The sequence below is a fragment of the Caloenas nicobarica genome, chromosome 2 (genome assembly GCF_036013445.1).
Source record: "Caloenas nicobarica isolate bCalNic1 chromosome 2, bCalNic1.hap1, whole genome shotgun sequence".
Lineage (NCBI taxonomy): Eukaryota > Metazoa > Chordata > Aves > Columbiformes > Columbidae > Caloenas > Caloenas nicobarica.
Window position 1 is genome coordinate 45,461,883 of NC_088246.1, and position 253,779 is coordinate 45,715,661.

At 43.7% G+C, this 253,779-nt stretch overlaps 6 protein-coding genes across 10 annotated transcripts; 2 read left to right on the top strand and 4 right to left on the bottom strand.

The window, feature by feature from the left end:
• Positions 1-19,623: 19,623 nt before the first annotated feature.
• GASK1A (golgi associated kinase 1A) lies at positions 19,624-37,153 on the bottom strand. Of its 2 annotated transcripts, XM_065629529.1 has the most exons (6): positions 37,115-37,153; positions 36,800-36,889; positions 25,981-26,796; positions 22,358-22,480; positions 21,986-22,089; positions 19,624-21,389 (listed from the first exon to the last, which is right to left on the bottom strand). In XM_065629529.1, exons 2-6 carry the CDS (start codon positions 36,800-36,802, stop codon positions 21,179-21,181), a joined length of 1,257 nt encoding a protein of 418 aa, XP_065485601.1. In that variant the 5' UTR covers positions 36,803-36,889; positions 37,115-37,153; the 3' UTR covers positions 19,624-21,178. The 2 variants fall into 2 exon arrangements, with proteins under 2 accessions (XP_065485601.1, XP_065485600.1); XM_065629528.1 differs by lacking the exon at positions 37,115-37,153 and having other exon boundaries at positions 36,800-37,068.
• Positions 37,154-50,506: 13,353 nt separating this feature from the next.
• Positions 50,507-54,331, bottom strand: RPL14 (ribosomal protein L14). Its single transcript, XM_065628430.1, has 6 exons — positions 54,257-54,331; positions 53,652-53,753; positions 52,472-52,566; positions 51,674-51,773; positions 51,240-51,293; positions 50,507-50,679 (listed from the first exon to the last, which is right to left on the bottom strand). The coding sequence occupies exons 1-6, from the start codon at positions 54,257-54,259 to the stop codon at positions 50,530-50,532; spliced, it is 504 nt and encodes a 167-aa protein (XP_065484502.1). The 5' UTR covers positions 54,260-54,331; the 3' UTR covers positions 50,507-50,529.
• Positions 54,332-57,630: 3,299 nt separating this feature from the next.
• On the bottom strand, positions 57,631-77,309 carry ENTPD3 (ectonucleoside triphosphate diphosphohydrolase 3). Its single transcript, XM_065629311.1, has 10 exons — positions 77,299-77,309; positions 74,137-74,263; positions 70,121-70,238; positions 66,385-66,535; positions 65,451-65,610; positions 63,150-63,380; positions 62,430-62,702; positions 62,223-62,333; positions 60,496-60,633; positions 57,631-57,918 (listed from the first exon to the last, which is right to left on the bottom strand). Exons 2-10 carry the CDS (start codon positions 74,254-74,256, stop codon positions 57,685-57,687), a joined length of 1,536 nt encoding a protein of 511 aa, XP_065485383.1. The 5' UTR covers positions 74,257-74,263; positions 77,299-77,309; the 3' UTR covers positions 57,631-57,684.
• A 32,959-nt stretch (positions 77,310-110,268) lies between these two features.
• Positions 110,269-121,005, top strand: GGCT (gamma-glutamylcyclotransferase). Its single transcript, XM_065629114.1, has 4 exons — positions 110,269-110,414; positions 113,812-113,957; positions 117,132-117,267; positions 119,553-121,005. Exons 1-4 carry the CDS (start codon positions 110,277-110,279, stop codon positions 119,700-119,702), a joined length of 570 nt encoding a protein of 189 aa, XP_065485186.1. The 5' UTR covers positions 110,269-110,276; the 3' UTR covers positions 119,703-121,005.
• Positions 121,006-121,595: 590 nt separating this feature from the next.
• NOD1 (nucleotide binding oligomerization domain containing 1) lies at positions 121,596-157,331 on the top strand. Of its 4 annotated transcripts, XR_010605864.1 has the most exons (13): positions 121,596-121,665; positions 130,888-131,226; positions 133,099-133,273; positions 134,513-136,316; positions 138,379-138,462; positions 139,475-139,558; positions 141,105-141,188; positions 143,412-143,495; positions 145,604-145,687; positions 146,315-146,398; positions 148,466-148,549; positions 149,964-150,114; positions 157,267-157,331. XR_010605864.1 is itself a non-coding variant. In XM_065630129.1 (12 exons), the coding sequence occupies exons 2-12, from the start codon at positions 131,011-131,013 to the stop codon at positions 150,034-150,036; spliced, it is 2,856 nt and encodes a 951-aa protein (XP_065486201.1). In that variant the 5' UTR covers positions 121,596-121,665; positions 130,888-131,010; the 3' UTR covers positions 150,037-152,901. The 4 variants fall into 4 exon arrangements, 3 of the variants coding, with proteins under 3 accessions (XP_065486201.1, XP_065486203.1, XP_065486202.1); XM_065630129.1 differs by lacking the exon at positions 157,267-157,331 and having other exon boundaries at positions 149,964-152,901; XM_065630130.1 differs by lacking the exons at positions 121,596-121,665; positions 157,267-157,331 and adding an exon at positions 130,714-130,796 and having other exon boundaries at positions 149,964-152,901.
• A 1,368-nt stretch (positions 157,332-158,699) lies between these two features.
• ZNRF2 (zinc and ring finger 2) lies at positions 158,700-219,925 on the bottom strand. Its single transcript, XM_065630132.1, has 5 exons — positions 219,026-219,925; positions 187,741-187,836; positions 167,394-167,499; positions 166,561-166,638; positions 158,700-164,573 (listed from the first exon to the last, which is right to left on the bottom strand). The coding sequence occupies exons 1-4, from the start codon at positions 219,486-219,488 to the stop codon at positions 166,581-166,583; spliced, it is 723 nt and encodes a 240-aa protein (XP_065486204.1). The 5' UTR covers positions 219,489-219,925; the 3' UTR covers positions 158,700-164,573; positions 166,561-166,580.
• Positions 219,926-253,779: the final 33,854 nt, after the last annotated feature.

Sequence of the window (253,779 nt, forward strand, 5' to 3'; positions counted from 1 at the left end):
ACACTGGGGCAGGGAAGGGAGGTGGTGGCCACCAGCTGATCATCTTCTCACCAGCCAGAGATGTTCCAGTGCTCACACAGTGCTCCAAGCCTTTGACAAGCATGCAGAATCCTAAACCTCATGCAGAAAAACCCATGCTTACCAGAAATTATTACTGGCTAGCTTTTGCTTAGCAAAATTGTTGCATTTTTTTTTTTTTACTGGCCCTATGGATTTCTCCAGCTTTTGGTCTGTCTTTACAGGCTGCCTGTGGGTGGAAGGGGCAGGTAGTGACATGCTAGCTGCAGTCCAGACTGGTCACCTGGTGCGGCTTTTACACCTCCAGAAAGTGATTTGAGATATTTAATCAAAATATTTGGGTTTGAGAGTTAAATTTGAGATTTTTCTGTCTCCTTCCTCTCCCCTCCCCTGATTCTTTTGTGCAGATCTTTTCCTTGAGGAAATAATAATTCTTAAGGGCAGTAATGTGGGATTTTTAAGAGCTACTGTGGAGGCAAGGAAAACAAAAAGGATAAACAAGCCCTTTAAAAGACAGCTTAGGAAATATGTTTGAAGGAGAAACTAGACCATTTCTTAGAAGATTTTGTTGAGAAATAATGTAAAGTGCGTTTTCTGACTTCACCACCTCAGTCTCCAACAACTAAATATGTTATTCAAGGTAAACGTATGATGGGAATATTTTTTCAAAGCTGTCTGCTGATATTTTTTTTTTCCCTCTTCCATGTCAGGCCACCTTTTTGTTTCTGTCTCTAAGGCTCTGCTCATCCACTGTTCCAGGATGTGTGGATGGCTTGTCCCAAGACACCAGTGCCTCACAAGACCCAGCTTAAATTAAGACACTTAGGAAATTATTTATTTTAAGAGCTCACAGGCTGTTGGTGTAGATGGCTCTGAGGCAGAGCCACATTTACTGCAAGGGGTCTGGCACGGGCTCTGGCCTGAGCCTTTCACCTCTTTAGGGCAGAAGTTGGTCCATTTGTGCAGTAAGGAGGTTGTTGTTCTCCAGGATCCCTGGGTGAAATGGAGTCTATAAGCACTAGATAATTTAATTTATATTAAACAGAAGAGTGACTTTGGTGCCTTTATTGCTGTATCTCATCTGCTCAGCTGCATAAATAGCAGACTTATTTCTACAATATTTTTGCTTCTGGTGTCTGCACGGTGAAAGGCGGGGTAGGTTTGATGGATGAAAGAGCACTTAATTTTTCCCTGCTGGACTTGGGGTAAGCACATTCTTGGAATGACTTTCAATGTGATGACTGACAGTCCATCTGTGCTGTGGGTGGTATGAGAAGCATCACCATCTGCATGTGTGTGAGGCGCAACGCCGTCCTTACATAAGAGAAGTCGCCCCCCCACCAGCATGTCCCCCCTCAGGGGGGCTTGACCGAAACCCGCTGCTAGCACAGGGCTGGCTGCAACTCAGCGAGCTGGTGTGAATTTGCGCTGACTGAGGGCCTGGCCCTCCTTGTCACCCTCTCAAATAGTCAGAACGTGCTGATTACTAAATCAGTTGTTGGCACGTTCAAACAGATCAACCGAATAGCCTCCTGTTTGCTTGAAACAACTTGGCAGCAATCATCACCTTTCTGTGCTGCTTAGTCCTGCCGTTTGAAAATGTGTTGCCTTTAAAATTTAATTGAGTTTCCTCTTGCTTGGTGTTTATTCAAACAGCTCACTCGAACTGTCTGATTTACCTTCTGGGTTAGCTGTGTCCTCGTATGCATAATGTGGCATCTGCAGAGGAACCCACTCTGTTTAGCATCTCTCTTCTCTGTCCTGGAGACTCCCTGTTCCTTTGTCCTTCCTCCCTTTGATGTTATTCTGGTCACTAGCAAACGCAGTCGCTTCCTCCAGCTTGGCCAGTGCAGGGGTAAGGTGGTCGGAGGTGGGACATCCTGCAGGCACACCGTCGCTGGCAGCGATGTTGTTTTCCCACCGCGTGTGGATTTCCCACAGTGTGTTCCTGTGGACGTTTCTATCGGTGTGACATTTCTGTGATGAGTCAGTTCCTCCTGCTTCTTCAGCCGACCTGGCAAAACCTGCCCGGTCCCTGTTGCCATCCATGAACGGATGCTGAGGTGGCAGCCACTGTGCGAACTCTGGTGGATGTCTTGCTTTGGGCTGATTTCGCCAGTATTGAAAACAACAGAGCCGAATAGCAGCTTTTACCCTGCCTTCAGCCCCAGAGGTCAGGTCTGCTCGTATTCAGGGACCATTTATGCCAGGAGTGTCCCCATGGGCTCCTCGGAGGGTGGCAGTGCCCTCCCAACCGATACAAGTCAGTGTATTTTGCTTTTCCTGACATAGCTACCACCATACGGGCATGGCGTGGAGCTGTGCGTGTTGGCTTGGGCAGCCTCTTCGCTTCCTTCACCTCCACCTTTTGGTGGACGATGCCCATTTCTCCTCATTTGAGAAAGCTTTAGCACTTGATTTATTTACCCAGACGCACAACCCCCCCAACAACTTTTTATGGCTCAAGGGAAAATGACTGTGTAAGGACTCAGCAAGGACCACACAATATCCTGGTGTTCTTGAGTGTCTTGTAGGTGGCAAGGTGTGACAGAGCTGGGTTAGGAAGCAGAGGCTCAGGCTGCTGCTCAGGCTGACTACCAGGGCAGGGGGACTGGTGGCCATCTGGCCAACGCTTTCATGAGATGGGTTTTTAGTGGGATTCTCAGGTCAAGAAGCATGGAGGAGAGGCAGGTGGCGCTGCCATCTAGGGTGAGTTACTGGAGAGTCGCCTGGTTTTTTAGGTGAGTGACCAGTGAGGGACTGTAGGTCCGGGCCATTGGTTTTAGCTGGGGACTCCAAGATTTGCTGTTTGTACAGCCCAGTCTTGCTCCTCTCTTTCAAGGACTTATTTCATTCTCCATTACTTTGTTTTTTATGTACTCTCTCCTCTTTAGTCTCCATCTTCTGTTTTGCCATCAGAAGATGGAAAATTTGAGCTGGACTTTGAGCAGGGGCGAGAGCTACGTGCAAAAACACCGATGTGTCTCCAGCTGTGGCCAGGAATCCCCCAATGGCATCGCTTGTGCAGGCCAATGGAAGATAAGTGCAGCCCTCTGTATTTCACAAGCATTTTTTTTAAAAAATCTCTTTCTTTCTGACTGAGAAAGGTGCTTTCCTCCACATATGAACACCTTTCAATTTCAAATCCTAACAGTCATGAAAAATCCTTCTTCTTCTTCCTTCTTCCTCCAAGTTCCTCCCCCAGGATTATGACGGTGCTTCGGAGGAGCAATTTGAAATATATTTTGCTTGAGGGCAAGAAAAGGATTCCGTTTGGGAATGTTGTCTGAGAGTGAGAGTTTCCCGGTGCTTTGGGTTCTTGTTCTTTTCCCACCTCCTGGTTGCTAAATTTTGGCCAGGAGGTGACTCTGCAGGACATCCTCTGGTTTATGCTGATGCCGGGAAGATGCTGCCTCCTCAGAGAAGGGGGACAAGGAGACATCACTGCTGCAGCTCCAAGGTGCCAGACACTACAGTCACAAATCCCAGCTGCTTCTGTGAGAACACTTTGTTTCTTTGTCAATTTTTACTCCCTCCTTCTCACCACGAAAAAGTTCTGTTATGGATAAAATCACTTTTTAATTGAAAAATCTAAATTCCAGTGCTAGGCTCCCATTCAAAACTAGTTTTGAAGCAATTTTCAACAATTCTTTAGGGTTGGAGGATGGTTTCTGACTAAACAGTGTTTTATGTAGACCATTTTCCTTTTCCCAAGCTAGAGGAAGGGCTGAGAAACTGGGGGGGCTGAACTGAGAGGTCCCTGTCTGCAGCACAGAATTTTTGGTGAAAATATTAGAGCAGCCTTTCCCCCCAAAAATGTGTGCTACAAAGCTTGGGTGCAGCTGTGTAGATGGAAAGAAAACGCATGTTCCCCTTCTAGGTGCCATCACCTTTCAGAGCAAGGCCCTTATTTAAACATGTTCCCATCCCAAAAGACATGATTTCTTACGGCCCAGGCTGGGGATATCTCTAGCCAGCAGATTATACTTAATATAGCAGTGGTATAGGTGAGGGTGGCAGGTATATAGACCAGGCTGTTGACGGACACAGCTCCCTATCTGGCTTTTTTTTTCCAAGGTCTTATCCTGCTCCTGCTGAGCTTATCCTTATCTCATAAAAAGCAAGAGTGGAGCATATCGGTGGCCAGTCTGAAGCATCCTCACCAGTAGCTCAGATGAAGGTTGCCTAGGTGAGTGCCACACACAAGCCACTCAATTCTAGCAAGGATTTTGGCTCTGTTTTTTCAGCTCTCTTTCAAAGCAGTAACATTTTGGAGGGGGGAAACAAAAAAATTACCCATGCAGAACAGTAGTGCCCCTCAGTCTGTGCTGCTATGGGCCAGATAAGCCATTTACCTGGAAACGCTCTCTATTTGGTGGAAATAAAAAGAACCCCTTAAAACCAATCCCATGGAATCCGTAGGAAAATATTACTGCCATCAGGTGATCCACAGCTCCAGGAGCATGCAAACATGCCTGAGCCCAACCAGGTGCAGTCAGTGCATCCAGCTGCAGCTCCAGGGAGCTTTTCCTCTTTTTTCCCCTGTTCTGGTTCAATAGCTTTTTTCATACCCTTTGCCTTCATGTAAACAACCACGCGGGTTGCAGAGGAATAAACAAAAATCAGGGACTTGGATGCAATTGCTCACTGGGAGAAAGACCAAAGCAGAGAGCCATGAAATACGTGTACAGCGTTGCAAGGACGACCAGGTTTGCCAGGGCTGTGAATTAGGGGGGCTCCTGGGCTGCCCTGGGAGTGTATGTACTTACCTTTACACAGATATATAGGCAGAAGGGGACATCTGAAAGTGGCTATAAAAGGGACCCATTTATTGCTTAACTCTGAAGCTCCCTGACTCACTGGGGAACCCGTCCCTTGCCAAGGAATCAAACCAGACTCAAAACGCATTTTTTTTTTTAGGCTGACCTTTTACAATTCCAAAAGGGAAACGCTACAAAAATGCAAACTATCTATAAATGCAAACTATCTGTAAATCAACAGCCTGAAGCGGAGGCAACAAGAAGCATAATAGCAGTGTCATTTATTTCCGTAGGTTTCATCAATTTCCATTTAGAGAGCTTAGATAACCGCACTGGTACCTCTAGCAGAATCACCCACCTGATGTGCATCTGCCACTACCCCAGCCCAGCTCTCCAGATAACAAGAGCTCCAGGTATTTTGGACCTCACTCAATGTATGGCATCTCCCTTAACATCCTGCCTACTGAAAGCCATGGTCCTGCAGCACACCAAGCGATGAGGCTCCAGGTTGCTTCTCTGAGCTTGATTTAATCGCTTGAGACCAGATGTCACCGAGAGGGAGCTGCCCGTCATTCAGTTGGAGGTGTGGCTTGGGGTAATTAATTTCCCAATTTAGTTAAGGTGGCAGCTCAAACCCTGCTGGTCTGGGAGGCCACATGTAACACTAGGGCTTCAAAGGAAAAAGCTGCTACTGGTGGGCTTGTTCCTTTCCCTTTATCCAAACTGCCGCTGTGGTGGCACCAGGAATGGACAAGGGGTTGACACGTGGTGGTGGTTTTCATCGGGTGTCCCCCGCTGAGCCCTTCAGGCCACTTTATCTCTGAGCTGTGAGATGTTTTCTCCTCAGTTAACTCGATGTGATGGTTCCAGCTGGACCCAAGCCATCATAATTAACACTGCGTCTTTCCCGTTTCTCTCTGGGTTTCAGACTCCAGCCCAGGCTCCTGCCAGCTCTCATCAGCCGCCCTCCCCATGCTGGTGGGCCAGCAGCACAGCAGCAAGCAGGGGGAAGGACCAAGGGAGCTTCTGGGAGATAGAGGCCAAAAGGAGGGTCACCCTAGGGAAGATGCTCCAGGAGAGATCCCCTTGGAGGTCACCAGGAGGCCATTCTCCAGGCTTCATGTTTCAGACACCCAAACAGCAAGGGAGAGCAGCACGCACCACCTCTGATGCTGAAAACGTGATGTGTTGGGACTCAGCTCCTGCCAGGTGGCTTCTCCATGGCCTTTGCCTCTGCTTCCTCCTCCTTTGTACCAAGCAGAGTGAGCAGGCCATGGGCATGAGCCAAAGGAGAATAAGTAACCATGAATTCACAGTGATGCTTGCATGATCAGATGACATGCATGCTCTCCGCTGTGCAAAATGGCACATGTGCCCTGGCTGAGAACAGCATTTACCCTCCTTCCACCATCCCTCTGAGCCTGCTTTGAGCTCACCTGGGACTGGGAGTCCTGGGTGAACTCCTTTGTGCAGCCCTGGCTGCACCCTGGGAGCCCACAGTGGTGCAAAGCCAGGCTTTCCCAGGCCAGACTGGGACTGGTGCATCATCTCCCACCTCAAAAGTAGGACTGAAGTTTGCTCTTGGTACCACAAGCCCCTCTGCATTTGGTGGCAGCTTCCCTGTCCTCTCCCACCAGCAACCAGCTGGTCAAGTCAGGAGTGGCTGTGTAGCACCACAAGCAATAAGCAGCATATCCCATGGGGGTGCTCACTCGCCACCGTTTGTCAGAGATGTTTCCTCCTCAAGGCACGAGTTTCAGGCTCTCCATCCAGAGAGGGGACCTCTGCAACAGGAGAGGGTTATCTCAGAAGAACTGCATGTGTCCCCCCTCTATTCTCCATCTTTACTTTCTTTCCTCCCATCCTGAGAGACTGTGTGATGCATAGCAAAGGGCACTCACCAAAGGGTTTCATTTGTGTGGACTATAAAACTGTAGAGCAGACTCTGTGTTTTGCCCCCGTATCGCTAAAATGAAGATAAAGTTGGTCCAAACCCATGTCGCATCTGAAGCTGCAGGCTGCCGGGTGAATTCTCTGCAGGAGATCGAAGACCTGATGTTTAACCACCAGGTTTTATGTGAAACGTTCTGATTCACCTGATGGCAAAAGACGAAGAGCAAGGCCTCCAAACCCCAGCTCTTCCCGTGCGAGTTGAGGTAACAGCAGTGTTTGGGGGCTGGCATTTCTACATCACATTCAGTGCTTGGATTTAAGGATCACTTTGGTATCATCTTGCTGGGATTTTATGGGGTTCGAAATGCAGAGCTTGTGAGTGGTTTATTATCTCCTCTTACCTTTGAAGAAAACAGCTATTGTTTATCAGTTTAAGAGAATTCCCAAGGATACATGGAGTTGGGGAAGGGATCTCAAAACTGTGGGAACATGTTCGGACAAAACCTACGCAAACCTCCATCCCAATGGGTACTAGAAACATGCTGGCAGGGGCGAGAACAGAGGGGCTGTAGACACACACTGCAGGGTGACCAGCACCAAGGTGAATTATGCTGATGTGGAATGTGAAATAATTTTCACTAACAGCTGGCTACGTAAAAAAGCCCCAAACAACCAACCAACAAAACACAAACACAGAAAAGTAACCACCACCAAAAACCCACACATCTAGTTCTCCTCATGGATAATTCACAAGCAGAAATAATTTGTTTGCAGAGAACAGCTCGCCTTGCTCTTTTTATCACATGTATCTTGTGTATGTCGCCACAATAAAAGCGATATGAAAACTTAGTTGTCCGCGTGTGCTCGACGTAGGCACCTCTATAAAATCCAAGGAAAACAAGCCATGAAGAGCCTGAGTGCTTTTAAAAGAGGAATGCTTTACAGAGGGAAAAAGTCTGGCATTAAAAAGACATCTAGCAGACATTTTTTTCTCTTGGGCTAGTTACATTTTTAAATGTATTCGTTATGGAAGGGGTAGGGAATTTCTACATGAAGCTGGAGCCAAGCTATTAATGCAAACCAGGGCGAGTGTTCAGCTGAGAAATATTTTCCTAGCTGTCAAACCTGCCCCTAAATGTAGAAATGCTGTTTTCCCACTTCTCCTCATTGTTGCAGCTGTCTCTTGCTTCTCAAGGGACCTATGATTTTTTTTATTTCTCTGCAGGGTCTAATCTTTAATTTCTCTTCCTTTGCACAGGGAGAAAGGAAGGAGAAATGATGGTGCTTGTAAGAAGGGCCACAAGTGAAGGATCTCATGGAGGGTGTTGAATGAAGCCAGCCTCACTGACAACTCCCTGGGCTCCAGGAAGGTTGTGCTGGGGCTGCACTGGCCGGCTCTTTTGCTGTGGGATTGTTCTGTGCTTTCAGCTACAGGTGGAGATCAGAACTCCAAAAAACCCCTCCCTCTGTTCAATTCCCCAGCAAACCCTGTAAAATCATAGAATCATAGAACCATTTTGGCTGAAAAAGACTCTCAAGATCATCGAGTCCATCCATTACCCCAACACGGGCACTAAACCATGTCCCTAAGAACCTCATCCATCCATCTTTTAAACACCTCCAGGGACGGTGACTCCACCACTTCCCTGGGCAGCCTGTTCCAATGTCTGACAACTCTTTCCACGAAGAAGTTTTTCCTCATATCCAATCTAAACCTCCACTGGCGCAACTTGAGGCCGTTTCCTCTTGTCCTATCACTTGTTACTTGGGAGAAGAGACCAACCCCCTCCATGCTACAACCTCCTTTCAGGTAGTTGTAGACAGCGATCAGGTCTCCCCTCAGCCTCCTCTTCTCAGGGCTGAACAGCCTCAGTTCCCTCAGCTGCTCCTCATCAGACTGGTGCTCCAGACCCCTCACCAGCCTCGTCACCTTCCTCTGCGCTCCCTCCAGCACCTCAATGTCTTTCCTGTAGTGAAGGGCCCAAAACTGAACACAGGACTCGAGGTGGGGCCTCACCAGCACTCAGTACAGGGGGACGATCACTTCCCTAGTCCTGCTGGCCACACTATTGCTGATACAAAGTCCTTCTGGCTTCTGACTCCAGGCCACCAGCTTTTTACCCTCACTCTACTCAGGACCCAGTGGCCCCTTTGTCCATGCTAGCTGGGAAGGAGAGGATGAGCAGAGGCTGGTTGCTGCTGGTTGTCTCCCTCCAACACGTCATCTCCAGCTCTTGGGTCTTCTGCCAGCCCGTGGGGACCCTGGTTGGAGCCTGGGGGCTGGGGTTGTTCAGTGACAGCCATGAGGCTGGGCAGAGACTGCCGTCCCTACACCAAGAGAGGGGCATGGTGGTGGGACCCCTGCACCAGGGAGGCTGAGCTCTGCACAGTACCTCACACCTGCACAGTACCTCATGGTATCACAGCACCCCCTGCACCTCATGAGCTGCACCCGAGGCGGACAGCAGCATGTTAGACCGGCCCTAACATCAATGCTCCTGGGAGACACCCAGAGGTGGCTCTCTGACGACCCCAGTGCCCTCCAGACACCACACAATCACACCTGGAAATAGATGTGACCCCTCGGTCCCAGCATCCTTGTAACTGAGGCTGGACTGAGCATCTGGGCCAGGGACAAGGATTTTGGGGGAAGAGTGGGGGTAAGGAAGACTAATAGGGCTTGAATGGAAATGTTTATTTTGCCGCAGGATTTTAATTTCTTTGAACCACCTGGTGAAGCTGTGGCAGGCTCGTTAGAAACTGCGTCAATAATCAATTTGAATCTGCTGTCTCCTTTGGTCCTCTGAAAAGGGGATGTCCCACCCCACTCCCCCACCTGGTCCTGCCTCCTCCCTGCTCCCCCACCCTGCTATGGGCCCTGCACCTCCTGCTTCCCCCTTTACCCAAACCAGGGGCACCGAAGCTCCTTATGGAAAGACACCTGAGCCATATCCTCAAAATGGGGTTAGAAACAGGGTCTTAACTCCAGGCTGGCAAACAGCTGGTCTCCATCCCCATGGCAGCTGTCAGTCACATCGCAGTGGGGCTGCGGTTGCAGAAACAGGCCCTGGGGTAATGTCGGGAGTTCGGAACTGCTAACACCTGCCTGCAGCTCTCACCTTCTTCCTCAAGTCACTGCTGGCTCTAGTTATGGATTTTTTCAGGTTTTTTAGGGTGAACTCGATTCAAAACCGCCAGGAGCTGTCAGTAATCATTTTCGACAGCTATCACGGAGATTGTCCACGGCTGAGATGAAGGGTTTTTTTCCTTATATCAGCTCCACAACCACTAGCTATATAACGGAGGTCATTTTTTTTCAACATTTAGGTTAAGTTCATTATTTTTAAAATATTTATTCATGATGCATCTGTTGGTAAAGGTGCCTCTCCGGGCTGTTGGTGGAATAAATGACTGAATCTTTCTGGAAAAAGAAGAGGAATGTTTTCTTTTCCCGCTGGATACCTGAGTTTTGTTTAAAATGCATCGCAGCGCTGTGGGGGGCTTGCACAGTCAGGGCAGTCCACAAACTAGCGGAGCCTGGGCTCTCCCCCTTAGCTGCGTACCGCACTACCCCTTATGGAGCACATTTTTAAACACTTGCTTTAATACCCTCAGTTCCAGAAGATGCTCATCAGACACCTTGTACCAGCCTTGTAAGCCCTGTCCAGACCTTCAGATGGCTCCATCACAGGCACCTCCATGGAGATGTTCTGCAGAGCAACTCTCTGGGGGGTGTATGGAGTAGGGGGTCACATTTCTTTAAGTGATTCTCCATTAAATGGCTTCCATACAAGCCCTACTCTCTTTGTGCCCTCCTTCTCATCTAGTTAATTAACATTTGGCCCAGATGCAACCGCTGCTGCTGGGCAGAGATGGGCGAAAAAGGTTTTGTGCCCCTGTGAACCAAGGGCGCAGGTTTGCTTCTGCAGCGTGTCAAAAGATGCTAATGCGATGCACGTCTATTCTCCTGTATCCATGCAAAAGCTTAAACTCTCACGTTGCCAGAATAGAAGTATTAATGAACTGGATCATTGTAACCATTAGATCTTTCTCAGTCTTCTTTTCCTCCAGTCTGATGCATCGTTTTCTTCCTTGCTGGAGTTTTGGGTTTTGATGAGCTGCCTGGACTTGACTTGTCCTGCGATACAACCAAGCTAACCACTCTCTTGTGATTTTGCAATACATGATCTGCAGGAATACATTTATTTCACGTAAGATGGCAGAGGTGAGTGAGCTGCAGGCCGGCTGCGGGGAGCCATCCTGCCTGGCAAATCACCATGGTGAGGATGGAGGAGAAGGAGCGGAGTTCGTCTCAAAGCTTCCAGCAGATAACACTGGGCTGTATTTGCTCCGCCCCATTGGTACCTCTGTGAGGGTCAAAACTAGTAAGTAACCATGTTATTAGCACCCTTGCTAAGTTCTTTTTTTGAAAAATGAGTCTGTAGAGGCTGTGGATAAGAGAGATGTGTCTCCCCATGGTCAGGCTGTGAGCAGCCTTGTCATTTGTACTTGGGAGGTACTACCTTTTTAACAAACCAATATGATTTAATGGTATTGTTTTCACACAGGAAAGAAGAAAACAAATTATCGATTCTTTACTCATGAAGAGGTAGCTTTGCAGCCTCCCTGTAATACCAGCAATGATTTTTCAATATATAGTGATTAAAAAAAAGGCATAAGGACAGTTCACCGTATTTTTGAGCATGCTCGGCAGCCCATTTTATTATTATTGGACTACATCATTTGCCTTATAGAATTGTGTAAGGGCTGTACAAGACCAGACAAAGTCTGACCTTGTGCCGTTTCTCTCCCTGGCTCTCTCCTCCACCATCCACCGTAACCTACTGCAGCATCCAGCAGCCCTTGAATGAAATGTGTTATCCACCGAGGGAGCCCGTAGCTGGTGCAAATCAGCTCACTGACAGCACCAGGGGAGACAGCAACACCGACAGCAGCATCTCTGCAATCTCTTGCTTTGGTTTTCATGGAGTAAAATGGGATCTTGGAGGTGCCCGTCGTCACAAGAGCCCCCCTGCCCGTGCTGGATGCAGACAGGCTGCGGTGTGAGTGCGTTGGGGAGGGACATCAGCTGGGAGGTGAAAACCAGATTTGCACTTACCTGATGAACATAGGCATGGCCTAAGCCACTTTCTACCATCAGCCAGGAAATCTGCAAGAGGGGGAGAAACTAAATTTCAGCTTCCTCAGTATGAAGCTGAAGCCCTAATCACTAACCAATCTCAGAAATGTAAATTTTGCAGAGTAACTCCTGCAGACCTGGCTTGCAGCACACGGCAGGAGACAGCCCTCTCCCCGAGATGATTAAAATCCGATTTACAAGGCACGGTGGACAGATGGCATCTGGTTTTTGCAGTCAGTGGTCCCTACAGAATAAAAGAGGCAAACTTCAAGGCCATAGCTCTGCAAAGACAGAGAAATTACGTTATCGCCCATGTCCATGCAGGTACCTGCGTTGACACCTCCGCTCCAACCACACCAGGGCTCCAACCCACCAGCCCAGCAGGTACCTGATTTCCCCTCTTCCTCTGCCTCTCAGCACCCAAATATTCCCTCTTTCCCAGCCCTTCCACTGCCCCACATCCCCTAAAGCCAATGTGAGAGCAGGCAAAGAGGTGGGCACAAGCAATTAAAATAGAGAGTGCCTGGCTGCTTTGCAGAGCCTGCAAGAGGCAGCCCCAGCACCCAGGGGCAGGGAAGTGATAACGCTGCAGTCTCTACCGAGAGCAAGGGTCTTAAGGGTCCCTTCCAACCAAACTGATTCTATGATTCTATGAAAAGAATCATAGTAACAATTTCTTTGGTCTCCACTTCATCAAAATAGATTCAGCCTTTCATCACAATAGATTCAGCCTTTCATCACAAACCCACATTTTACAGTTGCAGAAAAACCTGACAGGAATGGTGCTAAGCACAGTAATGGACTTGGACTGAAAAATATTCATAAAATTTGCTGTATTCAGGAGGAAATCACAATATTCTAAGTAGTGGCCTATGAATGTCATGGAGATATTTTTACTTTATTTTTTATTTTCTTTAAAAAAAAGGAAGAGATTGAGGTTAGAATAAGATCCAATCAAAATACCTTGGGAAGATGAGATTTTTTAGAAGGACGTATGCAAAAGCATCACCAGATGGGAGAGACAGGGAAAGACGAAGCAGCCTCTCCCTCCACAAAGCCTGGGGCCAGGCTGAAGCTGAGCCCTGGAGAGCAAAGCCAAGCTGTTGACACAGAAGTATGTGTGTTTTGGGAGCTTTTTTCCCACCTCTTGAACTGTGATCAGGCTTGAAATGCCCATGCCCTACTGAAGCAGAGGCAGCTCCTGCACATGGTGCTTGTCTTCTGTGTCTAGAAGAGGAGGAGAAATTAAGGCCTGGAGGCCTGTATCTAGTGGAGTGCCTCAAGGGTCAGTTCTGGGACCAATACTGTTCAATATATTCATCAATGACTTGGATGAGGGAATTGAGTGTACTATCAGCAAGTTTGCTGATGACACCAAGCTGGGAGGAGTGGCTGACACACCAGAAGGCTGTGCTGCCATCCAGCGAGATCTGGACAGGCTAGAGAGTTGGGCGGGGAAAAATTTAATGAAATATAACAAGGGCAAATGTAGAGTCTTGCATCTGGGCAGGAACAACCCCAGGTTCCAGTACAGGTTGGGGAATGACCTATCAGAGAGCAGTGTAGGGGAAAGGGACCTGGGGGTCCTGGTGGACAGCAGGATGACCATGAGCCAGCACTGTGCCCTTGTGGCCAAGAAGGCCAATGGCATCCTGGGGTGTATTAGAAGGGGGGTGGTTAGTAGGTTGAGAGAGGTTCTCCTTCCCCTCTACTCTACCCTGGTGAGACCTCATCTGGAATATTGTGTCCAGTTCTGGGCCCCTCAGTTCAAGAAGGACAGGGAACTGCTGGAGAGAGTCCAGCGCAGCCACAAAGATGATTAAGGGAGTGGAGCATCTCCCTTATGAGGAAAGGCTGAGGGAGCTGGGTCTCTTTAGCTTGGAGAAGAGGAGACTGAGGGGTGACCTCATCAATGTTTATAAATATATAAAGGGTGGGTGTCACGAGGATGGAGCCAGGCTCTTCTCGGTGACAACCAACAGTAAGACAAGGGGTAACGGGTTCAAGCTGGAACACAAGAGGTTCCACTTAAATTTGAGAAGAAACTTCTTCTCAGTGAGGGTGATGGAACACTGGAACAGGCTGCCCAGGGAGGTTGTGGAGTCTCCTTCTCTGGAGACATTCAAAACCCGCCTGGACGCCTTCCTGTGTAACCTCACCTAGGTGTTCCTGCTCTGGCAGGGGGATTGGACTAGATGATCTTTCGAGATCCCTTCCAATCCCTGACATTCTGTGATTCTGTGAAGGCACGGAAGAGACTGCGGTGGACATGGTGTCCCCCACACTGGCACCGGGTCCTAGTCTCTTCCACTGGTCCAATGCTCCCCGAACACCAGCCAGCTCTTCCCAGCTCCAAACATCCCCGGCATATGCAAAACGCTCGCTTGTGGTGTGCTACGGCGTAAAAAGATGTCCTGCACAGGGATGAGGAAGGAGCCTGGGGTTTGCCTGGCAAGGGAGTGGGGGTCTCATCACCGCAGCGGACGCCTTCAACTCAGGTTTCTCATCCTGTGCTAAAAACACCAGCTTTTGACAGATGAGATTGAGTCTCTGAGGACACCTCAAGATACAAGTGATAGGCTGAGACATGTTACCCTAATACTTTCTTCTTATACATCTGCTTACACAGGCTGCAAGCTCTCGGAGCTCTGTTCTTTCCTTTTCCTTCTTTTCTTTCTTTTTCCAAGGCCCTTCAAAGGAAGATTAAGCAGCAGGACTTTCTTGATGTCCTAATTCCACTTTTGTGGAGGCAGAAAGCAGGACAGATATCACCTCATCGCTGCTATCAAAAGGCTTATTTGAGCACAAAGTACACGGCTTCCAGGTGGTGCCGGCTTCTCCACGGAGCCTACAGGGGACTTTGGTGATGTGGGGGCTGGTGGCACAGTGTGCCCCAAACTGCCCCTATCAGTCAGGGCTGGCCCCAGTATCACCCAGGGAGGGGTAGCTCAGCAGGCAGGGTGGACCTCATCTACTCCAGGAGTTGCCTCCTCTCCGAGTAAAACCTCAGGCAAGACCACACTGCTTGATTTAGACTTCAGAGAAGGGCAACGAAGCTGGTGAGGGGCCTGGAGCACCAGTCTGATGAGGAGCAGCTGAGGGAACTGGGGCTGTTCAGCCTGGAGAACAGGAGGCTGAGGGGAGACCTGATCGCTGTCTGCAACTACCTGAAAGGAGGCTGTAGCGTGGAGGGTGTTGGTCTCTTCTCCCAAGTAAAAATTGACAGGACAAGAGGATATGGCCTCAAGTTGCACCAGGGGAGGTTTAGATTGGATATTAGGAAAAACTTCTTCACGGAAAGGGTTGTCAGGCATTGGAACAGGCTGCCCAGGGAAGTGGTGGAGTCACTGTCCTGCTCCATCCTGCTTGCCAATGCTCCTGGCCTGGAGCAGTACGTTGTGGCAACTCCTGCAAATCTGTATTTTAATTGGAAAGACACAGTAACAGAAGGAAAAAGGTGGTGGTGGTGGTGGGATATGGAGTGCAGCTGGACGGATTAGGCTGCAAGGGAATTAAGGAATTAATGATGCTCTAGCAGCTTGAAATTTGCTGGTGCAGAGATGAAACTTTTAAGATGCTCTTGGCAAGCGAGGGGAAAAGACAGCCTGCTGAACCAATGCCACCTGCTGGAGGCAGCGCTCGGAGACCGAGATTTACGGCACCAGTTAAACCAGTGTTTCTTGGTCCTCCTTGCATCAAAAATCCCTCTTCTGCAGCTTGAAAACCTGAGCCCCTGCCTGGGCAGGTTCAGAGACTTTAGACACCCACAAATGCAGCCCCTTCGCCATCGCAGGGAAGTTTTCCTTTCCCCAGGTTACCAGCCTTGTTTCCTCCATTTGCCTTATCTGACAGCTAATTATCATTCCAGAGGTAATTGCCGGAGGAGCCATATGGGATCCATAAACCGCTAATGCCGGGTGATTTTTTTTCCAAAGAATCACAAGACTGGAGAGGTCCAATATATTATTGTTGTTGTTATTGATATGATTATCACTGCCATAAAAGCAGCCAAAATCGCCAGATTAGGTTGCAGAAACCGTTATTGCTGCGCAGACGCGAAGACAAGGTTATCGTCCCTGAAGCCGTTACAAGTCTAAGCGGTTTTTAATTGGGAGGAAATATTATGTTCGCAAGCTCTAATCAGAGAATTGCAGAATAAACTCAGATCTAAGGGGAGGGAAGGAGGAGAGAGGTGAAGCCTCAGTGCAGAGACGCCCCCATGAAGGGACTGACTGGGGAGCAGCTGCTGCCAGGGCAGCAAGTCTGGGGGGGCTCAGCACTTCTGCATGTGTGTATATGTCAGTTATCTAATAAGCCATTCCTTAAGCTCCAGTGATAATGCTACTTATATAATAAATTCAATGATCTCCCCTTTTACTGGTCATTAATCTGCTTTCGTTTCCTGACAATTTTATACCCTTTTGACAAACTGTTTGTCTAACCGCCTGGAAGAAACAATGTCAAAAGCTGTACCTTAGGCGTTCGCCCAACTAATGAAGAAAATCCATCACTGGGAGAATTTATCTATTGCTTTGCTAGATGTAAATAAAACGTCAGGCTAATTTACTTGCATTAATCTTAAAGTCCGTCACTACAATGATAGTCCCATGTTGAAGCAGACCTTTTTTCCCTTTTCGCATAAATATTTAAGCAGGTACTGAAAGCATAAATAAATTGCTTTCTAAAAGCTGTATTATTTTCATATCCAGTGATTTAACAATAAATTTGGATTTACTTGCTAGCTCTTTCCTTTCAGGCAGCAGCCAGCCCACGCTTCACCTGCCTGGGCGTGGAGCTGCTTGGCAGTTTTTGCCGAGCATCTTGTGGGGTGTCCAAGTGCCACCCCACTGATGTCATCCCTGGCCAGTGTATGGCTTCAGTGTGTGCTTGGGTTTTTCTGCAAGACCTGGATGGGGCTGCTGCAACGTTTGGTGTCCTGTGGCCACAACAGCCACCTCAAGAAGCGGCCCTTAAATGCAGCAAAAAGACATTCAGTTTATGGTGGGTGAGGCCAGCCAAGCGCTGGGGCAGGCTGCCGGGGGGCATTTGGGTGTCACCAGCTTGTGGGGTGAGGGGTTAAGGACAGGCTGAGCAGGAGTAGTGTGCCTTGGGAGAGGGTCTGGGGGAAGACTGTGTGCACGCATGCATGGGGGGATGCACATGCATGTGTGTGCACATGCACATACGTGTGTGCGTGTGCACGCATGCATATCTGTGCACATTGAAGAACAGCATGGCCAGCAGGACTAGGGAAGTGATCATCCCCCTGTACTCGGTGCTGGTGAGGCCCCACCTCGAGTCCTGTTCAGTTTTGGGCCCCTCACGACGAAAAAGACATTGAGGTGCTGGAGAGAGCTCGGAGGAAGGCAACAAGGCTGGTGAGGGGCCTGGAGCACAAGTCTGATGAGGAGCAGCTAAGGGAACTGGGGCTCTTCAGCCTGGAGAACAGGAGGCTGAGGGGAGACCTTATCGCTGTCTGCAACTACCTGAAAGGAGGTTGTAGCATGGAGGGTGTTGGTCTCTTCTCCCAGGTAACAAGTGATAGGAGGAGAGGAAATGGCCTCAAGTTGCACCAGGAGAGGTTTGGACTGGAGATTAGGAAAAATTTCTTCACAGAAATGGTTGTCAGGCATTGGAACAGGCTGCCCAGGGAAGTGGTGGAGTCACCATCCCTGGAGGTGTTTAAAATACATGTAGGTGAGGTTCTTAGGGACAAGGTTTAGTGTCAGAGTTAAGTTAGTGGTTGGACTTGATGATCTGGAGGGTGTCTTCCAACCAAAATGGTTCTATGATCCTATATGTGGGATGCATGCATGCACAGGAGTGGGTGGGTGAAGCATGGGTGCATGCATGTGGGTGGGGTGGTGTGCAGGTGGCTACATGCATGCACATATGCACTCGTCTTCAGCTGTTTGGAGCCAGTTTGGCCCCTGCCTTCCTTCCCCTGACCCCTTTTTTTGCCAGCTCAGAGGGGGTGCGCAGCCAGGGGGTTGTTAAACACAGATCACGCCACTTGGATCGCTGTGGAAAGAAACGGTTTCCTCCTCATGAAGCCCCATGACGTTTGCGTGCTCATGCTCTCAAACGCCGTTCCCTGAGCACTGGCAGTGAGCAACACGTTCCCACAGTGCCAAACGTGCAAGGGTGCCACAGGGATGCCCTCCTGCACAGACCCTGGTCAGGACCACTGCCTGGAGCTCCCGGGGAAACCTTAGGGGTTTTTCCAGCAGCTCTTGAAGTGACAAAGGGAAGAACAATGTGGAGGACGCCTGCATCAGGCTTTCACCTGGGTTTTTTCAGGTGATGTGTGGAGCAGCACCTTGTGGCCATGCTGTTGGGACCCTAGGGCACTCGTATGCAGATGGCTTCACTTTTCTGGTGGTCTTGGCTCCTTGCTGCTGCTGCTGTCCATCCTGTCACCAGTGATGCTAGCAAGAGCATCCTTGGTAGGATGGGGATTGCATTTAATTGCCCCCTCTGGGGGGGCACTTCAGCTATTGCAAGCTCAGGGAAGGTGCCTTAATTTGTTTCTCTACTTTTCTTTTTTCCCTTGCTTAGCTGCTGTTGCCTTCTTAAAGCCAAAGCAGTCCTGCCCCAGTTCTGTAGCCAGCTTGAACCATGTCCTTTTTTTGTTACTCCACCTGAACAGGATCCATGATGATGCCCAGTGAAATTTGGTTAAAACAGGACGAGTCTTGACATGAGATCTTGTTTGTCAAGCATGGCACCGAGTGAATTTTCGTAACTACATTACAAACCCATAAAAATAAATTTATCATAGGAACTATGACACATCCATAGCTGGAGCAAACCAAACACAACACTATGTGGTAAAGGCTGATATGGCCAGAGCAGACCACGGGTTCCTCTGAATGGCTGTGACCACAGTTCAGAGCCTGTGCACTTCGCTGGCTACATGGAAAAAATGACTAATTAAAGGAGGCTAGTGGTCAGTCTCAGCAACAGTATGGCTTTTGCCGATCTCATTTGTCCATATATGGCTCTTTGTTAAATCAAGAGCAATCTTTATTCAGATGCGTAACTGCTTACAGATGTTCCCATGTACGTTTAGCCAGCAAACTCACACGTTACAGCTAAGGAAATGAAAAAAGACCTAGAAAAAGCCCCACTACCTTGTGCCATGTTGAAGTCAAGCAGATGCAACCAGAGGTAAGGCAAAAGCTGCTGTTCCAGCACAGCAAAGTCAGCAGCTTTGGACACCACACAGTGCCTCACCTTCCCCTCACTTCTCACTGAGAACTTGGTTTACATGCAATAAAAAAACCTCTCTGCTAATGAAATTTATCATTTCAATGAGAAAAAACAAGACTATGACTGATGCTACACATCCTAACTAACGCTCTTGTTACCACATAGCTTTTCACAGCATATTATTTGTGGATTTTACTATATTACATTTAGTTTCCTTTATTCATATAAGGCAGTGCTTGGGCATGGCTTTTCACGTCACCCAGGATGAGTTATTTTGTCCTTCTCCATGCTTACAGGCTAAGCTCAACTCCCAGTAATGAATCCTCATGATTTGGGGTTTAGCAGGGGTTCTCTGACAGTCAGACAGTCATCCAACCCCTGGTGTGGCAAACAGGGTGAGAACTCATGGGGTGGAGAGAGTGCTGGGGGAAAGGCTTTCGCTGGCTGACTGGAGGGCAGGACTCCAGGAAGATGCTGCCAGCACTCGGGATGCTGATGTGCCTGTGATTTTGAGTGTTGACACTTTCTGAGAGTGCTCGGTGATTCGTATCAACCAAGCCTCGCTTGACCGTCACTTAAAGAAGAGGAAAAAGGGGAAAAGGGAATTGCTTGTGTTTATCAGCACGGGTGTTAAAACATCCCCTTGCAGGCTCTGTAAGTGACATCGTGCTGGGATGGCTGGGGCAAGGAGGGCACGAAAGCCCTTTCTGCCTCTCCCACTGCGTGGGTGGCTGTGCTCTCTAAAGCTACAGCAATGGGACAGCAGCACAGCTCAAGTACCCATGCTGGTATCACTGAGACATTCCAAAGGCACAAGTGACTTGGAGTGCCTCAAGCATGGAGGCTCCACTTGTAGCACTGGAGAAGTGGAGGGTTTCTCCCTGAGGTTCCTCTAAAAAGCCTTCTCTTGGTGGCCAACCATCAGCCGGCAGGCTGGGAGCTGGCTGCTCCTGGCAAGCAAACACTGGCTGCACACCTCAGCTGGGAAATATGGTGTAGAGCGTGGAAGAGTATCCAACAGAGCCCATCCCTCTGTCTTTTTTCCTCATGTTCATTTTGCTTTTGAGGACCTGCCTGGTTGGGATGCTGCTGTGCCCCATCACAGTGGGCTGCTGGGCAAGAGCCAAGGGAGGTGGTAGGAGTGGGATGGGCTCTGCTGGAGGTGCCAGCATTCTCAGAAAGCATTTTGCACTCGATTGTGTCCTGCTGAAATAGCCTGGTATTTTTGTTAGAAGATTTTTGTGCAAGCCTTGGAAAGCGTATTGCACAGCCATGCCTGAGAGAGCAGGCAGAAGCACTTTTCACAAGTGGCAGAGCTCACAGTAGGTTTGATTTTTAATCCCCGGAAGGCGAAGGAGAAGAGCGAGTGAGAGACCGAAACCTTCAAATCCCACAATCAAAATGCATATTGGTGGCAGCCCAGCCCTGCTGGGGCACGGTGCATGGGGATGGCACAGTGGGCTCTGCACGGGCAGCTGCTGCCTGCAGCCTGGGGTGCTGGTGTGGGGTGCTGGTGTGGGGTGCTGCCCGGCCCCAGCTTCAGTGACTTACACCCACTCCCAGACATACATCACCTCCTCCAGGGCTGGGAAAGACAGAGCTCAGCTTGGGCGATTTGTCGCTGCTTAAACCACTTAGAAAGCTCCCCTCTGCTTTCCCCCATGCTGCTCCAGCCTCTCTGCCTCTAATGTTTTGGAAACAGAAAAGGCATCATCAGAAAAGCCCAGTGCAAGCCATGGAAAGGCTGCCAGTGACTTTTTCCAGCCTTGAGCAGTGCTGCTCACCACTTCTTTAACCCTTCCCAGGATCCCTGTAGGCTGTCCAACTGTCCAAGCCTCCAGTTTGCAAAGGTTCTGGGATGGGAGGGGTGAAGGCACCCAAAAAATCTCATGGATGTGCCCCTCCTTTGAAAACACATGCTGAGGCCATTACTTGATAAATGTTGCCTTTCTCAAGCAGTTGCAGGTTGTTTCAGGAGATGTCTCCTCTGCCTCTTTCCTATTCCCCGCGATCCCATCTCCTTTTCCAGGACATCCTACAAGGAGAAGTGGGGGGAACACCTTTTGGAGAGGCGAGCATGCAGTCTCACATTACCCACGCCAAGGGTGTGAGGAACACCCATCACTGCCAGGATTTGCATGACAAAGAGATCGGTTCAGCGCAAGAAGTCCCTGAACACCGTCAGGTTGTGCTCCTGGATGTACCGCAGCAGGATGTGTGCCCGCCTGTCGATGGTCCGCAGCAGGGGTCTCAGCCCCTCGGCGCCACCCTGGCTCTCCCAGAGCTCACGGTCCAGGCGCAGCGACTCCAGCATCAGGCTCTGCAACCTGCCCGACCGCAGCGTGGCCACTGCTGCCGCTGGGAAGCTGCAGCAGAGGAGCAGAAGAGAGAGCAGGGAGAGGGATTACCCAGGGAAGGCTGAGCAAGGGAGGAGGGCAGCAGCAGGGCATCCCAGCAAAGGCCACCCCAGTACTTGGAGAAGAAATGCACATCCACCCAGATGAAGACAGGATGAGGAGCCTCCTGCTTAAAACTCTGCCCATGGTGAGCGTGCAGGCCAGCTCCATCAGAAATGGATCCAAATGAGCTCCAAATCAAGGGACCGATAGTGTGCCAAATGCCTGATGGGCAACAGCACAAGAAACACTGAAATACCTGATTATTCGAGATTTTTTGTGCAGCTGCCAATTAGAGAGGGGGAAAATAGGCTTTGGAGACTGTCATCAGCCACCCAGAGCAGGATGAAAAGCCAGTTTCAGGGCAGGGGCATGTGTGATGGGTTTGTGAGCCCAGCCACCTGCCCCATCCTGGCTGGGAGCTGGCCCTACTTCACAGGGGTGCCCAGCTGGGGAGGTCAGGAGTGGCACAAAGGTGTGCACATAGGGCTGGTGTCCATCCTGCCTGTGCAAGCACAGGTTTCTCCCAGGACGTGCCCCCAGGAGGGTGGTATCACCCTCCCTACCTGTCTATGCCTTGCAGGAGCCTGAGGTTGAGCTTCTCCTCGGGGTGCTGTGGCCTGCCAGCGTTGTCGATGAACACCAAGCGGGATGGTGCACTCCTCCGGACCTGGATGGGAAGAAGTTCAGTTATTGTGGGGAGTCACCAGTTTGGGGGTTTAGGTGCTTTCTTTTAATGCATCGAGAAATCCTGAGAGCATTTGGGGGCCAGCAGCTGCCAAATCCCAGGTCTCTCCCTGTTGAGGCACACCTCCCACCATCGACCCAGCATCACCACGGGATCTATGTCCCCTTTGTTGCCACCTCAGCCCTGCAAGTACCTTCCAGGCATCTTCATCTTAGCTCCAGAGCAGTCTCTGGGGAGCAGGGAGACATACCAGGATGTGGACCAGGACCAGCTCCGCCGGGTTTCGGCACTTCTCATGGAGCATCTCCTCCACACAGGGCTCAGAGGGATCGGGCTGAAACCCACAGCAGTAGCGGTCCAGGCGGTCATGAACCTGCAGGAGACATTTGAGGACCTTAGTGGGGACAGGTGCCTGGGGTGGTGAGGTCTAGTTGAGAACTTTTCTTGCTCAGAGGAGAATAAAATTTTTCTAAGGATCCTCAGTAGACATGAAATGGTGAGCGAGAGAGAGGCAGGGAAGGGTTCAGAAGCTGAGCTGACTTGCAAAACCCCCTTGGCTTGGAGAAGAGACAACAAAGTTGATGGTGACAGGCTGTCCCATTGAAGATCAGACACCTGCTGTGGTACATCCACTCTGTATTTGCACAGAGCGAATGGGTTGTGCTTCCAGCTGAAACCAAGAGAGGACATACACAGATATGGATGAAAAAAAAAATGACAATTGTTTAAAAAAGCACCCAAGGAAATCTAGGTTTTGAAACCTCAAAAAGATATTATTTTTTTGTTGGGCTGAGTCTTGGTGCACTGGGTGATGGTTTCATCTGGCTCCCAGCTCATAGACTCCCTTTCATCCAGCCCTGCTGGCAACCTGAGCAGCAATCAATGGAAAGATGAATGGAAAAGGATCGGCAAGGGAAAAAGTGAGCTGTGCATTATACAGAGCATGCCTGACATTTAAGTTAGGCCACGGTGACTTGTTTTGACCACATTTCTGTTTAATCATTTGCAGACACTGCTAAGGCCCCATGTTGTCAAGACTGTCAAGACCCTGCTTCCCACCCCAAATCCCTGCAGAAACCCCAGTGCTACTTGGCAGCTTCCAGTGTTTCACCCACACCCCCCGAGGGACAATGGACTTTTAGGGGAAATAAATCTCTGTCAGACTCAGCTTCCGTAACCCTGCCATGGTATTCACAAAGCTTCCTCAGCTTTATTGGGAGAAAGCAGAGCATCCTCTGTGTTGGCCCATGCTGCAGATGGGACCTCACTGGCTGCTGACCCAAGTGTTTCATTAAACCTCAGAAAACAGAGACAGGGTCTGGTGTGGGACTCATCCTGGAGCCCTCAGTACAGGAAAGACATGGACATCTTGGAGAGGGTCTGGAGAAAGGCACAGAAATGATCAGAGGGATGGAACAGCTCTGTTGTGAGGACAGGCTGAGAGAATTTGTGTTGTTCAGCCTGGAGAAGAGAAGGCTTCAGGGAGACCTTTTGTTGCAGCCTGTCAGTACTTAAAAGGGTCCTATAAGAAAGATGGGGACAGACTTTTTAGCAGGCCCTGTTGCGACAGGACAAGGGGTAATGGTTTTAAACTAAAGGAGGGGAGATTCAGGTTAGACATGAGGAAGAAATGTTTTACATGAGGATGGCGAAACACTGGCCCAGGTTGCCCAGAGAGGTGGTAGATGCCCCATCCCTGGAGACATTCCAGGCCAGGCTGGACGGGGCTCTGAGCAACCCTGATCTAGTTGCAGATGTCCCTGCTCATGGCAGAGGGTTAGACTAGATGGCCTTTGAAGGTCCCTTCCAGCCCAAACAGTTCTACGATTCTATTCCATGATTCTATGATAATCTTACTTCTCAAAGGGTTATGAATATAATGGCCAAGGAAATAAAACTTTGTGTTTCCTATCTTGCTCTCATAGAATCACAGTCGTAGAATGGTTTGGATTGGAAGGGTCCTTGAAGATCACCTAGTTCCAACCTCGCCTGCCATGGGCAGGGACACCTTCCACTAGACGAGGTTGTTCAAAGCCCATCCAGCCTGGTCTTGACCTACAACTTCTTTGGGCAACCTGTTCCAGCGCCTCACCACTCTCATGGTGAAGGGTGGGAAGGGTGTGCCGCAGGGAAGAGACGCAGCTGCAGGGCTTCAGAGTTGATATATTTTTGGCTCTCTTTATAGTGAAGTTCTTTTTGAACTTCATCAGCTGCTCCCTTTCCACTGGGCTTGGTGTTTTGCTCTCAGTAAAGCTTTGCACCAAGATAGGGATTCCCCTATGGCAAACACCAAGAGTAATCAATACATAAGAAGGCCAATTTTAAGGCTAATTTAAGAAAATATCCAAGATTTCAATGTCAACATACAGCAAGGCTTGAAGCTTGCATCTTTGCAGCTTGCAGCCCTTCCCCAGCAAGGGCTGTGAGAGGCTAAAGCCATTTCTGAAGGGTGCTGTTTCACTTCTGTAACATCCTGGTGACTTGGTGCCTCTTTACTTTGTGACTTTTCTGCATGGGACAATCCCATTGGAGTTTTTGAGGAAACCTGTGGATTGTCCTTGGATTTATCATTGTGCTGCTTTAGCCCTCTGAGGGTAAGTCTCCTTAAAACTAGATATTTTCTACTGGAGACTCAGCCTTTCCATTGCACTCAATGGCATTTTGGCCTGGGGAAGGGAAGGGGGTTGATTAATCATCTAATTTCTCTGGCTGTTTCAGCTAAAATATTTCCAAGCCCAGCCAGGACTGCTCTGCCTCTGCCAGCATAGTCTGAGGTTATAAAAATTAATGGTCAGGCTTCGCCAAAAAAAAAAAAAAGGGAGAGAATAATAAGAACACATATTCATTCTTTCTTTCTTTCTTTCTTTCTTTCTTTCTTTCTTTCTTTCTTTCTTTCTTTCTTTCTTTCTTTCTTCCTTTCTTTCTTTCTTCCTTTCTTCCTTCCTTCCTTCCTTCCTTCCTTCCTTCCTTCCTTCCTTCCTTCCTTTCTTCCTTCCTTTCTTCCTTTCTTCCTTCCTTCCTTCCTTTCTTCCTTCCTTCCTTTCTTCCTTCCTTCCTTTCTTTCTTTCTTTCTTCCTTTCTTCCTTTCTTCCTTCCTTCCTTCCTTTCTTCCTTCCTTCCTTCCTTCCTTCCTTTCTTCCTTCCTTTCTTTCCTTTCTTTCCTTTCTTTCTTTCTTTCTCCCTTCCTTCCTTCCTTCCTTCCTTGTTTTTTTTTTTTTTAAATTGTAACACTTGCCCTTTCAGGTGGTTTCCCTTTGTCTGATATTCAAAGCTCCAGCCCCAAGGTGCCTAAACAAGGTTTTTTCCATAGAAACCACATTTGCCTCCTCACAGCTACCATTTAAGAAAGGATAACTCTCTGTGATGCTGTTGTAATCCCTCATAGCAGTAGGGTATGATTTTCCAGATGGAAGATTAAGCACTATTAATCCCGAGGAGGAGGAAAGCAGTGCCATATGAAGGGGCAGGGCTCCTGATTTCCTACACCAGCAGCACATTCCCGGAGCTGAATGTGATGGGGCTGATGCAGAACATGCTGCTTGTCTCCCCATCCCAAGCTGCTGCCGGCATCGGCACAAAGCAGAGCCAACACTGGGAGAAGGCTCAGCCACGTGAGAGTGGACTCACCACATCCAAAACCTGCCCATGTTTCTGTGCAAGTCCCAAACACGGATCACGCTTGGGCCAAACCACTTCTGCACAAAGTTCTGCTGCTCCCCATTAGCTAAAGAGTACAAATACATCCCAAGAAACCACAGCCTGTGTGACTCCATGGAGAAGAAGGAGACCATGGTCAGACAAGGCAGATGCCGGTGCAGGGGGAGCCAGCAGCACAGCTGGTGGGACAGGTGGTCTCCATCACTCCAGCCCTACCTGGAGGAGAAAGTCAAAGAGGGCCAGGCGGCTCCATTCACCACGAGAGATGCTGGAGCAGGGACCATCCCTGGCCTCTGGCATCCGTCCGCGGGGCTGCAGCATCTCCTGGTACTGCAGCCACCCCAGGGCACAGGAGTTCTGGTCATTGCTGGTGTCCTCCAGGTGCTGGAGGTCAGGCGCCCACCAGATGATGGGCCGTGGGGAGCCATCGGTGTAGCTGTAGGGCAGGAGGTGGCTGGTGAAGCGCCGGGCCACAGCGGGCAGGCTGCGGTTCAGCCCCAGCACCCTATCCAGGTGGAAGGCCAGCACCTCGTAGAGGTCTCCGGGACGCTTGATGAGCCCGCAGCGCCCATCCTGGCAGTCCCCCTCCAGGCTGGCTGGCGAGGAGTCCCCGTCGGTGTCTCCCACGGCCCGCAGCCCCACTCGCAGGACTTGCCCATGGGCCGGGATGCGGGTTTTGGAGATAACCCGCCCACCAGCCAACAACTGCATCTTTTGGAGGTCATCATCAGAGAGCCATGGGGGAGCATCCCCTGCCGTACCCCGCCGCTGTCTCCTGCCCCGGCTGAGGGGCCAGTCCCCCCACGGGTGAGCGGGGGGTACAAGGGGCCTTTGGCTTCGGGATCGTTCCCCAGACAGGGGGACAGCCGCCTCCCAACGGGTGCCTGGGGGGGACAATGCCGGCAGCAGATGGGGGGAGCTGTCTGGTGATGGGGGCAGGCGGGCCAGGGCCAGCAGGGCCAGGGCCAGCAGCACCCCGAGGGCCACCGGAGCAGGGGGCTTCAGCCCCGTCCTTCGCCATGGTCGCTGAGTCTGTAGGGAGAGAAATGGAGAGAATTACCGGGGGTCCCAGCGGTGCAATAGGTGCTACAGCTGGGGCATCCCTGGACCTCTGCACCCTGCATCCCAGCAGTCCTGATGGGAAGCTCTTGATTAGCTCTTCAGGGTTTGCTTTGAGCACGTTGCCATGTCTGCAGCGGTGATGTACAGATCACCTTATGGGTGATGAATTCTTCATGGTCAAATATTTTGCTTTAAAAACTCAAGGATCTGAGATTGCTGCACACAAATAGGTGGGAAAGGCTACATTTGCAAGGCACTTTTAGGGTTCTCGGCAGAGATAGACCAAACCAGAGCAAATTCCTGGCTGGATACCAACGCTTTCCAGTCCCTAAGAGGTTTTTATCTTCAGACTTTACTCCGGACACCCTCAGTGGCTTCTACCCCAGTTGTACACTCAGACCATCGCCCAGATCCCTGCACCCTCATTCAGGGCATGTCTCAACACATGCTGAAATATGGCCTCTGAAGTAGTGCCCGCAGCTGCATCCAGCAAAAACAAGGCAGTTCCAAGCGCCAGTCAGGGGCTGTGGCAGCCTGTATTTAAAAAAGATGCAAACTGCCGTATCTGAAACCTAAAATATCAAGGAACTGCCTTAAGATGGGTACTACCAAGTTTTGGTGTGTATATCTTTATACACATACCTTTTCCCTCTCCCCACTCCTTTTAGTCATAACTTCTACTCTGAAGGGACTTGCAAAAAATTAAATAGGCTGGAAAGGCAGTTACAAGCAAATACTGTGCAAATCTCCCCACATTGCTAAGCCAACCTGTCTCTGCTCTGGCCTAAAGCAATACCATGCATGCAGTGCTGGGGCTGCCCTGAGCACAGCACCTTCCCCTTTGGGGTGAGGTGGTGGGAAGCGAGGGGCAGCTCTGGGAGATTGTCCCAGCCCACCCCATCCCCATGGGGTGCCACGTTGCATCCATGCCACGTTCACCTGGGCTTGGATGCTCTAACACGCTTTGGGGGGCTGGAGCAGCAAAAGGCACCTTGGCGCCATTTCTCTGCTTTACATCAGGCATTTCCAAGCGGTTCGAACCCATGTTGGAACTCAAGGCAATGTTCAAGTGGATACATTTTTTCGCAATTATTTATTTTGGAAGCATAAGTATATCCATGGCAGACACAGCAGGACAATATATTGCCAAAGAAGGGATAAGAGATTGTTTATAAGAGGAAAAGCTTGAAAATAAAAGAAGAGCTGAAAATCTGGGGAGGTGAGAACCAGCAGCCAGAATGACTTCCAGAAGACAGCTGGGAGAGCAGAAGCATTTCCAGCCACGGGGACAACAGGCTCCAGCTGGCTGCAGAGACCCCTCCACCAGCACGACTCCAGCCCCCAGAGGAGATGGCCCCAGTCACCCCAGCACATGAGCCTCTACATAAGCTAAGCCAGCACTATCCTAAAAATGCATCAGGCTTCATGCCCTCACCACCGCTTCAGATGGCCCCGTGTTGAGGAGCCATGTCCCTCCCAAGGACGCTACATCAGCCAAGGTGGATAAGAGGAACCACAAAGCCACCAACTCTCTGGCAGCAACCACGGGGGATTTCCTTCGAAGTCTCAAGGACTGAGCAGATTTAATGCAGCTTAAAAGGGCTAGCAATGCTGCATTTGGAGTGATTCAGCTTTATAGCTCTCATTTAATTGTTTCTTTCCCAGAAATACAGTGTAATGCAGCAAAATATATCCCCTGGGCCAAATTCTTTGCTCACACATAGCTTACACCAGCCTCTGTCGGGAGCTGGGGCTGTCTGGTGCGGGGCTTTGGGACGTGCCAGGGGACCCCTTGTTTAAGCTCTCCCTTAAAACCACAGAGTGAAAAGGAGCTAGTCCAGGGTGAGACTGGAGGGGAAATTCAGGCTAGACATGGGGAAGAAATGTTTTACAACGAGGGTTGTGAAACACTGGCCCAGCTTGCCCAGAGAGGTGGTAGATGTCCCATCCATGGAGACATCTAAGGCCCCCCTCTTCTTCTGTACAGAGGATTTGCAAGGTGATTGTTTTTGTTAGCCACCCAAATATAGCCCTTTTTCTGCTTACACCGTTCCTGGGCATGCAAAGAGCCCGGCTGCCAAAAATCCAAGTATTTGGGGATGGGGACACATGTGGGAACCATTTGGAGAAACCTGGAAATATGGCAGGAAAAGTCCTTTTTAATCCACAGCTGTAGAGTAGTGGATGCCAAATGGATGGCAATGATTGCCATTTTTTTATTGTCAAGTCAAGTCAGTTTACAGACCAAGTGGTTAAAGCATCAATGCTATCCAAACCCACTTTGTCTTCTCTGTCAGCAAGCTCTGGTTTGGGCACCGCAAGTTAAAGCTTCATTTCTTTCCTATCCCGAGCTTGAAATCCTGTGCTGTGAAACTGGGCAAGGGCCACCGCAGGCTCCCTTCCCCAGCCCTGTTCAGGTTTTCCCTGCCACATCGACAACAAAAAGAAAAGAAAAAAGTGCAAGTAGAGTCTCTGTGTTATTTCTGGCAGTCAATATTGCAAATTTAGTAAGAATCTAGATGATAGAATATTGCAGAAATAATACCATATTTACAAGCCCAGAGTAAATATTTTTCCAAAGAGACTTCCTCTGAGCCCATGCTGTAAAAAAATGCTGCAATTCAAGTGATGGCTTCGATTCAGCCTGAAATGCAAACCATACATACAGCTCTGCTTTGCTAGTCTGAGACAGTGACAGTACAGCATGTCTTCTCCAGAAATAAGGTCCATTTCCCAGCAGGCACGCTACAGGCAAAACACATAAAAAGGCTTAAGAGAGGCATTGCTTGTTCTAGGATGCCAATAAGTAAATAATATATATCTTGCTCATCAGAGAGGCATACAGCATGGCTCGGGCTCCTGAAGGCACGGTGGAGAGCCTGTGCAGTCTGGCCACTCAGGGATAAAACTTTCTAAGTGTGGTTGGAAGGGTTTTATCCTTGACATTTTATTCCCGGGACACTTGAACTTTGGAAGAATTTGAAGTAAAAAAGCCTGGTTTCAATTTCCTTTCAAAGTGCATCAATTTGGCTTTGTCAAGCTTGAAAGAAAAGAAAAACAACCCTCAAACTTCATTATCCAAGAATGTTAGAAACAGCCCCAAAACTGGAAGGACACCAAGTAAATATGTGGCCTTTAAAAGTGTGTTTCACCCCTGTTTTCTTCTGGCATCCAAAAAAGTGCTCCTGCCCCTGCAGTGGCATCAGCAGACGCCTCTAGCAGCAAATCCCATCGTCCCAAAGAGGTGCCCAAGGGAACCCGGCTGGGTCAACTGTGGCCATGTCCCTCTCAGCTGCCTGCCTGCCCTGGGGTCCTGAGCTCAGAGGATTTTGCCACAGGCCACCAGCGAGCAGGTTAAAAGCAGGGCTGTGCATTTATCTGGATGCACACTGTACAGGGTGTATTTTGCAGGGGGGGTGCAACACACAGGGCTGTACTCAACCCCCCAGCACCGTGCTCGCTGCCCGCCCAATGAACCGCAAAACCGCACAGGCAGCAGGAGATGCATCCTGCCACGACTGATTTTAACAAAGGCTGCTTGAAAAGCAACTGGGAAACCTCCTCTGGCTCCCCACCACCTCCGGGAACATCTCCAGAGCTTTACGCCCAGCACGTGGTGCTCATGGCAGCTCCCAGAGTGTTGGAAAGACAGGCTGGTATGTCAACCAGATCCAGGAGGGGAACAGCCCCTTCCTTTTGGTTTTCTACAGGAGTTTTTTGGCTTGTAAGGGCATGGCACTGCTGGGGACCCATAACTGTGCTGAGGATGTGGAAGGAGACAAAACCACTCCAACCCAGAGTGACTTTGAGTGAGTCTGAGCAGAAGAAAACCCTTGGCAGTATCTGTTGCCCATCATTCAAATGCTTAAGTGCCTTCCTTTACCATCCTGCTTGGGGAAGACAGATGCCTGGCAGAGTGGGAATTTACTAAAAACGGGTATTAAATGAGAAATGCCAACCTTGAAAGTAGCCCCAGCTCAGAGCAGCTGCCTGGGGAAGCAAGTCTGCTGTGCTGCCCCCGCACATGGTTAGGGAACCAAGTCCCACCATCACCTGCATCACCCTGGGGCAGCCTCATGAGCCGTCAAAGCGGCTGTAATTCCTAGCAGACCTACACCAGCCTTGCGTCTGGGTTTTTTTCCTCCAAAATGACTTTCGAGCTGGGGGGATCACGACTCCACTGCATTTTGGCACCCCGTGGCCACCCTGCTCAGCGCCAGGGCAGGAACGCGGCAGGCAGCCGTTGCCCATCTGCTCAAGGTGCCCCTGCAGACCCCCTTCCACACGTTGCTCCTCATGGGTGATTTGGGAAGCTCAAACCAAACACCACAGGGGTGGGAAGAGGGACTGTGCTCCCACAAACCATATGCAAAGGAGTCACAGCAAATGCTGTGTCCGCTGAAGCCCAGGAGATGGAAACCTGGTGTATTGCCACATAGTGCTGGGTCCTTCCCTGCAGAGTCAGCAAAGCCCTGGTCTCTGGCACACAAGCCTTCCCACCAATGTGTCCAAAACCAAACCAGAAAATGACCAAGCTAAATTGCCTGAGGCAAAACTTTAAAACATGCTGTGCCTTGCTAAATTTTGGACAGTCTGCAAATCTTCTGCCACAAGGGGATAATTGATGGTCTAACTGTGAGATTAGCATGCTTTGCAGTAGCATAGGACAACACTCCAGCAGCAGCACAAAGGGATGAAATGGTATTGACACCGCTCACTCTGAGCATTGACTTTAAAGGGATCATTCAATGTGCTTCCTTTAACTTCTAAAATAATGTTCCCTTCACAGTTCTTCCTACTTACTGCTACAGCCTAGGGGCAGCAAACTATAAAGTCCTTGAAACCCTTGAGCTCCATAGCCTCTTTCTAGTAATAACCTGGTGTATCTTGGGCTCCAGGTCCTGAGTCAGTTCCTTGAGCTTTTTGCTTCTCAGGGTTGAGATTTCCTGTTTCTTGCTCAATATCATGGAATTATAGAATCATTTTTGTTGAAAAAGACCTTGAAGATCATCAAGTTCAACCATTTATCTAGCACTGCCAAGTCCACCTCCAAACCATGTCCCTAAGAACCTCATCTATGCATCTTTTAAACAGCTCCAGGGATGGTGAATCCACCACTTCCCTGGGCAGTCTGTTCCAATGCCTGACAACCCTTTCCGTGAAGAAATTTTTCCTAATATCCAAGCTGAACCTTCCTTGGCGCAACTTGAGGCCATTTCCTCTCATCCTATAACTTGTTATTTGGGAGAAGAGACCAACACCTTCCATGCCACGACCTCCTTTCAGGTAGTTGTAGAGAGCAATAAGGTCTCCATTGAGCCTCTTTTTCTCCAAGCTAAACAACACCCATACCCATTATTTCTGGTTTTGGTGCTTCTTTGCCTGGCCACAGGCTGAGCACTGGGTCTGCTCACACACCCCATAATCCAAAAGACCATTTTGAACAAAATCTTCAGCCGGTGCTGGAAATTTCTCTGTGTCACAAGAAAATCCCAGCACTTGTACATAACGGTGCCATTCCCTTTGCACTGGCTGGTCCCAATTGAGTTACAGACCAAACAAGGTCAGCCAAAACACAGGCTCATAAAACCCCCAGGAGTAGCCTACAAAAGCAGCAAGGCTCCCAGCCTCCCCAATGTCCTGTTCAGCATCTTTACAGAGAACCCGGGGCATGTGATGGAGGACACCATGGAGGAGATGGATGGCCATCACCTGCATGGAGGACACCTTACTACAGGGTGCAGCTGATGCCGTCAAGGGCAAGGCTGCCACTCAGGGGGACCTGGAGAGGACACACACTGTCCATTCCTGCACCTGGAATGGACTAAAGCCCTGCAGGGTACTGGTGCGGACTTGTTTTTCCTGTGATGACACTGCCCTTACCCCTAAATTGTGTGATTTTCACTGAGAAAAATGAAAGATCGATAATTCTCCTTGCTCACACCATGTAAATCTTTCAGCTTGCAGGAAGTTAATATTCATCTCATTGGTGGATGGATAGGGCATTTTTCATCCTGATGCTGTGTAAAGTGCAGCTCCGGACCCCTCCGTTTTAATCCCAGAAGTCAACACAAAGCGCCACAAAATTAAACAGTCTCCAGGATGCCATTAATTCTTTTCCTCAAAGTAGGCAGATTAAAAGCTTTCAGATGCCTCATCCTTCTCCTACCCAAGTTCGAAGTCAGGGCCTATTCTGCAGATTCTTGCACTGAGCTGGGTCTTCTGCTTCTTGGAGACACATCTCCTAAGAGATTGCTGGTTGTCTTTCAGGACATGTCACCGAGACACATGGCTCTGCCGCCACATACACGGGCAAACTTCTCCATTACTTTTGACCATTAAAAGCCTTATATGAAGCAGTATCAGCCTACACCCAAACCATCCAGGGCACCATGGACCCGAAAGAGCACCTGGTGTTCCCAGCAAGGCAGCAAGGCTCTGAGCAGCCATGAATGCACAACTGTACTGCTACCGTCATGGGACACAGGAGGTCCTCCTCATCGTCCGCTTGTTCCTCTAACCCTCACACCTACGTGAGAGCAGCACAACCTTGAAATCCTGGCAGGGACGTCAAGGAGGGAGAGCAGTGGTTTTGGGCAACCATTGCTCCCTCACTCCTCCTGCTGCTGTGCAAGATCCTGCCAGGTTTCCCTTTTCCCCCTCCCCTCGTCCCAGTTTCCTGGCCAGTCTGCTGCACTGAGCTCCGGAGGTTTTCAGAGCAGCTTTCCCCATCTGCCTGCTGAAACAGCAAGAAGGGGGCCCCTTCCCTGGCGAAACAGATGTGGCTCGCCTTTGTGCAACATCTGTGCCTCGTGCTCCCGTTCATTTTGAACAGTCTTGCCTTTGTTTACGAGGGGTTGTGCAGGGGATGCTTCAGAGGAAGGCAGCAGCCTGCGACTCACAGGCTCAACTCCTTCCCTTCGAGTCCCACACACAAACTGCCTCGAAACTCCCAGGTTTCTTCTGGTGAAAAACAATACACTTCGTTCCCCACAGCATTTGGGAATGGACAGTCCCATCCCTCAGCGCTTCGGTTCCAGGCACAGCAAGTGGCTCACACTCATGATTCCTGTGGGATTGCCAAACCTGGGGAAGCAACAGCAGGAACCTGGGGGCTACCATGGATTCCCTTCCTCACAATCCCCCTCAGCCCAATCGCTTCTCTCGCTGCATTTCTGGACTGCTCACCAGCTCTGACTTGGCATCCCCAGCGGGGCTGCACTGCTTCAGCTCCTCTGCGCATACCAGCAGCCAAGAGCAAAAGTGCTAGAGAGACACATCTTGTTTGTTCTGGGCTGCATTTAATACGGAGAGAAACACATTAAAATAAAATCAAATGTTATTTCCTTCTCGCTCTTGATGAGCTTACCAATCCTGCTGATGAGTGCCTGAAAAACTGCTAAAACTCTTACACATTTTGGCATCCAGTCCTGTTTTATTTATTTTACTGGGGGGTCACGTTTTTTCTGTATTTTGGGGAGGGGGGATTTTGATCCACTTAGTTTCAGTTTTCATTTCTAACCGGTGGACTAGCACCAGTGAATAGCAGTGATTGCTCAGTGCCGGGCAAGGGCTCGCAAAACCCATGTCGTGACACTGGCGAGGGGCAGCACTGGATTCCCTTGTTGGCCTTTCGGTGGAGGTTGCCCAAATTGGCCGGTTGGGTTTCCCCAAGCTGGCTGTCAGGTTTTTTCCCTTCCTGGAGAGCAGGAAAGAGCATTCGTGGGATTCCAAAGGGGAGGGAGGAGGAGGACAGCGGGGCCTTTCAGCCCCGCGGGCTTTCTTCTAAACAGAATTGTTCATAAAAGCCCTGGCTTCAGTTGTAGAAAAAAGTAACCCTGTGTTCCTCCGTTTAAGCCATTCCTTTTTAAAGAGGAAAAAAGGGGAAGAAAGCTGCTGGTGACTTGGCTCTGAGTGCTGCCTGTGTCCCACAGACCCTGTCCCAGGCAAAGCCTGCCAGCAGCTGCCCCTCAGCCCCTTCTGCTTCTCCCTCGAACCCCACCAGGTGAGTGTCAGAGCAAACGCAGTATGAGCCCCAGATCAGGGCCCAAAAAAAGGATCTTTTCCATCAGGGCAAGGCAAATAGCTGCAGGCAGACTGGAGTTATTGAGCATTTAAAACAGAGGGGGTAATAAAAGTATTTGGCGTCTATGCCAGAGGATTAATGAAGTGTAATCGCTCCTCCTTATTTAGACTACCTCATGTTAGGTGAGTGACAGAGCAGTTGGAAATTACTCGCTGGCAGGTTTTGAAACCAGAAGAAAGAAGATGTTTCTGTCATGCAGTCATCCCCCAGCCCTCACCGCTCCAGCAGGTCAGGCACGTACAGAGCTGGATCCGACAAGAAGCCGGCTGCAAGCGCGCGCTCCCTGCTAACAGTGGCGCTCACAGCTGGGGTCTCTCTAGCTTTCTCCACATGGTCACCCTCCTGCTGCTTTTGAAAGAAGTAAAAAATCACCTTGGGAATTTTGCTCAGGGTTTCGCTGCAAATGCAGCAAACAGCACAGCTTGAATTTATTCTTCGTGACTGTCACTGCTCTGCCTACAGGTGAGCGGTTCCCCGAGCAAACCTGGATTATGGGTGAAATCAAAGCAATCGATACCGGAGCTCACAAAGGGGAAAGGACTGCAGAAGCAGACTTTGCCTTGCCGAGGCAAAATTAAAATCCTGGCAAAAACTGAATATCCCGCTCTCGCAGGGGAGACCACACCAGGTACCTGGCACAGGCTAGATGCTCTTTGAAAGGCTTCATAGTGAAAGTTTGTGCAGGAAAGCGTTACCGTGGACGAAAGGCTGGTGTGGGCAGAGCTGCCTTGCTTTTTTCTTTGACAGGGAGGAGTTATTCCCGAGCTCAAAATGGGTGACAAAAGCCTCAGTCTTATCTGTTTTTCCTGCGGCTGAAATTCATTAAGAAACTCAAAACATCCTATGCGAACTGTAGGATAGAAACCATAAAACACAACACTGGTGTCTCCCATAAACACACACACACACACTCTGGTGAAGGCTGGCGCGGCCCCACTGCTCCCAGAGTTACTCTGAGTCATCCCCACATTCTCGAGGACATAAAAACATTTCAGTAACACAAGCGACACCCAAGCACCAGTTTCTGGCAGCAGCACCAAGCGCCTCCTCAGCTCATCCATCACGTGCATTTGCAACCCCTGCCCAACACCAGCTTTGCAAGGGCTGAGGTGGGGGAGCAGAGATGAAGCCCCCCCCGGTGTGAACCCCTGGGCGTGATGCCCCAGCTATCCCCTGCCAGGACAGGGTGATGGGGAGTTGTGGGGGCCCCATCCAAGCTCAGCTGGCTTGCGCTTACTCAGACGGGTCTGAAAACTGGTTGCCAAGGGATGTTCCAAACTTGAGCGCTAAAACTAGACATGAAAAACAACCCTAAGGTTTGAAATGTGCTGCAGATGCAGGGCAATCTGCTGTCACTGGGGAAATACGACATTTATCCCAGGGAAGCATTTTCCCTTGCCAAACTGGCAGGTTTTTTGTGCCTTTTTGATGAAAACGCTGCGCTTTGGGAGGACCAAATGGAAAGCAAGAAGGAGGCTCCTCGTGCTCTCCGAAACTATTTGCTGCCTTCACCCCATGCTCTTGCCCGCTTAAAGCAATGTGACCCAGGCTCTTTAAAAGGTGGCTTTCGGCTGAGGAAGCATAATCGCCTCCTTGTCAGATAGCAATGCATTTAGGCACAGCAGCATCAGACACTGCCTTTACCAACGTCCTTACAGTCTGCTTTGTCCACCCCTAGTGTCATTAAGGACAGACACATGCCAGAGCGGGTCCCTGCCTTGCTTCCCTCACCATGCCCCCTTTCTCCAAGAGGTCCCTCTCAACTTGCTCCCACAATGGAGACAGTCGGGACATGACCTCACACCTCATCCCATGGGGTTGGTGTCCCTGTGCAGACCCAGCATCTCTTCCCGCCATCAGTTTGGCAAGAAAACCCCTAAATCCTACCATGTCTCGCAGTGCCGGATGATGCGCTCCTCCTGGTGTGCCTCACTGCCTGTGATCACCTCCTGAGCCGGGCACCAGCTGCCTGAAACGCTTCCATACAACACCAGGAACCCACAAAAAATAAAAAATTTTTAAAATAGCAATAATAATGATAATAATAATAAATCCTCCAGCAACTAATCAACCCGCCTCATCTCCCCGAGCTGCTAACCACGGCTGGGGGCTGTCACCCAGGGGTGCCCCTCCAGGCTCCCCGCAATCCCTGCTGCCCGACCCTACATTGCCGGGGGCTGCCGGGTCCCTGCCACGACGCACCAGCGGGCGCCTCCTGTTCCCCCCAGCGGGCGGACACCCTTCAAACTTCAGCTGCGAGTTTTCAAACTCCGTCTCATCCCAGACCCACCTCCCTGTGGGGAGGGGAGCGGAGAGGCTGGGAAGGGGGGGAATAGGCATTCGAAGAGTCTCTTTTTCACAATAAAAGCCCTTCTTGCTGCTTTTTTTCTTTTCCTTTTTTTTTTTTTTTTTTAATACCGATGGCCGATTTGAGCCAGGAGGCACAGGTAAAGCAGACTGGAGACACATATGCTCCTCCCAAGCCCATCTGCTCATGGTGACCCCAGTGCCAGCCAAGCAGAGGGACAGGGAGAACCCCAGGGACCACATCAATCCCAGAGCACTGGCCCTGGAGCCAGGAAAATAAACCCCAAGTTTGCTCATGGGTGACTGAGAAAACACCTTTTGCAGGTTTTTATTAACATTGCCTTTCAACAACAGCAGGGCAAAGATCTGCATGTGCTGCACCAGTGCCTGGAGTGGCTGCAGCTCTGGGAGAAGATTTCTTAATGGCTTAAAAGGCATTAATGCATTAAGAACGTTTTTTAGGGTGCTCAGGTGCCTGCTTTTCTGAGGCATCCAGGGCACACAGCACCCCCAGGGAACCAGGAGAGGGGTGACCGGGGGGCTGAGGGAAGGAGACCCTCACTCCCAGGTCTGCAACACAGCGAGCCCTGCAGTGCCGGGCCAATGCAGCTCCCCACCTGCACCCAGATGCAAGGTGCATCCTAAACACTATTTCCTCGGATCTCTGGGAGAAGAGGGGCTGGAGGCATCACTTTGGAAATCAGTGCCTTTCACCATCCCTCCATGGCCAGACAGGGCATACAGGCAGCTGCCAGGCTGCAAAGCATTTTTTTTTCCCTTCATATAACTTTTCCCTTCCAGCCCTGGGCTATGGCCAAGCAAAACCCATCCATCCCCCACCATGACAGGAGACACTGTCATGTGCCTCAGCCCCGTGCCAGCTCCAGCCCCCGCCAGCCTGGCTTGGGACAGGAGGAAACCCTCCGTGTCAGGCCTGGGGGGTTTCCAGCTCTCTGACCTGTGCAACAACCTCAGCCAAGAAACCGTAAATAAAACAGGAGCGATCAGCATTATTCTTTACTGATATTTACAATTTTTAAAGTCCAACAAAGGCACAGTGCAAACTATTGTGAGGGACACTGAAGACGTGATGGCCTAAAACAGGGGTGTCAAACTCAATTTCACCGGGGGCCACATCAGCCTCGCTGTTGCCTTCGAAGGGCCAAAAGTAATTTTAGGACTGTATATATGTAGAAGTAGTTACATTTACACAGGTCTAAAAAGAGAAGAGCACAAAGTTGAAGGAAAGTCGGCCGAGTGATTTGACCCAGGTCACACGGGATGGCAGTGGCAGAGCCCAGAAGGCAGCTCCTGTGTCCCGGAGCCCCACTCTGGCTCACTGACCATGCACAGTCCTGTGGTGACATTTCATGTGATCAGCATAAGAAATGATGGCAACACGATGCTCTGCCCAGCGTGGGCTTCTGCTGACCCCATCACCCCGGTGCCTTCACACTCCCTTGGTTCATCTAGTGCGTCTTATTTTTTTTATGGTACGTCTCCCAACACCTTTCGCTGCTACTCAAAACTGTAGCTAGCAAAAGAAGGGGATTGAAGGTTACACACAAAAGCAGTGGGTCTAATTTTGGCTTCAGCACACCCCCATCCACACCACACTTGGGCATTAGGAAGGGGTATGGAAACCAAGCCCTGGGTCCCCCCATTGCTGCCTGGCCTGGGCACTGCAGCGTTGGACTGACATGTGACAATATTCTGCTTGAGAACAGTCCCCTGGGGCAGCTCATAACCTAATATATCTAACATAATTAGTAATATTAGGTAATTTGCAATAACCTAGTGTTAGCCTCGGCGCAGGCACGGACCAAGCCCATGGCTGCTGGGCCAAGGAGAGATTTGCACGGCTTCCGAGGCTCAGACCTTTACATCACAACTTGCTGGTGGCACCTCATTTCAGAAGCATTTGCTTTCATCTCCCTTTCTTAATTCCAAAATTCTTCGATTTATATGCGATTTTCTGTCAAAATGATTCCTGTTGGTGCAGCAGCATTGCGAGCCTTGACTGACAGGCCAAGTGCTCCGGCTGGTCTCTCTGGATTGCCTCTCCATACAAATAACCATTTAAAATGCACACCTGACATTTGAGGAGTTTGCAATCAGAAACAGGCATGGATGGCTGCTGTGGGAGGCAGACTGTAAGGGATCAGTGGCCAAACTGGTATGATAAATCCACCGAGCCTCGAAACAAACGCTCCAATTTCAGCATTTTGAAATTTCAATTTAATTTCTGCTTCCCGCCTTCCCCTGGAGAAGTTTTTTAATGATGTTCTCAGTGCAAAAATCAGATTAAAAATGCAGCAAGACCTGAGCACTAAGTGCGTTATGAACCTGTTTCCTGGGGAGGCCCAGGGGTCCCTCCAAATCCACAAGGTCATGTCTACGTTGTACCTCAGCTGGGCAGTCCCAAGCCTGTCAGCACAGCCCCATTGGTACCATCCCTGCGACTTCATTCTGGAAAACCACCGATCACCTGAACAGCCGAAAGTGCTTTTCTTCTCTCTCTTTATATTTTGTTTTCTATCACTGCCTCTGCTCACATTCTCACAGCTGTGCCTACAGCTTGAAACAGAGCTCGCTCACTCACACGCGGGTTTCCCTGAGGTTTCCCTGGTTTTTGCTCATCCCAGTCCTTCGATTTGATGACACCTCTGCAGGACCAGGGACGGTCCCCACTCCAAGAAACTCCCATGCAGTGTAGGCAGCAAAGGGAGACAGGGGAGAGCAGGGACGGGGGACTGCACCCGGCTTACAGCCCAAATGCAAGCCTCTGCAACAGCCTCGTCTCATACCAGGGTCTCAGGCCAGACGACACACTATTTTCAGTACCAAAGACCTCCCGAGCCTGCTCCCTCTCACCTTGCACTTAGGCAGGAGGAAAAGCTGTTTTGCCCCTGTTTCAAGGCACGGGGCAGCAGCAAGGGGGGGTCCCCTGGCCCTCACGGTAAACCATACAGATAGTTTTTCAATTTTCCGGTATCACTGCACAGATCCAGCTCAGCCAGGAACAAGTATGTGGAAGTAGGAGAGCTGAGACCTTTCGCTGAGGGACAAACAGCAGTGAGGCAGAGACCAAGGAAACCGATTGAGAGCAAAGGCCATGGGCACTACCTTTCTTATGAGGAAAGGATGAGAGAGCTGGGTCTGTTCAGCCTGGAGAAGAGAAGGCTGAGAGGGGATCTCATCAACGTTTATAAATATCTCCAGGGTGGGTGTCAAGAGGACGGGACCAGACTCTTTTCAGTGGTGCCCAACAACAGGATGAGGGGCAATGGGCACAGACTGAAGCACAGGAGGTTCCTTCTAAACATGAAGAGAAACTTGTTGACTTTGCCCAGAGAGGCTGTGGAGTCTCCTTCTCTGGAGACATTCAAAACTCGCCTGGACACATCCCTGTGCAATCTGCTCTGGGTGAACCTGCTTTAGCAGATGGGTTGGATTAGATGATCTCCAGAGGTCCCTTCCAACCCCAACCATCCTGTACCCAGAGCAGCACAGGGGCCTCTGTGCTCCCTGAAATGCCACCACCATAGACATTAGCAAAAGCTTCTGGTAAAACCCCGCCTCGATTTCATAGACTGGCTCACCTTTCCCCTTGCTTGTCCTCATAAAGAAATACTTGTGGCAGAAGAATGGAAATAGGCTGATTGATTCCTTTTTTTTTTTTTCTCCCCAGAAATATTTTTTTCTTTCCCTTTCTGTCCCAGTGGATCTGCATTCATTTCTCCCTTCGGAGCTAAAGACACGCAACAGAGAGGGGACAGATTTCAGGAGCTGACAAGGAACAAGAAACTGTTCCAACTCTAAGTAAAGTTGAAGGGTTTTTTTTCTTCCTTTTAGAAAAGTATGAGACTCTAATGGGTTTGAGGAACTATGAATATGACTTTCCACATATGCCAAGATAATTATAAGCTTGAATGGATTTCTGAGACCCAAACCCTACCCAGATAAATCGCTGCCTATCAACCATGGATTACAAACGAGCCTATCAGAAAGCCTTCAAATTTCTCTTCTCCTTTCCCTGCTATCTCTTGTATCTGTTGGTAATGGGCCTCGACACTTTACTAAGGAATGGGCTACGGAGGAGACATTGATACTTCAGCCTTCCTTTGCAGCAGCTGTGACAAAGATGGGAAATTAAGGCTATAGGGATCAAGCAGAATGGGGAGAGAACTGGGCTCCTGCTCAGCACTGTGGAGCTGGGGATGGTGCTGGGATCCAGAAGATGCTGAGAAATAAACGAGCTGCAAAATCGAGTTTCGCATCTGGTTTTGGAGCAAGACACATACCCATGCCCCGCTTCCCCAGCCACTGTCCCCAAAACGCACAAGCCTCGATTCCCTAATGTAGAGAAAATGCTGGACGTGGATGATTTCTTTCAATGTGTTGTATGTGGGAACAGACTCTCATGTCTCAAGTTTTCCTCACTGTTCACATGGAAATAAGTGCACCCAGGTCACTTACGGAACGCACTAAATTTTCATAAATCCACTGAAGGAGCTGCACACCCCCAATACAATAATTAAAGTAAATTAATGCTGCCAGGACGCTTTTGTCATCGTTTGTCTGACTCAAGACAAAAGGTGGGGGGGTCACATCCTGAAGGGAGAGAAATCCTTTATAAGCAGTGTTTAAGATGCCAGAGAAAACAGTAACATCTGCAGAGGAATCATATGTTCCCTGCGAGCGCGGGCTTTATGCCTCCCACAAATACCTATTGTATCCTCCTTATTATCATGACTCAAACACAAGTATATGGAGGAAGGGACAAAGAGTAATTAAGTCCTTCAGAGGTGATTACTCATTCCTCCAGCTTATGTTTTAGATAAATGCTAGAAGTTCTGGATTGCTTGTCAGACCACAGCATTGTTTTCGCAAGACATGAACTGTGATGATTGAGAAGAGTTAGGGTTTTCTTTTCATTTTTTAATTTCTCAGGACTTTCTTTAAAGCTCTCCCATCTTCAGCCAGAAATAGTTCTTACCACCTATGTCCTGTGCCTAAGACATTTACTGCGTTACTAGAAAACCAACCATTTCCCAGCCTGCTCCCCAAGTGCCCCTCTGGGTTCCCTGACTCCCAGCAGCTGGTGTAGCAGCTTGAACTGTGACACTGAGTTCCCACCTGTATCTCACCCTAGACACCTCTGTCTTCTTCAGAGTCCATCCTTCCTGAGGCAGAGACTCACCCTCTCTCAATACAAGCCTTATCTTTTCTTCCTCTCTCTTTCTCCTTTCTAGATACAAACCCCAGCGCTTGGATGAATCAGAAACACCATTTTCTTGGACTGTCACTGTGTAAATCAAGGGATTCAGAGCTCTGTTATTTACTGTCCCACTAATCCTGCACCATCTGCAAACTCTGCTAGCAAATAAACACTGGCGTGTGACTGTGTATCCTTAACTTGGTCATTGTTTAAAAATACTGGATGTTGGATGAAGAACAATTCCACCCCACAGTGTAAAAAAGCTTTAGCACTGATGTCTCATTTTGAGATCTGTTATTGAGACAGTTTGTCATCTAATATGCAAAGCAGTCGCTCTAAATGATACCATTTTCAAAATCAAAATGGCACATGGTGCTGTTGCCTCGAAAATATCCAAAAGTGCCCTGCCAGCTCAGATGCCATGGTCTCCTCAGGAAGGCAATGAGTTTGTCTGACCATGAAACCATGTTAGCTGGTGACTGTTACGCTCTTCACTCCTCGCTCCTTCTTGACAAAGACTTTGTTTAGCCTTCCACCCATGCTACCACATGCATAGGAGGTGGCTTGGAAAAGCCACAGACAAGCCTGAGAAAACTCCACTGGAAACTGTGTGTAGCATCACAGGAAAAAAAAAAAATCCCAAACAGTTGCAAAATTACCGCTCAAATTATTTGGGCTTAGAAGGGCTAAGCATTAGCGCTGGAATGCAGGTTTTCGTGCACCATCCACAGCTCCATGCATGGCTTAAAACTGCAGTCAGACAACTTTTAGAAAGCCCAAAAGGGAGCGCAGATGGTGCCAGGCAGGAGCAGAGAGCTGTGACGCCTGCGATTCCCGTCAGCACACGGCTGGTGCAGTTTGCAGGGGTGCTGCGTGCCCTGGCTCCCCGCAGACTGTGACCGTGGCTCTCTCCAAGACCTTCCCAGGAACAGAAAACTTGCTTCCTACCTCTGCAGGGGAACAGGCCAGACGCTATGGGCAGAGCCTGCCCTCCCAGATTCACTGCGGATGCACTGGTGTCCCAAGCTTGGGGGGGGCATCAAACTTGAACATGATTTCATTTCCCTCAGAGTATCGCAGCAAACCTCCAGCTCTAATCTGTGGGATCAGACAGAAACAAGGGAAAAATGAACAGAAGCTGATGCATAGAACATTTCCCCGCCTCCTCCCACCCCGCAAAAAAAAAAAAAAAAAAAGAGATAAAACCTGACAGAAGCAATCTGTTCCTTTTCCTGGAAGGAGTTATTGGCATATGCTTGAATTGGGTCCACAAAGACGCTGGATCGGCTGTTTATGTACCTTTGCATTGGGGAAAGTCCTCTGTCACCATGACAGTAGGACTGAAGAAAATGTATGCACTAACATATGGAGTAATCAGGCAGTATTTAATCCGAAAGCTTTGAATTGTGGCTGCTGAAAAATAGGACCTGACCAACATATGGGCTCATGAATCTTTCCTGACAACCCTGAAGTTACAGAAGCAAGAAGTGGAGCCTCCTGGTTATAAATTGGTCATGAATAAATTTAGGGTGACAATGAGAAAGTTTCTAATAATCAGAGGAATTAAGTTCTGGGAACTTTCAGACAGGAGATGGAGTGAGCTGGGAACTTCTGTTGCACCCCATACGGAGGAGAGGAGAGGAGAGGAGAGGAGAGGAGAGGAGAGGAGAGGAGAGGAGAGGAGAGGAGAGGAGAGGAGAGGAGAGGAGAGGAGAGGAGAGGAGAGGAGAGGAGAGGAGAGGAGAGGAGAGGAGAGGAGAGGAGAGGAGAGGAGAGGAGAGGAGAGGAGAGGAGAGGAGAGGAGAGGAGAGGAGAGGAGAGGAGAGGAGAGGAGAGGAGAGGAGAGGAGAGGAGAGGAGAGGAGAGGAGAGGAGAGGAGAGGAGAGGAGAGGAGAGGAGAGGAGAGGAGAGGAGAGGAGAGGAGAGGAGAGGAGAGGAGAGGAGAGGAGAGGAGAGGAGAGGAGAGGAGAGGAGAGGAGAGGAGAGGAGAGGAGAGGAGAGGAGAGGAGAGGAGAGGAGAGGAGAGGAGAGGAGAGGAGAGGAGAGGAGAGGAGAGGAGAGGAGAGGAGAGGAGAGGAGAGGAGAGGAGAGGAGAGGAGAGGAGAGGAGAGGAGAGGAGAGGAAGAGAGGGAGAATCTTGAAGACTTGGAACACTCTTCTTGTCCACACACCCACAGGTTGCTTTGCATCATCTCCTAATGATCCTTGAATCCGACCTCCTCGCAGGCTTTGAGTAGAAACAATCCCTAGATGGTCAGACAGAAATGTCAGATTATCAGGGGCTACCTTGCTCCAAGCTGTAGGTTGCCTTCCAAGGACCATGAGGACACCAAATTTCATGCCTGAGCCATGACCCAGGGCTGTTGGCAGTGCCTGCGCCCCTGGGTGCTCCCATCCTGTGCCACGGCATTGGGGCTTTCTTCTGCACACAGCCTGAAATTTGCTATAGGATGCTAGAAAGCATGTTGCACTGCACAGCGTGCAGATGCTTTTAAGTCTCCCACTGGAATAACTGTCCTATGACACAATTGCCCACGTTGACATTTAATGGCAACTCTGACAGTCCTTCAAATACTGAGTCATGGCACCCTGAATGAGGACACACCGTAACTCATCTCCTTTCCGTGGACTCCTCTGCGAAATTGTAGTTTTCCACCTTCAACCTTACAGCTGGCAAACATGTCTGCCTCATGGCAGGATGGGGCTGGTTGGTAGCTCCTGGTCAGTCCTCATAGTAGGAGACTGATTTAAAACACCAAACAGCAGTTTTCTACACAGTGGTAGTGAATTTCTCGAATAGGTTACGACAATATTGTAGAGTGAGGTAGTGTGAGCAGATGCAAAAGATTGAGTAAATTAATGGACAGTAGGTCTAAAAGAGATACTGAGGGGAAAGGGCAGGGTGTACCTTCTAGCACCCCTAATCCTGCTATTGTAGATGCTGGAGAACTGCAAGAGAAGGGACTAAACTCACACCCTCTCCCTGCACTGGCAGTGCCAGAGACCCAGGCTGGAGTCAGATGGACCACTGGTCTGTCCCAGCAGAGCTCCGCTGATGCTCCCGACCGGGGCTGCCAGCAAAGTCTAGTGCCATTCAGTGCCAATGAGAAAGTTCAGCGCAGCCACAACCAAGCGGTCATTCCTACCTGCCAACTGGTTTATGCACAGCTTTGCCTTGTGAAGAGCAACCCAAAACCACGCGGTGAGCAGGGGCGACCAGGGAGAGCGAAGGGAACCACTGTGCCATGACAGGGACTGTGCCCCTCTTCTTGTAAAGCTGTGGGTTGGAGAAGCACACCAAGCCCCACATCTCCTGGTTTCTATCCCTTGTGCCCTGACACCTGCCTTGCACTCAAGCAGGAATGTAGCACTGCCAGCAGAGGCCAAGCACATCCACTGTGCAAACATCTTTCCTTCCAAGGTCAAGTTCAGGTGGCTGGGAGCTGAGGAATTCTGCTTACATCTGGGATGAGGACCTGCACGCGTTGCCAACAGTAGCAGCTTGCCAGCCTCCCCCTGGACCTTGAAAAATGCTTCAAGCAACCAGAGCAAAAATGATGCCACTTTCAGCTAGTCAGACTTAATTTACTTCATTATGCCATAAATGCTCTGATTTTTTTCCATTATCCACAGAGACTTCCAGGATGAGCTAAGACTCACATGTGCAACGCGAATGAGACAAGCAGTAGAAATAAAAGATAAACAACAACAAAAAAATCCCTTCAAAGTTACCTGGGGGCTCCAGGGAGGAAGAGAAGGAAGAAGGAAAAAGCCTGCAAGCCTATTTCCTATCCTTTATTTAGATCACCTGCATATAGCATCTGACTGCAATAACACAGCTAGCAACAGCCCCTTCTTTTGTTTGATGGCTTTTGTAAATATGAGGTTCAAACAGTGGCTCTAAAAAGTCTTGTGTGCTGAGTTACTGTGAAAAATATTTGGATGTTGTGCCCTCCCACTGGGTGTCCTTAGGTAAAGCTCCAGCTGATCTCAAAGACAATATTCTTTCATGCTATTTAAATATGTACACTAGTACTTTTTCAAAGCATCTATCATTTTCATCAAAGCAGAGCTTCCTGATGAGATCCTGCCATATAAACCTTTATCAGCGGCTCAGTGTCCCAAAACACCACCTGAGCTCCACGAGGAGCCCAAAGTGGACATGAGGGAAGAGCTCAGCTCTACCAAGAGGCACGACAAGCAGGTCAGGGCCTCTCCTCACTGTACGCAAGGAGCGATGCTCCCCAACAGTTACAGAATTAAATATCCTGAAAAACACCCTCATACTGGGACACCACTGGGGAAACGTTAAAAAGGACTTCCTCTGTAATAAGGAATTGGTCAATGCATCTTCTGAAGGAGGAAGCGGTTCCGTGCTGGTGGCAGCGGTATGATTTCTAGGCTGGTGACCAGCACGAATAGCTGGCTGCAGGTGGAAAGACTTCTCTAATTTGGATGCACATAGTGGTCTCAAAGCTTTGGCAGGAGGAGGGAGAGTTTGCTGCAAAGACTTACCTTGATGCCACTCAGACTGGCTTATGATCACTGAAAGTGAGATAAGGAAAAAATGACCAACTCTTCACTTCTTTGAAACAAGAATATGACACAGGGGTCAACTGCACGAGGTGAAGGTTGGGCCAAATTCCCACGTAAGGACACTGAACTGGAGGTTGCACAGCATCCAAGAATGAAGCCTGTTAGGAGTTCAGGGGAAAAGAGAGGGTGTGGGTACATCACCAGCATCCACAGGGCGCTGCCTGTGTCACGGCAGGGACAAGGACTGCAGTACTTCAGCACTAGGGATGCAGTGCTTGAACAGGTAAAAGCACATCTTTCTGCTTCAGAGAAGGAAATCCCAGTTAAACTCAAAAGTATCCGAGTGCGACAACAGTATATGCCACTTCAAGCTCAAAACAGCATTAAAAAGGATTTCCAAAAAAAAAAAAAGCTAACACCAAAACCACAGAAATTATTCAAAGGAAGAACTAAAAGCTGAAGACCTGAAATTAGTAGAGCCTAAACCACACAGCCATCCCTGTAATTTGCTCCCATTACCGCCGATAATGCCATGAATGGAAATCAGCACCTTTTCATCTCGATGAAAGGCAGGCGTTTTCAGAGACACTTCATCAATGTGGGCAGGGGGAAAGGAGAGAAACATACAGGGCTGGAAACATTTAACAGGCACCACAAGTGAAGGGAGACAAAATAAACAGAGGGAATCCGGCTGCGAACCAGACCAGACTTGCCACAAGTCCATGGTCGGCATCGGCAGCACAGTAGTTGTTCAGAACAGACAGTATTATCTACTGTTAATATACAGGTAACTACAAGACCAAATAATTTGAAAACATCATCGCCTTCACGAATCTCAAATGAAGGACAGTTTGAATAGTAGTCTTTGAAAACCAGAAAGATCAGTAAACCCAGATATTCCTCTTCCAGGTATCTCAAAAAAAATTGAACCCCATTCAGATGCCAAACAGAGGATGTTTGGCCAAGAACCAAGAGCACTTAAATGTAAAATTTTTTTTTTAAGAACACCACCAGCAAATCATTCAGCCCAGAGCTGCAGCTGGTTCACAGTAACACCAGATTTTACACCTTTTAGCTACAGATTATAGTCAAAGGTCCAATCCTCCTGCTGTAAGTGCTCATGTCTCCCAGATTTTGCAGCAGAGACAAAGGCTGGGATTGAAAACTATTGGTATCAGTTTAGGAAGTGTAGCAACATCTGCTGATCTCAGGAGTAAACTGGATAGGGTGCATTCCCATCTCTGCCCCCAGCAAGCCCCCTGCATGTTCTGCATTAAATAAACTGAGAAAATAAACGCTGGGACTTCACTTTTTCTAAAAAGCAGATCCTATTTCTTCACACTCAGCTCCACAAAGTAAATTAAAGAAGTGTATTCTGAGTCCAGCAAAGTACATCTCAGTCAACTATAAATGCCAAATAAAGAATTGGATAAGCATGTCCATTGTTCTCAAATGCTTGAGGCAGCACAGTTGCCTGGTTTGGGGAAGCCTGAGGAACAACCTTGTGAAGAGCTCATCTGCCATCATGTGGTAACCACCAGGAACAAAACTCTACTGCCGTTTTCTGTATCCTCCTAGCTTAAAAAAAAAAAAGAGGCAAACCAGCAGAGATGGCACATCGTTCATGCAAAGAAGATGGACTAGCAAAAGTACAGAGCTGCAGAAGGTTTCAGAGAGGTGTCATGAGCTGCAACAAGGAGCACCAGATGCTGCTCACATGGAATATGCTGCCAGAAAGTCACAGCGCAGGTGCTAAAAACCGGTATATTCCATTATTGCTCATCCCTTTTCCTCCAAAGTGTGAAAAAAAGGTACTTTCACAGTAGTTGATGGCAGATGTGGTATTACAGAACCAAGTTTTCTTCTAAGGCATGTAATGCTCTCACCATGAAGTGTTTCAGATACCTCTTCAGCTGCTGAGTGGTACTGGTGGGAGTTAAAAACACTGGACAAATTGTTGCAGTCACCAGCCAAGGCTACTCTTTGGAAGCAAGTCCTTTTAAAAATGAGCAAATAACGTAGAAAAGGTATTTGGGAGCACATTATGATTGAAGGCACACCTATTTTCTCTATAGGCACTTTTACCAATTTTGCCCCTGTTCTATATGACTGAGTATAACAGTAATAAAACACCACCACCACCACACAAACAAACAAAAAAAACCCCAAACACTATGGAACAACTTTTTCACCCTAAGGGACCTCCAGGTTGATACACCTTTCAAGCTACAAGTTTCAGAGTAGGTGCATTTAATCACTTTAAAATCAAGATCTCCAGATGCTTGAGCATGGGCTTTAATCCCAATTTGCAAAATTGCTGATAATTTTTTCCTTATTATATCAACTTTGTGCTTGAACTCAATTTCTAAAGGCATATAAAAAGCTCAAGACTACTCTCTACTTTTACGTGTTTTGAGCACGCAGATGCCCAGTTCTGGCTGAAAGACTTGATGCTGGCCATGTAACTACTTAAAAGCACATCTTCGTCAAAGCACATGCTTATCAGTCTATTTAACAATATTTTGGTCTATATTTGACAATTTAAACATCTTACAACCTTCATTTTTTAAAACATGTTCTCCCTCCTGTTTTGACTGTAAAAATAATTTGCTTTTCAACTACAAAAGACCACAGACTTCCACAATTTCTTCATTCACTATAAAGAAATATATCTGCTGCCAACCACCTACACAGGAAAAGATGGCTGCTGACATCCAGAGATCTGTAAACATCACTTAATTGAGCACTTCAGTGTTTCAGATGGATTCATTTTTAGGTCATGTCCCCTTCTACTTAATGGTTTTGATTAAACAGTGGGAATTATTTGCCACATAGTTTAAGGAGCCGTAATTAGGCTCAGGTCTTGACATAAACTCTTAACTTTAAACATCCTGGAAAATGAGCATGTTTAAACACAAGTCACCAACTTCCACCTTGTTAATACGTCACTCATTACTGTAACTGCACTTACAGGACAACTGTTAGGCATCAGAAGTATGGAAGCACCCTGGGTCACTACTTAAAGACTATTGGGAGTTTTTTAGAAAATATGGAGTAATTTAAAGCATTTGAACAGCAACTTGTCAGTCTTCCAAACACTGACATACTTACATGCTAACCAGAACACATACTTTCAGTTTATGCCTTAATTCATCCAGGAAAGCTAGTGTCATTGATTATTTCTCATCTTTTGCACCCAAGACTGTTGAAGTGATTTTGTTCATTCCCAACCATTTAAACAGACTAAAACTGTCAGGATCTGGCCTACTTCAAATAACTGGGTATGATAAATATTCCAACTGGCATTGGGTATGGAGTACTGAGCAACATTTCTACAGTCAGCTTCACAGAGCTTGACAAGAAACCATTTCTGTACATTCCAGGGCAACACCAGAATCCAACACTCGGACCATTAATAAATGAGACAGACAACAATTCATGGTCAGATGCAAAAGTGAACTTACGATTACAATTTAAATCAGATGTTTAACCATTTGTTCATTTTAAAGAATCAGAACATGGACACAGTGTCATACATAACTAGAAGTTTGTTTTATTTCTGCGCCTTCTGTGCCTTCTGCACCTTCTCTGACTTCTGTGCCTTTGCTGGCTTTGCTGGCTTCTCTGACTTCTCTGGCTTCTTGCCTTTTTTAGAAGCCAGCTTCTGGAGCTTCTTCATTTCATGCTTGATGATCCTGTTTCTCTGTAAAAATGAAAAATGTTTACTGTTCATCAGAATGAAAACAGCAACAGCGCATAAATATTATGCCTTAAGTTAAATTCTAAGCTTTCAGATTCTACCTTTTTTGATAATCACCCTTTGCTAACAAATTATATAATCAAAAGATTTACCATGTATCATATTTAACATGTCAAATTCCCCCCAGAACTGTTCTGATCTACCAAGTGGACAATATCATTCTGGCTGGTAACTTGGACACCCCAGTATTTTATGTGTAATGACTTTAATTATAAGATGAAATACATCAAAGAATCAAATATATCTGATTTCATCGGCAGGTAATTCCTTCCCCAGATACAACTTGGAGGACTGACACACAGATTGTGTACATTTAAGTTGGATCAACTCCTGAAGAGAAAGTGGTGGCCAAAGCAGCATGCAAAATTCAAGGCATTCACATACTTTCTGTCAGTCCATCACCCAAGTCAGCTATGAAAGTAAGGCCACTAACATCTGTATGTGGCTCTAAAGTGAAAGCTATAAGCATTAAGCCCATAAAGAAGCGACACTCAAACACTTACCATTTTCTTTGCTTTCATAACCTTGTAGCGATCAAAGTCAGTCATTTTGGCTTTCTGTTTGAAAAGAATCACTCATGAAGCTCTCATATACACATATTCAAATAGTAAAACTCAGTGTTTCAAAGCATTCCACAAATAACTCTGATCACTTCCAAATTAGGTTTAGCTGCACACCTTGAACTACTTCACTATGTAAGGCCTTTGCTGGGAAGTGATGGTGCAGGAAAAAAAGTGGTTGTAGAAATGACTTCACAAAACCACCTTTACTGTTAAAATACGAGAAGTTAAAGCTGATAGGTAGCAACTTTTAAAAATCTATGCCTTGCCTATCTTTAACCTTAGGCTGCAATTGAAAATACCTAGTGTATTAGATTGCACCTAATTTTAATAAGCAGAAGAAGAATGGGTATTACTCATCCAGTGAAAAACAGTACCTTTTCTCGGGCTTCGATCTTCTTTGCCCATCTTGTTCCTGCCCATTTTTCATTTATGTTTTCCTTCTCCCAGGCACGTCGCACAAACTTTTGACGAGCACTGCATTAGAAGAGTCACGTAATTATATCCAGTCTTTATTAAAAATAGTTCCCTTTGATGCTAGCCCATCACATTTTATAGAAGGGAAAAATCACCCTTCTATGGTACTTCAGACACTTACTTTAAGTCAATGCCACATATATCTCTGTGGCCTAATCAACATTTTGTTGTCTAAATGCTTTGCTAGGACTGAACAGATGAGCGACTCCAAAAAGCATCCTCAGGCACTATTTGTAACACTGCCTCAGAATCAGAAAGGCAGCAATTTTTGTTTCTAAATCACAGAAACTCACATTGTAATTAAGTTAAAGAGAACAGAATGAGTTCAGCTTCCTACAATTTCAGTATAGTTCTATAGGCAGGGAATGTATTTCATGTCTGAAGGTGATTCAAGTAGTATCAAAAGCAAAGCTGCAGTATTTACTGCAACTGCTCCCCCCACAATTATCTGCAAGTTTCCTGGGCCAGTGTGCTATTTCCTTCACTCCTGAATAGCAGTTATGATGCAATATTGCTAATGAAAATTTAAGTGTATTCATCTATAACGGTCTGCAAATTTTTACTGTCCACAGGTTACCCCCATTGATTTGATGTTGTATGAACTTTCTAGAGTTAGCAAGCATCAGATCACATAATTCAGGCATCAAGTGACAGCCCGTTTTTTTTTACACAGGTCAAAAACAATACCAACAACTCACCTGTGAGGGAACTTGAGGACAAAGTCAGTCAGCTGCATGCACTTGAAGGGCATCGCCTGCCTTCTGACACCACTGCAGGGGCCATCAACTAGTGCCTGAGAAAGGACAATAGATGTGGGAGTTTTGTAGCAGTTTTCCCTTCATACTCCATTTAGATAGCAGCTCTCTAACAATGTATGAACAATATTTTGGCAACAATGGTCCAAAATTGAATTAAATGTTATGCAGACAAAACCCAAGATTGTTAAGTCTTGCACACACAACCCAAGCTTTACAGGAAGAATTTTAAAGGCCCATCTTTGTCTTTGGAAAAAAACCCCAAACTTTACTACAAAAAAAAGCACATAGAGCTAACATGACATACTTCTTTTTTTTTCCCAGAACATTACGTTAAGAGTCCCTAGCCCAAGCATTTGCTTTGAACGTACATTAGTGTCATTCCATTCGTAAGTTTTAGACTCCAACTGACATCATTTGTGCACTTCTAGGAAACATAGCAGAGAGAGGAGTGTATTGAAATGGAGAAATAAACTTAACAGCAGAGTCAATTATACTGTTAAGCAGCATTCTTTATTTTATCAGCACTGGGGAACACTGGGGATCATCCTCCGTAAGTGCTCCAAAGACTGGATGCTCTTGCGTTGCTTATATTCACATGATTATTACATATGCATTACAATCTTTGAAAATTTTGACATAGATCTATACTAAGAAATAATTCGTTACGTTAGTTATAATTGTCTAGTTTCTTACTTACATTTATTTAGTTAAATAGAAACTAAGCACTCTGCTTCTAAACAATGTATTACTCAATCTTCCATCTCCCTCTTGTCATGCAGAAGGATCTAAAACTTGAAAAATATCCTGTCATTTTGCAGGTGGTCAGAAAGCATTTATCACGTCAATTGGTTAATGATGGGTACGTCTTTTATAACTTAATGACAGTATACATTAATTTAGTAGTATCTGTGAACTCTTCAGTATCACTTGCCGGTGAAAAAAAACTCGCTACTGAAATTTTCAAGTACAACAGCTGTTAAATCCCATCAATTTTGTCAGTTGCTTATTTCCTTGAAAAATCTATTCACAGAAAAACTACTTTAAAAATCGATAAGCTCCGTCTTGGTGCATGTTTCTGTTAAGATGTAGACAACACAAAGGTACAGCGCTCTTCACTTACCCTGTTTTGGTCAATAACATCCACGATGGCCACCAGCTTGCCGGCGTGTGGCCCGAAGGAAATGAAGGCAACTCTGCCAATCTCGACGAAGCGTTTGAACACCTGGGAGCGGTACGAATTGACAGGGATTAGGCGAACACACACCTAAGGGCATCGCTAGGCTCAAGGCTCTCACAGCCCCTGGAGCAGGCTCCCAATCCCCCCGGCTGCACGAAGCCGCCTCGCTACAGCGAAGGGCCCACGGTAACTCCCGCAACTGCTTGTTCCCGGCCACGCGTGGAGGCCGCGGGCTGGCGGAGGAAGAGGCGCCGGGGCGCCGCGCTGAGCCCCGCAGGCCGCAAAGCGCCAGGAGCGGCCCCGCCGGCACCAGGAGTGTCCCCCGACAACGGCCCTGCCCGACCCCGCGCCCGCCCAACGGCCACACGCGGGGCCCGCTCCCAGCCCGGCACGGGCGAGGCGGCCGTGGCCTCCCCGCACGCCGCCCGGCTCCCCCTCGCCGCCACGGCCGGGCCGGGCGCGGTCGGACAGCCGCGGGAAGGGACGAGCAGGACGCGGGGAGGCCCCCGGGGCGCCATGCCGCGGAGGCCCCGGCCGCCCGCACGTACCATGATGGCCGCCCGCGAGCAGAAAGGGACGGGCAACCCCCCGCCGGCCGGAAACCGCCTCCGAGCCGCCACTGCGCATGAGCAGGGGCGGGGCCCTCGCGCCGCCTGGCGGAGTGCGCCTGCGCAGCTTCCCCCCCCCCACGCACTGTGCGGCGGCGCGCCAGTACGCGCGCGCGCCAAGGGAGCCGCGCGGTGGCGGTGGGCGTGCCTCTCTAGGCGCGTGCGTGTTGGGAAGGGGAGCGCGGCCCGCGCGCATGCGCGGGGCGGGGCGGGGCGGGGCGGGGCGGGGCGGGGCGGGGCGGGGGCGGCCCCGCTGCCGGGGCGGGCTGTGCGCGGGGGGTCGGTCCCGAGGCCGGTCCCGCTGTCCCGAATGAGCGAGCTGCGGTTCCGCCCGAGCTGGGGGTGAGGGCCAGGACAGCCTGGGTGCTCCGGCCCGGCGGCGGTTGTGGTCGCAGCCCCCCTGGGAGAGCGGTCCGGTGCGAGAACAGCGGAGAGGACGGCGGAGCCACGGGCCGAACCGTTCAGCATCGCACCGAGCTCCTGACCCACTGGTACCGGTAACTTGCTTACCAGGATGAAAGTATCGGCATTGGGCAAATAATAAAAAATAATAAATAAAAAATAATGATAAATAAGAATATTAAAAAAAAATTTAAAAGTATACTTGGCTTAGCTTTTTACAATTTTATTGATCCTCATAAGCAGGCAGTACAGAGCACGAAAAGATAAACCGCTCGCTACACCGGCTCTCCCAGAGGCCAGTTCTAGCTGACTGGACAACCTGCACCCCTTAAACTGTTTCTGACTGGCACCTGGGGGACGCCAGGGCTGCGGGCACAGGAGCCATTGCCATCCCCATCGCCTCCCCTCCAGAGCAACCGCTGCAGCCAGCGCAGCCCAGCTGGCTGCGTGTCCCAGCCGGCTGTTCTGTGCCACGGAAAGGCAGCCATGGTGCCAGCCTGAGAGAAGCTGGACGGGATGGAGGTGCAGCTGCCTGGCTGGGAGCTCAGTAGTTCCAGCTTTCCCAGCTGAAACTGCCAGGAGAGAGAAGACTGAGCAGGTGGGTATCCTGGTGATATAGGAGTGAGATTATAGACATAGGCAAAAGAGGGGACTGCTTAAACAGGAAAACAGGAGGTGATTTACAGAGGTAAATCACTCTTTGATCAGATACTGGCTCTATCCAAGGACATCTGGAAGCCCGAACCATTTTTGAACACATTTACTTGTTCTTTAGCTGCCAAGTCTAAGGAGACTAACTTCCAAGCATGTTCCATTTGTGCAAAACCACGTCTGAATGGCCCTGCCATTCACAAACAAGGAAAGCAAATGTTCCAGAATACCATTTTCCACGGAAATGTGGCAACACTTTAATACTCTCATCCAACTGTCTTCTTTTTAACTGCAGTTCCAGATCCATCACACAATAAGAGCTTTTATCTCACGCCAATCTCTGTAATGTTCATGCATTCTGAATTATATGATTTCTCAGTTGTAACTTGGGTGCCACAGAGCACTCCATCATCTTGTAATACATCCTCTGCCTTATTATAAGTCCTGCTACTCTCGTAAGACTGACAGGACATAGTATTATACCAATAAAGAAGGGACAAAGCCCTCACTGCTGATCCTCTTGGAAAAAAATAACTTTTCTTTTTTTAATTTCCATTTTAAAATGTATTTAGTTCCTTTCAAAACATCTATCAGCCTGTGAAAAACAAAAGAAAACAAAACTCCAACCCCACAAGCAAACCTGAAAGCAAGAAGGTGATAATAGAAACAAAATACAAATACTGAAAATATTAATGGGTGAAAATACTGGCCACTGTTCTTCTGTCTCACAACCTAATCAATACGGGGAATAGATGAAGTTAGGATAGAAAACACACTATGTGCCTATGAGAATTCATAATCCACTTGACTTTTGAGCGTTTGCATCAACAAGTAGTTCCTTTGCATGCAACACACCTGTATGGAAACCATAACTCGGGCACCCTCATAGGCTTTGGCTTGTTCGCAGAGGCAGAATATGGGAACCTGCCTTTTAGTTTTCACTTCCTCACACTGAAAAGCTCTGTGTATGAAATGAGCAACCATCGCTCCAGAGATGAAAGATGCAAGCAAGGGAAACTACACACAGAGGGAAGCAATCCTGATAAGATGGAGAAGCAGGAATGTACTAAAAAGATGGGCAGCAGCTATTAGTTGGACATTAGGGGAAATACGGAGCTCCATGTAGGTACTGAATCTGGGTGAAAGGACATGGTAGAAAGTGAGGAGGAAAGTGAAGCAGAGATGCTCTTTTCTCCTCTTGCAGATCCCGAGTACAACAATCTCTTATTTCTGCTAGCTCTGAACTACAGCTGTGACTGCAGCTCCAGCAATGTGCTCCCGAACCCACTACAGAAAGGGTGTTCTGCTGGCCTGCAAACTGGCTCCTGTTCCTCTTGGCCTCGAATGAAGGGCTGAACATGTTAATGCTTCAGAAGATCGCAGGTGTGAGACTATCCAGACGGTTGAATTAATACGTACATGACAAGTCAGTACTGACTGCGACTGTCTGAGATCAACAACACGTGGGGAATACAGGTCAGTGTTTCAGTATGAGAACCTACAAAAAGTATTTCTGTGGAAGTTAAGAGAAAAGGACACTGAAAACCCTAGTGGCTCCTGGAGGTAACTTTGAGACATTTAAATTTAGGTTCAGTTACTGAAGTGTGAAAGATTTTTGTCCCACTTTCAAAGCAGATCTCATGTACCACAGCAAAGGCACTCTGAGATCTCCACAGTACCAAAAGATATAGCTCAGTTTTAAGATAGGTTTGAAAGTCCAGAGAGGTGTTTATTGTACATTTATGTGGGGTGGATCAATCTATTTGGAACAGCAATAAAAACAATTCTATCCCAGCTGTTCCTTTCAGTTCCTGTCATTACCCAGTGCTTGTTCCAGTTTCAGAAATTAGATTATTTGGGGCTTTTAGTGTCAGCACTACACAGAAGAACAACTGCCATATTCCCGCCTCCTGCAATTCCTACTGATTTCTTGTTTCATTTTATCTTAAACAACTGCCATCATTATCAAATCCATCACCACTTGAGCTTACCAGTTAGCACAAGAATTAATGAACAAAAAAATAATACTTACCTGGCAGGAAAAGGCTATTAATCCCTTATCAAACAAAGTGACCTATGTGCGCATGTTTTCTCTGCTGCACACTGGACAAAACAGTTTTACAGAAACAATTGCCAAAATACTTCAAAAGCACTCCAGTTCACCATATCACAGACTCCTTTGTGTCTCTTCTTCTCTGTTAACACTTCTGGTCCTCAAGTCTTTTTGCCTGTCTTTATTTCACCCTTCATTTTTCAGAAATAAAGTCTGACTTAATAGCACTATAAAGTGTTTGTTTTGTCTTCAGCGAGTTCATTCATTCTGAAATAAATACATGTTCAACATGACTGATGTTCTTCCGACTACGTGATACAATACACAGGTAAACAAGGAAGAGAAGACAGATCAATGCTGTAGCTGTGAGGAAGACGAGGAGCCCAGCAAACAAAGAAGGTTTCAGAGGTAACCGGATCAGCTTGCCCTCTGCTGGAATCATGTTTGTAAGGCTTAACATGTAGCCGAGTGACCATGCTATACTGCTGTTACCAACCTGAAATAAAGACAGAACAGTCCTATTCGCATGGATTTTTCAGTCAAAGAAAAGAGGTTCTAAAAGCTCAACTGCTGGTGCTGGCAACTGCTCTTTAGATTAGCAGCAAGAAAACTTAGGTGGAGTATACACAAAGAAGATACAGAACCATTTTAAATTACCCTTTTTTTGTAGTTCCAGAGGATGCTAATAAAATTGGCCACTGGGTAAAGAAGTGAGATACGGGTATTGGATGGATGGATACAAGGAAGTGTGGCACATATGCAGACAGTCAGTTTATGGGATTTTCTATGCAAGAAACACTTAAAAACAAAAAAAATAAAATCAGCACTATTGTGCTAATTCCTAGAACTAGCCTGTTATCTTAGCCAAACTCTAGGATATTTAGTTCAAGCAAACAAAAAAGCCCACAAAGAGTCCCATCAACATGGACAGAGAGGAGGTCAGGGTAAAGTCCACAAAGCAGGAACTCTATTTTATTTGTTCCATGGTTGGTTTTGTGCCTGCAAATGCACCAGCACTAGACTCTTCCATTTTAAAAATAAGCATAACTGGAAAATTACTTAGCAACAGGTGAAACAAAAGCAAAGGGGGTACGTTTGTATTTGCTCCACGGTCCTCCTGCTTTGCTCCAGGTATTTCTAGGGTATACTACAGAACAGACAAAGCTGAAATTGCGTTCTACAACCAACCAGCTCTCCCAAACTTCTTTGGCTTTCCGTCTTTATTACAGGTCATCCCACTCAGCTACTACAGAGATGAGTTTGCCTGAATGGCTGTCCATAAGTAGTTTGCTTAAATCAGGAAAGCAAGTTTGGGAAACCAAATCTCTTTGGCTGTTTCTGGATGAAGTTGAGGGATGAACTTTAATAAATGATTTAATGTCTTTAATGAACAGTCGTAAGCAGTCAGCCACTGGTTGTAGGAGACCATAAGGGCCTACAAGATTTTGTCTTGTTTATAGTTGTGTATATCCTAAGAGAGGGGAAATAAACTCTTATTGTGAGGGTTAGAACTTTTAACAAATCATCTAGCTCTAGATTTTACCCAGATCTTAGCACTGGTTTAAGGTGCTTTTAATTGGTTGTGTTCACTACTTAAAAGGAAATGCACTTCTAGCATAGGCCAAATAAACCACTCTCCACTTTTGGAAGCAACTGTTCTGTTCTCTCTGGGGTAGCTTACCTGATCAGTTACATTAGATCTTAATATTTTTTAGCGCTTTGAGGGGCAGAATTAAGACAATGTAGTCTTTCTTTTTGAAGTTTCATAATTACCATAGTGCAAGATCTAGGTAACAAAATTATTAATTTCAAATAAGCCTTTTGTGGTTTCAGTTTGCTCAGTATTTTTATAGTCTTGGCTAAATACAGAAAAATGCTGCCTTTGGCTGCTCCTGTGTGCTGGGGACAATACAAGATATATGTAAACACCAAGACAAATCCACCCTCACCAGGTCCAGATTAAGTAAACTCTATGCTGATTTCCCAGTAGAAGGGCTAAACGCTGCGCGCTTCTCCACAGCTGCTAATGGTTGTCCACCAGAGGACAAAATAAGGCAAGAGCATCCTATTTGATTCCTTAGTGCGCCAGTAATAGAGTATGACTGTTCAGAAAACGTTGCTCATGATTTCTCATTCACAGCTCGCCAGCATACCCTGCATTGACGAATACTGCATGAAGACCTACAACCTAGTCTTCTGTTGGTTTTGCACGCAAGTGATTGAAGCATTTCCAAACTGTAGGGAGATTAAGAGACAGTCTGGGACAAAGTTTTAGAATAAGGCTCCATACAGTGGCAGAGAGGAAAGGATGGAGCCACAGAGCACTGTGGGGACCACACTTCCCAAAGTAACAGCCAAGCTTAGATAGTGGCCATGCCTTCTGATTTGGAAGCAAATATTTCTTAGCAGTAGCTTTAGAATGGAAGTTTGTTCCAAATGCTCTGCCCTTTAGGAGACAAATTGAGGTCAGGGAAGAGAGAAATGCAGCTATGACACACACACTGTTGTAAGCCTTCTCTCTCTGGCAACTGAAAGCCAATACCCCACCAATATGTATTCTTATTCCAGAGAACCAGTTTATGGCACAGATAGATGCGCTGGCTGCAGATGAAAACTGCCCTAGTTGCTTCATCACCACTCAGTGACAACAAACCAGCTCTGCCAGTTCCTTCAAGGCTCCGCCAGCAGGCAGAAAAGCAGGAGTTCTCCTGTCCAGCTCAGCAGGGTCAGCTCAAACTGGCCCTGAGTGGTGAGGTGTTTCAGGCAGGTCACTGCCTAGAGCAAGCCAATACTTCAACAAACTAGGGCAAGGTTTAAAACACAATTATTTGATCCGTTCTTAAAGTTTTTAAAAATAATCTAGGCAACATCTCCAAGTAATGCTACAGCCCCTGGAACCAGGCTGAAATAGCTACTGAGGCTTGAAAAGTGGCTTTGTCTTACACCAAACGTTTGACAATCATTTACAAAGGCTGTTAACGACCATTTTATTTTTGTAGGCTGCTGCATCTTCTGTCACCTTCTAAACTTCTTTGTATTAAAATAACAGTAAGAGGAAATGATTATTACTCACCTCCTTTTGAAAATGTATCTGTGGCCAGGTTTTGGCATCAAAGTTGTAACCATGTACAAGCAAGTAATAAATGAAATTGGCTGAAAAACAGTAGGATCTAGCATATATTTCTTCAAATTTAGGCAGCATAAACTGGAGCTGAAAGCAAAATATTTTTTAAAAACATAAATCATGAAAACCAAATGCTTTTGGTTTTTATAACTAGAGAATACTTTGGGTGGTAATTAGAATTTATTAGCACTTTTTCAGAAACACCAAATAAAGTTGTGGATAACTAGATATGGAGATTTAGAAAAATAAATACCCTGACAGTGATACACCTTATGTGGTAAAAAAATGAAAATACACATAAAACTGCACATAAGAGACTGAAGATGTTGTGGTTGCTAAATTCGCCATGTCATCTTTACAGCATGGTTAAAACTGTGGTAGTAAACCACAGCCTCAAATGTCTTAAATGGGATCACAGAAAGAGTCAACTTTGCTTGTGGCAGTCAGCTATCAAATGACGATGGTAAGTTACAATGGGAAATATTAGCAACAAAATGAATGCAAACAGGGAGCCAGTTTGATGACCTGAGGTGCCTTCCTGCAAACTTAAAATAGGTCTGTCAGTTTATTCTAGGTTCACACTAACAGAGCTGAGATCAGAACAGGGCATAAAGAATATTGCAGGACTAGAAAAACACAGAGTTAAACCTCCATTAAATAAAGATACCTGCAAGTTGCATAGAACATGTTGTATCACAAGACTGCTCTTTGGATGTCAATTGTGACCTTCCGAGAAGGCTTAGAATAAGATCAGGACCTGAATATCACAGCATACACATACAGACAGATCAATCAAGCTGGAAAATTAAGAACTGCTGTTCTGAAAAGGTCACAGATTGCCAGTTAGGGACAATTCTCTTTACTTGCCTTTCATAGCATAAGTAATAGCAAAAAATATGAGACTATACCTTTCCTTCAGATGAACTCTGTGAGGACAGTAATGAAAAAAAATATCCATTTGCCTCCCATAAGTAAAGATTCTTCAGACAGCAATGCTAATCCCACCTTATCAACTCCAACTACAGTGCATCAGCTCTGTGCTACTATGCACTCACAGATAATGTAGGATACAACTGATAAATACTAACTGCTTTTAATATATATAGTGATAATGCTGATAATACGTCTGAGTGAAACGTGTTGTTAATGAATGTCAGTCTAGCAGAGTTTTGTTTTGAAATTTAAACTGACCTGTTTTATCAGCCTTCTAAAAACTTCCGTCAGGGTAATCTCTAATGCCCTGGGATCCATAAATTTACACCCACATACATTCAGTCACGACACCCCTTACTATCTTTGTGACATCCCAGCTGTACAAAGCTCAAAGATGAAAAGAGGAAATGCACACATTACTTGGCCACTTTTCAATATAGGCTGGAAATTCACCTTAGAATCACAGGCAATTAAATTTCCAAACGTAGTCCAAGTTTTAAGCATGCTAGAAACAGTACACGCTTTGAAGCACAGTGAGAAAACAAATGTTGAGGTTGATACAGACCTTCTGAAAAGTTCTGAATACTTGTCCAATCCATATTCTTTTTATATCTCTCTTTTACAGATGCAAAGGAAGGAGGAAAAGAGAAAAGAAAAAAAAAAAAGAAACCAAACGCCACACACACACACAAACCCCAAAAAACCCCACACCACAAAACCACAAACACAAACAACCCACTTACCTGTGCCCAGCTCTGTGAACAGAAAAACCACATACTTGAATTGAAGTCAGCTAGGGAAAAGTGGCCAGATAAATTCAAAGCATTAATTGTATAGTAGAATCCTGAGAAAGCCTATAGAAAAGGAGCAGATGACAGGCCTGTTACTTTCAGAACTACAGAAATCAAAAGCAAGCAAGCTCAAAAAAAATGTTGTGTTTGCAAACCTACCACAAAATTCCCTTTAACTTTTGGCTGATGGATTCCATTAAATGGACAGTCTTCTCTGTCTGTGCAAGCAGTAAAGTTAAACAACAAAGAAACCACCTCCTGGCACAGACCTGGGTCTCCTGTTCCACGGAAGTTCACAAGCTGGTTTGGGTAATAATTTGCTGGTCTCAGAGACTGTGTACAAAGGCTGCCGGAGAAGTACTTCATTGTAAACGAAGTATTATAATTCTGAGGGTAACACGGATTATCCACATTGGAACTGGTGTTTGACTTCTGGGGAGGAAAAAAAAAAAAGAGAGAAAAAAACCCCCCACAATAAAGGCTACTCAAAAGCAAGAAAGACTGAATTTGACATTAACTACGGGAATATTTTTAAACCACATATGCATGTATTTTTGTTCTCTGTCATGGCTGATCAGTACAACATGGCTGATCAGTACATTTTAATGTAACTCCTTTCTCACAAAAACCATCGGCAAGATCAGCAAAACATAGAACTAGTTGTGCCTTTTTGTCAAATGGTACAAAACTGTCACAAATTTTTAATGAGTATGAAGATCTTTGTATGAAATCTACGTGTGCTTGTCCACAACTAAGCACAAAACACCTCTTACTGGGGTCTCCAATCTGTACCAAAGGGAAGCAAAGACAAGCCAAGAACCTGCTTGGACAATTACTGAAAACTTGCAAGAGCAACATAGCAAAGGGTCTTAAACAGACCTGGAGCAGCAAAGCTAAAAGCCTTTTCTCAGCTTCATCTCTCCCATAGCACTGGAAGCTGTGAGTGTAGACATTGTAGCTGTAACCATACAACTTCACTTGCAAGGTGCTATTGAAGTTCTCCTGAGAGTCCTCTGGGATAAACGAAATTTGAGTGGAAGCTCCTCCAAGATCCAGTGCACCCATAGTTTCTTTTCTGTAAGGATGGACCCATGTCCTCCAAAGGTTTCTCTATATGTAAAAATAAAACAAGGCTAATTAGAAACATCATCTGCTTGTTCTCCCTTCAAGCTTTTCTACTCATTACTTAGCATTTTGACATTTATCCCCCCACTTTTTCCTGCACCCTTTCCAAAAAAATCTCAGCTCTGAGGAAAACATGCAAATGTTTTTTACATAAGAGGGATGAACTTTCACAAAATTAAATTATCTTGAAAGATGGTAAAAGGAATGCAGTGTAGCTTTCAACTCAGAGGGCAGCACAATGATCAAAGCACAGGACCGGCCAGATCAATATCCGTACTAGAATGCAGGGAATTGAAGTTCAGATACCAGTGAGATCTTGAACAAATCTGGATGGAAACAATATGAAGATTTGCTTGTTTCAAGGCAAAAAGAATTATTAAAGGAATAGAATATTAAGAGATGACACAGAAAAAGCAAGTGAAAATAGAGTGAAAAAGACAGAAAAGTCAAATGAAAGATCCATCAAAGTCAAAAGAACGAGGACCCCTAATCTGTACGTTTCCCTCACTGACACTCCAATCTGATCCATTCAGCTGGCATTCTTCCATATTACCCAAAACATCCCCCAAATTCTGTGTTTGATCTATGCAGTCACAGTGCAGAATACAGATTTTTTTTTAATGATTATCTATCTCAATATTTACTGTAGTATTATTTACTGAGTGTGATTATATGAATGTATACACAAGAAGGGAAAAAAAACTTTATGGGCTGCAAATATATGCACAAGAAAATTCTATGAGAAAGATTCATATTAACAGGCCCAGCAGAATTGGACTCTTAGCCCATTATCATAAGAAGGGTGAAAAATTCTCTGTCCTACTAGTGATATTCCACACAACTCTCTGTACTAAACTCACTTTACAGCATCTTGCGGTCCCTTCAGTAGTCCTTACGAATCTGCCATATGGAATTTGATATTTGGATTACTAAAATTCATGTGGTAGACACCACCCTGAAGTTCATGACATCATTTTTGTGGCACGAAATGCACACAGTGAGAAAAACTCTTCCAGAACATGTAATCCAAATATCGTTTTTTCTTAACTTTGCAAGAGCCAACAACACATTCACCATGAGCTATCATTCACATCACCAACAGCTAATTCCTGCTTATTAATTGCCATGACTTAACAGGAACCGTTCAACCAGGACAGCTGAAATTTCTTCCAACCTAGTGAGACTATCTGGAAGAAAAGCAATTAATGCTAAGGGCAGCACAGAGCTGCCATGAATGCAAATGAGCAGTTGATGATCATCTTGCTACAGATTTTACTGGCAATTAAATTGTACTGGGTATCTACATATAAAAAGACATCTTCCAACACATTTGATTCCCTCTTTGCTATGAGGCTCCTGTCCAACACAGAATATTCTGAGTTCAAGGACAGCATAAGTATCTTTATTTTGGTATCACTTTGTCTGCACAAGACATGACAGTTGTACCACAGCCCACTGCTCATAGCCTGCAGCTTTTCGGCAGTATTGGAATGAACTGTGTATGAGTGATTTCTGGCTCAGCTGAGGCATATTTGGCTGCATCAACTTAACCACTTTCACTGCTTCAGACAGTCTTGTCTGCTTAAGACAAGTGAGCCAACACTGCCAAACAATTTGGAGACCCCTAAGCTGTGCAGATCCTTCACCAGTAGAGCTGCAGGGACAGCAACCACCTGAGCAAGTCACAGAAAAGCAGAAGAAAACATTTTTAATTGGCACCACTGTCAAGACAATCAACACCTGTCACACTTAACATACCAAAACACTTAAGAGCAATGCAACTTCTGTTTCTAGGTAAGGCATCCAATGTCATGTAGGGAAGAGCCCTGTTTTTTGGGTCAACAATTTTACCTTTGCCATATCACATTCCTCTAAGATCTTACTCTTTGATTTGAGTTTGCTTTGTTCTATTAGTGCCACAAAAAGATCCTGTTATATATTTCAGTGCAAAATGGAAGTTACAGCTACAACATTTTAACAGACATGTCCCCTCAAACTTCTCATTTGCAAGAAAGAAAAAGTGAAAAGAAAAGCATGCAGGTTTTTTCCACACACCTCTAAGAAATTGCCCATTAAATAGTTGGCTGTTATCCATCCATACACCCCTTCCTCTGGCCCAGTTATGATTTGTGCACCCCTAAATTCAAAAGGTTGTTCTCTGAAGTAGTTTTGAATGCTTGCAAAGACTTCATTGGCTGCCGTTTCATTTTGCAACCTAAGCAATTCACAAAACATGAGACACTGAGCGTCTGGAATGGCAATTTCATGTTTATTGTTCACTGACTAGCAATTCAAGAAAATTGAAACATTCCTACAATCACCTAACAAAAAATAGATTTTATTTTCCTAAAGTGGAAGTTTATGTTAGAGAACGGCCAAGTATCCAGCATTGTTGCAGCAAGCAACTCCCCCACTATGTACAAACTTCGCTCTTTATCATACAAGTTCATAGGTGTTTTGTTTCTTACATATACTTTTCTTCTTAGTGAACTGAGTGCTTATATGACAGCTGCTGGCTGAAACAGTCCTGGAGCCTTTCTTCCCACTCTGTTTAGCCACCGAACAAACATAAAAATCCAGTTTGTGCCAGGGCCAAAACCATAGACAGACCCCAAAAGCCACATTATACCACATTCACACTCAGACAACTGCAGTGTCTAGCTTTAATCTGCCTTCGCTGCCCACAGATACGCACAAATGTTATCTGTTTAACATTGAATTTTAAGACAGATATGGAGGAGAAAATTAAACTCTTGCCTTCTCCAGAGTAAAACAAGCATTTCTTTTCAATATGGCATAACAGAGGATTTTTATACAGCCCCACTTTCCTTATCAAAAAAGTTAATTAAATTAAATTGGCTGGGCTCCATTTCCTTTTGAGATGAACAGTTTCCAATGGATAAAAATGTGTCCAGTACATTTTTCACATTCTGTTTCCACAGACTGCTATGCTAGTATGCATACAGAGGAGTTCAAGTTTCTGCCATACCTCAGTAGTCTCATGCCAGCTGTAGCACCCAGATAAACAGAAGTGTTTTTATGCAAATGAACCGGTATTCTCTCCTTGACTTTATTCAGACAGTCATCAAAGGGTTTGGCAAGAGCTCCAGGGTTACTGTCATAGCTGGATATACCAGGGCCTACAAGAGAACAAGTAGATTGATTTCATTCTGCTTTGCCAACTACAAATTAGCCCAATTAGCAAGGAGGTATTAAGACAAAGAGATTTCCCCCTTCCCTCCTGTAACTGCAGACAAGGATAGGATGGTTGAAAACGATGAGTGCTTAAGCAATAAACAATGTAGTGACTGTCTCAGCTGTGCAAGACAGAGAAGATACTTGCAAACTACTTGCCTGTATTTCTGTGTGTATACACATAAACCTACAGTACCATACCTAGATATACGGTATAACCATATAACTACACAAGGACAGCAGTGCTGTATCCATGAGAAAAAAAAAAGAGGTTTACTCATGGCAGATGCTGTAGAAAATAAAACGTCTAATGGATGTAAAAATTCTCTGATCTGCTAAAGTATAGAAAATCCCCCTTTCCACAACCTAAGATTTCCTAATCTGGTTTGCCACAACTGTTGTGGACACCATGACACGTCCACAGCTCACTGCTCTCAACTGGAAATAAAATAAAGAAGCTTCTGCAATGAATTGCTGGTGAAATTTCAAGATGCACACAAATGGCTCTTGAAGTCACAGAGGTCCATGTCTAGACCGGTGCATGAACTACTAAGTATTTCACAGCTTTCCAAATTTTCAAAGCCTTCAGATAACAGGAACGAGAGTTACACCATGCTGCATAAGGCATAACTGTTTGAACAATTAACATCGAAGTCTTTCCTCCCTTGCTCAATACTCCAAGGACCAGCAGGACTTCAACACGTTCAGGCTCAACTTGGGTGTGAATAAAAACATTTCTTACTAAAATTCCCTAGCTGAGGAAGTTGCACAGGGAGAAATCCGGCATTCCCACTAAGCCACTGCCCCAGAGAGAACAACTCTGCTAGAACTCCATCTAGTTCTCCTGTAACAGCCATCTCTCTCACAACCTGATCCCAAACTAGGCAAAAGGTGGCTCTCACAGAGTTAAAATGAGAAACTGTTTGTTCAGCCACATTGCATTGATAAAAACAGAAGAAACAATATGTAAGACTTTACAGACTCCACCACTCCTTCCACAGTATGAACTTAAACATAAACATTACCACGTCATCATTAGATGTTCACAGCCCTGGTTTGGAATAAGACTTTCTAGAAGACTTAAGTCTAGCACGGGCTGCCCTGAAGTTGGAAGGAAAGCTGTCGCCAGGGGAAAACAGAGCAGCATCTGCTGTTTTACATCCTTTGCAGCTGCTGTTGCCTCACACTTCCTTGGTGGCAACAACCTCCATCTCCCAGTGTTCAGATATAGAAGGTCACAAGGCAGTGACCATTTTGTTTTGGACAACTGCCTCCTTTGCCAATGGTTAGAGCCTGACCAGGACAGACTGATTGCACTGTATAGAAAGGGTTTTGACTTGGGGCTCGCTCCTACACACAGGGGCAGAAGTACTTAACAAAGGCCAAAATGAAATCGTACAACCACCACGGAACTTAGCGTAGTTGACCATTTGACTTTCAATTTCCATAGGTATGTGAAAGTCTGCATCTCAGTATGCCCAGAACCATCCCCCAACTTAAGTACTTCAGGCTATGGTTACACCTCACAAAAGAAACACTGGCAGATACGTTCACCACTGACCCCCACAGCATAGTTGGGGACCTCTCCCATGAGCCCTCTGTCACCTCCAGTGCAGAGTCACCCAAGACTGGAGCAGTGAACCCTGGCGATTTTGTACACTGGAGGATGAGGAGTACTTTGGTTGACCATGGTTAAGGCTTCTCTGGACCCGAAGAGTTCACAGCAGTTTGGACTCCTCTGTTTTGCAATTTTTTTGTTCTTCTTGGAAGCAAAACAAAACCTAAACTCATTAAAACAAATTCAGAGTACTCCTCTGTCATTTTTAGAGGAGAAGAATAATGCGGTTTCTTTGTGCATTTTTCTCACACCAGAATTTCTAAAGGCAACATTCCTAACAAGTCAAGACAGGAGCCAGCAGAATATACCCCCTACCTTGGCAGGCTGGCTGCCAGTCCTGCAGCCTGCAAGGACACACCATCAGGCACACAATAGTCCATTACTTCTGTGCGTGTTACACTTGTGTTCCTTTCCTTGTTCTAAAATTGCTAAGAATGTCCACACATATATTTAACACTGAAGACAGAGATGTTGGTGCTGTTAAGAAAACGTTGCCTTCTACTCATCTCCTAGTAACTCATGGACTTCTACAGCTACGTCTCCAGCATCTATTTCCAGACACAAAGAGAGAGGCAGAATTTTGCATGATCATGACCGAGAGAGAAGGGAAAAATTCTCCTTGAATGCCAGTTATTATCAGAGATCAACAAAAGCTGCACTGAGGCTTCCTGAGTTGCCCCACCTTTTCCCCTTACCTAACTTGCAAATCCAAACCAGTACACTAAACAAAGCAGTACTGCTGAAGTAAGTATCTCAGAGGATAATCTAAAGCTCATTTAACTCAGAGAAGCAGAATTTAGAAAGTTCGGCTTGTGCAGAAATCCCTTATGGACTAGCTACTGTTTAATAACGTGGATTTCTCTCCCTGGCCTGGCCACCTGTCTTCGTAAAATGTGTAGAATTTTGGTATCTTTGCAAGCTTAATCAAATGTCACTGAAGTTGACTAAGAGATTCAAAAGCTCTTATGAAGGAATCCACAACAAGCTACTAGAGCACATACTTAACCATACTGGAGTGTGAGCAAAAGCCAGCCCAGTCTAGCAGCCTCCCTCTGAGAGGAAATCACTGCAAACCCTCAGACAAAAGACAAGGCGGGTAGCCAGTGGTACTTGTCATGGGACATGTTCTAGCAGTGCACAGATACACGTTTTCCTAAGCCAAAGGTCAGACCTGCATATTTGATACAACTATGCCATCCTGTCAGAAACAGTTTCGCAATTTAGCTATTTTACTTGATAATTTTATTAGATGCTTCCTAGTTCTATAGCATGGAGAAGCTCTTCCTGGTCACCTTCTACATGCCTTTCATCATTTCCCCTTGGTTGCCTCTTTCCAAGTAACTGGAGAACAACTCCAGATGAACTGTATAAGCCTTGTTTCTCTAGGAAATCTGACTGAAACAGCAGATAACTTTTTAAGCATCACTAAGATTTCTGGAAAATAAAACTAATTTGTCAAACTCCTATAGCACAGCTGACACCCATTTTTGCCTCCATCAAAATTAATGACTAACATCTGACAAGGGCTAGATCCCCATTCTTCTCAAAGACTTTTTATTCCAAGCTATTTAAAAATATATTTTATACTTCCCTTTCAAAAGAAATTATTTCAGGGCACAAGGACTAAACATTTACAGGGACTGATAGTTTTTAGATCAAACTCTGTCTGCACCAATCACGAACTAAAATGGAGTAAATCAAGTTTAGCTACAATTTCCTCTCTCCGTCGCAGATTAGAGCATCCTGCTGTATCAGTAGCAGAAGGACTCATACTGACAGATACAGACATAGTCTTTACAGTTTTTGCTCCCCAGCACTGAAAAGGGAATGCAGTGGAAAAAACCAGTATAGGCTTCAAGATAACCTCTTCTTAGAGCCTAGAAAGAAATAAGGAACTTCCATTTGATCTCACCTTTCACATTGCACTTGAAAGTCTGGCTTACTACTCCCGTGTCATTTTCTTTTTCTGCTGGCCATTCATAGACATAGACCGTAGTCCGAGAGGATCCAGCATCAAGGACTATTCCATACTGGGGAGAAAAAAATAATACATTAGATCAAGAAACAAACAGTGACAGCTTTAAGGCCCATACGCAGCTGTACTTCTTTGCACCAAACACTTCAAAAAATATATGCGCAGCATTATTTACAAGAGAGATTAATTCTAGCGTTAGGCACTTAGGCATGAATCCAACAGCCAAGCACAGAATGAATCTGGCTGCAAAACAAAGAACATACTATGTATCTTCAGTAATGAATTCAGTGGGGATGGAGAATGCTCATGTCCTTTCAGCATCAGGTTCAAAACCCATGCTGACATGTAGATAACACCGTGTTAGGACTTGATTTTGCAGCAAGTTCATTTCCCATTATCCCCACTACACTTCCTAGACACTGAAGGGCTTGATAGCTAAGCACAGGCTTTAGATTCAAGGATGCACAAGGGATCCATAAAGCCACAAGCAAACAGGCAAAGTACATAATAGTCCACAGTGAGAATGATGTAACAAGTCTGGTTCTTTTCTAATTGCCTCTTAAACCTCTCCCTTTGAGTGGTTTTGGAAGTCCACCTGAGAGTTTGCCACTGTAAACAGGCTGTGCCGGCATGTGAGACAACAAAGAGGGAAAGAGAATCACTATTACCCCATGTTTATTTATGAAATAAATGAGAAATATTTAAGTGACTTGCCCTAGGTCACTTGGACTCTCTGTGGGATTAAAGCACAGGTTTCTCCACCCCATTCCACTGCTCACCAGACCAGTCTTTCCCCCTTTCCCACCTTTTACGGCAGCAGAAAACTGTAGCAACCGAGAAGGTGAACTACATGAAGGGAAGAAAACTGCAATATTGCTTATCTTCTTTGTGATCCCTGAAAGTACGTTTTGCTGCTCCCCTCTTCCAAAGTCATCTAACTGGTAGGAATCGCACAGTGTAGGGTTCATTTCTCTGTTAACTTTTTTCTTTTAAAACAGACAGATGTGCAGGGGCCTGACAATACTGAAAAATGAGAGCCTCCATCTGGCTGCAAAGCAGTAAGAGCCCCTGCAGCAGGCTGATAAATTTCATCCCCCTGACTCCCTGGGGAGCCTCAACTCTGACCAAAAGATCACTGCCGCAGATGGCAAAACCATCCAGCTTCCACACCTCATTAGTTCACTGCTTCCACTGTAATCCTACAAACTCCTGGCCCCCAAGGAACTACCAGCAATTCCAGTCTAGTCTGTTTCCTAGAGGACTGCTAGATAATTAAAATTTCATTTATATTTATCCAGACGATATTTACTGTGATCAACTAGAAGGTGAAAGGCTCCACAGATACCATCAAACCACTACGCCATCAGGTTCCATTCAAGTTGCTACTTTAGCAAAGACACTTGGGAGTGGGACAGATCTTGAGTGACATCCAGGCTGACCAATGAGAATATTCCACGACATGAGCATCATGCTTCGCATTTAATGGAAGTTGGGTTTTCTGGCTTGGGGAGACCCGTTCCAAATGGAACTAAACCAGAATGGAGCTGAACTGGGAGTTCCTTTAGTTTTGCCTTTTGCCGTTCTGCTGGTTTGCAGTTGGCCTCTGGGCCTTTCTGCCCTTTTCGCTCTTTCTCCCCAGGATCGGCTGCTCGGGACCAGGGTGCTCTCTTCCCAGGACTGGCTGCTCAGCACGGATGCAGTTCGTGAGGAATTGCATTAAGTATCACTGATTTTACTTTTTTTTAATATATATATTAGTAGTAGTAGTATATTAGTATTATTTTGTTATTTTATTAAACTGGTTTTATCTCAATCCATTAATTTCTCCCTTCCCTTTCAATTCACTCCTCTACTTGGGCATGGGGGATTGAGCAAGCAATTTTGATTGCTAGCTGGGGTTAAACTGCAACACACAATGATAGGGAGAGGGTTTTTTCTCTTTAGGGTTCACAAAACATCGGTAGACAAATTTTTTTGACTGGTACAAAGGCTCGCTACATTCAGAGCTAGCATTGTTTCCAATTCTGTACTTCTTCACAAACTATGTCACTAAGGATGTTTGCACTTTCTTCATCACTCCTCTGACTTTGTGGTGCATTGCAATGAGTCAGGAGCTCTTTCAGTGCCCCTGCCTCATGCACATGGGCAGGTCTTTCCTTCACAAATTACTGGCTGAATCTTCAGATAAGCCAACTACCAAGGAACAAAAATATTTAATTTTGCAACAACACTTCAAAACATCAATGGCATAGCAGATAATTTATCTCTTGTGCCACAAAAGAATGAACCTCGATGCTGTCAATGTGCTATTATGCCACAGATCTCTAGTTACCCTTCAGTAGCTGTTTTGGTTTCACAGAGAAGAACCAGAAGAAGAAGAAGACGACCATTTACAAAGATTAAGTCTGCTTTCATCATGTTATTGCCATATTTAATTTTAATCAACTGCTAACTTTAGGACACTGCCATTTCCAGGCTCCATCATATCAGTTAAGTACTGGAGAGTTTCACACTGGCATACCAAGGTCCTCCCTCTGCTCCTTTTTCCTAATGTTAATAATTTACTGAGGACTACTCAGCATCTCAGGAATCAAACACGTTCCTCTACATCAGCTGGGATTTTCTGCATTGGCAGGCTTACAGTCCAAAAAGAAATCCAAAGCCAAGACACCTATTATAGCAGAGGAACCACCAGTCTTCCTCCAGAACCAGCCATGAAGCTGCTGTGACTCAGGAAGCAAATCTCCGCACCTAAACCAGCTACAGATGGTCAAGGTGGGTCTGATGTTTGCTCAAAAAGCAAGGTAGACGATGTTGTCATTCTGAATGTGAAACTGAATTAATGAAAAATACAAGTGATGTGTAGGCTGTCTTTTAGATAGTGGCTTCAGCCTAAAGGTCAGTCCAGTCTTGCCTTGCATGAAAACTGTCGGATGTAAGGCTGCTGCCAGCAAAGATTTTGGGCACAACAGGGAGTAAACCTGAGGCACTTTGTCCCCATGCAAGATCCCAGCACACACACCCTGCCACACCACACAAACACATAAAATTAGTATCACAATACAGTTTTATCCCATTGTCTAACTCACACACCAACAAATGATTCAGACAAAGCCAAAGGTGTTCATAATCCTGTGAAGTGTAATGAGACATTACCACATTGCTATCAGTATGTGAACTATCCAGTTAAATACATAGGCAGAGGGAAAGGTAGAAAGAACTTCAAAGAAAGATCTGACAAGCTTTATGCTTGTAGCTATCGTGGAAAAAAAGGAACAAAGAACTCAAAATGCCAGACTGCACAGCTTCTCTAGAAGGCTAATTTCTACAGCTTTGTCCTCAGCTGTGTACATCTGTCATTGAAGGATCTGCACACATGCTCCAGAAGGATGAGACAAAGTCTAAATTCCAGAATATTTCAGTTTGTCTTTTCCAGTTGTTCTGCACCTCCTCATGAAGCTACTTTGCTTCTGTTAATGTGCAGCAAGTCCCAACATGCGGTGAATCATAAAGTGCACACTTAGAACTCAAATGCTTTTGATACACAGGAGCAGTTTACAAAGATTTCAGCATAAACTTCCTAGCTGTGCTAGAATTTAAACTCCAGGTATTTCTCATTTCAAAATTATTTTAAAATTACTTCCAATCTCTGGCAAAAGTAAAAAAAAAAACAGTGGCATTTTCTCCTCATTTGGCCTTTCAGTCTTGGAGAAGACATTGTGTGATAGGCATTACAGACAGGTAATCAAGGAATACTTTTCCTGCTTTGCCACTGACTTTGTGATCTTGACTAAGTCTCTTTCTCTCAGCTTCAGTTTTCCCTTCACAAAGGTGTGATTAATTTATGGCTGTACACTCATTTGAATCACCCCATAAAAATTAGTTTAGAAAGGAACATTATTAAATATCAGTTCAAAATATTGTTCTCCTTTCTTACATATTTCAAGACTTACCTTAAGCCCTGGGGAGAGGATCTGTTGCTGGTTTATCTGAATCACTGCAATAGCAATGACAAGAACTATGCTTAGAAGAAGGAACACTTGGGCAATGACACTTGGGGCTCTGGTGAGCATCCTGAAAAAACAAAAAGGGAAACACTTAAGGAACGTGAAAGGATTCAGTGATTCTGCCTTAAGGCCTGAAGCCCTGAATCAGTTGAAATTCCTCATAAAAACTCATTTCATTGACTAGATTACACTACATGAAAATTCTGTGCTCTCAAGCACTACCTGGTGTTTTGCTACCATTAACTTTTTATTGTCTAGAAGGGGTGTGTCTACATTGTCATGCTAATAAATGCCCCGTTTCACCCTCAGGTGCTAGTCTGCTCATTTCCCACAGTGCCTACATGTAGATGCGTGCTCACCGTCTCCCATTGACTCAGGAAATGAGAGCAATGGGCAGGCCGAGGCTAGTCCGCACTCAACCATCCCATGTACGCCTAGAACACAGACACAAACACAACCGTGTAGACACAGTGTCGGTGGCTGCTAAGCCCTGTCGGGTGCTTCTGCCAGAGATGCAGGGTCAGCATCTAAAATAGATACAGGCTGCTTCAGCAAGAAACAATGGAGGTTTTAAGAACATTAAAGCAAGCATCTTCTAATTGCTGATATGTTCAGGAAGTATGTTTGTGTGCATGCTAATGCAGAGCCTATTATTATCCTCTACATAAAATACAAAATCCACAGTTTAACTCACCGATCTTGGGATTAAAAGTTACTAAATCTAAGTAAATCTAACGTAGTTATTTTAGACAAACCCAAAGGAAACATGAAACTTGCATGCTGACAATAAGGCTATTTATATCTTCATATCCTCTAGAAAGGTTTTCTAGAATTCAAATGCAGTTTAGGTTTCCTGTAATTTCTGCTCATCCTCTATCTTTGCATGTCCCTGGCCAGACAGACCTTCACTCCAAACGGCCTGTCAACACCTCCGGGTACTTACAATCCAGATATCAAAAATTATTGTGCTCCACAGGGGTTGAGGAGGAAAGAAGTGGCTAGTGGGAGATGGCAAGCTTACAAGTATCAGCGGAACACAAAAAGGAGAACTTTCCTGCCTTTCTTATTTTCAAAAACCAGTAATTTTGCAATAGAAATATCAAGTTGGCCTTGCATGATCTATCCTGACGCCCATCTCCTAATTTTTCCACAGTGATGGTGGCTGTTCAGGGCTGCCCTGCTGTTTCAGTAATCACCAGTGCCAATCCATGCTGAGAACAGGAACTAAAAGGTGGTCTGTAGTCCATGGTCACAGCGGACTGGGTCAGCCCCATTATACCTGCAACACATGGTCTTCTCCTCAGCTCCAACCAGAGCCAGCAGGCTGAGGGACAAGGCAGAACAAATGCTTCTTCACACAATTTCCACTTTCTAAACCCTACAGGTTCTTCAGCCTGTGTACCCATGAACCAACAATCACATTCAAAAGAGACACAAGTTATGTGTTGTTTTTCTGGGACTAGCTTCACTCTGAGCTTTGCCCACGCTGCTGCTTTCCTTCTTTGTCTTCTGATTTCTGTTATGAAATCTAACTCAGACTGGCTGTTGGAAACTCTTTGTTTCAGCCTGTCATTTTTTACACTTATTCACCCCCTTTTCTAAATCCATATGGGCTCCTTGTTTACTGCCAATCTACTCTTCCAATAGTTTATTTTCTTGGCTTGGTAATAGCTTTATTATCTTAATCATCAGCCAGTTTCAAGAGAAAATTGCCAGCCACATTGATAATTTATTTACTGCTGTCTATTGCTTTACTATCCTGAGGCATTCAAACGTCATGTACACAATGCATAAATGACAGAATGAAATCTTATTTTTACTATTAGAAAATATGTTAACACTCAAGATGAATTCTCACTGTAACCTGCAGATGATGTCAGGGCATACTAATTGCAAGCACTTATAGAGATCAATTCATTTTTGGAGAGAGACATCAGATTTTAATGATACATTTATGAATAACCATCTGAGTAAAATATTTGTCTTTAGGGGGAGAAAAAATATTTTTCTTCAGCTTTCACCTGTACATTGAGTTATCCATAATTGTAAAGTTGCTGAAAGAGAACTATCTGCTCACAACCTAATATATACCAGTCACTCCCGGACCAAAGGACTGATGTTCAGCGCTGGAAAAAATAAGTAATTACCACAGAAAAAAGCACTCAGGGAAAATGACTCTTTGAGATACTAAAACATTATTAAATAGCAAAGCAATAACCACTATTATACTATTAACACTTAAGAGAACACACATGATGACTGCCCAAATATTTTCTGCAGCATCCGTTTGTAAAGGGGAAATTGAAATCTTGGTTTGCTGGATTTCTCCTGTGCTTCTCTGCTACTGGGATTTGTCTTCATCAGAGACGATTTTTCTTTTCAAAAATCTTTTTTGACGGGGAGCCCATTAGGTAAGGGAGCATCTCTTAAGACATTCCTCATACTATCTTGTCCCATTGGCAATCAGGACATTTTTATCACAGAATGATTTGTAAATCCTGATTTAAGCAACAGCCTCTGTGTCAGAAGGACACCTTACACTCCACGCCTGCTTGAAATCATCACGCAGTTGACGTCTTCACTATCTGAACTGTGCAAGATGCTGCAAGATTTCACATAACTCAGTTATACCCATCTAAGTCTTGCACACATACCAGGCAATAGTATTCACTGAAATCTCTAGAGATACCAGAGAGTTCCTTCACTCCACAGTTTAAACAGAGTTGTAATGCGAGTACCTCTTCGAAACGTTGCACACTTGTTGGCAAAAGGCCAAATAGAAGATTTTATTAAGTATCAAAAAGCAGTTTCATTCCATTATTGAAACATCATCCTGAAGCAAGAAACAGCATCAATACATATTTTTCCACACCAAATTAAGTACACTGGGCCCACACGAGCATATTGGAAGGAGCACTTTCTACACCTTACTTCAAGCAAAGGGAATTCCTGCCTGCAGAGGAAAATGGACTAAACTTCTTTATGCCACCAACATTTTGAGTTTAACTAGGTTAAATACACATGTATGAATGACAGTGCATACTGTATGTTGAAATTCCTTTTCCCAAGTCACCTGAGAACACCAAACCCACTTATTTTAGGTACTGACCTGCTTGTTCACAGGGCGGGTAGGCAAGCGCCATAAATATCTTCCTTCACACTATAACTGGAGAGATACACACACAAAATCACGGAATCACAGAATGTTAGGGATTGGAAGGGACCTCGAAAGATCATCTAGTCCAATCCCCCTGCCAGGGCAGGAACTTCCAGGTGAGGTTACACAGGAAGGTGTCCAGGCAGGTTCTGAATGTCTCCAGAGAAGGAGACTCCACAACCTCCTTGGGCAGCCTCTTCCAGTGTTCCGTCACCCTCACTGAGAAGAAGTTTCTTCTCAAATTTAAGTGGAACCTCTTGTGTTCCAGTTTGAGCCCATTACCCCTTGTCTTACTGTTGGTTGTCACCGAGAAGAGCCTGGCTCCATCCTCGTGACACTCACCCTTTATATATTTATAAATATTAATGAGGTCATCACGTTAGCATTTGTTTTATAAGTGGTCTGCAGGTGAATGCTTTTCAAGTGCGGGGGGGGGGAGAATAAATAAAAAAGAAGCTCAAAACACCAAAACCCACCACTCACACATTTTGAAACCCGCACAGAAAACCCGCAAGAAGGTTTCACAGGCCTTCCTTCGGAGGAGAAATTAAGTGAAAACAAGAAAACGAGCCCAAAATTAGCGGCTGAACCTCAGAGCTTTCCCTCACCTCATCGTTGTCCCGGGTGAGAAAGCTTCACGTAACGACTGTGATTTACGAGAAAGCACAGTTTTCCCCTCAAAATAAAAGCCGCGGAGGGGCAGAGAGACGCACATCCCCCCTCTTCTCACCTCCTCGGGGGTCCCCCGGCCCCTCAGCGGCTTTTCTAAACCCGCACCCTGCCCGACCTACCTCCGTGAGCCGCGGCTGCTCCGCTGCGCCCCGGGCTGAGGGGAAAAGGGATTCAAGCGGAGGAGGGAGATGTGCAGCGAGCCGACGCGGCTGAAGCGCTCCCGCGCCCGCAGATGCGCAGGGGAGCTTTGGGGGGCGGAGTGAGGCTGTGCCCAGCGAGGGGTGCTCGGGAAGGGGGTCCCGGGGTGCAGTCCCTGCTGTCAGCCCGGCGCAGGCACGGCCGCTGTTGGAGCCGCTCCAGCCGGGGGGGGACAGGTCGTGCTGCGACCAACCACCCGCCTGCAAAAATTCCCACAACGCGGCCGCGTCTCCCTCCTCTCCTCTCCTCCCTCCCTCCCTCCAGCAGCAGCTGCTCTGCTCTCTCCGGAAACACAGATCAGGCTTTGCCTGCAGCTGGTACTATCAGGGTGTTGCTGGCTGTCCCTAAATCATGTTCCTCAGTTCCCTCTCAAAGCAGAGACAGAAGGAGGGTTTCGCCTTTAGAGGCGACACTGTGGGTGAAGCAACGGTATATCCCTGCCTTTTCTAAAAGGAAAAAGTGCTGTCTCAGGAGGGCTTTTCTCAGCCCTCAGAAATGGGTAGCCCTCCAGTCTCAGGGTTACCTTTCCATTCAAGTTTCAGAGTACAGGCACCACTTGTTTTGTAGTGTTGCTGGAGTTCTTGCCAAACCTAGGCTGCTCAGTGGAGCTAGCACGTATGTAAGAAATATACGTAAAACATACGTAAGAAATATACGTAAAACGTACATAAGAAACATACGTAAAACCTGCTCCCATCACCTGTCTGACCCGTGCGATCAGCTACAGACAAGGATCACCCTACAGCCTGCAGGAATGGGCTTGCCAGAGACATGAGCACTGGAATCACAGTGAGAGACTTCAGCCACTTTGCCACTGTTTGCTTTTCGTTCTAGGATAGAATCATAGAACACCAGGTTGGAAGGGACCACAGGGATCATCCAGTCCAATCTTTCCTGGCAAAAAAGGATGCTGATTCACATACCGTAAATAAATAAATGCACCTCTTTGATTCATTTTCTCATAATGATCTTGATGAATTACATTATCTTTGGCCTCTGAATAAAGAAAGGAGAACAAGCAACCAGTCGCAGCCTTGTGAGCCATCTATAAGCGTCCTTCCATGGTCTACTCATTTTGGGAGTGGCAGTAATTTCCTCTTTTTGATGACAACACATTATTAAAGCTGGTTTAATGATGGTGTTGGTGGATCAGTTCAGCTATTTCTAGTACATAAAGCCTCCCATCTCTCCTGATTCTCTGTTGCATGTAACTCTCTTTTTTCCTGTATCATTTCCATTCCTGTGGCTTCTTTTTCCTCTCCCATCCAAGTGTATTTGTTTTAATGCACTTAGTCTAGCTGACTCTATTAGTCTGCTCTGCTGGGGCAGAATCCGCCTCAGGTGTCCATTTAAAATGACAAGTGAGCTGGGTTGCTAACCCCACAAAAAAGCATATTCTTTTTGCTACTATTGAACATAAACATTTTGAAATAAAAAATAAAACATCGACACCCACTTCAACCAGTCCTACAACTAACCTCCACCAGTGACTAAAATTTAATGCTTGCAAAGAATGCAAATAGCATCCACTTCTATAAAAGCAGACATAAGAGATTTTTCTTTCTGTACCATTTCCAAGAGCTGGGCTGTTGCATGAGCTGCTTTTCTTGTGTAATTTATTGCTATGCTGAAGCCACAATAGCGGTATAAGTGATACAGGCTATAAAATCCCCCAGCTGCTTTCAAAGTCCAGTACCCCGGTCTTGAATCGAATGGACTAGAAACAAGATTCTCCTCCAGGCCTGCCTGGTGTCTGTGGCACAGTAACTGGTTTCATCAGTTCCTCTGCATCAACCCTGGGAACATCTTAGATCCACTGCTTTTTTTTTTTTCCCTAAGTCTACGTCCTTGGCTTTTCTTCAGTTTCCTCCTCAGCCCCATCCTCCCTTTTATAGTTACCTCTACCTGATTCTCCATCCCTTCCTCACTCCCAAAGCACAGATTAAAGTTGCTGCCATTTTCCCATTCTTTGCTAAGCCTGTGGCACGCATACCTCTCCTCTTCATCATTTGCTTTGCTGCAGCATCTATTTCTTCTACCTCTTCAAGTATACTTGTTTGAATGCATTTAGCATAACTAACTGTATTGATTTGTTTTGCTTGGACAGAATCTGCCCCAAGTGTCCATTTAAAAATGACAAATGAGCTGGATTGGTGACAGCCCCAGGGAAAAAAAATTATTGCTTTTGCTACCATTGAGCACAAAGATGTGGAGTTAAAAGACAATGACTGATATTGGCAGATTCATCGATGAATACCAGTTGCTATGATCAACAGCAAATTCTAGAAACTAGAAGATATTGTGGGCATGAAGAAAGTGTTCGTTACAGACACATTTCTGCAGAGCATTTACAATATCACATTTACACAGGATACACAGTGGATATGGCTCCATTTCCCTCTACAGTGACAGCAGCAACATCAGGAGAGGGGATGGATGATTATACATCTCAAAAGACTGCATCTGTTCCTTATGTAAAGCTCATACAGTATTTGATGCTAGAATATTAAGAGATCTCAAAATATCCTCTGAAGAGAGAACAATGGGGTGAAATTGAGAGAAATGTTAATGTAAAAATGGAGGTAAGAAGATACTGGTGGCTGCAATAAGATGAGTGGTTTCTTGCATAGTATTTTGCAAGCTCACTGTAGCAAGGTCTGTCCCTCATTTCTGTCCATTCTTCGCAAATTCCAGTAAACAGAGCTTCTCCCTTTCCTCCTAATCTTTCACTGCTTTTTTCACGACTTATATTGGTGTCAGCAGAAGGCTGTGATGCACTTTAGCTTGGTTCATCTCTTCCATCAATCTTTCTGGACAGTTTCATCCCAGGACCTTTCATCAATGTTGACAAAGACTCTTCATTCACCAGGTTTCTGCTCCCAAAGACCTCCTGTCTTCATGTTCACCTGTGCACCTCAGGGTCAGCTGTGAGAACTGGCAATGCAGGCAGAACTGCCTAGAGAATCAGGGACCCTCTGGGCCAACAGGAGTCAGGACACTTAAATTACATAAAGTTTCTAGGCCATTTTTGCATCCAACATTTTACTCCAAGTCAAAAAGTACTTTTTCTAGTTGTTTTGGGCAAGTGTTCTGCATATTATAGCAGCATACTTTGTTAGTTGCCCAATTTAGGAAGATAGCTCCCTAGGTTTTCAAGAAAGCAAGTCATGAACCACATCTGAAATCCACGTTTTGAAGAATGTCAGGTGTGATTCTCCTCAGAGATCAAGAATGCATTTTTTGGTGGTTTTTTTTTTGTTTTTTGTTTGGTTTGGGGTTTTTTTGTTTTGTTTTGTTTTTCTTTTGCACAGTTGCAAAACTCATTTTTAATAATCTTTAAAAGCATCTGCTGCCCTATAGTCTTTTATCATCACTGACCAAAAAAACCCATAAAGCAAATTCACAGCTATGGCATGAGAAATTCAGTTTGTCCCTCTTTGTTTTGAATAATGGCTGTATACGGACATTGCCTTTTCTCTTTCAGAATTTCACTGATGGCTTCTTTGAAATACCTCAGACAGCTACTTGTTTCTTTGTGTTTTTATACCTTTACCACAGCCCTAAAGCTAATGATGTGCCTTAGATTCAGTTCCTGAATCTTCTGTCTCATACACATGACTCTGTGGTATAGTAATAAGAGTTTTCTGGTCCACATCTTGTGAGGTCTTGAAACAAACAAGAATTTAATTCTGAAGCTGAACCGACATATTTTCTAATCTATTTATTTCCCTCCCTGAGACTTAAAGTGTTATACCTTGCATGTCTTGTCCAAATAATCAAGAGCTGCTTTAATCCATTAAAACCCCTTGGGGACAGCCTTGGTCACATGGTTATGAGCCAGGACAAGTTGTAAGCATGGGCAAAATAAGCACATAATTAGGGCAGCAGATTGCTGGGACAGCAGAAAAACACAGCCCTTTGTCTGTTTTGCTATGCCTGAGTTTTAGAAAGCCAAACAATCTGCTGCAGCAGGAGAGGGTGGGGGACAGCCATGCTACGCTGCTGGAAGGAGAGGAGCTCCCCAGGAGTACCAGTGGCTGCTCCCATCCTTCTTGCTCCCTGCCCTCAAGCTGCAAGCCAAGCTCACAGAGCTTTACAACAAACTCATTCAATTTTTTTAGCCGTGCCTGCAAACATATGCTAGAGCCCAACATATATATTCTGTTGTCATAAAACCGACCACAGCAATCTGAGAAAGAAATACCATAGTCTTATGAGAAATTCACTGCTGTACTCAAAGAAATACATCATCTCCAGTGAATGGCGATAAATTCCAGAAACTACTCCTTGGGACTTAATCCTTTAAAAATTGCTGTGTGAAAAACTGCTAAACATGGAATATTTCTGTGAGGCTGACAACTCTAAATGAATAATGTTTCACTTTTCATGGTTCAGAAGTAATTGCTGACAAATTGCTAGTTCAGGAGGAGACTCATCCCCTATGTTTTCAAAGAAGCATGAAGAATTCCTTGTGGAAACATTTCTATCACCTTTTTGTGCTCTTCCAGGAATGGATCAAATTGGCTGAGTAACTGTAAAATTCCTAGATAAAATTGTTTCCATTGCAATTCCACATGCAGGTCAGGTTATCTCCTTGAGTACAAGATCTATGGATTGTCCTGGTTCTATTACAACTCTTTCCAAGTCCACCTGCCAGTATTGTTATTCACCCTTGCATTGTTTCGCTAACGCTGAGTCCATGAAACAAGTTCTTTTTGTCACTTTCTGTGCACTTACATTAAACTGCAATTGTTTGGGCATGTTGATAGGCTCAGAAATGCAATTATAGCCATTAAAGTCACTTAGGAGAAAACAATCAGCACAGAAAGGAGTAGAATGATCCCTGCAATAGTGATCATAACAACCATTTCTAATTTGCAGACTCACCCTTACATAGTTCCTGCTAGAAAACAGCCTGCACTGAATAGCTTGTTTTCTCACCAACTGAAAAAATATAGAGAGATTTACTAAGACCACAGCTTTTATTCTGACAGATGGAAAGGCTTTTTCGCATCCAGTATGGGGGAAGAGTACTTCTTGCTGACTGGAGTGCAAAGCTGGGTCTGGTGGAGGGCATGAGGTGCACATTGAATGTTCCTACAATCTTCACTGTGTTTCATTATCTTAATTCACCTTTGCAGTCATAAGTAGAGTACCATTTCTCTAACTCATTATAGTAATGGTAAATAATAGTCCTGATCTGAAAAATGCATCCAGTTTTGGTACACTGTGATTTGTTCTTTTGTTCGTTCCTCTTGTCTCCATTTTGGTACCCTTATGGCCTGCATAAGAGCATATCACACACACACCATTTTAGCATTGGCTGATGGGTTTATGAACCCTCTCGAGGCAGAGTCTCTGGATCAAGTCAGGCAGCTTTGTGTCTGGAGTCAGTCCAGAGTGTAAGTATGAGTGCCGGAGACAATATAAAAGCTAAGGGACTGAGATCCTGCCTGCAGCTGGAATCTGTTATGTCAGTCCAAAGCAACAGGCCCCATCAACCACGCAGTTTGGTGTGCATGCACGGTAAAGCCAGACACATTAAAGGCAGCTGATGTATGGACCAGCCATGCCCAACAGTGCTGTCTCTCTCAAACACAAACATTGCATCAGCAGTATGAGCACAAAATAAGAAGGGTGCTAATTTTGTATGAACACTTTGAAAGCTGGTGTCAGTCTGCCTAGGTAATAGTTTCTTCCCCTCTCTCCCCAAGTCAGGCCTGACGGTATCCTGCCCATTCCACCTCCAAAGCCAAATCCACCTTTTGGCCTCTCAGCATGACAATTATCCTGCATCTTACTTTGGTCCTCACCCAGTTTTCTTCAGCTCTTCCCACTGGTCACGCTGTTCTGGTGAAATGGTTTTCCTTCTTGAATGACTCACACGTATAAGGCATCTCTCCAAAATGTTTCCATCTACCAGTAGTGGCAGATTCCTGTAAATAAATTCAGGACCAAAAAAAATCTTCTCCTTAAAAAAGCATATGTGTGACAATCTACTGTGGACAACTAAAGAGACAGATGGGACCTGTTCTACACCAGCATGGTGAGACTATTTTTTGTTGTATCCTGGATACGTATGAAGAGGCAAGTGCCCTTGCAGCCATGATGGTTTAAGGACACCGTGAGGACAAGACTATAGATGGGGGCGGTGTCTTGTACTAGACCTTGTATAAAGATGGGATAGTTGGAAAAACTAGACAGGCTTTGAGCACTCCAGACCTTCTTCTGGCCTGAAATAGCAGCAGCAGACTTCAAAGCGAGAGACAAGTTTAGAACAATTGCTTGGATTTAAGCAGATAAGTACCCGGTAGACTGTTTCTGAGGGAAAAGAAAAAAAGGAAAAAAAAAAAAAGTAATTCTTAGTAATTCTTTGGAGTAAAGCAGAGATTAATAGGCGGAAGACAGACAGCAGAATACTTATTTCCTGGGGAAATAAGAGTTATAGGAATGTGGAGCATCAAGGAGAGGCAGAAGGAAACAATAATGTGCCACGAAGCCAATGTTTCCATTGAATTCCTGATTTTAAAAGTTTTTGGATGACTGCTCAGTACCAGGTGACCAAAAGCTGAAGGTCTTATGTGTCACTGGTTCATTATAGTCATGGGAGCCATGGTTAGTGGTCTACAAACTTCAGTAGCACTGGGTAATGGATGGGGATTCAATGCACTGGGCCTAAACCCTGGTCAGCTACTCCATGACAACAGACAGAGCACGGTCCTCCTATCTCCCCCCAGTCACGGTCTGTCCTGTTGAGCTCTCTGAGGAAAGGATTATCTCTGAAGTGGAAGAGTCATGGTGCCAAGAACAGTGGAGCCCTCTTTTGGCCAGGGTACAGGGCAGGACTGTGACAAAAGAGATTAATCATCATGAACCTGAAATGGGGCTCCGTGGAGTCGCACATGCTCGTAGTCCAGCTGACTTTGGTGAAGATCCACAAGTACAAAAGCTGACGTCCCTGGAGTCACTTCACATCAGTGCAAACGATTATCACCCACATGAAAACAAATCACTTATCTACGGTTTCAAAGCTATTTGCCAAGAACAAATTAGCTTCCTGTTGTACTGCGGTTATACAGATTTTTACATAAACCTGTATATGCGAAGTTTTAAATGTGAGAGGCTGCCAGACAGGCATTTTAACTTGGTCTTCTGTCTGCTGAGCAAGGCTAACTGTATTTCAGGAATATGCCTATGTGTACTTTAATACTGTATTTTTTCACTTTGCTTCTCTTTCTTCACTTCAGTAATTCAACCCTGCTTTCCCAAGAATAATACAAAAGAACCAACAGGTGTACCGGATCAGACAGAAGGTGGATGTGTCTTGCCTCTGAACATCAATAGGAGCAGATGTCTATGAGAAGGCTGTCAGGACTGAAACACCCTCTCAGCTGCTGCCATCTCAAGCCTTACAGACTTCTTGAGTGAGTTGTCGCATCTGCTCTAATAGCCCCTGATGAACCTCTCTGCCCCTGAGTGGATTTGATGGCTTTCTGAGCACATGTATGTGCAGCAGGCTAATCCACAAGGTACCTGTCTGTTCCTTAAAAGTTCAACAGCAGCTCGAATGCCAGACATGGTCTGGCTTAATCGGCTTGGCGCTCGCAGTAAGTTCCAGACTTGCATGGAGAAACCTTTTCCAAAAATGCCTTTTTTAAAAAATTCTGTGAGACACGCTTCATTCTTTTATAAACTCAAGTATATTTATACAGTGTTTGATAAATATACAGTTGGAAACTGTAGATTTTTTAGGGTATATTTATGCTTGCCTACTGCTTATGATTAGATTATTAATTTTAGTATAATGAGAAAAAATTAAAACCGTGAAATGCTCTAATATTACTGCTTCAGATTCTTATGTCTGCTTGTGTAAGCTGAAATAGGACTAGAAAAGCCTGTGCAGTAATAATGGTAATAATAACAATACTAATTTGCAAGCACCCAGCCTTTCATCCTGGTTTGCACCAGGAGGTGCAGGTCCATTATAATAACAGTAAAAAAGGCACACAGGCTGTGTAAGGTGTCATTTGAAATGCTATTTATTATTGCTAAGTGTATAAGAAGAGATTGGTATAATCTTATGTCCCATTAGCTGGTGGGAACTGCAGGTGATGTAGCATCGAACGTGCCTCTGACCCATGAGCACCATGTTGGGCAGACAGCTTCTATAGAGGAGATATTCCCCCATTTCGTTCATTTGAGCTACCATAGGATTTTCTTACCAGAAACAACTCTATTCAGCATTTCCACTGCCAGGGAGAATGAACGTGCACATGACAACTTGCAACTGCACATCTAGATGACCGCATGAACATCACTGATGCCAAGAGGCAGCTGCCTGCAGGCTCCTCCGCAGCAATCAGTCACCAAAGTTTATCCTGAGGCCACGGGATTTGTGCCATGCAACACGGGCCTAAAGTTCTGGCTGTGCATGCAGCAAAGCACAGCTCCAAACAGGCTGGGTGACTGAATACACCCAGCATGGCGACAGCGGAGCACACAGAGACCAGGAGTCATGCTTCTGTCGAGATTCCACTGTATATTACAGCAGTGATACCACGCTTGTGGTGTGCCTTCAGTACAGTGCTACTGTCACTCTCCTAAATCAAAATGCTGTGTTAAGCCAAATATGTAAAAGAAATAGATTTGATATGAAACATTAAACCCGCCTTGTGGATTATCTGAAGGAGCCTGGTTAGACAGTATTAGACTCTGACAGCGTCACAGAAAAAATCTCGGTGTGTATGTAGTCATTGCTGTGAGTGAAATATCTTTCCATGGGGTGTATACAGCAGTTAAAAGAAGAGCTTAATGAGAGCACGATGGGGTGCAGAGGCTTTATGCTGGCTCCCCACGCAAGCTGAATTTCATCACTACTAAACAGTCTCGGAATCAGCTTATTTACATCTATCACTTTCACAGCCAGACCTTGGCAGAGCTTTCTGATCCAGACCTGAATTTGAAACTTCACATCTTTTGAGGAGTCTGACTGTCACCATTTGCCTTTGACCTGATCTGTGACCCACAGGCCACCTCCTGCAGGTCCCTCTGGTCACTCCTTCATGTTTCTAGCAGACCTTTAATATACAGGAGGTACAGCTTTGCAAAGCATTTGGACAAACACATGAGAAAACTATGTGAATTAGGAGCTTTCACGATCAGAATTTAACAACCAACAAGAGGTAAAGACACTTTGGGGAACATAAAGTTCACTTTTGCATTAGTTTATATACATTTACATGACTCTGCACAGATTTTCAGAACAACTTAAGCTTTTTGAATACTATTACTGGATTTTGTTTAGTACACAAAGGCATATGTACATAGAAGCCAGAGGTGCAAGAATGGGCAGGTATGTCTTGGCAGAGATAAAATAAATTGTGTCCCTGAATCTTCATTTTTCTTGCAAACAAATCCCAGGCTGAGTTACCCAAGTTGTTTCTGGAGCCCTTGAATACCATTCTGATATTCCTTCCCACTATGAGGTGGGTTGGTTTAAGACATCTCTTTTGGGGATTTCTTTGTTAGAATATATATGAATGTCCATTTAAAAACAAAACAAAACAAAACAAAAACAAACAAACAAACAAACAAACCCCACAAACAAACAAAAAACCCCACCAAAACCAGAACCATTAATATATTGTGGCAGATGCTTAATTAATACAAAGGCAATGATGCTATACTGATAAATGTGAGCTAAAGCCCTGTCCTATTGAATATCCAGAGAAGACACTTGGCGACCATATTATCTATGCTTCATTGCTTGGTTTTCTGTATGCTGAAAGAAATTCAAAGAAAATTAGTTATTTCTAATAGCATAGAATCATAGAATGGCCTGAGCTGGAGGGGATTGACAAGGATTATGGAGCAGCACATGGTTTTAGCTGCTGGCTGGGGGCAGGAGCTGGAGCTAAACTACAAGTACAAAAGCAGCAGTGTCAGCCCAGTAAACTGCTTCCAGCACTTCAACTACCTCTAGTGGTCACAAAGTTATCACTGGAGTCCATCAATAAGGAGTAATCTCATCTTCATGCCTTTCCAACCCTGGGACTTCAGGCTAGGTTGCAGAACGGCTCTGCCAGTGGCAGCAATGGCTGTTGCGACATCCTTGTGCATGAGCAGTGAGCAGGCAAGTGATGCAGCAGATTTCAGTCTTGCCAGTAGTATTTCAGGTGTTTCTTGTTCAGCTTTGGGATCAATATGCTGTTGGCAATTGCAGGTGCAAATACTTGAGAATTGTGGAGCTCTTTCTGAGCGGCATAGACACACCTTGCCCGGCTGAAGTGCTTCTGGGTGCAAGAGTGGGTACCAAAGTCAACTGAACAAGTGTTGGACAAGACTCTTGGACAGGCTGGCAAGAATCCTGGGAGCACGAGCATGACGATGAGTTGCTGTGAAGGACAGGGGCAATTAGGAGCTTGCCATGTGTTCATTTTCTAATTTTGTCTCCAGAGAAAATAATGGCCACAGAGGCAGCATGAGTCAATGTACTAGAACTTGTGAGACCTGCATTTTATGGGATGCTAGGATTTCCATCCTGTCAGCCTTCAATTCAAAAAAGCCACAAATAAGAAAAAAGTGACCATCATGTGGACTATCAAGTGAGCTAAAACCCGATCTGGACCAGGCGAGCAATCTATAACACAACCTAGAACCCCCAGGTGAGCTAGAACACAATCTAGAGCATGCTCTAGAACATTCAATTGATCAGAACATACTCTAGAACATGCTCTAGAACCCGATCTAGACACATGCCCACTCCCACCAAACCAAACAGCTCCAGAATTCATACCTGCTCTAAAAACAACTGCACCGACACCACTCTAGCTCTACAAACAACCAACCCCCAAAACCCAGTCTCTGGAATGGACTCAGACTCTGGGGCCCACCCATATACTGTTCAGAGCCAGGAAAGGACCTTTCATCCTCTGTCATGAAAACACTTGAAATATGAATGCAGTGTCTTCATTGGCACAGTCTTCCATGCCTAGCTTGTTGCCTTGCTTTAGAGGACAGAGCGGTTTTTTTCAGTGAATGGGTTTCTGACATTTTTGTCAGCAGAGCTGACTGGGACAGTGGAGGGGAGTGTGTGTTTTACTGCAATCTCCTCTTTGATTTTGAATTTTATTTAATTTCATTTTTTAAGGTACTTGTTTTGTCTGCACATCTGTCTCACCGAGACTGTCCTGAGGTCTCCAACTTTTAGCATTGAGTCATTCACAACATTTTCAGACAGCTTTTTGCAGCTATTGTAGTGTTAAGCTTTATGGCACTGGACTTTCTTAGAAATGTTGGCATATGACTTAGCTGGGCACTTGCTGCGTGGCCCTTGTACCTTTCTTCAGAAGCCAGCAGAAGACCAAGTCTGTAATGCTAGCTGACATCGCACTCTTAGTTAGGACTAGTTTTAAGGCTTTGTTTTATTGCAAATGTAGCTACTATTTTCATTTTGTATCTAGGATGGGCATTAAATTAAAAAGTGCAGCTGCTTTCAATTATACTCTAATGTTCTGTATCAAGATAGCTTTCATTTTTCATAGTACTGCTCAGTTGGCCTGCCCCCTTCCCTGCTGGCTTCTGCAGTCAGAGCTTCTAAGCGCTTGGGAATTACACAGGGATGGAAATTAACATGTTATTCATTTGCCACCTCTTATGCTTTGGTAGTAAAATCTTGGCATCGTAGAATCATTTGAGTCAGCAGTGAGCAATGAGCACAGCAGCGACTACAGGGCAACCGTGGGAGATTTAAATGAGGTGAACTGATGTGCACAGCAGCAGCTACAGTAAGAACTGAGGCTGAGGTTGGGCAAGGATTCGGGAGGCGAGGGGGAGATCCTGGTGCCGCAGTCCTGCCAAGAGAATCACCGTGAAAGCCGCTGATCTCAAGAGAGGGGCTGACCCACCCAAAGGAGCATTGCCAAGAGCTACCAGGGGAGGTTTAATTGCCCTCCTAGGAAGCGCAGGTGACTAGGTCCAGTGAACAGGGACAGCAAACAGGGTTGAAACAGTGCAGCAGTTTGCTCTAAGGCTCTTAGTAAGTTTGCAGATGACACCAAATTGGGTGGGAGTGTTGATCTACTGGAGAGTAGGAAGGCCATACAGAGGGATCTGGACCAGCCGGATCATTGGGCTGAGGCCAATTGTATGAGGTTTAACAAGGCCAAGTGCTGGGTCCTGCACTTGGGTCGCAACAACCCCAGGCAGCGCTACAGGCTCGGGGAAGAGTGGCTGGAAAGCTGCCTGGCAGAGAGGGGTCTGGGGGTGTTGATTGACAGCCAGCTGAACATGAGCCAGCGGTGTGCCCAGGTGGCCAAAAAGGCCAAGAGCATCCTGGCTTGTATCAGGAGCAGTGTGGCCAGCAGGACTAGAGGAGTGATTGTGCCACTGTACTTGGCACTGATGAGGCCCCACCTTAAATACTATGTTCAGTTTTGAGCCCCTCACCATAAGAAGGGCATTGAAATACTAGAGAGAGTTCAGAGGAGGGTGACGAGGCTGGTGGTGGGTCTGGAGCACCAGTCTGATGAGGAGCAGCTGAGGGAACTGAGGCTGTTCAGCCCTGAGAAAGGAGGCTGAGGAGAGACCTTATCGCTGTCTGCAACTACCTGAAAGGAGGTTGTAGCATGGAGGGTGTTGGTCTCTTCTCCCAAGTAGCAAGTGATAGGACAAGAGGAAATGGCCTCAAGTTGCACTAGGGGAGGTTTAGATTGGATATTAGGAAAAAATTATTCATGGAAAGGATTGTCAGGCATTGGAACAGGCTGCCCAGGGAAGTGGTGGAGTCACCATCCCTGGAGGTGTTTAAAAGGCATTTAGACGATGTTCTTAGGGACATGGTTTAGTGCTAGAGTTAGGTTAGGTTATGGTTGGACTTGATGATATCAAGGGTCTCTTCCAACTGAAATGATTCTATGATTCTATGATTCTAACCTGACTGTAGAAGGAAATTGCATCTATTCCTGCATAGAGTCATAAGAAAAATCCAGCAGCAGAAATAACTGTTAGTGCCACCTCATCCTAATTACAAGCCAAAAAAATACAGGAAGTTCAAACATTCAAGCAAAACCACAATGATTCCATTCGGGTGTCTTTCAAAAAAGGGGCTTGCTGCTGTCACCTGGGAAGTGCCAAAATTTAACATACATTACACCTACTGCCGTCATGTCTGCCCACAGAGGTTGTCCACATTCCTGCCACTAATCGTCAAAGGTGATAGACTGGAAATTAAGGGACCACCCCAATGAGAAGTGCTCTCCTGAATCACCAGGGTCCTCAGTGAGATATATGGAGACAGACACAGAGGGCAGCTTTCAGAAATGAGGCCAGTGGCAGCTCTCTATAGCTGACACAATATGTATGTTTATTGAAGAAACAAGTGGGAATAGAAGCAGTACGGCATGGCCAGGGCAAAGAAAAGTGTGTTTGTGCTCAGCACATCAGAGGGGTCACCAAAGAATTGTTCTGTGTGAATGTATGGCCTCTGTACTGATGCCAAGGGCACGGCAACATGGCAATGTGAGAAGCAGCTTTCATTAAGCACCTCATATTTCTAAGATAAAAATGACAGGAAATACACAGCAAATTTATTGCACTCAGTTACTTTGTCCCTTTTCCCTCCTCTTTCAAGCAACACTCATCTCATCCCTTTCATCTGGAGACATCCCAATACACTTTCCAAGTCAGAAAGGCAATTTTTCTTAATTCAGAGCTAGGTACTCTTTACATTTGCCCTACAATGAAACAGAAAATCCAGCCATGAAAGAAAATAATATTTTTTTAAAGCTTCTGCTAGAGTTGTTTATAATTATTTCTGTTTTTCAGAGCAAATGCAGTTGACTTCTAGGAGCTCACAGCCCACTAACAAACTGGTCTATTGAGACCATGAGAGAGATTTATTCTTTTGAGGTCAAATTATCTGTCAGCTCAACTCCACCAACTTTAATTGAGTTCTGCAGTCATCAATTTTACAAAGTTAAACTTTGCAGACAAAACTGAAACTCACTCATTCTTTGCCATTTTTTTCATGCATTGAAGCTAACAATGTGAACTGACTAGTTCATGCAACAAATTAATATAACTATTTTTGTTTAGTGATAGTTAAAGTTGCTTCAAGATACATTCTCTCCTTCTAAGGCTGGAAATGAGACATAAAGGAAGAGTCTTATATATTCTTCACTTCAGTCATAACATAAGTAACACACTGGGACTCTCCATAATTTGAAAATTTTGTTAGTGACTAGGAGTACACTTTCTGCAGACACTTTTAAAAACGTCCCCACTTAAAAGTGTTTTAAAAATCTGCTCTTAGAAAATGAAAATTTGGCAACGGAATGGGTATTTTTAATCAGAATTTTCATTCCAAAACAAAAATAGCCATTTTCAGCTTATTTCAGCACTGAATGACATTAAATCAGTCCACAGACACAATGGTGAAAATGCGAAAATGGGTTCAGTTCAACAGGAGAGACTGAAAATCCTCCCCCAGCCCTCCCCCCACAATAGTTTATTGCCTTTTGATCCCCACATTGTTGTGGGAAAGGAAAAGTGTCTACGTGAATCCCCACAGAAGGAGGCATGAACTAAATCTGCGTCTCTCATGTTATCGAAGAGATCTTTTAACAGACCTTAACAGACTGCCAAGAAGGATAAACCACCTGCCATTTACTTCGCTTTAAAGAGTAATTTTCCTCTGACAGTTCCCAGAAAGCATCTCGACACTCATTTTCAGGAAAGAACAAGCCACCTATCCTTTGTGGAACAAGGTGCTTCTTTGTGACAGCAAGTAAGACTCTTCCCTTCCAGAGATAATCAGGAACTAAGACTCACTCCTCAGTATTTTCTCCTCCATTACCTGTGGCTGACATTCCTGAGGGGGATGTAATGAATCCTGTTTGGAGGCACTTCTCTGCCTCCATCCCCAACCTAGGGAGCCATGGGGACTTCACCAGGAGGTGAATGGGTGGCAGATATCTATATTCTCTGCTAGGTCTGGACTTTTACCCTTAACCACTGACTGAGCAAGGACAGTGAAGGCTGGCACCATAGTAGCTTCTCTCTAGATACAGGAGGTAAGGAAATAGCTATGGCAAAACCTCATTTCCCTCCCAGGGTTTGTGGTCTAGGTTCTTGGGTTAGACTGGTTTTGCCAGCTAGTCCCACCCCGAAAAGCAAGATGGTCTGAGCAAAGAAGAAAAAATGCCTATTTTTAAATAAGCGAACAAGATGTTGTCTCCTAACAAATACTTGCCTTGCAAGGATTTATTCCCAGAGGCTTTTGTGAATGCATTAGTTTCATATCTAGATCTTCAGTAGAAGACTACATGTCCCTAGGACAGAGACGTGCCTCTGTGGACACCCGGGGGAAGTCTTTGAAAAACAGAAACGACTTTAAATGGTGGTCCCAGCGATTCCTGTGTTTAAAATACAGCCAAGCTATTCACAACACTGCCTACAATGTGATTTACCAGGCTGGGGATTGAAACTGGGGGAGAAAAAAGGTTAATGCATTCAAGGCAAGAGTTGGGAAGAGCAAACACAGGTAGGATGGTGAGCCAAGCTAAGAAACACAAAGATTTTGCTTCTTCCCACGTGGTTTCCCTGCTGGTTTAGAAATGCCTCAGTCATGTGTTCCACCTAGAACCTTGTGTCCTGCTAAGCAGAGCTCCCTGCTGCCCCAGCATCCAGGTCCAGCAAAGAACGGTGGTTCTGTGCATCAGCCCTCTTTGCATCAGCCCTCTTTGCCTATGTTTATTTTTGCAATGTCTCATTTGTACAGAACTGTATCAGTGCACTCGTATCAGCACTGCGACCTTCTCTTAGCACCAGACCATATTCAGATACAAAAAGCATCCCAGAACATTTTCCCACAAGCTCTTGGGAGCCTCTGCTAACCTCATGCCAGTGGCACTTTAAAATATAAACCAAACTTAGCCCTTCCAGGAAGAAAAAGGAGATTTAAATCAGAATAAGCTCTGTGATAGGAGACAACGTTGCATTAGCACAGAGACTACTACTTAAGGTTTGGCAGCTTTTGATTAATACCAAGCTTAGTTCACCTCCCAAGAAAGGTATTTTCCAATTGATTTCTATGGGGTTTGGCTAAGGGCCACACTTCACATGCTGTGGACCATTCCTCTCATCCTAGGCTCTCAAAAGTACTAAACAAACAGGAGTGAACATAAAAGGAGGAAAAAAGGTCCCAGTTTTGCCCCCTTTTTGCATGTACAGGTTCAGTGGGACTTTTAGGAGGTAGGTCAACTGTCTGACATCTTTTAATTTTATGTCTTTTTACAATTCTGAGAGAAGCGTCATGCTATACTTGCAGCTTCCGTTCTCTCATGTCTAATTTGCTTAGTAATCATGAGTAACAATATTGTTCCATTGAGAAGCAGTAAAAATACACAAAAGTTGCAGTTTCTCTGATTATGTACCCCTACTGTTAAAATACTGGAAGACCAAAGTTTTCTGTACAAAAAAAACCCCAAATCTTTAAGTTTTCTGTATTGCTGCTGTTCACTGAAATTTCCTTCTGACATCCGTTCGATGGTAACAGAATTGAGCAATATACTCCACAGGAAAAGATAACAAAAAATCGATGTCTAAGCAATTTCAGGATCATCTCTGAACTTGCTGTCCAGCTGATTAGTTTATATTATAATGGTTCTTCAGTCCTATTTTGGGAGGAACACTTTGTAACCCACTTAAAATGCTTCCTCACTGGACAGAAATCAATACCCAACAAGGCAGCCATGTCCTCCCTCAAATTTTGTTATGCTTACCACAGGAGCACTTAAAATATTAATCCCAGCAAATGTTCTGCAAAAATGGAACAGGTTTTTAATAATCCAGCATAGTAAAAGGAGCTTCTAACAATTATCTGGAGAAGATTGCCTGTTCCTGGGAAGGGCTCCTTCCTCCTTCCCTCAGCCAGATTGACCGGGTCGGGGTGGCTGTGCCTGTTTGACTTGGTCTTCACACAAGGCAACCCTCAATGCTTGTGTGGAAGCATGTGTGGTGGAGGGAGGCAAGGTGAGCCACTCCTGAGAGCGTGTGTCCTGTGTGTCAGTGCTACGGAGTTTGGGGTGGAAGGGCTGAGGGAGTTCATTGCTCTGTTCCCTTTAACTCTCCATAGTGCCTCTGACCTTCATGCAACCTTTGTTCTTGGAAACTTCATGAGAGAACAGCACATATATATCTCGTATGAATGTATACACACATATTTATATAGATATCTATATTCTTCATACAAATATATCTATTCCTCTGTGCCCTGGATCTCCTCACCTCTGTTTCTGGAGTAGGGGTCATAAGACAGTGTTGTGCTAGATGCCATGCATGGCACATAGCCTTGAAGGAAAAACCTTTGTTATACTGACTAGACATATTATTAATCCAGTTACAATCATACTGACACATACGGACCAAGCTATCAAATTATTGCTCACTCCTATTAATTCTCTAGTTTAAAATGTTATACACAGACTTTCTGGTATTCAGTCCTTTCTCTGTTGTTAATACTCACCCTTTCCATACCCTCCTGGGTCCTAAGGTTGATGGTGCCAGTCTTAAGAGCAAAGATTTAAACTGAGTCAGCCGTGTCCCAGGTTTTTTGTTGGGAAGTGTCTACTTAATATGTGTGTGTGGGCAGGGGCATCTGTTCCTTCTTGGTTTGGTGTCCACTTAGCGTTACTTTTACATGCTGTCTGTTTTTTCGTGGTCATTCATTCTTCCCTTACCAGCCCACAAGTTAGGTATAATAACTACTTAGTTTCTTTAAACTTTTGCTTAGTTTTGTTAGACTTTTATCATAGATGGCCAAACCATACCATTGCAGAATCAGCATTAAGCTATAGCAGAAGATGGTGCAATGGCACCGCAATGCTTTGCTGAATCTTGAGCAATGTTTTGCCGTTAGAGCTGAACAGGTTCATAACCACCCACAAAACTCCTGACAGGCTCAGAGGCCTGAGCTGTAATGTTAGCAGAAAGCTTGTGGCCTGCTGCTAGGAATGGCCACCCCATAGCTACTGTGATTCAGAGCAAAGTCTCTTTTCATGAGGCTAGACGTGAAGAAGAAATTTTTTACAATGAGGGTGGTGAAACACTGGCCCAGGTTGCCCAGAGAGGTGGTAGATGCCCCATCCCTGGAGACATTCAAGGCCAGGCTGGACGGGGCTCTGAGCAACCTGATCTAGTTGAAGATGTCCCTGCTTATGGCAAGGGGGTTGGACTAGATGGCCTTTGAAGGTCCCTTCCAACCCGAACTATTCTATGCTTCTATGATTCTATAATTCTATGATTCTATGATCCATCTCCCTACCAGGGAGCCATGCCAAGGCAAGGTAAGCTCTTGAAATGATGACATAAGGATATAGGTGTGAATGATGTGGACAGTTCATGCAATGTGGAATTATTTAAGGGCTTTCTTCCTCCTTTATGTCTACTCCCTTGAAAAGGAAAAATGAGAAGAGTCAGGAGTGTCATTAGGCAGAATTTGGATCTGTAGCCATTTATACTGTAATATGAATGGCTACATGACCACAATGGAGGCTTCTGTGAGAGGAAGAAATCAGCTTGCTAGAAGACCCATATGACATGGAGTGCAGTCTCGGATAAAGTTATTTTACGCAGCCCCACAAGTGGCACCTATTTACCAGTAAGTCAAGACACTTTGAATCATGGCCAATACTCAAAACCAGATACTAACAAACAGCATATGACACACAGCTCTTTTGGATTAAATCATCCTTGACTTTATTTCATTCCTCCTTATACTCGTTTTTCTTAACATTTTGCTAAAGTCCACTCTGTTCTGCATACAAATTTCTGACCTTTACGTTGATGACCCTCATCAGCTGATTTTCTATTTTTTTTTAATTCAGAGCAGCTTTAGCTACCTGTGTTACACTCTGCAGATCTGCATTCTAACTGACCTATAACCTTATGTCCCTGGACTTCATTCAATGCACTCCTCTTGCTGGAGTAGCTGGACCTAAAAAACCTTACTGTAGTTGTGCTCCTACCTTCCAGGGCCTTATCTCTAATATTGCAAAATACAATGTGTTCAATCATTCAGAAAATTCCTGACTCTCCTTTCCTAATGCGCCTGCGTGGGGCACCAGCTGGCTATCAGATAATTTCCCAGTCCTACCAAAAGCCAATATAGGAAAGAAAAATGAAGGCAAACCAGAACAGAAGGATCTGGTCTGAGTCAGGCCTAAAGAAGCTCACAATGACTTGAAAAGGAGTGGAAGAAATTATCTGCTTTGTTTTTTTAATGGACCAATAATTATTAATCTGGAATGGTGTTTGCACAGCAAAATGTTCACAAGGGGAACATTTCTCATCCCTCTCCCTCTGTAAACCAGAATGGATTGGGGCACTCTCCTGCAGAGACTGCAGGAACAAAAATGGGATTCTCCTGTCCTGATCAGTCAAGAACACTTTATCTGTGCCAGGAGAAATAAAATAATTGCTGGAGTAAGTATCACACAAACTAGGACTTAGGGGGCTTCACGATCACTCTTGCTTAGTACCAATTGTTTTAACTGATCCACTGGATCACTACAATCACTGGTAGAATGGGGAATTAAAGGGATGGTTGGGCCACTTGTTTGAGAGATACAAGGTACATAGTTTTACCTCCTTGGTGTTCTAGGACAGGCACTGAGAATTTTTGTACTGCTTAAATTAGAAACAGACAGACTGTGGTCTTTTTCCTCAGTTGCAAGGGTGATTAAATTCTGAGCTAATTAAACTGGATAGTAATTACTTTTCTTTTTTAATGTGCCCTCTAAAAATTGTACCATTGTAGCCATCACACTGGTGAGTGCTCAAAAAATACTTCTCTTTTTTGCTGTTGGTGGTCAGAGGGAACTTCTGGGGGCTCTGACATTCACATCCACCGCTGCCCAGGGCAGCAGAGAAGCACCAAGCACCAGACATCTGAGAACACAGAAACCCCCAGGAAACCTAAAGAGAAGGAAGCTCAGTGACCAAATAAAATTCTCCTGTTCGGCTGGTGAATCTGGAAACAGCAAGACAAGAATATTGACTCCACGAGGAGGCAAGTACACAAGTCCTGGTGTGAAATCAGCTTATGGCTTCAACCCTGGCCCATACCACTGCAGGGCTTATCTGGGATTATTGGGGTGGCACCACTGGTTTTCATGCCCTGTGCCTGAAGCAAGGGAGGACCATGGCTTGCCCCTGTCCTCCTCCTTCCCATCTTTGACCCAACTGATGAGCACAGGGCTGGAGGGCAGAGGAGGAGGCTGCCAGCCACTTCCAGTGCATCACGCTCTCACCCCTCTCTCAGGGAAGCGAGTAATATTGCTCTCACACTTTTCCCTGCTTATACCCCAATTTGTTCTTCCACCGTGAGCCATCCCAGGCAAATCCAGCCTTTCCTCAGGTAACACCACTCTGCAGTCAGCAGGAGTTTGAGTGGAAATGGAAGAACAATCCAGATTTGGGCTACGGCTGTGGGAAAACTTCATCCTCATGAGAGTCTGGTTATAACCACATTTTCATATTAGCAAGATATTTAAAGCTTAAGAAAAAACATCTCTTTCCTGCTCAGCTCTGTTATCTCTGTCTGTGTTCCAGCCAAGGAGCGCCTGACAAAGACTCAGTATTTTTCCATTAATTAAGTTGCTTTAATTAGTTGTGACAGCTAATTCAAATTAGCTCTAAGAATAGATATAGCCCTCAAGAGAGCAAAGGACAATGAATGTAGACTCTTCAGAATAACGTGAGGGAAAGCTCTGCTTTAGGAAAGGCATTCAACCAGGTAGACCAAGGCATCATTGGATGCACAGCTGCTTACTTAAATGCATCTTTTTTCTTTTTTTCTTTTTTTCTTTTTTTCTTTTTTTCAGACAGTGCCTGTTGGTTCTTTCTGGAGTTACAGTCACAGGTTTTTTTTCCCCATGATGTGATCCCAGCTGGATTTTTGCCTGGACAAAAAAGGCACTTTTGACAACCCTGTATTACCTTCATACAACATGAGAACTGGAAATAACACCCCGGCTGTGTCTTCCCAGTGATGGCATACTGCATTTCCCACACCTCTGAGACAGTCAGGCCATTAGCAGTTCTTTCCATTGCCGCCTTGCTTTCACCACACTGAGGGACCACGCCGTGTGAAAAATGAACACGCTGATGGCACATACCAGGGTTGGCTCACCCAACTTGTTAGCACATGGAGCAGGGGTGGAAGATGAGATCAGAAGCCTGCAAAGGAGAAGGAGATCCAGGGCTGATGCTATAGATTACCTGGTTCCTGATTCGGAAATGGGCAAAGAGCTTCTCCAAGGAGGCAAGCTGGACTAGAGGAGCAGAAAAAATCAGACATATTTTCTTTCTCGTTTGCACAAGCACAATTCTATCCACAAAGGAGGGGAATGGGGAAAACAAGGTGCACATTTTGATCCACTGTTGTGATTATTCTAGCAATACCTTTGCATTTTAAACTCCCTGATGTGTTTATCACTGCAGGAAGAACTTGTTCTGCAGAACAGGTAGGGCTGCCTGCAGAGGCAGACGAATCTATAGATTACTGTTGTCTATATTGAAACATGCCAGTAGGCTGTCCTGTGAAAGGATTTTGACACTAGATACAAAAAAAATTGTGTTCACTGAAGAGTGAAATGTTCTAGCTAACTAAAACCTGCTGGAGCCAGGAGAGATTCCTTATCACTGGCACAGACGTACATATAACAGCTTCCTCCAAACTCAATAAAATACAGCTATTTTAGAAACAGCAGCAAGTTCTCATCCTTGTACAAACAGCTGTGGTTGGACATTGTTGGAAAGGCCAGAAGGTATTTGCTTTCCCCTGGCACTGACGTGAATCTTTCAGATGTGAAGCAAGATCCCAAGCCAGCGATTTGGACTTCTTGAGAGTATGTTTCTTTTCTTTTTTCCCAGGAAATACCACTTTGACCTTAATAAACACATCGGCCTGTCGTAACAGAAGCATGGGTTCTGTGGGATATGCGTATAAAACGTAAACCAGCAGATTAAATTAAGTTCTGCAGATAAGCTGATCCACTTTCCTCTAGGGAGCACATCAGAACAGGGACATGAAAATACGCTTGCAAAAGTCTCCATGGGGTTAACCACCCTATATTCAAATAAGTGTGTTGCATTTTCCACTCTCCACCCTGTCAAATGTTATAAATCCCTATCAGCCCTACATGTGGTGCCTCACTCACCACTTGAAAAACCCCAAAGAGCTGGCCAGCATCAATGCAAGGATGACATTTTTCAAAAGACTTTTTCAGTTCATCATTGTTCCGGGAAATCTGGATTTGTTTCAGGGTTTCTCTGTTGTGATTTCTTTGGGTTTGGGGTTTTTTTTAAGCTCTTACATTTTAAAATGGTAATTTCTTGAAAAACCTGTTTGCTACTGAATACAGCAGGAAGGCCTCTTCAAGCAAACAATTAAACAATTACAATGGAATATATTAAAACAAGGCTTCTGCGATATGATGGGATTCATTTATGAGGGTTCCAGGAAGCTGGAGCCTGCTGTTCTGTGACAAATGACTTCCCTGAGAAAATCCAGTAAGTGAAACATAATTACATAATGGAATTGGTCTTGAAATACCACTAGCTCCAAGGTTTGGAAATCAGCAGCCCCCAGTGACCTTGTACTTAACATCTTTATTCATGATCTAGGACAAGAAAAAGTAAACAGCAAAAAAGATAAACCAGTAGACAAGAAGAGCCTTCAACCGAAGCAGAGGCCGACAATGTCAGGTTTGTTTAGTCCATGGGGAACTCAAATGGAAAGAGACCTGATTAGGAAACTGAAGTGAGATGTTACAGGCTACACCAAAAACCAAGTCTGACAAGTCATTTAAGGGCAGGACAGAATGGAGGGTTGTGGAATGGGAGAGCAAGGCAAGCAGAAGCAGAGGAAAAATGTAGCTTATTGATGTGATTTAGGGTCATGCGAGAAGTACATACGGTGCCCACCTAAACCCAGGAGGTCTAGAAGCCCTGTGCTTCACAAACACCGCTGCACTCATACATAAGCCCAGATTACCAGGGATATGAAACTGAGCATGGAAGTGCAAATTGTGCCTTCCCACCCCTTTCATCTTGAAAAACGACAGTGTTTACAGCACCCCATCATGAGCTGCCCCCTGGGGCCACCGGTAATGCCAGTCAGCCTTCAGGGCAACTCTCACAGTGACAAGCAGGTAGGAAAGCCTGCTTCTTTCTATGGGAACCAAAGTGTACTTGGGGCCCTGGAGAGTTTGGCTGTGGCTCCAGGAGGGATTGATTTCATTCACGAGTGAACATGATGACAAGGAAATGTCAAGACCCTGTTCCCTGGGACACAGGCAATTATGCCCAGAAGATGAGCAAAACCAGGGAGGCTATGTCATGGAAACCTTAGGCTTGAATTCCATACCCAAAATGGAAGGGGTAACTATTGCACTTAAAGCAACTACAAAATCTCTTTTCAGTGCTAAATAACACCATGGGGTGTTCATCCCTTCCAGAGGGGACAGGGGCTGGGGCAAGAACCAGCCTTCCCCATGTACAGCAGAATGAGTGGGACAAGAACCAGCCTTCCCCATGTACAGCAAAATGAGTAGGGCAAGAACCAGCCTTCCCCATGTACAGCAGATGAAGAGATGGTGAAAGATGCCACAGCCTTCCCAAGCAGCAGCTTTCCATCCACATCACTCCCTCCCTGCACAAAAACACTGCCGGCAAACTGAAACCTAGACTGGAGTGTGCAATACCCACGGCTTTGTCAGGGGCTTTCCAGTGTGCCCCTTACTTGAGGGTGAGGAGAAGCTGCTGTCGCAGTTATAGCCTGCAGGAAAATCCAGAGACGGACACATTTTGGTTTTTTCTGCAAACTGCCCAGCCTTACAGCCACCCTGTATTCCCCGTGGAGCGAGAGTGGCACCTGGTGGTCACACTCCCCCGCACTAGCCATAAACTGATTTTTTTTATTACTATATTTTTGCATACTCGGTACAGTGGAAATGGTGGGGGAGCAGTTTGTAGAAAGCATTCCTGATTAACTAGATCAGTGACAAATGCTGGCTGCCATTATTCCTATAAGTCACTATTTTGTGACACCCCTTGTCACGCAAGTAGCAACAATTCACTATCTGTCTTTGCAGCATGCCCACTGCACGAACCTCCATACCCACATCATTATGCTCCTGGGAGTGCGAAGGAAGGAAGGAACAAAGACCTGTCCTAACTTGCTGAAAACATGTATTATTTTTTTCCTGACTGCTTTAAAAAAAAAAAAAAAATCAGAGTTTCCTATGCAGGCGGAGATAAAACAGGCGTGTTTCCTATCAGCTACCAAATGTGCATCCCTAGAGCTGCTTAGGGCCACATGTGCCTTGGAAAAAAATGTTATTCTCCTTCTGTCTGTCTCTGAGACATTCTGTGCCTCGGCAGGACACGACTTTCTGTAACTCCCTGCACTCTGCAAACCCTGTGAATAATAGATGTGCTCTGAGGCAGAACTTCTGCCAGCGGTGCTCATCTCATCACTGACTTGTCTAGCAAGCTGAATTTTTGGTGCAGAGGGCTCTGTGTGAGAGATGAACAGAAAAACAAGCCCACGCAAAGCGCCAAACCTGGGACAGCGTGTTTTCATGGGATTCAGATCTTGCTGCTGAGTGACTTGTGTATTGCTGCAGCATGAGTGCTTCATTAGAGATCAGAGACGGAGGGGTTTTCTGTCCCCTTACTTCTGACAAATATAAATTCCTGCTGGAAGTTTTTCTGCAGCTGGGCCACTGTCTCTCTCCTGGGTCGGGATTTTGCTGGCTAATAGCAGCTGTACTCAAACTACTGCCTTTCCCTCTTTGAGACTTTTTTTTTTTTTTTTCCCAGCTGCTCCCTTTCTAAAAATTCACAGGAACATACAGTCTCAGACTTCAGCACCTCTCTGCAGGTTTGGTAGGAGCTGCCTAACCTGCTCAGCAGTCGCTAGGCTGGGCAGCAGAGGATGCGCACACAGTGTGGTAGGCACATGTGTGATAGCACGAGCTGCACTTAGGAAAACAGGCTACGAAGTCTGGGGCTGCATGAAACAAAATCCAGCTCTCCATAGCTGTTTGTTCTGCAACAAAGTGATGAGAGCAAAGATGAAGCAATCATACAGCAACTGCCATGGAGCACAAGCTGCTGGGGTTGGCTTCTCTATGTGCCAGGCTCACCTTCCTGGGCGCCAGAACTGCGCTCAGGCAGGGTGCATGCACCACCGCGCACCAACACAGACAGAAAACAAAGAAAGGGTGACTTTATGTGAGCACCACAATCAATTCTAATGAAGACTGGGATCTGCAGGTGTCGCCTGCAGACAGCTTCTCCATTTTTTTTACCCAAGAGACCCTTGAGGTACAGAAATGTGATAGTATATGATGCATCTCTGATGTATCCTGGAAGGTTCATCTGGTGAAGAAAGCAAAGAAGCACTAGCACCCTTCCCTCCAGCAAGATTTTTCTCCTGTCCTGCTCCAAGGGTCGCATCCCTGACGCAATGGTAGAGGCTGTGGAAGAAAGGTAAATGAGGGGAGAGAGATGGTAGGCAGAGTACTCCATCACTGGAAACAAGGCCTAAGAATATGGTCATTCAAAGTCAACAATGTAGGAGTGCAAGACGGAAAGAAAAACAGCTTTGAGGGACAAAGGCTGCGTTCTTTGTTGTTCCTCCTTGAGATCTCCCCGCAGATGGCAAAGAAGCATTAATATTCTTGTCCATTCTTCTCCAGAGACATGCAGCTTGCCCTCAGGCTGCTCTCTTCCCCTCCTGGTTTGTAATCATACGGCTGGAGTGAGGAAAACACGGCCAACCCCCTAACCACCAGCAAGTCCCCTGCAGCTGAGCTGGACCAGGTCTTGCCACTGGTTCAAAGATCTGCTTACATAGAAGAGCAGAGCAAAGGTAATCCACAGTGCAAGCTCAAATGGTCGTTGTCACACCAACGCAATGCTGAGGGTCGGCCTCTTATTGTGACACACAGGGATTTTTCTGGTCTAGCTTATGTCATGCTGAAATGAGTTTAAAACAAGTGGGAAAAAAAAGAAAAAAAGTGTCACTTTTATTCCACAACAAAAACATCCACACAGGCCACCAGCCTAGTGGAAGGATTGAATTAAATTTACTGGTAATTGCTAAAACATTTCTGCCCAGAATCACTCAGTGGGGGCTTGTACCATGTTTTGTGAGGTCTGCGCAGGACTAGGAGAAGTGGCACAACCAGGGACTGTTTTGGCATCCATGCCACTTGCTTCTGCAACAGCGCCAGCACTGCACACGCAGACAGGGAGATGCTACCACCCTTCTCCAACCCAACACCTCCCAGGCCAAAGCTGCCCTCAGAGCTTCTTCTCAGGGCCATGGTGCTGCTTCTGGGAAAGCATGTGGCCACCAGGCATGCTCCTGCATGGTGGTTGGAGCTACGCGATGTCTTCTGCAGCACAGAAATGGTTACAGACATGGCAGTACCAACTTACTTTGTTTGAAATATACTGTGTGGTTCAAATGTAAAGCCATAGGTTTAATACAGGACTGGAAAACACCATCCAGAACTGAATTTATTTGATAGTTTTCCTTTGCTGAAAAAGAACAAAAGGAGGAAGAAAACAAGAGCACTCCCAGCTCATAGAAGGTAAAAGGATGGGAAGAAAGCAAATTAACATAATAAAAAATCAGAAATAGAATGCACATGGACACTAAATAGCAGGGCTGCCTAAAGACCAGCAGGGTGTGTCCCTTTCATCTGCCAGTCTACATTCAATAGTTATAATATCCATGGGGAAAAAAATTCTCAAGTACTCGACAGCCTGGAGAGACAACCTGCTTGGTGTTTGGTGACACACAAGTCCCCACCAGAGGAGGATGGCAATGCAAACTGGTCCCCTGAAAGGAGCAATCACTTCTGGGTTGGGAGAAGTGCACCTCGAGACAAGGGACCACAGAAACGACACACTGACAAAATTCTCTTGACACAGCAAACTAAGAGGTTTCAGGGAAATTATTTTGACAAAATGTCCTGTAAGCATTTGCTCTGTATCACTAGAGAATTGTCATAATTCAGAAAAACTTAACAGTGAGACAAGTAGAACACTAGTTCATAGGAAAGAAGCCAGATTTTGAATTTACACAAAAATGAGCAGAATTTCACCATTAAGCTGTTCCCACTGTACACTTACATACAAGATAAAAAACTGAGTCCCAGGTACAGCCTGTGCAGTACAACCCAACATTCTTCCTTTGAAAACTGACATAATATTTGGAAAGATTTTCAAACCCAGTGCTGAACTCACACCTGCAAGTGCCTGTAGGTCTGTGAGCAGAGCAGGTGCTCTCACAAGCCAAAGTGACTAAGGCCAGCTGTGTGCCGGGACTGCATGCACCAGGATCTGTTTATAAAAGCCCTCTCCCACTTTTTTTGTGTCCGCATTTCATGTACATCATTTTTTAGTGCTTTTTTTTTTCAATAGATCCCATACATTTTGCCCCTCCAAGAGTTAGAAGGAGCTCAGGTGGCAAGAAGCATGTCACGGTCTGTCTGGACAGACCTGGTATGAGCAAAAGCAAGACACAGATACACACCTTCCTCTTTCCCATATCTCATCTGGAGGAGGGATTCACACGGATCACCTTTCCCTTTGCTTCTTCCTCCACTCCGAACAGCACACACCACACCATGACATTTCAGGACTGTGCTGAGAGGGCAGCAGCCAGGAAGAGCTTGGGGCTGCCTCAGGAAGGGCCCAAAAACCACTTTGGCATTGGCTAGAGCAAAAAAAATTAAGGTTTTTACATGCACAGATGCCGCCACTTTAATAGCTCATCTCTCCTAAATGACTGCACATGCTATTCGCAGAAACATGTAAAAACGGAATTGCAAAATGAATTATGGATATTCCTCCTCGTCGGCGGGGTTATGAGTCCCGTGGGTCAGTGGCTATTCTGTCAGGCAGGGCAGAGAAGGAGGCTGGGCTTCTGCAGGACATCGTGGTCCCTGTTCTGTGGAGAAGGAACAAGCACAGCAACACCATGACACACTGTAAAATTATTTGCATTCATTTGCATGAACATGAAATCTCTGCAGACCCCTGGAACTTGTACACTGTACTAAGAAGCTACCACCAGCTGTAACCCTCTTGCAGCAAAAAAAGGTATCATTTCAGTGAAATACTAATTGCAGAGCAAATCCTAATAGGGCTCCTTGGGGAGGAGAGAACTGCTGTGGAGAGGACTGCACACGTGGTTCATTTGCATCAGTTACCATTATTATTCCTCCAGGTTCTCTTTTTTTTCTTCGGCATTAATTAAAGCTCACGCTGTGACAATCATGGGGCAGAGACGGAGTGGTGGTGAGGCACACTGAGTGACTGGCAGACATTCCAGCAGGTTTAACTTATCCCACTACATCTTATTTTTTCCTAATTCCTTATTTTTTCCTAATTTCCTTATTTTTCCCCTAAAAATCTAAGAAGGATATGCTCAGGAATAAACTGCATCTAGGGATAAAAACCTGATGGAAACAAATTCCTGCTTCCTCTGCATAAATAGCCCTGTTGATCTCCTCCACGGACAATGAACAAACAGCTGTGGATATCCAGAGTTTTCCCCCATGTTTGGGAAGCTCCCAAACAGGAGCCATACTCCTGACTGCTTACTGTGCGCAGGTTTTGTAGTTACATCCAAGGGGAAACAATGCCTCCAAATTGTTCGGGGCTTCAAACAGGTTACCACAGGTCTCAGGTCAGCAGCTCTGGAGACAGCCTTTGATTTCAGAACTGATTTAACTTCAGAAAAAAATAGGGTTTTATTTAACACCCTCCTCTCCAGGAGAGCTAATTGTCACCTGAAAAGGTGGTGAACCAACAGAAGTGTGAAATCTATTATAGTAGTACCACTGAAGCCCTGCAGGTTTCTACTCAAGTCTGATGAGGAGCGGCTGAGGGAACTGGGGCTGTTCAGCCTGGAGAACAGGAGGCTGAGGGGAGACCTGATCGCTGTCTGCAACTACCTGAAAGGAGGTTGTAGCATGGAGGGGGTTGGTTTCTTCTCCCAAGTAACAAGTGATAGGACAAGAGGAAATGGCCTCAAGTTGCACCAGGGGAGGTTTAGATTGGATATTAGAAAAAAATTCTTCATGGAAAGGGTTGTCAGGCTTTGGAACAGGCTGCCCAGGGAAGTGGTGGAGTCACCATCCCTGGAGGTGTTTAAAAGGCGTTTAGACGACGTTCTTAGGGACATGGTTTAGTGCTAGAGTTAGGTTATGGGCTTCAGGAGTGCAAATTGACTGACTCAGTTCAATTAAAAAATAATCTAAATGCCATAAATCTCAACAGCATTTGAATTAGCATTATGCTACATCTGGAATAGGTAAAACCAGCTTACACCACCCACACCAAAACCGCGCTCCTGGAAATACTGACTACTTCTCCTTGGTCATTGAACAGGCTTGGTATTCAGTGCAAAGTATAAAAAATTGAAACCTCAACGCATTTAATTTGAAAATGCCTTTTTGAGTGATTACTTAGAATTGAAAGTGGCAGTGTTTTAAATTAATTCTTGTCCCATAGGTTTAACTGTAATTTTGCTAACCAAGGTTTTCACATGCATAAACCCAGCTATGAGATCAGGGACTCAGTCTCCTCATTTGTCAATCATCTGACTTTGTAACATTTAAAGTCTCAATTTGAATGGCATGAAAAAGAACACAAGCTTAAGAGTTTCTCCTTGTTCAAAATATACATAGTTTTTGAGTGAAAAATCATCAAAATAAATGTTGAAACTCTGAGTGTTGAGAAAAAAATGGCATTTTTTTGTGTGGAATGTCCAAAGTTTCAATAATGTAAAAAATGTTACAAAAGGCTGTGTGAGGATTTTTTTTCAGAAGGTTGTTTTGAGATGAAAAACTTAACGATTGCTACATGCTTCATTCCAATTCCTACATAAGATTTCTTCTGTTCAGAAGGAAATGTCAACCTCAGCTCACGAAGGACAGCTCACAGCAAACCCAAACGGGCAGTTCAGCACACACCAATGCCCTCCGGCAGGTTTGGTCCCTGGGGCTGGCTGATTTTGGGGTACACGAAGCTGGGAGCTTTAGGCAAAAGCTGGGGGCCCTCCAGAAGCCTCTCCTGTGGGATCCCCACCATCCCACAGCCATCTCTACCTGTTTTCTCGAAAGTGGCAGAAACTTGGTTATCTCTGAAGGCTCTTACTTTCTGTTACCTCTGATTGAAATTAGCCAGCGGTCCAGAAGCTGCTGGAGGAACAGCAAGACAAACTTCTCCTTGTGGAGTTTGCATTTCCTCAGGGAAAGGGGACTAAAAGCAGATACCAGAAGCAGATTTTCAAAAGACATGTTCAGCTGCTTGCTGTCTTAAGGAGCAAGATTGAGGGAGTATTGCTGTATAATCCTATGACCCGTGTAACAAGTGAACATGATGGTTCCCTCTCGCCCTAAAATATTTATTCCTACATAAGAAGAAGAAAAAACAAACCAAACCAAAACATCAACAGCAAAACAAACAACAAACCTAAAAATAGAAAACTGCTTGTCAGGAAGGATCAGAATCACATTTATCACTTCTTGTGTTTTATGATGAATCTGACTTTGCCTACGCCTGTGTTGCAAAAACTAAAGCAGGGATCCAAATGAAGCGCTGCACATGCGATCAAAGGAAGGAGGCTGCTTATTAGCTCTCCTGCTTGCTGTTTTCCCTTGCATGGGTGAAGATGTGTACAGAGAGGCTGGGCGCTGTGCTGCCAGGGACCCTGTGCTGAATCCTGCATGGGCTGCCTGTGCTCAGGATGCCAATGTGGGCTTTTATATGTACACACACACATGTATATATATGCACATATTGCTTCAGCGGCTTATGGCTTCTTCGCACTGGTGAGACCCCACGTGGAGTCCTGCGTCCAGCTCTGGAGCCCTCAGTGCAGGAAAGACATGGACCTGTTGGAGAGGGGCCAGAGGAGGCCACAACAATGATCAGAGGAATGGAACAGCTCTGCTGTGAGGACAGGCTGAGAGAGTTGGGGTTGTTCAGCCTGGAGAAGAGAAGGCTCTAGGGAGACCTTATTGCAGCCTTTCAGTACTTAAAAGGGGCCTGTAAGAAAGATGGGGACAGACTTTTTAGCATGGCCTGTTGCAATAGGACAAGGGGTAACGGTTTTAAACTAAAGGAGGGGAGATTCAGGCTGGACACAAAGAAATGTTTTACATGAGGGTGGTGAAACACTGTCCCAGGTTGCCCAGAGAGGTGGTAGATGCCCCATCCCTGGAGACATTCCAGGCCAGGCTGGACGGGGCTCTGAGCAACCTGATCTAGTTGCAGATGTCCCAGCTCGTGGCAGGGGGGTTGGACTAGACGAGCTTTGAAGGTCCCTTCCAGCCCAAACTGTTCTGCGATTCTGTGCTTAGGGGCAGCCAGTGACAAGGCTCCTCCTGTCTCATTTGAGCATCGCTCATGCCAGGGAAGGAGAGGAACTGCCTGTGCGCCCGGGTCTGCGGTTCCGCCTGCCCGCAAACCTGCGCCTTCTCACCTTTTACTCCTGCGTGTGCCTGGTTTGCTCTGAGCGCTCCCGGCTGGGAGAGGCTGAACTGTCTTACTGCTCTAAAATCCTTTTACTAATCTAAAATTCACGACTGTTTACATTCCTCTCAGAGGCAGCCATGATATTCGCAAGCAAAATGCATTGCATTATTATTCATTTATAATGATTACATTATTATTAATTTAGCGGGGGTCCCTGACTCTCCCCGCGTTGGCGGAAAGGGCGTCCGGCTCCCGCTCCCGACGAACGCACCTTGCTTACGTCACGACCCCGCGTGACGCAATGCCGAAAGCACTTCCACCGCTGCCACGTCATAGCGCCGGTAGACGTTCGTGCTCGCGGAGCGGCGGAAGTAGCGGGAGGGGGGGCGTGGCGCTCAGGCGACCCGCCAATGGCGAGCGGCTCCGCTCGGAGGCCCCGCCCAGGCGGCCGCCGGCGGGAGGGGCGCGTTAAAGCGGCGGCGCGGCGGGGCCGATGGAGCCGGGCGGCGGGACGGAGGCGGGGGATGGCGGCGGCTGCTTCCTGTACTACGCGTACGGCAGCAACCTGCTGCGGGAGCGGCTGCTGCTGAGCAGCCCCTCGGCGGCGCTCTGCGCCGTGGCGCGCCTGCAGGTGCGTGCGGGGGAGCCCGGGGCGGCGGTGCCGCGGGCGGGAGGGGGCAGCCCGTGGGAGTCCGCTTGTCCCGGTGGAGCCGTGTGTGCGCCTGGCTCTGCTGCCCCAGGCCCGCTGGCCGGTCCCTCCTACCGGTAGCGGGGCGGCCGTGGCGCGGTTGGGGCAGGGGGGGTCCCCATCATCCTCGGCGCCGCGGCGTGGGGACAGTCGGGGCCTGCTGTCTGCGCTGCCCTCAGCCAAAAAAACCCCAAACGAGTTATATTAGTCCCGCCTCTGCGGGGTTTATCGTACTGGGTTTAACCAAGTCTGTAAGCCTGCAAGTTGAGACGTGTGAAGAGTTGTGAACCTGAAAGTCTAAGTAGCAGGTGCTTAGTTGGGTTTATAGGACAAAGTTTCTGGCAGTTTTGAAAGGATGATGCTTCATGTAAAAAAAAAAAAAAAAAAAAAAATCTAAATTCCTCCTTCCCCTCTGCAACAGTGGTTACAAGTGAGAAGCCCTCCCCACACCATGTGTCAGGCGGGACGGAAGCTTTCACCCCGTGCCGCACAACTGCAGCGGGCACCTTCCTGCGCCCACGCCTGGGGTTCTTAAATGTTCGTATGTCAAATTGGCTTTGATGTAGGCTTGGAAATACGAGCTCGTGGTTGTCAAGCTGTTGACATGCACATCTGTGCAACTGGAAGGATCCTTGGAGGAGCAGAGCATTGATTGATACCACTTAAGGATGACTTGAAGGTTCTCTTGGGGTAACTGGCAGGAAACGATCTACATTAGAGCATATGAGGGAGTTCCAAAACCTTGTAATTAATAAACTCCCTGTAGTCAGGTGGTTGGTGTCTCTTGGGACCATCAACCTGGCAACTGAGGCCTCCTCATGTGAAGTGTGAGGCGCTTACAGATGCCGCTGAGGAGCTGGGCCTGCTGAGAGCCCAGCACCTTGCAGGATCAGACTTCAGAGGTGAGGAGAAGGGCAGTAGTGTTGCATACTTACCTTTGAGTAAAAGAGAGCCTTCTGCATCGGCCCCCCCTTTTGGGTTTCAGGTAGATTTTTCAGGTTAGGCAGTAAGCGTTGTTTGCCACGCCGCAGGTTGGCTGTTGAAGAGCTGTCAGTCAGGCGCCAGCTTTTCTATCTGGCCTTCGACCGACTGCTGTGCTCCCTGCTAACGCCGGGTGGCTTCGCTCCCTTGCTTCAAGCTGGGACATCACTGATCCTTGGGAGTGAGGAAGCACACTGAGGTTGGAGCTGGTTTCTGTGGACTGCTCTGTGGTAGTACCATGTGTGCTTAAAAAAAAAAAAGGAAAAATAGGCTGTAAACAGAGTACTTTACATGCTAAACTAGAATATTAAATTCCCTTTTCTCTTTTTATTTTTTAAAGCTCTGTTAATCTTCAATCAAAAGCTGTAAGAAATGGGATGTGTAGCAATCACAGAAAGTGTACTACACTGCTACTTAGAAGAAGGGCCAAAGACCACGCTCTTGATCCAAGACCGTATCTAGCATGTTTGTTCCCTCCTCCCTGCTGTGCCGCCTGCAGTTGCCCGCGTGGCCTAACAGAGGGTTCCTGCTTCCAGAACTGGAGCTAACTGTGCTGTTTCTGTGCAGTCGCTGTTGCCATTCTTGGGTGGTACCTGATGGTTTTATACACCTCCTCATAGGTATTCAGTGCAGGTCAGGTCCAAGAAAATATAAGTGGAGGAATAAAATAAAAATTGGTTGTTGTTTTGTTGGTTTTTGGTTTGTTGTTTGTTTGGTTTTTTTCACTAGATTGCTGTGAACACACTTGGCTCTACAGGATTATTTCCTTGGAGCTGCCCTGCAAGCACATGTCTACATCTATAACTTCAGTCTGTGACTCGACTGGAATATTTACTTGTCTGCAAACTACTTAGGCTTGACTGTCTGCAGGGTCTAGTCCATAGTTCTCATGCAGTAATCCAGTGACCTGAACATTGCAAAGCCGTTGTGCAGCAGGTTGTGGAATGGTTGATGACTAGTATGTCTAAGTAAAATTTTTTTTTCTAGTGAAGTTTAATAAAGGACATTTTATGAGGAAGGAAGATGATTCTATGATGGAGTAAACAGTATGGCTTTGCCAGGCTGCTGATTATTGCTTACACTCACAAAAAAATTAGATAAGTGTTCTGATCAGTGCTGTTCGTCTGTCTGTAAGACTCCAACTACTCACCTTTAGTAGCCTGTTCCCCATATCTGTTAGGACAAATTACAAGAAGGTAATGTGTCTCAGAAAGTGAATATTAATATGTACACACATATATACCAAATTAAAATTATAGCTTGAAGAGGGTGACCATGAGAAATTAGCAAAGCTGTGGGGTTGTATAGGTTTGGGGTTTATTTTTGTTGTTGTTTTAAATTCTGTTTGCCTTTGCCAGATTTTGTTCTTGCGGTTAAACAGGTAGCCTTCCTTAAAGTTGGTTTTGTGTTGGTTTCTTGTTTGTGTTTTTTTTTTTTCTTTCCCTTCTCTACTGCAAGGGAAGTATCCACAAATTGGCTAACAAGTCGGAGTGGAAACTGAGTGTATGGAGTCAGATGGGAAATCACACTGGGAAAATGCAAGAACCTGTTATTCTCTTTTGCCTATATAGTAATATTATTTTAGAAATCAAGTATCTCTCTTCCTTACAAGTGATGTTTTACCTTGAAAAAACCTGACTAAGCTCACTCAGGGAGGCATACGCCTTGGCTTAAAAATACTCAAGAATGTGCCAGTTGAGTGATGAGATGGCATAAAACACTTGAAAATACACAGGATGGTGCTTTATAATTGGGCAGTTGTATTAGTGCATGAGGACAAGACCCAACGCTCACTATCTTATAGGCTTCTTTACCCCTAACTATTTTCCTGGTAGCATTTGAGTCTTATAACGGCACCAAAAGCTGCAAAGGAACTGGTACCAGGTAGGCCTAATGAGAAGCCCATCAGTGATTCCATCACTGCCAACTTGGACAAAAGCTGACGTTTCTTCAGCACTACTGTATTTACTGCACAACTGAGTATGTGTGCTACTCTTGAGAAAGGGCTACCTCTGCTTTCTTCTCATCGCTAGAAATTGTTAGCTAATGTTTAGGCCAGGCTACTAAGGGGTTTGGATGTTAATCCAGGTCTCTGCAAACCAAGACTTTTATCGGTCATGCTCTCTGTCAGATTTCTCTTCCCTTTGTCCCAGGGCTGTCGTTTCTCATGGCGAGGTGGAAGAGGCTGACTTTAGCCCCTGTGACGTGGGACCTGGATCAGTTCCTGCCTGTCCGTTCCTTCTGTGGGTCCAGCTGACTACTTGTAGCCTCTCCTTTAGCTGCCCTTTTCATGTCAAGAATAGCCAACGGCCCTTTATCTGAACTGAAAACTGATTCTCTGCCTTGGTTTCATTTGCAGGATTTTAAGCTCGAGTTTGGCCATCATCAAGGCAGGACAAGTTCTGTCTGGCATGGAGGTGCAGCTACCATTGTTCAGAGCCCTGGAGACGAAGTATGGGGAATAGTGTGGAAAATGAATGCTAGCAATTTAAGTTCACTGGATAAGTAGGTGACTTAACTTTTGCTGTCTTCTACTATATTAGGGAACAATTGAAAAGTAGCAGTTATCTTTCGGTAAAGAGCTGTGTGGAAGCTTTGGTGATGAAATCAAGAAGATGCTTTGAATTTTAATGTGTGGATTTCGCTTCACAGTACATGTATTGACTTCTAACACATTTGTGATTTTGAAAACAAATGACTTTATTTTCAAGCTAAAGCTGCTTAAGGGTATTTTAATAAGGTGTGGACCTTGATTTGGAGCTGATATATTGGTCAGGCTCTTTTTTTTTTGTTTGTTTGTTTGTTTTTTTGTCCTCAAAATGTCCTGTCCCTTAAATTACTCTGAACTCTGTCCTGTGACACTTTTTTCGTTGCTTTAGGGAGAGTGTCCTTTGGCACTGACATCAATTTATGTCTTTATATATCTGTAGACTCCAGTTGTAGTGGAAAAGGAAGGGATCGAGGACAAGACTTTGCAGAAGTGAAGGTGGTCTTTAATATAGGCAAAGGGACCTTTTAAAGAGGTTGTTTTGTATGTCTTCTCTTGCAAGGATTCAATCTTCTGTGAACTTCAGGTAGATCCAGGCAGGGAGCTGGAGTGTTGTCTTTTTTTTTTTTTTTTTTTCCCCTTTGAATGGGAGAGGCTGCCTGCACCACTACAATGCATGATGGAAAATGTTCTGCCTGTGCTTGATAATTAAGACAAGTTTTAGACAACCTGAGCAAGTCATTCCCAGGCTGAAGTCTGGAGGACCACCTGGGTAGACAAATCAAGGAGTAGCATAACTTCTTCTAGGGTCTAAGGCAGGACTTAGAACTTAATCTCCACAATTTTGGCTGGTGGCATGTGTTTATTGCAGCTTTTGGGTTGTGCCTGCGCAGCGTGGTGCTTCTGGTACACAAGGATCCTTTGTTCAGGGCAGTTCATCACTGTCAATTAATTCCAGTAGAAATCTGGGCTAGTGAGGCTAAGGAAGCAGGGCATATTAAACCCATTGAAAGCATTACATTAATACAGTTCTTCTGCCTCTGGTACTGTTGCAATCTTGGTTATGGCTGCACCGTGCTGTGTAGACATGTCCTTATAACCTTGGCCATGAAACTTGAAGTTCCAACTTGCTTTTCGTTGCCTACAGTGAACCTGAAATACAACAAACGGTTGCCCAAGTTCTTTTAGTACATCGTGGGAATGGGCACGCTCAGCACTCTCATGTCCTGGTTGGGAATGTTAGTCGCAGCAGGAGGGCATCTAGCTGGTATGCCTCTGGCTGGGGAGAGCTTCACACGTCCCTGCTTTACCTCCTCTGTTGCTTACACTAGGACTTACCTCTTGGTGCCTTTTCTGCTGACCTTTACTGAAATCTCCTGATTTACCATTCTTCCCTAAAGTGTAAACCGCAGAAACATAAAAGTCCTATCTGGTAGCTTTGATAGTAATGTTTCGCCCCCTGCTATGGGGACAGCATTTTGTATTTTGACTTCTAAAAGTGTTGTTTATGTACTATAGAATTGCGGATCCCTGGCATTTGTTTGATAGGGGATAAACTTCAGTGCTGGCTGAGATGCTAGAGCCTTAAGTGCTGTACCATCACCAAAACCAGCAGCACAGTCACTAGCATTAAAGATTGCTTTTTTCCCAGCTGCCTCATTGATGCCATGAAGGTGGACTGGAAATGGAAGGAAACAGGATGTGGTTTTGGCTTTTATAATAATAGTCGAAAATGTTCTTCTAAGGATTGCTCCTAACCAACCCAAAAGAGCTTGCATGTGTTCCTGCTGAAGAACTTGGGATTCTTTAGCTGTGCAGAAGCACATATATTTGTAAGTTCTCAACCAAGTTATTTCTTGGAATTTCCAGGTATCAAGAAAAAAAAAAAAAATTACTGCTTGCCCTTCCCCGCTGCCTTTTTTTCTCCCAATCTGGATAAAGAAGTCTGTGCTTTGTTATCCAGAAGGAGAGGAAGGAACATGTAATTGATGCTGCATGTAATTAGTTGAAATACAAGTAAAACAACATAATTATAGAAAACAAATATGGGAGGGGAATTTTTTGCTTAGATGGCTGTACTTTTTGGCTTCACATGCATTTTTGGTGCTGTCTCATGGTCAGATTATTTTTTTTTTGTCCTCTGTACCTCACAAATCTCTAAGTTACAGTCTAAATCATGACTTTTCCTCATATATCCTAGCAATGGATGTTATTTAACTGGAACATTTTTCTTGCTGTTACACACCTGTGTGACTTATTTTGCAGTTTGTTGGCCTTGAATCTGCAGTTAGCTTCCAGTCTATATTTGCACTTAACCTAGTTACTCACCTAACACGGCCTGTGTTTTGTACATTAAATAACTTGAAATGGTAGTAAGTCTTTGAAAGAAAGATATATTGTCAAAACTATGTTCTGACAAGCAGCATTAAAACCCATGTTGTGACTCGTATCTAAAGTTAATTGTGCTATAAAGTCTGTCTTGTGTTGCTTAAACTTTTTGTTTACTTCTTACTATTTCCTCAGACTTTAATTGGTGGCTAAATGCTAATGGTCAAATACAATAAGTAGCCTTGGTTTTGAGTTTGTTTTTGTTTTCCTAAGACAGCATGATTGTGCTAATTAAAAAAAAAATAACAAAAAGGGTTTTGCCCTGATCTAGCTTATTGTTGCTGTACATGTCTTGTGCAAATGAAAGGTTGTCTTGGATTATTCATTGGAATGTGCCCTGGAAGAGTTGTGCGAGTTTCCCCTTATTCAAATGTAACACAATGGGTGAGATAAAACTTTGCAATTGTTCATTATCTGAGAGGAAGGTAATGAATATGTGCCTGGGTCATTAATTCTGATAATCTTGGTTATGTTCCTCTTGCAGATTACCAGACTTGCACAACAATTAATTCACAAGGAGTATTCTCTAACTTTGCAAGTTAACTGCTAGTCACCTATCTTACAGAGCTGAAATGATAGAAGTGAATGCTGCTGCTTCTTTAGAAACTTACTTTTTGATATGAAACAAGTTTGCACAAAAAGGGCAGGAATATGTTTTGCTTTATTTTTCTTTAAGACTGTTAACTGCATAGACCAGTGTCGTGTGTTGAATTCTGTTATAATAAATGCATATGTGTAATTGCACAGTTTGCTTGAAAGATGCATCAGTTATTTGGCATGAAAGAAATATATGTCCTTTACAGGCAAGAGGGAGTTGAAGGTGGCATTTATGTCCCAATAGAAGTTAATGTCCACACTGAAGCAGGAAAGGTACTGACCTGTCGAAGCTACCAGATGAAGGACTATGTCTGTGGTCCCCCTTCTCCTCAGTATAAAAAGGTACGTGTTGCATCACTGTAATTTTTGAGAGAATGAATAGAAGTATATAATGCAGTAGTTCTGTTATATTTTAAAGGTACTTTATTTACAGTGGATGGAAGGCATGAGAAGCTCTAATGTAAAGGTATAACTTAACCCTTGTGCAATGTAATAGTGTAATGATGCTCGCATAAGATTGCCAGCTCTTAAAGGCCTACTAAATCAGTTTCATTTTTTGGCTTAGTTATGCCTTACATGAAGCCTCTGTTTAACTCGTAAATTAGTTATGACTGATGCAAGGATTTCTGAAGGATGTTCTTTACATAGATGCAGCAATTCTCTGTTTGAAAAAGTAATGTGCTCCACTAAAAGGACAGAGGGAAGCTTCGGGGGGGAGAATACAGCACCTGGCTTGTAATCTCAAGGACACAGATTATCCCTATTGTCTTATGAAGTATCTTACCATCATATAATACAAGAGTCCAACTGCCTCCTTTTATCAGGAAGAGGAGGGGCAGGTGCCAATCTCTTCTCTCTGGTGACCAATGACAGAACCCGAGGGAATGTCAGGAAGATGTGCCAGGGGAGGTTTAGGTTGGACATCAGGAAAAGGTTCTTCACCCAGAGGGTGGTGGAGCACTGGAACAGGCTCCTCAGGGAGGTGTCACGGCCCCAAGCCTGACAGTGTTCAAGAAGAGACTGGACAAGGCCCTCAGACACATGGTGTGAACTGTGGGGTTGTCACATGCAGGGCAGGAGTTGGACTCGATGATCCTTGTGGGTCCCTTCCAACTCAGGACATTCTAGCACCAGATGCATCATCAGTGTATCACAGGACTTCCCGCAACATTGCAGAGCGCTGCAGGGTTCCCACTTGAAGGCTGGCGACGCAGAAGTGTTTCAACACCCTTCTGCAGCACGCTGACTCTATAGAGACACATGATCCAGTCACGCAGCAGGCCTGACCTGCTTAGCTTGTGAGATCCGATGCAGGTCCCAGCCTCGGGCAGCATGACTGCATGTCTGGAATTGTGCAGCTATTAGCAATTGCAGATAGACATCACTGTAACATGTTGACTTTTTCAGCCAAAAGCAAAGGAACAGGGCTTGATCTTGTTAAATCCCAAGCGTGCCACCTTCTCTTACCTGAGGGACTCGTTCCTATGACTCAGCTTCCAGGGGGACAGCTAAGGCCAGCTGCTGCAGGACTTCTGAAAACAAAGCTTGCTTAGAAAGCAGGCTCTGCTGCTTCACAAACCTCCTCCCTGCCAACCCACATCCTGTCAGGACAAATCTTTCATGGCTTTTCAGGGAGTTAATACATAGTCTGCTGCTGTGTGTCAGCTCTCACTACTGTGCTGTAACAGCAGACCTCTGATATTGGCAGCTTTATCTAGCTGGATGTTCCCTCCTGCTGTTGTCAGGGTCAGCTTTTAGTTCTCTTCTTCACCCCTGTGCCCAGCTTTTATTTCGTCAAGTTAACCAGGCAGGAGGGGTGAAAATTTAGTACAGGTGACTGCATCAGCATACAGCGATCTACATCCATCTACTGTTGTGTACTTTTTGTGGCAAAGTTCATCCTTTCTAGACACTTCATCCTTGAATTTCCTGGCTGTTGAATGCATAAAAGAATATTTACAATATTGTCAGCTTTTAAAATCTGCATATTTATCTATTCATTTCGATATGGGAGCTTGCTGGTGTCTCCTTTCCCCTCAATGGCACTTTTTTTTTCTTGCGCAAATACGTTTATGCGCAAAAGTTTATTTTGTATGTAGAAGGAAAGCTGCAGTAACAAACTGTAAGGAATCTCTGCTTTTTCACTAAGCTAAGTATCTGTTACTGTTACTCCTATAACCTGTCTAGGTACTCACTGTTGTGCCTTGGATTCGAACAGCTTAGTTTTAAAAATAACTTCAATAATATACGCTGCTTCTCACTCAGATGTGATACTAAGGCTGGGTGAAGGCATAAAAAGTTTTCATCATTGCTGGAAGAAAGAATGGAATAACTGAATAACAGCGTAATTGTACAGTCTTGTGCACATTAGTAACATATCAGGATCTTAGGGGTATGCCTTAGCAGTTACAAGCCTTTTCAGAGGAATTTTGTTGACACTATTAAGGTCTTCAGTGGTCTTCCAGAAGCTTTTTGCTGACTTTAGGCACAAATAGCATTATTTGGGATGAATGTTTTTGTTACCTTAAGTGGTTCTTCCTACACGTGTAAATGGTTGGAGGGGTCTGTCCTTCCTAATACTATTATTGAAGACTTTTTTTTTTTTTCCCTCCCCCTTTTGATTATAGGTTATCTGCATGGGTGCAAAACAGAATGGCTTGCCAGCTGACTATCAGAAGAAATTAGAAGCTATTGAAACGAATAACTATGCAGGGCCAGTGCCAATCATGGAAGAGATTGAAGCTGCTATTAAAGCAAAGAAAATAAATTCTTCATAGAATCCCTCTGCACTTGCTTGGCCATTCACCTTGATTTAGATACCTCTCCTCACTGTGCTGATCAGCAGTTTATTTATCAAGAAAAGATGAGTTTGCTGTGCATGTACAGTAAACCATTAGACATAATTTGCACTCTGAAGGCACACTGACATTGGTAATTTCTTTGCTTTGTATGTATAGCTTAAGTACCTGCTGAAGTTTTTGCAGATTTAGAAATTATCTTTCTGTAATTGTCATGCAGTGCTGCATGAAAATTCGTGCTTCATGTCCTGTTTACTGACCTTTTTAAAAGAAAAAAGCCATCTTAATGAGTATTGGCATCTGTTGCCTTCTGAGGAATAAGGGCTGCAGGATCAGGCCCTTTGTTCTTATAATGTGGTATACACAATTATCAAGAATTTCAAAGATTTGTTAGATGCAAAGTAGACTCAAAACTCTAAACCAAAACTAAACTTTTTCCCTCTGCTGCTTCTCTTAATGGTTTGAGGCCCAACCTATCTGAAGCTATGGTGTTCTTGTTTCTGTTTATATAGTTATCCAAGAAAGATAAGAAATATGTTTTTTAACTATCTCCATGTTATTTAGTCCAAAAGGCAACCCAGGCATGAAGACAACATTCAGCAAAGGATCTCATTCAAAGCATAATGGACTCCTCCTATCTATGTCTAGTAATCATCATAAGTCATCTGGTTAGGTACAACCAACAGATTTTAAAGAATTCATTTTAGCTGGATAATTCCAATGTATTTTGAAATGACCTTTTTTACTAGCTTGTTGCTTATCTAGGCCTCAGTCTTGTGTCCAGTGAAATCAGGAAGTCTCCTGTGAGTCCTAGTGCATTTGTTTCATGGTTTTGTTTGTCAAACCCCAGATGAACATACTTAGCCTCTCTTTTTTCCACAGCTTCACAATCTCCTGCAAAACTGGAAGCTCTTGTAAGGTTTAGAGTACTTATCTTCATGGTACTTGACAATCCCTGTAGTTGGTCTGTGGGGGACAAGGAAAAATTTACAATCTGGAAGATTTCAAACCACTGAATTTTGTCTTCTGTACAGTGTTATGTTTTTGTTTTGATGTACAGAGGGGTGCAAGATATAATCAGCATCACTGCGTGACTACTTAGATAAACGATGACAAAGTAACAGACTTATCATGTCTTCTCTGCACAAAATTTTTCTGTAAACTGCTGCCACGGATGTATAGGTGCTGTCCTGATGTCATATGCTGATTTCTAGAGCTGGGCACGGTGACCCCAGTAAAACATGGTACTTTCTGTATTAGCACTGTCTGGTCTGAGTGAATAAAACTGCAATTACCAAACATCTCCCTGGTCTGTTCAAGGCATGCTTCAAGAATATGTGTGGTGCTTATGTCAGCAAGAGCTGGTGATGTGGAAACGTTAACTGAAACTTCCATGGGCTATTTGCATTTTTAATGGTATAATTCCAGTACGGAGGGCGAAACTTCATGCATGAACACACTCCTCAATGTCAGCACTGCTTCTTTTGCTTTACCCTTCCCATGCTCCTTTAGGCTCTCGGACTTTTAAGTGGGTTATTTTACTCTTTTGAGAAGAAAACAGAAAATAATATTCTGATGGATATCCCCTCTGCCCCTTGGGGAGAACTGGCAGAAGGTTCTTGATGCCTCCTGTTGAGGAAAATGGTGGGAGCTCCTGAGGGCCGAGGGAAGGCCTCCTGTCCCAAGGCGGGACCCCCGGCAGCTCTCTCGGAGGAGGAGGCCTTCCGCCATGCCGGTGTGGGGAGCGAAAGGTGGTGTTCGTGAGGGAGAAGAGCCCTTCGGCCATGCCTGCGTGGGGAGGAGCCGGGGCGGGAGCCACCGTGTGTGGGGCGGGAGAAACCCAGCGCGGGGCGGGAGCTCCTTTCCGGCGGGCAGGAGGGAAGCACGCGTGGGCCGGCCGCCGCCCCGCTCCTCCCATCGCCCCCTTCCCTTGGCCGCTGCGGTGAGTGGGGAGGAAGGGCCGGGGGCGGAGGAGGGTCGCGGGGCCGCCGCCCGCTCCGTTGGCCGCTCCCGCCGGCTGTGCGGGAGGAGCGGCCGCCATGCCGTGAGGGGCGGGTGGCGGGACGGGGCGCTCGGCGCAGGCGGGAGGGGACCGTGGGGTTGGCGGCTGCCCAACCCCGGGAGAGTGCCGGAGGGTGCAAATCAAAGTATTCAGCATTTTGTAAACCAAAGTTTCTCCCTTACGGCGTGAAGGGCTGCGAGGTGGAAAGGGAAAGAGCTTCGCCCTGGCGGCTCCCCGCGGCGTCCGCCTCTTGGCGAACCTCTCGCGCTCCCGAATTGAAAATGTTGGGACTTTTTTTTTTTTTTTTTTCGTGTTTCTTCAGCAGGGACCCCCCGCTCCAGCCTCCGGGGAGGAGGTTGCCGAGTGGCAGGGGGCGAGGAGCGCGGCAGGCAGCGCTGCCCCCGCAGCGACCCGGCGAGCGAAACGGCGCCTTCCGACAAATACACGGGAATAAATACTTTTTTATAGCTGCTGGCCGGTGATTTAATTCTGCTTGAAGGCCGCAGGGGAAGGGCAGCGAGGGCCCGGGGGAAGCGGGAGGGAGCGCCCCGCAGCCGGGCGGGGGGCGCCGGCTGGAAGCATCGCCCGCCTCGCCTTTCCCGCCAGCGACGGGTAAAACAGTAAAAAAAAAAAAAAAAAAAAAAAAAAGGCCATTAATTTGCCCTACACCTGACTGAAGATCCGTATCCGTGCGCTGACTCAACGTGGGAGTCGTTTTGGCCCGGGTGCTTTGCTCATTTAATAGGAAAGAGGCTGGAGAGGCGGGGGCGTTTTGGGCAGGGGTGGTGGCCCGTGGCTGTGGGGAGGCCGTGGCGTGGCGGGAGGGTGGTCTTAATTCCCACCCCTGTGCTGCTGGCATCTGCGGTTAACTCAGCCTCACCTCGGAACTTAGGAGCCCGCGTTGCTGGGCGGGTGGACGCGCAGGCACAAGCGAGCGGTGGTGTTGGGCAGGTGGAGTGGCTGTGGCTAATTAGGTTTGCTGTTAATGGCCGGGACAAAGCGTGGGAGATAGAATGAGGAGAGCTGTGAACCTGCGATTCCATCAATCGCAACTTTAATTGTAGAATTTAGTGCAGCTTGAATGTGAAAATAGTAAATAATAGTAGGAAATAGGGTGTGGATGTTGCGTACTTAGACTTCAGTAAGGCCTTTGACACTGTATCCCTCAGCATTCTCCTGGAGAAGCTGGCAGCTCATGGCCTGGATGGGTGTACTCTGTGATGGATAAAGAACTGGCTGGATGGCCGGGCCCAAAGAGTTGTGGTGAACAGAGACAAATCCAGTTGGCGGCCAGTCACGAGTAGTGTTCCCCAGGGCTCAGTATTGGGGCTAGTTCTGTTTAATCTCTTTATCAATGATTAAGACAAGGGGACCAAGTACACCCTCAGGAATTCTGCAGATGACACCAAATTGAGTGGGAGTGTTGATCTGCTGGAGAGTAGGAAGGCCATACAGAGGGATCTGGACCGGCTGGATCATTGGGCTGAGGCCAATTGTATGAGGTTTAACAAGGCCAAGTGCCGGGTCCTGCACTTGGGTCACAACAACCCCAGGCAGCGCTACAGGCTCGGGGAAGAGTGGCTGGAAAGCTGCCTGGCAGAGAGGGGTCTGGGGGTGTTGATTGACAGCCAGCTGAACATGAGCCAGCAGTGTGCCCAGGTGGCCAAAAAGGCCAAGAGCATCCTGGCTTGTATCAGGAGTAGTGTGGCCAGCAGGACTAGAGGAGCGATTGTGCCACTGTACTTGGCACTGATGAGGCCCCACCTTAAATACTATGTTCAGTTTTGAGCCCCTCACCATAAGAAGGGCATTGAAATACTAGAGAGAGTGCAGAGGAGGGCAATAAAGCTGGTGAAGGGTCTGGAGCACCAGTCTGATGAGCGGCTGAGGGAACTGGGGCTGTTCAGCCTGGAGAAAAGGAGGCTGAGGAGAGACCTTATCGCTCTCTGCAACTACCTGAAAGGAGGTTGTAGCATGGAGGGTGTTGGTCTCTTCTCCCAAGTAACAAGTGATAGGACAAGAGGAAATGGCCTCAAGTTGCACCAGGGGAGGTTTAGATTGGATATTAGGAAAAAATTATTCACGGAAATGGTTGTCAGGCGTTGGAACAGGCTGCTCAGGGAAGTGGTGGAGTCACCATCCCTGGAGGTGTTTAAAAGGCATTTAGACAATGTTCTTAGGGACATGGTTTAATGCTAGAGTTAGGTTATGGTTGGACTTGATGATATTGAGGGTCTCTTCCAACCTAAATGATTCTGTGATTCTATGTTTCTATGAAAAGCAGTTCCATTTTTTTAGAGATGCCAGCAAATAATTTCCCTCCATCTCTTAAAAAAAATCCTCAAGATTTCTCTGATTGAAGAAAATTTGTTTGCTTTTTTTAGTAGTGGTTTCTTCTTATTTATTGAACTTTGCCCACCAGAATGGAGTTATCAGGAAGCCACATAAAGTCTTTTTGACAGAGGCTTGTTAATTCATCCAAATATTGTTAATAAAGTTCTGTTTCTTTAAAAGCACGCTGTTAGGAAATGTAGCAGCAAAACCTGTGAGGGATATGAATATTTCTTGAAAAACCTGTGTGTTTTAAACAAAAAATTGTTAATTTACCAGGTGGAGGCAGAAATAATTTCTTATGTGTTCTTTTGTATCTGTTGCTTTTCAAACAAAAAGGAATGGCTGCAAAAGCCTGTGCTACAGTCAAAGGAGAGAAAGAGAGGAGGGAGGAAAAATCACTGAAAGATGCTGATCCCAGAGCAATGTGAAATCACATAAGTTGTAGTGGATTTACTCTAATGTGATATTAATGTATGACTCTCAGGGCGTTCATTGACATGGGTAGAATCTATGATGGTATTTACACACAGATTGCAAACTGGGGTATGATGAGTGTGTTTTAACTCATAGATACAAAATATCATTTAAGATTAGTACAGAGACTCTGTACAAGCTCTACCAGTGGCACCATTTGTGCTATAAAAATAAAAGGCTATTTTTTAGTAACTCTGGGAATATATTGCATCGTTTCTCATCAAAACTTGCACACTTTTTGTCTAATATATGTGTCCATTTGCTTCCAGTCTCTACTCATTTTTTACTGTTCTTGAACTATGTAAAATAGTTGAAGTTCTTTTAAAAGTGAGAGCTGCTGTGTGGAAATAGGTTCTGTTTTACTTATTTGTTATAGTCAAAGACTGGCTGCTGTGGCACACATCAAGTAAGATTTGGAAAATCAGTCTCTCCTGATGATACCCTGTTTCCCCAACAATAAGACCTACCCTGAAAATTAGCCCTGCCATGATTTTTCAGGATATTTGAGGATGCTTGAAATAGAAGCCCTACTCCAAAAATAAGTCCTAGTTACAGTTCATAAAAAAAGTCAATTTAAGTAGCGTCGAGGCAGGTATACATGTAAAAAAGTAAGCATCTTTTGGAGCAAAAATTAATATAATACCCTGTCTTATTTTTGGGGAAACTGGGTAGCAGAAAGTTGAGTTTAGACTGGCCTGAGTCTAGATTACCGTTATTAATGAAAAAGCATGGCCAAGTCTCTGGTTGTCCTCTTTCTGTAATGACTGCAGTGGGGTGGCTGGCACTGTAAAGCAGCTTTTCTCGGAAAACAAATCTGACTTGGAGACACAAAGGACACATATTTTCATGTGAAATGGGGCCCTATTTTCATACAGCCACCTCTCAAAGATTAATTGCATTTTGAATACCATGGGCAGAAGGCTATGCCAACAGGGACTCCATGAACCCTGGGCTGGCACTGAGCTTTATATGTGGGCACTTCGCTGTTGTCCTGCCAGAGCTTGCTAAGGACTGCGAAAATCCTGAAGATATTCCAGCTACTGGCAGCTGATAGCTGGGTATGTGGCATAGGACTTCTTTTCACAGGCAGTTTAGAGGAACAGTTTTTGTCAGAATAGCCAAGACTACAGAAGGAGTGGTATTGTCTGAGTTTTCAGCTCTTAGAAATATTCTAGTTTGGTCTTAAGTCAGCCGCGTTAAGGGACAGTTGCTAATTAATTTGCTCCTTCTGTTGCCTTTACTGCTTCATCCTATCCAGTCTCCTTGAGAGCAGCCAGCTCAATGAGGAGTGAATTCCCTCGTTCACCCAAAAGTGGAAATGTTTTTTGGCTATTCTTTAAGATACTTCAACCCCTTTATCTACAGAGTTTACATTTGGTAAGACCTAGTAGTGATAAACCAGCATATTCTTCACTGCCAAAGGACTTTCAGCACTGGAAGCTGAACAGGCCCAGCAGTTTTGTTATAAGAAAAGCAAGGAGATTTTAGCAAAAAGGGGATGTGAGAAGGGCAGGGCTGGGAAAGATATAAATGTATATATGCTTGCACAATGCTGAGAATAGAGGGAAGTCAGAAGAACTGCTAGATAAAAGTGCCAGTGCCTTCATGCAGAGGCCATCAGTGCCACTGCAGTTTATTGGCATGGATTATACAAAACCTTGCTGTAAGAACTGATCCTTTTACCGTACCTCTTGCTATGACAGATTTCATTTCCCTTTTTCATTTCCCTCCTTATCCCTGGCCCGATCTCCATTGTGCTTCCTCTTTGTTATTCTCAGTTGTGCTGCCTTATGATATGATATCCATCTCTTGCCACACTTGCTTCTCGCATCACTTCAATCCCCATTGACACTTCATTTGGCCGCGGCCCTATCTTCTCTCTCTTCTCTGCCTTTACAACAGATGGGTGACCACTCTGCTCTCTGGCTCTTTTTAATTCCTGATAGTCTGTTTTCTGTCTTCTTCACTTGACCAAAGCTGCTGTCCTCAAAATGGCTAACGGAATTTCCTCTCCAGCATCATTGGCAGCCTCTTGAGTAAGTCATTGTTTTTTCGTTTGTCCTCTCAGGAGCAAAAGTCTGTTCTGTTCCCAGATAGGAAGCTTTTCCCTATAAGCATCCCTCCTGTTGTCTCCCCATACTGGACTCTTGCTTTGCCCAGGTATCATATCTCTTGTCTCTCTCCATTCCTCCTTTGGTGTTTTCCTGTTTCAGCTGCTCTATCAAGTTTGCAAATCCCTTTCTCCCTGTGTACATACCTTTCTGTGTACAAACCTCAATGATAATGCTCATTTCTCTAAATATATGTGTTCACAAGCTGTTGCTGTTAGAGCAGGTGATCTGTCTTTACTGTAACTTGGTGGTATTTTACAAAGAATGGTAGGAGCATTAAGATGGCCTTCAGAGAAATGGTGTTATTCATTAGCCCTTTCAGAAATGGAAGAGCTCCAGAAATGAGGGAGTAGTTCTCAACAGTGGATGTTCTTAGACCTTGGTCAGTGCACTGAGGTGTTACACGCTAATTTATATATCAGTCTTTTCTAACAGCATCCCCATGACTGATGCCACATCAGTCACAAGAATTGCACTGGAATTGAATCCAGCATCAGCAGTGCCCAAGATAAGGCAAAGAACACTATATGCACTGTAGCAAGGACATGCTTTCAACACGTATTTATAAGCTGCATAAGCATTTATCTTTAAACATACCAGATGTGTAACCTAGCATTGCAAAACTAAGAGATTCTTGTAACAAGAGACTCAGTACTTTGTAACCTTGCGATCCCTCACAGAAAATACTCATGTTGAAGCACTATGGAAGCTGGGACTCTTTCCAGAAAGAGAGCTGGTGGACTTGCTGATTAGGTTGGGCGCTTCATGCTGTCAACGCTTTGGCCTTGTGTTTAAAAAACAAAAGAAAAACAAAACCAAAGTACAACAACAACAAAAACACAGCATCCACAACAGAAAACAAACAAACAAACAAAACAAAAAAACACACTAGCAAAGCAGAGTCGTGCATGTCAGAATCTTATGGGCAGTGTGTTTCTCTAAGAGAACAAGCACGTTTCTCAGGCTGATCAGGACTTTTAGGTGCTGTTGCACGTAGAACTGCTACTATAGAAAATTTTTGTGTTTACTTCAGTCTGAGTAGGACCTAAAGTTTCTTCATATAGCTGATGTACTTTGTTACAAACATGCACATACCTGCCTTGCTGTTAACTACATGTGGCAGGAAGTCTCTGTTCCAGCACTGTTTAAAGTGTTCAGCTGCTCATTTGATGTGGCATTTTCTTAGTCTATGGATGGTGGAAATTTCAATTTTTTCTTATTAAAAAAGACTGATGAAAATTACTATTTTCTTCAGTACTGGAGGTTGTGCATTTTTTTGCCTTGAAGTTAATATTGTTTCTGCAAATATCACTGAGTAGGTCATCATGTACAGAATTTATATTACCAGCTCTGACTTCCCTGCTTGGCATTTTTGCTCTTTCTCCTTTTCTCCCCTGATGCCTCTCTTTTTGATTGCTTTCTTGTTTCTCCGTTCTCTTGCAGATCACCTTGTGTGAAAGGGAACGTGTTCTCTCCTGCAGCACAGGAGTGCACACCCCTTCCAGTAGCAACCAGGCTCTGTACTGACTTGGACTTAGTCAGATGCAGGGCAGGCATCTTTGAGACCTTCTGATCTTTCCATGTTCCTGTCCTTTTGCTGTATTTATTCTTTCTTTTCTTCTCCTCTTTGTAGATGGATCTGAAAGAGGGAAGAAAATACTTGTATTTGGGTTTTACACGTGGCACCACTTTGGTTCATTTTTATGGTTTCCTGGATGTTTGCCTCAGTTCTCACAAAGTAGGAAGAAAGAAAGTGCATTAGGATAATGTGGTCCCAGAATAAGCAGAGCAAGCAAGGAACACTGGGTAGATGGAGTATCTTGAAATAAAAGAGTTAATATTTCTGTTGCATGTGTTTTAAGGTGACTCTTGCAAAAGCTTTAGAGTAAATGTTGTTTTCAACATTGTTTGGTGTTCATGTTAGAGTTCATTTATGGAATGAGCTTTCCCGAACAAAGAGATGTGCCAGTGTGGCTTCTAGGAAGCTGAGTGACTCAGAAATCAGCCACTTCATCTGGTAGGTCATGTGAATGGTGTAATGAAAGGTTGATTTGTCTGAGTAGATGCAGTCACTTACTCATGTGGTAAGAAAGTCAGATCACTTGGTTACATTCCCTTTGATTGAAAGAGTTTTGCAGTTTTGGAGTCGGCTGTGATCCAAGAAGGTTGTGCTGAGGATTTGTCTGGTCTCAGCCTTTGGAGGGCTCAGCTCTTAATGCAGTTATTTGTGTCAGCAGCAACCATAAGTTAGGACCTATTGGTCTCCTGAAGTCGGAGGAGCTAAGGGCATCTGGCCTGTGGTTTAAGTGCAGATATTGCTAAAATACAGTAGTGTAAACTGTGTCTTCCTCCAGCATCGAGCAGGAGAAGCTACACTGATGCAGACTGCAGCTTCTGGTGTGGAAAACCCATAGAAATGAGTTTATTCCAGTAGCAGAGTGCTAGGGAGCATTTGGAAAGTTTGCCAACACTGTAAATACCTTGGGAAACTGTGCACATTTTGTAACAGCAGAACTGGTACCTTTACAGACTTGTTGTTTTGTTTTTATTAATATGACTACAATAAGAACCTAAGGACGTTCTTCCAAATATCCCTTGACCCGCCGAAGCGACGTTTTACCTGTTACTGGAAGGTGACAGTAATTTGCATGGATCATGCAAATTCTCATCGTCCACGGGGAGGTGTTTTAGTTGTGATCTTGCAAAAAATCTGCTTTTTGTGTGGGAAATCACATGTGCAAATTTTATACATAAATAGTACCTAAATGAACTTAATGTTGAATAGTAATTACAATATAACTTCATGGCTGCTATGTGATATATTAACTGAAATTCAAAAAAAACCCTTTAGTAATGCAATAGAGAGCAGTCTGATCCTGATTCCTACTGTTTTATGCCTTGTAAATAAGAGTCGGAATAAATAGCCATCGAAAAAGATCTCTCAAGAGCTGGTAGAGAGAACGAGGGCATACACAGTATATGTATTTTTAGACAAGAAGAGAGCATTCATGCTAAAGAGTACGGTTTCCAAACAACATCTCTACAGCAATGAGAGGGTTTCCTGAGCCCACAGCTGTCTGGGTTAATGATCATGTTGTGTCTCTGCTTGTACGTACAGGGGCTGAGGTCAGGCACTCGAACCTAGGTGTTCGCACAGGCTTTAAAGTGGTATCTTCATTACAAGCTGTATTGGGTGCAATCTCCTCCCTTTATGAAGATGGAGGTGGGTTGGATGCCAAATCCAGTAATTAATATTAATTGTGATGCCATCTTCCAGGCCTAGTTCATCATACGGGGAAAGAGTCTGTGAATTCAGTTATTCTGTGCAATTCCTGTGCAAGGAGAGGTCCAGATTTTTTTGTGTGAATCACTGGAGATGGGATCTTGTCTATTAACACCCACTTATTTCAGTCCTTTCTGTAACATTGTTATTTCTCAGATTCTGAAAAACTGTATGTTTAACTTTTTTATGGCTACTCACCTGAATTTTATAAGATTAAACCAATGCAATGATATTTTCCCTGTTTTGCATGCTGTCTGAACCAATAGCTTTGGGAGTTGTGAAGTGCTCTGTGCCCCTAAGTGGTGTATTAGCTCTGAAATCTACAGCAGCATTTTCAGCCTTAGCAGCATTTTACTCTTGGCTTTCTTAACAGAAACAGTCACTACTGCCTCTCGAACCTGCTGCCCTGAAGCTAAACGCTTTTTTCTAGTTTAGCTAAAATTGTCTCAGAGTTCACAAGGCCTTGCTTATAGGAACAGTCATCGTATTGGCAACACTTTATACACAATCTGTTGTTGTAACAAAGAAAAAGCAAAGTGAGTTGTTACTATAATTAATTCCTCCTACAAAATCAATTGCTATGAAATGTTATTTTATTCTGTTTATTTCCTTGTCCAGATATGTTTGGACAGATGCCCTTCTTTGTCTATTGAAACATGAAAAGCTAATAGAAATATTAAATTGTACACTGAGAACAAGAAATTAATAAAGCAGATGCCAGTGGTGTTGTCTGAGGCAAGCTACAGTAAAGTACTGGTACAGAAGGAAAACTGCCTGCTGTAGATATTTTTTTCCAAAACCTGAATGAATAAATGGATGTACCTGAGGAAGAAACTTCTTAATAAAGTTGGACATGATATTACACAGAGGTTAGAAGAATTATTTGATGGCTAATTGAAGGATGTATCTGCATAGGATGAGGTTTAAATTGAGGTTCTTCCATACAATTACTTTTTACAGGCTCAGTAACGTGAAGGACGGATTACTTGTTTACCTGATGTTAACTCCAAGCTGATTCCTCACTGCAAATGAACAGTTTGTCAAAGATGAGGCTTGGCAGAGCAGGTTCTTGCTATCTCAACTATGGAAGGCCAGCTTTGTGCTAACTTGGAGATTTCTGTGGAAAAAGCTCCAGGAGCAAATCCTCCATCCTTCATTGCTTTGCTGAAAGTACACCGAGAACTTCTGGTCAGTAGAATCCGAAACACGCAGTGTTTGATTGACAACTTGATTAAGAATGACTACTTCTCCACTGAAGATGCAGAGATTGTTGTCCAGTTTCCAACTCAAGCAGATAAGGTATTCTTTTTATTTCACTAGCCAGTGTAAGCTTTTTGTTATTTTCAATTTACCACTAGGTTTTGTGGGCTTATCAGGCAATTTTACATCTAGTGTCTTTTCTAATCTTTTTTACTTCATAGTTTCCCCACCTGGTTTGTTCTGGACAAGTTGTCTCCACCTCATCTCTTTACAGCACATCTGGCACCGCTTGTAATGCCCGTTGGTAGCTGTAAGAATGACAAGGATGATAATTATTGTTCTGTCCCCCCAGCTGCAGCTTTTTCCTCTGATAAGGAGGTGACCACAGTAGCTGTTTGTGTGCAGCTTGCTACACACAAGCCTTCCTTTTTGTGCAGAGTATCGCAAGGAAAATCCACTTCAGGATGCTGTGGGACCGATCATCCTGCTTTACAGGAGGAGAGACAGAAATGAAATATTATTTTAGAAGTTAATGATTGTGCGTTGTCCATGTGCACACCTTCCCTTCTTTAAAGACCTATGTACATTGTAACTGTTTGTATGGAAAATTGATATATCCTGACACATTTGTGGTTTTGATTTATCTTTGGACATCAGTAGCAAAAATTATTTCCTAGAAAATTATCACATATATGTGGTTGCTCTTTGCATTGTAACTTAAAACAAACTCCTGATCTGTTTCTCTGACCAGCTGGTTATGCAGCTTCAGAATGGTGTCACAGTTAGAGGCAGGCAAACCATAAAAAATTCAGGGACCTTGGACTTCACTAACAGTGCAGATTTTCATAAAATAGTAATTCTTGCTGGCAAGTTGAAATGGTAAAACAGTGCTCACTCTGTGCATAGGGTCAAAGCAGAATAAATGCATGCTCTCTGTTCATCTCCATTTCTTATTGTTCAGCATAATGTGCATGATTGTTGTACCAAAGCTGAGGGGGAGGCCGTGCATCAGGAGTCTAAGCAGAGAGAGGGAGCAGGCCACAATAGTAAGTGAACTGGACTCTGTGGGAGCTTCTCTGGAAGGCATGAAATTGCTTTTTAGAGCATACAAATTGTCAAAAAAATACCATGTTTTTGCTGTGCTGTATGTACCTCGCCCTGCTTTAAACTCACAAGAGACCACAGTCTCTAGAAACCTTTGTCTGGTTTAGAACTGAATTCTTCATTCATTTCCAGCAAGAACAGTATCCAAACATTCAAAACGGGCCTCTAAATGATTGCTCTGTCTTGCAGAGGGTTTTGTACTAGGGTTGCCCTGTACTGGTTGCAGAGAGATCAGATTTTGTCTTGTCCTTAGAGATAACAGTCTTGAACTGCTCCAGCCACTGCCTGGTAGCCATTAGTTTTAGTAAAAGTTTCAGGCAACGAGTCTATTGTACAGAGGGAGGCTGCAAAACTGAGTCGCTGTGATAAAAGGAAGAGTTGTAGATTTTTGGATCTGCATTAATATCCAGAAAGAAAGATTCTGCCTACCCCGCTCTGGATCTGGCTGGATCCTGAGGTAAATCTAAATGTGACTGGAATATTTACACATCAGAGGGTGAATTTAGGGCACTGAGAAAGCACCCTTTTTTTTTTTTTTTTTTTAATTTTAGACAGCATGAGATTTAAAATTACTGTTTAGCCAGGCTAAGGAAAACCTTTGGGTTCCCTGTTGAGGAACAGTATTTATCTGTGGTGTTTCAGACCTTAACTTGCAGAGCCAACTTTCTTGCAACATCCAAATACAAAGAGAAAGTTGGTTTTGTGGCGGTTCAAATTCAGAGCTAGATTTTGAATTCATTTTTGAAGCATCATTTTTTATATTGTGGCCCTAATCCAGCCCAAAAAGGATCCTAAAACAGTCTACAAGTGTAAGTAACTGTGATAAGTTGCTGTGTATCAATGATCTTTCATGTGGTGTTTTTTCAGGTTCGCAAAATTCTAGACTTGGTTCAGAGCAAGGGAGAAGAAGTCTCGGAATATTTCATTCTTGTGCTGCAGAAAGTCACTGATGCTTACTACGAACTTCAGCCTTGGCTGGATGAAATAGGTTACAAGCCTTCAGAGAATATTTGTAGTAAACCTGTGGTAAATACAGATCCAGGTGAGGTCATGCACCTATATGCCTTTCCTTAGAACTACTCTGCTGTGTAGGAAGCTCTAACCAGGTGATGTTAGGATAAGAGAGTCTAGGCACAGCCAGGGAAAATAAATGTGCACATGCTGTGCCTGCTAGCAGTGGTAGCCAGATAATTAAAAAGCAGACTGTATAACACAACAGTCTGGTTGATATATTACATCCTGGTTTGCTAACGTCAAGCTCTTTCTGTGTGTGTTTGTGGATATGTAGCATAATGGCATAACCACCTTGTGCCAGCTGTAGTATTTTCTAGGCCTCTTCTACAATTTATTAGCAACACTGTGATGTTTTGGCAACAGAATAGCCAGTATTTCATGCTGAGGACAGTCAAGCAATGAGGCAGGTTGCCCAGAGAGGCTGTGCAGTCTCCATACTTGGACATTTTCAAGATCCAACTAGATAAAGCCTTGAGTAACCTCATCAGATCTCATAAACGACCCTGTTCTGAGGAGGAGGTTGGACTAGACACCTTCTGAAGTGCCTTCCAACCTGAATCATTCTGTGATCCTAAATGATGAGTTATACCAAAAGTCAAAGTATTGTAGAAATAAATGTTTTCTTCTTGAGAGGTTTTTTCATATTATATAAGTACAAGAAATACTTTGCCCCCATCTGAAGCAAAGTTTCTGTTGCAATAAAAAATACAAGCAAATGTTGCACAATAACTGAGACTCTCTTTTTTTTTTTCTTTTGGTCATCTTCTTGAGGTGCCTGGCACCCAGTTTGTAAAATACATGCCTTCTATTTAGAATAATAACAGTTACCAAACAAGTTAAGAAAGAATAGCCACCCACCTGATAGAAATTGCAGGTAGACTATAAATATACTGAAAAGACAGTTGCCAAAGCTAATCAGTGACCACCAACCTCTGCCTTTGCAGAGACTAAAAGAGTCTTTAAGAAAAGGTCAGGGGCTTGGCTTTGAGTCTCAGCTGAAAGATAGCAGCCCCTTAAAGCAGTGCAGTGTCAGTACTGGCTTTCAGGAAATGGTGGCTCACACATTACCTCTTTCATCAGCACCTGAATTTCCAAGGAGAGTGATGATGGCAGCACAAATTGATAGAAGTAATCTGCCAAAGAACCAATTTTAGTTAATAATTTTTTAAATTTATTACCCCCTTTCAGTTCCCAAAGAGCACAGGTTCATTGTATGCATAGGCTTTTTAGTAATAGTCTTTTTAATAATAGTTCACTGTCTTTTTAGTTAGCAGGTATTGCCAGAAACTCAGATATGAACTGGGACGTGACTCCAAGTTTGTTATGTCGTACGCTCAGAGGGAAGAGATGCTGCTTGAAGAAATCTACTCTGACAGTATTATGGAGCTGATCAGTTTTACCAATGACAGCCTAGGCAAAGTGTGTCGATTAGAAGCCCTTTTTGATGAAGCAGTTGGGGTAATTAATGAAGACGGAGAGACTATTTATGTGTTTGGTGATGCAGGAATTGGAAAATCCATCTTGCTGCAAAAGATACAAAGCCTTTGGGCCAAAAAGGAATTGGACATAGGGGCCAAGTTTTTCTTCCGTTTTCGATGTAGGATGTTTAGTTGTTTTAAGGAAGATGAAGCCGTGTGTTTGAAAGACCTGCTCTTCAAATATAATTGCTACCCAGACCAGGACCCCACAGAGGTGTTCCATTACATCTTGCAATTCCCTCATACAGTTCTTTTCACGTTTGATGGCTTCGATGAGATCTATTCCAACTTTGATCTCGGTAGTGTTCCTGAGATGTGTTCACCACATGAAGCCATCCACCCCCTGGTGCTGCTGGTAAGCCTTCTCAGAGGAAAGCTTCTTAAGGGATCCAAGAAAATTCTTACAGCGAGGACAGGAACTGAGATCCAAAGAAACATCATTAGAAAGAAAGTGTTGCTCCGTGGTTTCTCCAGCAATAACCTGAAGCAGTACACTGCCATGTTTTTCAAAGATGAGGGGCAACAAACCCTGGTATTGAACCAGTTGGAAGCTAACCCCAGTCTCTGCAGTTTGTGTTCGGTGCCTTTATTTTGTTGGATTATCTTTAAATGCTATGAACACTTCCATTCCATGTTTGACAGCCATGAGCTTCCAGCCTGTTCTGTTACATTGACAGATGTATTTTTGCTTATGATTGAAGTCCATCTGAACCGATCTCTGAAAACAAGTTTGCTGAAGAACAACACCAGGAGCCAAGCAGAGATGTTCAAATCAAGAAAGGAAACTCTGCTAGCTTTGGGTAAAATGGCACGCAAAGGAATGGAGAACTCTTCCTTTGTCTTTGAGCAGGAGGAGGTCTCATCAGCGAACATCTCTGAAGAAGATTTGCAATTGGGCTTTCTCAGGACAGTTAAAGGTTACAGTGGTTGTGACAATCAGTCCACTTACGAGTTCTTGCACTTAACCCTTCAGTCTTTCTTCACAGCTTTGTTTCTGGTGATGGAGGAAAAAGTGGGTGCCAAGGAATTACTTCATTTTTTCAATGAATGTTCTTCCACTGAGACTGCCCAGCCTACTTGCCTTCACATTCCTTGGTTGAAGAAACAACTAGCAGGGAAGGATCCTTTCCGAAATAATGAACACTTTCATTTTACCAACCTGTTTCTTTGTGGCCTGCTTTCTAGATCAAAGCAGAAGCTCTTCAGACATTTAGTTTTGCCTGCAGTCATTAAGAGGAAGAGAAGGACTCTCATCACATACCTTGGGGAGAGCATGAAATCCCACCTGAAAGGCCTCACTCGGTCCAGGCTTCCAAACTACAAGCAGCTCCAGGTCCAGCCCAACTTTGTTTGGATGCTGAGGTGCCTTTACGAGACTCAGAACGAGAAAGTGGGGAAGTTGGCTGCCAAACGCATGCACGCCAACTACATCAAGCTCACGTACTGCAACGCCTGCTCTGCTGACTGCAGTGCTATCTCCTTTGTCATGCATCACTTTCAAAAGCGCCTGGCTCTGGATTTGGACAACAACAACATAAATGACTATGGAGTAAAAGAGCTGCTACCTTGTTTCAGCAAGCTTGCAGTGATCAGGTAGGAGTTTGAGCAAGCAGGTCCTTGCTTATCCTTGGTCTGTTCCACGTACTGCTGGGCTGGAGGAATTGATTTTGAAAGTGGAGAAAGATGAGGATTCTTACTGCTGCTAGAAATTAGTTTCAGATCTTCTGAAATCTTTGTTCAGCCAGTCATGGGAGCAGGGACAAGCTGTGAATTTGGAAACCCAAATGGAAAGGGTGATAAAAAGTCGTTAGAAGGACTCCTCCTGGCTCCTTAGAAGCCAGGACCGTTTAAACCTGTAGGTTTAGTTAACTCAGTCTCAAAATCTCAAAAGAGGATTTTTATGGGAGAAAGTGCTTAAGGGAAAAGAAGGGAAACAGAAGTGCTTCCTCCATTATCTGAAGATTGCCTGAACCTATCTCTGCCCTTGGTCATACGGGGTAAGAGAGGATCTACTATTCACAATAACCCTTGGTCAAAAGCTCTGAATTTCTTGCTTTTACATCCTGCCAAGATGTCTTACCTCCACAGAACAAAAGTGAACATGTAGTACTCCATGAAACGATATAGTTGAAGACTTTAGATGTGGTGTTTCCCTGAGGTGATATGGAGGGAGGGCATGGCTTGGTGTGATCAGGGAGAACTAACTCCACCTCTCACATCACAGGCCATGTTGTTCCACCTCCAGCCCTTTGAGGTTGTGCCATGTAGCTGTATCTTATTTGTCCAAACGCTTAGGTGCAGAAAAACAAGAACTTCAAATATCTTTTTTTAAAGCTCCTTCAGCCTCATGAGGTTTTTTTTTTTGAATAAATGGATTTATTTCTCCTGGTTGGCTGTGCTCTGCCTTGTTTTCCTCTAGGACTAAACCAAAGCAAGTGATGCTTGTTTTTTCCAGTTAGTTGCAGATCAACTGACCTTCCAAGAGAAAGCGATAAGGAAACTCTGGGGGGAAATGCATAAGTATGTAAGACAAAACAAAAAGGAAAAGGTCAGACTTTCACTCTTTGTCCCTGTCATATGATTGTGCCATACACAGTGTGATCTTAACACCATCCCTAGCACCAAACCAGTCTGTTAGGTTGCCTTTTTTTTTTCTTTATGGCTTTTCTGATGTTAGGACTTTGATTTCTAACAACCAATTTCTGCAGGTCAGGAGATGTTGTTTCTAACAGCTTAACCATCCCTTTCAAAGAAGAAGACTGTTCTCATCTGTAGAAATTGGTTCTGATTTCTCCTCTCTGCTAGCACATTGCGAAGTGACCAAATTACTAACTAGAAGAGTCAGGGAGGCTATTGGTGATAAGGGACTCTTAGCAGTGAATGTTCAGCTTCAGAGCTTGTGTAGAAACTAAAGCTGGTCAAAATGTTTTCACAGGGACAACTTTACCCAGAAAATGTGATTTATCAGAATTGGAATGCTTCACTGGGAACCTGTCTGTTTAGGCAAGGTGAAAAAGCTTGAGAAATTTTTAAAAAACCCAACCAAACAAAAAAACACCCACCAAAACAACTGTTAAAAGAAGTATTTTTATTCTGTGAATGACTGATGTTGATTTGTTTCGTGTCTAGTTGGGACAATAAAATTAGAAACCCGTAGCACACTCATGGGACTGCAGTTCTATATCCTGGCAAGGGCTTTTCACAACCTTTATTCAGTGGAGCCTGAATGTGTTGTGGCTTTCAAGATGCTTGGCTTTCACTAGGTACTCAGAGAGCAGGTTGCAAGAAGAGTTGTTTGGAAAGCTTGCTTTTGCTAGGGTGTCAAGCAGAATTTCTGCAATCACAGTAAGTACAGGAGAAGGATGAGGTGTTTCTCTCCGGTTTCTGACTGACTACATTTTATTGTTTTCGGTTCTATGGACAGCTTCTAGGGCATTACCTTGGAGATTTGGGGCTTTTTCTTTTCTATGGTTTTTGAAGTGAGCTGTATGAAACTGACCTTACATTTCCCATAACAGCTTTTAATATGTGGCTTAAGGACCTGTTAAAATATCAGAGGAAAGTGTGTAGAACTCGAGTCATTCATTAACTCGTGAGTGATGAACACTTGTAATCTGTATTGATTCAAACTTTCTTTTATTTGCCTTCATTCTAGGCTCAGTGTAAATCAAGTCACAGATCACGGAGTAAGGATCTTGTATGAAGAACTCTCCAAGTACCAAATTGTGACTTTCTTGGGGTATGTACCAATTGGGAGCAAAACACTATATATTGATAGTAGAACATAAAACTGCAATGCTGACAGTATTACCTCCTCATTTATTGAACATAAGCAAAGCAGTATTTTTTGTCAGAAATTATTCAGCTGCCATCCTATAACAGTTCACTGGGAAAAGGACCAGAAATTCCATTGCACCACCTCACAGGGTGGCCTCCACTGACATCACGCTCTCCTGTGACGCAGTGCTGACGGCTGTCAGGTTACTGAACTGTGTGGGCATGCTAATTTTATACCTAAAGCCTTCTGCGAGCTGTGGAATAGGGAGATTGCGAGCAAGAGAGTGTGCGCTTTATAGCTACAGCTTCCTGCTTTTTCTGCTGTAAAATGATATATTTCAACTATGCATAGCACATATGGCGTTGTGGAGACTAGTACCAGAAACATATAGTTTCAAGTGTCGTGTTTGTGGTACCCATTTCTTTAAGATCTTAATTGCTTCTTAATCAAATTGAAGCTGGAAGGCGTGTTTGCTCTAACTTCCAGCTCTTGGTTAAGTAGCTACATAAAAATGACTTTTTGAGAAGTGGACATGAATACCAAGAATTGTCTCCTTCCTCCAGTGCCCTAATGTAAATACATCTGCTCAGGTATCTGATCTTCAGTAATATTTGCAACAGGATTATATGACTTTTAAAAGACCAAAAATACATTCTTCTGGTGTTTTCTGACTTCTCTTCTGGCAATATTATTTCTGTACTAACACAGGAATAAAGGGAAGCTTTGTTTGCTTGGAGACACCGTTTATTAAAAAAAATCATATAATCTTTTTTTTTCTGGTCTCCTTGAATTTTATGTCTAGCCCTTCATAATATGAATTGTATATCAAAATGGAAATACAGGAGCTATGAATATGTACAAAGCCATACAAAAAAAAGATAGATGCTATGCACGCTTTATAAAATATTCAGGCTGTAAATATTAAAGTAACAGCAGAAATAACCTATTTTTACCAATGTGATTTTTCTTTAAGCTTATACAACAACCAAATCACTGATGTTGGAGCCAAGTATGTTGCAAGACTAATTGAAGAGTGTTCAAGCCTTGAATATGTTAAGTATGTTGGATTTTTTTTTCTCCCTTCAGTATCCTAATTAAGGTAAAGCAACTTGAAATAGGAGGGAGAGTGCAAAAAAAAGACAAAAACTATGTTTCATATAAAATATAACTTAGTTTGCAGTTTAATATTCTTTTTTTCTAGCAGTGAATGGCAGCAGGTGAAACTCTTGAATCCATAGTCTTTACTGGAATATAGTAGTAAGCAAAAGGAGAACATAAGACCTGTTCTTTACCTAAATCCAGTCTGAGCACCTGAGTGAGGCTTAAGTGTGGTACCTGAACCTTGCTGCCCCTTGCAATAGGTGAATTCACTTAGATTTAGTACCAAGCTTCTTCATATCTCGTCTTTTACAAGCCGTTGGAGTCAGGCTGCGCTGGTGTCATAGCTCTGGAATTCCCCAGATTCACTTGGTGAGTTGTTCCCTTTAATTCCTGGAACTTCCCCAGATAACAGTGTCTGGCCATGCACAACACTGGTTTTACATAAAGGTAGATCATTAACCAATGGTTTAATTGTGACCATAGCAGAAAATAGGGGTAACTACAGCAATGTCAGCTGCTGGTATTAATTTAGCAACCAGCAGCCAGGGACTCTTGGGTTCTTGTTCTACCCACTAACTTCCCCTGAAACCCCACACTAGCCACATCCTTCCCACTTAAAATATTTACAGAATTTTGAAACCCAGGAGCACTCTGGTTCTTTCACTACCTTGACACCGGACTTTGCTTATTTAATCTGACTTTCACAAAAAAGCCTGTTGGAAGATGGTTACTTTCAGGCTGCATAGTAACCCCAGAGATTATTTTGAGATAGAGTGCTTATTCTTGTGTCTGAAGTCAATCAAACAAGCCAGCTTTACTTTATGTAAATGTAGTGGGTTGACGGGTTTTTGGTTTTTGTTTGTTCTTTACATCAACTTACATGCAATAGAGACTTACTTCTTCCTTGAACTCCAGCCGTTTGGTATCCCCACTTAGGCCAAAAAAATAAAAGGTCTTCTGTCGAGTGCCAGCCAAGGACACTCGCTGCTGCACTGACCTGTGCCACTGCCCATAGCCTGTGCTCAGAACAGAAAGACCTGAAATTATTACAATCTGTGCTTATCAACTGCAGTCTTCTCTGGAGCCACACAACCAAGAAATATTCTGTTCCCTATGGCGTTGTCAAACAAGCTCCATGTAATTCATGTATTCTGTAGCAACTGCTGACTGAACTGGATTAAAAACTAGACAGGGGTCCTTGTCTTGAGGATCAGTTCCTAAAACTCATTTCTGACATACTGAGCACCAAACCCAAGGCTCTACAGTAATACTTCTGATTCGAGGGCCTGACATGCAAAATATGTAAAAGACAACAAAAATGATGTCTTTTGGTCAAAGGTCAAATGCCTGCAGTATTTTTTTACTCTAGGTTAATCTTTGATAACTGTAGCTAGCCTCCAGAGTTAATTAGCCTTAAATACTTGTATCCCTTTTAGAGGTTGCGTTCTAATAGCTGTACTGTTGTAATTGACCTACCTCATCAATTCATGTATTTTGTGCAGAATAGGAGCAAATAAAATAACGAGCGAAGGAGGGAAGTGCCTTGCCCAGGCCATCCAGAAGAGCAAGACAATGTTTGAAATTGGGTAAGTTCAGTGCTAAGGAGCAGAGCTCAGGGCTTGGTCTTGTCAAGGCATCTGTAAATCCCTTGGGATTCCTTCTTTCAGTCCTACCTTCTTTACTTCTGCCATTCCTCCCCATGGTGGCATTAGAACAAACTGGTGCAGAAGCATAGCTGCACTTTCGACTCAGAGGGAAAAGGAGGGCTGCTGTTCTTCTCCAGTTCACACAATGTTTGTTTGGGGTTTGTTGTTTCTTCTTTTGTTTTGTTTTTTGACCCGTTCTGAGAGAACCTTGAAGGACAGACAAACTAATGAGGACAGTATGTAAAGACAGCCACTTTCCTTATGGCAACACAGCTGCTCTAGAGGTATTTGGTCATTTTTAGAAGTCTGGGTGGTTTTATGAGTGTTGGCAGTGTACTCAGTTATCGAGTGTCATTGTTATAATTGCCAAACGTTCTGCATAAAGTCCTGATAAAGTTGCAGCCCGGGAGAATAAGAAGGAATTCCCATCATCCTTCTCTCTAGGCTGTCCCAAACTGGAGAGTCTGCTATTATTGGAGAGAGGTCTGAATGTACTGTAAACTTTAATTCTTGTCCTCTTTCTCAGATGTAATGCTAAATTTTAGGGGTTTATATTACTTTTCTTTTTCCCCTCTGGCAAATTCCAGATTCTCTTTCCACTCTACAGGAGAACATTTTTCTCAGAATCTAATACTGAAATACACAGAACTAAAACCTCTGTTTGGCCATTCTGAATATCACAGTAACCCTGAAATATGAAAATCGGATTTGAACAATCAGATTTTTGGCCTTTAATTTTGTTGTTCTACAACATTGCACAAGTACAGGCGACAGCATGAACACTTCCATTGTCATATAGCTGGGTCTGCTGTGCTGTACTTGCTGTAATTTCAGTGAAGGACTCCTATTTTCTCCTCTGGAGGAAATAATCACTACAAACGGATTTAGGATAGCTTGGGCAGAAATGTTTGAACAGGTATATTCAGCATTTACATAACAAACTGCACTGGGACTGAAGGATAAGGAAATTCTAGGGAACTTACTGGAAGTGGATGTGTTTAGATGCCACAAAGCTCAATTGATTTTGAAAGAGCTGCCAACTAATTACCCATCAAGCTGAGTGTGGCTCTGAGTCATCAAGCCATGATCCCTGTAAAAAAAAAAAAAAACACCGCCTTATACCTCAGCAGAGGCACTTTCAGGCCTTATAATATAGGGTGAATTTTCAAAGTGGTTGGACTGCATAGAAAAGATTTGACCAGATACTGCTATTAAATGTTGATCAAATCTCTGCAGCTTTTACCACATTACCTTCTCCTAACCCTTTGTGTTACCAAGGGTTGTTTTACCATTGGAAAAATAAATGCTGTTCCTTACAAATGTGTGGAAGAACCCAGGCTCCTACTGTCCTTGTGAGATTTTGCTCTTTCTCTTGGCAGCTGGAGAGAGGAGATACCACTTGGATGTAACACTAGAGGAATTGTAACTGTTTTGCCAGACCATTCTGAAGGAGAAGGGGAGCTCATAGTGCAGTTCACTTCAGAAACTCACCCATTTGGGTGCATGTCCCTGTGCAGTTGTGCATATGAGGAGTTTTTCCCAAAATGTGTACTTTGCACTGTGTAAAGGCCAGTCTGTGCCCAGGAGAACTCTGGCAGGAGTATGGGGAGGAAACGCTGAGCAGGGAAATGATCAGGTTTAGGACTCCGTGTGTTCATTTCTCATGGCAGCTCACTGTACCCACAAGACTCCTTTACCCCATAAGGGTACAGGGCTGCGGCGGGTTTGCTCAGCCCCCGATCCCTGGAGACATTCAAGGCCAGGCTGGACGGGGCTCTGAACAACCTGATCTGGTTGAACACATCCCTGCTCATGGCAGGCAGGTTGGACTAGATGAGCTTTGAAGGTCCCTCCAGCCCAAACTATTCTATGATTCTATGAAGGTGATCCCAGAAGCACCCCTGCTGCAGCAGGCTGTCTCCTAGAGCTTCTTCTGTGCGGTGGCCTTAGGGTACTGGTGAGTCAGCAGAGGCTGGTGGGGTGGTGTGCAGGGAGTGGAACATGCCTGGCTCAGCAGGGAGGGTACCTGCCAGTTTTCTCGCAAGCCTGAAAGACTATAAAGTAATCGAGTGGGAGAGGAGGGAAGAGAAAAAGGGAAAATGCAATGCCAAGGGGCAGGAGGGCAGCACACCTGATTATCTCCTGGTTTCCTCTCTTCACCAGGATGTGGGGTAATCACGTTGGAGACGAAGGAGCAAAGGCGTTTGCAGAGGCCCTGAGGAACCACCCCACGTTAACAAATGTGAGGTAAAACCACCAGTGGAGCTGGGCAGCTCGGTGTAGTGCTGGCTTTCCCATTGTGCTTTGAAGCGATGACTTTTCCCACCAAGCGTTAGTTTGGAACGCCATCTGGTACTGCAGCCTTCACTTTGTATCCAACAGGCTCCTGAAGAGAGGAAGAGGCCAGATTGAAACAAAAAGCCCTGTGCAGCCATTGTGCAAGTTAAAAATACTGCAGGGCTGGCACCCTTTCCTCTGTCTGTACCTCCTCCTCCCCTCATGCTGCACAGTTGCTGGCATTTGTGAAAGCACATGGTCAATGGGTGCCATTTTGATCTGGGAGCGTTAGCAGAAGGACGCACCAGCTGTCACAGAATTGGGCTCCCAGTGAGCTCAGTGTTAAAACAGTTTCTGTTGCGAAGGTACAGCAGCTTTTACCAAAGTAATTTGTAGGTGATAAACTGTTTGGGTAGGGACTGGGGCATTCTTAGTTTCAGGCTCTTCCTGTACCCCAGTGGAGCTACACCACCACACCTTCAGTGCTAATGAGATGTAGTTCTCACTGGACTTCAGTGATTCATCTCAAACTGGCCTTCTGGAAGCCCTGGCATGGGTGAAGCTGGTAGCACAGCACAGGGAGAAGCCAGCAATGTAAAATAGCCCATCCCCTGCCACACTTTTAAATGCTGGCCAAGGATTTAAAGATGCTTACTGTGGTGGCTGCTGCTGTTCTGGTGTCCCTCCACACAGCTGGAACACTGGGTTCATGGTGATCCCTTCGGTTTGTCTCCCATTTCCACTGGCCTCCATGGTGAGGGAGCAGACAAGGCTCCTGGGTTTCCCCACAAGGTGGCACATGGCACTAGTTTCTTTAGAAATACGGTGCTTGGAGTTTGGGGATCTCTGGGGAGCTTATTGCTGCCACTTCAGATCCAGGGATTTCAGAACTGTTGCCTTGTCCTCCTTTCTGCAAGCGGATAGCCAGGCTTAAAAAATTAAAAGCTGAACAGGTGCAGTGACCTAGATATACTTAAACTTAAAAGCTGTCTGAAATAGCCATCTTCCTGTAATTGCAGAACCCATCCAGATGCATCAGACTTGAAAGAAAACATTTCAAACCGGGATTCTCGGATGGGAACAGACATGCTGATGAATGTGCTTGCAAAAATAAGGAGTAACTGTGCTGGCTAGGGCTGGGTTTTGCTGACATCTGTGCAGGGTGAATCTTCTGCTCTGCAGTGTACTTGCTCTTGGGTTCATTTTTATCTTCCACTGGTTAATCTTGCTTTATTATTTGAATTCACAATTAGCACCAGCAGTAGCTTTATGCGAAGACTGAGGGAAGACAGCCCCTACTACATTAGTTTACTTCAGCATATTTGCCGTTTTTAGGGCTGGTCATGATGGACTGAGAATATCTAGTTTCAGCTGAAGCTAGAAGGGACTCATGCTGATGCATATTGTGTCATTGCCCTACGTGATCCCTCTTTCTACCTTTTTTTGAGACCAGGCTCCAGCCTGGCTTTTGAGGGGGAAGATGCTTTTTCAACTCTGAAAGCCTGGAGCATAACTTGAACTGGATGATTTTGCCAATGTCTATTCAAAGAATGAAGGGCAGACTACGAAATGTTTGTGGTTTGTAATGGAACACATGCATTTAGAAGCTCATCTCTCCATAGACAACAGAAGGTGTTGTGTTTGGATGAAGAATTGAGGTACTCAGGTGCCTGAAGGACTTAAAGGACAAAGTGCCCAGTTTGTACAGGGACTTGGGATAACAAATGCTTGTAAAAACCTGTGTACTGCTAAGCACAACACTTTGTCCTTGTTAAAAGCCTTGACTTTCAAAATCACGGGGTGCAACTCTGCTGTCAGTCCCAATAGTACAACTCACTGACAGCAAATCTTGCGGCCTGTGTGACAGACCTGCACTCAGACTGCAGCCTGTGAACTGTTCGCACTTGTAAAAGTCATAGGGACTTGCTGGTTTGCAAAGTATGTGAGCCTTTGAAATGCCTGAAATGCTGAACCGTAGAACTGGGAAACAGATCATCCAGGATATTCACTAGTATTGGCAGTGGAAGGGGTCAAATGATTCTGGCTGTTTCTTACACGTTTGTGTCTTTACTTTGCAGTCTGGCATTCAATGGCATCACGACAGAGGGAGGCAAGAGTATTGCTGAAGCTATGCAACACAACAACTCCGTGAAAATATTCTGGTAATTGACACTGTGGTCTACTTCTCCTTTCTCCATAGAAAACCACAACCTAATTTTATTTCCTCCAATCCCATCACCTCTTCCTACTCTCCCTTCCTTCTTCTCTCCCTCCCCTCATCCCTTATGCTTTCACTCCCAGCAAGCTATAAGCTATATCCCTTTGGAAGAACGTGGACATGAGTAATGGATCAGCAGCACGTGTCCTTTAGGACACATTCCAATGTCCCAATGTCATGCTTCGCTCTGTTCCCTCCATCGTGCTTTCCCCATCTTCTCTCACTTCCATCATCTAAAGTCAAGTTCTTTGTCCCCAGTTTTTGCACCTTTTCAGTGTTGTCTCTACCTCTCTTTTTCCATTACACCTCATCCACCTTTTAGACACTAAAACATCCTGAAAAAGTATGATTAGAACATTGCTCTGCGAAATAAAGATCTGATACTCTTGTCTCTTTTACCTCCAGGGCTTCTCTTCAGTATCTCTTTGTGTCCAGCCTTTAGAAATTGCTCAGGGCAGGAACAGCACATCCCCCTTTGGCTGTCTAAAGCTAAGTCACAGACAAGCTGGAAAAAACAGGAGGCCGAAAAACAATCACAACATCCTAAGTGAACATTTTCTCTCCCACTTAGGTTGACTAAAAACGAGCTGGATGATGAGGCAGCAATGAGTTTTGCAGAGATGCTGAAGGTCAACAAGAAACTGGTGCATTTATGGTGAGTTACATTCCACAGAGGCACAGGCTCTTTGGCAGTCACTGCATTAAAGCTTCACCTTCCAAGTCTATGTAGGTCACAGTAAGCTTTCTGTGCGTAGTCTGGATGCAGCTGACTGGTTGTAGACAGTTCTAATGGAAAGTTAGTAAAGCTGCTGTCTAGCGTTTTGAACCTGCTTTCATAGAGGGAGAAGCTGAAGCTGTTTGTGTGTCCTGGTAACTTTTGAATTACCGATTGATTTCATTTCTCCTTAGGGGAACAGTACTGGCCTCAAACATGAAAGTTTAAAAAAAATACAAGCAGACAGCTAGAATAGAATAACCTTACTATGATTCTTACTATCTGTCATCACACTATAGAAGTAGCAAGCTCAACTCTTACTCTTCAACCAAGAACCTACATGACAGATGCTTAAATACATGTCCCCTTTGCCCGATGTTTTCTTCTAGGGCTAGCGCTTTCACTCATGTAAGACACTCATCTGTAACACATAAATCCCCGGGAAACCAGGGATTATTTCTAGCTATCACAAAGAGACTTGTTAAACCTCTAAGAAAACACAACATTGCCTGTTCTAACCCAGAGGTTTACAAGAATTTGTTTGTGGATAGAGTCAGGCAGATGTGGGCTGTGAAACAAAAACCCACCCTTTCATACCAAGTGACCAAGAGAACATAATCAATGGAGTCCCTTTACAAAGACTTTGCTAACCAGGCTCCAGCATCCCCTGTATTAATCCTAGTTCTCTCCCCTTAGGAAGCAAGCTGGTTGTCAGAGGTGCCAAGTACTTGTAGCTGCTTTTGAAAGCAAGTAGAAGGTCTGGTGCCCATCACCCTGAAAATAAAAAGAGGGGAGGAGGGCTTGATTTCTTCTTGCACAGCTGCAGATATACTTCACTGAGCAGTTTGGTTTGAATTCATACTAAAACTTTCCCCAGCCAACACAGGCAGAGTAATCTAGATGCGTGTCTTTACCGTGGCTCAGTATTGTCCAAGCCAGCAAACAAATTTATATCATACTTTGTTAGTTATACCAGTGGATACCTCCAGAAAGTAGTGACCTATACAGATAGTTGAACTTGAGGCAAAATTAAAGTCTCTTTCCAGTAGCTGAAAGCATCGACTGGATCCCTTTGCATTTTGATTCATTTACCAAGTGTGGAAAGTCCTTTGATGGGAATGCCTCCTTCATTCCTCTTTTTCTTCCCTCCCTAAAAGAGCCTTCAATTCATTCAAATTTTCAGCCTCATCCTGAATCCTGTGGGATTCATGCCACCAATCACATGGAACGGTGCAGCTATGGTAGGCTGAAAGGTAAATATTGAGTTAGGCTAGGCTGATGAGTGTTTTTAAACTCATGCAGATGAGGGGGCTTTGCTAATTTTTAGCTAGGGGGATGGTTTACAGTGGTTAGTAAGTTACCTACTGCTTCATCAGTTGTGCTACTTGAGGATCTATTGTATCAATATAATTTTTTTCCCTCAGCTCAGATGAGACAGACTTTATAGCTGCTAAGGTGGCTTCCCTGGGACTTGTACCTGCTCAGACCAGAGTAAAATTCAATGCCTTGTTTTTCGAAGATCTTGCTGGTCTGATAATCAAGACAGGAGGATTTGGCAACCTCTAGATCATAACTGCTAAAACACTAGGTCTACACAGGGTCTGTACTCAGAATTTTCTGTACATCACTTAAAAATGTCTCACAGTGTTCTTAATAAGAAAACAGAGCTAAGAGTTTAGTCTGTCTCAGAATCCAAATATGACAATCCCATACCAGTAGTAAATGGCTCTTAGGAGAAATTTGTCAGCTATGTAATTAAGCTCAGTATCTCCAGAATGCAGCCACATGCAAGATTAAAAGGAAAAGACTACTATTCTGGGCTCTGTTTCTTAAAGTGTATGTGAGGCATTTGACCAGAACTGTGTACCATCCTCACAGACAGAAATCACAACCGTCTTGTGGCAAACAGACGGCTTTGCTCTCTGACAGCAAGCTGAGCGTAGGTTGTGCGTGTGCTATAATAAATTAGTTTGTGTGTTAGTTTGACATGAAGTGCTTTCTTTTTAGGCTTATCCAGAATCGAATTACAGCCAAAGGGGTGAAGTACCTCAGTGAAGCTCTCAAGGAGAACACAGCTATTAAAGAAGTCTGGTAAAGATCTGTTCCTCAAAGGCTCACTTTGTAAACTTTATTTCCCTTTAAAACACTTCTGGCATTACTACTTTCCAGCCTAAAAAAATTCAGAGCAAGTTTATGTGAGGCAGAGGTTGTAGTTCCAGCTGTGGGCTTCAAATAGGTAAAAACCCCTGTTATGGAAACACTTCCCTGTGTGTTATGAATCTCAAGCAGTTTTGTTAGTTCACATCTCTCCGTATTTGCAGAACATGTGTGTTTGTTTGCAGAATTGGGCCCTAAATTTATAGACCAAGTTTTGCTTGTCCCGATCTGTTTTTGAATTTCTGAACATGTTCATGCTTTTCAGGAGCTAAATCCAAACAAGCAGGAGATGGTTACATTTAATTAGCATTACTAATTTGGTTCATAGTATTTGTGCTTGGATTTTCTTCGGGCAGTGCTCCAAACACACTGAAAGTGCTAAGCTGCAAAAAGATTAACTTTCTGTTACGAGTTGCTTGTTTTAGATCAGGTAGTGCATCGTAAGGCACAAAGCCAAATACCACATTCCTTCCCTCACCTCAAGATGCTCAGGAGTCAATAGAGCTGTGCTGGTTTTAGCACCGCTGCTTTATTATTGAACATAAAATTTATTTTTAAATATATATATTTGTTTTAGCGAGAGGACACTGAATTCTTGCTTAGAAAGATGATGACTCACTACCTGACTGGTGGGTTCTCTGGAGATGTGGAAGAGATGCTTTTTTCAAAGGCCACTGTCAGCTTTTGTGTGCAGAAGAGGCATCAATTCCCATTCGAATCACTCTGAATCTTCAGACCGAAATCTGTCTTTCGATTCTTTCCTGAATTTTCAGAGGTGTTAATTAACCCAAATAATTTCATAAGTCTAAATGGTTTAATAGATTTCAGCAATTCTGAAAGCTGCACTTTCCAGGCTGCTCATTTTCAGGGGTGTAAATATCAACGTAGATTATGTAGCCAGACTTTAAAATTTTACCGTAAGTCATTTCACATGAATAATGCCTGAACACTTAACAGAGTTTACTTCCCATGTTGTCATGGAAGACACAAAATGCTCTGAAGGCTTTAAATCTCTTTAAACTACCCCACCGCATGGTAAGAACCTTTGTCAGCTCTGTGCTGCTTGCTGAAATGCAAACAGCTGGGTATCCAACACTGATTTCAGCTCAGTGAAGTTTAGGTGATAGCTCAGTTGTTTTTTCTGTTTTTTTCCCTTGTTCCTCGTCTGTGCCATGGGAAGAGCAGTGCTGCGGCCTGTCTGGGCCTGGTTCCCAACAGTGCACCCTTGAGAAGCACATGGCTCACACGGCATTGCAAAGCTGTGGTTCTGCTCCAAAACCTTGGGAAAATGGAGGATGAGCAACAGTCGCTACCTTACTTTCACATCCCTTTTGTTTTTCCCCTCCAGTTTGAATGGGAACCTGATAAGCCAAGAAGAGGCCAAAGCTTTTGAAAATGACAAACGCATCGTTTGCTTTTGAATGAGGACTTTCCCTGTTTTGACAAGTGTCGTGTTACAAAGGTTACTCCTACACTTGGACTGCGGAGTTTATAAAGGTGTAAGTCTGCAGTGCTCATGACAGGGGAGAGATATGTGATTAGCTGCCTTTTTATGAACATGCTGTACTCCTTCAGCGCCATCCCTTCCCCTGCCTGTTTTTCATAATCCTTTTGGTGAGTGCGAAATTGCCCAGGTCAATAATTAATGTTTGTTTGGGGCTTTGAAGATGAAATGCAAAGTGTTAACAGACCAAATCCGCTGGCAGCTGTGTGCATTTTGATAGCTGAGTTTAGATTTATTCTGTACACTGATGTAAATAATCTCTAACTTATTTATATACATAAATATATACACACAGAGACATACACATGTATATGCAAGAAAGGGCGCAAGATGCACGAACTCCACAAGCTCACAGTATTATCTGCTCATAACTGAAAATGAACATGCATAGCTTTAGTGGGAACAGAATCCATCTCTAATAATTGCAAGGTACCAATGTTTTCAACATTAGTACCTTTCTCCTGTCTGGAAATTAGGCCCTTATTTCTCCGCTGTCTACAGGCAGTGGTGTAGATGCTGGCGTTTTTTTTTGCTGTGTTTTTTTTTTTGAGAAATGGATACATCAGGCTCAGCTTACTTTCAATAATATTTTTTTCCGTATCGAAGCCAATACATTTTCTTTCATACAACCAGAAGTCCTTACTGCCATCACGGTAAAAGCATAAAACTGGCAGTAAAACACTTGTGCTGAAAATTTCCCAAGGGCTGGAGAGAAACTGCTACCTCCTGTTTCCACGGTGTTTGTTCTGGGGAAGGGGGCCTGGAGATAAATGTGAAATATTAATTAGCAGGCTGTTCAGTGCCTTGGCTCTTGGCCGAGACGCCGTGCCGGTGGCACTACAGCAGTAGTGAGTTGCCCAGCTTCAGTGGGGAGAGAGGATGATTGAAAATCAATTGTGACAAGTAGAAATCCCTTCTTCCAGCAACATGTAAGCACAGAGAAGGATCGAGATTTGCTTGGAAAGCTTTTATTCTGCGCTTGAATTAGTAGAAGGAGCAAGGCAAGGGGCAGGTAGCAAGAAAACATTATCCCCTCCAAATAATTAGCATTTAGGCAGTATAACTTTAGATGCACTTAAAAAAAACAGTTTGCAAAGGAATGGGGTATTTATTTTGTGTGTGTGTGTAAATTAGACATGCTGTATAATGGTAAACTCAAATTCTACCCCACAGTGTGTACAAGGAACCTAAAATGGAAAAGCATGATCCCTTTTCCTCTTCCTGTGTTACCACCCCTGCAAAACTTGGAGAAACAATTCTCCAGTTGCTGCCTAACCCACAAAACCTCGGTAGGCTGGAAGAAGAATCTCCAGTTAAAATGCCAAACCAATGAACCCTACCCTTTCCATCTCACCTTTCCATCTCCCAAATCTGCCTGATAAAGCAAAATATGAAAGAAGGTTTGCTTTGTAGGTCGGAGTGTCTCTGTTTCTAGGTGATAGCAGACGTTTCCCAAGCCCCAATTCTGTCTGTTCCCTTCATCTCTCCAACACATTTTAAAATACTCATAAAGCTTTTCAAAAACCCCATAGTTAAAAAAAAAAAAAAAAAAAAAGAAGAAGAAAAACAACTTAGTGCTCATTATTTTTCAGTGGCTTTACCTCCCTGTCCATGATATCAGCACTGATTTTTCACAGGGAGACAGATGAGGCTTTTGGCCTGTGCCAGGGGAAAGTCAGCTAACGTGAATGATCGCTGCACCTGAGCCATTTGTTTACGGAAGCAAAAGGGAACACAGTTACCGAAGAGCTGGAGTTCAGCAGCGAAAACCTCTGCCAAAGCCAGTTGTTTAAAGGCTTCTCAGCGACTTTAACAAGTCAGGCACCTGTGCACTATGTCAAAAACGTTGCTCCTGTTTGGCCACCCTGCCCTTACAGAGGGGAGGAAACACTGGTGCAGGAACGGCCTTCAGCAGAGGTGGCATTGCCTGTGTTGAAAGCCAGAGTGCTCCCAGTTTGCTCTAATCGTTGAATTACTTGCTAATTTACCTGGTAGAAAATATCATTTAAAACTCCAGCCCCTGTCCTTATTTCACTGATAGGCTAGAGCAGTACAAAGCGTCCCTGACAGTTCCCTCCAAGCTTTCCAGTGCAGACACTTCTGCCCCTTTTGGTTTTGGTCCAGAGCAGCTTTTGGAGCGCGACAACAACCCCAACCCTTTTGCAAATCTTGTTACGTGCCCAGCTGTTAACAGCCAGGCCACAGTGTTCAGGGACAGGGGCATCTATGGGGCTGCAGCCACTGAACTCAGAGTAAGTGGTGGCAGGATCAAGCCCAGCTCCACATAGGACAGAGTTTGGCAGTGATGACGGTGCCAGTGACCGTGCCAGTCGCAGCCACTCGTTGCAGAGGTGATTTTGGGCTGCAAGCGCTCATTTAGTCTGGGCTGATGGTCTGAGCGCAGCTCAGTCTGGCTTTGACAAAACCAAGGGGTTTCACAGCATCCTGCGCCCAGCTTACCCAGGGCAGAGGGTCTGTGTCCCACAGCACGTTGCAGCTTTGGGAGGCTGCTGCTGGGGAAAGGGGCTGCTGCTCTGGGAGCAGCTGGAGTTTCCTTGCTGATCAGCACAGTATTTAAGGCTGCGGTTCTTTCTTCGTAGTCTTACCGGACTGTTTGTGGAGTGCGCCAGAGCTTTTGCAGCTTGAAGCCAGAGCCTTGTTTACTCAAATTCAGAGACAACTGTAACTTTTTTTAAGGCTTGTTTGTAATTTGCTAAGTCCTTCTCTGTACGCGGCGTTATGTTTTTTCCACTTGTCCACGGTGATAATAAACAGCTTTTTAAAGAACTCCAACAGGCTGCCTGCAAGTGCTTTGGCTCTGCTGAAGCCCAGATACTTGGCTGTATTGCAATGGGACCGCAACAGCCTCACTAACTGTGGCTGCAGGCAGGAGAGGGGACCTGCCACAGCTGGAGAAGGGCACTCGCAGCTGCCACTGTCCCCAAGGGACCTTTCCAGCAGCAGGTTCCAACCCGGTTAGGGGCAGGGAAGGAAACCACGATGGCTTTGTCCAGCACTGGCTGCAGCAGCTCACTGTGTTTCCACCCACTGCTGGGGGCAAGCTCTTGCTGGCCCAAGGTGCAACACTTGCATTTTGCTGGTGCAAGCTCTGTGTGATTGCTGGTGGTGCTGGGTAACACAGCGGCCCGCAAAGAATCACACACACAGATTGACAGAAGGGTTGAGGTTGGAAGGGACCTCTGCAGACCATCTAGTCCAACCCACTTGGTAAAGCAGGTTCACCCAGAGCAGATCGCACAGGAATGTGTCCAGGTGGGTTTTTAATGTCTCCAGAGAAGGAGACTCCACAGCTTCTCTGGGCAGCCTGTTCTAGTGCTCTGGCACCCTCAGAGTAAAGGTTTCTACTCATTCAGATGGAACTTCCTGTGCTTCAATCTGTCCCCGTTGCCCCACATCCTATCATTTGGCACCACTGAAAGGGGTCTGGTCCCATCCTCTTGACACCCACCCTCGAGCTATTTATAAACATTGATGAGATCCCCTCTCAGCCTTCTCTTCTCCAGGCTGAACAGACCCAGCTTTCTCAGTCTCTCCGCATGAGAAAGATGCTCTAGCTGCAAGGCAACACTGTCCCACGCTATCACACACTGCCAGATCTTTGGGAAAGGATCCTTCTCTGAGCCTGGTTTAGTGCCACTAACCAGGTATCAGACCTGCATCTCCAGTTCAAGACTCGCAGCCTTTGGTCTTCCACCACAGCCAGCGCAGGATCCCAGTATCCCATCCATGCTGTGGGAGAAGCGTCGACGCTGAAAGGCAGCAAGAGACCCACCCCTGCTTCCCTGTGGCTTCACTCAGGCAAAGGAAAAATTGCAAAATTGTATATATGGCTGCACTGGGGAGTGAAGGCGTCAGAGCCAAGGCAGCGAGGGACGGGCATGCTGTGAGGAAGGAGAGGTCGCTGCAGGGGCCACTCGGTTTTCAACTAATGGAACAAATAATCTTAGCAGCAAAAAGCTGCAGCTGTGCACAAAGCACGTGACTGTTGCTTGAGTAGGTAGAAACAAAGCAGCAGGATTGTGCTAGATGAAAACAGAGGCCGGGTTGGGAGCTGCCCGTGCACCGGGGGATACTGAATTTACTCACAGGAGATGGTTTCTGTTCCCTTGCTGGGGGCTCTTGGTTGCCTTGTGGGATGGGTGAGGCTTCTAAAAACATGATGTAGCAACAGTGGCAAGTCCTTCCTCTCTTCCCCACGTGGGGACAAATGGCAGGAGGCTGCAGGGAGGGCCACGGGGCACTGGGGAAGCCCCTCTTTTGTGCTGGGGAACGCACAGTTCAAATCCCCTGTGAATCCCAGCAGGGCTGAGGTTAACTGTCCTCTCCCAGAGGTAAATGAGAGGCGAGGGCACGAGCCACAAAGTTTTGAAATAACTTGCCTCAGGTACGCAGCTGGGTTTGAAAGGAGGGCTGGTGCTTCAGAGAAATGAGCAGCTTTGGCTTCAGAAGCATCAAGGCAGGTTAGGGAATAAAAACTGGTCTTGCAGTCAGACTGGCAAAAACTATAGCTGTTGCTTTATGCTGGGAAAGCGGGGGGTGTCCTGCACCCTCGCATGTCTGTGCTGATGGGAATCCCTGGGTGACTGCACCGGAAAGCAGGAGATTTCTAGCAGGGCTGATGCCACCTCACCCACCCCAGCTGAGCACCTTCGGGGGTCAAGCGAGGTGTTAAGGTGGTGATACCTAAACCCTTGTAGTGCTGGGGTCTGCAGCTGCTGCTGGCACCCAGGCTGCTGAACGGGGGACTTCTCAAGAGCCGCGGGAGGCTGGGACCTTCTGGAGGCATGTAGAAATGGAAGATGCAGAGATGGGTGCTAAGTACAGAGGAGAAGGAAGTAGATATTTCCCTGGCTCTGGTTGTCCTGCTGGTAACCGCCACCACGTTTTCTCTGCCCAGCAGAGCTGCTAAGGCAGTGCCAGGAGTCCAAATCCCAGCCGTCGCCCTGACCGTGCCCCAGCCCAAGCCTCACACATGAAACAGTTCAGGGTCGTTCACAAGGGAGCGGCTCCTCTCATTCCCTCGCCCCAGAGCCACCGGCTTTCACAGCCCCGGCTGTGCTTGGGGGGCAGCAGCCTGACACACCAAAGAGGAATGAACAGACCCTTTCCCCAAGCTTAGCGCCCTTGGCCAGTGACAGTTCTGTGCAGCGCAGGTGAGCCAGGATTTGAGAACCTTCGCTCAGAAAGGTGCCGCGCTTCCCCTGTCCCGGCCCCCACCATGGGCAGCTGGCCCATGAGGTGGCCGCTGGTGGCTCAGCCGATGGGCCGCTTGCACCTCTGCAGTGAGCTGTGCCCCAGAGCAAACCGGCCCTGGGCAGAAGTGTCCACTTTGCTCCCATGGGAGAGAGAGATGGACCTCCAGCTCTAGCAAAGCCTTTGCAAACAACTGAATTATGCCCAACCACTTGCTTCTGTGGATTCATCCTATACAGCAAGTTAATTAGCTGCTAAAACCTTACGAGCCGGTAGACTTAGACCTCATGGGCTGGAGTAAATGAAGCTGTCAAGTTTTCATGCTTCCATTACCTGCCAGACTCTTTAATTCTGAGTTCAGAAGATGTTAATCCTGGCCCAGGTGACTTGTGAAGAGGAAAGCTGCTCCCTTTAGATGTCACTCAGGTCCACTGAGGCAGGGAGTGAGTGAGGAGACCCCACGGGTCATTCTCCTTGGTGACGAAGCTTATCCAGGCTCAGACAGAGGCTTTAGGTTTCCCTTCTGTTTGAAGCCAGCTTAAAGAAGTAACTAGGAATGGAAGGAGGCGGAGGGAAGAAAGTCTTTGTTACAATTTAAACCCGTGTTCAAACAAAGAAATCTGTCACCAGAGTGAAAACAAAAAGCAGGGCAGAAAGTCGAGCAAAACATGACTCAAAACATAATGGGCCCAATCCAGAAAGGCACCAAGCACCCGCAGTCTCCACCGAGCTCGTCTGAGGACCCATCCCTGTGCTTTTAATATCTGCCTCCTCTACGCTCTTGCCTTTACGAGGAGTGAGTCATCTTGCGTCAACTGAGGATGGGCTTTACACAATTATTTATTTATGTCAAACCCTCCTCCCTGCCCCCACGCGTCCCTGATCTCATCCCCCTCAGAAAACAGATGCTTTATTGAATGAGGACTGGAAAACGCCGGCTCACTTGACTTTTGCCGAGGCTCCTTGTTGTCCAGCGGCCGGCTGGCAAGGAGGCAGCGGGCACGAGCTGCATGGCACCTCGCAAGCAGTGTCCTCTGTGGGCTTGTTTGGCTTTGTGGATGCAGCAACCCCGCTCCCTGCGGGGTGGGATGGGGCTGGGCACCTCCTCAGCTAAACAAATACACGGAGTGATGCTCACAGAGACCAGCAGGCTCCAGCCTGAGCCCCCAGACACAGATATTGTTCAGGTCTTGTAGCCTCAGAAGGAGCACGGGACCTTCCAGCACAGGGCACTCAAAAGCCAGGGGAGAAAATGTCCCCGTTTAGCTCCAGCTGCTGCAGGGGACTCTCCCCTCCCTCTGTTTGCTGCAGGTGTTGCTGCCCTTCCAGCTAAAAGCAAGGCTGCATCCAGAAGCGGGCACTGGCTGTAACAAGCAACAGCGAGCGGTAGTGGGGACAGACAGACACACAGACACACATGCAGCATCACCGTCTCACGCTGACAGCCCCTGGGAACAGCCTGGCACCAGCGCTGCCACCCGTTTACCCCCCGGGCAAGTAACTTGGGGCAGAGGCAGCATGTCCCAGCCGTAGGCAGGAGATGATACCAACAGATGCCACTAATTTAAATTCCACGCATGAAATCCTGTACCTACTGAACTGGAATAATTTCCAGCAGATTTTCCTGATGCGAAGCCAAATGTGGTTCTAACTAGTTATCAATTGCTTCCATAATATGGCTCGAGACTGAGGAGAAAAACACAGGAATTACTGGCAATGAAGGAATTCAGGCTTCCCAGAAGGTGACTGGGGAGGGTGTGTGTGGGGAAGTTACACGAGCAAGAGATGTGAACGTGTTCCTTAGTAATTACATCCAACTGTCTCTTGATGCAGACTTGAATAATTCATGCATTAAAACTACCATCTCCCACAGAGAGAATTGTGAGGGTTGTAACTGTCACCATGCTCTAACAACGGGTTCTGCTACCCCTAGCCGCACCAGAAGGATTCTCCCAAAAATGGAGCAAGCGAGGATGGACACCCAGCCTCAGAGGAACCTGTGCAATAAATCCTTGCATCGCATTCCACCAGCAGCTATTACCAGCCTGCCGACAGCCAACCCAGCTGGGAACAGCACCCTGTTGCGTTGAGATGCAACAAGCCAACATCAGAAAAGCTGTTTCTTGCCCGGAGAGTGAACTCCTTTCGTTTTCCCCACTGGTGCTGCACATAACCTTGGTGAAACGCACTTTGATTTTGCTCAGAGCTCCCGCAGCTCCACCCCCAACTCGAATGGGGGAAGGGGTATAAAATCACGTTCTTCCCCCAGCAGACTTAGACCATGCACCATGCAAAACCTGCGTGCCCTCAGTAGCACGTGGCTCATCTGTGCGTCCCTCCTCATCTCTCTCACTTTTAGCACCAGGGCTGCAGGAAGGTGCGGAGTAAATAACGTGGTCCTGTCTCTGTCCCCGCAGCTCCCTGCAGCAGTGGAGATGACATGAGCTTCGGTAGCTGCAGCCGCTGCCCCGGGAGGAGGTTCCCAGTGCTTTGCCCTTGCCAGGGAGCTCAACTGGAGAATGATTTAACACCCTCCGTGGCTCTGGGCAGAAACTCCGTCCTCCAGCAACGTGGCTCCGTGGGAACTTGTTGTAGCAGCCTCCTCCGAGCTGTTTAGGGACAGACAGGAGAGCTTTGGTGACCACTGGGGACAATGAGATCCACGCACTGCCCAGCCACGGGCGCGCTGGCAGGGAGTCAGTCTTAAAGAGGACAGTATGAAGTGTTTTGAGAGGAAGCACAAGTGGTGTTTGGGGAGAGGACTCTGAAAGAACAAGCAGTGCACTCAGCTTAGCTTGATACTTTGATGGAGCTTCCCACTCCCCAGGTGATGAGAAAGGGCTGTTTGGCCCTTCTTTTGGTCTTTTTTTTTTTTTTCCTACTCGTTTTACACCACCTGCATGAGTTTCCCACCCTCCGCACCTGGCAGTCCTCATTTCTGCTCACCTTGAAGGCCGTTGTGTCTGCTGAGGATCACCAGAGGACACATCAAGCAGAGACACCTCCAGCCACCCTGGCACAACAGCAGTTCCAGCCGCTCTGCTTCACCAAGGCCACCCCAGCCAGCTGGATGAGAGCTGGTCACGCAGCCGCTTGGCAGGACACGGGCAGAGCCAAAAGGGGCTCCGAGAGGGGCCAGGAGCTGCCCAAGGGGTCTCCACTCCTGCCTGCAGAACTGCAGACAGGCCAGATACCAAGTTGCTTTTTTAGCTGCGACTGTACACCACGTGTTGCTTTTCCTTCCTCTGCTTCGGTTTGGTCTGCAGCACAGCCATACAGACGCTTCACCCCATAGCGAGGCCTCTTTCACTAATATTAAAAAAAAAAAAACAAAAAAATCACCTGGAAAGTGTGAAGAAGAGTGTGCTTCAAAAAGATTTATTACATATATTTGTACATATTTTACATGAATGGAATGTTAAACATACAACCTAAAAATCAATAAAAAAATATTTTCATTCATGACTATGTACTGGCAAACCACTGAAAAGAGTACCTCAGGACAACTTAAGTCAACTTGCAATCATACCGCTCAATTAAAAAAAAAATACAAACACATTTTATATTAGACGTTGCAAATTACATTCCGATTTCTGCTCTGGGGAATAAAGGAAGACGTCTTGTCCATTACCACTGCGCGTACGGGTGGCTTTTCAGAAGCTAGCACGGAGTTCCCTCTAACTCCTTGTGGGCAGGGTTAGCTCTGTGGGCAGAGGCACCCAAAGAAAGGGGAATATCCACTCTGCTCCCTACCAGCAGGTACCTGCCAAAGGGCAGGAAGAGCCAGAATGAGATTCGCAATCAAGTGATGAGGTTAACTCCGGATCACCACTCATTCAGCACTGATGCTGCAGCTTTTACAATTAAGTAGTTTATTAAAACATCCCCTCTACAGATAAGCCACCTCCCTTCTTCCTTGAAAGTTACAGTGCTTTGGCAATATCAGCTAGGAGAGAGAATTCTTGACTGTACGATAACAAATACTTCAGCTTCATCTTAACAGACACAGGAAGAGCACAGCATCACCCTTTGATGTCTCCGGTTAGCATTTCACACCTTGAGAGCTTGTGACCAGGCATGTTGAGAAGTGTTTGCTATTAAATGTAACAAATTAGCAATGAAAGGGATAAATTTGAGGGAAAACAGGAGGAACAGGCTTCAGCAACAGATTATATTCTTGCAACGTCGGGTTACTTACACCTGAAACTCTGCCGGAATCAAGCAAATCCTACTTATCGTTGCAAAATCTTTGCCAAAGCACACCCAAGGGCAAAGGTCTCTCAAACAAACATACACAGATTAAAAGCTGCCAGAAGTATCAGCTAGCGGGCTCGCTGCCCGCTGCTTCTTGTACACAGGCAACTTCTTAGATCCAAGACAGAAGCAAATCCAGCCTTTTTCAGGTGCAGGATATTCCTGCGGTGGTTTACCTGAGCAAGTCTACAGCAACTAATAATGCCCCGCATCATTTTACGGTTTATCCCGTCATCAGCTCTGACGTATTTAATTGAGAAATGACTTTACAGGACACGATGCAGCGGCGTGGGAAGCCAGCCGAGCTGCCCAGTCAGATAAACAAATGCAACTTGAGACAACTTGAGAGTAAGGACTATTCTTTTTTTTTTTTTCTTTTTTTTCCCCTCAACAGGCTAAAACATCTTCAACCTGACTTTAGAAGCGGGTTAATTTATATGGAGAAACATCACAGAAGTTTTACACGTAGAAGACAAAATCTGGACACAATTCTGTAATGAATTTCTCACGTTAGAGTATTTGGAACAACAAGAAGTGGTACAAGCTGATGACACTGCTGCAGGAAAAAGCATTTTTGGCTGGGTTGTAGCGAAACCCCTTACAAGCCCCCCTCTTCTGGCTACAGCCTCTGATGTTACTTTTGCTGATGCCAATGGAAAGCCTGTCCAAATATTAAAAAATTAAGGGGATATGGCCTAAAATGTGTCATGTCTTCAGCTAGGAAGAGGAGAAGAAATTGGTACTAAAATGACTTTTAGGCTTGGAAGGATAGAAAGTGAGTTGTAAAATCTCAAAAAAATGAGATAATCGTCCACTGGCAAAGGTGAGCTGGAAGATCCATAGTAGCACTTCTGCGTTCCCAGGTATCAGGTAATCTCTTGGCAGGAGACTCACAACTGTACAGCAAAATTAGGTACAAAACAGCAATACCGGATTTGCACACAAATAGTCTCTTTCAATACGGGAAAGCAGCTCAGATTCACAGAAACTCAGAGAGATCATGGCCTACATCGAAAGCAATGTGTGCTTTGTTGCTGTTTACGTACAGATAGCGGTGACATTCATGTGCCACGTTCCCTGCTTTTGGTGGGACACAGGAGGAACGGAGCAAGTTTCTGAAGCCCTCACATGGAAAAGGCAACATACTAAAAGCATCCATAAGCACATCTTATTTATTAGACGTTATCCAACCAGAAACACTGAAGATTCACATTTCTGAATAAAAATTATCTTTCCCACACCTGCTGAGATTTTAGTCTTCTGGGAGTCAGTTTTACCAGCTCTCCAGCCTTTCAGCAAAGACTTAACTAAGAAGTCAGTGCTCCTAGCATTAAGAAGTAGGATAAACGTATAAATCTCAAGATTAAGTCAAAAAACCTCCTTCGCATCATAAAGGGGGAGGAGTAGGGGAAGAAAAAAGGTCACAAGTATACACCCATATCTTTGTACATTACCTACATGTTCCATTTCAAAATACTGCGGTGCACTTACCCTTGAATATGAAAGTAAAATTAATTACTAATAAGACAGTCTGTTTTCTGCTTTATTCTTCCCAAAACTAAAATACCACAAATCTGCAGTGTGCTCCGTATTTTTGCTTTTGTGTCTCACTGAACTCATTGCTGAATGTACACGTTGAATGAAAATTAGCCACCTCCTTCAAAAGGGAAGTGTTATTTCATATATACTGCTTTATAAGAGACAGGACAATGGGTGCGTGGTCCTCTTGGTATTGGATGGAGTAGGGTTATATACAATCCACCTCATAGCCACCTCTACTACGAACTTCGAAACTCAAGTTACTACTCAAAATACGCGGATACGTTACAAGTTCAGAAAAATCCCACATTTCAAGACAGTGTTGAGTCTACTCTTCCCCTCTGGCAAGCAGCATGTTTATGGCAGACCTGAGTATGGGAATTATTTCACACTCTTACATACTTAGCGAAGATATAGGCCAGATGACATAAAATACTCTGAAACAGCACGGAATTGGCAATCTGAAGATATTTACAGGCAAAGAAGCATATCGCACTGCAACTTAAGTTATTGCTTCTTGTGGACGAGTGTGGTATTCCTTGATCGAGACATGGGACTTGTTTGGTGTTTGCTTTCCCCTTCTGAAGCACAACGACTCAGGACCACTGTGAGAACATTTTTAAAACGAAGGTGTTGCCTACGACTAGAACTACGTCTATAGCATGGTCATCGCCAGCTGACCAACATAGCTGGTGACAGAAAGCTGACACGGGTGAGTCTCCACAGGTGCTTGCAAACCCAAGCATCACTTTCATGCTTCCAGTGTCATTCTAGGCTTGGTCTATATCACAGGTTTTGATACCAGAAAACCTCCTGTAGCCTTTCGGAAGAGATTTATGGACACCAAGAATGCCAAACTAGGATCTAGGGCTGACCTCGTATCAGTTCCGCAAGTAATCCAAGGAGGTATTGCTGCTCTACTGTGCTGACGGAAGCAGCAGCAGACTCTTGCCTGCAAAACCACACACCAGTGCCATCGCTAGTGGGTTGCTTTTCTGACACTGGGCCTGAGCGTAGGACAGCAGGGATAAGTGCTGGGTCTTCAAACCAGCTACTTGCATCTGAATACAGAAAATTAAGGTTTTTGAAAAAAAAACCCAAAAAACCAAAAAAACCACCCCAAAACAGTAAATAAACTAGAAATACGAACTACCAAAACTGAGTTTAAGTTGTAAAGAGATTTATGTTTACAATATTCACCTACTTAATTCCCAAGCCAAAGGCTATCTATGACCTCGGAGCACAGGACACCAAAACACCTACCTACCCTCTTTACATTATTACAGGTGAGTTTCTGTAGGCATGAAGCCAAGAGTAAACTTTAAATCAATGTAACTGAAAAAGCTTCACTTTCAGAAGACAGCAGGAATTTAAAACCCTGGGAAAGTGGGCCTGCAGGCAACACCACTGTTGGGGTATTACAGGTGCTGTAATTCCTCATCCCCTCCCTCCCCCCCAAGATAATACAAGGCAACACAAATATTCTCGGCTAAAAAGGAATCTGTACAGGGAACGACTGTACATTTGATGTGACTACAGAATTGGAAGTGTGACAAAATGATTCTGCTCCCACTGAAAGAGAACATAACAGGGCCCCATATTTACAGGTTCAGCTGAAACCAGTGATGCAAGCCCAAAAATGTGGAAACTGCACGGGCGACCATAACAATTACCTACTTTAGACTCTTTAAAATTTGCAGCATAACAAAGGCATTTTACAGAGCAATGCTGAGGAGAAAAAGAATTGCAAGAATTGTCCTGCAAGCAAGAAAGAAGAGCTTAGTAACATGCACCATACTTGTTCTCCAGATAGCAGCAGTTGCTCCTGTTCTGTGCCCTTTTTGATATGAATCACGGTAGCAACAGAGAGAAAGATGTACTTTAAAAAAGAAAAGCAGAATTATGCATATACAAGAAAAAAATGTTCAAAGTGTTGTGCAATTTATTTTAACTATTGAAACTCACTAAAAATGCTGTTGGTAATAAATATTTATAAACTCTTCCCTGTGCTGTGAAATGCAGAAACTACTATGATTAATTCTTGATGCAAAAAGTATTCTTCTAAGCCCTGATATCTGTTCCAGTTTGGCTTTCCCCCCCATCCCCTCGTCTTTGTTTTTTTTAAAACTGTGATGCTTTATGGGAACTAATAGTTTAACACAGTTTTACTTGGTGTACCCCACCAGAGACATCCCATGTTCGTGGAGCCCTGGTTATATCAATATAATACAGTAAAATAATAATAAATTAAACAAATGCAGGTGCATTTAAAAAAGATTTTTAAAACCCCACCAACCAAAACCAACAAACACCCAAAACCACCGTCAAATGCTGGTCTCCACATGAAAAGACCAAGGATTTAGATGCAAAGTATTACAGATCCTGCCACCAAAAAAAAAAAAATCCAAACAAGGAAACAAAAACTTGCACGTGTTTTACAAATTAAACACAAATCCTACCTCGATGTTATCTCACCCATGCCTATAAAAACCTCTTGCTGTGCCCACATTTGCAGTTATTCATTTACACCTCAGGAGGCAGCCTGGAGATGAGAGTAGTACAACAAAATAATTACCTGAAACATTTTTAAAAAAATACCCGTTAAACAAATTACCTCAACTGGCAGCACTTAAAACTGGTAATTCTTCTTTTTTTTTTTCCTATTTAAAAAAAAGTTGCATAGCTGTAATATTTTGCTTTGCTGCATTTTTTTTGTTGTTTTTACTCACAAGCAGTAAAAGTTTTAGTTACTTAAACAGCGACACAATGTGCAGATTTCAACAATCCCTATAGCTTCATCAATATAAATTAGTTACTTGTCCTGGTTTTACTCTTTGGACTGCATTGTGACAAAGATTTCGTTACAAAATTTTGAAATATAGTATTCCTATGCAGAGGAGTTTATGTTTTCTGTTCTTGAAAAAAGTGAAGAACGTAAAACAGGGTGTGAATTCAGTAAATTAAGGTCACACTGTTAGATTATATTTAGTTTGCCATTTACTCTTCTTCAGCCAACGAGAAGGTGAAAACGTTCCCCGCTCCGAACCAGAGTCATCCTCCTGCAAGGGTCTCAGATAGCACGTATCGAACATCTCCGCTTTCGCTCAAGGCAGCAGGAAACCTGTCCAATAACCTGCTTCTTCACAGAACCACGAGTTAGGCTGAAATTAGGAACTTTGGCCTTCGATACAAAACAGTGTCAGTAATGTCTGTGGGGAGTCGATTGTTACAGAATGTGCAGCATTTTCAAAATCCCTGTGTGTTCTTTGCGTGAGTGTTTGGTATACCGAGCGCTGCTGGCAAGTATCCGCTGTCTGCAACGCTTTTTCCGTGTCACTGTCCATCTTTGCCTTTTTCAGCCACAAAGAACGGTAAGTCTCAAGCCAGGCACGCTGTGTTCAGCACGGGAACCTCAAATCTCCGATGTTTTCCGATCAGTGGAAGCAGCTGTTGAAAAAGCAGAAGACAAAGTACCATCGTTTCAGCTGTTTCAGTTTATAACACACTCAGATAGCATGAGTACAACCACTGTGTTTTCCTTCCCCTTTTCCCTAAGCCCCCAGTTATCACTAACTCTGCTGTGAAATAAATCGAATTTAACAACAGGTTAGACACCCATGAGCATGTACAGAGACAAATGTGCTCATCGACGGCATGGAGGCTGGAGAGTTGGGCAGCGAAAAATTTAATGAAATATAACAAGGGAAAATGTAGAGTCTTACATCTGGCCAGGAACAACCCCAGGTTCCAGTACAGGTTGGGGAATGACCTATTAGAGAGCAGTGTAGGGGAAAGGGACCTGGGGGTCCTGGTGGACAGCAGGATGACCATGAGCCAGCACTGGGCCCTTGTGGCCAAGAAGGCCAATGGCATCCTGGGGTGTATTAGAAGGGGGGTGGTTAGTAGGTCGAGAGAGGTTCTCCTTCCCCTCTACTCCGCCCTGGTGAGACCTCATCTGGAATATTGTGTCCAGTTCTGGGCCCCTCAGTTCCAGAAGGACAGGGAACTGCTGGAGAGAGTCCAGCGCAGGGCCACAAAGATGATAAAGGGAGTGGAGCATCTCACTTACGAGGAAAGGCTGAGGGAGCTGGGTCTCTTTAGCTTGGAGAAGAGGAGACTGAGGGGTGACCTCAGTAATGTTTATAAATATATAAAGGGTGGGTGTCATGAGGATGGAGCCAGGCTCTTCTCAGTGACAACCAACAGTAAGACAAGGGGTAACGGATTCAAGCTGGAACACAAGAGGTTCCACTTAAGTTTGGGAAGAAACTTCTTCTCAGTGAGGGTAGCAGAACAGTGGAACAGGCTGCCCAGGGAGGTTGTGGAGTCTCCTTCTCTGGAGACATTCAAAACCCGCCTGGACACCTTCCTGTGTAACCTCATCTGGGAGTTCCTGCTCTGGCAGGGGGATTGGACTGGATGATCTTTTGAGGTCCCTTCCAATCCCTGACATTCTGTGATTCTGTGAGGCTTCTTCCACAATTCAGTTGTTGGGGGCAAAACAGTAAAAGTGTTTGTTTATGAGTTTTGGCTAACACTGCCTTGAGGTTGAAACAATTATCCCTGTAGCAGGGTACCTGCCTTCAGGTTCCCTCTGCTACCCCTGCAACAACCATTGCACCACAGTGTGACCTGCAGCACAGACTCATGAAGCAAGATGAAACAAATGAACAAGCAAATACCAAAGTCTTCAGATTTTTTTTTTAAATTTCCATCAGAACAACAAAACTAAACCCTCAGCTACCAGCCAGATTTTCAGCTATGTCCATTTCTCTAAGAATCATGCTGATTGTTGGTATGTTTTGCAGCGCTTAGGGGGCAGTAGTTTAATGCAAGATAAAGTTTTCAAACTAGTCCATTAAAAGAATAAACCCGGCCTTTAAATCTTTGATACTGATTGCAGATCTGCAATCATTAACACAAAACATAAGCTGGAAAAATGTGAACCTCCGTGAGATGGGATGGATAGAAATATGATAACATATTTATTTATTTATTTTAAACATTCTGGAATGCATTAACATAAAAGCGGTTTTCAAAATATCTAGTTTCAACTTCTTCATATAATTCCAAAAGCTTTCCGTCAGAAATAAATGCCAGCACTCATGGAACAATCCAAAATTACACAATTGTATTATTTTAATTCTGTTTCATTTCCATGGAAAAAATACTCTTTAAAAGTTAATGCTAAAGCTTTATTGGCACTGACTTGCCACTTTCCAGTATTAAAACTGGAATACATCATTTCAGACCATGCCATATAAGGATGCAGAAACCTTTTACATATTGCAATATACGTCAATACTTACTGATTAATATTGCAGTTCTGAGACACAGTAGCAAATTCACAAATTAAAAAAAATAGCATAAAAAGTTATTTCAGATAATCAAGATATTTATGGTTGAAGTGTATGCATCTAAAAATTAATATTACCTAAAAACATGAATCTTGTCTTAATCTGATGGATGCTCAGGGCAAGATCTATTTACTTCAAACCATTCATCTATGCAGCTGTGGGATGCAAGACAAAAATGAAAACAATTGACATGAACATTTCAGTAATGTTTAGCTGTAAGATATAAATAAACTGGTTTCTCATCATTTCAATGACTAGTAAGATTTTGTATTATACAAATAAGTATATGTATAGTACATACATCATTGGAACATTTAATAACCCCAAACCACAGTAATATTTGGATATTAAACACTGTTGAAAAACTAAATTTTCTAAGTGTTAAAATTCTCTAAGGATGCACTTTACAAGTTACTATCCAGCTTTTATACACAGGTTACTTCGCTACTAACACTATCAACTTGCTTTTATCATTCATTGACATCTTACTTCCTGTAGTTACAGTCACTTGCGAAAACAAATATCAAACAGGTTTAGAAAGTGTTTCCCTCCCTTCTCCCCCAAAAATCTATTAGCATCTGACAAAACTTAGGTACACACAACCTAAGCTCCACAGCCATGATGTGCATTCCTTCCCCATACAGGTGATTTTGCCTTATTTTTCCTGTGGGCTTTTCATGTAAGCATGAGAAGACCATAGGAGGGAAAACTGACTTCAAATACATTGGTGGAGATGCAGAAAGAGATCATTTTAAAAACGTCTTTAGGGTTGCTGCTCTTGTTTCTTTGTTGTTTGTTTTTTAAATGTAAAAAGCAACTTAGTTTTAGTGCTCCTTTAAGCAGCCCTTAGAGGAGTTACCCACTAAATGCAACCACCTAGAATTTTATATGCATCCTGAAGAATACTTGCCCTTTATGGTATATGCAGAGGCAAGGCAGCCGTGCTATAGTATCTCCTTGCTGCAGCTCTTCCAGGCATATTGCACACTCCCCAGCATCTTTACTCAGCACATCCTCTGGAAAAGAGCACAAAGTGAAAGGGTTAAAAAGCAGACTACTACGAGCAAAATGTTCTTTATTCAGAACATCAAGGACAGCTACAGAAGATACTTCTTGTCTTACAGAAAGCCCTGCCAAGGTGAGTGAAGATTCCTGATGGGAGACCTCTTAGCAGCTCACATTAAAATACGGTTATGATTCAGTTTCTTGCCTGAACAACACAGTTGCAGCTCAAAATGAAGTCCTGTAGGGAGACATCCATATGAAGAGGGGTAGCCATAACCAACAGCCAGTATCTCTTTGGAGTTCATCGTCTTCCAGCAGATCCATACCCCACCACACAGGCTGTTTTGATCTGACGTGGGAAACCTGGGCTCTGAACCACGCAGCCACAGCAGACGCGCTGTGCCGCCAACCCCAAGAGCCGAGCGCTGAAGAAGTTGGGTTCTTCATGCAGATGGTACGTAACGCCTCCAGGGTTTTGAGGATTCATGCTGGGTGGGTTTTTCCTACACCTGTACCTTCTCCCCCATGCTCAATTTTCACTACAGATGTTAAGTTCAAGTCTAAACATCACATTTCTCTAGACAGGACACTGCAGGTAAATAACTAGGAAAAGATCTTTTTAACTTCTAAACACTTAGCCTATCATTTGCTTTTTCTACATTCCTACTTATCTCCTACACATCTGGCTTTCTTTTACCAGCCTTGTCAGTACTCATATTTCACACCTTCAACTGCCTCTTCTCACCACATCAGCATGTTCTACCGCATCCCATCCACCTTTTCCTCTATGTAAAGTATGCAACTGGAGTTTTCCATCAGGGAAAGATCAGTGCTGTATAGCTCCAATGACCCTACATTCCTGGAGATACTGAATTTTTTGCAGCATTACCAAGTCCCAAAACAAAGGAGGAAAAAAGTAAGTTGCTAGGAATGCACAGGAGTTGGCTTTCACGCAGAAGTTTCTGGGAAAATTTATTATTTTTAATAAAAACCTTCTTTCTTGGACACTTCTTTTAACCAGAACATGGGATGCGGAATTCAGTCTTAGCATAAAGCAAAACAGGACATCATGTAAGGCCCTGTTTGCCAGAAGCAGGTTTAAAGTCCCAGTTATAGGCGACCTCACGCAGTGCACAGAACATTTCCAGTAAGGGACCACGTAGCAACCAAACTGGCAACCTCTAACAGATCAGAAAGGTGCACGCTTGGCAAAATAAAACCCATGTGTTCAAATTTCCACAGTTTCATGGGAAAAATCTTCCCCTTGTTAACCAAAAGAAGTCTAAAGGGATCGCTTACGGAGAATACGGTTCCCAGGCACAACTGAGAAACCACCGGCTTTGCACTATTCTCTCCAGGGGCTCCAATACTCATCACTGTGGTATTCTAAACACACAGAAAATGACAAGCAGACAACTAGAAAGCTATCATGGCAGCAAAACGTAAAATGAAATTAGGTCTACCTGTTTCCCTTAGACTGACAGCAAGCTGTCTTGCAGGTGCTTGTGCTTCTAACACAGTGGTTATTTCAGTCTCTGCTACATTAATTGGTTATGTTAAAAATACTGTATAACGCCACATGTGTGGGGCATCTTCATGAGGATATATGAAGAATATCTAACATGAGGTGAACTGTCATAAAGAAAAATATTCAAAACAAAATAATAAACAACAGATATCCACCACAATGAAGAAGATTAAAAATGCATTTTACATGGTAATATTTTTGGTAGGCATCGTATTAGGAAACTGCTTCTGTTGTTCTATTAATATCACAAGCTGTAAGCTTCCGAGAACATTAGAGATACCTAAGAGAGAAAGCAACTTAAAACAACACAAGAGATCTTAAGAACTCTTGTCTGTCATTATAAAACCTTGACACTAAGAACTTGCCCAGAAGAGGGTGCTAAGGATAAATACTTCCTTGAGGTTGTTTTGGTTTTGTTTTATAAAAAGATACTTTAATATCTGACACCAGGAGGCAAAGATTCTCCAGACAGTATTGTCCTGCTACAGAGATGCTAATCGTTGCCTGCAGCTCTCAGACTCTACCTTTCTAGCCTGTTCTTTGCACAAGTACTTTGCCAAAAGTCCTATGAGCAGATCCACTCTCTTCCCACAGTTAGGTTGCAGGAAGAAGTACCATTAATAATTCAAGCATGTATCATATACACAGAGCATATTTAATAAAAGTCATTTTTTCCACGGAGTCACTTTATCAGATCAGCAGCTGGTACCCAACACAAAAGATACCTCCAGTGAATTAAACCCCAGCCTCCCTCCCTCAGTACTCTTAAAAGTCATTTAGTCAACGTTTGATAACAAAAATTAAAAAGCTGTCCAATAAAACGTAATTTATAAAAGAAAGCATCCCTGTGAACTGCTATCCCATCATTCTCTGTTGTACATGCCTGGCTGATTGCGCACTCCCCAGACTGAACAACACTTGGGTCTGAACTCCCACTGAGCAATTTAACAAGGTTCTGCACCTTTTGGCTAACATAAGGGCAAGATGCCAATTTAAACATTTGTATCTCCCACCAGCCCTGGCATTATGTTTTCTTCCCTCCAGTACTCCTGTTCTCTCCCCAGCTGCCATTAGCCTCTCACTTGCCCATACCAGCCCAACTGCACAATAGAATCATAAAATAGTTTGGGTTGGAAGGGACCTTCAAAGGTCATCTAGTCCAACCCCCCTGCCATGAGCAGGGACATCTTCAACTAGATCAGGTTGGTCAGAGCCCCGTCCAGCCTGGCCTTGAATGTCTCCAGGGATGGGGCATCTACCACCTCTCTGGGCAACCTGGGACAGTGTTTCACTACTGTCATGGTAAAAAATTTCTTCCTCATGTCTAGCCTGAATCTCCCCTCCTTTAGTTTAAAACCATCATCCCTTGTCCTGTCACAACAGGCCCTGCTAAAAAGTTTGTCCCCATCTTTCTTACAGGCCTCTTTTAAGTACTGAAAGGCCACAATAAGGTCTCCCCGGAGCCTTATCTTGTCCATGCTTAACAATCCCAGCTCTCTCAGCCTGTCCTCACAGCAGAGGGGTTCCAGCCCTCTGATCATCTTGGTGGCCTCCTCTGGCCCCTCTCCAACAGGTCCATGTCTTTCCTGCACTGAGGGCTCCAGAGCTGGACACAGGACTCCACGTGGGGTCTCACCAGAGCAGAGCAGAGGGGCAGAATCACCTCCCTCGACCTGCTGGCCACAGTGCTTGTGATGCAGCCCAAGATACTTGCAGCCCCTTCTGGGCTGTGAGAGCACATCGCTAGCTCGTGTCCGATGCTTCATCCCCCAGCACTCCATGGTCCTTCTTGGCAGGACTGCTCTCAACCTCTTCATCCCCCAGCCTGTATTGATAAGTCCCCAGCACACATTGCCACCCTTCCTGCTTCACTCCAGGCTTTCCCACTGGAATGAGCCACTGGGCACACACTGGGCTTTGCCCAGTCTGGCCAGAGGGAGCTGGTGCGAATGTGACGGTGGCCGGTGTGGATGAGGCACTGGAAATGCAGTGGAGTCCTGCCACTCCTGCAGAAGAGACTTTGTTAACAGGCTTCAACGTCTTCTTCCTCTGAAATAATGAGGAGTTGACATTCCCTACTTCTTGTGTTAACCCGAGAAATCCTATCAGGTTCTCATGCAACAGAAAAGCGTAAATACTGAAGGAATTAGTACAAAATACCCAACTGCTATAAATGCCCACATGCAGCTTGGCACTGCATGTTAACAGACTCAAAACCCGTGTAAGTATGCTCATGATCAATTACACATGTAGACTGACAACAGCAAAACCAAATCCTTCATGGACCTACGACACGTTGGGTCTGACTCTCTTCTGACCATTTTAGATGATTTGGACCATCAATCCCAGATAAACAAAAAGGAGTAGAAAAAACCTGTTAGACCCGGATTCAGTTCTGCACTTGTTTCATACAGCACCCTCCTGTACCAACACTGGCTTACACCAGATGGAAGTCAGTTTAAGGGCCATTTAACACTGACTTTTAAACATATCTGCTACGGGAAAATTGCGTAAATCATTTTGCACAGAAATGCTGCAGTCTGAACAATGTTTTTGGTTTAATATTTTTATGCAGTGGAGTGATTCAGCAGATACATATTATTCTTTTTCCTTTTTCTCTTTTCTCTTAAAAAAAAAAAGGGAACAGTTTGAGATTTCATCAATGTTATGATTAAAACATTTATATGTGTGTATTACCTAAATGGAAGTGGGAAGAGGAAGTAAGCAAAGGCCACATTTTTCCATTTCGCCCACGCGTGGGTACATACACAAACACTCACCGCACCCCCACATCCATCTGCCTTGCACCAAATGGGAGGTAAACACTCCTCCACCTTCCCAGCTGTTTGAACAAGTACTCACTAGCCAAAGACTGGTGTCAAAGACGAAATCTGGCAAAAGAGCGCAGTTTTTCCCTCCTGTGTCTGCTCAAGTACTCCTCGCCTCTATCCCTGGTTCATAATATTACTGTTCTAACTTCTGGTTGTCAGTAATTTTTCCTCCTAAAATTCTGCTCTTTACTGAAAAAGAAATTCTATTCCACTCCTGCATTTATAGCAAAATAGGTAGGTGCTGAATTAAAACACAATCATCCTGGCAATTTTGCACGTAGTTTACCGAGTAAAAACTTTTTCTAGAACTTTTGAAAAATATATCCAACAACTATCAAAGCCATCAGCTCAGCCATGGCTAAAATTATAGGCAATGTCTGTGATGAAATAGTCTGTCTTTAAACCGAGGACTGCAAAAGCTCATGCAGTACATACCTTATGGATTAAGTCATTAAAACCTGTGCTACTGCTTTTTGTTTTTCTTTTTAAAACACAGATAGATACAGCCCTAGGCTCAGGAAACCCCAAGTCACAAATCACAGAGACAGCGATAGTATTTGGGGAGATATCACCTTATAGCTGCAGTATTTTATTTCTCTCTGGGCATTCACTGGAAACAGAACACCAAGTTAGAAAGACCTTTGACCTAATCCAGTATGACAGTTTTTCAAAATATCTGTATTTTTTCTGAAACTTAAAAGCTTAAATGTCTGTGGAAGCTGCCACTGCAGCTAGCTTAACCGTGAAGGACCCCACAAATGCGCACCCTTTCAGGAATACGACTGAAACTCAATCAGATCATACCTTCTGAGCAGTCTTATCAGCATTAAAACTGGTAAAACAAGAGCCATAAGAGGTTAAAAAATATTGATGAAACTTCATTAAATGCTATATATTGCCATATATCTGTTACGCATTCCTTAATTTTTGTTGCTGATTACTAAAAATTCTCTCAGTTAAATACTAGAGACTGTCTTTGCTTGTTTTTAAATGGAGAAATCAAGCTCTAAACATCTGTCCAGGGAAGTGGTGGAGTCACCATCCCTGGAGGTGTTTAAAAGGTGCATAGACGAGGAGGTTCTCAGGGACATGGTTTAGTGCCAGAGTTAGGTTATGGTTGGACTTGATGATCCTCAGGGTCTCTTCCAACCAAAATGATTCTATGAAACATTTCCTATTGCTCTAATACAAGTAACCTCCTCTAGATCAGATGCAAAAGGAAACAATTTTTTAACATCTATTGTTTTCACCTGAACCACAGCTAAGTGGTTTTCAGCGTTCTCAACACCAAAAAGTTGAGTATGTGAAAATTCAGAATTCAACTCTGCTGACTTAACTTCAATCCAAATTCCCTTTTATACTGCTAAAAAAACCCCTAATGCCCATATGCTAATCAAACAAGAACATGTTGCAACTTTGTGTGTGGTTCCGGCACACACCATAACCCTGAACATCAGCTCACGACTTGCACGGTAATACCTAGAATTTAACCAATCTAAAAACACCTTCGCCACCACAATATACAAAAACATAACCTCTCTAAACCAAACGAAGCAGCTACAACAAATGTGACACTTCCTCAGATACTGACAAAGCGTTTGGTGAATTTTGGAGTCTTTGGTTGGCATCTCACTCTCCACCCCTTGCAACACACCAGCCCGTTATGATTTCCTATTCAAAGTCCAAGTGTTATCCTTGTTCTCCCCTTCCCTTTCACTTTGCTTAGTGTTGGTCCAAGACTGAGATATCTATACAAAACCAGACACCCGTCATGAAACACTTCCTGCACAAACATTGCCTACAGACTTTGGTGCTCCCTCCTCTTTAAACACAAATGGGAGGGAGCACACAAAACAAAGTGAAAGTTGCGCAAGAAAAATATTTGCAGAATAAAGCCTAAGTGGCAATATTTGCATCGCAACACTGCACTGAGCTAGAGGGAGGTCGCTGCAGAAGTTTCACTGTTCCTCAGCTAACCCAACATTTGAAGAACTGGATTTAGATTTTTGTGGGACATTCTCAGCTTTCAGAAGTGAATTCTGAGAAATAGCTAGATGCTTCCTGTTCAGACAGATAACGATCGGGTGTATGGTAGAGAAAAAAAAATACTTTCTGTTGAATAAAGATAAAAACTGAAATAGCAGCGATAGAAACAAATTTTAGGGAGCAGGCTGAGTATAAAAGCCTGTATAGTCTTAGCTACCTGGATACAATTCTGATTAGGTAAATTAAATAATATAGAGGGGAAAGGGGTTTGTGCAGTGAGGGAAACAGTTCTTTTGTAAAGGAGTTTACGTCAGTGGCCACAATGGAAATCTATTTGCACCTTTAAGATATATGGTGTCAATACAAGCTACGCTTCTGCAAAAAAAAAAATTAAATCCCAAGTTCAAATAATAACACAGCTTTCACACAATGTCTCATTAAGATACCTTGCTCACAGACAAAGTCAAGTTTGCATCCCAGCACTCCCAGTGAAGAGCTAGGCCTTGAAAAAAGGTCAAGCAGTCTGAGAAATAAAGCTCCTCACTTCCAAGCAACAACATCCACGGTTGCTCCTACGCTATCCTGATCAGTGTACCAACTTTCTCAGTCCGTATTTGTCCTTCTGGTAGAAAGCGCTGGGGTGAATAGGTACCCATACAAGACAAATTTCATCAACCCAATTGGACATGAAATGTCTTGTGCTCCTGTCTTGAGATTTATTGCCGGAGTGACTATGCGTTTCTACAGTGATTCAAGATTAGCTCTCGATACACAGACAATTATGTGATTGAGTCTGAAACTTCTGCTTAAGCTACAGTCTTTCCAGCTTCTGTTTAATCATTCTTCTTGTGGTTTGAGGTGCCCTTGACCATTAAATCATCTCAAGATAGCTAAACAACTTTCTCCTGTTGCACTGACTTCTAAAGATAAGTTCCGTTCACCACATTTCCAAGTACCATGTCCCTAAACTGTCAAATTTTAGTCTAGATATAGGTGAAAGAGCTGCATCTGCTCACAAACAAACCACAAATAAACAGTCTTGTCCTCCAGAACATGATGTAAAGAGTCTTTGTGCCAGCCTTACCCATCCTGTGCTAAGTCCCCATTCCAACTGAACTGATCCCTGTTTGTGTTCTGAATGACCCAAGGGGCAACTTGTTCTTAAATAGTCTTCCTTGGCATTCTGTGTTGGTCCCAAGGCTTCCCCTCCTCCCTTCAGAAACGCTAGTCCTGGGAGATGAAAATACTTTTAAACATGGTCTCATTAGGAGGCAACTGCGTGAAAATGCCTCAAATGCAGCAGTACCAAACTAGTGCCCCACCGTGAAACCCCATCATGAACGGTGCACCCCAGCACATACCATCTGAAAAGCTGCTTATTGCAGCGCATGGAACAAGGAAGCTGCCTTTAGACTATTTTCTTGGGTTTTAATCAATATTACACGACCTCTTGGCTTACCGTGTATTAATCTTGAATGTCAGGAGCTAAATAAAAAGTAGCATGTAAAGGGGCAAACCCACAAGAAACAAAACAGCAGTAAAACAAGACTCCTTAGGAAACAGTGTAAGGAACTATCACTTGGGGAATACCCTCCTCCATCAGGTAAGAACAATTTACACTTCTCAAGGCTCAGTTTACCATCAAAGAGGATCTTACACCACAAATATGCTACAAAAGGAGGAGTGGTTGAGTAAATGGCCAGGGGCAACCAGCATGCATTGCTGACAAAGAGTCTGCTCCAGTTAGAAAGGATTGTTTCTTACAGGGAGCTGGGGACAACTGGGATGAAGGAAAATTACAGAAGCAGGCATGAAAAAATACCAGTGCAGAATCCATGCATGCAGATCTTCTATCATTTTCATTCTTTGCTAAACAATGCTTCTTATCTTTGAGGAGTAAAACAAAGCATAATATTTAAGGGCTACTTATATGTACCTGTCAACCTGTGCCATCACTAAGAAACTGCTATGACAGATGAAAAATCAAGTTAGGCCTGTTAAGAACTTGGGATTGCAATTAAGAGATCCAGTCCAAAGGTGGCTGAACCATTTGGTTCCCCCCTAGAGCAATGGGCAGAAATTAAGTCTTGTCACCAAGGGGTGCACACTCAAGAAAGATGAGAGACACCTGAAGTCTAGCTTGCCTTGAGTAGCAGATTACTTCTCCACCAAATGTAAAAAAACAAACAAACAAAAAAAACCCACCACCAAACACACACAGGCAAAACCCACAAACACCAAAAAAATCCAAAACCATGCCCCCTCTCAGAAAAAAACAAAAAATAAACCCCAAACCAACAAAACCAAAACCACCCACCAACAAAAACTCATAACCCCACATACAAAAACCCCACCACAACCAATCAGGCATAAAACCCCAGGATTATTTATCTACAGAAGCTTCTTCTAGTAGTTAATCACTTGGGAATGCGAGTTAATGATTTAATGAGGAAAAGATACCACCGCAGTCAGGAGTAGGGTGATGAATTCCTTTCATATACTGTGCAGAGACAGTTCTCTTCTAACAGCTTTATGGTCAGAAGGAAGGCTTAACTGTGATGCTTCAAGCCTGTCAAAATGAGCAACTTTTCCAAATCAAGAGCAGATGCTGTCACCAACAGTGTTCACAAAGACTGGGAAAGTGAAGCAGAGCGTGGATGTGGCAGAGTAGGTGCCACAGAAGATGCTTGTCTCTGATCAATCTAAGGGAAAGATCTAAATTGGAAAAGATCTTGCAAGTGCAGGATGTTGATGCGACTCTACAAAAGGATCCCCGCTGAGGTTAGAAAAACTCTCTTGCTTCGTCATCTTTTTGAAGTGACTAAGGCTATTTTATCCCCAACACAAGAGAAGACTAAAAAGATTGCAGAACAGAGTTTTTCCAAATGGCAAGGCTTCAGCCATTTGCCATCACTGAAACTATGGTCAGAAGTCATAGAAATAGCTTTGTAATTATTTTCAGTTAAGAATTTTCACTCTTGTAATGGTCTGCAATGAGTTGAGCGTGTGACAGGGACATGCTGGCCTAATGAAATCTATGACATCTCTCATTTAACACAAGGTAGATTCAGTGGGAGCATTAGAAACCTTCATGGAAGGAAAAGGTATGGCAATAGCATCCCTGAAGAACAGAGAGGGAATGAAGAGAAGCAGCTCAGATGCAGTTAATTATCCTATTACTCCGGGCAACATGGGTTACTTTAATGGTGACTTATTTTGAAGTTGGATGTAGGGTTTGATTCAGTGTTTTGTTCACTTTGTCCCTTTTGAAGTTCCTATTCCAGGCTTCCTACAGGTGCTCTGAGCACGAATTTTGCAAGGTCTTCCTTCCCGTCTTTTAACATTGGCCAAATAAGTGACTCACTTCTTTGCAAGCTTGCAGAAGAGTTTGGTTTGATCTGATGCAAAATGAATGCACATAGAGCACCAAGGATGATGGCATGAAAGATGAAACTATAAGCCTAAGCTTGAAACAGGAGGAGGGGAGAAAAACAGGTGTGTCTGACTAAGACGCTATTCTTAGGGAAGACACAATGCATTACTGAGCAACACACAATGAAAACGCTGGTGCCAAAACTCAGTGTGCATAAAGTCTGGCTTATTAACCTCAGTGCCAGGTGCTAGGCCTACAGGGAGTTTTTCCTAGCAGGTTTGAGATCAGCCTTTTCCAAGTTAATTCTGAATGTCTGGTGTCAACGTGCATACACAGGGCAGGGATATAAATCACTGTGTAATTTTTACTTGTCTTTTCTGTTCATAGCAGACAGACTGCTTTTTTTACAAGCTATTCCTATTATAAATGCAATTATCCTTGTGATATAGATGGAATGCAAAACATTTCTGAATGCAAAAAGTTCTGATAACATCAAGTACTGAGTCAGAGGTTTCAAAGTTACCTCAATTCCTCTGCTGTACACTAACCCATAATCCAGTATTATCATTTATTCCAGCAAGCATAGAGATACGGTACTTCTGATGCTAACAGGTACCTACAGGTTTTTATTATCCCAGTAAGATACTGAGCATATGGGTCTTTAATTTCAAGAAGGGGGGGGGGGGGGGGGTGGTGAATCTCCCTTTATACTTTAAAGCAAACAGCATCAATTTCTGGATCCAAGCAATTAAGTCAAATAGAAGACACTCACATAATTTCAATAGTATTCAGCAATCATGATCATTCACAAATAACAATACAAGAAGATTAACATAGGAGATGCGTTTTAAAAAACCAAAATTCCCCAAAGACAATCTCCGGTATTTGTTCAAAGTTTTATGCACATAAACTGGCAGTGTATTTCTACAATCACATTAAAGTTGGGGTTTTTTCTCCTCATTTTTGAAATCTACAGGCTAGCAGAACTATTGGACACCATTATGACAACAAGGCATTGCAGCTAATAAAGCCGTAGATTGAAACGGACTTCCTTGGAACTGGGAAGAAAAAAAGATAAAAGTGTAAACCGAGATAAAAGTGTAAACCAAACAATTCCACCCCCATCTCTTCAGTCCAAACAAATAAACATGATTATGGACTAAAAATTATCAATGAATACTACATTTTTGCTTAGCTACTTGAAGGATATCCAATATTTAATGTTATACATTAAGACTATCTAATGAAATTGCACACAAGAAAGGAGGGGATGAGGAACATGGTTGAAATGAAGAAAATTTGATCTGGCTTTAAATTACAAATAGCTATTAGTGCAGGTTAAAATTGAAGTTATCTGAGGCTTTTATGAGGAAACGTTAACAAGATTTCCTAAGTTAATATAGTTCAGCACAAAATCTAGCACTAGTGAAGTTTTTTTGTATTTCAGCTGTGTGTTAGAACTTCGGGTTATTACTGCAGCTGAACAAATCTGTAGCCAGGTGAGACAAAGTTATGCAAACTTTGGGGAGCAAGGAGGTTCCTCCAGGGAGCATACAGCAGGCTAGTCTAGTATTTGGTACCTATGTCAATATATAATCAATGTAATTCCTGTCAAAAGGCAATTTACAGCTGTTCTAGAATCACTGGATTTTGATACAAATACTAAAAACTGGTAATATTTTCTCCTGTGTAAGCAGTGATGATAATCCCCAGTTTAGGAGCGAGATACTCTATCACATCAACAGTGTTTTCTCCCAGTTTGTTTCTGAAGAGTTAGACTTGTTCTACTACTGAAACCCGCTGCAAAAGCTGGACTGACTTCTTTTGTCATTGGGGGCTTGAGTCTGCAATTCAGAAGCACAAGACTATTTAAGTAATCGAAGTGTAGCAGGTTTTAAAACACGATTTTAATCTGAAGAATAAATTCCATATGACATTTCAGGCAATACTTTCAATTGATCTGCCCTTGGGGCAGTTTCTGAGCAAGCAGCGCCTCCCATTTTTTTATATTTCTTTAAAAAAAAAAATCTTGATCTGTGAGCAAGCTGGTCTAGTTACTGCAAAATAGTGAGGGATTTAGGGAAGGAAATACCACGAAATTCCTACACAGATCACTCAATCTCAGCGAGATGTAGTTTGGTGTTTATTTTTAAAAACCTAAAGATTTCAAGAAGTTTTATTTCAAAATCCAGCCAACGAAACCTGTTCTCTAAGATTAGGAAAAACTGTGTATTTTCAAGGGTTTTGCTTCCACAGAGCAACTACAAAAGATAAGTCAGTTTGCTGCTAATAAACAAGTAAAATCTTAAGGTTTTATAGCTATCAGCTTTAAAGACTGCAGAATTACCATACGAAACAAGGAACACGACTTCCCCTGAAGCTAAGTTCCCAGCAGTCACAAGACTGCAGCAGTTGCAGACGTGATTTATGACATCCTCCCAATGACCTCGCAAAGCTAAAGACTGATTAAGTGTAAGACGGGGAAGGTAGCTCCTGTCTGCCCGCGTCACACGGTGCAGAGTCACGGCACAGCGAGCGCCTGCTGCCGAGCCAACAGAACCGTCCCTGAGCTTTTCCACCGCATGCAGCACTGCACCGACATTATATAAGGGAAACACAATGACATACAGCGCGATATAGCGGGTCCCCTTCTAATCCGATCTGAATCACTCCTGTCACCCGCAGCTGTTCTTTGCATCACTGGTTTGCAGGTGTATCTGTAATTTTCTAGGACAAGAATTGTCATTTGACTTAAGCAGCACTGTCAGTACCAACGCAAGACAATGGCAGTATCTGAGGTTAGGAGTAGCTTATACGGAAAAGAAACAACTTGAGCTATTCAGCACATGAATGATTCTCTTTTCTCTATTTCTTTCAGAAACAAGCCAGCTTGTTCTATAGTCGTCAAAAGCTTTACTGTATTTATCCAGTGCTGCACATAAAATATTCCCATGGCACATGTGTGCATTTATATAAAGGCGATTCCAATGTACTGAGAAAAAAATTGTTGTCCCACTCCCAAAAACTGAATTAAGTATGAGGTAACATTGCAGCTATTTTGGCCAGGAGTGATTTGCGATGCCTCCATCACAGAAGTTCAGTCTAGCAGACTTAGGCCTGGCTCAAAGGAAAATACATACAGAATCACCCACCAAATATCCTTCTCCCAAAGGTTCATTAAAATAATAAGTTGCATTCATAACAAATCAGAGAAAAAGTTCAAGATATGAATGGATGTGATCTCTGCTGTGTGTCCTCCTCAATAGGATCCAAGCACGTCAACTTCATTAGAGCAAGAAAATTCAGCATAATCTATCGAGGATCCCCAACCTGAACCATGAAACTGAGCTGTCATAGCTTCTTTACAGATCTATGCCTCCCTGTCTCTTACACGAAAAGCAAAATAATAAGCAATATTGACACCTCAACCACCACCACTAAACCTCTGAGATCACATCTTACTAAGATAAATGGGGCAGTCTGCAGTTTCTGGGAACTGCTGTTCAGTTCACTTCAGAAGCACTTCCCTCTCTGTTACACTGTGTTCCCATTCCAGGAGGTTTCTTCACAGCCACACCATTAGAAATACACAACTTACTTTTTTGACTCCATAGCAAAGGGTTGACAGTTTGTGGGTGTGGAGGAAAGATAAGACACTGCAGCCTCTAGAAGTGCTGCAACTCCACGCTATCACCGACTGACCCAATTCATCCGCTGACTTGAGGCTGAAATGGGGTCACGGAAGCAGGTCCTACCGCCTTTAAGAGGTAGGTACATGTTGAACTTCAGTGTGGTTTTATTTAGTGACTTTTGTCAGTGTTAACTTTTTAAAATTAACAATCTCCCTCCCAACAAACCTGAACTCTAACAGGCTGCTTTTGCAGTGGTGCTCTTCTGTGAGGTACCAAAAACTGCTGAAGGAGAGATTTGGGATGGTTGGAAGGAAATAAGGCTCTTCTGAACAAAAGGGAGGAAGGGCCAGAGTTTGCCACCGTTCCTCTTGGCCATCTGGTTTGGACGTGTAGCTATCCATGGCCTACACGGTTGTACTCCTCCTTGTTCAAATGTTGCCAACAACTCCCGAAGGGAGCAAGTACAAACTAATCAATATATTTTAATCACATTCTTCAGACACAGTTTTGCTCCTTAAAATTGTAACAATGATTTGCAGGACGAGCTATGAAAAGCCCGAGCTGACTTTATACCAATTCACAGAACAACAGGTGTGCAAATGTCCAAGATTAAAATTTTATTTACTATAGCAGTGTTCTACTGTCACCATATTAACCGAAATCTCAAAGTTTAACAGATGTGCAACAGTTCTAATTATTTTCAAGAACCACTGATAAGAACAGTTTTAAAACATCAGGGAAACTGACTGAACCTCCTACATACTCTGCAGGATGTTCATGAGTACACAAGATCAGGATGAGTAAATGTCACTATTTTAACTGCAAGCACAGGATAAGTGTCTGTTTACGCGTCCTGTTAAACTACCTTATAAAGTATGCTCTTCTCCCTCAGCACTCCTGAGGACATAGCGCAGAACCATCTAGGGCATAGCAAGAAGCTAGAAACTTTTAGTCGAGAATCTTGTTAAACTCCAAGAATGGAAGAACTGAGAAATTACATGGAGAAGTTTATACTTCAGGTAAAGTGGAACGAAAGAACTGATCTACCTTAGTATTATTTTGTACTGCTTTGCTTAAAGTCTAGTCCTATTAAAGGATGAGGACAAGGAGGAAGGCTTAAGCTTTTCCAGGCAGACTGGCAAGATGCCCTTTTGCAAGGTCTTTAGGGTATGATCTCAGGAATCCTGGCAGAGAAGTGAACTTGAAGTCAGCAGTTCTTTTCATTCCAGACTGAAGTTTTGAGTGTATCAGTCAAAACAGTTGACGGCATCAGCCCTGCTGAGTAAAATCTCTCCCTTCTTTCGTGCACATAAGTGAGCAAGGAAATCAAGTCGCTGCACTGAGCAGAACTACCGGAACAATGTATTTTGGTGGTCCAAACGTTAGGTTAAGGTGTGCTATTTTTCTTCCCTTCTACCAAGCAATATAAACCAAGTAAGTCCTAGCACAAGTAGCTTGCCCCAAAGATGTCAAAACAGCCACCAATCAACAAAACTTAGAACTTGTGTTAGAAAAAATGAGGTCAGTCCCATTCACAAAGAACATTTCAAAAATATTTTTATTAGTCCTTGAGGTGACTCGTGCCAATCTTCAAGTCTCTACTTTTGATCAAAATGCATACGTTACGGCTGTCATCTAGCTGTTGACAACTCCTCTGGCAGGATTATTGCTCATACAGCAATTCCAGCTCAGGATTCTGACACTCACTCACATGCAGGCCTCAGCATGTGGCTGTACCAGCATTTCTCATCCCTCACAAAACAAAACTTAACCCGGTACCTCAAACTGATTTAGAATAAACAGTGTATTTAAATCCTCGTGACAAAACCCTGTTTTGCCTCCTTGCTAATCTAAATCAGTTGGATTGCTGCGGCCTAAGTCACTTTGAATTGGGTTAGATGGCCCAGGAATATTTAGCTAGCTGTGCATGGCGTTAGATGTGAATAGCACAGAAGACGAAGCGTGTTGCCGGACAGGAAGAGAACATTGAGTTTCACTCATGTTTTCCTTCCAATACACCTACCTTAATTTCAATATTCTGTCTGTAACAGTCTTGCCACATACTAATGCTCTGTTTGAAACACAGCTGGATAAACTTCAAATATAAAAACATATATGTAATCCCTGCTATCTGTGATGTTTGATCCCGAGCTCTTTTTTGGCACGATAGAGCTAAAAAAATTCACTCATTGTAATTTAAAAAGAATAACAGTAAAGTTGTTACCTTGAGTAAGGGGAAAAACCTCCAGCAGCTCATGCACTGCATGTCTCAACATTCTCCCTCTCTGAAATTACACTAGCAAAAGCTTTTCCCCTTAAAATGAACGCCAGTCAATATGCCAGCCAATAATCAGGCTGACTGCCGTATCCGAATTAAACGCAGAGCGGTCCGAGTGAAAGCAGCACTGATGTCATAGCAGTACCACCCTGAGCAAGCGGCTTTGAGGGGACCCGCTTAGAAAGCTTCCAGCAGAACAGCGTTCCAACACAAAGTGCTGACTTGATGAAACCCAAAATATTCCACAGGAATGTGCTAATTCAATCAAACCTTTTGAAAGAGGACAGGCCGGCTGGCCGAGCCAGCCAACCAGTCTGGTGAGCTGACTGGCTCTCCCCAGCTCTGCGGGGTCACTGCCTTCCCCGGCTGGCCAGCTGCCAGGCCCTGCTCTCAGAGCAGCCCTTTAATAATAACAATAATAATAATAAAGCCTTACAAAGTGTTCTGAGAAACGAACAAAGGAATTTTAAAATGAAAAACCAAATTACTTCAGAACCAACTGCAAGGTTTCTTCAGGAGAAGCTGGTTGCACCAGCACCTAAAACTTGTGCTCCTGAAGTCACAAGTCTCTCCTACGTCTTCTCAGTTTTTATAAAACACCTTCCAGTGAAAAAAAGCATCGATACTCTAACAACACAAAATGAATGATAATTATATTCAAAACTCAATCCTCAGCCAGGAATTAAAGGCAGGTTGCTTCCAAAGCACTGAGTAAATTCAAGTAAATGCCCCTGTCTGACCAAAACACAGGGCTACCTTGTAAGCAACACCTTTCTCAGAGCAGTCCCTAAGTGGGCTCCCCGTGTAACTCGCCATGGCAAACTGGGATGAGATGGCACAAGAGGCCTCATTAAACACTTTGGAGAACCTCAAAGGAATAGGTATGGCTATATAGCAGTGGTTTTAAAAAAAAAAAAAAAATCTGTCAACTAGCAAGCGACCCACTTTCTTCACAAAACCGGCTTTTGCCTGTGGCTAACTGGTGCATGGGACCTACTCTGGCTTCTCTGCAACTCAGCAAGTAATAGTATGAAGAGAGTTTTTAATTGCTAAAAAAAGCAAGGCTATTTAAGAGCGTATACACCAACCACCACAATGTTTTTGCACAATTCCATTCATTTAACCAGCTTTTTAACCAGCTCAAAATGCCTAGATATCAGTTCATGTGTGAGCACTACAAGTAGTGTAAGAGATGTGGAAAAAAGTTCCACAAAAAAAAGAAAGAGCTCTTTTTACATGCCAAACTGAGTCAGCAATGAGATCTCTGTTGCAGGCAAGTCACATGATTTTGAAAGAATAAGGCTAATAAAATGTACTGATTTATTTATATGAAAATCAGCACAACCTCCAGCATAGAACTGGGACAAATTTGTGACCACTCTCTTTCAGAAAACACATGTAAATCAGACAGCCGCCAGAGTTTGCAGTTCACTGACCCTTCCTACTGCCAAATGCAATGCACAAAGGTAGCTCAGAAAGCAATTAGAGATTGGCTGGGAGGACTCATTAATCTTTTTGAACTTCAAATCACAACTAAACAGTCTTCTAACATTTTTGTGGGGAAGACTGCGTGCCTCAGATTCACATTTAAAAACAAAGATTTGTCTTCTCACAATGACGAAATACATGCGATCTGCTCCCTGTTGTTTCCTAGAAAGAACTAATACATTTACAGTATATGAAGAAACACATCTAGAACAGAACTAGACATAAGCACAGTTCAATCCAACTGCTCAGTTTTTAAGCATCTCACCATCTGCAAAGTCTAAGGCTACCTTCAACTACTTCCAACACAAAATTCAGAGACAAAAGAGGGTGAGGGGAAAAAAAGAAAAAAAAAGAAAAAGAAAAAATCTTTTCCTGCTAGTGGTGATAGGGCTAGGAACCTCCAGCAGGCAAATGAAGCCTACTTGCCTCTATGCGAGTATGTATGGCATAAGGCCAAGATAACAACGAGAAAGTAAAGCATAAAGAGATGCCTTCCATTTTGGAAGAAGGTATCAAAAGTTGATAGCAGCATCTTTTCTTCTCTCAAGCAAAACTCTAAATGCCTTTCTTATGGCTTATGACAAAAAGGCAGATCCATCACTGATCTCCTCATTATGGCAAACAGCAAAACATACAGGGAAAAAAGTGCACGCATGTAGACATTCATATGCAATTCCGGGCCTGTTATCATGGCAGGATTAAGTTAATAATCTGCTAGTTAATTCTATTTCATTAGCCTCATTAACGGGATTACAATCATGCCACAAAGTAATAACTGAGCGCTGCACAACTCTGGAGCCATATCTCAATTTTTTTGTGCTGCAATAATTTAAGTAACCAGCTATAAACTGTAATTTAAGATTTAGTCCATGACTCTGGGAGCTAACCAACTGGAGTTACAAGAATCAATCCACACTTCTATTAAGTGTTTATGAGAATCAGACCATACCCCTAAGTAACTGTCTCTCAAACCAATCTATGTAATTTAGTAGTTTTCTCCTTTCAAGCCTATATAACCATTTCCTAGAATGAGTTTCTGAGGCTTTCTATATACTCCTAAATTGAGACATGACACATTGCTGGTAATAACCCATACTGCATTGTTCAGAACTGCTTTTGTTGTGTTGCTGATTATCCAAAGAGCGGCTTCAGGTGCCACTCACAGTTTTTACTTCTGCTCATTTATATGGAAGTTTGGTGACTTAAGAAACTGTGCAAAGGCAACAAGACGGCCCAAAGGAGCTCCAACCAGCAGTGTGCCAGCTGAGAGAAATGGTGCAGGAAAAAAAGACGCTGCATATGGCACCGTTGTGATACAAATGAACATCATAAATGACACTAAGAGAGTATATTATGTAATTCCTATATTTTTTGAAAAAAGGTTAGTCAGCTGAGTGAGCTCATACATACATGTAGGAAGCAGCAGGGGCAAAGGATTTCCATCAGTCAAAGCATAATTTCTGTGCATCCCATCAGCTGGATTACTGCCAGAGGTTGCTCTCTGCCAGCCTGCCTCCTCCTGTTCTACCCTAACTGATCCCGAGTGCATTATCCCTCCCTGACTGGGGCAACTAGACTGCTTCTCCCTCGTGTTTAACATACCTCAGTACACACATTTCTGTCGACTTGTTTTGGAAAATGTTCGGTCCAAACTTTAAAAAAGTGAAACAAAGAGAAACAAAGGCCCCTCTGTTAGATGAAGCCGACCTTCCAAAATATGTGTGTGGTAATACCAGGAGAAAAAAAAAAACTTTTCTTGAGTGCTGTGCTTTGAAATGTATTTAATAACTTGAAGCATATGATTTCAAATTGTTTTTTCAATTAAGGGCCAGCATTACTGCTATCCAGGCAAAGAATAAGGTGGGCCCAACCACCCCTCAAGACTTGTTGCAATGAAAAAAAATCCAGTGTAAGATACCGTAACAGCAAGGTGCCAGGAGGGTCCAAGAGCCCATAACACTGCAGGTTATTTATGCAATAAGTAACTTATGTCGGAAGGGACCTCTGGAGGTCTTCTGGTCCAGTCCCTCACTCAAAAAAGGATCAAGTTAGACTAAGTTGTTCAGGGCCTTGTTCAGTCAACTGCAGATCATCTCCAAGGATGGAGGTTGCACAACCTCTTCAGGTACCTGCTGCTGTGTGTGACCACCCTCATTATGCAGCATTTCCACTTTACATTGAATCAGATTTTTCCCTGATGCAGCTTGTGACTACCGACTCTCAACTTTTTGCTGTGCACCTCCAAAACCAATCCAGCTTCCCGCTCCTCTACAATTTCTTTCTAATCACCGTCTGTTCTCAACGTATTCCACATCTGATGACTGGTGAGCTATAAGCTCATTCAGGAGGCACTGTAAGATTTCCTGATGGCAGGGCAGCTCTGGCAAAGTAGGCACTACGATTTCAGTAATATTTTCTAATTCCTAGTTTTCTAAAACCTTTTTGTGTGCTTGCCGTAGAACTCAGTGTCAGCCTAAGCCACAGTGATAGAAAGGTTTGAACCCAACAGAGGCAAAAGTCCTGTTTACCTTGCATCAAAGATTGCCTAGGAGAGCTTAGTAGCAGGGAAAAAACACCACGGATGATTCATTTGACATTGGCAAGTTTCACTAAAATAACAAAAACATATATATTTACCAGTCCTTATGAAGTATCACATACACAATCAGCTAAATGAGGAGAAAGTTCTTTAGCTCCTTTAAGAAAGAGTCATTTTCTTGAATAATGTGCAAACGCACAGTGCATCAAGTAATAGTCCCTAATAATGTCTCAGAAAGATTGACCTACCTCACTACTTGATGCCATTAGATGAGAGGACATTTAAGCCACGCATATCTCAAGCAGGCACTAAACACACACTGACCAATATCTGATCTTGTGGTTAAAAAAAAATTGAATAAACATATGCAAATAAGAATAATATTTGCAGAACAAGTCAACAGTGTAAATTATATTGGCATGAAGTATAAAAAAGACCAAGGTCTTCGGAATTATTTTGAGAAAATAAACTACTAGCAAAAACCATACATAATTTCTGAGTCCACTGAACTAGTTACCAGAATACCTTATTAAATAGAATTATTTTCACTTTAATGATTAAAATGAATAAATAATCATCAGCTTACTTCTTTCTTACCATTGTAGGTTATCCTTGGCTTTGTCAAACACATCACAAGATGTAAATCCATTTCATCAGAAGATACAAATTTTGAACATACAGGGCACTTGAATCCTATGGAAAATAGAAATATTTAAGTGTGAGTACACTCAATCGTGTTGCGAATATGTATATTCAAACCAAAAAACTATTCTGCACACATTAAAAGAAAGAGAAAAACTGTATGGTAACTTTTCAGTTTTGACCTGACATTTCTTACATGAATATAATTCCCTTGATTTCCAAATATCTCAAAATGGACCATCGTTTCTGCAAATTGATCTGCTGCCAATTGCAAACATGTCAGCACCTCTGGAATACAAACTTTCCCAACAATTCTAAGAACGGTTTAAGACAGGAACAAGAAGATAATATGAATCTACTAAAACAGAAATTAGAAATGTAGAGAGAACATAGCTATTAAAATTTGAAATTGGGCAGGAGCCCTGAATTAACATCTTCATTTTTACCAGGAATAGCAGTGACACTTTAACAAAGGATCTCAGTTTTACATCTCATCATGCAAGGTGCAGCATCTTTTACCAGTCTGGGGCACAGGGGAAACATTAACTCAGGGGTGCCACCTCACCTACTGAATCACTAATATTTCCTGTAGCGCTGAATTCATTTGACTTCTCTCATCCTAGCCACGCATGACCTTGTTTAGCTTGTGAGGTCACAGCCTAAGGCAATAAGGGGTAAGGAATAATTAAGACAGTCTGGATTGTGAGGCAACTGCACAATAGTCCATAGCAAAACTGCTTAATAGTTGATGTCATTACCAAAGCCAGCAGTCTTCCAGTTAAAGGGCAAGATTGGCTCAACCAGTTTCACAGTCCATAGAAAAGTCTGAGAAACGTCTGACTGATTTTGATCTGCTGAATAATTAACACAAGTGACAGACAAAAAGCCACAAAAAGGGGTCTTGATGCATAACAGCTGTTAAGGAGTTTACCTACAGGACAACATATGGTGAAAATATCTAAATCCACGCTCAGTGCAAAGAAGCAACTTCTTCTTTGACGCTGTTGAAAAGTAATGATGCAGGCTTGTATAAAAGGCCACTGCACCTTCCACCAGCATCCACATCTGGGCCTGTTCCCACATTTTAGTTTGTTGCCCATTACGTTTGTACTTCTAACCTTGGGAGTCCACAACAAACTGAGTTGGTCAAAGATGCTTGGTCAAGCAACTTGGTGCTGCACTTTCAAGTTACTGATGCCTGAGAATTTTGATCTTTGCTGTTTATTATTATCCAGATGTAGATCAAGCAACTAACCTGAAGCATTAACACTCGACAGAAGTAATGCACTTCATTTATCAAGACTGGTTTTTATTTCTTTAGTGCAGCTAATAGGAAGCAAGTCAAAGCAGACAACTGCTAACACCCATGAGGAACTCCGAGCAGCAGCTGAACATGGACTGGAAACCACTTCCTGAGCTAAAGTACAGTTCCGATTCTTCCCATTTTAGTCATAAGCAGTTCATATCTATTTCTTCTTATGTCAATCTTCCATTTCAGCTTAAATATTGCTCTTCTCTCCTTATTTTTTAACCTTCCTCCTCCACCCCACATCTTACAAACAACAGCTACAACCACAGGTTAAATAAGCATTTAACAGCCAAACACACCTTTTGGGAAAAAAAAAAAAAAAAACCACCACCACCAACAAAACTTGAAAGGATTAATTCAGCCACTGTGTAGCTTCCTCCTCCCAGGCTGCATCTCAACATGACTAAAATTGAAAATAGTATCTCAATCCTCCAAATACCCAAAACCACCCATAACTGTTTTGTTATGGTTTTCTTCAAAAACTGGCCCTAGGTAAATATTCTCTCAAACTTTATCAGCCTAATGCAGCTGATTACTCTCAAGTCTATTCAAAAGCTACTAAGATCCATGCATTATTCTCATCTATATGCTTCTGTAAGACATAATTGACAACATATTTTGATATAAAAAGCACATAACTTCCTTAACATGGTGCAGACTGAGTCCAGCTGTGCCAAAAGAGAGTGTTTGCATTACAGCAAGTTAACATTGATGTTCATGGCTAGTTATGCACTGGGACAGTCATTAACAGGTTCCCTTTGCTTTCTGGACAGAACCCTTCTAGCTTATTCGCTAGGGTCATCAGCACTTCTAACTGGGAGTGACAGGGGGCAAGGAAAACCATCAATAGGTGTTTAGAACCATTGCTAAAGTTAACGGTGTTATTAAGAAGGTACATATCCCAGGTTAATAATAATAACACTTTTACTTAAATCTATGCTTAAAGACAGATAGCTGTGAAAAATCTTTCTGGTTATCCACTTAGAGTATTCAGCTGAATGTGCTTATACTGCCATGTACCCCTAAACCTAATAAACAGTCTTCATTCTAGCAATATAAGTACGTATTTTAACGATATAGTATCTTGTGGCTTCTCCAATGTCAAGTGGCGTCTGAAGGTAATAGTGAAACAACTACAAATATCCTCCTGACACAGCAAGTTTGGGATATCCAACTGCTGTGGCTGTCCTGGGCATGCAGAATGGTACACTGAAGAACCCAAGAAGTAGAGGACATCACACTTAACTAAGCCTTAGCTGCCAGTGGTAAAGGTGGTTGTGTGGAAAAGATGTTCTTCTAGTGACCAGCATCAGCTGCATGCCAGAGACTAGTGTAACAGCAGAAAAATAACTTTGTGTTTGCAACACTTGCTGAAACATTTTTCAAATACAAGTGAAATCCAACTTCTCATTCTTTCACAATGTTCTGTGGCAATAAGCAGCTCCTGGATTTCTCCCCAAGAGATGCAGAGTGTATGTTTTGTGTGAAGGAAATTACCATTTCCAACTCCTTTAGCAACCCCAAAGAAAAAAATATTTTTACTGTAGACTTTATTTTTAACTGTATTTGAAAAATGTAACTAAGTGAACAATCGACACTGTCCACAAGCCAGTTAAAGGTCCTTCAAAAAAGCTGGTATTTCCCCACCTTTCCTCAAATCAGAAGGCAATAGTTTCATGACCCAGTTTACAATTAACTACTCTGTAAGAACAAAGACTCTATTGTACCACTGCCCAGCAGGCTAACAACATTTCTAGCCTATGTTTGTTTTTACCGGTCTCAAGGAACAATTCCGATAACTTGAAGAAACTTTCACATGAATTTAACAATCAGCAGCAGGTCAAAAATAATTTGCTCTCTACATAATTTGCTTTACTGAGTTTTGCAGATAAACAATGCATCCACAAACATTTGGACAACAAAGTGGAAGTAGTCATCAGATGCGGTGGCATCACATGAAGTGTCCTCTAAAAACCACAACACTCAATTAACTACTTTCTCACTCTCTTTACAAGGAGAGCACAAGATATAATGTATAGTTATAGGTAAAAATCCAGCATCCCTCATCTAAGGTGAGGAACTATCACCTTTGCATTAGGGTCATCACTGTTTGTCAGTGTATCCTTGCAAAGTTGTCTTTCCTTCTCCCACAGCAGAGAGGACATTGCCTGTGGTAAACCTCAAGTCAGGGGAAAAACCACCTCTCACCCCATTCTCTTTCTGTACAACAGGAAAGAACCGAGCACCAAAACTGAGCAAGCACATGCCTCTAGCTGACTTTTACAACTGCATGCTTAAGAGGCAGGGAGACAAATTCTTACCAGCTCCCATCATCTAGTTTTCCAACCCTGACTGCAATACTGAAAGTAACATACTACTTAAACCAAAACCTAATCCTGGAAAAAAGTACAATTACAAGAAAAGAGACAGAACAGAAAGTTACAGTACAGCTACTAGGTGGCACAGAAGGTTTGAAATAACTAAACCTGTGCAAATAGCAGGACTTAAATATTCAGAAGTGAATTCTCTCTCTTATATGTATCACTTTCTTCAGACACTGTTATCTTTTGCAAATGAACTTCCAGTTAGCCAAGAAATCCCATCTTCTCTCACATCCATCTATCAAACTAATAACTTTCATCTCTGGCAGGCTTGAAAACTATCCACAGGGACAGATCAATGGGTGGCTACTAACTCTATCTGTACCAATTTCAGCCTCCTATTGATATCTTACTGTGTTTGCCTGGCTTTGCAAACATCGGACTGTTTAATTTGCAGTTCAGTGCATAGCAAAGCAAACAAAAACCATCCAACAAATAACAAATTCCTGGACCTATATATTTTTTGCAAAATCACACTGGCACTCATTCTTGAATATCTACTTTGTGGTGGGAACTAAAAAACAGAGCTAAGAGCCTCCAGAGAATACAGTGCAGAGTGTCACAGACCTGCACATGACGGAAACATGTTGAAGTGGTATTAGACTTGCACAGAAGAATGGATGAGCCTTTTAGTCAATATTAAACAGCTGTAGCAAAAAATAACCACAAATAAAACCTGCACCAACTAAAAGACTGCACCAGCATGATCAGAGTAACCTTTCAGCAGAAAACATCTCAACTGGAACATTGCAAAAATGAAACTAGAAGTATAATGAGACCAGCTGTTCTTTTGGAATAAGTATGCAATATATTAGTATTTTAAGATTTTGAATCCATGTGTTTTCAAATAAGATGGATAAATCCATCCTGGTTTACATTTAAAGAAGTCATAAGAAAAGATAAATCCTGGCATACACATACTTTTCTAAAATGTATTTGACAGTAAGAAGCCTGACGAGTGTTACTTATATACTTATAGTTGTTCTTTGATACTTAGAAAAATAAGTATAGACAATCTGGAAGCACAGCAGCCAGTAAATATGACACTATGAGGATGCTGTGCAAGATTATTGTCACACAAATAAAGCCTGAATAATGATGCTAAACCAAAACAACACAAATAATCCTCTCGCACAATAAACAGAAAAGACCTCTCATAATCAGAGAAACACGTTACAAAGAACCTCAAGAGGTCATCAAGTCTATTGCATACCGGGAAACTGGGTTAAACATACTTAGACGATCTAATCTGCCCTTAAAAATCAACTAGTGAAATATTTCGCAGACATCCTAGACAACCTGCAATGCTGATCAGCTGTTCCTAGGAAGTCAGAAAAACCTTCCGTTATCTCTAATCTGGCAGCCTGCACTCACAAGAAAGGTTGATTACTTCCTATGTGTTCAGCAGACATGGAAAACAGTCGGCACCTGTCCTCAGTATTAAAAAAAAAAACCCAAACATTCACACTGGAAAATGTGGGCCCTTCCTCTAGCCTGAGAAAAAAACCAAGTTAGTCTGATCTTTCCTCACAGGCCCTGCTGCCTAAACCTTTTATTCCTATTGCTGTCCTCTAGACTCTCTCCAACCTTGAAATATTGTATTGCCAAGAACTAAGCACAACTTCCAGGCCAAGGCTTCACAAGGCCTAAGCAGAAATTAATAGTTACCTATCACATGGTCCTGTTATACTAGGTGCTGAATATCTATATATAGATCTACCTATACATAAATTTCCTTTAGGTGTGTGTATATAGGTACGTACATGTGCATTTTAAACAAATCCACAGATTATTGGCTCATTCCTCTCATGACCCCATAACATTCCCTAAATCTTCCGCAGAACTGTTACTAGCCAGGTCCCAATTTTTAGTGGTACATTTTATTTCTCTTCACATTTAATAATTCTCATTTGTCTTTTTTAATCGATTATGAACAGTTTTGTCACATGTTAAAAACAGTTATGAACTCCAATTTCACCCTCCACAGTGTTTTCAGATCTTAAAGGTTTGTCATTCTATTTCCTTTTCAAAGTGCCCACCCTCCAAAAAAAGATGATTGAAAACAGACCCAAAGCAGACCACCGTGATACTTGCTTTCAGTTGCCCTTCTAGAGCAGTTACAGGATTTTCTTTCCAACTTTTTCAGCATCCACCTACTTTTTCACCTAGATCATATTCTCTAAGTTTGCTAAAGAGAATATAAAGCAGAATAGCATAAACATTTTATTAAAGCCAAAGCATAATGCCTCGACTTCTTCCTTTTATATTCAATTGTGTAGAGGACTATGAAGGGAGATTGTAAGAACAGTAAAAAAATAGATGGAAATAATTCAGATGCTTAGTGAAGTAACTACAGTCTTGATAAAGTCAAACTTCTTTTACTCCCTTCTTCTGTAAACTAATTTGTTAAACTGAAAGAAGTAGTATAAAAGCTTCAGTAAAGACTACATGGTCTATCAGAATTATGTGGCCACAGAATTATCTCTTCTCCTCGGCTAAAAGTGGAAAGACAAAATACATAATTCCTTAAGCTCAAAACCATAAAGCTTTTTACATGAAAGCATATTGCTTTAACACGGCTAACATCTTACCTGGCAACCTTACCCTAACCATCAAAGAGAATATGAAAATTATTTCACACTAAATTCAGGAACAGAGAACTGAAATTTTTAAAATTGCTTCAAGTTAGAAGGTAAAAGAAAAAAATAGCATTACCAATTCCCAGGGAACCCTCCACAACAGAATTTCTAGGTGCTGTTGCTCCCAATACAAGTGGCTACTCAGAGAAAGTTTGCCACTTTATGCACAGAAGTTTTTTATTAAGGGAGAAAGTGTCTTGGTGAAAAGACACATCTAGTTCTCTAGTTTCCATCCTTCCCTATGCTGTTGATGGCTGAAGCCAGGAGAACACAGTGTCATCTGGAAAGACTTCTGGAGATGAAAAGAAATAAATATTCCCCTCAATTTAGGAGACGATAGGAAACCGAATAGAAATAAGGAACACAATACAAGCATTCCAAACTCTGTCTTTTCTAGAAAACTGAACCAGGATAAGCACAAGAAATTTCTTCTCAGCCGTTACTGATATTGTGCTTATAATCCAGAGGGGTTTTTTTTCCCCACTTTAGTGCAATAAAACTGAAGTAAACACACCTGTGAACTCCTTGAGGGAAACAAGGGATTTTCTTTTATATTTTCCAACTTAAAGCTCCCACAGCACTCAGTGGGAAAGGAGGGATATATAAAACGTGGAATAAAAACAAACCCGAAATTTAGTTAAGGAGCCCACGGAATAACTGGAAAAGATATGTTTGGATAAGACTTCATCTCCTAAGCAAAAACTTACGAAAGACAGAATCTTACTACATAACTTCTTTAGCTCCCTTCATCTTGGTAACTGGGAAAGTGAGATCTTCAGTAGCAATCACTGAAAAATAATGCAGTACAGAATGAAGAAGAGAAATTGAACAAGACACATTTTCTTATTCATAAATAAAGCATTTATCAACTGCAAAACTCCAGGTGTCTAATACCAATATAAAAGTAACACACGATGATGATGATTGTAACTGACAGCTGCACACTTTTAGAAAATGAAGAAAAATAAACACAAGCATTTAAAGAGAGAAAAAAAGCCCCATACTAGAATATCTTGCAAACCAGAAGATGAAATTACAGGTGCGAAAGACCTGTGGAAAGCTTGATTTCACTTCTCAATGCAAAAATAAAACCAGCTGTTATTAGAGGAACAGCTTTTAAGAGTGACGTTTTAAACCGATGCAAGCACCCCAAGAGAGGAGGAAAGACCTTCTTAGCTCCACCTGTGTTGGTGGGTGGGTGTTACCCGCCCCCCCCCACCACATCATCCATAGGTATCTGTAGTCAAGGTAGATGAGAGACTGCTCAAGTCTCCTTCATCCAAACTCCTGGAGTCTTTGCATTTTCACACCAACGAGCACACACACCAGAACAGTTTTTGAAGTGACTTGTAAGCTATTAATTCACTTTTAAACTTGCTGCTTTATGAACTGCATTTCAGAAGTGTCACTCCCTCCAGCACAGATCCATACAAGTTTCTTGATGGAATAGAAGCAGCTAAAGTCAGACAAGTGTGAATATAAAGGTACACTGGGAGTTGCATTTGGTAGATTTACAGGTAAGAGCAAGTCTTAGTTTTCATGTAAAAAAGGCTTCACCCACACCCTAAATCCAGATGATTTTTTAATTTTAGCTTACTACATTTGAGAAGTATATTTTCAACTACTGACCAAAACCTCCACTTATGAACAAGACCTTCCCCAGAAGAACACCGTTAATTTCCACAGCATCTTTCCCAAGGAAAAAGGGGGCAGGGGAGAGAACCCAAAGGAATACACTTTCTCTCTCTCTCTCATACAGGTGTGATGACTCCCTGCCAAAATCTCAATCAAGGGCATTAAAGGAAATAAACTTTTGCTCTCTCTCATGTCTCTCATCGTCACATCTCTGGCAGAGATAAGAGCAAGGTCCCCTTCTAGCCACAGTGGCAGAGTAACACCAGTAGTATGGGAAGAAAACAGCCCTATTACCACTTCAGAGGCTTCTGGGCACACGTGGTGTTCTTGCTACTCTGAAGAAATCTTGTAGAGCCATGTGGAGGACAACAAAGTTGCCTGAAAGCGCAGTTAAGCCAAGTTGGACATATTTTGGTGCCCAGTCAACTACCTTATTCAGAAAGCAAGTAGCCAGAAAGCACGGTCAATGGTTTGGGGCACAAATGTATTTTATTTACACATGGCAGGCAAGATTAACCTGTCAAACAAACTTACCGGATGATGACAAATAACTGACAAAGTCAGCTTGCACGTCTGAAAACTTTATGGAGGTGAAATGCCTTAAAACTCTTACTTTAGAGATATTACATATTCTCATTGCTTTTTTATTCTGAACTCACCTATCACAGTTCAAGGAGGAAGAATTCTTCTCTCCCATTCCTAGTCTCCCCTGAACCTATAATTTTTTTTCCTTTCTTCTTTAATTTTCCTACTCCCTCAATTTTGTCTCATTGCCTGGAGCATATTTTCCTCAAACACTTGAAAAAGGTCTTTGCACTCATCATTCCACAATGCAACTACAAATTTTTAAGTACAGGGAACCAGTTTGTCTACAGTCCCCTTCCATTCTTCACACTGTCAAATAAAATCACTACTTTCAAAAACATACTAGTGTTAAAGAAAGTTTCCATTAGAAATCACATCATTTAAAAGGAAGTATAGGAAGAGCTGCTCCAAGATCAGAAGTAAGAATGGAGTCCTACTTTTTAAAAATGCACAGATGTAAATATCTTGAAAACTTGTACTGTACAATGCAACAAATCTGATCAAAATTACATGAAGCATGATAATAAGAGAGGAGAGGGTGGCTACACCATGCTGACAGTATATTTAATGATAGCTAAAGGGGAAGAGGTATGATGTGAAAAAGGCTGAATAATGGTTGACAAGGATGACTAACTGAACACGTGAAACAGAGCATCTTGTTGACCGTGGAGAAGTCTTCTGAGCAAACTGGCCAAAATGCGTACAAGGTCTTGCGAAAAAAAAGAAATGGGAGAGACAAAGTAAACACTGCACTTGGAACGCAGCAGACAGGAACAAAGGAGCAAGCCTCAGGAGAAGGCAGCATCTTAGAAGACAGCACAGATAATAATGCTGCTGGAAAGCATGCAGAAGACAAAGTCTCTCGGAGAATCTGAAAACTATTACTCTACTACACATACAAGGCGATAATGGAGACCTGAAAAAGCACAGCATTTACAGACAGTTGGTCTGTTGCCTACAAAGTTTTTACCAAAGTAAGTGAGGGTCAAAAAAAGAAGTCCTCACTAAGGCAAAACTTTGTAAAGTCTGATTTAGTTGAAATACTTACCAATAACCTACTTGTTCCTGCAGAAATAGAGGTAGCAGTGACAAAGAAAAAACGGGAAAACCAATCAATGACAAAAAAGAGTACAAAATATTAAAGATTACAACTGGGAAGAATATATATGAATAGTTAAATTATTATGTGGGATGTTCTCAGGAATTTAAATATTAATTCTAAACATAATAACATTTCATTTTTTGACAGCGACTTTAAATCACGTATCAAATGTACTTATAACTACACTTATCATTCAGTATAACAGAAAAATTATACCTATTAAAAGTACAGTTTCAAGAAAGTCAAGGACAAATGTTTGAAAGCATACTTGTTTTCCTGTGCTTTTCATCTCATTTTCCAATCACACATACAAACATTTTTGTTACCTAAACACAACAGCAGACTTTCCTACATTATTATACTCTGTATTTTCCCTCTTTAGCTCTCCAAATGGCAGTTCTCCACAGAAGGCACCAATTTCTTACATCTGCAGCAAAACATCTAACCTATGGACTAATTTACTTTCATTCACCTGAAACTGGTGAGGGTAAATATGTTTGCTTGTTTATTTATTTCCCCAGAGTCAAGGAATGACTTATGAATAAAGACTGAGCTTGGTAGAAAAGTCTGGGCTGAAAAATATCATTCATTCTCAGCACCAAGGAATAACTTTTTTAAAGTACTGACATCTCTGCTTATCATAAAGCAGCCTTTTGTTTTTAAATGGAAAATTATACTAAGAGAAGTTCACTCTGCATTGATCCGTCTATTTGTTCAACTTGGAAAATATTTACCTTAGTGTATAGACTGTTGCAGAAACTAGGATGCAAGTTCATAAGACGACAGATTTTTAACAGAATAATTAAAAAGAATCTTAACAAATGGGGAAAAGACCAAAGGTTACAAAACACATAATTTCAGAAAGGTGTACAATGGAATTAGATCATTAAACCATTTGGTATTAACAGAATTTAAGTGTTTAACAGGAGTTATGTACAAATTTTGATAAAATGTGAGACCAGTTTCTTAAGCTTGAACGATATGCATTTATGTATTATAATGCACAACTTTTGCAGAAGTTCCTGTTTCTAAGTCAGAACCTTTTAATAACATTTGGGGATGTACCATAGTGAAGAAAGTACGCAAAATACCTAATATGAGGAATAGTAAAGAAGATGCACAACTAGTTCAGAAAAAGATAGAACTGAACCCATAAAGAAATAACCCCCCCAATCAAGTTTTCTTAACTATATTCAGTAAAGGCTGAAGAAAATCAAACTATTTATTTACATCCTTTAAACATAATCACCATGACAGATCCATCTATATTTAGTCTTTCATCTCTATTAAGAGAGTATATAGCACCTGTACCATACTCTGCAAAACCTTAAAGAATATCCATAAATCACAAACCAACCAAACTTTCAAATGACATGCCGCATCATTCTTACCGCAGCAACTGAGTCAGCAATGTAACTCTTGCTTTTTCATCATTAAGATGGCACTCTTTGAAGAAACTTAAGAAATATTTTGTGTATCATTCGCATTTTAAATGGCCTTTGTAGAGAACACTAGAGTGTATTTTATCTTTTTCTGTTTACAACTGCTGCATTGGTCTATCAAATTGTTGAGAAATTTGATTCACTACCTTAGAAGAGAAACAACTTGTTTACATTATTAACCAGATCATGCTAATAAGATGCACATATGCACGCACACACACAGAGCATAGACTGTAAGTACGTTTTAACAGGGATATGCAGTTGGAACAAATTAGTTAAAAGGACAGATATTTTGACTTTTCAGCAGTTTGAAAAATGACATGGTAACTCAAATTATTTTACTTATCCAATTACGGTTTTCATTTAAAGAAGTATAGGCTTTCATTGCTTTACTCATCCACAATGCTACGGAAGGTAAGCGAAACTGCAACTATTTAACAAGTGTGTTTTGTTCTTCATTGTTCAAACAAAAAGATGGTCTGTCAATTGATGCATATAAGCATTATGCATAAGAAAGGAGACACTGTCTTGAGTTTGAATACGGAGATAGCATGAAACTGCAACATGCTACTAAATTATATTTTAATAAGAAAGGGGTGTTGTGTTTGAGGGTTTTTTGTGGGCGGTGTTGTATGTGTGTATTTTGGTTTGTCTTTTTTGTTTGTTTTTTAAACAACTGACTAAAGAGCAATCGTAGTTAGTAGTCCTATTCCAGGAATGCCCTTATAAGATCAGGATCATAGTGTGCCAAGTGCTGCAAATATGTTTGTTTGCATCTATGTATTAGTCCCTCCTCCAAAGAGCTTACACTCTAAAATATACGAGAACAAGCAATGGTTACAATGGGAGCAATGTCTCCATTATCTACTTTAGAAAGGCAGAAAGAAACTTGCCCTGGCTTACACAGAAAGACAAAATTCTCATGTCTCTAGGTGTCACCTTATATAAAAATGCTATTTGCCCACAATGACATTGAGACAAGGGTCACAGAAAAGGTAAATCACTATATAAATTTGCTCTGCCTTTCCCTGTAGCGCTGCCGCCTTAACCAGAGCCTTACCTAATCAGTTAGCAAGGCTCCCTAAAACCAGCAACCAACCAATTAAAGTATAAAGAATAAAACGTTCAAACAACAACAAGATCTGGTTTTGAAACAAGAAAAAAGCTCTTGAGGGCAGAACAAAGGATGCCAGAGCTTGAGCCTGCGCTCCCCGCAGCTCATCCATGTGTTCGTCCCCTTCCCACTGTCCCTCGGCAGCGCCACCTCCTCTGCTCTTACTGTCCCTCCCTGCCTGGCTGTGTCAGCTGGTGGGGACCAGCCCAAGCAAGGAGGACCCTGAGCTTTCCCAGTGGTGCGCTGGAGCAGCCTACTGCACCTTGCTGCATTAGACGGCCTGCCAGCAGGGTGTTAAACCACCCAGATGCTGACAGGATCCAGCGGGTAGAGGGCAAAGACCAGTAAGGTGCATTTAAGTAAACCCTTCCATGATATAAACAAACCAAACAAAACCACAATAAAAAACCTGTAGGTTTCTAGAACAACAGACAAGCAAATGAAAGATGCATCCCCAATGTGTACTATATACATATTTCAGCAGCAAAAAAAACTTATATAAAGAAAAAAAAAAACTTCCATGGTGCACATTAAATAACCAAACATCTAGCCTTTCTCAAACGCCTATAATTTAATTCTCCTCCAATTCCCATTTTTTAAGTGTAAAGCACTCATAAAAAACAATTTATGCATCTTCCATCACTTTAGAATCTAAAGTCTTGAGGTAAGACTACTCAGGACTACTACTATCCAAAATGATTAGAGACACAGATTTACATCTATTTTCCCATTGTAGCCTTTCATTCTAGGTTGGAAAAAATTCACAACTTCCCAGAATCTTCTGTGAAGGAAACAATAGTTCTCAAAAGGCATTTTCAGTTAAATAAACCATTCTCCAAGCGAGGAAGATTTTATACTGCTAAGTATTCGGCTACTGAATTGTCACATTGCTGCTTTTCACAAACCAGGTTTTAAGAACTATAAAGAATTAACATAATTTATAGACATTTTTCTGTTGAAAATTAGATCTTCTGCTTTCTCTAAGAGAAGCATTAGTGCCTCAAAAATATTTTTGTTTCAGTAGACAGAAGCTGTACTTTCAATGTCTTAGAAAATTCCCACATGGACATCAGCTTAAATCCACTCCTTTTGTTGTAGGAGAAGCCCTCAGAAGGCAGATCCATTGCACACAGGTGAGTGCAGTCACAGCAACTGTGATAAATTTCACAGTATGGCCACCAGCAAATTAGTGAGATTAAGCCAGGCATAAGTCATCAGCTCTGGTGAAAAGACAGCTTTGTTTTATTGTAAACTCTATTTGTATTAAAAACTACTGAGAAGTAAGCCATAGGCATGTAAAGGACAGACAGCCTCTGCCTCCAGGCTTTTTTATTTCATCAAGTAACTTCTTAAAAAATTTGCTTTTAGCTACCATTTTCAGGAATACCTAATAAAAGCTCCCAAAGGAAGCCTGACATTCCTGCCAGGCATCACAGAAGTACACTCTTCCTTTTGCTAGCAAAGGTCTTGCCATACCAGTCCTTTACAGCAGTTGTATCAAACCAGAAATCAGTAAACTGGGAGATGTGCCAATAAAAGAAACCTACTTTTATTGGTTTTTCTTAAGAAGCAATGATACTCAACACAATTCCTGACTTTGTGCAGCAGGAATGGCATTTAAACATTTAAACTTCTGTCTTTGCTTTCCAGAACTGTGTAGACATTGTACCATTCATTCTATTAATCCTGTAATCTACAGCAGCAGTTTCTGTTTTGGAAAACATCTCCGCAGGGCAGCAGGCAGGCTACGGAACACTAACAGCTGTCTAATCGTTCAGGGAGATCCTCCAGCTCCAAGCTGGAAAAGAAGTGAATGCTGAACTCGTTGTTTGAACAGAAGACTTTAGCCTGACATTGCTGTCTCTCTGGTACTTTCCACAGAATGTGGCAGGACAGGCTGAAATTCTGCTCTTTGGGTAAAACCAGTCCTTAACTAAAACTGTATCAAAACTGTTCAGAAGCTGGCCTAAATATGACCAAAGGAAACAGATGAAGTTGAAAGGGTTATGTCATACACATGGAAATACAAATATTTTTACACACAAGCATATGCTTTGGGGCAGAAGCCAAAATAAACATGCAAATTGCCCCCCTTAACTATTGTGTAGGTCAGACAATTTTTGCTGACAGAGACATTCAAAACAATATTGAAAATTAAGCTCTTAGTTAAGGAAGGGAATTCACAGCACTTAACACCTATACAATGACTTCTAGAAAGAAAAATGAAATCTTTAACTCATTTACCAGGTTTCTAGCTGCAAAAATATCCGTACAAGTTGCACTAAATCTTGAGACAGACTGATCTTGTTACCCTGTCACCTAGTTAGGCTAGAATCATAGCGACAACATTTCAAGGGGAACAAAGTCCATTTCAGCTCTTAAAAAAGTAAATCAAATGTTTCAGCTGTATTTATGTCAATTCAGCATATTACTCAACCCACAACATAGGTGGAATTATAAATCCTGCAGTATGTTATTGTTGCTCTTGACTTAGCTATATATCTCACATAGTTTGACAGTAGCTTCATCCAGCAAAACAAAACAGCAAGCCTTTTGGAATAAATCAAAAGTACTAGAAGGTACTCAAAAGTACTAAAATAAAGACTTCTACTCTATTAATATTCTGGCAAGAACATGTGTACATAAGTCTGAGTCTTTAAAACCAATTCAGACAAAAAATCTGATATCAAATGTATTAATATGGACAGGTACAAAGCTGCCTTTTTTTTTTTTTTTTCAATAGACAAACACCTTGTACAGAAGCAGCTCTAAAAGATACAGGAAACATCTTCCAAAGTACCAGATGTGACAACTTTCATTATCAATTCCTATTCCCTCAGGGACAGCTTTATAGAAAAAAACTGAAAGCGAGGCAAAGAAAAACCCTCTTATAAAACTACTAACTTTCATCTTGCACTGGCTAATCTGTTAAAGTAGGCTTTAAATTTATTTAAATGTAAATGTACATGGTGGGTTCCACCTCCAACCCCACCCCCCCGCATCCAAGCAAATATGAAGAGTGTTTCATTCACTATCCAATCTCTATATGTTTCTGTAACTACTCAGGAAACAAACCATTCTTATATAAAACCTAAGAAGTCAGAATACCAGGGAAATAACTTTTACAATGCAACTTCAATAAAAATCTTCTACTTACAAATAAAATCCTGTTATATGTCATCTCTCCAATGAAGCAAATTTAAGAGGAAAAGAAAAAAAAAAAGAAAAAAAAAAGTGGAATGTAACCCCGGAAATTACCCAACAGCTTGCCACAGTTCCCAGATATATGGCAGAGGTCCAATCTAAACAAATAAAAGTTACCCATAAGTTAGGAACAACTGATTTGGAAATATAGCTTTCCCAGGACACTGAGGAAACTCTAATACTAATTTAATTTAATGATGGTATTTCTATTTTTCATTGTTGTAATGCATGTATTCCAACCATTGACATAGCAAAATGAGTTTGTTTGTTTTTTTTTTTTCCTCCTGAAATTCACTTTATTTCTTCCAGTAGGGAGGGAGTGTAAGAAATGCAGGTGGCTTCCTTGTTTATCTGTTAAGTAGTAAACTGAATAAAGCTGCCGATGTTCTTACAGAAGCTAGCGTAACAGTATGGCAGTACACCAAAAGGTCTTCAGCATAAAAATGAAATAATATTTACTTAGGATTCCTACCCCTAAGGAACATGCTGCAAGACATTTGTAAAAAGATAACAGTAAGTAGGGGGAAAAAAAGCACATACTATCTTGAATAAACTGCTCTTAACAATAGGGAAAAAATATTCAAACCACATAGATCTCTGCAGCAGGGTCACAAAAATAAAGGGAAAAGGTCACTGAAGTATTTATAAACCTTGTTTTCACAAATGAATCAAAGTATTACTGTGTTTTCCATCTTGGCTTTGAAAATCATCAAGTAAAATGAAATATTTACAGGTTTTGTTCTTTTTCTTCCACATGAAAGATGACTCTTGTCTTATTACCCAAGCATTACTGGATGCAAAACTATCCCTTTTCAAAAGTAAGTATTTCAGAATACCATCTTCTAAATTTTAGCTTCTTTCCAAGAAAAACTGATGTTATTTCACAAGGTTAATCTTTCAGTGAGTCTCCTACTGCTCAAGGCATCTTTCTAATAGTAACACAAAACATATCAGAAGTTTGTCTAGGTTTTTAAACCTTTAAAGTCAAATATTTTAGTCATCTAATTTTTAAAAAAGTGGTGTCACATAGCAACAAAGAAAACTGAACAGACAGCGTGATAACAGAAAGGATCTGTATAACATGCTTTTTTTGTTTTCTATTTCCACTTACTGGAAGGAACCAAGCAGGGAAGCTCAGTTGAAACAAGACTAAAAAAACTTTTAGCAGAAAATGAGAACTAACTCCAAAAAGTCCTTAAACCACGTGAAAGAAGGGGGGGGAAAAAAAAAAAAAAAGAAACACAATGATGAAACTAAGAACAAGGAAGCTAGCCCACCAGTGTTTGGGAAAGCCATGACGTGAAACGTTTCTGAGGACAGAAGTGAACAAATAGATGACGAGTGAACTTCTGAAACCCAAGTGCGATTAAAATAAATCAAATTTAAAACCCACCACGTAGGAGCTGTAGACACACGAGTCCGAGTCCCGGCTCAGAAGCCCCAGAGGGGCCCGGCCCGGCCTTGGAGGACCCGCCTGAGCTGTCCAGCCCGCGGGTGCTGAACAGGGCTCTGGCCTGGGAGGGGCCCACCCGGGTTCTGGGGTTTTCCTCTTTTTGGCGTCAACTGAGTGAGTGTTAAACCCTGAACGATTTATCCTTGATTATTAGTCTTTTGTTAATCCTGTCATTAAGTGCAGTTAGCCAAATACCACAACACTGACACAATTAATACATGAGGTCTGTCTTCTGCAGCCAGGCCAGAATCAAATCCTTGTAATGGATTTTACTCTTGGTCTTTAGCCAAAATTCATGGCTTAAAGAAACAAATACACTAATTTCAGTTTATGTAAAGGATAATGAGGTATATACAAATGTAAAAAACCCCTGAAATCCCCCTCTATTTATATAGCACTAGTGCCAACTTGTATACACAGTCACAGTCATACTTTTGTCTGTGTTACAGAATGGTTTTTCATAGCCCAATCAGATGCTTTGAGTTTTAAAGAATAATTGAAGCTGGCTTTCTTGTTTATAAAGGAAGAAGCAACTTCAAGCGTACTGGCTAACAGAAATACTAATATCAGATAATAAGTCTACTTTTAATGAAGTCTCTTATCAGTTTATCCTCCCGAATCTGGCTAGGCAGTCGCTGACAAAAACAGCAACTCAAGTTTTTTAAGACAGTTACTTTATTGTTAAATGTTGTCTGCTTCACTACCACTCTGGTCCTTTTTTGTCACACACATCTAGCAAATTATAGCTTTCTACAAACCTAATTCAAAGTAAGCAGATACACAAATTGAGAGATACAAAACCATAACAGTGCAATAAATGCCCTTTCAGTTACATTTCAAGGCTATATACATTGTTGAAACTGCATCTAATAACTAGAAAAAGTCCAATACAGTTAAAAAGGAAAAAAGAGCCCTTCACGTTTGTAATTAAGAAAGAACTATACATTAAAAATGCATCAACTGTAAATTTCTGCATTGAAAATTGGGAATTGGTTGTGAAACAGTAAGAGTAATTTGTTTATTAGTTTTCAACTGGCAAAATTAGTTTTCAAAATAAAATACCCAACGAAATAGGTGGGTTTCCATTAAGAAATTCGGAAAGCATAGATAAACATAATCTGCTCAGAATTGGCTAAACCCAGCTGATCCTGCATTCCAGTGACAGGAAGGAACTGTTAAAACTCAAGGTCCCTTCAAGTGCTATGATCATCAACAAAGAGACTTTCACCCACACATCACAACCTCTTTTGTGTAAAGTTTTGGGGGAAAGGACATTGTATGCCTACTAACCTAAAAATAATAATGAAAATTCATTGATAATGTCAAGAGCAAGGCCTGTTGAAAGGAAGATGCAATGTTTAAGTATTACATACAACAATAACTGACTCTAATAGCTGACAAAGTATCTTTAATCTATACTTACCTCTGTGGATAAATACTTGTGGTGATATTCCTAAACCTCAGTTATAGGGTTCAATTGTGAGACCATTCACTGACTGTCAGAGTTAGGAAAACACCTTTAAAATCAGCTTGTAGTTTAGGAGTTTCTGCAGAGGGCTATAAATCTAGCAATTTAAAGATGTGAATACTGAGATTACAGAAAGAGCTCCCTTCCTTCAACAGAGGAAGGAATCCTTGTCAGTTATATACAATTCCTGACAAATGGGATTATGTTCTTCAAGACAGTTTTGTGAGTATACCAAAAGTTCTGCATGTGCAAGACTCACTGACTTAAGCTGCCCTCATGGTGTTCTAGCTGTACCAGTAGCTTAAAAACATTGCACCTAGTACATTTATCATCACTGCCTGAAGGAGAACAAGGCTAATTATGTCAGAGAGAAACTACAGCAGGAAAAATACAAGAAAAACAAGGTACTGACTCGAGGCATTTCTTCCTTTTCTATTTCTATATGAAATTTCACGTCTGAAATTGCATTACAAGTGTGTAATTTTGTAAATTTACAAATCTGTAAGGCATAAACAGAAAACTGATAGTATTAGAATTTAATATGTTGACATTTAAGTTCCAGGCTTTAATGCTTTGTGCTATATGTAAAGCACATTTACTCGGTTAGACCTTTGAGGAGGCAAGTTAAATCAGTTTTAACTTGTATGCACTTCAAAATACTGCTAATGCAAAGAAAAACATTACATCTCAATTTCCAAGTTTGGGGAAATGCAAATCAGAAGAACTGGAGACAAGAAAATACCTAAAAATAGATAGCCTAAAATAAAAGATTTCATCCAAATGGCCTCTCCTCTTTAATAGAGTACAAATTATCTATTCCGATGTGTTTCTCTTCAGTGCTATTCCTCCATTAACACTACAGATATAACTACTGCTAGATAAACCTAGGATAGCTAAGTTAAAAATCCAAATTAAATGTAATACCAAAAATTATGTCTTTCTAGGAAAAAATAGAAAAAAGCCCTAAACTAATACACTGGTTTTTTGTTTGTTTCAGGTTTTTTATGCAAATATTTTAAAGATCCAGCTAAACCAGTATTTATACAGATTTATTTTTGTAACTTCAGTTACTAATACAGGTGTAGCAAGTAAGATGACTCATCCACACAGAAAAGAGCAAGAGGGAAGAGAAAAGGGAGAAAAAAGAGGCTCTCAATAAGCTTTAGTGTGTCACAGGATCACAGAGACTGGAAAACAACTGTATCAGCACATATATCCATGCATCCTGATTTCCTCTGAGTAGGTGTAATGTAGCAAACACCACCATTCCATACAGACTTCCCCCCTTCTCTCTCTTGCTGACAAACTTGGCATCCTTTTCTGAGGATTTCCTTTGAGGTTAATATTTCCTGAGGTGCTTATGTTTTTCACTCATTTTAATTCTGCATCTTTGTGGATGGTGTCAGGCCAGCCACATGTTTGATACAAACATTTGTTTTTAAATGTATTTCAAAGAATGCTTGCATTCTACAGCTAACAAAGTTTTATAATTAAGAACAGGCTGCCATGGAATGCAGCTGTTAAACAGCCCAGACATAGTCCAAATTCATGATGGGAAAAGGAAGAAAAATAGGAGTCCCTAGAGGTGCATATTATAATTAGTATTTTGCAGCACTTTGTAAAATGCAAAACATTTTACAAATACAACAGCTAGATAAAAGTAGAGACATTTACTACTTGCAAGCATTTAAGAGCCTTCCTCATGTTGACAAATTATGCATCACTTTTGCATATTTAAACTGCAACCTAAAGTATTTGTTGAGCAAAACAAGGCGGGGAAAAAAACCCTCAGAATCATCCCCAAATTGATATTGTCTCATCTAGACCCAAATACCTTCAGGTCTCCCATTCTCAGCTCATTATATCAGAGCTGTAGCTAGAGTAATTTTCACTATCAAAAGGCAGTACAGCAACACTAGCCCAGCACTCTGTTTCTCAGCATAGTTAGCAATCCAGACACACCAAACTAAAAACAAAGCTGTATAGCTTTTCAGACTTTAAAAGCCAACAGCATCCAATACCATGCTACACTCTCATTCCACACCCCACTACACCTGCCATTTTCATTAGTTAACTAATGGAATGGCACAGATGGAAGGAACAGCCTGTGGATAGCAAAATACAATAACCACTTCTCCAGTACACTTCAACAGGGATCCACTTCACTTTTCAATGCTTTCGGCTACTTCTGGCTTTGCTGCTAAATACATGTTTTTCAGCAATAAAATACCAGGATAAAACACAAAATCTGTATGCCAGTATTTTTCATCAGTAAATTAAAATTCAGCTAAAATAGAGGTCAATATCATTAAAAATCAGGCAACAGCCATACATAAGCAAGTATTTTTCAGAGCATGTCATATACTGCTACAACAAATGTAAGGCAAGTTATACTTAGCATTCATAAAGACTGTTCAGAGTATCATTTTTCCCAAGAGTTGAAAGAAGTTACAGAAATTAATTGGACCCTACAGACTTTTCTAGTACTACTAAAAAGCAAGGACTACAGCAGAGGTCCTGGGAGTTTTTTGCTGTGTCACTTAATAAAAAATACCTTCAAATATTTAACAAGGGTTTTGTAAAAACAAAACAACAAATGAACAAACAAAAACAAACAAAAAAACCACAAACAACTTAGCGAGTCATCAAAACTAGCCAGTCCCTAAAAGAGAAACAATACTGGCCAGAATTCAAAAACTAGAATGCTTTTCACATCCACTCCATGACCTCTGGTTCCATGTCAGCATAAACTTGCCTTATCTGTGTGGATAGGAACATACAATCTCAACACTGCTATCAGCCCAAGTGCTCTTCATAAAGCTTAGTTCTAGCCCACTTCTCACAAATCAACAAACTTCCCCAACTTATTAAACTGTTTAACGTCAAGAAATTACCTCATCCAAGCTTAAAACTCTTCTGATCATTTCTTCAGAATACCGCTTTAAAGCAAAATGTACAATCATTAAATACATTTAAATGGTTGGCTGGCTGCACACCTGTAGAGGGAAGTCATATATAGAAGCCCAGCCCCCTAGAAGGAACTCTTGTCCTCCAGCTCCAAATGTGTTCATCATTTCCTTTTGACTTCGGCTGAACACAACTGTGTGTTTTACAACTGGAGAGGCACAGTAGAGACACAAACGAGAATAACGTGGGCTGACCCACACTTGCACAATATAAAACACATTATTTGCGTCAGCCTTCTTATTTCTTTGTTTGCAGCAGAACTAGACCTACTTTTGTAAGGAACATTTCCTCCGCTACTTACTTGTATGCTGTCACTGGATCTTGGTCTTACCAAGTGTGTGAAAACCCAAGTTTATTTTAGCACACAGTTTATTACGCTAGCAATGGAATCGGTATTTCCTCCAAACTGGAAGCTATTTCAGTACTGTATTTTACTTCAAAAGCATTTTAAACACTTTGTTTTTTCATATCCATGGCTACAAAGAAGCCCAGTATCATCTGTCTTTGAAAACGTTATCACTTACAAAACACACAAATTTGTGGATACAAGACATTTGGATATAAACTAATGCAAAGCTGAGCTGTAGCAAACATATTACTCTTCAGTTAACTTTAATTGTATAATTCAGTCCTTAAGAAGCGAGGTAATGCCTGTACACTTGTCATCCAGTATCTAAATGTTAGGACGGCTGAATTAGATATTCAAAGGGTGTTTATTCAATAGCATGCAGTCCTTTTACATGCATGAATTTCATGCTGTTTTCATTCACATGCTATTCTAGTAGATAATTTCTCTTCAGGCAGCAACAGCCTTATAGCTCTATTGCACGGATGGAGCAGGTATTTTATTTCTTTACCCCACAACTGAAAAATATGGAAGTAGTTTTACAGTTATGTTTTATTTTTTTGAAATTGTAATTCATCAATAGATTGATAAAGCTTTAACAAAAAGTGGGGTCTTTTTTGATCTGTTTTGAACTCAGACAATCTACTTGTCATATATTTAGTAGTATTCTCAATATAGAAATAAAACAAGTATCTATCTACACTGATCTGACTACCTCTAACAACTACACACACATGGATAAGGGAAAAATAAACAAATAAACACATTCAAACCAACCTTAACCAATCTTAACTGACCATTAAGTTGCAAAATCACAACACTGAAAAATTAAAAAGCTCTAGAAGAAAGTTGCACAGGTAACCCTGTATTTGAGCACTTCACACCTGAACTCAGTAATACTGCGTTTCAGGGCACTTCATCAAAATCACCTCTGCAGAAGAATCATGTTTATCCAGTTTAAGAAACTACAGGAACCCCAAGCCACTTGCTGCACAAGCATAATATGCCTTCCAGCACTCAGAATGCAGGTGTGTGATTTTAAATTCATTCTTCCCAAAGGACAGCAAAACACCCAAGAAAATGGACAGCAGCTACTCAAGTCTGTCATCTTATACTGCTTTAGACCTCCTTGCTTTAGGCTACTCCAGCCATCCTTGCTGATGCAAAGACAATGAGAAGAAAGAGGACTGCCTCATGGTAAAAGTAGTAGTAGAAAATTGCATTTTACTATTGTCATTGTTTTTTATATTCTAGAGATTGTCCACCGTTATCTGTCTGAAATTTGCTTAACTGATGATGCTCTGCTCTATTTGGTAGGGCCACAGCATTTTCTCAAGTCTGGTAAGATTTTTCCCCATACTGGAACTTCAATTGATATTCATGCTCAAGAATCAAGGAGGAGTGATGTTCTTCAGTCCACAAGAAGTAAAACCCTGATAGCTGCAGAAAGGCAGGATTCAACAGCAACACGTTTTTCAGGGAACTACCTAGGATTCATGGCAGGGAGACAGTTTATTTTGTAAGTTTTCTGAAAAACTACCACCAGGTGGAAATTTTTTTTTTTAAGATTCTCAAAATACTGTCTATGTTCAGACAATCTGCAGAAAGCACTTCTAAGCAGACCTTTCTTTTGCTGCACATGGAAAACTTCACCGGTTTTAAGTTTCTTTCACGAAGGCCACATCTGTTAGTGTATACTATGACAGTTTTTATTTTAGCACTGCAGAGGAACTGCATTTAGGTTACACTCAGCGTAATTCAGCAAGAACCCATCCTTCAATTTTGTGCCAAATTCAATACTCAAAGACGTGCATCTGTATTTCAGTAAGACATGGGTCTCTCTCTTTTTTGCATTGAGTGCTACTAATTTTAAAAATGTCATAAATGCCTTAACTATATTTCAACTCAAGCAAATGTATATACACTTATACTTTTTGAAAAAAAAAAAAGGCCAGGAGAATCATAACACTGTACTGATATAACAAAGAATGTAATTGACTAGTATTGATACTACTCCACATGCTCAACTAACCTCTCATATCTAAAAACACCTTCAATTTTTAGAACCATAATGAAGTTGCAGTATAAATCAATCTGACATAAAGACTAATTATGGTAGCCCGACTAGGAAGTGTTTTGGAACGCCACTAGTTTTAAAAGCCATTTACAGTTTAAACGTTGCTAAATAATTGCTTTATATAAATGACACTTCATATGGAGAGCCAAATAAATTGTAACAGCTGATTTTTTTTTCTTGCCATTATTCTTAGGTGAATTTATTATAAGTTAATAGAAGACATGCAAAGTGCATGCCAGACGAGAACTCTGTATTTATAGCACACTAAGTCAGCAAACAGAATCTACTAAAAATAGCCACAATGGTATGCAGCACACCCAACCTCTGGGGACTATTCATAGGCTATGGTGGTCTGATTTTTAGACAGAACAGACAAGGAAGAAGAAAACACCCAGGTAGGTCAGTTCCTAAAGACGACTAAGAGTAACGGAGTCGAATCCCACACAACACTTGGTATTCTGTTTGGCAGGCAGTCAGACACCCCAAGCCCTATGAGACTTTTCTGCATGTTTCCTGATCTCTCCAGGTCACTATTAGGCAATTTCCATGCAGAAAACAGAAGCATGTCTCAAGTGAAAGTGAGAACCAGCCTCATTCTTTCTATGACTTGCCCCCTGTTTTGGCAAGTATCAGGAATTTGAAGCCAACCAAACAATAGATGTCAAAGAGCTGTGGATGCACACTGAGACATCCTTATGAAAGCCACAATGATCATTTATAATGGAAAGGTGGCCTTGGGAACACAGGCACTTGTTTAGGAAATATCTAACCAGAAATAAGACAGCAAAAACACTTTCCTGGATGCTTAAGAAGTGCTGTTCTAGTTTTACTCAGGTAACGGTGGTTTTTATAAAAATTGCTTTCTTTTGATTGATAAGATGCATGTCTTTAAAGATATTCAAAAACAGAAACTCAGAACACTCAAAGGTTTCTCACTGTTTTCTTTTCATGGCTTAAACACCTGCAAGAACAACATCTTCCATTACACACTAAATGAACACCATCTGTAGAAATGACCACACGTCTCTCCTGAAACCAATTAAACCATTAATGAACAGCAAACATGCTGCAGAAAAATCTTGAAAATAATATAGACTCGGTTCACGTACCTGCAAATTGCAAGGAAAACCTATCCTAAAATCTCCATAACATTATTCAAAAGTTTCACGCAAGGCTAAGACAGCACATCAAGAACATTAACATGAAGTTTTCCATGAGCAGCTGGAAAGAACAGGAGGAGAACTTACCCAAACAGATGGGTAGGCACCGTGTTTTAAAAATAGTTTTGAATTTCTAGCAGCGACAAAAGGCTTTTTTTATAAGACAAAGAAATTACTCGGAAGGTTGCTGGAGACTAGTCTGCAATTATGTGAGAGAACATGAGGAAAGGCACACTGTCAGGATATCAGGGTTGGATAGGTATTCAGAAGACATTAAAAAGGAAGGCCTTTGTTTGGACTGGCACTGCGAAGGCTCCATCGGCTATTATCGCTGTCTTGGTAGCCAAAAGAAATATTTATATGCGCCATTACAATTAGGCTGCTTACCTTTCTTCAGACTGTTAACTATTTACATTTCTCCCCTAAATGCAGTGCTGCCATTTCTATTATCTGGCTTCTCTTAACCCTTTTTGTTTACCAGGCAGGAGAAAAAAAAGAAGCCCTTTCAAGATCCTCTATCACTCACTCCAGTCTTTACTCCAGTGCCCCAAGCCTCTCATCATCACAGAGACCTGTCTCCAACCAAAGGAAATGAAACAGGGCTCCCAGGGGCTTCACTAGCACTGCCCGCAGATCCAAACGGTTCTTTTAGTTCATTTGTCCAAACACTTAACATTTGAGACTAAAAGCACTTCCCTGGCTGAGCTAGAGCAGGGGGGTGGTGGTGGTGCTGAACTTTTTGCTACTTTTTCCTGTGCCCTCCTTAGAAGAGTTTCCATCTCTGCTGCCTACCAGGCACCGTATGCTGCCCACTCTGTGTATGCAGGAACAACAGAGGAGCCCAGTAAACACGAGAACAGTAAGACCCTGAAAAGGGATTGGATTCCTCAAACCCAGCTGTCAGAACAGCTCTTCTAAAACTCCCAATCAATAGACTTATCCTTGGACTGCTTTCCTAGCACACTGGATGTTTCAGTCTGTATTTTGGTTAACGAAATGCTAATACATTTCCAAAACCTACCATATCTTCAGAGACTGCAAAAATGACTCTTCTCTCTCACTTTGGAGTCAACTCATGAGTATAACTGAAGAGAAAATGAGACACACATCTATCTCCCCCCGCAATCTGTGGTGGTTGTGAAGTTATGTGTATGCGTACAGACATGTTTGTATTTCTCTCAGCTTTCAGACCAGTGTCCATTTTAACCTCTTCTACAATCAGCAGACTTCAGCCAGCCTCTCATTGTTATTGCTCTCATTTTTTCCAAAGTGGACAAACATGGATATGATTGTGTTTCAATAGCGCAGCCAAGTGAATAGAAACAAATCAAAACACCGAGGCAAAGACAGCTTCTTAGCTTTCACCGTTCTGCACCTTGTAAGACCTATGAACTGCAACAGCTAAACTATCTGAAAATGCACGTGGGATTTTTTTGTATTCACAACAGCAAATAGCAGTGTTACCGTACATCTTAAAAAAACGCAGAATTTTTATGGAAAACTTATAGTTCTATTAGGCTAAGTCCTTATATGCTTTCCTCATTCTGAACGGTTAGGAAGTAATCTAGAGAAATATATATTGTATCAAAGTTTCACTGGCCTTCCTCAAATATAAAAAAAACCAAAAATTCCAACTGCCAGGAAGAGAAGGTATGTCAGGTAGTACCAAGGCACACAGGCTGAAGCTGCAACAGCAAGTTTCACTGCTTCTAACATGCTTCACACCCCCAGGATATCCCAACATTCTCACTGAAAAGCACACTTCCCAACGCTTCTCCCAAGTCAGGGGGCAAAGACTTCTGAGCTACACCTTCGGATAACAAAACAGGAGCAGCAATAAAGTCTGAAGTGTTTAAGAGTTTCACCATTTCTCAGATCAATAGTACTTGTGCAATACTGGGAGAGAAGGGCAAGGAAGTGACCAAAAGATAATCATAAACCCCCAAGAAAGGTATGAGGAAAGACAAAGAGAACCTCAAGACCATATTCAAATTTACCATATAACTAAACAGATCAGATGGAAAACAAGACAAAATGCAGCTTTCCACACAGTTTGAGAGATGTCTAAAAAGCTTTTGTGACTTTACATCATTCTACTGATATCTGCTTCCAACAAGTAATTCAGGTTATAACCTGAGTCTTTCATGAGCCTTCTTCTATAGAATGAAGAATTAATTCATTACTTCTACCAGCTATTATAACAAATAAATGCTACTGTAACATACCTATCAGGTTCTACTCATACTGTGTTACGTACATTCAGCAGCTGGCAATAAATCCTGCACTGTAAAGTACTACATTAAAAAAGCCCGATCACTATCTGGCTTGAGAAGAACATAACAAACTTCCTTCTCCTAACAAAGTTGAACAGATGCAACTTAATCTCCAAATTATTACTCCAAGTCTTGAGATAGGCCTGAAAGCTGTCAACGGTTGTGTCTGGCAACACAATATATTTAAAAACCTGTCTATAAGTACATCATATAAAATTGTAAATGACCATATACAACACAATCTGAGATTTTAATATAATACTTGTATGGCCACTGCTCAATCAATTAGAAAGAAGAACTGATGTGGAAATTTAAGACTCAATATGTAACATTTCTGCCTTGTTCAGATGAATTTTTACGTATTCTTCCCTAAGAGACTTTTAAAGAGGGAAAAAAAAAATTTTAAGACTTTATTCTTGTCTTATAACAACATTACCAAGAAGAGATTTACATTTGAACACCAGAAGGATACTTAATACTACGTGTTTTCACCAAGAACTCTCCCTGTTGTGACCACCCAGACACGGGATCACAAACATGAAGTGGGTTCTGAGGAGCTGTCAACATTTTAGTAACAAAAGTAACACATCAGCAGTTACCCAAAGCAAAGAAAATTCTGAAAGATCATCCATTTTTAGTTGAACCAATTGCTGCAAGGATCATTGACAAAAATAAGCTATATTGTAACTACAGTGATAGTTTTGCTGCAGTGCTGACAGTCAACACAGGAATACTTACTGGCTAAAAACACAGTGGAAAAACTAACTGTGGATCTCGGGGCCAACTCTTCTACACGCTGTTCTTAACAGAAGGTAAGAATATTTATTTTAGCGCTGGGAGAGAGGGGAAGTCCCATTCACTGAGGAACAGAGCGGGAAACTACTGGTCCAAATTCCCGATAACAGCGTTATCACCTCAAAGGAAGCCAGAACCCGGCACCGTGTTGCAAGAAAGCGCTTGAACGTCACGCGCAGGTTTGGCCTCTGCATCTGGGAGTGCCGTAAGAGCCTATGGAATTTGGGCCTCGCTCTGCTTAATGCTCTAAGCCTACTCCAGGCATGCTCACAGCACAAACATACACACACACATGTATACAGTGAAACCAAGGCCTCAATTATTCAGTGAATTGAACTCTCCCTGAGATGAGACATAAGCTTACATAGCAGCACTTACTCCATTATACGTTCATCATAAAGGTGCACTAGCCTGAGGTTAGACAAGAACATGAGACCCTCAGAGCCAGGAAAGGCTGTGCTTACTATGGTTCCTATTAAAGGAAGATGAGAAATAACTGATCACACTTTCCAATATATGAACATATAACAACATAATACTTTTTATATTCTCATTCAAATGTTGTATTAACAAGCACAGTAGGGATTTAAGTATGTTACATTAGAGAATTAATACCTAGACATTACTTCAGTATGTAAAGCTGCCCAGTAAAAGTGACAATATGGTGTAATTCACTAATAGCAAACTAATTACAGTAATTTAACAAACACAACACCCATGCGTCACTGACTGATGAAGCCAAGCAGCATGCCTAAAAACATAAATAGCTGGAGATTCAGTTCAACTTATGGAAATTATTCTAGTTCTTTTTTTATCTTAATTTTCATAGAATTGCCATGCTAATCCTCAAAATTAATCTCTGTAATTTTCAAGATAAAAAGAAACAATTTGGGTAATTTGCAAGTTACAAAACAAGGGAGGGGACTTCAGGCATGCTTATGATACACAACATAAATGCCAGATACCACACCTAAACAAGCTTGAGCTAGTCACCGTCAGGACAAAAACAATGCTTCAAGTTATTTTTTAACATGCTGATGCTACTGGTGTATGATCTCCAGTGGGGCTACTTGCTCTAAGCATCTAGTTTTTACAAGGAATCAAGAAAACACAAGGCATGCAGCTAAATAAGGATGGCAACATTCAGTGTGATGTGGAGTAATGGATCACTGATACCACAGAATATTTAAATTGAAAAAAATAATGTTTCAAGTGTGGCCTTATTCACAGGTGTTGCAGTATTATGATTAAACAGCTATTCATCCCAATAAGAAACATTAAGATTTTTAGAAGAGAAAAAGCAAGTAGATTCATGACCATCTTGTGACCACATAAGGTCAGTGTATTTTGAAACTTGTTATTCAAACTCCTAACATATGATATTCTTTATTTATTAGTCAGTAGATGAAGAGAGTGTACCCCTCCTGGCACTCTTCCTCACTAGGAAAAGCAAAAAGCTTTGCATTCATTTCAGCCTCTTCAGTATGCCAGTTTCAGAGATTTGCAAAAGAGAAAATATGGTATAGTACAGCAATTAACTGCAGAAAAATACAACCAAATTCAGAATTATTCTGAAGAGACCTTCCTGCATTTGAATAGAGCTTCCTAGGTTATTGATCCTCATCATTGCATTTACGTTTAATCCACTCCCTCCTGGCAGCAAGGCAGGTTGCAAGACAATGTTTAAGCAACAAGAGGAAAAAAAAAAAAAAAAGTTTTACCTTTGAACAACACCTGCCTACACATTTTAATGTGCAGTTTGTGCTAAGCACAAACTGCACAATACTCCACGACAGGACATCCTTTCATCACTAAGAGCAATGCATACACCTTCTTCCCCCACAGCTACCGTGACAGTATAATGAGCATCCTTGCAACAAAGCACTCCTATCGAGCAGCTTGGCACTATGAGAGTAGTTAGGTTTTCTTTCTTAAGGGCAAATATTCCCTTATTAGAACAGGGTTTGACAGCTTTCTGTTAATGTTCAACCACTGCGCTGAGAGGCAACAGTTTCAGATCTAGGAAGTAACAGCTATGCTGTTCTCAGGTCAACACACAAGAGCCCCGAAGTGGCGGGTCATGGGACAGAAACCTCATGTACCCTACGAGGGTCGGACCGAAGAGAGCTCTGCTCTGGCTAAAACCAGGCTGCATTACAGAAAAGAAGAAAACCCAGCCTGCTACAAATAGAATTCACAAACAGATTAATTAGAATACAGAAATGGAGGAATTTTACAGTAGCCTCCTCTTTCTCAAAATAAAGCTTTTGGGGAAGTTGGCTGGTATTTAGATAGGTTATAATACATATAGATATTAGAATTATCAAGAGAATGAATCCATTACAAAAGTCACCTTGCACCTTAATGTTTGACTTAAGCGAACAACGACGTCTAGAGTAAACAGTACTGAAAGTAGTCAGTAACTTTGAAAGCAGCTGGCAACTTACAGGTAGATTTTTAATTTGAACACAGGCGGTAAAATGCAAGTCCTATACCAGCCCTATTCATCTCAATATCACGGGAGAGACAAAAAAACTATAACAGCTTGCTCTACGTCTAATATGCCTCTTAAAGGGCCTCAGCTTCTTGGTTAATTCCGAGCTTAGCAGAGTGTTTCTCCTGCCTCAAGTGCACACGTCGCCATCCTCAAGACTAAATGGGACCGGTGCTGCAAGCCTGTCATGGACAGCTATCAGGCTCTCCTCGTCTCTTAGGGGGAAAATAAGGAAAAAAACTTACTTTAAGTTCCGTTTTTCTTAATCGACTTTCAGAACCGAGAACCCAAGAACTTAGAGGAACAGGCATCAACCACATATTAATCAGAACCTAAAGAGGGGTTTGGTCCGATTTTAGAATAAACGGCGGAGACACATGATCCAATTAAATTCTAATTATGTAAGTAGCAGGCCAGAGTATTTACACAGGCACTGATTACAGCTATTAGAGTCTAAAGTCGCCGGCCGGAGAGGCTCCGCTTCCTCTTCGCCGTCCCGACCGCACCGCCGCGGAGTTCGGTTCATTTTAACCTCCCTCTTTCACATCTCTCGTTACAAACAATAGGAGACGCTGGCCTGACAACCCCGTCTCCAAACCGGGACCCCGCTCCGGCGGGCGCAAGCTTGGAAGAACCGCCGCTCTCCCCAAAGTGATGATTCATGACCCGTCCCACCTCGGGGCCGGGAGCCGGGGAAGGAAAGTCCCCACATTCCCCGCTGGGGACCCCTGACCCGCAGCCGCGAGAGAGGCACCTAAGCCCCGCCGCCGCGCCCGCTCCGCCGGCCGGCCCTTACCTCCGAACAGGTGCGGCGAGAGGTGAGCGGGCAGCGAGCCGATCACTAGCCGGGGCCCGCCGGAGGAGCCGCCGTCGCCCCCCGTGGGCCGCTCCCGGCCGCCCTCCTCCGGGGTGCTGTTGACCGAGTCCTGCGAACCGTAAGGGCCGCTGCTGTGGGGGATGTTGAAGGCGGACTGCGCGGCCCGGGCCCCTGAGGCGCCGGCACCCCCTAAGGACCTGCTCCGGGGTGCCGACCCCGCGGCACTCGCCGCCGCCGCCGCTCCTCCTGTCGCCGTCGCGCCGCCGGGAGCGGCATGAGGCGCCGCCGCCAGGTGCGCGTACCGCCCGCCAGCGCCTGCCGAGCGCCCGCCGGTCCCGTTAGCGCCGCCGCTGCTGCTGCTGCTGGAGGAAGGTAAATCCCCGCCCGAGTACGCCCGGGTGCGGCCATTGGCGGCGGTGGGGCTGCTCTGCTTCGCGCCCATGGTCCCGCCGCCGCCTGGCGCTGCCCGGTGCCCTTCGCCGCCGCCTTTCCCGCGGCGCCCGGGGGTGGCGGGAGTCCGGCCCCGGCGGGGGCGATCCGAGGCGCGGGTCGCGCCGGGGAGGGGGAAGAGGGTGCGCCGAGGGAGGGAAACAGGTCTGTCGGTGGGTCGGTGTCGAGAGGGGAGAGCCGCCTGCCGGGATCCGACTCAGCTGGCGGCCCCGGCGCGGCCGCTGCTCGCGGGTCTGGGGCGCCACCATGAGCTGCTCGGGACGGTGCTGGCTCCCGCCGTGCGGCCGCTCGGTCCCGCCGCCGCTGCTGCTGCTGCTGCTGTGCCCGCTGCCGCTGTGCCCGCCGCCATCCTCCTTCACCGCCGCCGCTGGGCTGTGTGGGGGGCAACGGCGGCAGCAGCGCCGCCGAGGCCGCTCGCTCGCCCGCGGGGCGCCGTGCCTGTGCCGAGGGAGGCGGGAGGGGGCGGTCACCCTGGCGCAGCCGCTCCTCTACCGTGTCGCCATACTGGGGGCGGCACCAGCGGGCGGGAGAGGGAGCGGTTACAGCGGTAGGGGCCGCCGCCTCTCACTTCCCCCCCGGCCGCCCCGCGGCGGACTGGCCCCCGGCGGCGTGACGGGTCGGGCCCGCCGCCTCGCCACGCCTCCTGCCCTTCGCCTCACGCAAGGTGCGGGGCCGCCCGCGGGGCCGAGGCGAGAACCTGCCGGAGGAGGACACGGGCGGCCGGTTTCCTGCTCGCCTGGAGGGGGAAGCCCGCGGGGCGCCGGAGCGGCCGCCCCGGCGCGGAGGGAGTTAAAAGCCCAACCGCCGCCCGCAGGAGCCGCGGTCTGGCAGTTGCGGGCCGGGCGTGCGCACGGTGGCTGTTGGCGGCGGCCGATCCCGGGGCTGCGCTCCGTGCTGAGTGCCGCCAGGTGAATGGGAGGAGCGGCCGCAGCGGGAGGCGGCTCGATGGGGCGGCAGGACGGGGGTGAGCAAGCCCGCCAAGGCGGCGGGCGCCCTCCTGCCGCGCCGCTGCTCCGTTTGCCGCCGCAGCCTCAGCGAAGCGCCCGGATGCCCGGGCTCCGGCTGCTGGGCTGGGCCGCGCACCGACTGAGGGCCGAAGGGCCCGGCCCGCCGCTCCCCAAGCCCGGGTGTGGCGGGGTGGTTGGTGCAAGGGCCGTTCGCCCCCGACGGGAGCTTTCCCGGGTAGGGGACTTCCAGCCCGGGCTGTTTTCTCGCGGTGTATCTGGAGGAGATGCTGGACGAAAAGGATGAAAATCTCTTCCATCTTTGGTTCGCAGGCAATATTGGAAAAATCTGTAGACCTCCTTCTCTCACTCTGAGGAAAAACTCCCCTTATTACTGATGACTAACAGCCAGATTTTTGCCCCTGCGAGTTATACCTATGTGGATAACAGGCTCGGTCTGCTTGTGACAAAATGAGCGGAGTCATAAAATTATTTTATTCTTTCAAGATATGTGGTATTGAATGTCTTATACGTTGAATTTATATGAACGTGATTCCTGCAATAGATCATCCAAGGTGAACCGCTTGTTTTTGTAGATTAACGTCTGCTCTAAAATAAAGTATGTCACCAAGGAGTAGTGCCATACGCCGTCTCAGGACTCTCTGTCATACCATCTAGGTAGGATTTCCAACTACATTCATGCCTGTGTCACAATAGCATAGTACCCAAGCTATTTTACAATTAATACGATAAAACAGATGAAAACCTTACCTAATATACAATGTGTTGTGTACCACTTGTACTATACATATTATGTGCAATTATTAAATGTATTATGTTTATGAAATGTACAAGTGTCCATTAGGTGTACATGTATCTTTAATACTCATCCTCAGATGCGAATAGTTTCAAAGGCCTCCCTTTTCCTCTTATTTCACCATCTACTACAACTGCATGCAGTTGCTTTCTGGCATCAGTGCAACTCACAGTTCAATTTGCAAGAAGAGGTACCATAGCTGGGGATGGCAGAGGAGGTTACCAGCCCTGACTCTACATTCTGACACCGCTTTTCTGGATAGCTGAGACACTCTGTGAGTAATCTGGAGCACAAGTCCTATGAGGAGCAGCTGAGGGAACTGGGGCTGTTCAGCCTGGAGAACAGGAGGCTGAGGGGAGACCTGATCGCTGTCTACAACTACCTGAAAGGAGGTTGTAGCATGGAGGGTGTTGGTCTCTTCTCCCAAGTAGCAAGTGATACGACAAGAGGAAGTGGCCTTGAGTTATGCTAGGGGAGGTTTAGATTGGATATGAGGAAAAATTTATTCATGGAAAGGGTTGTCAGGCATTGGAACAGGCTGCCCAGGGAAGTGGTGGAGTCACCATCCCTGGAGGTGTTTAAAAGCTGTTTAGAGGAGGTTCTTAGTGACATGGTTTAATGCTAGAGTTAGGTTATGGTTGGACTTAATGATCCTGGGGGTGTCTTCCAACCAAAATGATTCTATTATTCTAATCTGGACACCATTTAGAGGCTTCTGCTGTAAACCATTGCTGGTTTCAGTAAGAGGCAGTGATTCCACAGCTGTCTCATGAACAGCTTGGTCTTTTGTTTGCCGGGTGCTGGGCAGACAGCTGGGGTTGATAATCTGCAGTCCCAAGCTACGTCGTCCCCACTTGTGAATTACAAGCTGCGGTCTCTGCTAGCACTGGTAGGTACCCCAAGGTAGATCAAGCATGAACGCCTTCTAGCTCAGGTTCCTACAGAAAGAAAATCAGTGTGAATATGCTGTCTGCTCTGCCACTAGTTACTTTTAAAACCCTTAGCCAACTTCAGCCAAATCTATCAGAGACAACAACTATAGAAAATAAGCAGCTATGTAGAAGATAAACTACTAATGTTCCCACAGAAGGGAAAGCTACCGTAGGAATTCCTATCTTGCAAGATTCCAAGAACCTACATGGGCAAAGGATATTGCAGACATGACTCATAATTTCTGCCGCTCATAGAATGCCTGTGGTGTGTTCAGCCCTATCGGAGCAGGTTTAGAGGACAGCATGCTCAGAGTTTTATAGTTTTTTAAATTTCCACTACGGAGAACTAGTGGAACTGGTCAGCTGCTAAAATAAACAGCATTTTGAAAGTAGTACATTGCTACACAGTACCACAGTACTTTCTGTAATTGCTTTACAGGGGATCTAAGAGTTGACTGGGTATTAAATACAGGTTATATTTGGCTGTGAATAACTTTTTATTCGATTTAGGATTTTAGAAGTTTATGGGGGAAAAAAAAGCCGTCAAGACATCCAAACAGTTACACAGTCTTACAATCAGAAAATTAGCTTTAGCAGCATAGAATATTTCACAGAAAAGAAGTTACAACAACAGGAGAGCCTGTGTTCCCTTCTCAGAGAACGTGGCTGTTGCTAGCACAATGCGATTTTCTTTTTTCTTTTTTGGGAGAGTCTTCAGTTTTTGTTTTGCATTTAGGGTATATATTTGCAGTGCTCTCACTATCAAGTGTGAGTCTGAACAGGACATATACCTCAAAGAACACCTATATTTTCAGAAAAGCCATATGACATGCTTCTGAACTGGCTTTCTTCCCAGTTCCTCTTATAAATGGTTGAATAAACATTTTTCTACATAGGGAAATTTGCTTTATATAGCCAACAGTACAGTTAGGTTTTTGAGCTAACATTTCTTCTGACTAGCCATTAAGTCTTGTAGAAGCAAGTACCTGGCACTGTAACCTCCACCCATTTGTTCATTAATACACTCCAGAAGTAGTTTGCATAGAAGTTTCCTACCCAGCATAGAAAATAACCGGTGACAAGAGGAACTAGTGCAGAGAGAAAGGAGAACATCGTGCTGCTGACCATATCCCACAGATCTCAAGGACGCAGTGGAAAGCAGAGAGTTACATAAGAATTTACTTCTATGGGCCTATATGGGTGAATGCTCTTATGAGTCCTGTAGAAATATATCTAGGGAATCTTACGTATAATTAAATAAGCACAAAATAGGAACTAACCTTCTTGTTCCTTGTCCAGAATAGTGGAAAAAATGGTTTAGACAGGCAAATACACTTGCTGTTCTTTGTTGTAAGCTGCATACCTCCACTTCTGTTCCGGTTACACTACCTTGTCTATCAGCAAGTGAAAATAATGAACTTGTTTCTTGACTAGTTCCCTTGAAAATGCCAGGTGGCAAGTGTGCCCTGAGCATACAAAATTAGCTGTGAATTCATAATATTGCATGTTTTCATGTGCTAATAAATGGTACAGGGGTCTGAGTTTTGCTCAACAGTGAGCTGCATAGACAGATCATCCTCCCTCTCCCCTCCTGTTCCCTTCTTGTACAGGAACACTGAATCAGGCTTCCAAGCAAGGTTTTGTTTCTGACAAAAGCATCTGACCCTGAGCTAATAAAGCCAGCCAGAGGTTTGCATTCTGTTCACAAAGGTTTAAAAAGTAATGGCACATGCTCATACAACTTAACTTTTTAGTAGCCAGTGTGGGCTCCTAATAGGGTTTGGGTGACTAGATTTTCTGAGCAGATACCAAACTAGAGGTGCATGTTGTGGTTGGAAGAGATCAATGCAGTCTTTACATTGCTGTATATTTCAGTTGTTTAAAATAAATAGTGCTGCACACCACTTCTTCACAGATACTGAAAACAGAGACTTCTAAAGTGTTCAGTTGCTGATAGAGAACGCAAACCAGAACTGATTTATGCCTCTAAAATAAGATGTGTAAAATACACATGCCTTACATCTGCAGCTAGAGTAAGCCATCCAGCAGACAAGACCATTATATGTTCCCATCTGTAAGCTGAGGGAAATAGGTCCCATACTATGCCTGTCAGTGTGTCTACGAATGATACATAAACCTATTGTAGGCATATTTTTAGATATATTTTGGTATCAGTGTATCTGCTGCTGGTAACTGGTATTTTGAGAGATGTAGGAGACCCTTTTATCCAGTACCTTAGATTTTTATTTGCATTGAATAACTCTTTGTACATCTTGACTTTAATCCTATGAAGATTTACACGTACGCTTACACTGATGTACGAAAAACAGTCCTGCAACATGTTGTGATCAGCCTTCATGGAATAAAAAAATAAGCAGCTTGTAAATCTCGAGGTTTGGGTCCTAAAATTATCCTGGAAACATGATGTTTACAAGCATAAGGAAGTTTATCCTTGCTTTATAAAAATTCTGTTTAAAGCCATCTATCTTTTGTTTAAAGTTTATGCTTTTCCGAAGCTTCTATCACACTGTAAACAGTATGCTGTATTTTGTACACTGGAGTTACCCATAGAGAAAACTGATGTTCACAGAAGAGATAACAGAGTCTTAAAAATAAACTGGCATTTTGACTGGACTTATTGATTGACCATTCTGTACAGGAAAAAGCACTTGGAAATAACTTACTTGAAGAAATGGCAATTCATGCTGCGCATGCCATTGCCACATGCTATTAATATAAAGTTGTACTATACAAAATATACTTTAGTCTAACAATTTTAACAAGAAAGACGATTCACCATAACAATTTCTAAGCTGTTTTACATTCATGGTCATATTATCAGCCAGTGAGTACCTTCATAGGTAACCAGATGCAACACCAAATGTCATTCATATGAATTTGCCATTTTAGTGCATAATCAGGCCAGTGTTGTTACTGGTAATTGCGTTAGTTTTATTTGTTGGTGGCTTTTTTGTTATCACATTGTGTGAATTATCCCACTGTGTAGCTTCCTGACCTTTCACCCATCTATAGCCCCCTCCAACACTTTCTTCAGAAGCTTCTGTGCAGACCATTTTTATTTTATGCTTAAGGAATAACAGAAGACAGTTGCTTAGACTATGCCCTTATCCACACTAAAGGCATTTGCACCAATTCATAAATGAAGTGCCATCGATACGTTTTTATCTGGGCAAGGTGTGATACCCAGATCTGTGGGAGTCCAGGGGTAGATGAATTGACATACAAAGATCCCATCCAGCTAATTTTTCTGTTTCTGTGATTTCTAAGAAGAGAGGGTGGAGGACAAATGAACAGATGTGAAGTACGTTTACTCTCTCTTGTTTTCAGATCTTGTGTATCAGCACCCAGCAATGCCAGCTCAATGTGGATTCAGGTCTTGGGGGAGGACTGTTGATGGCCTCAGCTCCCTTCTGCAGAGGGAAATACTGAGAGTCTTTAGAGGTATATTCGCGAATTACACTGTTTTGCCTTGCGATGTAGAGTGCAAGACCACGAAACCCTTCTGCACCTAAAGGGGCAGCTGGCTTTGCACAGGGCCTTATCTGAACGGTTCATGATGGTTAATAAAAAAGGCACTTCAAGTGTTGACACAGGGAATATTACACAGGTAAATTAGTCTTCAGAAGCTGATTGCAGACAACCTCTTTTATGGGATACATCTTTCATTAGCAGTACTAATTGCTTGGATGCTAGACATCTATAGAAAGAGGTGAGTAAATGGAAAACAGCATTACAGAAACAATAACAAAGTGAAATGTGTAGGACTGACAGCACACAGAATCACAGAATCACAGAATGTTAGGGATTGGAAGGGACCTCGAAAGATCATCTAGTCCAATCCCCCTGCCAGAGCAGGAACACCTAGGTGAGGTTACACAGGAAGGCGTCCAGGCAGGTTTTGAATGTCTCCAGAGAAGGAGAATCCACAACCCCCCCGGGCAGCCTGTTCCAGTGTTCCGTCACCCTCACTGAGAAGAAGTTTCTTCTCACATTTAAGTGGAACCTCTTGTGTTCCAGCTTGAACCCATTACCCCTTGTCTTACTGTTGGTTGTCACCGAGAAGAGCCTGGCTCCATCCTCGTGACACCCACCCTTTATATATTTATAAACATTGATGAGGTCACCCCTCAGTCTCCTCTTCTCCAAGCTAAAGAGACCCAGCTCCCTCAGCCTTTCCTCATAAGGGAGATGCTCCACTCCCTTAATCATCTTTGTGGCCCTGCGCTGAACTCTCTCCAGCAGTTCCCTGTCCTTCTTGAACTGAGGGGCCCAGAACTGGACACAATATTCCAGATGAGGTCTCACCAGGGCAGAGTAGAGGGGAAGGAGAACCTCTCTGGACCTACTAACCACCCCCCTTCTAATACACCCCAGGATGCCATTGGCCTTCTTGGCCACAAGGGCACAGTGCTGGCTCATGGTCATCCTGCTGTCCACCAGGACCCCCAGGTCCCTTTCCCCTACACTGCTCTCCAACAGGTCATTCCCCAACCTGTACTGGAACCTGGGGTTGTTCCTGCCCAGATGCAAGACTCTACATTTCCCCTTGTTATATTTCATTAAATTTTTCCCCGCCCAACTCTCCAGCCTGTCCAGATCTCGCTGGATGGCAGCACAGCCCTCTGGCGTGTCAGCCACTCCTCCCAGCTTGGTGTCATCAGCAAACTTGCTGATAGTACACTCAATTCCCTCATCCAAGTCATTGATGAATATATTGAACAGTATTGGTCCCAGAACTGACCCTTGAGGCACTCCACTAGATACAGGCCTCCAGGTGGTAGAGACATGTGACATTAGATTTGCCAAGTATAACTTGTATTCTCTCAGGCTCTGTATTATCTGCCAAATATTACCTTAACTTCTCAGAATCCAGGAGAAAAAATACATTTGTCCTTATTTTTGCACAGTATTTGCTAATATTTTCAATTGATAGTTTTAAGCACTATTTTAGTATTCTGCAGCCTCCTACTCACAGTCTGCTACTGATAAGACTAATAATGAGAAACAAAAACACACTAGGTATTTACTCATAGGGCTTTTAAGCACAGCTGAGCTGCTTGGGCAGTCATGCGTGTGTTGCCGTGACTTCTTGCAACAGAAGTCGAAAGGACAGATACAACCTTGAAGTATAGTAAAAGCAAGGTGTACTGGTGTATGTATTAGGATAATACTTTATTAACTAGTGCATAGTGAGGAGTACAAAAGCACGTAACTGGATTTTTCTGAAGGCCTAGATTGCAGCCACAGCTATACCAAGTCGGGAGGAATGTCAGTGAGCTCTGCTTCGCGTTCTCTGCCAGAAGCGTTTTCTGCCTCGGCTTCTGTGCATCACGCCTGGTGTAAACCAAGCACGAGGGTGGTGTAAAAGGCTCCATCTGTTGTTTTGGCTCAGATCCACTTGGCAGAAGCCGGAACCCATGGAAGTAAGGGATGAGAAATCAGAGTTGTGAACCCACTTCCTCCTCTCCTCGCTTTGTCCTTCCCCAGTTTGTGTTTCTCCAGGATCAAGAGGAGCAGTGTCTTGTTCTAGATTGCTGCTTGCAAAATGAGGGGAATTGGGGTGCTTCATGCGTCTTCCTCAGCTCTCCCATAAGAGCACAGGGATCACTCACAATTTAGACAGCTGGACCTAAATTTCTTAAAGAAACAAAATGTTTTCCAAAGAGTGATAGAAACCAGTCATTTCATCACAGAAAGCCAGCACACACTTCCTGGCTGGTTGCTCTGCCTCAGGCTGGTTTCAGTTCACTATTCAGAAAGTGCCAGGCAAATAATAAACCAGATTCAAGTTAGAACAGTCCTTGTAAGAGTCTAGTGTAGCAAAACATTTCTAGATGATGCAATGTGTTTCCAGACAATAGGAGTGCAAAGGCTCAGTCTCGTCAGTAGGTTCATGTTGAGATGAATACTGTTAGTTACAGGACTGATCATCCCTGTGGTGCACGTGTGCAATGTTACTTTAGCACGGTCACAATTTATCAAGATCATTCAGAACCATTTCTTGTTCTCTGTTATTTTCTAAACAAAGCTTTTACTCCAGAGCCATGGTAGCTCCTCTTTAACTCAGCCGTGATATGGTAACAAAATGGATAGGGCCCTTTTACAGCCATATTAATCCTAATCAAGGACAGAATGCAGTTCTACACTTCCCATGTCAAGTTTAAACAGGAAAGAAAAGACCTGTTTTGTAGGAAACACATCATGAGGCTGTAAAGACTCGGATTCATTGTGGATGGCAATTCTCCCTCTCTTATTAAAGGGAAAATGCAGAGCAATCTGGTATTGCAAGTCCACACTGACATCTAGTGCTGAAAAAATTGCACTAGCCAGTGAGGAAACAAAGAAGGAAAAAGGAGTTGGACTGGAATGAAAAATCTAAAAATATAGCAAAGCATTCCTCCTGCTCTATGGAAGTGACTGTCAGTTTGTGGATCTCTCCAGTGGGCAGGAGGTGCTCTGGCTGCATGACCTTGGGTGCTGTGGGGGCATCCCTTGGAGACCTGCATGGGGTACCAGGTCTGACAGCCAGACACTCAGCATTGCAACGCCTGGCTGCACTGAAAACTGCTCTTCAAGACACAAGGAATCTTGAGTTGTGACTTATTTTAAATTTGCTTTGTAGCTACCATTACTGTAGGACTTGGCCTGGAGCAGAATAACTAGTAGGACACTGCTGCCAATGGCCCAGTAATCTTGATTTCTCAAACAAAGACTTCACAAGGATGAAATGTTCTCACCTTCTAATCTGAGAAGAGAATTCTCTAGTACATTACACAGAACCACAGAATGTTAGGGATTGGAAGGGACCTCGAAAGATCATCTAGTCCAATCCCCCCGCTGGAGCAGGAACACCTAGATGAGGTTACACAGGAAAGCGTCCAGGCGGGTATTGGAAAGATTCCCTCTCTAAGCTTTTCCTAGGGAAAGGAGTCATTTGTTTAGCAGTGGCTTTTAGTTGTTAATCTTCTTTTACATCCTATTTTGATACAAAACATTCTCATCATTTTTACACACACACGCAAAATTGCACTTTGTAATATTTTACTGTGCCTTTAAGGGTTGGCAAAGGCTGTAAAACAAAATATTTGTGATTATTCATTGTACTTTCTACCTTCTGTGGGGAAGTATAAAGTAATAATAATAATGTACAGAATAATGAGTGTTTTTCAGTGTCTTAGCTGCCAGCGCACTTCCTTCCCTGTCACCAGGGAAATGGTGAGATTAAAACCATGTGCTCTGTGTGCTTCAGAAGCAAGATATGCATGCCAATGTTGTATAAATCATCAAAGGAGACGAGCAAAAGGACAGATCCAAAGCCACTGAGATCAATGGACTTTTTTTTTTTCCCCCCATTGAATCCCAGGAGCTTTGGATCAGGTCCCGGCGGGTGTCAGAGCTCTGCCAGCCCCACCGAGAAACTGTAGTCCAAACGCTGGCGTGCTGTTTGGCAAGCTGCAGCTATGAGGTTAAGCAGAGGTTGGCAGATGTTTGCTCCATGGAGGAAATCCTGGTGTTGGCGAGCAGGATTTTGCAGAGGAACCCAGCACAGGGGGCTTCTTGTTTCTCTGCGTGAAGGCAAAGCAGGTCTTCACCTACCGGTCATTGCTATGTGCGAGGACATCCTCTTCCTTCAGAAACCCTATGCTGTGCAGTGGGGCACGTTGGCAAGCTGTATCTCCTACCACTTCGTACGGCCTGGGGATATCTCTTACCTCCTCTTTCACAGCACAGTGAGCAACGAATGGCAGGATTTAGCCCTTACTGCCTTGCCAGTGTGAAAGCCTCAGCAGAAAATTTGGCTTTCGTCCTGCCCGTAGTACCCTTCCTCCCCTTACAGTCAGAAAGCCCAAGTGCTCAGATACAATTTCTTCTTTTAATTTTCGCAGTTCTTTATTTTTCTGAACAATAATCGTATAGAAGTAAGCATGTTGTCACATCTAGCCTGTATTTCCACCCTCCCCCCCCCGCCCCATCTCTTGTAATTAACAACCGTATGCAGATTTTTAAAACATTTCAGACTCTTGTGTCTGGGGTGGACAGATTGGGATGTACAGGAAGGATTGGCAGGCCCAATTAGACAATAAGTAGCATAAGTAGCTGTCAAAAAATATGGTTATAGCAGGAGAAAGCATGTGGCATCTCTCACTAGATAAGCTAGAATGATTGGCATACTCAGTCAGAAACACTCATTTTTTGATTTACTGAGGGCTTAAGACAAATTGTTTCACAGCTGAGACCATGCAAATCAATCATTAAAATGTAAAGTTAGAGTCTGATGTCAGTTTAAATTCCATTAATATCTGTGGAATTATGCCAAATTTATCCACCCAAACTTATAGGGTGCAAAATTTAGTCTGTAATTATTATTATTAGGAGGAAAAGCGTGCCAAACTGAATCGCATGTCTAGAATTTTCTTGAAATAAAAAGTCATGGAATAGTAAAACCCCAACATGTGGAATAGAATAGAGTAGAATAGATAAACAAGGAAAACGAGCAGGAAAAGCGAAAGATTAAAAAAGAAGGAAAATAAAATGAAATGCAAGAAAAAGAATACAGGAATCTAGGAAAATTCCCAGATGAAATGTTAAAACATGGAAAAAAATTCCACATGTATAGTAATAACATTGAATTAAATGATTTCAGCATCAGTGTCATCATATCATGTTCTTGTCCATCCTTTTCAGCTTTTAGGAGGATCCAAAGGATATGTAATCTTGCGGTAGCAAATTATTCGAGAAGGTGCCACTAACATCTGAACGGTGACTAGTATGCAGGGCATATTTGATGCAGTGATTGAACATCCAGTATGAATATATTCGGCTGACATTAGCGCCTAAGCCTTTAGGAACATAGCAGAGTGTATTGAAAGCAATATTTTTTTTCAGTACAGTGCTAGGCAATAATGGAGATAATCCCAACTAAGAGCACTGACTTGCTTTGTGCAGAACACAATCTATTATAATGACATTTTAAATTTATTTTGGGGAGTGGTGAGTTAGGTTGAATGCTAATAATTTAGTGTTCTGCGCTTAATATTAAATTTCCCACCAGATTGTTTGCCTTGTGTTTAGGAGTGTGGTTCAGCGAATGGAACACTCCTGTTTGTACCAACAGCGTGAGCCAGGGCTGCTTGTTGACAAGGGCTGTGGGACCACAACCCAAGTCAGAGATGCTCTGTGGGGCCTTTTAGTGACCCAGGGCTTTGACAAATCCCCACATTGGGGTGAAGGGGTCACTTTTGTGAAGCAGTAGACCGGTTTCACAAGCTGCTGCCCGTGAGACAGGGAATATTGTGTCCAGTTTTAGGCCCCTCAGTTCAAGAAGGACAGGGAACTGCTGGAGAGAGTCCAGCGCAGGGCCACAAAGATGATGAAGGGAGTGGAGCATCTCCCTTATGAGGAAAGGCTGAGGGAGCTGGGTCTCTTTAGCTTGGAGAAGAGGAGACTGAGGGGTGACCTCATTAATGTTTATAAATACATAAAGGGTGAGTGTCAGGAGGATGGAGCCAGGCTCTTCTCGGTGACAACCAATGATAGGACAAGGGGCAATGGGTATAAACTGGAACACAGGAGGTTCCACTTAAATATGAGAAGAAACTTCTTCACAATGAGGGTGCCAGAGCACTGGAACAGGCTGCCCAGGGAGGTTGTGGAGTCTCCTTCTCTGGAGACATTCAAAACCCGCCTGGACACCTTCCTGTGTAACCTCATCTGGGAGTTCCTGCTCTGGCAGGGGGATTGGACTGGATGATCTTTTGAGGTCCCTTCCAATCCCTGACATTCTGTGATTCTGTGATGACGCAGTTTTGGCAGCGTGCGGAGCCATGCAGCAGCAGATGGAGCTGGGGTGACTGACATATCTCCCAACCTTCCTTGGTCATGCTGACCTTATTGTAGAGGCTGGCATCCTCGCCTGGAGCTGGCAGAGGGATATGGATGTCTTGATGTGTTCGAGTAAAGCATTGCGATCTTTATGAAGGGCATTTTGCAAAGGGAAGAGAAAAAGTAAAACCGAATAAGGATGCTAGAAAACTATTAAAAACATGTCATTAAATCCAGATTTTTCAGATGAAGAATTCTTTCGCACTGGAAGAAACTGGAAAGATGATGCAGTGCTTGGAGAGTAACAACGTAGCTCACAAGGAAGCTTGTCCTTGCTTTTCAGCTATCTGGCATGATTATTTGGGCAACTTATAAGTCACTTTGTCTCTCATTAATTCAGTTTCTCCCTTTCTACTCTCTACCTCTTTATCATTTTGTCAGGATAAAACATGTTACAAATTGCAAGAAGCTCAAACAGTAAGTGAAAAGATGTTAATAAGCACAGAAGGTCAATATATTTTATACTAGATCCCTAAGATAAGAAGAGCTTTGGAAATACAGAACTTTTACAGAAGTTGTGATATCCAAGTTATGCAAATGCTACTCACAAAAAAAGAAAAAGCCACTATGCTAGCCTGCTAAGCAGAGCCAGGAAGCACAGAACATGCAATAAACATCTCTGCAAAAATATTATGTAAATTCACATACAGCAGGGTATATATTTAAAAATGAGCCACTGAAATACTTTATCATGTAGAGGTGGTTGTGGCTAGAGAAGCCGCTTTTGAATTTACCTGGGGATTTATAGATATGAGCTATACTGGAATAAAACAGATGAATATTTTGTCAATCAGCAGCTGACATAAAATAAATGTGTTTACTGATAATGCTGCTGTCACAATTAATCACAAAATCCCAGGAATCAGATGCTACAGCACCTACTGTTTTTAGTTAACATCACTGTGCACTGTGTATTAGGGCTTTCTCAGGTAGGAAATTAATCCTTATTAAAATGTCTTGTGGGCATCAAAACTGAAGTAATTGGACAAGAACGAGCTGGGAATCCAGAAGCAAATGGGGCGGGGGGTTATACAAAACAGCTCCTTAATAATCTGTAGGGGGAAACTCCTGAGAAAGGAGGAGTATGCCAGATGGAAACAGCTTTGCCTGTTGCCTGAATAGAGCCTTTCACCCCATTTTTGAGAGGTAGGGAGGAACATCATCAAGGCTGATTAGTCCCATAGACAGACGGTAAAGAATTTGGACTGTCTCTCTCTATGACTGTTTGCTAATGGAGCTGACTGCCAACTCGGACCATTGGTAGAAGTTTAATTATCAGCCCTGTTGTTTTCTTTATAGACTGCTGTTCCTCAGGGTTTTACTGTTTCAGTTCTTAAGGCCATTCTGTGTGTGGTTTAGTCATGGAGGTAGCAGGACTAGATTGATTTAGAAAGAAATTTAGCCAGATTGGTGCTGAAGTTGTGGTTAAACTAGCCTGACATACCTCTTCACCTGTTTCTGTAACACACATGCTAAAAATCCTACCGTTATATTTTCCAGAGAGTCCAACAGAAGTGGAACCATGTCAATAGTCATTGCAGAAAAAGCTCACTAAGATGCCTTTCTAAGAGGCGTATGGTTAATCTGGAATCTTTTAATGAGGCTACAGCCTGGCACATGTCCAGTGGGCAGGTCAATTGGTCAACATCTGCAAGAAATCCTGGATTATATTCCAAATTTTAGTTCTCATGGAACTTGTAAGATCCTTTCCCCATCCTCCTCTTCCAGATCTGGGATATGACAATCTCCCAGTTCTACTGGTTAATAAAGGTCTGAAAGCATGGTTGTTACTGGGAGGCTTACATGTGTTTTACATACCAGCAAATGGATATGTCTGAACAAGGAGAACCCGAAAGGACAGAAAGCAGATTTCTATAGACAGTGTTGCCTTATGCTGATTTGCAATGAAATGTGGACTTTTTTTTTTTTTTCCACAAATCAAAGAGGTTCTAGAAAGGGTGATTAGTTGCTCTTCTTCTCCACAGCAGGCAGTGCTTTTGAAGTTCTTCCAGAGTACTTGTCATCAAAGTATTTGTAACCTACCTGCTCGGGTCTTTAGAGGGCTACCATATATTATTTTGGAAGGTGTAATTGTATGGCTGTGAATCCAGCATGTTGTGTAGCTATTTGTGTAGGGAGACATCATATAATGCTTCCAGAAAATGTTTCCATGGTAGCAAGAAAGAAGTTGGCTTTGATGAACCAAGTTCTACTAAGCCAAATTGTTGAGGTTTAGCCCCTCAGAATCTGTCTCCTCTGTAGGTTTAACTCAAACGAGCAGCAGACCGAGCCAGAAGATGTGCAGCCATATTGCAGGGCTGCATTTGAGTGCCATCATCCATCTTGACGATCTTAAACATCTTTTCCAACCAAAAGGATTCCATAATAATTCTGTCTCCATCCTAATACCCCTGCCTGCGAGAGAGGAGGACGGGCAGACAGAGGTGGAAGAAATGTACAAGCATTTTGATTGTCGTTTGTGTTTGGTGTTGGAGCTGCTGTGGGTACATCCCACAACCCCCAGCATTAAACTAACCCAAGCTGCTCTGTCATTCATTTCCCATGAACCACAGGCCAGAACTAGAAAGGTCTCATTTGAAAAGTTTTTCCTGCAAAATATCTCTACCCAGGTTGCCCAGGTGGCTGTGGGCAGCACAAGGATTTAGGGTTATAACCCAGCCTTGTGCAATGCAAAGGAAATGCTCAGAGGAGCTGGTCCCTGTTTGTGGACGCATCAGGGATTTGGGCATTGCACCCAGCTAGGATGCCGAGTGAATCCTCAGGGACAGCTGCCCTTTCAGCCATGCGTACACGGACAAATGGGAATCATCTCGAGTTGCCTGTCCTCATCTGTCTTCTTGTCACGGCTTGCTGATAGTTACTGCACAGATATGTCCCCTGTGCCCCAGGCAATGCCCCTGTCTCAGCAGACATCTATAAACCATTTGCAGGTCCTAAGCAAATCCATTTTAGCCTATATGGATATGTGTTATCCAGCCTGTCCAGGATGAATTTTAACTGATGCATAAGCGCTGTGTAATCATTGTTTTGTGTGGTATTCAAGCATGCTTTATAAAGATACCGCCCTCTGCATAGCTAGGGTGTTCCTCCATTTGTATGGTAATGAAGCAGCATTCAGGGGGCCTTTTCTGCTCAGTTCTTACCAGACCCTGTTCCCTCTGATATCTGAGCAAGGCCCCCAACAGCTGGGCCGCTAATGAAGGTAGGGGAAGAAGAGGACAAAGAGCGCCCCCCCCATACCTATTGAGGGAGAAATCTGCATCTGAAAGTGCCTGCTGGAAATGGGCAGGGCGCCAAACAGCAGGGAGAAGGGCGATGCTCTAGAATATAAAGGAGGGCATATTATTGTCTTTTTCTGTCTTGAAGTCACTGGTTATTTTTAAAAAAAGAAACAAACAAGGGGAGCCCTTTGATTTGGTAGCAGCACAGTTTATGTTCATATCCCAACAAATGTAACACCCCTTCTCTCCCACAGACCTGCCTGCTGCTGCGACTCTAACACTACAACCATTCTCCTGTTCCACCTCTCCATAACAGAGCCCCTACCAACAGCTCAGGAATGTGCTCGATCGACAATTGCCCCAGAACGCAGCAGCCAAGGCCGTGCTATCTGAGTCTGTAGGTGACTTAAGTGCTTGTTTTCAGGGATCACTGCCTTTTGGGGAGTGTAGATTACGCAGTTGAACACATGATGTTTACTTTCATCTCAGGTCACAGCCACCACCGTGGCTCATCAGCCATCGCTGTATTCCAGTTGAATGGGTTCTGGTTTACTATCTCTAAGCAAATGTGCTGCCACCCTGCTTTTGCAGTTCTGCTTTCACCCATTCTTACTCCTCTGTCAAGGGGAAGGTGCCTAGGTCTTTCCCGCTATAGTCCCCCCGAACTCCCTGCTGCCTCCAAGAAAAGAAAGTTGCCTCCAAGAGACCCTGGCAGCCTTCAGGTCCCAATGTTTACTGGTACCTCCTGCTGAACATAGGTCAAAATTCATAGCTCGCCTTAAAAGAGAAAACAAGAAACATCTCAGCAGCAGGCTACAACAGCAAAAGTTCTTCTGTACTCGCAGTCACAGGGGATAAACTGCAGCAGGAACCTGGATGTCATGTACAAACAGCATGCCCAACCAGCATCAGTGGCTACTGAAATGCTGGAGAAGATGCCTGTGGTTTCCTTGCTGTACTCCTTTTTCAGTAGCTAGGTTGGTTAATACACAGCAGCCCTTCTTCTGAAACAAACCAAAACAATACAATACAAAACCAAACCAAACCAAATCAAAACAAAACAGGAGGAGATTATATATAGGTCCAGAGTGAAAGAGTTCAACCGGGAAAGACAGTCTTCCCCCAGCAACCAGTAAGTTATGCTTAGCTGTAAACCAGATTTTCAGCATGGTGGGAGGAAAGCTTCAGGCCCATCGGTGCAAGATGGATAACAATGTGTGAATTATGTGCCAGTGGACCTGGGCTGAGAATTTGCTATCTAAATCTCAGCTTCCCCAGTGCCAGAAGCAGCCCAGTTGGGGCTCATCCAGGATTAATCTGCAAAGACTAAGAAAGAGAAGGAGCAATGATTGACATGGTAATGCAGCATCTCCCATGCAAAAACACACTCAGCCCCTCCAGCATTTTCATAACCAAATACACACCTTGTTTTGCACTATAAAGAGCATGGGAATTAGATGTGATAATGAGACATAGTGAGATGCATGTATAAGACAAGCTGTGGACAAGCAGTGAACATAAAAAGAGATGTGTACATGTGCACAAAGGGAAGTACTGGCAGACAGACACTTTCTTATGATCTAGCAACAATAATCATGACAATAATTAAGTTCTGTTTTCATTTTCAATCCCCCATGCACCTTTGTGTATCTGGAGAAAAGAGACAAATAACCAGGTTTTCTATTCAGATTCTTGTAACTAGACGCCAGTGAGCACTGTCAAAAAAGCCCACTAATATCCACTTAAATCATCGCGCAAATTTACTTCAGCTATCTTCACACCCCTTGCATTCCACATTTTTTTTCCTTATTTACAAGGAGAAAGCTGCACTGAAAGCCTTCAAGAATGCTTTTTACAGAGAATATTGGAAAATATCAGTTCAGAATTCACTTTCCACAATCCATGGCACACCCAGTGCTAGAAGCTGCTTTTACCTTATCAGGAATCAGAAGCAATGCCAGACCTGCCTCTATTTCTAATGCTTGCAAAATTAATATCAGCAAGCTTCAGATCAGAAAGGGCTTGGAGAGATTGTCTGGCAAATATATTTGAATAATAAATAATAGGGGCAGAGGAGGGGCAGAGGGGGAAACTGCTTGGACAGTGCACCAGCCGAAAAAGAAGCAATATTTGTTCACTAAACTCTCTTTTAATTATCGACATATTGCAACTAATCAGCATTAGGAGAAAAAAGAATCTGTAATCTATCCATGTTCTCCTCTTTTTGGACTGTTTCCAGTACTAATGGCAGCAGAGGAGCATTCAGGACTGGAATCCTCTGGCTTTTCCACTCATTGCTTAGAGGTACTCCAAGGCTACACAAAAAGTTATAAGTTTTCTGACTGTTGTGCGTAACACTTTTGTCCTTTTACCTTTTTTGCGAGGCTGCGGATCCACAGCAACTACCCTTTAGCTGAAAGCCCGTTGTGAGCTGAACCAACAGTAGCAGATGCAGAAACAGATTTCCCTTGGGAAAGAATGTCAAGTCAGTCTGACAGCTGCAGTGGCAAGTACTAGCAATGTTCATTGCCCTTGTAAATCTTGGGGATAAACATCCCTAAAATGTCAATAACTGATGGTGGAGATTGAGTAGAGTGTGTTGTAGTACACAGTATACATTCCTGTGCTCTTGTTGCATAAAAATGGCAATAAATGATCATTTATATTGAGCAGGGAGTAATTGCCTACACTGGGGCATGTAGCTCCTGAGCAGGCAGTGCCAGGGGTGGGTGAAGATCCTTCCACGTGAACATGTCATGATGATCAGTACTCATTGATTCTTTTACTCCTTTATATTTGTTACTGTCCAGGTGGATGTTTCCTCTGACTGAGGCAGAAATTGCTTATGTGTAGCGCAGTGGCAAGAGCTGTGCAAACATTAAAATGTGGATGCGATTCATTCCTGGTGATGGAAGCAATCTCCTGGCATAAGACATGCAAATTATTCCCCCTTCTCTCCACCGTGGCATGGAAGTCTCTCTAAGAGGCTTGGGGTATTTCTAATCTGGTTTTGCTCCCTGTTCACAAGAAACATTTAGTTTGCTCCCGGTACTGCAGCCTTGCAGATGAAGTCGTGCTGGCTGCACACCCTCTTCTGAACTGGGAAATGTGCCTGCCTCATCACACTGGAGCCACCCTCTAGGCAAATTCTTCCTCTCAGCCATCCTTCCAGATACCATCTTTTTGCCTTTTTCGCCATAGGGTGCAAGGAAATTACTGGTGGGACATCCGCAACGAGGGGAATTTGACTGGCGGAACCAGCAACCTGCTTACGGTTGTTACTTTTACTCATGCCTGGATCATCTTGCAGTGGTTTCTATGACAACAGAAGAATTATTTCTTAACATAAATCAAGTTTGTCAGACTTATGCTTGTGCATAGCACTTGCTGAAGGCTAGATAAGCAATTCTGAGACCGAAAGCAGGCAAGCTGATCCGCTCTATGAAAATGGAGCTACCTACCAAGGATCTGAAATAGAAAAGATCCCTTGTTTTCCTCAGGAAATTTGCTTTGAGTATTGAATTGTGATTGTTCTTTTTTTTTTTTTTTTGAGAAAGAAAAGCACGAGGACAGTGAATATCATGAATTAATACACTTATCTTTTGAATGCAGAGACTTTGGGACAAATCAACTGTGTTTCTAAGAAAAGAAATGTGAATATCCAGCACATAAACAACATTAGAAGAGGAAGAAAGGAGAAGATTGATAGAAGCTCCTCTTTAGAAAATGCAAAGAGGTTTCTGAAAATGGCATTCTGTGCCTGTTTGATACATGGGTAATGATAATAGTTCTTGGTAACCTGGTCCCCAGAGTGCAAAACCTTACATTTACCTTTTGCATATACATTTTTTCTCATATTGTCCTCCGGCATCTTTTTATTAGACCCTAGAAATATAGTTATCTTTGCCAGATTGGAAGGACGATTTTGCAGACAGTTCATCCCTGTTGCATGTATTTCTGCTGCATAACAATGAGATTTTTTTAAAGTATAAATTTATTTACAGCCTGAGTGATGAATGGTATTATAGCATCCCATATATGTTTAATTCAGAATTATTGTAATTTTTAGTTATGACAAAACCCTTTCAGAAGTGTAGTGCAGTTTGTAGCATTGATATAGGTCTTGAGTTTAGGCAGTGGGTTACTCTTGTTAATCTGAAATAGGTGGTTAATGGGCTGTTTTAATTAAGCTGTCTGTGACGTAGTGGGTATCTTCTTCACCCCTTGGAGAACAAATTCCATGCCTGAGTATGGAGGATGGGCTAAGGTATGCATATAGGTGAGCACATTACCTTCAGTCCACAGCACAACTCCTGCTCATCTCAAAAGGAGCTTCATACAATGAGCAAAGGCAAAGCCTTTTGCTGCAGCAGGTAATGCACCATTTATTGTTCTTTCGCTCTGTTAGTGCTTGATTCAGTAGAACTCAGTAGGAGTGACTTCCCTTCCTTCCCATTTTCCTTTCTCTGTTTCTGCTCCACTTCCTTCTTGGCACCTCTCCTTTCTTCATCCTCCTCCTCCCAGCAATTCCAAACCCAGACTCAACTGCATCTTGGCTTCATTTCCATTCCTGTCCATCTGCTAAATTGTATTCATGTATTCTGTATCAAATGTTGACATTTATAATGGTGTCAATAAAGTTTTGAGTCAAAACCTGAATGTAAACAAGCAGCTTGGGCAGTGTTTACCTCTCTCGTCAGTATTATTTCAGGCTATTTTCAGACTCAAAAAAGGAAACACTGCATAGTTGGGTCATACTAGGAAGATTTCTTGAACAACCATGATTGATAGGGGCATTTTTTGTTCTTTAATAGAAGTTTAAATGCCAAAGAGTATGGTGGTTCCCGTGTTTAACTCATGAAGCAAGTGGACCCAGTGTTTCAAGAGTCCTATATCAAAGTAAACATACACAACTGCAATAAAGTGAATGTGTAGGTCTTTTGAAACATCCACATCCACACATATGCACGACTGGGAGTGGGGTTGCATGCTTAAAGATGCAATTCCATAGCAGTTTAGCATGATCTCAGATGGGGCTACTATCCACCTTGCCGTAGATGCACTGTCCCATTCTCCTCTTCACTGACATTTGTCTGATCATACAGTGAGACACTTAAGGGAGAGAAACTAGCAATTCATTTTATTGGAAACATTTTTTTAAAAAATGAAGCATTTTCTTCCAATTTAGTTTTCTGAACCAACTCACTGCGGGATTAGGTGTGTGGTGCCAGTGTGAGGGAGAGCTGGAAAATCCATCCAGTGGTGTCATGGGGCAGGTAATCAAGAGATAACAGCAATCTAGATCAGCTTAGGCTCTGACAGAATTGCAGCTTTAGTGAGGATTTTGAAAATCTCAGGCATGACTGTGCTGTATCCATGAAAGCATCAGAGGCCTGTCAAACTTGCTTCAGAAGTATTGTGGCATTAGGGATGCTTAAATTTACAGCCCTGTTTTCCATTTCTTGTCTCCAGTGTATTGATTGCTACTCTTTCTCCAAGCTGTTTGCTATGCATCATACTTTCATTTTAGTAGAGGTTTCAGACATATTTTGTCGGCTCTGGTTATCTGGATAAGACAAATTTCTCCTGCTCTACAGATTTATTTGATTTATGTTTATAGGATGCCCATATCTGGCTATTTGGATTTGAACTGCATATACACTAGAATAATTTGATTGCCGGTTCCGTAGGTCTTCCAGTTACAAGACACTATATTCAGATGGAGGCAACATATTAAATAGGACCAGGACAGGACCAGCCATCCTTATTTTTCCCAAAAGGAGATTTTTTTTTCTATTTCATCCAATACAAAGTTCAGCACTTGGAAGAAAGGGAACAAAAAACAATAGAAATCTTTAGGCGTGATTTCCTCTAGGTAAAAACCAATTGAAACGAGCTGAAATTCTGCTCCTTGATTGATGTGATGAAGTAAGAACAAGGCAGGGTATACTAACAAGTAAATGTCTGGGTCCAGAAGGAAACAAAGGTGGAAAGAGGCTAGAGATGAGAAGAGAAAAAACAATGGTCTTTCTGAAGGCTTCAGGTAGTTAAAGCCCTGCACTAATTCCCAGCTACTTGAACTATGGCCTCTTTATTTTTCGATCTTGCTCTGCAAATGATTCATGGCACTTAGTGATCTGCTGTGCCAGCTTGCCAGACAGTTATTAGGGAGGCCTAGAAATGAGTCACAACTCCTCCTTCTGCATCTCTCTCTTGTTCTTAATTCATTCAGATTATCTCCCAGCAGTGTATTAATATTTGCAAGTGGGAAAGAAGCATCAGCGAAATGGAGATCTCTGTCTCTGTAGGGCCACTCTGCCAACCACAGCCTTTGTGTTTAGATGTTTTCTTTTGTGTTTGGTTCTTGCTGCTCCTGATCTTTTGCAATATATCTCATTTTCTCTAATCATTTTACAAACACAGACTGAATCAAAGGACATCCTTCAGGGGAGAAACAACTTGTCTTAAGATCAAAAATTCTACTTTGTTTACTGTTAAAGGTCACTTACCCTGCACATTACATTCACAATTTATTTTTGAGTTTCTGTTTATTCACTCTGAGTGGTTCAACCCATACATAATATCCTAAAAAAAAGCCCTGGTCTTGAAACATGCTGAGGGCCACCCAAGAGCTGCTGAACATCTCCCACTCCCATGAGAACTGAAGGTTCGGAGTAACTCCCTGTGCTGTGCCTTAGCTCTTCTGCTCAAAGCAGCGCTGAAAAACTTTACCCTGATGCATCTGCTTCCCACCTTCTATCCTGGCTAACCGTCAGCTGATAGGTACCAAACAGAGGAACACATTTCTTCAGTCACGTCTCAAACAGAGAAGAGCTCAGCAGCACTTTCGGATGTGTAGAACTTTTTAATGTATTTTCTATCCACTCAGCGGTATCTATAGAGAAAAATAAACCCGCTACTGCAATTTTAAGTGATGTAGGAGCCATTAAGAGTTGCCTGTTTGTTCACTGCTCCATAAGATGACACTCTGGGCCTGGAGAGGGAGCTGTGATTGTTGCCCTCCTCTTCCCAGGGTTCAAGAGTTAGCCAAAAAGCAGGCAAGATCACACAGGAAGCAACAAGCAGTACTGACTGAAATTACCGGTGAATGACCTCTTTCTGGAGACCTGCTATACCTGAAACAGACATGGTATAGCCACACCAAAAAAATTGTCTTATTTCAGGTGGGATAATCACCTCGTTCACAAGTCTTTCGTGATGGCAGGAAACAATGTCTGTTCCAGGAACAATAAAAGGCCTTTGGCAGAAGAGATCAATTTTCAGGGGTCTGTCTTAGATCACCTTTCTCCCACTCTTGAAATAGTTAGCTGGCAAGTTCTTCCTAGGCATATATTTTGTCTCTGATGAAAGCTCCCTCTAACCTCAGTGCTTGAAGGTTTCAGAGCCAGGTCCTGGCTGTGTCTTTCCTTCTGTCCTAACTGTCCTTCCAGACTTGGATACAGGATCCTGGGAGCCATGAGAACAAAGCCATGAAGGCCAACTGGTGCAGTCCTGTTAGAAGTCCTGTTGTAGTTTCAGTGGGATGAGTACTCTACACTTAACTGGTTGAGATGTTCTTTATATGTAGTTAGAAAAGCTTTTTCCTTAGTCCACAGAGCCCCAGTGAGAAAGAGGGAGCTAGTTATTACCTTTCAAAATGGAAAAAGCTAAATCTGGTGTAATTTTTCATCAGAATCTGGTGCCCTCTCTGCAAAAGGTCTATTAATTCTTAGCTACTCCTGCTGACACCAGCAGGGTCACTAGTGGAGCAGGTTAACATTCATTCCAAGGGCGGAAGGCTATAATCTAGCTTATTTATGAGCCTGAAAGTCCACTGACTCTTGAGGGGGGTGGACGACCATAAGTATCCCTGAAGTCAAAGGGAACTGAGGGTAGAGACCAAGCCCAGGAGATTTCCTGGAGTTCTGTGTCTAGATCTTCAGGAACAACCTCCTGTAGCTATCCAAAGGCAACTTTTCATGGTTTAACCCGAGCTAGCAATACAACCACAATAGCCACTCACTCACCCCCTTCCCCACCCCCCAAATAGGGGAGAGAATCAAAATGGAAGGGAGAATCTTGGATTGAGATAAACACAGTTTAATAAAATAACAAAATACTAATACACTACTAGTAAATATATGTATGAAATAGAAATAGAGTATAAAATGAAAGATACTCAATGCAATTCCTCACGAACTCCATCCACACCAAGCAGCCAGTCCCAGGAAGCAGCACCTGGTCCCAACAGCCGATCCCAGGGGGAGAAAAGAGGAAAAAGGCAGAAAGGCCCAGAGGCTTCTGCAAAACGGCAGGATGGCAAAAGGCCGAACTAACCTAAGTCCCGAACAGAACTCCCCCGGCTCCGACAAAGGGAGTGAAGAAAGTGAAAAAGCTAGAGAGAGACTGGAAGATCCCAGCTCTCCTTAAATATGAACCATGACACTAATGGGATGGAATACCCTTATTGATCAGTCTGGATGTCAGTCAAGCTCTGCCCCATCCATGCCCCCCTTCCTCGCTGCCTCACGCCTGTGGGCAGAGTGCTCAGAATGTCCTCAGCTCTCAGACCAGAGCAATTAAAAACATTGACTCTGTCCTGGGGTGTTATCTTCTTGTTCTCAAACTAAGTCCAAATAATGACCATGCTAGCTATGAAAAAGAAAGGCTTCTAACTGCATGAAGAAAATTAACCCATTTTCAGTCAAACCAGTGCACAATTAAATATGGGAATCTTTGCAGGAGAATTCCTAATCCCACCCCTCAGTAGATGAGCAGAGGCCTCTGTGGGAGACTGTGTTTTGTATCAATCACAAGAGTTTTCAGTTTAAACATGTCATTCTGGTACATGTGACATCCATGACTTTTCATCAGCTGCAGTCTGATCCTGTGATGCCATCACAGGATTATATGTGTCTAATAATGGAAGCAAAGCTTATTTTCTCAGGAGGTTAATTCAGAAATGTAGCCAACCCACATGTGATTCACAGGAACGATTGTATTATTTAGTTTCCGTTTAATATTTATAGTCACCATGATCCATTAAAACTGTGAAGCTGCACAAGTGTTTGCAAAACTGGAGCTGTATTCTTTTAATCCATACTGCACCTGGAAACATAATACAACTTTGCATAATGGACACCTCAGAATGTTGTCAGGGCGGGAAAAGGTAAAGTTGTGATTTCAAAAGGAATCAGAAGAAGTATTCAGTCATAAAGTTAATATTTGGCAAGGGAAAAGTGACACATCTATAGAAAACACAAAAGATGTTTTCAGAGGATAGTGAATGGAAAAGGATATAAGAAGGCCATGCCAGATGGCAAAACCAACAAATGAGAAAATAAACCATACTGTTTACAGGAATTTTACATGGCAATGCATAGTCTAGTGGGCTGTATTCTCAGCTAGTGTAGGCTGGAATAGCTCCATTAAAGTCAATGAAGCCAACAAGTCCAGCTGAGGACACGGAGAAAGATGTTTCTTTATTCAGCCTTTTTGTATAAACCACACTTCAGTGCTTTCCATGCTGTTTGTTTTCCCCTTGTAAGATACTAAGGACCAAATTTGGCTTACAAGGTTGTCAAGCAGCTTTTAACGCCCAACCCTAGCAGCATCATTGCTGCCACTTTCAGAACCAGCACATGGAGAAGCGCTGAAACGCACAGCAAACAATACCCTGTGGAGGGAATCAAGATGCCCGTGCTGAGCTATAGTGACAAATGGTATATGGACAGGAACAGACTACAGCGTTGGAAACAGCCGTCTGAGCTTGCCTGCTCTCACCAGCAAACAGCCCAGGACTGGCAGGAGCAGAGGTGCTTGGGCAATTGGCGCTCCCAGAGAGATGTCACGCTTCATCTCCTCTGCACACCAGCTGCTTCTGCTCCTCCATTGTTTCCAGAGGAGGCAGGAATGAGCAATTGTGAATCTGCACACACACCGGCCAATCTGTTGTCCCATTATATCCCCAGATCTGCCCTGACTATGTCTAATGCAGTGCTGAAGTCAGACACAGGGCACTCTGTTCATTCAAAGCCTGTGAGCAGTTTAAAAGAAAAAGCATAGCCTTTGACAGGAGGCATTTTTGAGGGAACTGAAAATTGTCTTCTATAGCATGTAGAATACATGCTTGTGATGAAATGATTAACATGACTTGCAGATGACAACAGATGACTTGCAGAACACCACCAGTGCTAAGCACAAAGCCATCTGTACAGAGCCAGGGGGCTCCTGTGAGGTTTTGCATGTTGTGCTCATATTTTCCTTCGGCAGTATGAATGCAAGAGAAGAATGCACCACCCGATTTGATTTTCCCTCCAACTCATTGTCCTGGACCTCTACAAGTCAGAATCCTCCATAGGCAAAGTTTTGTAGCATTGGCCAGCTACATCAGACCTCAGGGTAAATGGATAAAGAGAGTCTTGTAGTGGCTCAGAAAGTTCACTGTTCTCAAAGCGAGTCACTCTGTTATTTCCTTCCTCAGATTGCAAATGGCTTTTCTTGAGTTTTTCTCTCTGTTTTTTATCCATCACCAAAAGCCCCTTAGCTTTGTGGACAGCACCAAATAAATATGACCCTGTCATATTATGGGTTAAGAGGAAGATCCTAGAAGAAAAGTAGAGGTTGATGTAAGTACAGCACCAACCAGCTCATGTATTCATCAGCTAATCTCAGGCAAACCTCCCGAGATGTTTATCAAGTTAAATGCTCGGTTATTTCTTTTTTTTTTTCCCCTCCCATTTTTTTCCCTGTTGTCGTCACATTTGTCATCTATTCAGAATAGTCATTAATTCTTGTCTCAGTAAATAGGAGTACTTCGGAACAAAGGGCTGGTGCTTCTAGGTGACTTTTCCTGAACAGTTTCATTCCTGAGTACTGCAGTTCAGCAGGAGCGCATTATGAATTCAAGCTTCCTGAGCCCATTTTGCAGCTCCTCTCTAGATACAAGATGTCCTAATTTCTGATCAATGCTGAAATTTTTTGGCATGGTGAGGATCTCTCTCAGGTCACACAATGGTTGTAACCGTAAGAGCACAAGTATTAAGGAGCTGTTAGTTTTCCAACATTTTCCTACAACCCTCTCAGAGCCTACCAGAGCATCTATTTTCCAAGCAAAAGTCACTTGCTGCTGTCAGTAGGGCCCTAATAAGTTATTTTTCTGACGCAGCAGTGAAAAGAGACACTGGGATAAGCTATAAAGCTGATGTAGGTATTTTTTAAGTGCTCTTTAGTGAAGCATAGGTGTTTATCCTGTATGTCCTGTCCAGCTTGGCTGTACCAGTTTGTGTTCATGCTGGAATGGCTACAGCAGTAGATCTTATGTGCACAAGCGATTATTTAACTGCTGAAAGGATACAGAAGAGCTTATGCTGGCAAATTGTAGCCTGAGCCTCCAGCCACCTGTCTGTAACTGCTGCCCCAGCAGTAGCCTCAGGAGCAGGATGGAAGGCAAGTAGGTTTCAAGAAACCAATTTCCTGTCAGTGTGGAAGTCCATTTTCAGAGCCTGTAGGGAAGAACGGGGTTGAGCAGGCTGCTCAGCTCTCCATCCTCACTCCAGAGATACCTGGGGACCTCATCAAATACTTGAAAGTTTGAGCAGAAACTGAAATTCTTGTGGTTCAGGTGATTTTGAAAGGCTCCAGGCAGGGAGGCCTCTTTTGCAATGTGCTGTCTTTCCTCTGCATGTGCACTCATCCACGTGATACAATCTTAGAAGAGCAGACTTGTGAATGAGGATCAGTCCTGGGACTAAGGAGGAAAAGATTGACATCCTCCACTTAACCTTATCTGATGGAGTTATTTAGGCTCTGTTTATAGTCACTGGTCAATCATAGGTATCTTTCAAAAGCTGTTCAGCCCACCAAGTTTACACTCCTTTTTTGGGATGTGATAATTGCCCCCAGTGGTGGCCGGTCTCCAGTGACTATAGAGATAGGTTCTGTACCAAGGTTAGCTTAGACACTTGATATCTAGAAGGCTGAATTTGGGTAAAGTGAATGCCCTCCTACATGATGAGATTTTGTTAGGATTTTAGGCATGTTCACCACAGACAACACCCGGCTCAGCTGCTGTAACCCCTCATTTGGTATTGCAACCTCCATTTCTTGGACACTGTAAGAAGCCAAAGGTTGGCCGTTCTGGATCACAGCAGTCAAAACCTGTCTTTCCTTTCTTCCCTTCAAATACCAGGGCTGTCAAACCTTATGTCTGAGACAGCATTTAAACTGCAAAATGGCTTTCATTTCTTATTTATACACACATTTCTTTGCCTCTGCTCAAGCTGACTGAATGTCAGGTTTTGGCAACCAAGGCGCAGAAGAACTGGATGGGACTGGGACTGGAACTGGAAGAGGCTGCTGTATCGTATGAGAAGTCAGGAGTGTGTTGGGGACAAGTCAAGCCCCTTGGAGGTCACGAGGAGATTTGATGAACCATGGTCACTAATTCTGCTGGAACATGGTAAGGCAGGGATGGGTGTTAACATCACTCAGAGCCGGATTTGCAGTGTATGGTTAGTTGCAAGACACCCAGGCTTCATTTGCCATTGAGAGGGACCCTGCATAGTGTGGAGGACTCTCAACAGATGATTTTTGTCCACATGAAAGACTGTATCAGCCTATATTGTTTGTGGCTTTGATCTTTATGGGCTATTTTTCAGAGACAGCTCTCACCTCCAGCCCCAGTGACAATAACTATACTTTGGGGATTTACTTCCTGTGAACTCTTAAGTGACATAAATTGCCCTTTTGATTACACGGGGAAATAATATGATGGCTGTATGTAAGAGCTGCAGGATTGGACTCTTGAGGGTTAAGATCTCCTGGCTAGGATCAGCTTCCTTGTTTGGTCAGCCTCCAACAAATTGAAGACAAGCAAAGCATTGGCGTATAATATACAATTACATTTCTGACACATCACATCTTGCTGTGCCGTCTCTTCTTAAATCAGAAATTGTTTTCACTCTTATAATTTAATAGACCATAATATGAAGCCTTGAATAGAAAGCATTTCTTTTAAATTTGGCTAAAAATAGCTTTCCTTCCACAGTGAGCTCATGGCTTTTTACTTCATCTTATGGTCAGTCGGCTTCCCCTTCACACATACACATATTTTATGAAGTGGATTAATACGAATGAGATCTCTAAATTATTCATTCACTCTATGTTTTATTTTAATATTTTCCTGTTATAAGTGTTCTCAGAAAAGGAGTTGGCTGTTATGCAAATGCACATTTTGCAGACATAACGCCTATTCTTGTATATACTCCAACACAGTTGAGTATATAGTCTTTTGCTTTTCATTTGAAAAGCGATAACTTTGATGGCTGTTGAGGAAGAGTTTCATTTGCATGCTTTTGTCCCCTCTGGGTTTTGTTAATCTCTGTAACTGTAAATTTGCAAAATAAGTTGTATATGTTTGTTGATTGGACATAATATAAGGCCCTGTTCTGAGTAAAAACTGGCCCCTGTTCCTACAGAGCCAAGTACCTGGACTGAGGTTGTGGGAAAAGCTCTATTTTTTTAATTTTCCAGCCCTCTAGGGCAAGATGGAGTAGCTTCAAGGCTGTACTTCATTATTTTCTGTTTTCCAAGGTTTTCTGTTAACTCTGGGAAACACACATCTGCTGGGAATGCTCTGTACCATTCCTGGTGAGCTGGCTGGCCACCTCAGGCTCTGCTTGTCTTAAATCCTTTTACCCCCATTGCAAGTGTGATTGCCAGGTATGATAATGGTGTTTTCAGCCACTCATTGCAGGAGAACTTTGCGTTAATGAAAAGGGGAAAGAAAAAAATGGATTCTGTGTGTTGGTGCTGTAGAGCTGTAGTTAATTAGCCCTGTGCAAGTTTTAATAAGTTAAGTGGAATTGTCTTCCCTGATCCACCATTAACAAAAAGCTTCTGCACAATGCAGTCCTAATTATTCAGCCTAGCGGCATCATTCATACAGATGCAGTTTACTATTTATCTTCGTTTTCATTTTAGCATTTCTAGCGACAGCAGCATTAGGCATAAGTAATCCATCAACCACATCTCATGGTAGCTTGGTAACTTTTCTTTATACAGGATAGGTTGGATCAGAATGAGGTAGCCAGAAGGATTTATTGTTTGTGGTAACTTTCATTTCTTTTCCAAAGGGTGCAAGAAAGAAAGCTGTCCATTATAAAAGATATCTTAATAGGAAGCACACTAAGCTGTAGATAGTTTACATCTATTCCAATCTAGAAAATGAGTTAGCATGGTCTCACCTCTTCACAATTTCATCCATCTTGAAAGTGTGCTTGAGTGCCTTTCTGTATACAGTACAATCAGTTTTCTTGTCCCAGCGTGGGCTGTCCAAATGGACACATTACAGTAGAAAACCTGGGCAATTTGGTAGGTAAATGTTCATGATATTGTAATTTAAGTCCGGGTAGTATTTTAAAGAGAGCTGTATCTCTGGGCCAGAGGTTCTCTGCTGTATCTATCAAAACCCAAATTGCTTAAGGATGACGAGAAGGGAATTCACATTCCCTAAGTGCAGTCAGATAAGAAAGCCCTGTTCATTCTGCCTCATTAGCCTGGCACTGGTTTGCGGGACCATGTGCCACCACCACAGTCCATGTTTGTTCAGGGGAGCTGTGACTGATTACTAACAATGATGCGACTGATTACTCAGAAGGCCTGAAGAGACTTGCAAGGAGATTAATACTGGAGAACAGAAAATGGTCTTGGCACAAATGACCTCATTAAAATAGATTTATTTATGGAAAGAAGGCAGATTTGAAGGTGTCATTGATATTCCAAGGTAAACCTCTTTGTGGTAGATTGCTTCGAGAGCACAACACATTTAATATGTTTACTCTGTTAAAGATATTCAGGACCAATGCATTAGATATGATGGTGAAAATTAATCAGGAGATTTTAAAAAAAAAAAAGCCAAGTAAGAGCCAAGGTTAGATTGTATGTATGTTAGAAGCTGTGTCTGTTGACTCAAAAAGCTGTTATGTTGGTTAAAGTGATTCTGAGCTTATTTGCAGGAGGATAAAATTTCAACAGACTTGCAGAAGTCTGAAATATTAGAGTGACATTAAGACAATGTGATTACACCTCACCAGGTCAATGTGACTTTTCCCGAAGCATTTGTTACAATGTCCAGAAATCTGCTGAACAACCAAATTCAAATATTTCCTCCCACTGTTGGCCCACTATGACTGGAAAAAAAGAGGAAGAAAATCAAAGTGCAATGTCCTGTGCAGTTTAGCAGGGTAGCCAAAAAGACATCTGGCAAGTGGCAGAAATTCAGCTGTGGATTCCTTTGTCTCTTAGTCAAAGGAAAATAATGGGAGGAGATGTCCTGTTGCACTACTGCACAGTAGCTTGTTTTTGTACTTTGCACTTGAAACAAGAGACCTGATCTTGATCTTCAGGGTGAACCTGATCTCCGAAGAGACCAACACAAAGGGCATAAGCACTGAGCACTTCAAAAGTCTAAACCCTGCGAGACAATTAAAATCATGTCTAATTTCATAAGATTGTAATAGACCTAGTATGTCCGCGCCACGATTAGCAATATGTAAGTGCAAAAACAAGAGTCTGTTTCAGCCGTGCTGAGCAATCCTTTACCATAGACACAGTCAGAAATATCTCAGGAGGTGAGAGTGTTACAGGTGACTCAACAGCTTAATGTCAGCAGGGACTTCATAAGGTACTGAAGTACTGGGTCTGCTGAACTCCTGTTAAGATTAAGAGCATGGGTCTCCTCTTAGGAAGACCCTACTGAAACTTAACAGAAGAGCTGTGTTTCATAGAAACATCCCACCTAACGTTAAGGAAATGGTGCAGAGTATGACTGAATGCCACAAATGTCAGCGTTATAACCTTAACTCTGCCCCTTGGTCCATCATAGTACCAGCCTGGCAAGGGACACTTTAGGATAAGCAGCTGGCTGGAAGGAAATCCTGGAAAGCCTATAGCTTCCATTAACGTGTATCTTAAGATATTCCTCTCTGCATCTCTGAAGTCTCTCCCAAGCCAGTGGTCCCCTCCCACCCAAAGCAGCAGTTTTTCTCCTCTGATGCCTCTTTCATGTGGAGTCCGAGGGAGGGGAAATTCTGCTACTGCTCTGTGAATCCCCTGAGTATTCTGAGAAATACTGTTATCAAATTTACTATCAGCTAAGCATCACCTGGTTCAGGTAATTCCTGGAGGCTGTGGGAGGTGTTAGTTTAGAGAACAACCATGCCTCTACTACCATGAGACTATCTCTTTTTCTTGTTCTAACAGGCAGCAGGAATGTAGCACAAATGATCTCCTTTCACTGTTGTTAATCTGTGATCAAGAATGCTACAACTGTAAATTCATCATCTTAGTCAATATTCACAGTAATTGCAAGAATAATTTCTGCAAGTTAAATAGGAAATGCTTTCACTTCAGATGGAGGCCAGCACTTCAGCCATAAAGTCAATGTCAGTTGGTTGTTCATTTTGTCATATTTTAATTCTGTTGTAATAGTTATATTTTTTTGAAAAGGAAAAAAACTAAAACAAAACAAACACCAAAACACAACAAACCTAGAAAGATCCCCTGTTCTCAGCAGTATTTTGCTGTGTGGTTCATGATATTTGAATGTTTACCTGAACAAAACAACTGTACCCAGTTCCTCATCAACCAGTAATAATGTTATGTTTAACCAATAGCACTGTATCATAAATCCTGTGCTGATTTTGACTCTTTGTAGACTGCAGATCTGCATTATTTGGAAAAAAAAATGGTTTTGTGTAGGTGACTATCTCTATCAATTAAGCTATTCAAATCCAGTTAGCTTTTTCCAGGGGTTACTTTATCTCATTACAGTTCTCTCAACTTAAACAACAAAACAAACAAGCAAACCCCAGAAAGCCAATGTCACTGTTCCCAGTGTCACAATGAGTTAATGTCCTGCTCACCAGAAAGTGAGCAGTGATGCTAATGCTTCCAGTCAGGCGTGCTCTTTGCCTTCATCTGGGGAGGGGAGCAACTCTGATGTTCATTAAGAGACACTCGTCACTGTCACAAGAGAACGGCAAGTCTTCACACCTCTCTGCCTAAACCACGAGAGCGATGCCCCACCTTGGTCCTCATATTCCAGCAGCCAGAAGCTTTCAAATGTAACTTGCCTCTGTAGGCAATCACAAGCCTGGGTACTGTGTTTGAAGAAGATGAAATTGTGTTCTTGACCCAAACAGCACTGCCCATATGCTGATAATGTAGCATATGTGTGAATATTTCCAGGGCTCAGGCTCAACACAGTTGTTTCTCACACAATATTTCACCCAGCCATGTGGAAGTGAGATGCTACCACACACCAACTTGTTTTGCCATCTGGACACTGCTGGAAGCGTTTTGCTTCTCATAAACAGACTGAGATCATGTTTCCTCATTAGCTAGGCCATTGAATGGCTAGCCAAGTTATCATGCCATGTTATAGCATGCAAACTTCAATGCTTAATCACTTCTGACCAACAGCCTTCAAATTACAAAAATAAGGACAGATCCCAAATCTTTAATTTTCTTTGCTGAAATATGCCCCAAACTCATGTTCAATGTTACTTGGCAGTGTCAATGAGCACCAGGTCATTTACTCAACACTGATCCTGATTGGCAACTCCAGACATTCCTGTTCATTTCTTGCCGCCTTACAGGACTCTGGCAGATGGCTGCAGTCCAAGAGAGGACTCGTAAAACTAGAAAGAGGGAGGCATAAAGGCCAGATATGAGACCAGAGAACAAGCTGTTCTGCCAGTGACTCAGAAGCAACCTCCTCCCTTAGGAGGCATTTTATAGTTTTTTTAGAGGGCAGGATTTGGATTAATGAGAGACTTGATGGATATAAATAATAATATTGCTATTTGGGAACTTGCATAGTCAAGAAAACTGATGCAAACAATCTGTGAGTGCTCATAAAAATTGATAGCCCCTGAACTGAAGCAATGTAGGACTTGGAGTTCAATCTCTAACCCTTTTGTCCATAGCAGGTGCAGGTGCTGGCACGCAGGTGGGACTCAGTAGTTGCCAGGGATGGAGGAAACGGAGAATTGGTTTCAAAACTGAACATCACCAACAAGCCAGAGAGAGAGAAAACAAATATGCCATAGAGGTTTTAAATGACAGGACTTAAAAACGCTTGTTAGTGATATAAGAAAAAAGACAATTTGACACGCAACTCCTCCTTTGCTCCTCTGGCCCGTGAGGCAGAGCCTCAGTATCTGCAGTCTTATGTATTGCGATATCAGATTCTGCCATAGTGCAAAATCCCATTTAATGACCCTTCCCTTTGTCCCGCTCTTCTTCCCCAACTGGTGAAATTTCAACCTATATAAATAAACAGCGATTTAGAAACAAGCTCTGTGTAACCCTAGTTTCCTTCAGTACCCAGAACAGAAGGAACATCATCGTAGATGACCTAGGTGGAAGCTGGGAGTGCTAT

Bases quoted from the DNA above. Each gene is read 5' to 3' on its own strand.
- RPL14 (XM_065628430.1), bottom strand. The intron at 52,567-53,651 runs GTAAGTGAAGAG...GTCCTTTCTCAG, and splicing joins ATGTTATTGACCAAAACAGG to GCACTAGTTGATGGCCCCTG. The intron at 51,294-51,673 runs GTACTGTTTTTC...CTTTTCAAACAG, and splicing joins AGATCGAAGCCCGAGAAAAG to AAAGCCAAAATGACTGACTT.
- NOD1 (XM_065630129.1), top strand. From the start codon at position 131,011: ATGGAAGGCCAGCTTTGTGCTAACTTGGAGATTTCTGTGGAAAAAGCT. The intron at 138,463-139,474 runs GTATGTACCAAT...TTTTTCTTTAAG, and splicing joins CAAATTGTGACTTTCTTGGG to CTTATACAACAACCAAATCA. The intron at 139,559-141,104 runs GTATGTTGGATT...TATTTTGTGCAG, and splicing joins TCAAGCCTTGAATATGTTAA to AATAGGAGCAAATAAAATAA.
- ENTPD3 (XM_065629311.1), bottom strand. From the start codon at position 74,256: ATGCTCACCAGAGCCCCAAGTGTCATTGCCCAAGTGTTCCTTCTTCTA. The intron at 66,536-70,120 runs GTGAGATCAAAT...GTTCTCTTGTAG, and splicing joins TTTCAAGTGCAATGTGAAAG to GCCCTGGTATATCCAGCTAT. The intron at 62,334-62,429 runs GTAGGTTTGCAA...CCTTTTCTATAG, and splicing joins AAGTTAAAGGGAATTTTGTG to GCTTTCTCAGGATTCTACTA.
- GGCT (XM_065629114.1), top strand. From the start codon at position 110,277: ATGGAGCCGGGCGGCGGGACGGAGGCGGGGGATGGCGGCGGCTGCTTC. The intron at 113,958-117,131 runs GTAGGTGACTTA...TGTCCTTTACAG, and splicing joins AATTTAAGTTCACTGGATAA to GCAAGAGGGAGTTGAAGGTG. The intron at 117,268-119,552 runs GTACGTGTTGCA...TTTTGATTATAG, and splicing joins CTTCTCCTCAGTATAAAAAG to GTTATCTGCATGGGTGCAAA.
- GASK1A (XM_065629529.1), bottom strand. The intron at 22,481-25,980 runs GTAGGGCTGGAG...TGTCTCCTGCAG, and splicing joins TCTTTGACTTTCTCCTCCAG to GTTCATGACCGCCTGGACCG. The intron at 21,390-21,985 runs GTAGGGAGGGTG...CCTCTGCTGCAG, and splicing joins CTCCTGCAAGGCATAGACAG to CTTCCCAGCGGCAGCAGTGG.
- ZNRF2 (XM_065630132.1), bottom strand. From the start codon at position 219,488: ATGGGCGCGAAGCAGAGCAGCCCCACCGCCGCCAATGGCCGCACCCGG. The intron at 187,837-219,025 runs GTAAGGGCCGGC...TATTTTCCATAG, and splicing joins CTCGCCGCACCTGTTCGGAG to GATTCAAGTGCCCTGTATGT. The intron at 166,639-167,393 runs GCAAGTATTCTT...TGCATCCCACAG, and splicing joins CTCTGCATATACCATAAAGG to CTGCATAGATGAATGGTTTG.